Here is a 288358-nt window from a genome sequence, read left to right as displayed (position 1 = left end):
AAATGAGACACTATTAAAATTCTTTAGAAGAGCTGAAATTGCATTAAAATAATTTTAATTAATAATTGTAGGTATCATTTTTATTAAATGGAACTTTTGTTGTTTTTACACATTAAGGCTGGACAAGCACAGTTGAATAGGCAAGCTTGCTTACAACAAATACTCATAAATGCATGTCAGGATGAACGCTATATTTAGTGGAGTACTAAGCCTGAGATTATAACGGAAAGTATGTTATTGCAAAAGATTTTTTTAAAAAAAAAAGGGGGAGGAAGGGAAATATCCTTAGGTTCTTCAAATTTTGTTTAAAATACATAGAATCTGTTCCTATATATTAACAAAAATCTTTAAATAAAAAAAATAGATATTACCTGTGGCCCAAGATTCTGCATGAAAGTCACCCTGTGTCGCTTCATCAATAGTGCTAAGGTGAGATTACATAAATTCAGTTATTCTTGTCTAGCTCATTTCTTTTTTTTTTTTTTTTTTTTTTTTTTTGGACAGGCAGAGTGGACAGTGAGAGAGAGAGAGAGAGAGAGACAGAGAGAAAGGTCTTCCTTTTGCCGTTGGTTCACCCTCCAATGGCTGCTGCGGCCGGCGCGCTGCAGCCGGCACACCGCGCTGATCCGATGGCAGAAGCCAGGTACTTATCCTGGTCTCCCCTGGGGTGCAGGGCCCAAGTTCTTGGGCCATCCTCCACTGCACTCCCTGGCCACAGCAGAAAGCTGGCCTGGAAGAGGGGCAACAGGGACAGAATCCAGCGCCCCAACCAGGACTAGAACCCGGTGTGCAGGCGCTGCAAGGCGGAGGATTAGCCTAGTGAGCCGCGGCGCCGGCCTTAGCTCATTTCTTTTAAATTGACCACAGGTGCCCTAGATAAGAGCTGAATCCCAGAAAGATATAGCAGTGTAAGTTCCAGAGTTTGTTGCTCCATAGGAAATGCCTTTAGCAATTTCATAGAAAATTTATATTATGGAGAAACTATGCATGAACTTAAAATATGCTTGCACCAAATAAAAATATCTTTTAATTCCATTTTCCATGAATTTTTTGAAGTTCCCTCATCCAGAAAGAGGAAGACAAAATTTCTCTTGTACATTTGTAAACATCTGTAAGTTCTTGCAAATTTAAGAATATGGACAAATTCTTGGAAATATATATAAAAAAACCAGAAACACTAGTACATATTCAGAATTGTACATAAATATTTACCATAGCCTTATTCACATCAGCCATGAAATGAAAATAGCCCAGAAATCCATCAATGGGTAAATAAATATTTAAAAATTTGGTGCACCTTTGCAATATAATATGATGTAGTAATATAAAGAAATGGGGGCGGCACTGTGGCATTCAGGTAAAGCTACCACCTGTAGTATGGGCATATCATATAGGTGCCAGTTCAAGACCCATTTGGTCCACTTCTGATGCAGCTCTCTGCTATCGCCTGGGAAAGTAGTAGAAAATAGCCCAAATGTTTGGGCCCCTTTACCCACATGGGAGACCAGGAAAAAGCTCCTGGTCCTGGGTTCAGATCAGCCCAGCTCTGGCAGTTGTGGCCATTTGAGGAGTGAACCAGTGGATGGATGATCTCTCTCTCTGCCTCTGCCTATTTGCAACTCTGCCTTTCAAATAAATAAATAAATCTTAAAAAATAAAGAAATATAAAGAAAGGAGGGTCAGGCTCCCTGGTGCACTAGGTTAATCCTATGCCTGCGGCGCAGGCATCCCATATGGGCACCGAATTCTAGTCCCGGTTGCTCCTCTTGCAGTCCAGCTCTCTACTGTGGCCCAGGAAAGCAATGGAGGATGGCCCATGTGCTTGGGTCCCTGCACCCTCATGGGAGACCAGGAAGACGCACCTGCCTCCAGGCTTCGGATCGGCATAGCTCCGGCCATTGCAGCCATTTGGGAGGTGAACCATCGAATGGAAGACCTTTCTCTCTGTCTCTCTCTCTGTAACTCTACCTGTCAAATAAATAAATAAAAAATCTTTAAAAAAAGAAATATGCAAAAAAAATTACAAAAAAGCAGCCAAACGAGGAGCTGGTTTTTTGAAAAAATAAACAAAATTGACACCCCATTAGCCCAACTAACTAAAAAAAGAAAAGACCCAAATCAATAAAATTAGAGATGAAAAAGGAAACATAACAACAGACACCACAGAAATAAAAAGAATCATCAGAAACTACTATAAGGACTTGTATGCCAGCAAACAGGGAAACCTACCAGAAATGGATACATTCCTGGACACATGCAACCTACCTAAATTGAACCAGGAAGACATAGAAAACCTAAACAGACCCATAACTGAGACAGAAATTGACACAGTAATAAAGGCCCTCCCAACAAAGAAAAGCCCAGGACCAGATGGATTCATTGCTGAATTCTACCAGACATTTAAAGAAGAACTGACTCCAATTCTTCTCAAACTATTCAGAACAATCGAAGAAGAGGGAGTCCTCCCAAATTCTTTCTATGAAGCCAGCATCACCTTAATTCCTAAGCCAGAAAAAGATGCAGCATTGAAAGAGAATTACAGACCAATATCCCTGATGAACATAGATGCAAAAATCCTCAATAAAATTCTCGCCAATAGAGTGCAACAACACATCAGAAAGATCATCCACCCAGACCAAGTGGGATTTATCCCTGGTATGCAGGGATGGTTTAATGTGTGCAAAACAATCAATGTGATACACCACATTAACAGACTGCAGAAGAAAAACCATATGATTATCTCAATAGACACCAAGAAAGCATTTGATAAAATACAACACCCGTTCATGATGAAAACTCTAAGCAAACTGGGTATGGAAGGAACATTCCTCAACACAATCAAAGCAATTTATGAAAAACCCATGGCCAACATCCTATTGAATGGGGAAAAGTTGGAAGCATTTCCACTGAGATCTGGTACCAGACAGGGATGGGCACTCTCACCACTGCTATTCAATATAGTTCTGGAAGTTCTAGCCAGAGTTATTAGGCAAGAAATAGAAATTAAAGGGATACAAATTGGGAAGGAAGAACTCAAATTATCCCTCTTTGCAGATGATATGATTCTTTATTTAGGGGACCCAAAGAACTCTACTAAGAGACTATTGGAACTCATAGAAGATTTTGGCAAAGTAGCAGGGTATAAAATCAATGCACAAAAATCAACAGCCTTTGTATACACAGGCAATGCCATGGCTGAGGAAGAACTTCTAAGATCAACCCCATTCACAATAGCTACAAAAACAATCCAATACCTTGGAATAAACTTAACCAAGGACGTTAAAGATTTCTACGATGAAAATTACAAAACCTTAAAGAAAGAAATAGAAGAGGATACCAAAAAATGGAAAAATCTTCCATGCTCATGGATTGGAAGAATCAATATCATCAAAATGTCCATTCTCCCAAAAGCAATTTATACATTCAGTGCAATACCAATCAAGATACCAAAGACCTTCTTCTCAGATCTGGAAAAAATGATGCTGAAATTCATATGGAGACACAGGAGACCTTGAATAGCTAAAGCAATCTTGTACAACAAAAACAGAGCTGGAGGCAACACAATACCAGATTTCAGGACATACTACAGGGCAGTTGTAATCAAAACAGCATGGTACTGGTACAGAAACAGATGGATAGACCAATGGAACAGAATAGAAACACCAGAAATCAATCCAAACATCTACAGTCAACTCATATTTGATCAAGGATCCAAAACCAATCCCTGGAGTAAGGACAGTCTATTCAATAAATGGTGCTGGGAAAATTGGATTTCCACGTGCAGAATCATGAAGCAAGACCCCTACCTTTCACCTTACACAAAAATTCACTCAACATGGATTAAAGACTTAAATCTACGACGTGACACCATCAAATTACTAGAGAGAATCGGAAAAACCCTGCAAGATATAGGTACCGGCAATGACTTCTTGGAAAATACCCCAGAAGCACAGGCAGTCAAAACCAAAATTAACATTTGGGATTGCATCAAATTGAGAAGTTTCTGTACTGAAAAAAAAAAGAAAAATAGTCAGGAAAGTGAAGAGGCAACCAACAGAATGGGAAAAAATATTTGCAAACTATGCAACAGATAAAGGGTTAATAATCAAAATCTACAAAGAGATCAAGAAACTCCACAACATCAAAACAAACAACCCACTTAAGAGATGGGTCAAGTACCTCAACAGACATTTTTCAAAAGAGGAAATGCAAATGGCCAACAGACACATGAAAAAATGTTCAAGATCACTAGCAATCCGGGAAATGCAAATCAAAACCATAATGAGGTTTCACCTCACCCCAGTGAGAATGGCTCACATTCAGAAATCTACCAACAATAGATGGTGGAGAGGATGTGGGGAAAAGGGACACTAACCCACTGTTGGTGGGAATACAAATTGGTTAAGCCACTATGGAAGTCAGTCTGGAGATTCCTCAGAAACCTGAATATAACCCTACCATTCAACCCAGCCATCCCACTCCTTGGATTTTACCCAAAGGAAATGAAATTGGCAAACAAACAAGCTGTCTGCACATTAATGTTTATTGCAGCTCAATTCACAATAGCTAAGACCTGGAAACAACCCAAATGCCCATCAACAGTAGACTGGATAAAGAAATTATGGGACATGTACTCTATAGAATACTATAGAGCAGTCAAAAACAATGAAACCCAGTCATTTGCAACAAAATGGAGGAATTTGGAAAACATCATGCTGAGTGAATTAAGCCAGTCCCAAAGGGACAAATATCATATGTTCTCCCTGATCAGCGACAACTAACTGAGCACCAAAGGGGAAACTTGTTGAAGCGAAATATTCATTGTTTATCCTGCATATTTCTTGATTCCTAGCATTAGATTTTGTTGATTATTTTCTTCTTAAGACATCTGGCTTGGATTCCATAGCACTACACATTCCTGCTTTTATGTAGATCCTGCTAGATTTTCTATGCATAAGATTGTGTTGCTGAAAATGGTGATAGTTTTATATTTTACTTCCTAAATTTTATACCTCATATTCTCCCTTGAATCATCATACTTTAAAAGAAAATATGGGATACTATGGCAAAAACAAGCACCTCAACTATTCTTTCTAATATGCATCAAATATACTCTTCATTAAATAAATTTTAGTTTTTGTTATGTGGCATTGACTGTTTTGAGGAATTTTAACTTTATTTCTGGTTTTGAAATCTGCAGACAAATTTTCTTCTCTTTCAAGATTATCATATTATTTATTACTTATTTTTCCTGAAGCAACTTGCATAAGATTGAGATGATGTGCATTGATTAGGTGTTTGCTAGAATCCACCCATAAAAATATCATCTGAGCCTAGGGAAGGGGAGATAATGTATTACAATGTATTTTCTGACTTCTTACTGTTTTTTATGTTATTTTATTAGATTATTTGTTTTTAATGGCACACAATAATTGTACATGTTTATGGGGTACAATGTCATATTTTGATATGTGCATATATGTTAATGATCAAATTAGGATGGGGGAAACTTGTTGAAATGGAATGGACACTATGAGAAACAGTGACTTGATCAGCTCTTGTCCTGCCGGTTGATGTACAATGCAGAGCGTGTGCTGCAGGGCATCGAACACAGGCATGCATCAGTGTCTAAAAACCTCCTCACAACATGGCGAAGAGAGGACCCGGATTCGGTTTGCCTGATTGGTAGGACTTGTAAGCACCTGTGGGCAACTCTAGCAAGCAGATCAGAGTGTGTGCCGCGGGGCACCGAAGACAGGCGCGTATCAATGCCAAAAAATAAAAAGAAAGGGGGAACTGTGGGGAGCAACTCGGACTAGACTAAGTTACTGGAATTAAGACTTATTCTATGCATCTGCTCTCCCACAATATGGCACTGAGAAGGGAGTAAACAACTTCTACGCAGCTGCCTCCAGTTCGACCAATAACCTGCAGGAGCTGATCCTGCTCCTGATTGGAGGAGAGCAGCGTACTCGGCGTGTGGGTAGCAGAGTTGGGATTGGTGGAAGAGGACTATAAAGGAGGAGAGAGACAACATGCACCAGGAACATCTAAGAGGAACATCCGGATAACATCTGAGCAGCCCCCGAGAGAGCTGGCCGGCGGTGTGCCGCTCCCCCGCAGAAGTGGGGAAAGTGGCAGGGGACACCGCCCTTCCACGGAGGTGGAAGGAACAGCAGCCAACCCGGGAAGGACCAGCAGCAAACCCGGGAAGGGCCGAGCAGACAAAAGAACAGCGCAGGGTCCTGTGTCGTTCCTCCGTGAAATGGGGGACCGACACCTCCAATGTACTTAGAGCACTTATGTTACACCAGGGAAAAATCATGTTACACTATTCTGATTCTATAGTGAAGTATCCAATATCTTTTATTTTTATTGAATACCATACTGAAAATGAAAAGTAAATAGTTATATCATTATGCTTTGGTATCATTTGAAGTTGAAAAACCATTAAATCCAACAATTTTAAGTTGGAAATCATCTGTATTTTGTGATTCGTTGTGCTTGCAGTTTTAAGATGGTATACAGAGGTAAATGTTTGGTGTAGTTATTATAACCCCTGTGAAAGGCACTCCCATCCAGTACTGATGTCTTTGCCCTTGAATCCAGTTTCCTGGAGATACAGACTCAGAAACAGCAAAGAATGGCTGACGTGGTCCCTGCCACTGACATGGAGATCTGGACTGAGTTCCTTGCTTCCAGCTTTGACCTGGCCCAGCCTCAGCTTTTGTTGGCATTTAGGGAGTGAACCAGCAGATGAAAGTGTCTGTCTCTGTCTCTCCAGAACTCTTTCTCTGTCTCCCAAATAATAAAAAAAAGTTGTATACAATTGTCATCCAGTTACACATTTTAATGAAAGAGCTTTACCATTCTTCCTCATGTCTGCTAAGAAACAAACAAAAATAATAAACCAAACCAAACAAAAAATCTCCCCTATGTGATTTCACTGGTCAATTTTCTGAGCTAGTTAATGAAGAAATAATATCAGCATTAAACAAACTATGAGAAAATAAAGGAAATCTAATCACTTCCCATATCAGTATATAAGGTCACCATTACCCTAATATTAAAACTGAACAAAGACATTTTAAGAAAATATTACTGAGAGCAGTATTCTTCATAAACAAATATGAAAGAAGCCTTTAAAAATGTTAGCAAGTAGGGGTGGATGTTATGGTGCAATAATTTGCTGCTAGTTGAAGTCCTGGCTACTCTGTACTTCCAATCCTGCTCCTTACTAATGCACATGGGAACAGCAGGTGATGACCCAATTACTTTAGTTTCTTCCAGCCCTGTGGGAGACCTGTGAGGAGTTTCTGGCTCCTGGTTTAAGCCTGGCCTACTCTTGACTGTTGAAGGCATTTGGAGAGTAAACCAGCAGATGAAATAGCTCTCTGTCCTGCATGGTCACTCTGCTTCTGAAGTAAATAAAAACATCTTTTTAAAAATTAGCTGCTTGAATCCAGCAATATATAAAAAGATAATGCATCACAATCAAATGGAGTTGGTCTTTGGTATCAAGGTATATTCAATATTAAACAATCAGTATTATTCAACCTTATTAACATAACCAATCATAAAAAATGAAATAATGTTATTAGATAGCAGAAAGTATTTACGTTTAATCCGTGTTATCATTAAAAAAAAAAAAAAAAAAAAACAAAACTCTAAACTCTTTCAGAGAATCAGAAACTGAAGGGAAATTCCATCCCCTAATAATGGATAGCTATAAAAAGCTAGCAACAAAAATCTTTCTTAATCGTGAACAACTGAATGCTTTCTTCCTGGGGTCATAGTCAAGGCCACGAAGTTTCTAGTTTCCACTTCTATTCATTATTATACTGGAGATCTGAGCCATGAGAAATAGACAGAAACAGGGTTTAAAACAGGCCATTTGGAAAGAGAGAAGGAAAGTGTCTTTGTTCACCTCTGGAAAAATCAAGTATATCGAAAATCCTAAGAAACCTATGAAAAGCTACTTGAATTAATAAACAATTTTTGTGGCTTACCAGGTTAACATGAAACCATCAATTGCATTTCTGTACAATAGTAGCACAAAACAAATGAAATTTTAGAATACGATATTTATCAATAACACAGGAAATACTTAGGTACCTATTTAACAATGTATGTATAAAATGTGTACATTAAAACATTTAAAAAACAACATGCAAAGAAATTAAAAGAAGACTTACACATGGGAAAAAGTATATCTTGGATACCAACTAAAGATGTTTCAGCAACATGTAAACCCAATAAAATTTCTGATGACATAGTTTGTGGAAATTAGCAAACTGATTTTAAATTGTATCTCAAACCAAAAAAAATGGCATAGCTAAAACACTTTTCAAAGTGAAAAAAAGTAGAAGGACTTGCAACAACAGCCTGCTTTCAAAATTTATTATGAGAGTAATCTAGACAGTACATTATTGACATTAGCGTATAAATCAATGGAACAGAATGGAGTTCAGAAACAGACTCAAGGTTGTATGGTAAATGGATTACTGACAAAAGTTCAAAGGTTGTTTAATGCTAAATTTAGGCTTCTGTAAATCATGTTAAACAAATAGATATCCTTTTGAAAAACTATCTATTTACCACTAAACTAACAACATAAAGAGATCATGTCAAATTGATCATAGACTCAAATTCAAATGTTTAAACTATGAATATTCTAGAAGAAAACATAACAAATGTTTATAACCTAAGATAAGACATGCAAACAATAGATCATAAAAGAAAAATGCTGTGTATTGAATTTAATCCAAATTAAAAATTTCCTTTTTAAAGAAACCGTTTCAAAAATGAAAAGCAAGCCACAGAATGGTAAAGAAAATATGTGTTTTGTATATATTAATGCACTCCAACAAATGTGAGGAAAATGGAATTCAAATGTTTATTTTAGTGCAAAACGTTTTTATATGAATTCATCTGTCAAATTTTCAAGATGTTCATGACTCATGCATATTATGAAAAAAACTATGCATGAATTTCAAAATTTTTTGCACCCAAATAAACAACTTTGAAGTGCACTTTTTTGGGACTGGTGGTGTGGTGCAGCAGGTAAAGTCGCCAACTGAAAAGCCAGCTTCATACATGGGCATTGGTTAGTGTCTTGGCTGTTCCTCTTCTGATCCAGCTTTAGCTAATGTCCTGAGAAAAGCAGAAGAGGGCCCAGGAGCTTGAGCCCCTGTGACCCTTGAGGGAGACCTGGATGAAATTCTTGGATCCTATTTTTGGTCTAGCTTAGCCCTGGCCTTTGTGACTTCTTCAGAGAGTGAAACTGCAGAAGGGAGACCTCTCTCTCTCTCTCTCACACACACAAACACACACACACACACACACACACACACTCTCTCTCTGTAACTCTGACTTTCAAATAAATTCATAACTGTTTAAAAATATCTAATTTTTCACAAGCTTTTTGAAGATCCCTCATATACATGCATATATACTCACAGGATTTTCAAAAAGTTCATGGAAAATGCATATTATGGAAAAGTATGCATGGATTTTAATATTGTTTTGTAGCAAAGTAGATTAATATTTTAATTCTTTTCCTTAAAGATTTGTTTATTTATTAAAAAGGCAGAGCTACAGAGGGTGCAGGGTAATGAGATACATTTTATACACTGGTTCACTCCCCAGAGGCTACAATACGGGCCAGGCCGAAGCTAGGATTCAGTAACTCCGTCATGGTCCCTCACGTTGGTTGCAGGGATCCAAGCACCTTAGATATATTTCCAGGTGCCTTAACAGAGAGCTAGGTAGGAAGTGGAGGAGCTCAAAATAGAACCAGACAGTGTAGCAAGAGGTTAGTTAACACACTGAACCACAAAACCACCTTGAGTCTATTTTCCATGAACTTTCTGAAGTATACTCATGCACTTGCAAATGTTACACGTATAATACCAAGAACTCACCCTCAGATTATACAGAATATTTAGAGAATACTTAAAACTCAATCCTAAACTGTTTCCTTGATTTAGATGTTTAGAAATAATGGGGAAAAAATTTTAGCTAGTTTCTTACAAACTGAGATATATAAATTAATACAAATTAATCACTATTTTTTAGATAACTACAAATTAAATATGCCATAAGACATCACTCCATACACACCAGAATGAATAAAAAAGAACACTATAACAAGTGACACTCTCAACCATTGCTAATGGGCATGTAAAAATGTACAACCTCTTTTGAAAACTATTCGGCAAGATATTTAGAGTTAAGCTTACCATATGATCTAGAATTACCCTTATAGATACTACTCAGAAAATAAAATGTGTACACGCAATGACTTGTATTCAAATACACAAAGCAATTTCTCTTATAAATTCCAGTTCCTAGAAACAAGCTAAATGTCCTTCAGCAGGTGAATGGAGATGCAAAATGTGATACATCCAAGAAATGGGTTATTACTAACTAATGAAAAGAATAATTACTCATAAGATTAAATGTGCGTGAATCTCAAAAACATGCTGAGTGAACAAAGTCAGGTGCAAGAATGCATAATGTGTGAGTAAGTTTACATTTAATTGTAAAAATGGCAAACTACCCCAGTGTAAGAGTAGGTGCCAAAAGTGTAGGTAGATGGCTGGAAATATTTGACATCATAGACACATGACACAGTGTTTTGATGAGAAGGAGATGTTCTGTAAATTAATTGTGGTGAAGCTTACATAGTTGTTTACATTTTTCAAAATGCTAATAGATACAACTTATTTTAATCTCAAGAAAAGTGATTGAGCTATAAAATCATATAACAAATTTGTAGTCAAATGGAGAAATACATATGAGAAAACCTATTACCATAATTTTATTTTAGTCAAGATGGTTGCTCATTAATTACAATTTTGAGAAGATGTGCTGTAAAAACAAACAAAAAACATTTAAGTAGTGTTTAGCCCCATATTTCAAAAACTCATTTAATTAGGAAACTTATAAACATCACTAAGAACTAGGGAAATGGGAAGGGCATCTCTGGGAAAGACTAGGATTTTAGTAAATATTCATGAATAATATTCTAGAAATGCTTTATAAAATACAGTAATAGTCAAAAATAAGAAAATACTGGAATATTCAACAACTTTCTTACCTTGAGGGAAACTCATCAATTAAAAAGAAATATAAATGATTAGAAATCATGATACCTACATTGTTCTTGTGTAATGGTACTTGAAGATTGAATATTGATGGAAGGATGTAAAGAAGAAAAAAAAACTCAAATAATTTGTCTTTTTAATCTATCTTTTGTATCTACTAACAACAAATATAGCTCTTTTTATTTGCATATATGGTATTCAAAAATAATGTAGCTGCTTTTGAACAAAAATAATAAAACTTTCTTTAATCAAGGTGTTTTTAATTCATTTCTTTTTTATAGATAGCCACTTTTCAAATTTCCCAAATCATCTTATATTTGGGTGGCTACTTTTAGCTTTGCTTCATATACTTGTATCACTGGAAGTGTGGTGGAATGCCACTTTCTTTCCCTTGCTGCCTGTAGAGGAGAGGGAAAAGCTCTCTCTAATTGGCTAATGTGGGAATATTAGCAGTGAACATGTGGTCCACAATGTGAACATTTGTCAGCAAGAATTTGAATTAATTAGATGAAAGGGTAGATCAAAGAAGTAAGCTTACTCAGCTGCTAATCACATTGTGATATAATACCATATATGATAGATTTTTGGTAGTTGTTGTATTTTTGTGTATGTTGTGATTTTTGCTTGAATGAATATTTCCTTTTCTCCAGTAATGCTTACAAACATATTTTAAAATATATGTTAGTATGAATTGGCTACCAATGAATGAAAATTGAGTGATATGAAAATTTGCCAAAAATAGTCTAAAAAAACAAAAATCAGATTTCTAATGTTTTTCAAACTTTATATTGTAAGTGAGTTATATTTTTAAATAGTACTACTTATTCTTTAGGCAATCAAAATAATGAATTTCTTGAACTATATAGATAACTTTGGAAAAAAAAAAAAAAAACGGCGCTGCCATTTACTTGGCTAATCCTCCGCCTGCGGCCCTGGCACCCCGGGTTGGGGCGCCGGATTCTCTCCCAGTTGCTCCTCTTCCAGTCCAGCTCTCTGCTGTGGCCCAGGAAGGCAGTGGACTGCACCCGCATGGGAGACCAGGAGGAAGACCTGGCTCCTGGCTTCGGATCAGCGCAGTGTGCGGGCCGTAGTGGCCCTTTGAGGGGTGAACCAATGGAGGAAAGACCTTTCTCTCTGTCTCTCTCTCTCACTGTCTAACTCTGCCTGTCAAAATAAATAAATAAATAAATAAATAAATAAATAAATAAATAAATAAAAATACTCATAAGGTTACCATCTGGAAGGAATCAATGTGAACATATTTTTACTTTGTAGACTGAAGACATTGATAGCATAGGTTAGATCTTGTACTTCACTTTTTGCCTTGGGTCTACATTCTTAGCACTTACCTATGTAGTTTTATATCCTAAAACACATGTGATTTTTCTTTTTTTGGTGAGAGAAAATAGTTTATTGCAATGCTGCATAATTATACAGTAATAATATAATTTAGATATAATGCAATACTTCAATTACTACATTGAATACACCTTAATTAAAGGGCAATTCTTATATAACTGAGCTGACATTTTTTATTGGTTTTATTGTTTTTGGAGAGAATGCAAAGTAAAATAGATTTCCTTTTGTGCTAAGGGAATAAAAGTACTGATGAAATATGGTGAACTTTATAGAAGGCTCTTCACTCATAGAACCTTTACACCAGTCATTTCATTTCACTCTTAAACAACAGATATAACAGCTTGTGTTGGGGCTGGCCTAGTGGTACAGCACATTACTGCTTGTGTCACTCGCAACCCATGTTGGAGTGCTTGTTCATGTCCCAGTGCTCTGCTTCTTATCCAGCTTCCTGATAATGTGCCTGGGAAGGCAATGAATGATGGCCCAAGAACTTGGGACCCTAACACCCTCAAGGGAGATCAGGATGAAGTTCCTGGCTCCCAGCTTCAACCTGACTGAGCCCTAGCTGTTGTAGACATTTGGTGAGTGAATCAGCAGATGGGGTATCTCTCTTGCTCTTCTGTCTTTGTCTGTCTTTCCCTCTCTCCCTTTTACTCTGACTTTTAAATAAATAAATAATGTTTTAAAAATGAGAAATAGGTGTGTTAACAAACTTTAGGAGGAAGATAAAACCATCTATATGCATTTTTATTATTGATAAATGAAAACTACCAAGGCAAAGGATTAAGAAATTTGCTCAAGATAATTTATGTAGCAAGGAATGATAAAGTGAAGCTTTTACATTACAGTTATTCAACTCCAGCACTGAGCTCTACGCAGCCCAGACTGCCTTGAAACATAGGGACCTATATATGTCTGTTCTGAAGTTCCCAGCTGTATGGTGGGAACTTCCTAATCAATTAGGGAATAGTTCAGGTAGAGTAAGACAAAGGGAAAACAGGAGGGTCCCAGAGATCCAGGGCTGATAGAAGCTTAAGGAAAAGGGAGATTAGGTAAGGAAAAGGAAACAGGTCATCTTTCCTTTAACTCCTTGTCTTGACCCCTGCATTTCTCTGATGATAAGTTTTCTTTGTGCACTGTCTCCACATTGTTTTCCCTTCGTCCTTTCTCTGCCTGAATGACTTCTCTTCCAAGATCCCACTTAAGTCTTAGATAAAAGAATACTTCCTCATCTGGGAGATTTCTCCTGACCACTCCACCCCAACAATGCAACTATTCTCTAAATTCCCTCAGCACCATTTATTCCTGTTTCTCAGTTGGGCTTAATGCATACTGCTTTAAAATGCTTCTGACTGTGCATTATTTATGTCTGTCTTCTCTGGCCGTGATTTAAGCTCTTTGAAGTAGTTCTCTCTAACTTGCACATCATAAGCATTAGTAATTCTTGAACAGAATTGATGAGGATGTATTTGTATCCCAGAGCACAACTTGTTAAATGCTAAATATGCAGCTGTCATTCAATTAATAGTTCTTGATTGATTAATCTCATTTATTATGTTTACCTTGTGCTTCTACTTTAATTAAATATATATTTCTTTTTACTATTTCAAAACTCTGTGAGCATTTTTGGTTTTTAATTCCAGATGATCACTTGTGAATTCTAGCCCTCTGAATTCCATTTCCTATCTTTTCTATTAAAGTATTTCCTCCTCATTGAATTCTATACCAGATCAGTCTCCCCCCTTTTTTTCTAATAAACTTATCTTTTAGTTCTGTTTTTCACAAACTTTTTTTCTGAGGAATTATTTAATTTGTTTGAATCACAGAGGGACAAATGGCCACATTGGCCAGGCAGTAGCCAGGCTGAAGCCTGCCATGTGGGTAATAGGGGCACAAATATTTGAACCATCTGCAATTACTTTCCCTAGTTCATTAGCAGGGAGCGGGATCTGAGGCAGAGCAGCTGGTACTTGAACAGACACTCTGACACAGTATGCTGGTATTGCAGGCCAAGGCTTAACCTGCTGCATCAAAATGCCAGCCCCACTTCCCCTCTTTAGTCTGTGTAAGAGCTTGATGTTGTGGCATAGTAGAATGAGCTACGACCTGCAACAATAGCATCCGATATGAACTCTGCTTGAAGTCCTGGCTGCTTCACTTCAGAGCTAGCTTTCCTCTAATGAGCCTGGGAAAATAATAAAAGATGGCCCAAGAACTTGGGCTTCTGCCACCCATATAGGAGACTCAGATGGAGTTCCAGGGTCCAAAATTTGGCCTGGCCCAGTCCCAGCTATGCGCCATTTGTTAGTGAATAGTAGATAGAAGAGATTTCTGTCTCTGTCTCTCCCTATTTATCTCTGTAACTTTGCCTTACAAATGAATAAATAAATCAATAAATAAAGCCAGCATATGGTTTTAAATTTGTATATGTACCTGTGAACAAATAATTTAGACTTTTATTTCCATGATTTCCAGGACAAAAGTTTCAATATGATTTTTATATCCAGATCTGATCCAAAATCAGCTTTAATTTGACAGATTTTATAGAATTTTGGATTTTGCATTTTTGCATCAGTGATGTTCATAAAATGAGTATACCTTGGTAACTTATGTCTTCTTATTTATTCACCTTTTTTTTTTTTTTTGACAGGCAGAGTGGACAGTGAGAGAGACAGAGAGAAAGGTCTTCCTTTGCCATTGGTTCACCCTCCAATGGCCGCTGCGGCCAGCGCGCTGCGGCCGGCGCACCACGCTGATCTGAAGGCAGGAGCCAGGTACTTATCCTGGTCTCCCATGAAGTGCAGGGCCCAAGTAGTTGGACCATCCTCCACTGTACTCCCTAGCCACAGCAGAGAGCTGGCCTTGAAGAGGGGCAACCGCGACAGAATCCGGCGCCCTGACTGGGACTAGAACCCGGTGTGCCAGTGCCGCAAGGTGGAGGATTAGCCTAGTGAGCCGCGGCGCCGGCCACCTTTTCTATTACATATCTGCCTCCCTGGTCAATGCAAATAAGATGGAATTTTTTTTCCTGAAAGCTAATGTTTGGCTTTCCCCTCACCTCCTACAATTTTTTGTAAAGCTATTATTTGCTTAAATTAAATTTCTAGAAAGCAGTGACTTTATTTATCTGACTTTCTGTGTTCCAAAAGAATTTCATTCAAAGGTATTTGATTTATGCTTATATAATAAAATAAATGGAAACCATAGAATGGTCCATACCCTTTGTATTGCTCTTTGTGTCTCCTACCTAAATGCCATGGAAAGTTCTACATGGATGTGTTTGCCATAGCTTCTTTTTTTATTTTTTTGACAGGCAGAATGGACAGTGAGAGAGAGAGAGGCAGAGAGAAAGGTCTTCCTTTGCTATTGGTTTACCCTCCAATGGCCACCACGGCTGGCGCACTGCAGCTGGCACACTGCGCTGATCTGAAGGCAGAAGCCAGGTGCTTCTCCTGGTCTCCCATGGGGTGCAGGGCCCAAGCACTTGGGCCATCCTCCACTGCACTCCCAGGCCACAGCAGAGAGCTGGCCTGGAAGAGGAGCAACGGGGACAGAATCCGGCACCCCAACCGGGACTAGACTAGAACCCGATGTGCCGGCGCCACAGGCAGAGGATTAGCCTATTAAGCCATGGCGCCGCCCGTGCCATAGCTTCTTAACCTGTGCCCACAATGTGTCTCCACCCTCTAAACAGTAATATATATATTTTTTTATTTTTTATTTTATTTTATTTTATTTTTGACAGGCAGAGTGGACAGTGAGAGAGAGAGACAGAGAGAAAGGTCTTCCTTTTGCCGTTGGTTCACCCTCCAATGGCTGCCGCGGCCGGCGCGCTGTGGCCAGCACACTGCGCTGATCCAATGGCAGGAGTCAGGTGCTTCTTCTGGTCTCCCATGGGGTGCAGAGCCCAAGCACTTGTGCCATCCTCCACTGCACTCCCTGGCCACAGCAGAGAGCTGGCCTGGAAGAGGGGCAACCGGGACAGAATCCGGCGCCCCAACCGGGACTAGAACCCGGTGTGCCGGTGCCGCAAGGCGGAGGATTAGCCTAGTGAGCCGCGGCGCCGGCCTACAGTAATATATTAACTAATGTATAACATAGATGCAGATAATGTTTTAAGACACTAATTAAATGCATAGCTCAATGAATTATCTCAAATACATTACATGGGAGTGTTCATCTAAAATAAGAAACTGAAAGTTACCAACACCTCAAAAGCCTTGGAGAACCTTGTATTCCTTCCCAACCATAAACAACATCACACTTTCTAAGTTGACCACTTTTGAGACTTATCACAATAAACTAGATCTGTTCATTTTTAATCCTCGTATACATGAAATATTACTGACTACATGTTTTAGACTCTGGCTTTTATAATATTTTATTAAAGATTATATTTGTGAGATTCATCCTTTTTTTTTCCCACATAGAAGTGGTGAAGAGATTTTCATTCTTATGTGATATTCAGGTTGAATGTCCCAAATCCAACAAATTTGGGGCTGGAAGTGTTTTTGACTTAGAATATCTTTAGATTTTAGAATATTTGTATATATATAAAATGAGATATTGTGGGGGAGGAGCTGAGACTCACATCTAAACCCCAAATTCATTTGTTTCCTATTTCCCCTCTGTACGTAGTCTGGAGGTAAATTTATGCAGGACTTACAGTGCCTAAGCATTTTGACTCTTACCCATCACTTATATCAGCTATGAAATTTTCCACTTGCGGGAGGATCATGTCAGTGTTTGAACCTCTCAGATTTTATAGCTTTTGCATTTTGCATTTTTTGACCAAAGATTTTAATTTTCTGAGCATAATTTGTGTCCACATTCATCAGCTGATGATCTTTTGTTTTGTTTTATATGGCCATTATGAAAATTCATCAGTGAATATATACTTGTACAAGTGTTTTGGTGCATATGTGTTTTGGTACATTTCTTGTAAATGTATAGCTGAAAGTGGAATTACTTTATTATTAAATTACTTATGTGTTCAAATTACTGTATTATTAATATATTTGTTAGGAATTCAAAGTGGTTTTACAACTTAAGCCTTCACAAACAACATATGAGAGTTCCAACTGCTCATGTCCACACCAAAAGTAAGCTTTGCTAGTCATTTATGTTTCTGCCAGCCTGGTAAATATGTGGTACTATTTAATCACAATTTTAACTAGCAGTTTCCTCATAAATAATGTTATTGGGAAATTTTTGGGTTTTTTTGTTTGGCTACTTGTCATTTGTTTATTGACTATAAGAATTCTAGATATTATGTCAATTTTCATGAGTTTTGCAAATATCTTCTTTAACTCTGTAGTTTTTCTTTTTTCTTATAGTGATGTTTCGATATTAAAAAAATCTTAATTAAAATGAATTTAAAGGGGCTGGTGTTGGTTTGGGTCTTCACTGCTCCACTTCTGATCCAGCTGGCTGCTAATGCACCTGGGAAAGCAGTGGAGGACAGTCTGAGTTCTTGGTTACCTGTACCCACATGGGAGACCAGGATGAATCTCCTGATTTTGGCCTGGCCCAGCCCTGACTGTTGAGACAATTTAGGGAGTGAACCTCTAGATAGAAAATCTCTCTCTCTCTCTCTCTCTCTCATGTGTGTTCTCTCTTTGTCTCTGCTTCTCTCTCTGTAGCTCTGCCTTTCAAATAAATCTTTAAAAAATAGTTTTAATCATCAATGTTTTCTTTCATATTTAGTGATGTATGAGCAACATCGATACCAGTGTATTCCAAGAGATAAGTATTTTCTCTCATGTTATCTTTTAGAAATGTTTCCTCTTTGATGTTTATGTTTATAGTCAACCTGGATTTCATTTCTTTATATGATTTGAGTTGTGGGTACATATCAATTAATGCAACACTTTTTATTGACAAGATTATGATTTTCCCAATGTTCCATACTGCCTAATTGATAGGACATCCATTTTCTTGCAAGAGATAATAGCAAGGACAAAATTTACTCCATCACATGAAAAAAATCATAAAAAATGTATATTTCAAAAAGATTTCAAAGCACTAGGCACCACGTAATGAAAGCGAATGATCTCTGAAGTATGAAAAAACAACAGTCTACTCTTCAAAGGGTATGGATTTCTGGCTTGAGAATTTGTAACCGTGAAAAGGGAGGGGAAATCTTAGCAAAGCCCAGTGGGTTTCCTGAGCTGAGGAGTTAGAGTGAAACTCCAGCACAAGTAGTTAAGTGTTTGTGAGTACACACATGTAAGGAAGCACCATGAAGCTGGGGAAGAACCATCCAAAGAGATTAGTGGGGAACATTAGTCAGTACTCAGAATGGACAAGAATATTGCCTGTTCCTACAAGCCAAGCAGGAGTATGCCCAAATCAATGGAACATTGGGTGGAATGCTCAGAAAAGTCTTTCCTCAAAATGGGAATAAATAATGCTGGGTTCAATGCTTCTCTATCCTCATCCAACAAATCTTAAAGAAGAAAACTAAAAGGATAAATAGACCTCAGGTAACTTATCTGTGAATCATAGAACAAGGCTTAAGATTATTTATATAAACTTTTTAAAATAAAATCTATTATGCAACAAAATAGAATTCACATCTAGAATCTAATAAAAATTTACAAAACACACAAAGAAGCAGGAAATATGACCCACAGTAGCAGGAAAAGAAATTATCTATTGAAACCATACAGAACAGGCACAGATATTAGAATTCATGAGAATGATATTTAAAAAGACTTCCTCTTTTAAGTGAAAAACTAAGTAGAGACATAGAAATTACCATAATAATAATTTTAATGTAAACAGTGTACTAAGGTGATTAATAGTAGATTAGATATTGCAGAAGAAATGATTAGTAACCTTGAAGGAAGGCAATGAAATTATACAGTGAGAATCAAACAGGAACTTTTTAAAAAATACATATTTATTTTGTTACTAGTAAAACAGCAGCAGAAAAAAATGACCTTGGTTCTTTGTCTCATGTGAAAGGAGAATTTCCAGGTGGACAAGGCAGAAGGAAAAGCAAGATTTATTTAAGTCAGAAAGCTGTTATGGCCGCCAGGAGAGGGCTCCAAGGGAGGCAGACCCAAGAAACTGGTTGAAGGGGAGTCTTTCAGGCATAATTTAGGGAACAGTGGAAGTGCAGGGACAAAACCCATGAGAAGATGAGAACTATAATCCTGTGTAACCTGTTTCTGATTAAAAAAAAAAAAAAAGCCACCAGAAGCATTGGATAGGTAAGGTCTTCTTTCAATTTTCATGATAAAACTAAAAATGCAAAAAGGTGAAGTCAGCACTTTTGTCTTGCTAAAGTTAGCTTTTGGGGAGAAGCAAGCATTTTGTACACTCTTGAAACTACCCCGTTTTCTCATTCACAGAGGAGCCTGGCTTAAGTGCTTACTTTTTGTTTCCTCACAATTTGACAAAGAAAGAGACCCCCCATCTTCTAGTTCACTGTCCAAATGCTCTCTATTGCTCCTGGCTTTATCAGAAGCCAAGAGCCGGAAACTAAACCCAGATATCCCACATGGTTTGCAGGAACTTAATCATTTGAGCCATCAGTGCTGTTTCCCAAAGTCTGCATTAGTAGGAGGGTGAAGTCAGGAGCATGAGCCAGGCATTGAAATCAAGTGCATCAATGTTGGAATCTGGCATGTTAACCGGATCTCACCCATGAGTGAAAGGGATCCAGCACCTGCTGTCTCCCAGGGTATGCATTAGCAGGAAGCTGGAAATGAAAGCAGAGCTAGGAATCCAACACAGGCACTCCAATATGGGATGCTGGCATTCCAAGTGGCATCTTAATCAATGCACCAAGTGCCTGGTCTCTGAATTGATCTCTGTAAACAATCAAATAGACTAGCATGGGCTATTCAAATCCCTGCTGGAGGGGAGTGTTACAAAAATCATTCAAATAAATGAAAGCCAGGGCTGGCACTGTGCCAGGTTAAGCCACTGCCTGCAGTGCTGGCATCCCATATGGGCAATAGTTAGTCCCAGTTGCTCCAGTTCTGATCTAGCTCCCTGCTAATGTGCCTAGGAAAGCAACAGAAGACCCAGAGGAAGCCCGTGGCACCTGGCTTAAGATGGGATTTCTCCCTCTCCCTCTCTCTCTCTTTCTCTTTCTCTCTCTGCCTCTGCCTCTCTGTAACTCTGCCTTTCAAACAAATGAATAAATCTTTAAATAAATGTCAAAAAAATTCAAAATTAGATTTAAAATAACACCAACCTTGATCCAAGAATGTCAATGGAACTGAAACATAAGAAATAGGAAGAAAATGACAAGGCCTGTTTTTATCATATTGCTTGCAATAAATGGTAAAAATGTGAAAAACATGAGAGAAAAGCTATAATGTATAAAACTATAATGAGTAAGATTAAAGTCAATTTCTCCATGGAAAAGAAAAGTGGAACATCTATAAAGTACTGAATGAACCAAAAATTTTTGCAGACACAGAAAACTTAATTAAAAATCAATGTGAAAAAAGATCTAAAATAGAGAAAATAATTTTTAAAGAGAAAATAAGGTGTGAGGAATAATTCTGACTTTAATTCTTATTAAACAGCAACAATAATCAAGACTATGTAGCCTTGTAGTGATAACCACTTATAAAACAGTTACTCAGGCAGGTATTGCTTTAAAAAACACACACATACACACACACACACACCAAAGATATCAAAGCAGTTCAATAGAAGAAGGATAATAAAGGCATGTAGGAATTGAATATCTAAACCTGACTACCCCACCCCCCCCAAAAAAATAGGGAAGACAGAAGAAAATATCAAAGACAAGAGATCAAATTACAGAAGAATGGAACTAATAAAGACCACAATGAAAATCAATGCAATAAAAACATAAAAATTGTGAGTCCTGTAATAAATATAGGTTTAACTTTTTAAGAATGTTCTAAACTCTTATTCCTCTTATTTTATTCTTTCTTAGGTGTTTGGGCTATTCATTTTGTTTTTATAGCCTGCCTGGTTTTGGTTATCTGCTATCCATTCTCTTGAAAAAATTAAAACTAAATATTGGGCAAGTTTATCTTCCACTAAGAATTAAATTTTGCTTTCAGCAAGCAGTTATTTTAGTGCAGATTATCTCTTTCTCCTTCCTTCCTTCCTTCCTTCCTTCCTTCCTTCCTTCCTTCCTTCCTTCCTTTTTATTTATTTGAAAGGCAGAGTTACAGAGAGGCAGAGGCAGAGAGAAAGAGAAAGGTCTTCCATCCATTGGTTCACTCCCCAGTGGCCACAATGGTCAGAGCTGGGTTGATCTGAAGCCAGGAGCTTGGAGCTCTTTCTGGGTCTCCCACATGGGTGCAGCGTCCCAAAGACTTGGGCCATCTTCTACTGCTTTCCCAGGTCATAGCAGAGAGCTGAATCAGAAGTAGAACAGCCAGGACTAACATTTGCCCATATGGGATGCTGGCACTGCAGATGGCAGCTTTATCCTCTATGTCACAGGGCTGGCCCCAGATTATCTCTTTCTTAAAAGTGGAGGTTTTATAGAGATGTGCTCATTCTCTTCAGGGCTATTTAGTTTATTTCACCCTGTCTCCTGGACACTTCTGGGTCTAATGGAAAATTTATGGTTCTTACTGGGTCCCTCCTTAACTACAGTTTAGTTTCTCTAACCTGAAAATTATTATAGTTAATTTAGCATTTTAGCTTCTTAGTCATCACTTTTGTTTCCATAACTGCCAATTATCTGGAAGCAAAGAACTCCAAATTCCAGAATCACCTCACTTGGCTCTTTTACTCCTCTAGGTCTTGATGCTGCATATTCCTGCCACCTTGGGAAATCTCCAATAATGTCAAACATCTCTCTCTCTCTATTTTTTTTTAACATTTTCTTTTAGCATGCATTGTAATGCAGCTACTTTTAGGCTGCCTTGTACATGAACTCCTGCAGGGTTAAGGGATATGAGCATGCCTGAACTTCTTTCTGGAACTTCTTTTTGAATTAGGAAAACTTAAAAGGACATTCTCAGTGATATTCTGGAAACTGTTCTTAAGTATCAGGAGTTTCCTGCAGGTCAAATAAAACACTAGGAAGCAAGATGTAGCAGCACATGTGCATTTATGTGTGGCAATGTCTCGCTGCATAATAGCATGACTTTTCACGAGGTACCTTGTGTACAATTCTTTCCCATCTCTCCTCAGGCTGCAGATAAGGATCAGCTCGTACCCCAAACGGCTAGGTAAAGACAGGCGGAAAGGACTAATATAGGAAGCAAGTTGTTTGTGGATGATGCAGCTGATTTATTACTGGCCAAGAGTGTGTTCTTGAGCTTCTGCTTCTGGGGAATGGGAAAATAATAAACATTGGAAACAGAAATTCAGGAAAACTTACTCATGAAAATGAGTACTGGGGTGAGGTGTATAAAACAGGATAAATTGGGAGAAGATCAAATTCATGTATAAATTCTAGGAAAGTTATAGGAAGAGAGCCAATTGTATTTGTTTTTGAAAAAATAACGTGGATCTTATGTATAGAAATAGTGCAGAGGTTGTGTGAACTTCAGCCTGTGGAGAGTTATCAATATGTACAAACATCTGAAAGTTGAGGAATGAGCTGTATGGAAAGGGAATCTTAACAAATCTGACATGACTGGAAAAGAGAAATGTAGAAGGTATGACAGGCTTTACAATTTGTATAAAATAAACTTGGGTTGACTAAAAAGCATTATTCTAATTGTAGACAATAGAGAGCTACCAAGAAACCTTTAAGACAAATTGGGTATTTTTTTTATTTTTATTTTTTGACAGGCAGAGTGGACGGTGAGAGAGAGAGACAGAGAGAAAGGTCTTCCTTTGCCGTTGGTTCACCCTCCAATGGCCGCCACAGCCAGCGCACTGCGGCCGGCACACCACGCTGATCCCGATGGCAGGAGCCAGGTACTTATCCTGGTCTCCCATGGGGTGCAGGGCCCAAGCACTTGGGCCATCCTGCACTGCACTCCCTGGCCACAGCAGAGAGCTGGCCTGGAAGAGGGGCAACCGGGACAGAATCCGGCGCCCCGACTGGAACTAGAACCCGGTGTGCCAGCGCTGCAAGGCGGAGGATTAGTCTAGTGAGCTGAGGTGCCGGCCCAAATTGGGTATTAAATACATACTAATACCAGGCAGGTTAGACCCTAAATGCAGTGTCACCAAATGAAGGGTACTTTGTTCCACTCCGGTGTTGAAAACTACACTAAAATTAATTTAAATTTTCTTTTAAAGAATGGTTTCATGAAGTGACATCCAAAGAACAACTTTTTAAGTTTTGCTTTAAAAAGTTTATTTTTATTTTCATTTTCCCTGAAAGATACACACATATACACACACACAGAAAGATGGAGACAGAGATAAAGACACAGAAGAAGATCTTCCATCTATGCATTCACTCCCCAAGTGCTTACAACACCCAGGACGTGGCCTGGGTTGCCTTCCAGGGTGTGCATTAGCAGGAAGCTGGATCAAAAACAGAGCCAGGACCTGAGCCAGATGTTCTGATATGTGGGCACTGCCAACTTTATCTTAACTGCTATACCAAACACCTGACCCTATGAACCAACTTTAAACCATGATACTCAAGAATACCCAAACATACACATCACTTTTCATTTTTATGATGTAGATTGTAACTGTTAGCTATAGCAATTTATCATAGTCTGTAGTTTCCACAAAATCTCCTTAGGTCAATGCTCTCCAAGGCCCAAGAAATCCTTTTGCAAGAAATAACCAGACAGTGGGCCGGCGCTGCGGCTCACTAGGCTAATCCTTCGCCTTGCGGCGCCTGCACACTGGGTTCTAGTCCTGGTCAGGGCGCCGGATTCTGTCCCGGTTGCCCCTCTTCCAGGCCAGCTCTCTGCTCTGGCCAGGGAGTGCAGTGGAGGATGGCCCAAGTGCTTGGGTCCTGCACCCCATGGGAGACCAGGATAAGTACCTGGCTCCTGCCATCGGATCAGCACAGTGCGCCAGCTGCAGCAGTCTTTGGAGGGTGAATCAACGGCAAAGGAGGACCTTTCTCTCTGTCTCTCTCTCTCTCACTGTCCACTCTGCCTGTCAAAAAAAAAAAAAAAAAGAAAAGAAATATAAGAAATAACCAGGACGTTATGGGGGGAAGCCATTGTAATCCATAAGCTGTACTTTGGAAATTTATATTCATTAAATAAAAGTTAAAAAAAAAAAAAGAAAAAAGAAATAACCAGACAGCATGCTTATTGGAGACCGTGTGATAGACTTTGAAATAATTTATTAAGTAAGTACTGATGACACCAGGCTATAAGGCATGGAAAGGGCTTATGTTTTCAGACAGGGCTTGGCAGGAAACATATGCTGAGACGGAATTGGAAGTACAAGAGATTTATTGAAGATTAATGCCTGTGAAAAGTGGCAGAAGGGAGAAAGTAAGATCGGGCAGGCATGAGGCAAACTGGGATGAAGATCTAACAGAGTCTTTGCCAACCTAATTGATGGCCTCCAGAAAGGACATCCCACAGGAAGAAACTGAATGTAGACAGAAAGATCCAGGATATGATATACCACCCTCTCCATCTGATTCATTGTCTTTGAGCTGTCTCAGATACACATGGCCATAACTCCAGAGCTGAAGTGGACCCTGAAAGTACTCACAGCTAGAAATTTTAAGGTAACTACACTTCTTTTACTTTTGTAAGATCTATCTAACTATCTATCTATCTATCATCTATTATCTATCTATCTGATAGAAAATCAGAGAGCGATAGAGAGACAAAAACAGATCTGCTGGTTCACTCCCACAATGGCTGCAAAAGTCAGGGCTAGGCCAGGATAAAGTCTGGAGCCAGGAACTGCATCCTGATCTCTCACATGTATGGCAGGGGCCTAAGTACTTGGGCTGTCTTCCACTGTTTTCCCAGGAACACTTGCAGAGAGCTGGGCCAGAAGTAGAGCACCTGGGACTGGAACTGGCACTCTGAAATGGGATGCCTACTGGTGGGGAGGGCGGCAATGGTACCACTTCAGATCTAGTTCCCTGCTGATGTGCCTAGGAAAACAGTAGAAGATGGCCCAAGTGCTTGGATCCCTGCCACCCACATGGGAGACCCAGAAGAAACTCTTGGCTCCTGGCTTTAGTCTGGTCCAGCCCTGGTTGCTACAGCCATTTGGAGAGTGAACCAGCACATGAAAGATTCTTTGCATCTCCCTTTCTGTAACTCTGCCTTTCAGATAAATAATAAATAAATCCTAAAAAAAAAAAAAAAAAAAAGAACATGAAATTGGATGCTGGTATTGAAGGCAGTGATAATCTACTGTGTCACAACGGTCAGCCCCCCTAACCACGCTTCTTGTAGCTGAATATGTGTATATATATATATATTTTTTTTTTTTTCTCTGAGATAGTCAAGTAGCATAACTCCAAGGCTGACACAGTTGATGCACTATGTATGTGTTGATCATATTTACTGATAAGGAACTTCAATATTATTCTATTTTGCGCATTCAATGTTATGAATGAAGTCATAGGATTATGGGAGCCAAGTAAGTTTTCAACTTGAAAACAACATCCTCGTTGCTCATTTGAATGTGACAATTGATTCCATGTTGAGTCATTTCTGATAACACATCTGGATGACACAATCCAGACCAAAGCTTCAATTTATGGACAGCTGTGGCCTACCTTATAGCTATACTGTAGGTTCTTTTACTGCAGTACAAGAATAGAGAGTCAGCGTTAAATTTTAACTGCTTATTTACAGCAATTGGGGGGGGGGGGACTGAATGCCCACATTTTCAACAAATATTCTATTTACGTAGCTATTAGTTGGTGCAAACCTTCAGTAATGTTACTGACTTAAGTAAGCGTATGTTTGAATTATAGAGAAACATATGTATTGTAGTAGAAAATGACACAGGTTAGAAGAATATAGCAAAGTTTGCAGAATTCAGATGACAGGCAGTTTGGTGATATATGAAAGTGTTAGAAAAAAATTTTTCATCTCCATGCTGGTTATTTTGATCTCTGAAATTAAGTTGATTACTCTGGATGCATCAGTTGGGGCTAAGTTTAGATCTCCCCAAATTATTATCTCTATTCTTTAAGAATAAATGAGCAAATGAATTTTAACCATATTTACATGCTGGTTAGCTATTTTTTGATAGACCCCCATTGAGTATAGGTCTAAAATAAGTGGTCAATCACGAGTTTCCCTTTTTTCCTCTGATGGAATCAGTTCTACACTGAGTGATCTTTGACTGTGATATTAACTAAGCAGACAAGTTCAAATTCCATCTATATTAGTTAAGCATGCACACCCATGTCTGGTGCTCTAACTCTGAGGTAAGTCTGTCAGCCTTACAGTCTGTGAAAACTGAGCACAACATGGAAAAAATTCATGCCAGAGAATTTAGTTATAGGTGGAGGATCAGTTCTAGTTTGTGTTCTGTGTTCCAGAATAATAATTAATAGGTCACCTTTTCAGTCTTAAAAGTGTCCCAGTCTATGTAGTACAGTATACTCTGACTTTTGTTATAATATCAGTCACACATTTCCTTTGCCCTTAATTGTAGAATTACTTGGTTTTCCACAGCTGCAGTATCCTCCATGAAAGATTTAAAATCATAGTAGATTTTGGAGTTCAGAAACTGTATCTTATTCACTTTATCGTCGTTGTTGATAGTAATAATCTTCACTCCTGGTTGTTTCTCAATAAAGCATTTGGGGCTGAAGAACACAGTAAGAAATTGGGAGTAAATGTGAAGAGAAAAATAAGTTACTGACAGCGCGTTAAGGATAGCAGTAATAATGGATCAAAGGATACATAGACTCTATTGAAACATGAGATAGGTTTCCTGATGTGGTTTTCTATTGGAGTGTTTTCAGTATATTGCCAATATTTTTCCTTGGTTTTGAGATTAAATCTTAATGTTGAGAAAATATTTCTTTAATAAATTGTTTTATTTACTTTCTTGGAAAGGCAGAGACGAGACAGGGAGATAGATCTCCTTTCCATTCATTGACTCCCCAAATACTCTTAACAGCGGGGATGGATCCAGACCAAAGACAGAAAACAGAAACCAAGCACTCAGTACAGTACCACCACGTGGGTGGCAGAAACCTAAGAATTAGCGCCATGATCTGCTGTCTCCCAGGGTGTGTAGGACTCTGAATTGGTAGCAGAGCTGTGACTGAAACCCAGACATTCTGTTATGGGTGGCAGGCAGTTTAACTGCTATGACAAAATGTCTGCCCTTCAGCAACTATTTCTTGAAAAAGGCACTGATCTTCTCCAAATGGTTAGATAATCATCTAGTCTTACTCTGTTTACTATAATATCAATTAATCATCACCGCTAATGTTAATATGTTTGATCATTTACTCTGTAAACTGGTTTTTTTTTTTTTTTTTTTTTTTTTTTTTTTTTTTTTTTTTTGACAGGCAGAGTGGACAGTGAGAGAGAGAGACAGAGAGGAAGGTCTTCCTTTGCCGTTGGTTCACCCTCCAATGGCCGCTGCGGGCCCGCGCGCTGCGGCCGGCGCACCGCGCTGATCTGATGGCAGGAGCCAGGTGCTTTTCCTGGTCTCCCATGGGGTGCAGGGCCCAAACACTTGGGCCATCCTCCACTGCACTCCTGGGCCACAGCAGAGAGCTGGCCTGGAAGAGGGGCAACCGGGACAGAATCCGGCGTCCCGACCGGGACTAGAATCCGGTGTGCCGGTGCCGCAAGGCGGAGGATTAGCCTAGTGAGCCGCGGCGCTGGCCTCTGTAAACTGTTTTTGATAGTGTCTGATTATTATTTCTTGGAGCATCAAGAAATATTATAGAGGCCGGTGCCGTGGTGTAGCAGGTAATGCTGCCGCCTGCAGTGCCAGCATTCCATATGGACGCTGGTTTGAGTCCCAGCTGCTCCACTTCCGATCCAACTCTCTGCTATGGCTTGGGAAAGCAGTAGAAGACAGCACAATTCTTGGGTCCCTGTACCCACATGGGAGACCCAAAAGAAGCTCCTGGCTCCTGACTTTGAATTGGCCCAGCTCCAACCACTGTATACATTTGGGGAGTAAACCAGTGGATAAAAGACCTCTCTTTCTCTCTCTTTTTTTCTCTCTCTCTGCCTCTGCCTTTGTAACTCCACTTTTCAAATAAATAAAATAAATCTTTATAAAAGAAATATGATTATTACTACTAAGATTAATCATTTGTAGCTTCAGATTTTATAGTTTAATATACTTTATAAAAATACTTTATTTGTTTGAGAGGTAGAGTTACAGAGAGAGAGAGAGAGAGAGAGAAAGGCCTTCCATCTGCTGGTTCATTCCCCATATGGCTGCAATGGCCAGAGTTGGGCTGATCTGAAGCCAAAGAGCCAGGAGCTTTTTCTACATCTCCCACACAGGTGCAGGGACACAAGCAGATGGGCCATCATCTACTGCTTTCCCAGGCCATAGCAGAGAGCTGGATCAGAAAAGAAACAGCCAGGACATGAACTGGTGCCCATATGGTATGCCGGTGCAGAAGGTAGAAACATAGGCTACTATGCTACAGTGCTGGCCCCAGTCTGATATACTTTTAACTAAAGTAGTAAATAGAGCATCTTTTCTCACATTTCCCATCACTCTCAGTGAACTTTAGAACATAAGGAATTTTAACCGGAGACAAACAAAATAAATTGCCCTTCTGAAAAAGTAATTTATATATATATATAAGTATATATACATGTATGTGTACTTTATATATACGTGTATAACATGTGCGTTATATACATGTATATAAATTTATATACAATCTATTATTTATGTATACATATATGTATATAAACATTACTTTTTATTTTAAATTATGAAACAAAAATTGTGAGATAGTAACAAGATGAGTTCCCATATATGTATCACCCTATTTCCTCTATAATATCTCATTTAATATCTTTGTCTCAATTAATGAACTATACTCATCTTCAATTTTTTTAATCCAAACTTCTTTTATCACTCCTACTACCCCAGCCTCTACTAATCAACATGCTAATTTCAACAGCTTTGGATATGTATCCAGTGGTAGGGTAGCTGGATCATGTAATAATTCTATTTCTATTTTTTTTTGAATATTGACATTGATTTCTATATTAGCTATACTAATTTACATTCCCTTCAAAGATTTCCTTTCCCCACATCCTCACCAACATTTATTACACTAGCTTTTGATAACAGTTATTCTAACTAAAATGTGATTATCACTGATTGTGATTTTGATTTGCATTTCCCTGATGATTAGTGATGTTGTACATTTTCCCATATGTTTATTGGACTTTCATAAATCCTCTTTTGGAAATACTTAGATTATTCACCCTATTTTAATCAGATTATTTTTTGCTGTTAAGGTTTTTGAGTTCTTTTTACATTCTGGATATTTATCCCTAGACAGATGCATGATTTGCAAACATTTTCTCCCATTCTGTAGCCCATCTCTTCACTCTGTTGGTTGTTTTCTTTGTTGTCTACAAGCTTTTTAGTTTGAAGCTATCACATTTGCCAATTTTTGCTTTGTTTCCTGTGCTATTACAATCATATCCAGAAACTCTTCTCCATAGCAATGTCCTGGAGTATCTCCCCTATTTTCCTAGTTTCAGCTTTCATTTAGATCTGTTTTAGATTTTAGCCTTCATTTGATCTATTTTGATTTGGTTTTTGTATTTGTGGGAGTCAGGGCCTAGTTTTCACATGTGGATTTCCAGTTTCCTCAGCACCATTTACTGAAGAAAATTTTCATTTTTCCTTTCTTCTTTCTCTGTATGTTTTTGCTCTCTTTGTCAGAAATCACTTGACTATATATATGTGGATTTATTTCTGGGAACTTTATTCTGTTCCATTGGTTGGTGTGTCTGTTTTTCTACCAGTTCCATACTATCTGGTTAGCATTAACATTGTAGTGTGTTTCAAAGTCAGGGATTGTTAATGCCTCTTGTTTTGTTTAGTTTTGTTGTCTCAAGATTGCTTTGGCTAAACGGGGCATTACTGTTTTCATACAACATTGAAGAGTTATTTTTATATTTCAGTGAAGAATATAGATCGTCTTTTGCTAGTAGGTGCATAGAATCTGTAATCTACTTTGATTAGTATGCACATTTTGACAATACTCTTCCAACTCATGAATGCAAAATGTCTTTCCATTTTCTTTGCCCCCTTAATTTACTTTCATCTGTGTTTTATAGTTTTTTTTTGTAGAGATCAGTCCTTAGTATTTTATTTCATATTTTTAGCCATTGTGAATGGGATTACTTTCTTGATTTGTTTTTTAGTAAGTTTTCTATTGATGTATAAATAAGGTACTGATTTTTGTATGTTGGCTTTATATCCTGCACTTACTTAAACCATTTACCAGTTTCAGCAGGTTTTTTAAAATTTTTAACATATTCTAGATGCTAAATCTTTGTATGATCCATGGTTTGAAAATATTTTCTACCCAATATTTGATCTGCACAGAGAATCAGCCAAGGAAGATAGAGTACATGAAAAGGTGCCCAGGTTCATTTGTCCTCAGAAAAAAATGCAAATTATCCATAAGGAGATAGCACTACAGACCCTCTTGTATGCCTAAATTAAAAATAAAAGGATACCTATCTATTAGTAACTTCTTATATTTTATTTTTAAAATTAAATTAACTTTAATTTCAAATTAAATGTAGTTTCCTTCACTTACTATGTTTCAAGATTCATCCATTTTGTAGCATGTATCAGTATTTCATTTATTTTCATAGCCCAATACTATTCCATTGTTTGAGTGCACCATACTTCATTTATCCATCCATCTTCTAATGGGCATTTGAATTTTTTTCCACTTTTCAGGTGTTAAGAATAATTCTAGTTTGAATATGCATTAGTGTGGATATCTTATGTGTGGGTACATAGATACATATATCATATACACATATATGTCATACATATATATATATATAATACATATATCCCATGCATTGTTAAAAGATCCAGGCATAGGAAAACAAATCTAAAAATTAAATGAAGCCAAAGGGAAATGGTATCTAAAAATTGAATCCTGGAATATCATGTACAGGGGCTAAAGTTGGACTTGGAAGTCATCTGGTTTAGTTCCTAGGAGCATGATGCTTTCGAAATATTTCAGTAACTCAAGAGAAATTCAGCTTTTCATAGAGTAAAGAGATATGACCAAGTGGCATAAAAGTCAAACTCTCAGTCCTCAAACTTCATGAATCAATGTATGGCACATAGACCATAGTCTTTCATACGCCTTTGAAAGCAGACAGAGAGGGATCTCACATCTCCCGATTTACTCCCCAAATGCCTAAAATAACCAGGGTTGCAACAGGCTAAAGCCAGGAGCCTAGAATGTAATCCAGCCCTCGCATATAGGTGGCAGGGACCCAGGTATCTGGGCCATCATCTGCTGCAGGAAGATAGCTCAAAGCACAGTAGCCAGGGCTGGAACCCAAGCACTCTAATATGAAACACAGGTGTCCACAGTGGCTCTTAAGTTGCTGTACTACAATTCCTACTGCTAGCTCAAGCTTTTTTAATCAATCCTCTCTGAGACTTGCCATAGCCCCATGACACAAGGACCAGCAGGTATACCTCCTAAACACCACGACTGGATTGTTTTCACTTTCCTAGTAACATTAACTCAGTGACTGAGTTTTTGAGTCCTGCCTAAGATGCTGGAATTGTGACATAGCTGGTAAAGCTGTTGCCCATGACACTGATGTCCCATATGGACCCTGGTTCATGTCCCAGCTGCTCCACTTCTGATATAGCTCCCTGCTAATGGCCTGGAAAAAGCAGCAAAAATGGCCCAAATGCTTGGGTCCCTACCACCCACGTTGGGAACCTGGATGGAGTTCCAGGTTCCTGACTTTGGCCTTGGCTAGCCCTGGCCTTTACAACCATCTGGGGAGTGAACCAGCAGATAGATCTCTCTCTGTCTCTCCCCTTTTCTCTATAACACTTGCAAATAAATATATAGTCCTGCCTGAGTTTGGGAGACTAATCATGTTCAAATTAGCATTTTTCCTCTGGCACCTCAAACTTTACAATCTCTTTAACTCTCAATCTTAGTTAAAATTCAAAGGAAATACTCTTCTAGATTCACTTAATTTGCTTCTCTTCACCTATACTTAAAAAAAAAAGATTTATTTTATTCATTTGAAAGGCAGAGGTAGATAAAGAGAGAGGGAAAGATAGAAATATCTTCATCTATGGGTTCACTCCCCAAATGGCTGCAAAGACCAGGACTCAGCTAGGCCAAAGCCAGGAGCCAGGAGCTTCATCCAAGTCTATGTAGGTGCAAGTGCACAACTACCTGGGCGTCTTCTACTGCTTTCCCAGGCACATTAGCAGGGAGCTGGATCAGAAGTGGAGCAGCCAGAATTTGAACAGGCACTCATATGGGTTGTTAGTGTTGTAGGCAGTGGCTTAACCTATTATGCCACAATACCAGCCCCCACATTTACTTTTGGAAACACAAGGACAAAAGCAAAAAAAAAAAAAAAGCCTTTCCTCAACTTAACCAAAAAAATCTCCAAGATATTTAATTTTTTTTAAGATTTGCTTATTTATTTGAAAGGCAGAGTTAAAGAGAGACAGAGGCAGATGGGTATTTGGATGCTTGTTATTAAGTCAGAAACCACATAACATTATTAATTTTAATTCTCATGAATCCTATGACTTTTTAAAAAAAATTATTTGAGAGAAAGTTACAGAGAGAGAGAGGGGAGACAAAGAGAGAGGTCTTCTAACCACTGATTCATTCCCCAAATGGCTGCAACAGCCAGAACTGGGACTATGTGGAGCCAGGAACCAGGAGATTCTTCCGAGTCTCACCCGTTGGTGCAGGGGCCCAAGAACTTGGGCATCTTCTGCTTTCCCAGGCCATAGCAGAGAGCTGGATTGGAAGTGAAGCAGCTGATCTCAAACTGGAGCCCATGTGGGATGCCATCATTGAATGTGGGGCTTAACTTACTATGCCACAGTGCCAGGCCCAACTTATTGAAATTTGAGAATTTTTTATATATTGTGAATTTTCTTAAACACTATAGCTTTACTGTTATCTCCCAAAACCTTGATTTATCAACTATTCCAAGCAATTCCTCTTAACTAATCCCAGTTATCTATCCAAAAGTGGCCACACTCCGACACAGTCTCCATAGCATCTGTGAAGTCAAATGGTCAATAATTCCTGGCAAAAAATCTGAACCTTTACTGATCTTCCTCAATCTATTCTAAAAACACTTTTGGCTTCCTGTTTTCCAGATGCTTACCTGGGAGTTTGTTCTGAAAAGGCAGAATTTGAGTAAAGGCTCTTACCATTGGTTTATTCCCACCTACAGTCCACTATTGTGCTAATCTTATCCCAATGTCTGAAATGTTTTGCTCATCCTTTTTTTGTGCCTATTCCCCAAATATTCCTTGCATCCTTGCTTGTGCTGCTAGTAGGTAAAATGTGTCTTTTCAAAATGTTCCTGAGATTTTGCTATTGAACAATTTAGTCTCTACTCAATGAGGGTTTTGTTCCTGCTGTATTGAGTCCCTCTAAATTTCATAGGCAATCATTTGGAACCTGGTTATGGCTTGAGAAGAAGTAACAGTATGTGCTGGGGTGGGGGGTGCTTTTCGTGTCAACTCCACTGCTCAAGCTGACTGAAAGCCAAAAGAACTGAGAAAGCACCTGCTACTTGCATGGCTAGGTGAATAACAGAAAAAGAGTTGTGCTGGTTTCACCTGGAGTTTCCTTAAATAACTACAAACTTGCAGTTTCTTTAAATTGTTGTGTAAGAAAAATCAAGTAAAAATATAATGGTATGATTGGAAGATAATGGAATAACTCAAAATCTCTTGTTATGCAATGCAGCTGTATGTTCCTATTGCTCAATATTCTTCTGAAGGAGAAAATATAAAACTCATAGAATTCCATTATCTTTGTATGTAATGAATAAATGTTTGGGTTGAAAAATTAGACTTGGCATTTTAGATTGTTTTAACCACTGAATCAGATAGCATGCTGGAGGTAGGACCCCTGCGTTTTTGAATCAGCTCCATTAATATTTTTCAGAGTTTGCATTTTTTTTTATATCACAGAAAAGAACTTAGGCCAGTTACAGAATTGCATTTATCAAGTGGAACAAAATGTACAAGAGACAGGATTTCAGAAATTGGGAAAGGACTTGCAGGATCGATTCAAGGATGCAGGTGTTGCTGGGATACTAGACAGGTTGCTGGATGAGAGATTTAGAAAACTAACCAAACCAAAGTGGAGACCCATTTATATGAACTAGAATCAGATGGAGAAACATTTAGGTTTGGCAACTAGCTCAGAAACATCGATGAGACAGCCTTGGATTTTGAGAGGACCAATTTTTTTTTTTTTTTTTGGATGTTATGAATGGAGCAGAGGAGACGAAGTGTAAAAAAAGAAGAGGGAATAAAAGAAGGAAACGTCTGTGACTCCACATTTATATAATAATAATTACCTAATAATTGAGCAGCTCAGTGTTCACAGCTATATTAACAATGTTACATACATTAATTACCTCATTTCTCTTCAACTCTATGTGTCCTATATTACTGCTACGGTTTTATGGAGGAGAAAGTCTGGTGTGCGGTGGTTCATAACTGGATTATCTGCATTTAAATCCTTGTTCTCATTACCAATAGTGGGTCTTCAGCTAGTTTATTACCCTCTTAGCAAATTATTGCAAAAATTCAATGTGGTAATATATGTAAAATACTTAGAAGAGTATATATGGAGCTCTCAATAAGTAAGTTATTGTTTTATAGCTGTGATATCCGAGATCAGTGTTTAACTTCAAATAAATTTCCAATTCTCTTTGACTCCTACTCATCCTATTTCATTGTAAACTGTATCATGTGCTCCTTTGATTGTGCTAAACCAGTCCAAGCTGATTACAGCTAAAGACTATAGGTTGTCGGGCCGGTGCCGTGGCTCAACAGGCTAATCCTCTGCCTTGCGGCGCCGGCACACTGGATTCTAATCCCGGTCGGGACTCCGGGTTCTGTCCCCGTTGCCCCTCTTCCAGGCCAGCTCTCTGCTGTGGCCAGGGAGTGCAGTGGAGGATGGCCCAAGTGCTTGGGCCCTGCCCCCCATGGGAGACCAGGAGAAGCACCTGGCTCCTGCCATCAGATCAGCGCGGTGTGCCGGCCGCAGCGTGCTGGCCGCGGTGGCCATTGGAGGGTGAACCAACGGCAAAGGAAGACCTTTCTCTCTGTCTCTCTCACTGTCCACTCTGCCTGTCAAAAAAATAAATAAATAAATAAGGAAATGAGCTCGCGCCGCAGCTCACTAGGCTAATCCTCTGCCTTGCAGAGGATTTCAAGAGCAGTGTATTAACCCAATCCAGGGTTTAGAGTTAAAGTATTTGAAATTTAAAGAGAGGCTAAGTGAGGGAAGGTAAAGATGGTGCAGATGAGTTCCAGAAGTGTTAAACCTTACCTCAACTCGGTTTCATTCACATAATTTCTACTAAAGAACCCCGCCTGCCGTTGATCCACCCATGCTCGACTTCAGTGCTATAGGTTTTATGAAAATTGTGTATTAAAGTTATCTCTGCTGTGGCCTGGGAAAGCAGTGAAGGATGGCCCAAGTGCTTGGGCCCTGAACCCACATGGGAGACCAGGAGGAAGCACCTGTCTCCTGGCTTCGGTTCGGCACAGCGTGCTGGCCGTGGCGGCCATTTGGGGGGTAAACCAACAGTGACCATTAATAAATTCAATTGTAATGGCCTGCCATTTGCATGAATAGTCATTAATTTCCCTTATGTGTTTAGGAAAAGCACTTAGAAATACTTAGAAGAACAAATGCAACTTTAAATGCCTTCAGCAGCCAGGCAAATAACATTATTAGAAGTGGCCAGGTAAAAGAAACAGTAGGAGTCAGCAATGTGGTAGATTATCTCCAGAACCTTTACCTTATCTAAATGAACAAACCATGACATGGCTCCAGAAAACTCTTCCATATAAGAATGAGAGGGTGAGCTTCAGATTTTTCAAAATAATTCTGAAAATCTTTATTTTTACAGGTCATTTAAAATTTTTTCTTACATGTTTGATCAAATAAAACTCAACTCTGAAAAATAAACAAAACATATCCGCAGGCTTTTGGCTTCTAATGTAAAGTCTGGGGAGACCAAGTGTTCTGAAATATAATATACAGGACTGGAACTGTTACATTTAACTTCTTCAGTTTTAATTGATTCTTTGATAAAGTCTTCTTCAATAAATATAGAAGTGCCCATTGTATGCCAGTCACGCCTCAAGGTGCCAGGGAACCAACAGAGAACAAAAAAATTCCTTGATGTGGAGCCTATGTTCTCTAATAGTACAAGACAAAAGAAAAAAGTGAATAAATAATAGAATAAGGTTTTTTTTTCCTTGGAGAAGAATGCAACCAAATAGGGAGATGGGGAATGCCAGAAATGTCATGTATGAGGATCTTGCTATTTCTTATCCAGTAGGCAGAGAAGCATCAGGAATGAAATAAAAATTATATCCAGACTTGAAGGAAATATAAAAAACATCAGCAATACAAATTTTAGAGAAAGGGAATTCTAGGCCAAGAGAACAGTACAAATCTAGTACAAAGGCTTGATTTTTATTCAAGAGATACAAAGGAGACCATTGACTGGTTTCATGTTATCCATTACTAAAAAAATATCAGGAATGGCTTGTATTCTTGTAGTGACTTACTTGTCCTTTGGCTCATAAAGGGAATTATAAAAGATTTAGAATGATTAATAGACATTGACCAAACTGTCAAAATTCAACACTATGACCTTCATCAATCATTTTACCAAGTTTATGTGAGATTTACTCTAAATTAAAAACAAAAGATAGCATACTAGTGGATAGATGCTTTGTGGGTCACTTCCCTCCATTAAATGTTCCTTGACTAAGAAAGATGGTATTAAATCACCCACAACTTGTATTTTAGTAATACCATGTTATCATGCTTTAAGTCATTCATAGATCTTTAATACTAGAATAATAAATATTAAAATAACTCTCTATAAGTGAAAAACTTGATTGACATATTTTGCTTAGGTTTTCAACATTGGAAGTTGAAGGAGAAGGTTTTCCAGAGTAGAGTGGCAGTGGTTCAACAATCTTTTCCCTATTGACCTCCCGTCATGATTCGTGGGACAAAGGAGCTGCCTGAGCCATCCCAGCCTATGTTTGTGGATGTTATTCACATATGCTGTAAGCATTTATCTTATTTTTCTTAGCATAGTCTTCAATCAAGATGAGCTCACCGTCCTGCCAGCAGGAGGATAACTCATTACTTTTGTTATCTGTGGCTTTTGACGTAATGGAAAAGCACCAGTTATTTATTTGTGGGTCACCAAATCTCTGAATTCTAAGACCCGCCGAGAAAGATCTGATCACTCATCTTCAAAACTTAAGTTTAAAATGATAAAACCATAGGGTCTCATGACAGAATGGTAACATTATGCCATATAGTTCAATCTTATATTTGATGTTTGTGAAGGAAAGATTTATTTATTACGCAGTATATCCACTGAAAATTTGTACCATCTCCTCTGGTCTAAATGATATATCAACAGAGAATGCATCTACATAAAACTCCAGGGAGCTGCCTGGGACAAATTTGGATGACTAGAAATGATGCTTGCTTCCAGGGCTAAATAGTCCCAGTGGAACCAATTTCTCTACCATAAATCAAAACACCTTCAGAAATGTATTTTGTAGAGAAAGTTTGAACCATGGGGAGAATAGAATATGGTGTATAATGCTAGACATGGGTAATAAAACTGTAAATCGGAGAGTAATGATACTTGTAATCCTTCCAGTGTTTGTACTAGGAAGGTTTAAGAAGATGCTTTTTACTTCTGTTACTATTTGATCCAAATTACTAGTAATCCATTCATGCAGTAGTGGCCTGTGGAATCAGAAGCCATATGTATAATTGAGATTGAAAGTAAGATGACATCTGCTTCAGTCAGCAATAAGGTTGCCTTGATATTTGGAGAAAACATTGTAGCAAAAAATGAGGTGATAAATGAGGTGATAATTTAAAAATATTTTCACTCAATCTTGGATACAAATAACAGAAACAGCTTGAGGAAAAATCATTCTTAGAGAGTAGGTAACACTTTGGCCAAGTGGCGGTACTTCAGGCCATTAAAATTATTAATATTTTCTTTCCTTAAAACAATAATCTAATATTTACCATTTTGTCATCTTACTCATTCATGTGTTATCCAACATTCAGCTCATGTATATGGATTGCATAATACAGAAAGTTTGAGAAAAGAAGGGAAAATCACCTTGATAAGAATATAAACTTGACCTTGGTTGTAATTTAGGTAGGTGGAACAGTGAAGAGTATACACTTGGGGAAATTCAAGGAACTCTACACTGGCCCATGGGCAAGTTTAAAGCCTGGGTAAGAGAAAGGAAGTAAATAGGGAAGAGAATGAGGAGTAGAAAACTTTATGAATATTAAAATATGAAAACTATTGCCTATAAAAGTGAACTAATCTGGACATAATCACACAGCTGTTATGGAAGAGTCAGAAGAAGCATACTTAGGCTTAGATTTTAGATTAATCATTCTCAACTGGGGACAATTCTATCCCAAGAAAAAAAATCTGACATTGTCTAGAGACAAGGTTGATTGTCATAACTTGGGGTGCATCTGGCTTCTGGTGGCTAGAAGCTAGGGCTGCTGTTAAACATCTTACAATCCACAAAACAGTCTCCCAAGGTGAATAATTATTTGGCTGTAATTGTCAGTAGTCCAAGATTGAGAAAACTTGTCCAAGAGAAAGAATATGGAAGATGAGGGAGAGACAGAAGAATCAAAGCTCACAGTAGTATAGAGAAAAGAAAGGATGTGTGGACCACATGATAGCATGTTTCATACTCATTCCTTCTGAGTACAGAAACAAGAGCCACTAAACATGCAATGTTTCACCCCGAGCTACTGTGTTCATGGAAAAATGGCCTGGTAAATAATGTCTTATTTCTTCATTCCTAGTCCAAATACGAAGTTTAGAGGAAGTTATTTCTCCTCCAATTGAATGTATCCTTCCACTAAGAACACTGGCTTGTCAGTATTAAATATTATCAAAGTGAACTTCTGTGTCACCCCTGGCCCTCCCAGGTCCAGTAGTTAGTGCTGGGGAATTGAAAGCCAACAACTTTCCTTTAGCAGCAGGATTCAGGCATGGCTAGATAACAAGGTAGGCGAGCATTGTTGCAGAATCCTGGGTACCCTGGATCCCACTGGCATGTCTGGAAAAGTACACCAGTTTCTCAATTTCCAGTATTAATTGAATTTACTTTGTTGTAGTAGGCTTCTGGAGGAGGGACGATAGGACTTGATCCTTTAGGAGATAATCGGATATTCTTATCAAGAATTGGTAGGCATTTATAGGCATGGCTGCTGGCATGAAAGTAATCCAATAATCCTTTCAAATTATAATATCTCTTATAATTCAAAGATAGAGTTCGCAACTGAGATTTGAAACACCACCATTTTACAATGATTGCCATCTTGGTTAGGCACAATAATCTTATGAAGTGCTGTTTTCTTGGAGCAGAAGTATACCAGCTTCAGTCTGCTGGCCTCAGTTCATTTTCACTGATGGGATGGTTCACTACAGTTCAGAGAGGAAAGAGGGATAGCAAAGCAAAGTTTAGTAAAGTACTTCGCAAGGGAAGAATGGACCAAACAAGAGAGCAAGTGGCAACCTTTCTTTTATCCCTAAAGTGTGAGAGGCATATGTGGCTGTGAAGTCTATAGTTGGCATTTGTGATTGACATCTGGGTGTTGCATACCTTTGAGCTTTCTGCACATATGGCTATAAACTAGGCTTTTCTGGTTTGGTTGAGTATCCATTTTATCAAGATACTTTAACCACCAGTGAAACCACAGATTTGGTAGCTTTGGGTGGGCCCTGGTGGACAGCAGAGTCCTTGGTTTCACCCCTGGAGGAGGGTCTTCTGTAGCTTTCTCAGTTGCGGATGTCTAATTATCTGCCTGATAGTACAGACTCTTACATAGAGGGCTCTTATAAGAAATACCTTATAATAAAATGATTCTTTAATAAAAATTACTTCTTTTCTTTTTATTTTAAAGGGAGAGAGAGAGAAAGAAAGAGGAGAATAGAGACAGAGATATCTTCAGTCTTCTCCTTCATTCCCCAAATGTCCTTAACAGCCAGCCAGGGCTGTCCCTGTTGGAAGCCAGGGGCCTGGAATGCAATGGGGTCTTTCTTCTATGTGGGTGGCAGGGACTCAAGTACTTAAGCCATCATCTGCTGTTTCCCGGGGTGCACATTAGCAGGAAGTTGGATCTGAAGAACTGGCTTGAACCAGGCACTCTGGTTGGGATGCAGATGCCCATAGGGGCATCTTAACCACAGCTTCTGATTTTGTTATTCTTTACAAGACACGATATCACCAAACCTGAGAAATTGAAAGCTCCAGACATTGTTCAAAAGTAGTTGTAGTAAACTGGAATGTTGCTATTGACAGTAACCTAAAACTTGAGTTTTAAATAATTTTTAAATGAGAAATGAATCCTATATTGGGACAGCATTCATTTTTTTCCTGAAAGTTGAGGAAGGAGGTAGTCTTCTCCTTCCTTTGGCATCCAAGGTTCCTCCCCCCTGCCATGTGCCAGCCTTGGATAGAGAGAACTTTTACTGCTCTAAATTGTATTTACTTCTCAGAATTCCTGAGCCTTGATACTAGGTTCTCTGTGGGAGCTCGATAAATATTCATTGATGGGGATGGTAATGCATACTAGATGTTTTTGGCTCCCTGCTTTCTGACTTTAATCCAGCCATTTCCTTCTCCCTTCCCTGGGGGAAATGGCAATCTGTTTAAAGCATGTTTGCACTTTGGAATCAGGAGGAGAAGCCAGCATAATTATTAGCTTCCAGTGATTCCCAGGCTGTCAGTTAATTCTCAGGTCTTGCTATTTTCTCTCCTCTACACACAGAGCTAAGTCTACATATAAGCGAATAAGGTATCACTCTGAAATGTTTATCTCAGGGATGAGAGGAAGGCTGGGTAAGCTCTTTTTTCTCTCAAAATCACATGTTTCACACACACACACACACACACACACCACCACCACCACCAGCACACCGCACATATACCATCCTACAGTTGCCTGAAATCCTGCTATTTTCCGTGCATTCTCTGGACTATAAACTGTCTCCTCTTTAAGAAGTTATTTCAGGTAGAAATCAGCATAGGGTAAGGACTCAGTTATGGTCTTTTCCATTAAAGACCTATGTGACATCATTTTGGCAGTCAGTTTACATACCCCATAAGTGATGGGGCTGAAAACGTGTGCATCGGTTTCTTTCATACCAGCTAAATTTTTTTTAGAAAATAATAATGACTCTCATGCAGATAAAGAAAGAACATGTATAAAGATATCATTTTACATGTAATTTAAAGGAGGAAGCAGGTAAGATGTTCAAACAGTTTATAGAGGAATCCAAAGAAAAGTCATATTCATAAGTATAAATGTAGAATAATGAATATGTTATGGGAGAAAAGATTACCTTGGTTCTTTGTCTCTCATGGAAGAATTTCCAAGTGGACAAGACAAAGAGAAAAGCAAGATGTATTTTAAAGCAAGATTTATTTAAGTCAGAGAGCTGCAGCCAGAGTGGCCTGAAGTGGGGCTCCAAGAGATACAAAACCCCAAGGGGCTGGTGGTAGTGGGGTTTTTAAGCACAATTTTGGGAAAAAATAACAAAACTGTCACTCAGTACAAGATGGGTACAAATCCATCAGAAGACCTGATTTGTAATCTTATTTACCCTGTCTGACTGGCTCCTGATAAAACAGCCTTCAGAAAGCCTAATTTGTTTTAAGGTAAACTAGGAGCTCAGAAGGATGGAATTGCCACTCCCTTGCTATTTTCCTGATAAAACTGGAAATTCCTAAGGAGTGGGGCAGGCACTTTTGATCTTGCTAAAGGTAACTTTTGGGGAAAGAAAGCATTTTGTTCTCTAAATTTCTACTGGAACCAACCCGATTGCCTGTTAACACGTCTGAATCATCACAAATACACAAAATACAGGCCAAACTCGCTGCTGGGGAAGTCAGTTGACTACACTGAAAAAAAATGTACCTGTAGCCCGCGCCACGGCTCACTAGGCTAATCCTCTGCCTGCGACGCCGGCATCCCAAGTTCTAGTCCCAGTTGGGGCACGCTGGATTCTGTCCCGGTTGCCCCTCTTCCAGTCCAGCTCTCTGCTGTGGCCCGGGAGTGCAGTGGAGGATGGCCCAAGTGCTTGGGCCCTGTACCCTCATGGGAGACCAGGAGAAGCACCTGGCTCCTGGCTTATAGATCGGCACAGCGCCCCGACTGTAGTGGCCACTTGTGGGGGTGAACCAACGGAAAAAGGAAGACCTTTCTCTCTGTCTCTCTCTCTCACTGTCTAACTCTGCCTGTCAAAAAAAAAAAAAAAAAAAAAAAAAAGTACCCGTCTGTAGATAGGAACACTTTTCATTACTCTCAGATATCTACAATTTAGAGAATTATGCAGAATCTCCTCTAAAATCAGAATCAGGCACATAAAGCTACAAGGTATGTCTAGACGATGTATAGTTAAAGCACACATTTTCTCTGTGTTACAAATCAGGTGCTAAGTAACCTCTGTGGCCAGACTAGGTACTCAGGATTTATTAGACATGACCATTTCTCCTAAAATGATGATTTCTCCACAGTGTCAGCACCAGGACTGTTTCTTAATATTTTGGACAGTGGAAGAGCAATCTGCTCTTCATTCTGTCCTAATCTCCACAAGATGATACATAATAGTTTATTCATGCACTTTCTATCAAGGTGCATTTCCTGATCCTGGGAGGCATATTATTTATCTGTCCTCATTTGAGGGAGAGTGTCAAGCTATTCAAAGCCAATAGGGAAGCCTTATGGAAAGCTCCTCACTTTATCTGGTATAAGAGATAATTAGAATTTGGAGTCATTCAGGCATGTGAGTAACATTTTTATGAGGGACATACCAACATAGTGCAAGTCGAATCAGTATGTTGCTGTTCACTAACCTGTACCTTTGCCTGCTTGACAGTTCAGTATTGCTGTGCACACTTCTGTATTTGCTTCTTGCTCTAATTAGGTTTCTCTCCCTTCCCTTCTTGTTTTTCCTTCTTGCTTGATTTTACTGATTTCAATAAAAATCAACACCTGGAGACATCAAGTTCTAAATGAGGACTACTCATTCCATTATTTGTTAATTAATAATAAAATTCTTTTTTAAAGGATTTTTTAATTTGAAAAGCAGGGTTATACACACAGATGTGCATGTGCACAAGCGACATTCGTGCACACACACACATACACATACAGAGACATTGATCTTCCATTCACTAGTTCACTCCCCAGATGGCCACAATGGCTGGGGCTGGCCCAGACTGAAGCCAGAACCTGAAGCTTCTTCTGGGTCTCGCATGTGACTATTTGGGCCATCTTCCACTGCGTTCCTAGGTGCATTAGCAGAGTGTCGGATTGGAACTGGGGCAGTTGGGCTTCAAACCAGCACCCATATGGAATGCCTGAGTCACAGGTGGAGGCTTAACATGCTACACTGAATGCTGACACCAATAATAAAATTCTAAAACAAATAGGTAAGATTTATATTAGAAATATAACATGACTTTGGCCCAAATCACATGTGTATGTGTCTAAGAGGTTGGTTATTAGTGTTTTTTTGGAAGGAATCCTCATAAATGGATGCTATCACTGCTTCCAATGATAATTTTCAAGATATCAAGGGTAAAACTGGCCAAGTTGAAGGTGCAAGCATTATATTTTAAATTCAGAGGTATTAATACTTCTAGAATTTCTGGTCTTGCTTGATGGATATGAGGCCATTATCATTGCTTGGTTTTCAGACTTTAATTTCTTTTTAAAAATCTTATTTTTCTCTAGAAGTATAACTGGGTGGTTTTATTTCTTGATTTTTTGTCTCTTTTTTCTTGCTTCAAAGTTCAGTTCTAATTTAGCTTTCAAACCAGACTTGGCTGGTATACTCATTTTTCATCAGATAAGAAAACATTGGCAAAACAATTGTGCTTCATGAAGCATTACTGATCTACAACCCAAAAGCATTTAACCTGAATAGATAACACCTCAACCAATCCTTATCTTTGGGGTGTGTTTGTATGTTTAATAACAATATAATTTGAATAATTAGCATTTCTTTCTTAAAAAAATTAAATATAAGTGTTAAGTAAGGCAATTTTGAGTAAATTTGGATTAATCACATTTGAATTAATGAAAAGCTTGACAAAGTATTTTAAAATACACTTTATTTCACTGAATACATATGTGTCACAACTTAGAGTTTGGGTGGTAATATATGTACTATATAGAAAAAAGAAATAGAACTGAGGCCCTGTAACAAAAGAATACAGTGTTGACAAGATAAAAACAAAAACACTTGTTTAATATAGATTTTATATGGCATGGGCCTTCATAGGAAAACGAAGACCCAAAGAATGAATAAACTATGTATTTTTTATGCTTGGTTTATTGAAGGAGTGAATACTGTGGGTAAAAATGACCTAATGGTGTTAACTGGGAAGAACTTAGCAAGGCCTGTTTGTTCAGATCCCTCCGTATCCCTACGTCTTCAGAGATAGGGAGTCCATTCCCTCCAATTATAGGGAGGTACAACGACATGGACAGTATTGGTTTCTCAGAGGTGCATGTACTAGACAATGTGGTCTCCAAAGTGGTATTGAGAAGCAATGGGACCTCTAAGAGATAGGGTCTAGTGAAAGGTGATTAGGTCATGAGGCCACCAACCTCAGAAGTGGTTAATGCATTTCTTCTGAGAATGGATTAGACAGCAGGATGGGGTTATTGCTGTGAGAGTTGTTATAAAAGAGCTCAGCATCCTTGGTGTGCTATCTTACCTGTGTGCCTCATCTTTGAACATGCTGGCGACTGTGTTGTGATGCAGCACAACACCTTCAACAAAGGTCAAGCAGACGCTTATTCCATGCGCTTGAACTTCTTGGCCTCCAAAACCATGAGCCAAAATAGTTATTTTCTTTATAAAGTATGCTGCCGCAGTTATTTTTTATAGTGGGGTTTTGCTATAATTATACCTGAAAATATAGAACTGGCTTTGCAAGTGGGTAATACGCACAGATTCAGAAGAGGAAGATCAGTTCAGGAAATGTATTGCCATGAATGGAACATTGAGTTTCTAGTAACGGATCAGAAGACAAAAACTAGAGAAAGTTTGGAACTTTAGAAATTAGCCAAATGATGATCAAAACTCTAATAGCAATGTGGACAGCAAAGACCATGCTGAGGGGATCTTATATGGACCAAGACAAAAGGTTCCAGTCATATGAGAGTCTTTTGACCTACTTCAGAGGACATGGGTAGAATAAGGTCAGAGATTGACCTTCCTAGGTGTTATGACCTGCTTTATGGGAAAAGGGTGAGGAGTAGGCGAGTAACTTTCCAGCTTCTGCTGTTTTCTCAAATATCAAGATGCTGTATTTTGGGGTAGCATATCCTTTGCCACAACAACCATACTCAATAGGCATTACAAGTAAAAATTATATCAATGTAGTATTTTCCACGTAGCAAATTTTTTTTTTTTGACAGGCAGAGTGGACAGAGAGAGAGACAGAGAGAAAGGTCTTCCTTTGCTGTTGGTTCACCCTCCAATGGCCTCCGCGGCTGGCACGCTGCGACTGGCGCACCGCGCTGATCCGAAGGCAGGAGCCAGGTGCTTCTCCTGGTCTCCCATGGGGTGCAGGGCCCAAGCACTTGGGCCATCCTCCACTGCACTCCCTGGCCACAGCAGAGAGCTGGCCTGGAAGAGGGGCAACCGGGACAGAATCCGGTGCCCCGACCGAGACTAGAGCCCGGTGTGCCGGCGCCGCAAGGCAGAGGTTTAGCCTAGTGAGCCGCGGCGCAGCAAATGTTCTTTAAATCATTCTACCATCATAAGGAATTTATATTTTATTTAAAACAGGAGTGAGGAAACTTTTTTCTGCCAAAGGTCATTTGGATATTTATATCATTCTCGTGCCATACAAAATTATCACCTTAAAAATTAACCTGCTGCATTTGGTCAAACATTCAATTAACTCTTCTCAAGTATGATGGCTGGAACTGTTTCTCTTTGGTGATGTTAGCTGGTATGATGATGTTGCTACTCGCAACTGCTTTTCTATATTTGTGACAGTCGGGAATATGGTCAACTCTTTGCAATGATGTTCTGGAAAGAACTGCTTGCAGTAATAAGTCACTCTGATCACAGATGCATATTTCAATGCATGTCTCCTCAAAGTGGAGAATTCATCATCGCTTATGTCACATTTATAGAACTCAAGCAGTGGGAGGTTGTTGTATTTAGTTTTCAGCTCATAATTACTTTGCAGCTGAATGGTTACATGTTGTGGGTTATCAGGCACATCAGTTGGTTCCACACTGAATGGTGTAGCAGAGATGTTCAAATCCATTTGTTTACTTTTCAAGTCCTTGAATCTTTCAGTAGATGACTAAATTACTTTTCTACCTTCACCAGCATATTCAAGTGGCCTAGAAAGCTTTTGACCTTCCAGAGTGAGGAAATGCATTGTGTTACTCCTTTGGAGTTGCACTTTGCACAGCCTTGATTTAGCTTCAAATGATTTAAAACAGGGGTGGGGCTGGCACTATGGTGCAACAGCAGGTTAATGCCCTGGCCTGAAGCACTGGCATCATATATGGGCACCAGTTCTAGTCCTGGCTTCTCCACTTCCAATCTAGCTCTCTACTATGGCCTGGGAAAGCAGTAGAAGATGGCCCAAGTCCTTAGGCCCCTGCACCCGTGTGGGAGACCTGGAAGAGACTCCTAGCTCCTGGCTTCGGACTGGTGTAGGTCCGGTTGTTGCGGTCAATTGGGGAGTGAACCATCAGATGGAAGGCCTCTCTCTCCCCCTCTCTCTCTGCCTCTCCTCTCTCTGTGTAACTCTGACTTTCAAATAAATAAATAAATCTTTAAAAAAAAAAAAAGGGAAAAAAGGGGACTGAGAAGCTGGTTGGAGCCCTGCAGCTTAACATTCCACTTTGTTAGGTTTTCGTAAGGTCTGCTATGAACTCTAGGTCACACAGCCACTTGCTATCACTGAGTTCCTTGACCAAATTTTCCCTTCATTTACATGAACTATATGACTTCCTCCTACAGTTCACAAAGCTTCTTGAGCAGGTTCCCATGAATCAGCCTCTATACTTCACAGTGATAAACAAGACCAGTGTATTCAGAGTTATGATCATGCAGTAACTCCTTAAACTAGTGACTATTAAACTCTTTGCGCTTAGCTGGCGCCGCGGCTCACTAGGCTAAACCTCTGCCTTGCGGCGCTGGCACACCGGGTTCTAGTCCTGGTCGGGGCACCGGGTTCTGTCCCGGTTGCCCCTCTTCCAGGCCAGCTCTCTGCTGTGGCCAGGGAGTACAGTGGAGGATGGCCCAAGTGCTTGGGCCCTGCACCCCATGGGAGACCAGGAGAAGCACCTGGCTCCTGGCTTCGGATCAGTGCGGTGCGCCGGCCAACGGCAAAAGGAAGACCTTTCTCTCTGTCTCTCTCTCTCTCTCTCACTGTCCACTCTGCCTGTCAAAAACTAAAAAAAAATAAAAATAATTAAACTCTCTGCGCTTGACAAAATGTATGCCTGGCATTACTGTTGACATCATGGCATTGAGCCACAATGACTGTGCAGAGATTTTTTTGGTGTATGATATAATGACACATAATTACATCACTTGGATCAGGACTAAGGCAACTCAGTTGTTTCTTGATAAATATAATCAATCATTTTTCTTTTTTAAAGAAAATATTATTTGAGAGGTAGAGTTATAGATAGAGAGCGAGAGACAGAGAGAAAAGTCTTCCACCCGCTGGTTCACTCTCCAAACGGCTACAACAGCTGGAGCTGGGATGATCTGGAACCAGGAGCCAGAAGCTTCTTCTGGGGCTCTCATATGGGTGCAGGAACCTAAGCACTTGGGCCATCTTCTGCTGCTTTTTCAGGCGATAGCAGAGACCTGGATCAGAGAGGGGCTGCTGGGGCTAGAACCGGCACCCATATGGGATGCCAGCCCAGCAGGTAGAGGCTTAGCCCACTATACCACAGAGCTGGCCCCACAATCAACCCTTTGTGTGAGCCAACCATGGCTAGAGCTCCATCTGTAGTAAAGCCACTTAACTTTTCCAATGTTAACTCAAGTTTCTTCATTGATAAACAAGTCTCTCAAGTACCCAAATCTGGTAGTGCTATGCATGGCTTCCAGTGACAGCAGGTCCTCTCACGTGTCACACTCTGCAGTGATCCCGTGAGTGAAAATGGCCAGTTGGACAGTATTGGTTATGTCTGTGATTCATCGCAAACCAGAGAGAAAAATTGCAAATCTCCTGCAGCATCCTTCGGTGTATTTTCAATATCTTGCGCTAAGTCAGTAACCTGATCTGAGGTGGTTGTCCAAGACAAGCAAACACTCTGAAGCAATTTTACTTTGGTGCTAACAGCACTCAGAAGCCACTGGGCATTCCTTCACAAATCTTCCCTCTACATGAGGCCTCAGCTTCTGTGTTATTAGCTGGGCTCACTACATAATTCATCTGAATAATGTCTGTCACAGTGAGGCCTGGTGAGAGGCTTGCTGTGACTCCAAACTCTGTTGAAGAGCACTGATTTTTACTCAGAGGCGTTTAGCCACCCGGGTCATTGAATGTAGCATGTTTTGAGCTGTCATGGTGCTCCAGATTGCCTTTTTCATTGCATTACTGCTAACACACTGCCACAAAGCAGGCACATCCAGTTTACCTTTGACTTCAACAAATAATCATTGTCTGTTTCTCTTGGAAAAGATGGATACTGTGCTTCCACTCCTTTTGTAGTCATCATTTGTAGGATGTCACAACACTTAAATTTTGATAACTCCTCGGTGTATGACATGCTTATGTTGCTTTAGTCACTGTCTTTATTCCATATCTTCGATCAGAACATATCTAACATCCATGTCACTGGCTCTTGGAGGTCTTTTCTGCGCACTATAATTTCCTTAACCCTCAGCTGAAATTCAGCTTTTGTGAGGATTTTTGATCATGTACGTGTTGATAAAGGTTGGATTGGAGTTATAGTCTGAGTCAACAAAGAAGTCGACCACATCATCATAGTCATCAGAGGTAAGGTCATCAACATTGCAAGGAATCATCTCATCACATTGCATCTCATCATTAGCGGATTAGTGTAGTTTTGCCACAATGTTAACATTTTTGCAACTTGTATACTCTCAGCCTGCCTGGCACTGCAATACAGGCAGATGGGTCGCGGGCAGCCAAACAAGAATCATATGTATCTGTCTTGTCATGTAACAATATGTGTCCTGTCTGCCCTATAATGTACAATCCTTGCTTGTCCCACAAAATTTACCATATTATTGTGATCCACTAAAGATTCATTTTTGTTGCTATAAATAGAGATACCTAGATTTATTGAATTTCCAGTCCCTCCTACAGTTGCACTGGCAGGGCCAGACCAGATGTTTTTGGAGGCCAGACACCCCCAACCCTTGGTTTAAAAGAGTAGTGATATGGAACAGGAAAGCTGAGTAATTTTGTTAAGGCAGCTAGGTGAATATTAGCCTATGTGTGTAAGAGGGGCTGAACAGAATGAGAAGTTTGAAAGAAAACAAATTTATGTGCGATGGAATGAAGAAACAAGCATTGAAAACAGCACCCAGACTCTTCTCTGTCTCCCCCAGCCCACAGTGTCCTTGCTAGTCCTTTATCAAAAGGAATTCACTCAACTGAGGGAGTGATACAACTAGTCCGACAAGGTTCTAATCACTGGACTGAAGGAGTCATTTGTTTCTCCAATAGTTAGGGAGCTTGATGGCCTATATTGCTCAAAGGTGTTTGCTTAGTGGAATTCCATATCCCAAAATTCTCCACCCAGACTTTTCCAAAAGAGGAATGAAGGGAGAGAAAATGGGGCACCTGTACTCATGTCCATAAAAACCCCAGTGTGAATGTGGGCTGTGCTCTTAATTCTTTACTGAGACATCTACCTGGTCTATCAGGTGTAGAAATTTCTTTCTCTTCACTTTTTCCAATAAACTATGCTAAAATCGCCTTCTTGTCTGCTCAGTCATCGACCACATACTTCTTGGTCGATAGAACAAGTTTCCAGGGTTTGTTTGCATCAGCTGTAACATTTTCCCTGAAGGCTGACAACAAATAAATATTTAAAACATATTTGGACCCTGGGAAGTTAGGCCCTATTACCAGTTCTCTTGACCGCAGTGTTACTTGGTCTTTGAATAAATGCTTTGGTAGATTTAATGTTTGATAGTTTCAAAGGTAAACTTCACGAAAAGATTTCATGGTATGCTGCTGAATGATCTCTGAAAATCTTATGTTACCTTCACTATAGACATATAAATCTGTATTCTGGCCACTTTTCAGATAAAGGAAGTGATTCTGGAAAAGATTAATTAGCAATACCAGTGGCTGAGCCGGGAGATTTGAGAATCAATATTCACACAGATTTATGTAATCCAAAGCTCTGATTATTCCTATTGTTTTGCATTGCCTCTGACTATTTTCCAAAATTCATAAGGCTGCAGATCAAAAAGAGTGAATGTCCCCTAACCTGAAGCCATAGTGAAGAGTACCTATTCAGAAGAAGGCATTAAAACAAAGAAACAAACTAAAAAATGGCTGGGATCCGGTATTTGGCACGGCAGCTTGGGTGACCCACATCCTATATGAGAGTGCATGCTTTGAGTCCCAGCTACATCACTTCAGATTCAGTTTCTTAACATTGCACATCCTGGAGGCAGAGGATAATGGCTCAAGCAGTTGAGTCCCTGCCAGCCACGTAGGACACCGGACAGAGTACAGGCTCCTGACTTGAGCCTGGCCCAACTCTGGCTATTGTGAACATTTGGAGATTGAACCACCAGATGCAAGATTTCTTTCTGCTTCTCTGTTTCTCCCTTATCCTGAGTGTTTGTGTCTTTGTCTTTCAAGTAAAATGAAAATAAATGTAGAAAGAGACAGTAAATGACTCATAGAATGGCAGATGTCCTAAACAGCACTCTGGCCTCAGAATCAGCCCTTAAGGCATTCGGATCTGGCTGAAGAGCCCATGAGAGTATTTTAGGCATGGAAAGCCAAGACACTCTGGCAAAAAAAAAAAAAAAAAAAAAAAAAAAAAAAAGAAAACAACAACAACAACAACAACAAAAAACAAAAACTAAATGAAAGATCTCTGCGAGTGAGATCCCAGTGGAAAGAACAGAGCCATCAAAGAAGGAGGTACCTTTCTCTGAAGGGAGGAGAGAACTTCCACTTTCACTATGACCCCGTCTGAATAAGATTGAAATCGGCAAACTCAAAAGGCTTCCATAGCCTTGGCAACTCATGACTAGAGCCTAGGGAGATTACTGACACCATAAACGAGAGTGTCAAATTGTTAAGTCAACAACAGGAGTCACTGTGTACTTACTTTTCATGTGGGATCTGTCCTTAATGTGTTGCCCAATGTGAAGTAATGCTGTAACTAGTACTGAAACGTATTTTACACTTTTTGTTTCTGTGTGGGTGCAAACTGATGAAATCTTTACTTAATATATACTGAATTGAGCTTCTGTATATAAAGAGAATTGAAAATGAATCTTGATGTGAATGGAATGGGAGAGGGAGCGGGAGATGGGAGGGGTGCGAGTGGGAGGGAAGTTATGGTAGGGGAAAGCCATTGTAATCCATAAACTGTACTTTGGAAATTTATATTTACTAAATAAAAGTTAAAAAAAAAAAACTAAAAAAAAAAAAAGAAAGAGACAGTAAATGGTCTGCATTTGATACAGCCATGGTTAGCAAAAGAAAAAAAGGAAAAGAAAAAAAGTAAAATGAATTTCCTGACCACTATTGAACTATCTTTTTTCTAAAAGCATATTGAACAGTTTTAGAAAAATTAAATTTCAGCCCCAGTATAAAATTTACTGTGTTTCAGCAATGCTTGGCTTCTTTGTTCTTCCTTTTTCAATTGAATAAGAGTCTTGACTTATTGTGTATTTTATGTTTAAGTTCTTCTTAACAAATGTATAATCATTTCCTTAAAATACTTCTTTGCCAGCACCGTGGCTCAATAGGCTAATCCTCCGCCTGTGGCGCCAGCACCCTGGGTTCTAGTCCCAGTTGGGGCTCCGGATTCTGTCCCGGTTGCCCCTCTTCCAGGCCAGCTCTCTGCTGTGGCCTGGGAGTGCAATGGAGGATGGCCCAAGTGCTTGGGCCCTGCACCCCATGGAAGACCAGGGGAAGCACCTGGCTCCTTGCTTTGGATCAGCGCAGTGCACCAGCTGCAGCGGCCATTGAAGGGTGAACCAACAGCAAAAGGAAGACCTTTCCTATGTCTCTCTCTCTCTCACTGTTCACTCTGCCTGTCAAAAAAAATACTTTTATGCAGATGACCTTTATGGAAACAAAAATAAAAATACTTGTTTGAAATAGAGGTGGTGGGCTTCAAACTTTAACAATAAGAATTCAATTTTGCCTATTTGATGGCCTTACCATGACTCCAAAATCTCATAGCTGAAAAAATAACATATGCCAGTAACTAAAACATAAAAAAAGCCGGTAACTAAAACATACAAAGTGTCATCAGTCTTTGGTCTTTGGTGACCCATAATAGAATGTTTAAATATCTGTGTCAACAGACATACGTGATAAAGGTCATATGTTATATTGTCTGCTAGGCATAGCCACATTTATTTTAATCTATCTGTATTTTCATATCTTTCACTCCAGTTCAATATTAGAATGCAAGAAGTAAAATTGCCCTTATATGATAAACATGAATCCACTTTAATTTGGGAAATGTTATTCAATTCATGAACTTAGGTATTTAATAGTTATTAGTATTGGATCACTTGAGACATACCTCAAAATAATTACAACACACTTGCACTGAGACAAGATTGATTTAAGAACTGATGTATGCCTTAAATGATAATGGCTTGATGTTTTGGGTGGAAAATTAATCCTAAGTGAATCTGCAAATAATAAAATCATCAAATAAGTCTTGCAAATGCTAAAATCAAACATCCTTTAAAGACTAAGTATCAGACAACTAGTTTCATACATTTCTAAAAATCCTAACAGAAGGGCACATAATGGTATTAGTCAGGGATTTGATTTGGTAACAAACAATCCAAAAACATCTCTGGCTTAAAATAAAGATTAATTTCTTGCTTTTGCAAGAGTGATGGAGCAATTTTCCATGTTACCAATTCTCCATATGGAGAATCAGCATTTCAGTTCCATAATAAATATTCACTTTTTTGCCTCATGGTGATAGAGAAAGAGTACTTCTACCTGGATCTGACATATTTTAATTCATAAATTTTGTTGCCCAAATCAAGTTATTCAAAAAAGATCAACATCATAAAGTGTGATGTGACAAATCCTCTTTGTTTCTGGAAGGAGAGTTACCATAACTCAGTCCCTTTTCCTGGTGCTCATTAAAGCAATGAGGATGAGGTTTTGGGGTAAAGGAAATAAAATATTTGATCTGTTGACAGAGGAAAGCTTAGCAGACTTCCAAGTCTCAGGACTACTACTCTGCTGGATGAGGGAGTTTGGGGCTTGTAAAGGAGTAGCAAGGGAGGGGATGCTGGTATGGCAAAATCACGAAATGGCTTCAGATCTCTGGTGTCAGGTGCCATTGCTTCTCGATAGATGGATGACAGCCACTCCTTCACTGTTTGATCTCATGGTGGTCCTTGAGGTCTACAGATGGTAAGAGCAGACCTTGCCTGACCAGATTCTCCTGCTCTGGGAAAGAAGTTGAGGTAAGGAACAAAGCAATTTGTGTCTTAGGACATGAGTAATGGGAAAGCCAAAAGTCCATCCTTGAAGCATCATCTTCTCAGCTTTACATTAAGTAATGGAAATTGTCCACATATGTTATGTTATTCCCAGTTACAGGAAGACAACTGAAAATATTGGTAGCTGCAATAATATCTACTATAGTTGCAAATAAGCAAAAGTGTAAATACTTCAAAACTTCTATCTTCTGCTGCCATAATTGCCTGGCAAACCTTTTTTTGATTCACTTAAACCTAAATAGGCTACCTCTTAGATCATTTTCTATTTGGATATCAAATGTTTTAGGAGACATTTGAATTTGCTGTTAACTCTTGGGGTCCAGCTATTAACAGCGCTTTGCCTTCATTCTGGCCTTACATCTATTAAGAAATTATATGTTGTGTGTTTCTAAACATGACCATCAAGAATCATTCAATGCTCTTTTCAACTATCAAAGAAGAAAAACTGAGAACAAAACAGAAAGAACCCTGAGTCTATTTACTTTGCACCTGTATTTAGTGTCTCTCACCATTTTGCTTTATTCTTCCATGAACATGGTTTTTCTTTCCTTCATCTACCATCTTTAACATAGGGGACCAGTGGATGTAGTAATTGTACAATAGTACAAAACAAAGAAAGCCTAAAACTTAATACTAGACCTCCCCTTAAATATTCCTCAGGCAAATTCATATAAATTTTCCCCAGGCCTAACATCTCACCATATTATTAGATTCCTTCTTTCCTCTTCCCCCAGGTATTAGTAAAAAAATCTATATATCATTGTTAATGTATTAAGTAGAGAGGGCTTCTTTCTCCAGACCATACCAAGACAGTGCAATTATTTATAAATCTTGAAATTCATTGAGCTACTTTACTAAGTAAAAAAGTAATTTATGCTAATTGACAATAATTTGTCATACTTTCTGGATTGTGGATTGTATAAGGGGTCATGTCTATTGCATAGAATTCTTCCTGTTGTATTTGTGATATATTCTGTGTACAATGTTTTTTTACAAGATCCCAACACTCATCTTAGGATTTCCATCTAATATTGACCACAAACCTTGTTTCTTTCTTACTGGGTAAATTTCAAAGGCCCAGACGTTGCATGTGAATCAGGAAAGTTCCATGGAGTTCAGGGAAACTTTGAACTCCATGTGGCAAGGAACAGGATTGAAAATTTCACAAAAACACCTTTATTCTCAGGGTCAGCTCAGCAGGGACCTAGCACTACAGAACAGGTGAGAATGAAAGCTAATCAAGAAAGGAAACTCTTTCAAATAACAACATGTCACAAAAGCTCTGATTCACAATCAGGATACTGGTTGGGATGATTCTTATTTTTATCAATCTGTTCCTTTTGGTTTTCCTTGATGCTCATATGCTGTTCTGAGGAATGCCCCAGGACAGGCTTCTTTCTTATGTCTCATAAATAAGTCAGCAAGATAAAAATAGCTACTTTTCTCAAAGTTAAAGGAAAATGAAAGTCAAGGTTTCAGCAATCTTCTTCCACTCTTTCCTTTTCTATCTTATAACAAGATCTTGATAACTCTGAGGGCATGAATTGTTTGAGGATAAGTTCAGGCTGATTTTGGGAAAAAAAAAGTACTCATCATTATTTAAAATCTGGAATTAGCCAGTATTTTGTTGCAAGTATAACTCTTTTTATCCTCCTGTGAAAACATTTTTTATAGAAACATTTGAGAATACAATGACATTATATATCTCTTGTAAGAAGAAATACAGATCTTCTATTACAAGAGTTCCTAAGATACCTGGGGCTATGACAGTAAACCAAGATGATTTTTTACTTGTGTATATGGATAAAATAATTCCTAAATTTAGGAACTTACTGCATAAAGCAGAGTTGTAGGTGAATGTTCCCAGTAGAGACACTTCTGGTTAGTTCCCTCTTTTACCTCTATAAGTAACTTAAATATTTTTTCATTTAATTGCAGGAGTTTATCACACACTTAGCAGTAGCTTCTTCTTCCAGTGACTGCCAATACCTCCCCCATGCCTCTATCCATGTTCTGCAGAAAGACATGGAGGAATTTTAGCAGAACTTAAGTTTAATTTTCTAAGACTGTCTTAAATTCTTGATATATGGAACACTTGTTTAAAATAGGAAAATTAATGTGATTATTCTGAAGTTAACTAAAGAGTATTATTCCATATTTATGAAATTTCATATAAAATTTCCAAAACTAAGAGTTGAGTTATTTTTAACCCTAATATATAGTAATTTAGTAATTCTAAATTTTGGCTAGAGCATATCCTTATATTTTAGAGTTAGAAATGCCACTGTAGAGTTTATTTTAAAATATCACTGTAACTTTCAGCTTTGTGTTAGGATATAGAAAACTGGGAAGACTGTCACTTTTACCCTTACAACAACCAAAAGCTGGATAATGCACAAAATAAATACCTTCTTGAATACAGGGGAAAGCAGAACCCACATGGAAGCCAACATATATATATATATATATATACATATATATATGTTGTATATATATGTATGTGTGTGCGTGTGTGTGTATTCTTCCAACAGAAACAACAGCTGGTGTGGGGAAGGCATGGCATCTTTTATTTTTCGTTCCTGTATCCACATGGAATAGAATTCTTAAGCAGCCTGGGGAAGGGCAGTAAGCCCTGTCACACTCAGGGTATAGATAAACATTCATGAAAACTGGAGAAAAGAAACAGAAAAATCCCTTTCCTGGGGACCGGGCAATAAAACATTATTGGAGCAGATCAATAAAAATTCCCTACCATGGGGAAAAGGGCATCACATCATCCTGACACTGAGGCTGAAACAATAGGAGAAGGTCCCCTCCTTTGATATCCACCCCCTTCCTCCACCAAATGGAGGAAAAAGAAAGAGCAGCTGAAAATATTTTCTGGTTTGGAACAAGAGATGAAGATACACACTCTTCATAATTCAAGCACAAAATGAAAACTTAAATCAAGAACTGAATGGTCATTATTAAAAAAAAAAATTTCTGATCCCAAACCTACACAAATGATGCTATATGATTTGAAAAATGGTGATATAATGTGTAAAACTATAATAACAAAAACCTCAAATGTAATTCAAGTCTTCATTAGGTTTACTAAATCTTTCACGCAAAAACTAGACAGAAAAAAAATGCTAGACCATTTTAAAAAAATAAGACATATCAGTATTTATTGCCTTAAAAACAGTATTTCTTCTTTTTTTTTAAAAAAAAAGATTTATTTATTTATTTTGAAAATCAGTTAGTGAGAGAGAGGAGGAGACATAGATCTTCTGTCCCATGGTCCATTTTCCAGATAGTCACAACAGCTAGAGTTGGCCTGGGCTGAAGCCAGGAGCCAGGCTCTTCATCTGGGTCTTGCATGTGGATGCGAGGCCCAAGAACATGGGCCATCTTGCACTGCCTTTCCCAGGCCTTTCCAAGGGAGCTGGTTGGAAGGGAAGCAGCTGGGACTTGAATCAGCACCCATATGGGATGCCAGTGTCACAAGTAGCAGTCTTACCCAGTGTGCCACACTAACGGTCCCATGGCATATATCTTTAACCAAAATTTGAAATTACGTCCTTGGTTAAGTTTATTCCAAGGTATTTGATTGTTTTTGTAGCTACTGTGAATGGGATTGATCTTAGAAGTTCTGCCTCAGCCATGGCATTGCCTGTGTATACAAAGGCTGTTGATTTTTGTGCATTGATTTTATATCCTGCTACTTTGCCAAAATCTTCTATGAGTTCCAATAATCTCTTAGTAGAGTTCTTTGGGTCCCCTAAGTAAAGAATCATATCGTCTGCAAAGAGGGATAGTTTGAGTTCTTCCTTCCCAATTTGTATCCCTTTAATTTCTTTTTCTTGCCTAATAGCTCTGGCTAGAACCTCCAGAACTATATTGAATAGCAGTGGTGAGAGTGCCCATCCCTGTCTGGTACCAGATCTCAGTGGAAATGCTTCCAGCTTTTCCCCATTCAATAGGATGTTGGCTGTGGGTTTTTCATAGATTGCTTTGATTGTATTGAGGAATGTTCCTTCCAAACCCAGTTTGCTTAGAGTTTTCATCATGAAAGGGTGTTGTATTTTATCAAATGCTTTCTCTGCGTCTATTGAGATAATCATATGGTTTTTCTTCTGCAGTCTGTTAATGTGGTGTATCACATTGATTGTTTTGCGTACATTAAACCATCCCTGTATACCAGGGATAAATCCCACTTGGTCTGGGTGGATGATCTTTCTGATGTGTTGTTGCATTCTATTGGCCAGAATTTTATTGAGGATTTTTGCATCTATGTTCATCAGGGATATTGGTCTGTAATTCTCTTTCAATGCTGCATCTTTTTCCGGCTTAGGAATTAAGGTGATGGTGGCTTCATAGAAAGAATTTGGGAGGACTCCCTCTTTTTCGATTGTTCTGAATAGTTTGAGAAGAACTGGAATCAGTTCTTCTTTAAATGTCTGGTAGAATTCAGCAGTGAATCCATCTGGTCCTGGGCTTTTCTTTGTTGGGAGGGCCTTTATTACTGTTTCAATTTCTGTCTCAGTTATGGGTCTATTTAGGTTTTCTATATCCTCCTGGTTCAATTTAGGTAGGTTGCATTTGTCCAGGAATCTATCCATTTCTGATAGGTTTCCCTGTTTGCTGGCATACAAGTCCTTGTAGTAGTTTCTGATGATTCTTTTTATTTCTGTGGTGTCTGTTGTTATGTTTCCTTTTTCATCTCTAATTTTTCGATGAAAATTACAAAACCTTAAAGAAAGAAATAGAAGAGGATACCAAGAAATGGAAAAATCTGCCATGCTCATGGATTGGAAGAATCAATATCATCAAAATGTCCATTCTCCCAAAAGCAATTTATAGATTCAATGGGATACCAATCAAAATACCAAAGACCTTCTTCTCACATCTGGAAAAAATGATGCTGAAATTCATATGGAGACACAGGAGACATCCAATAGCTAAAGCAATCTTGTACAACAAAAACAAAGCTGGAGGCATCACAGTACCAGATTTCAGGACATACTACAGGGCAGTTGTAATCAAAACAGCATGGTACTGGTACAGAAACAGATGGATAGACCAATGGAACAGAATAGAAACACCAGAAATCAATCCAAACATCTACAGCCAACTCATATTTGATCAAGGATCCAAAACCAATCCCTGGAGTAAGGACAGTCTATTCAATAAATGGTGCTGGGAAAACTGGATTTCCACATGCAGAATCATGAAGCAAGACTCCTGCCTTTCACCTTACACAAAAATTCACTCAACATGGATTAAAGACTTAAATCTACGACCTGACACCATCAAATAATTAGAGAGCATTGGAAAAACCCTGCAAGATATAGGTACCAGCAATTACTTTTTGGAAAAGACCCTGGAAGCACAGGCAGTCAAAGCCAAAATCAACTATTGGGATTGCATCAAATTGAGAATTTTCTGTACTGCAAAAGAAACAGTCAGGAGAGTGAAGAGACAACCGACAGAATGAGAAAATATATTTGCCTACTATGCAACAGATAAAGGTTTAATAACCAGAATCTACAAAGAGATCAAGAAGCTCTACAACAACAAAACAAACAACCCACTTAAGAGATGGGCCAAGGACCTCAATAGACATTTTTCAAAAGAGGAAATCCAAATGGCCAACAGGCACATGAAAAAATGTTCAAGGTCATTAGCAATCAGGGAAATGCAAATCAAAACCACAATGAGGTTTCACCTCACCCTGGTTAGAATGGCTCACATGCAGAAATCTACCAACAACAGATGCTGGGGAGGATGTGGGGAAAAAGGGACACTAACCCACTGTTGGTGGGAATGCAAACTGGTTAAGCCACTATGGAAGTCAGTCTGGAGATTCCTCAGAAACCTGAAGATAACCCTACCATTCAACCCAGCCATCCCCTCCTTGGAATTTACCCAAAGGAAATGAAATTGGCAAACAAACAAGCTGTCTGCACATTAATGTTTATTGCAGCTCAATTCACAATAGCTAAGACCTGAAACCAACCTAAATGCCCATCAACGGTAGACTGGATAAAGAAATTATGGGACATGTACTCTATAGAATACTATACAGCAGTCAAAAACAACGAAACCAGGTCATTTGCAACAAGATGGAGGAATTTGGAAAACATCATGCTGAGTGAAATAAGCCAGTCTCAAAGGGACAAATATCATATGTTCTCCCTGATCGGCGACTACTAACTGAGGACCAATGGGGAAAATTTGAGGTGAAATGGACACTGTGAGAACCAGCGACTTGGTCAGCTCTTATCCTGATGGTTGATGCACAATGTAATACTTTATCCATTTTAGTGTTTTCTTTTGTTCTAGTACCATTGGTTGAACTCTGTAATTAACACACAATTGTTCTTAGGTGTTTAAATTTTAACTGAAAAGTTATCCCTCTTAGGAATTTGGAAAACATTATGCTGAGTGTAATAAGCCAATCCCAAAGGGACAAATACCACTTGTTCTCCTTGATAGGTGACAACTAACTGAGCACCAAAAAGGAAACCTGTTAAGGTGAAATGAACACTATGAGAAACGGTGACTTGATCAGCCCTCACCCAGACTGTTGATGAGCAACTTGATATGTTATCCCTCTTAGTATTTTTTTTGTTTGTTCTACTTAATACCTTTGGTTGAATATTGTAATCAATTCACAATTCTTCTTAAGTGCTGAAACTTAACTGATAAGTGATCGCTGTTAAATGTAAGAGTGGGAATAAGAGAGGGAAGAGATGTGCAATTTGGGACATGCTCAAGCTGACTTACCTCAAACGGTAGAGTTAGAAACATACCAGGGGATTCCAATTCAATCCCATCAAGGTGGCATGTACCAATGCCATCTCACTAGTCCCATTGATCAATTTCTGTTCACAATTGATCATAATGATAGGACTAAGAACCAAAGGGATCACATAAACAAGAATAGTGTCTGTAAATACTAGCTGATAGAATAAAAAAGGGAGAGAATGATCCAACATGGGAAGTGAGATACACAGCAGACCCATAGAATGGCAGATGACCTAAACAGCACTCTGGCCTCAGAATCAGCCCTTAAGGCATGCGGATCCAGCTGAAAAGCCCATGAGAGTATTTCAGGCATGGAAAGCCAAGACACTCTGGGGGAAAAAAAAAAACCTAAATGAAAGATCTCTGTGAGTGAGATCCCAGTGGAAAGAATGGGTCATCAAAGAAGGAGGTACCTTTCTCTGAAGGGAGGAGAGAACTTCCACTTTGACCATGGCCTTGTCTAAATATGATCAGAGTCAGTGAACTCAGGGGGCTTCCATAGCCTTGGCAGCTCATGACAAGAGCCTAGGGTGATTACTGATGCCATAAACAAGAGTGTCAATTTCTTAAGTCAACAACAGGATTCACTGTGCACTTACTCCTCATGTAGGATCTCTGTCCTTAGTGTGCTGTACATTGAGATTTAATGCTATAACTAGTACTCAGACAGTATTTTTCACTTTATGTTTCTGTGTGGGTGCAAACTGTTGAAATCTTTACTTAATGTATGCTAAACTGATCTTCTGTATATAAAGAGAATTGAAAATGAATCTTGATGTGAATGGAAGGGGAGAGGGAGTGGGAAGGGGGAGGGTTGCGGGTTGGAGGGACGTTATGGGGGGGAAGCCATTGTAATCCATAAGCTGTACTTTGGAAATTTATATTCATTAAATAAAAGTTTGAAAGCAAAAAAAGATTTGAAATTACAACAGAAAAATCAAAATATTATAAAAAATTTCGTAGGATCAGATTAAAATATGACACTCATTTTGGAGGTGTATCATTTAAGGCAAGAATTGTAAATAACAAGTAACATAATAGAATCTCTAGTGGACAAGGTGTATAATATGAATGGAACAAATGAGAGAATTCAGCAGAGACATAGACATTGTAGTAAAGAATTGAATGGAGAGGCTGGCGCCGTGCTCACTTCAGCAGCACATATACTAAAATTGGAGAGGCTGGCACTGAGGTGTTGTGGGTAAAGCTGCCACCTACAGTGTCAGCATCCCATATGGGCATCTGTTCGAGTCCTGGCTGCTCTGTTGCTGATCCAGCTCTTTGCTATGGCCTGGGAAAGAAGTAGAAGATGGCCCAAATCCTTGGGCTCCTGCTCCTATGTGGGAGACCCAGAGGAAGCCTCTGGCTCCTGGCTTCAGATCAGCCCAGCTCTAGCCATTGTGGCCATTTGGGACATGAAACAGTGGTTGGAAGACTCTCTCTCTCTCTCTGCCTCTGCCTCTCTATAACTCTACCTTTCTAATAAATACATACTTTTTTTTAAAAAAAGAGTTGAATGGAAATGATAGAAATGAAAATATAGTAACAGAGATGAAAGGTGGCTTCAATAAGCTCATCTGTTGACTTGAAAGCTGAACATTTGAAATAAGACTAAATAAGGTAGACCCTCCCTCCTTTAAAAAGACCCAAAATTCTTGAAAGCTAAAGCTAAAGGAAAAATCTTGATGTTAGTCAGATAACTTAGAAAGTGGTTACCACAAGCTAGGGAAGAGTGAGCAATAGTGGTAAAGGAATCTTGGACAACAGGTACCAAAACACAGTAAGAAAGAAGTAACCAGTTGTAGTGCTCTGAGGTATAGTGGGGTGAATATAGTGCACACTATCGTGTTATATACTGTATAAACAACTAGAGCAGGGCAGGTGCTGTGGCATAGTGGGTTAACACCCTGGCCTGAAGCACTGGCATTCCATATGGGCGCCATTTCAAGTCCCGGCTGCTCCACTTCTGATCCAGCTCTCTGCTATGGCCTGGGAAAGCAGTAGAGGATGGCCCAAGTCCTTGGACTCCTGCACCCATGTGGGAGAGCTGGAGGAGGCTCCTGGCTCCTGGCTTCGGATCGGTACAGCTCCGGCCATTGCAGCCAATTGGGGAGAGAACCATCGGGTGGAAGAGTCTCTCTCTCTCTCTCTCTCTCTCTGCCTCTCCTCTCTCTGTGTAACTCTTTCAAATAAATAAATCTTTTAAAAAAAGATAAAAAAATATGGCAAGTGCTGTTCCAAGAGCTTTACAGTTTAAAAAATAAATAAATAAACAAACAAACAAACAATCAGAGCAGAAGAGCTGCTAGGTTCCAAACACCAAAAAAGGATAAAGGAGTAGAAGGGCTGATTGCCTTGCTTCCTATGTTTATGCTGTGCATATGAGTTGAAATGTTGCACTGCATCCCATATAAATGTAGTAGTATTACATGTTAATCAAAATGTTAAGCAATGAAATAATTTATTAAAGAAAAATGAGGGTACTAAGAGCTAAAAGACACATTGAATATGAAGAACAAAGATAAGAACTGAAACAGGCTCCATGTTAGAAAGCTAAATAAGTCAGAAGACTTATAACAATATCCTATGTACAAGAAAAGGGAAAAAATGTCCACCAAAATTCTACATGAAACAAAAATATGCTCAGAATGTAAAGAAGATATAAATTTCAGAAAACAATAGTGAGCAGAATTAATTGTCAGCATTCTTGTTCTTTCAGACATGTTAAAAGTCATTCAGGTTAAGAAATATGACACCAAAGGAAAACTTTCATATACACGAAGAAATGGAAGAATGACCTGAAGGACATAATTGAGGTAACACAGTATTTTAAATTAGATTTTAATTGTCTTAAAAGGTGATTGTCTATGGCTGGTGCAGTGGCTCACTTGGCTAATCCTCCGCCTACAGCACCAGCACCCGGGGTTCTAGTCCTGGTCAGGGTGCCGGTTCTGTCCTGTTTGCTCCTCTTCCAGTCCAGCTCTCTGCTGTGGCCCGGGAAGGCAGTGGAGGATGGCCCAAGTGCTTGGGCCCTGCACACGCATGGGAGACAAGGAGGAAGCGCCTGGCTCCTGGTTTCAGATCATTGGTGTGGCGTGCTGGCCATAATGGCCTTTTGGGGGAGTGAACCAACAGTAGGAAGACCTTTCTCTCTGTCTCTCTCTCTCTCTCTGTCTAACTCTGCCTGTCAAAAAAAAAAAAAGTAAAAAAAAAAAAAAAAAGGTGATTGTCTAAATTAATAATTACCAATCGTTATTTATACCCTATGTAAAAGGTAAATTATATTTGAATAATGGTGTGAAGAAAGGGAAAGAGAATTGAGACTCAATTTTTACAAGGCTCTTATTCTATAAATGAAATTGTGTTTCATTGTTTGAAGGTGGAATGTGATTGCCTGTCTTTACTGCTTAGAACAAATAAAAACTCTGGGCAGTTTTGGTATCCACATGCACACATACATACAGACAACAAATAAAAGGAGACTCTAAAGGAGCTACAAGGAGGTCAACCTAGGGCTTTTGAAATACAAGGAATGATGTAGTAGTGAATTCTTTTACTTTTCCTTTTTGCCTCAAATATCCTAGACTTGATGCTGAAGAATGCAGAATCTGGAAACACCATGGGCACAGACATACAGTAAGTTCACAAAAGTCTGAAGTTACTAGTCAAAAACAGAGGAAAGTAGTAGCCTGGCAAGATAGAAAACTTTTGGCAATGTATGACAACGATGGTTGTGTGAGATTAGGCTTCCTCCCTGATGAGACTGTAATGTGGTGTTCTAAAACTACAGTGTAGGGGCTGGTGCTGTGGCATGGTAGGCTAAGCCTCCGCCTGTGGGGTCAGCATCCCATATAGGTGCCAGTTTGAATTCTGGCTGCTCCTTTACTGACTCAGCTCTCTGCTATGGCCTGGGAAAACAATGGAATATGGTCCAAGTGCTTGGGCCCCTGCACCCAAAAGGAAGAACAGGAGGAAGCTCCTGGCTCCTGGATTCCAATCAGTCTAGCTCCGGTCTACTCTGGCCACTGCAGCCATTTGAGGAGTGAACCAACAGGTGAAAGACCTTTCTCTCTGTGTCTCCCTCTCTATGTAACTCTGCCTCTCAAGTAAATAAATAAAATCTTCAAATCTATAGTGTGATGATATCAGATAAGGATGTAATATAAAGCCAGAGTTTTGATTCTGGCTAAGATATTTGTAAATACCTAATTGTCAATAGAGACCATGTGACATTCCTAGACTTTATCAAGGGCCATACTCCTTCCAAATGGAATGTTATCAGAAGAAACCTAGAGGAGAGTTAGGACTTTTCATCATTATACAACAATAATTAAACCAACCCAACCACAGTGCCAGGTGGCAACTACCTAGGGAGCCAGAAATCCCACCCTCACCCAACTCTAATGAGGAAGCCTCTGCTCAGGTATCTGTGGAGTACCTGTGTCTATCTCCCCTTGACAGCAGAGAGGGAGCAACCTCCTTTCATTGCCAGAGTTGTATCAGAAAAAAATCATTTAAAGTAGAAGGTATAAATAAAATCCATAATATAAAAATTATAATTACTTAGTTGAAAATCATACTAAGAACCAGCACATTCTCAAACTAAATGAAAAAGGATAATCAATAAATATAAAACAGACATAATAGAGATGTTAGGTTATATCACAAGAATATTAAAGCAGCATCCATGGTAAAATTACTTCAATGAGTCATTACAAACATTCTTGGAACAAATAAAAATAAAAATAGAATCACCAAGGAAATTTTAAAGATTTACCAAAAATAAGAATCAAATGGAAAATTTAAAATAAAAAATGCATTCACCTAAATAAAAATCCAATAGATAAACAGCAGAAAGGAAGAATAGAAATCAATGAACTGAAAAGCAGAATAATATAAAGCAACAAGTCTGAACAAAAAAGAAAATAGCCAAAAAGAAAAAAAAAAAAAAAGACTAGATCCTCAAGAGCAATGAAGCTATAACAAAAACTCTAAAATGGATATGTAATCAGAAAATAGAGGAAGAGGAGAAATAGTTTGAGGTCAAAAATGTACTCAAGGAAATGACTGGAAAAAATTGTAGAATTTGGCAAGAGATTTCAAACCTTCAGATTTAAAGAAGGTGAGAGAACTTCAAATAGGATAAACACAGTCTGTGCTAAGACCAATCATAATCAAACTCTTGAAAACTAAAAAAAAAAAATTCTTAGAAAAAAAAATAAGAATAGATAAAAGAGAGAAATGACACTTTGTAAATTGTGGATATATAATTCCTAGATAAACCACAAAGAAGCTATAAAAGAGATGCATCAAAAAACACTATAAGTAAATCCAAATGAAGTTTAAAAAATTAACTGATAGGAAGGCATATAAGTGGAGACTGTGAAGCAAACAAAAATATGGAGAAAAAAAAACCCAAGGCATGTTAATTATATCATTCTTTTGAATAACACAACCTTATTTCTCCTCAAGAGGTCTTGGAACATATAGCAAGATCCTGGGTCATAAATCGAACATGAGCAATTAAAATAAAAAGTAAAGAATACATAGTTAGTTTGTAGTTTCTAGCTACAAATTAACCAAACTAGAAATCAGTAAAGATAACAGGAAATTGTAAATACAAATACCACCACCAACAGGCAAAAATTTAAAAAAAGCAGAAAACAATCCAAAAGGAAAACAAAACAAAACTACACTTCCAAGCAATCATGGATCCAAAAAGGAGTCTAAAGACATATTTTAAAAGTACGTGGAACTGAACTAAAATGAAAATATATCGTTCTGATAACCTGTACTCATTGAATATAATAGTGGGAATAAAAAATAATTTGTTAAATATGTACATTAGAAAAGAGGAAATTCTCAAATAGGTAATCTAAGTTCTCATTTCAATAAATTAGGAAGAAAGCAAGTAGAAGAAAGGGAATTATTATTTTTAAAATTTTATTCATTTACTTATATTTTATTTGTACGGCAGAAGGAGACACGGAAGCAAGCAGAAAGAGAGAGAAAGAGCCCTTCAATTGACTGACCTGCCAAATGTACCAGGGGCTGTTGCAGGTAAAAGCTGGATTCTGGGATCCAATTTGTTTTATCCACAAACGTGTCAGGGAACCAAGTACTTGCATCATCATCTGCTGCCTCCAGGGTGCACATTGGCATGAAGCTGGATTAGAGAAAGAAAAACTAGGACTTAAATGTGAACTCAATATCAGATATGATTACCCAAGTAACATCTTTTTTTTTTTAAATAATAACTTATTTATTTTGTTTTTTTTAAATTGAACATGTTAAAAATCTCACCTATAAAATTTATTTTCTCTTTACAATAACTGTTTTTTAAATCCAGAAACCTTTTATTTAAAATATAAAAACTTCATGCATTTCATAAACACAAATTTAGGAACATAGTGATTCTTCCCATCCTACCCTCCCTTCCATCCACACCCCTGCCCTTCTTCCTCCTCCCTCTCCTATTCCCATTCCTATTTTTTACTAAGATCTATTTTTAGTTAACTTTATACATAGAAGTTGAACCATATATTAAGTAAAGAGTGCAAACAAATAGTATGAACAACAACAACAAAACTATTCAACAGTCAGACAAGGAATGTACAAAGTCATCACACCTTTAAGTGTCAATTTACTTCTGTATATTACCTTTTTAGGTACTCTATTAGTTACCACAGATCAGGGAGAACATGTAGTATTTGTCTTTTTGGGATGGCGTTATTTCACTATGTATAATGGTTTCCAATTGCATTCATTTTGTTGCAAATGACAGGATTTCATTTTTTTTTTTACCAATGTAGTATTCCATGGTATACATATCCCATAATTTCTTTATCCAGTCTTCAGTTGATGGACATCTGGGTTCATTACATACCTTAGTTATTGTGAATTGAGCTTCAATAAACATGGAGGTACAGATCACTCTTTCATATGTTGATTTCATTTTCTTTGGGTAAATTCCCAGAAGTGGGAAGGCTGAGCCATATGATAGGTTGTTATTCAGATTTCTGAGGTATCTCCATAATGTCTTCCACTGTGGCTGGACAAGTTTACATTCCCACCAACAGTGGATTAGGGTATCTTTTCCCCTATATCCTCACCAGCATTTGTTGTTTGTTGATTTCTGTATGAAAGCCATTCTAACTGGGGTGAGGTGAGACCTCATTGTGATTTTGATTTGCATTTCCCTGATGGCAAGTGAACCTGAGCATTTTCTTATGTGTCTGTTGGCCATTTGGATTTTCTCTTTAACTGCATTGTTTATTTTGTTGTTGTTGAATTTCTTGAGCTCTTTATATATTTTGGATATTAAACCTTTATCAGTTGCATGGTTTGCAAGGAATTTCTCCCATTCTGTTGGTTGCCTCTTCACTTTGCTGAGTGTTTCTTTTGCAGTGCAGAAACTTCTTAATTTGATGTAATCCCACTTGTCAACTTCAGCTTTGATTGCCTGTGCTTCTGGAGTCTTTTCTAAGAAGTCTTTGCCTATGCCCATGTCTTGCAGGGTTTCCCCAATATTTTGTAATAATTCGATGGTATCAGATTGTAGATTTAGGTCTATGATTCATTTTGAGTGGATTTTTGTGTAAGGTGTAAGGTAGGGAGTCTTGCTTCAAACTTCTATATGTGAGGATCCAGTTTTCCCAGCACCATTTGTTGAAGAGACTGCCCTTTCTCCAGGGATTGCTTTTAGTTCCTTTCAAAGATAAGTTGTTCATAGATGCATGGATTGATTTCTGAAGTTGGCCTATCCAACTGTTTTTGTGCCAGTACCAGTCTGTTTTGATTATAATTGCCCTGTAGTATGTCTTTAAATCTGGTATTGTGATGCCAATGGCTTTGTTTTTGCTTTATAATATTGTTTTAACTATTCAGGATCTGCTCTGTGTCCATATGAATTCCAGTATCATTTATTCTATATCTGAGAAAAATGTCCTTGGTATTTTGATTGGTATCATATTTTTTTCTGTAAATTGCTTTCAGTAGTATGGACACTTTGATGATATTGAGTCTCCCAATCCATCAACGTGAAAGATTTTTCTAAGTAAAATCTTTACTGTGCCAAATGCCTTCACCAAGAAAGGAGATTATAATGAAATCTAACCCTTCTCATGTAAAGGCAGACCCAGCCTCTCACCTGTCTCCCTTAGCCAAAGAGGTCTTTTGCATGTCCTTTATCAAAAGGAATTCACTGAATTAATAGAGTTTTGCTGCTGGCCAGCCAAGATTCTAATCATCTTAAAAGCTTAGGGGAATCCCAGGTCCAGGGAGAGAAATCCCATGTCTAGGGCAGTGGTAACTATCACTGTATAACCCCCTCTCCCAGAGTAACAGGAGCCCATCTGGCCATCATAAATTCCCCAAAGAGCACAGCATCACTCACCAATCAGAGGAAGGTCATGAGTACCACTGACTAACCAGGAACTGGGACAGGAGCTAACCACGCCTCTCTCAGCCCCTGTTTCAGTCTATAAGAACCTTCGTCTCTAACTCTTCAGGGAGCTTGGAAATTAAGCAATATTTGCCTGGCTCCTTGCTCTGAGTTTTGCAATACCTACTCTCTTCCACCACCCCAAGTGAGTGATTTATTTTCTGTGCATCAGGTGAGTGGACCCAGGTTTGTGGGTTCTATATCAACACTTCAACTAGTTTGGGGCATTATTCAGCAATGGAATGAAATTTAAAATAGGTAAGTTAGAGAAAGGCAACAAAACAAAGAGCAAGTTTTGTTGAAGTAATGGTAAAATTGACAAACTTTTAGCATAAGTGACAAAAATGAGATAAAAATAGCCACTATAAAAGTGATGTAGAGGACTGGTGCTATGATATAGCAGGTAAATCCACAGCCTGTGACACAGGCATCCTATATGGATGCCAATTTGAGTTCCAGTTGCTCCACATCCAATCCAGCTCCCTGCTAAATGCACCCAGGAAAGCAGCAGAGGATGGCCCAGGTGCTTGGATCTCTGCACCAATGTGGAAGACCAGGATGAAGCTCCTGGCTCCTGGCTTTGGTCTTGCCCAACCCTAGACATTGTGGCCATTTGGAGAGTGAACCAGAGAATGGGAGATTCTCTGGTGCTCGCTTTCTTTCTCTCTCTCTCTCTCTCTCTCTCTCTCTGTGTGTGTGTGTGTGTGTATGCAACTCTGCCTTTTAAACAAATAAGTAAATCTTTTAAAAAAAAGTTATATAAAGATAATGCTATAGACCTTGTGGACATCAAAAGACTAATTAAGGAAATGAATTTTTTAAGACATTGATTTAATTGAAAGTCAGAGTTACAGAGAGAGAGGAAAAGACAGAGAGAGAGTGAGATCTTCCATCTGCTAGTTCACTTCCCAGATGGCCAAAATTTCCAGGTCAAAGCCATGGCTAGGAGTTTTATCCAAGTCTCTCACATGAGTGGCAGGACCCAAGCACTTGGGCCGTCTTCTGCTGCTGTTCCCGGGCCATTAGCAGGGAGCTAGATCATGAGTAGAATAGCCAGGCCTCAAGTGTCACCCATATGGGATGTTGGTGTTACAGATTGTGGCTTCACATGCTATGATGCAATGCTGGCCTCAGACTAATAAGGACATTCTATGAATAATTCTGCAAACATGAATTTAACAGCAGGGATGAACTAGAATAATTACTTTAAAGGCAAAAGCTAGCTGAACTCAGTATGAAATAGAAAATTTCAACAACCTCATAACTATTAAAGACAAAAAAAAAATAAGGCTATAGAGCACTTGAAAAATGCTGTCAATCAATTACTTCTATTTGAGTTTATGAAGCATTTCACCCAACAATTGCAAGATATACATTTTTCTGAAATTCCTATGGGCTATTTACCATTTTTGGCATCCAAAAGTGAAAAAAAATACATTGTTTTGAAACAGACCATTTGACACATTATAAATACATATAGTAGAGTTCTGTTAATGTGAGAAAGTGGTTAATAATATGAGAAAAACTAATACAGTGAAAAATTTGAGATTCAATACCACTTTTTTATTTCCATGCTAAGTGGATTTGAAGGTATATTATTTCAAATATTTTTTTAAAATGCCACATTTTTAAGTAATGTTAACCAAAATCTTACATTTTATAGAATGATATTGATTACAGACACAGGGAATAGACTACAACAAAGTTGAGTTTGGGGTTGTTATTAAAAAAAAATAAGGAAAACACCCTCTTCCCAGAAAGGCTCATTGTAAGCTAAACAAAAGCAAAATTAAACAAGTAGTAACAGCAACCATCTCCCCACCCTGTAATATTCCCATTTACATGGAAGACATTACAACATTAATATTTTTAAGATTAGTGCATTGAAGGGTGCTGTTAGAATAGGGCTGAGCAATTTAGTGTTGGTAGTGTTCCATTAGAGTAACCAGAGCGTTTAAAGGGCAGTGAACTCCAGGCACTTAGCAGGAGGCTAAGGAAAGAAAAGCAAATCATAAGTGATGGAGGCAGGAGGTTAAAATAATGCATTCATTGGAAAGGTTGACCATCAAAAGGGGCATACTGGGAAAACAAAAGAATAAGCTGTGGATCTATTTGATGAACACACCCAACAGTGAGCTGGAAGGGATAAACAAATATAATGAGGGAGACAAAATCTGAGGTGTCAACATGGGTATAAAAGGTATACGAGGGTCACTAATGATTAAGCACTGAGAAGAAAATATCTGAAAAATAATACCAAGAAAGTCTTCCTATAGAAGGAAAATAACTAATACATCAATTTGTAAAAATTTATTTAATGCCAATAGGATAAATGCTGTATGTGGTGAGTTGCGATATACAAAAACAGTGGAAAAGTTCAAATCATCAAAGACAGAAAAGCAGATCTCATACTCAGAAGCCTGATTCCACAGCATTGGATTACATTTGATCCTTCAGCAGAGGATCAAATGTAAGGTCAGCAAATCATGTTTGTAAATGTCTGATTAGCATAGCCCTCTTTTGTGTGAATTCACTTTTATTTAGAGCACAAAAGTTTAGATTTAAGAAAAACACTGGCATTGTGATCAGTTAACAAACAGTGTTTTTTTGGATATTAATTCTAATCTCAGCTGTGTTACTGTTTAAGTTTAGGGCAGAGTGGTGTCCCTTTGAATTTACGACTGCAGAGGTACATAAGCTGTGAACAGCAATGAACAGTTGCTAGATACAGTAGGGAGCAAAAAAGGGAGAGAGAAAAACCTCAACTACTTGTATTTCTGTTTCAGACAGGATGGAGTAACAGAAAACTGCCTTAAATTCATGTTATAGGAGAAAGAATAATTTAAATAGAAATAATATGTTGTAATGAATCAATGAGCTTACCATTTTATGGTGAATATTTTTTGGTAAAAGAAAATTAAAGAAGGAATCCAGATATGTAAGCAAGATGCTGAGGCACTATTCCCCTTCTTAGATGCTGGGGGTCTGCAGAGAGAAGACTAGCCTAGAACTTATCCAAGTGAAATGTCCAATAGAAGCCATCCTGCTGTTGGCGCAAGTAGACCCTCCATGTTAAGCTGTGTTGGAAATGAACTTGATATGACTGCTTACTGCTGGAAATTATTTATACTAAAACATAATTAAATAACCTTTATCAGAAGTAATTCTTATCACACACCTGCATATAAAACCCCAGTTTGCATAGCCCTGGTGTTCTAAGATGCCACTGGAGAAAAATATTAAATGGTGTGGAAGTGTTATTATGTTCTTGAGTGAAGCAAACAGATCTTCTTCAGAGGGAGTCATCTTCAATTGGGCAGCAAAGATTTCCATAGGCTACTTCTGAGACCCATCACTTTCTCAGTCAAAAATCAAAACCAGGCACATCAGATGAAGAACCATTAACAAGAACCATCAGAGAAAATGGACAGCAAAACCAAATGCTCCAATAGTTAGATATTGCATTTACCAAAGTGGTAGTAGGGGACCAACAGAATTGCTTACATGTATTTAAATAAAAGATAGATTATGAATATGATCAGCTTTCAATATCTGTGGGTTTCATATCCAAGGATTGACCAACCTCTGAATAAAAATATTAAAAATAATCTGAATCTCTACCAAATAGATGTACAGATGTTTTTCTATTAGCCTCTATATGGTACAATAACAACTATTTACATAAAACTTACATTGTATTAGTTATTAAAGGTAAAAGAACTCTACTAAGAGACTATTGGAACTCATAGAAGAGGTGGGCAAAATAGCAGGATATAAAATCTGTGCACAAAAATCAGCAGCCTTTGTATACACAAGCAATGCCACGGTGGAGAAAGAACTGCTAAGATCAATCCCATTCAGAATAGCCATAAAAACAATCAAATACCTTGGAATAAACTTAACCAAGAACGTTAAAGATCTCTACAATGAGAATTACAAAACCTTAAAGAAAGAAATAGAAGAGGATACCAAAAAATGGAAAAATCTTCCATGCTCATGGATTGGAAGAATCAATATCATCAAAATGTCCATTCTACCAAAAGCAATTTACAGATTCAATGCAATACCAATCAAAATACCAAAGACATTCTTCTCAGATCTGGAAAAAATGATGCTGAAATTCATATGGAGACCCAGGAGACCTCGAATAGCTAAAGCAATCTTGTACAACAGAAACAAAGCCAGAGGTGTCACAATACCAGATTTCAGGACATACTACAGGGCAGTTGTTATGAAAACAGTGTGGTACTGGTACAGAAACAGATGGATAGACCAATGGAACAGAATTGAAACACCAGAAATCAATCCAAACATCTACAGCCAACTTATATTTGATCAAGGATCCAAAACAAATCCCTGGAGTAAGGACAGTCTATTCAATAAATGGTGCTGGGAAAACTGGATTTCCACATGCAGAATCATGAAGCAAGACTCCTACCTTTCACCTTACACAAAAATCCACTCAACATGGTTTAAAGACCTAAATCTATGACCCGACACCATCAAATTATTAGAGAACCTTAGAGAAACTCTGCAAGATATATGTACCGATAAAGACTTTTTGGAAAAGACCCTGGAAGCACAGGCAGTCAAAGCCAAAATTAACATTTGGGATTGCATCAAATTGAGAAGTTTCTGTACTGCAAAAGAAACAGTCAGGAAAGTGAAGAGACAACCGACAGAATGGGAAAAAATACTTGTAAACTATGGAACTGATAAAGGTTTAATAACCAGAATCTACAAAGAGATCAAGAAACTCCACAAAAACAAAACCAACAACCCACTTAAGAGATGGGCCAAGGATTTCAATAGACATTTTTTAAAAGAGGAAATCCAAATGGCCAACAGACACATGAAAAAATGTTCAAGGTCACTAGCAATCAGGGAAATGCAAATCAAAACCACAATGAGGTTTCACCTCACCCCGGTTAGAATGGCTCACATTCAGAAATCTACCAACAATAGATGCTGGAGAGGATGTGGGGAAAAAGGGACACTAACCCACTGTTGGTGGGAATGCAAACTGGTTAAGCCACTATGGAAGTCAGTCTGGAGATTCCTCAGAAACCTGAATGTAACCCTAAAATACAACCCAGCCATCCCACTCCTTGGAATTTACCCAAAGGAGTTTAAATTGGGAAACAAAAAAAAACTGTCTGCACCTTAATGTTTATTGCAGCTCAATTCACAATAGCTAAGACCTGGAACCAACCTAAATGCCCATCAACAGTAGACTGGATAAAGAAATTATGGGACATGTACTCTATAGAATACTATACAGCAGTAAAAAAAAACAATGAAATCTGGTCATTTGCAACAAAATGGAGGAATCTGGAACACATCATGCTGAGTGAAATAAGCCAGTCCCATAGGGACAAATATAATATGTTCTCCCTAATCTGTGATAACTGACCTAGCACCAAAAAGGAAACCTGTTGAAGTGAAATGGATACTATGAGAAACAGTTACTTGATCGGCACTTGTCCTGACTGTTGATGTACAACTTAATACTTTATTCCTTTTAGTATTTTTTTGTTCTACTTAATACTATTGGTTGAACTCTGTTATTAGCGCACAATTATGTTTAAGTGTTTAAATTTTTTTGACAAGCAGAGTGGACAGTAAGAGTGAGAGATGGAGAGAAAAGTCTTCCTTTTTTTCCGTTGGTTCACCTCCCAATGGCCACTGAGGCCGGCACGCTGTGGCCAGCTTACTGCGCTGATCCGAAGCCAGGAGCCAGGTGCTTCTCCTGGTCTCCCATGTGGGTGCAGGGCCCAGGCACTTGGGCCATCCTCCACTGCACTTCCAGGCCGCAGCAGAGAGCTGGCCTGGAAGAGGGGCAACCGGGACAGAATCCGGCACCCCAACCAGGACTAGAACCTGTTGTGCTGGCGCCACAGGCGGAGGATTAGTCTATTGAGCCACAGTGCTGGTCAGCTCCCTAGGTTTATAAGGGAGTCTGTTTACCCACCTCTCCTTCTCCTCCAGGATAAAGGATGAAGAGTCCTAGCCAGAAGCATTTGTTGGGTGAAAATTAGCAAATTCCTTCCCAGATTTGCTGGTGCAGGGCAGAGTAGAGGGGCCTCACTTAGTGTGCCTGTGAAGATTTTATTGCCCCATGTTATCAGATCAGGTAATCCAATTGGTCCTGAAAGAATTCTCCTGGGAGCTTTCCTTGGGGGAAGGGCTGGGACCATGTGGGAGGCTGTTAGGGTCTGAGCAGGACTATGAACGGCAAAATGCTGGGCTTCTGGAGCTTCCACAGTAGGTGATGGTCCTCAGGCCCTTCTTGCCCACACACATAGGCTAAATTTCTGACTTCCTACCTAACATTTCCCCCCTCAAGAGAGAAATACCCATAATCTTATGAGGATAAATGTCCTGAGGTCTATCTTCTATAGCTACTTTGGAAGCTGACAAATGGGCATAGAGATGGATATGGGTATTTTTCACTTGCTATCTGTCCCATGGTGTTTGAGAGTGGCCTCTGGAAGCATTGTCCTGCTTGGTCCAGAGGGCAGGCCACCTTGTATGAAGAGGTAGACTAGAAGCCCTTTCTTAGGACCTGGAGCTGGATGGCTTGTCTTCTGTTAGAGACAGAAAAAACAAGGACTTTAAAGCATAGTAGTCTACAAAGAAGCATAAAGAATGTGAATGCTATGTCGCCAAGGTGAGGCAATGAGCAGGATTTCCATGACCAGATGTGATGTTTGACTCTAGTTTGGGGCACTTTCTTGGCCAGCAGGTAGCAGGTCTAGGGCCTGCCTGTTTGAAGTACTGAGTTAGCAGTCCTTTTGTGAGAGCCCTAGTCATGAAAGCTTGTTTGTTTTTCCCAAAGGGCGAGGCTCTGCTTTGACTCCCTGTTGAGAGTCTGATTTAGGAACTGTGTTATTTCGCTGTATCTAGGAATCCGTAACCTGTTAGGGAAATGCTGATACTGCCTTAGGTTTGTAGAAGTAGGAATTTGCTGCATGGCCCCATATCCTCTCTTGGGTTGGTTTTCTCTCCCCAGGGGTGAGGATAAGGGTTAAATAATTAACTTTCTAGTGGACTGGCTGTGCTTTTTTCCCCTCTGGATGCCTAGTAGCTATGTTTTGCTATAAAGTTAAGCTAATGTATAAGACCAGAGTCTCAGGATAGGAAAGGAAACAGACTAATAAATCGTTTGCATTTTGGATCATTGTGTACCCCTCCCAAGAGATAGGCCCTTTAAGTCCTTGGTGAGGACCTGTCCAAATAGGTGCAGGACTATCTAAGTTAGCAGTTACTCTAAGCACTGTTTTTAGGAACTGACAGGAAGGGGTTTTTTGAAGCTTTATAATATTTGGATAGGCTTGAAGGCTTGGCCAGGTATGTGTGAGGCCTAGACCTATCCATGGGGTGCTGGAAGAGAATTACAAGAGAGATATGAATCTCCTTAAGGGAGGTGCCCTGTTGACTCCCATTACGTGGCTAGACTAGGAGGAGAGCTAAACAGGAGGCTAGTACAAATAGGCAATTTATGTTTCACTGACCCTAGACCGTCTCCTCAATAGAAGTGGTTAGAGTTGGAAGCCAGGCAGAGGCTGGGTGAGTCAAAGGCTTTTTAGCTCAAGGTCACAAGGTCTGCGGTTCTGAACCAGGAATCCTTCAACACCCAGGGAAGTTCTGTTTCCAGTGGCCTTGCTCTTGGCAGATCTGACAGAAGCTAGTTTCTGTCATAACAGCTGCTTGCCCAATAGCCTGACTCCTCATATTGGAAACAGGTGCCATTTAGGATGGACTGGCCTTGTTGGGTCTCCTTAAATGGAGATCACCGTGTAAAGCAGCCACTAATTGGATGTTGCCCATCCTACGTTGTTCCTTTTGCTTAGCTTGCTCCTCCTTCTCCTGGTCTCTAATAAAATACGCCATGGTGGCAGCCCCTATGATGTCAACCAAGGGGGTTCTCAACCCAACCCTGATTTTGAAGGTATTTTTAATATCATCAGAGTGAGCTAGAAAGCTATGGTCATGGGCAAATTCTGACACTTAATATTTCCCTGTGAGTTAAAACTGTGCCCATATGGAGTATTGCCTTTTAGGTAAGATTAAATATGGTGACCCTTTTATATACTTTGAGATCATCAGCACAACTTCCTATCGTGCCCTAAATTTGGTTTATAAGGAAAGTTATGCCCATTTACCATGTACACAGAAAAAAATCAATCTAGCTGTAACATTATTTCATAGTTTAATCTCTCATTTTCTGGCTATGTTACTTGGTCCTCTATACTGAGGCTAGGCATTATTACAGAAAAGGTCAATCATCCCTTTATAAAGTCTGGGGGTCAAACTGTACATCACAGTGGAGAGTTCTGTGAGTCAACTTCCCTTCTGGAAGAGAAAAGAGGAGAAATGAGGCAGTGAGTCGGGCCTCCCTGATTGCTTAGCCTGACTTTCTGGACTTTTAGATTTAACCAGTGTTTCACCGTTTCACCAGTATTTACTGCATAGCCTGACTTAGAGGAAAAGTGGCAGATGTCTCTGCCATCCTTAGACTTCCAGATTTTCACTGTGTAGCTGTTGGGTTATGGGCCTGGGTTACCAGGTTTAACTAATGTTGCTACGTGTAACTCATTATTCTAGAACTTACCGCATAACTCAAAATGAGTTTTTGGATTTGTGTAGTAAGTTTTTGGACTTCTGGATTTTCTCCTTGTAGCCTGTGGACACTAGAGCTTTCTTGGGCTCCTGGAACCCAGGTCTCTAGTATCTGCTGCATAATCATCTCCAGTCATCTCTAATTCTCTTTTGGAACACTTTCTCCATTTTTGCTGGACCTCCATTTGGTCTACATTTTAACTAGCAATGCCTGGTTATTTGGTGTTAGTTGGATGGAGACTTTGTCAGTCTCACTTGAAAAATCTGACTTCTGAGCCAGAGGCTGGATCAACTGGGAAGAAGCATGCTTATAACTGAAATTTAGATCATTTCACATCTTGGCAACACTTTTAATTCAAATAGCCCAATTGGTTATTATCTCTGCAAGATGAGAGATATATCCTTTGATATTTCCAGGGGCCCCTCTGGAATTATCATCAAAGTCCAGAGAATTTAGAACTTTGATTTTCAGAAAGGCTGTTAAAGATGCCAAAAGAACTTAAAGTATCGGTCAAAACAGAATTCTGAAACATTATGGAGTGATATCCATCCATTTAGTCAGGGCAATTTCAACAATTTTAGACCAGATTTAATCATAATGATAAAGTGACCAAACATTTTTAAATGAGCACATATTTAAAAATAATATAAACTTTTAAAACTCAATGCTTTTCATCAATCGGAAGTTAACATAGACAGTAGAGAACACAATGGATTACTTCAGTGGAACACAAAATCTGTGTCTCTTGTTGTGGAATAAACCAGAATTTAAAAACCTTGAATATAAGAGTTAGCACATGAAATCACTGCCTAACTTGGGACAATTTAACAGAGTCAAAAAGAACTTACAGGACCTAACTCTAGAAATGGCACATAATAACCTATTAAACAGAAACTGTTAAAAGGAGATGTTGCAGTTTTTGTAAATCAGATTTTAAGACTTACGATCGAGACCATTTTCAGATATTTACTAACATATTAATGTCATGTGAAAACAGTGGCAGAGAAATTATTGTTACCTCAGTTCGTTGTCTCACATGAAAGAAGAATTTCCAAGCAGACAGCAAAGAGATTTAAAAGTATTTATTAGAGTCAAAGGCCTCTGGCCAGAGCAGCATGGAGGGGTGCTTCCAAGACAGGAATAAACCCAAAGGAGACTGGTGGCAGTGGGCTTTAAGTACAATTTCGAAGGAAAAAAAAAAAAAAAAGAACTTGAGAATCAGATTGGCATTCAGTTCAAGGTGGGGACAAAAACCATCAAAAGACTTCATTTATAATTCTCTTTTTTGTCTGGCCTGCTAGGGTGGGGAGGTAACTTGTTTCCACAACAAACTGTGAGCTCAGGAAGAGCTCCCTTGCTATTCTCATGGTAAATTCTGAGGTTCTGAAGGAAGGAGAGTGGCCTGCTTTTTCTTGCTAAAGAAAAGTTTCAGGGAAGGAAGCAAATATTTTACACCCCAAATTCCATTGGGATCCCCTATCTATTAACCCATCTGACTCCTCATATTAATACACATTTTTTAAAAAACCTTGTTATAACAGAAGATCGGACTTCAATCTTGGGTGATTGTAAATTTAGCATTAATATTCAACTTGTAGAAAACTCTGTAAACAATATTTTTAAATCATAAACTTTTTTGGTCACACCTTCTGAAACTTAAATCCATAGTTACTTGCAAGCAGTCTTGAATTCTCATGTATGGATAACCTATGAAAATACATGTTAACAAACGTGAACAGTCTCCCTTACAGAATTTAGAATGCTAACACTATACATGCTACATTTTTCCAAGTTTTATTTAGCAACAATGCCTAGATGACTTAAGACACTGAGATATTAATGAATATCATACCATTATCCGAATTATTTTTTAAAAATATTTTATTTATGTATTTAACAGAGTTACAGACAATGAGGAGAGACAGAGAAAAAGGTCTTCCTTTCATTGGTTCACTCCCCAGATGGCTGCAATGGCCAGAGCTGTGCCAATCCGAAGCCAGGAGCCAGGTGCTTCATCCTGGTTTCCCATGCAGGTGCAGGGGGCCAAGGACTTGGGCCATCTTCTACTGCTTTCCCAGGCCATAGCAGAGAGCTGGATCAGAAGTGGAGCAGCCGGGACAAGAACTGGCACCCATATGGAATGATGGTGCTGCAGGTGGAGGAATAATCTACTGCACCATGGCGTGGGCCCTGATTTATTTTTAAGATCAAAATTACAACTCCATGTAATTTTTTTTTTTTTTTTTTGACAGGCAGAGTGGACAGTGAGAGAGAGAGACAGAGAGAAAGGTCTTCCTTTTTTCCATTGGTTCACTCCCCAATAGCCGCTGTGGCAGCCAGCGCACTGCGCCAATCTGAAGCCAGGAGCCAGGTGCTTCTCCTGGTCTCCCGTGCAGGTGCAGGGCCCAAGCACTTGGGCCATCCTCCACTGCCTTACCGGGCCACAGCAGAGAGCTGGACTGGAAGAGGAACAATGGGGATAGAATCCGGCGCCGCGACCAGGACTAGAACCCGGGGTGCTGGTGCCGCAGATGGAGGATTAGCCTATTGAGCCGTGGTGCCTGCCAGACCTCCATGTTCTTAAGCAACTGATAAGGATAACACCTCTTGAATAGTAAACACAAACACTAGTGTATGTTAACAGCTTTGAAAAGATCTTCATCCTTTAAAGAAATAAATTTAAAGCATATCAAAGACAAACGTAAGCCAAGGGAACCAAGAAAACTGAGGGGCATTTGGATTAATCCAATTTTCGAACCAATCAGTAATGGTTACTTTAGTTAATAACATAAAGCCTTCTATATACAGAATTTGTTCTCATTTTTCTTTGACCACTCTAGTTGGAAAGCAGTAACATGAATACAACGTGGGTCTGACATCATTTATAACCTTTTAATGCATTTTAGTCTGAATTGACTCTAACAAATGTTATCTTAACAAATTGAGAGTCTCATCCTTTGAGAACCCTGGGATCCAATTGGAAGCCCCAAAGTCAGAAGACTCGGTTTAGAACTTAAACTGTTCGGCTGGCGCTGCGGCTCAATAGGCTAATCCTCCGCCTTGGGGCGCCGGCACACTGGGTTCTAGTCCCGGTCGGGGCACCGGATTCTGTCCCAGTTGCCCCTCTTCCAGTGCAGCTCTCTGCTGTGGCCTGGGAGTGCAGTGGAGAATGGCCCAAGTCCTTGGGCCCTGCACCTGCATAGGAGACCAGGAGAAGTACCTGGCTCCTGGCTTTGGATCAGTGTGGTGTGCCGGCCGCAGCGGCCATTGGAGGGTGAACCAACGGTAAAGGAAGACCTTTCTCTCTGCCTCTCTCTCTCTCTCTCTCTCACTGTCCACTCTGCCTGTTAAATAAATAAATAAATAAATAAATAAAAAACACCAACTTAAACTGTTAGAGTCAAACCATGTAGCCAAAAGAGTAGCTTAATCTGAGCATTTTAACCAACGCTGTGATCTGATCAGAGTTAAGGCAATCTCTCAAACATTACAAATAGGCAGATAACACAAACAGCTTTGAGATGTAGTTCTCCCAATCAAGACTCAGTACTGGCAACAGAAAAACACAAACCTTCAAGACACGTGAAAACTCTCATTTGCTGTCAGTTACAGTAGCACAGAAAAAAAAAAAAAAAACACTGATTAGCATCAGATGAGCCCATTACTTAGGACAGTGCAACACATCACAAAATAAAGGCAGAGAATGAGAGACTCCTGCAGGACTGAAGGAAAAATTTGCTTCAACTGAAGAGAAGAGAAAAACCCATCAAATGGGTTGGAAAGGGTTAATGAATTAAGGTTTGTCTCTTGATTAGGTAGGGAAATCTGTAAGAGAAGGCATTTCCCCTCCCCTCTCCTAGTTAGGAGGGGTATTGAATTGGGAATTGAGGGAGAGGAAAGAAGCCCTGGAACTCTCTCACCAGAGATATCTGGCTGTGCCTGCATGGGTGCAGCAAACCATTTTGACTGGAAGAGAGAGCAGAGAAAGGACATGGTGCATTCTTTACAGGGAACACTGGACACACCTTGGCCCTATCAGGACTGGCTGTAGGGTTGGTAGGTGCACTGTTTCACCAAGTGCTTGAAACCTCCTATCACTCATCATTGCCCAATATTTCTAGTTGCCCAAGTTTACCTGGAGGGCCAATATTAGCCTCGACTGAAGCTAAGCCCAGCTCATACAGCAGTAGGCAGCATGACCAGGCGTCTGACTGTAGGGAAGCCAGAGTGAGCTCGGGGGTCTCCAGGCTCTCAGACAACTGCCCTTCCTAGTTGCTCTTCCCATTTTGTTTTTTTACAATCCTTCTGGAGTTTCGGCCATGGCTACACCGTGGCTAGGGGACTCAGCATTCTCAGAGAGCTGTAAGATGCTGCATGATCAATGGTTGTTCCCATAGATCCGTCCTACTTGAGCAAAGGGATACTGACCTTCCAAGTCATCTTAGAATCCCATCTGGGCCCCCAGAAATGTCACCAGAGAAAAGGCCATGGAAGCCAAGAGGTTCTTGTCTTCATGCAAGAAAGAATTGAGGCATGAGACAGAGCGAACTGATAAGGTTTTATTGGGGGATAGAGCATCCGTCAGAATGGAAGGGACAGATAGAAAGTGCCCAGTCACTCGGATTGGGAGAGAGCAAGGTTACATGGTTAAATGGAGAGAATACACCTAGGCAGGCCATGCAGGCAGCTCTGCAGTGAGGCAGAGGGCTAAGTGCGCCCTGAAGATTTTTAAAAAGTACTTTTTCTAAGGTAAAATCAGCATTTTGTCTGAACTTGAAACTTTCTGGAATATTTCTATTCTCAAGAATGTGGTAGTTATTTGACTCAACAGGAATAAAATAGCCCAGACCTATGTCATTTCTAAAATAATAGCCAACTAATAGCAACATACCAGTTTGTCTAAGGCTGGGCTTTCAACTGGGGAAAACAGGAGCCTGTCTAGGAATTGAAAAGGACATCCTGGATAACTATGTGTTCATAGGGAATTTTCAAAAGCTCTGCATATTCCTGGGGACCTTGTGAGTATGGGTGAAGCTGTGTGATGTAGAAGAAATACAAAGGACAGCAGACGGCAACATCAGCCACTCATTGCCGACTGACTTTGAAGCCTTGTCTGAACAGGAATTGAACTCTTGGAATATCTGCAAACTGTCTATCTGAAGTTCAAGAGTATACATTTTTTAAAATAAGTATTCATTTGATGAAGGATGGAAGATTAACAAGCAAGTCTTTTCAGGAAATTTTCTGAGTAATTATTGGCTGATAAATATACTGACCTAGGTGTGGCCTGGCTTAAAAATAAAACAAGATAAAAGTAGAAGACTGAATTGATTCTATGGCCACACACTGTAGAGATAGATAATCCAAAAATTTAGCTAGGAAACTTTTAACAAATAATGCAAACTAGAAAAAATATAACTGATGACATCTAACTATATTCAAAAATTATTATTATAAAATTAATATTTCAAGGGTCCTTGCCATATATTTGTACAAGAATTCTAAATACTGGCTCAAATGAAGCAGACAATATGGTAAGGTTTAAAATTTGTTTGGAGAGTGAGGGAAATACCCAGGAATGTGAGGGCTTTATTTAAGGGAGAGGGGGATCAGAAAGGGGACCCAGGAGTTCCATACCAGGCAGGGAACAGACCAGGGGCACGTGCAGGCGCTCACAGCACAGAGCTGCATGGAGAAAAGGGTACGGGCAGGAGTGACTGCAAATAGAGCAGAGCACGGTCAGACAGGGAGAAGCAGCCAACTGGCAGGTAGCCTGAGAGGTGCTGGAGAGCCGGGGCCCAGCACTCCCCAGCCTCTTATCCACTTCCAAAAGGGGAGTGATTATGCAGTCTAATTGGCAGATGGGTGGATACAGGTGGGATGACGTAGGGAGTGTGGGGCGTGGTCTCCAGTTTACAAATCTAATCCTATCTACCTGTCCATATCATAACAATTAAGAAAATAAAACATGAAAAATACACAACAATGTTAGAGGAATTTAATATGATATATAAAGTGTCAAGTCTTTAAATTACTTAGACATGACAAATCCTGGAAACTTATTCCACATAAAAAGGGAAACAAGAATACAGCAGAATATGTGACTGAGGGGGGCTTAGATTAGGCACTTAATAGATAAAAGCTTTAAATCAACAGTCAAAATATATTAAAAGAACTATAGGACATGACCTTTAAATACTTAAAGGAATGTATAATAACTACATCTCACCAAATACAACATATTCGTTAGAAAATAGAAATTATTTTACAACCAAGTAGCCTTTCTGAGGTTCAAATATAAAACTCAAGTAGAAAATTAACTAGAAGGCATCAACAATAGATTAGAGCTGGTAGAAGAAAAAAATTAGAAAATATGAAGCAAAAAGATAAAATATTGAAGAAATGCTAACAAAGACTCAGAACTATGGGATGCCGTCATATATATATATATACACAATATATGTATATATATATATATATACATACATACACACATATATACACATATATATGTGCACATATATATGAATTAATAGTGGCCAAGAACTCCTTTTTTTTTTCTTTTAAAGATTCATCTATTCATTTAAAAGGCTAAGTGATAGAGAAACAGTCGAAAACTTCCACCCTCTGGCCCATTTCCCAAATGGCTGCAATAGCTGAGGGTGGCCCAGAGAGATTCCAGAAGCCAGCAACTCCATCCTGATTTCTGACATGGGCAGCAGAAAGTCAAATAATTGAGCCATCATCTGGTGCCTCCAGGCACACTGAAGGGCGCTGGATGAGTCTGGACGTGAACCAGTACTGTGACAAGGGATACAGGCATCCCAAGCAGTGGCCCAACCCACTGTGCCCTTTACAATGCCCACCCCCACAATTTCAAATTTCGTCTAAAAATAGTTTAATTTACACATTCAAGAAATTTTAAAAATTCTAGAATAAACTCAAAATGATTCATGTTTTATATATTATTGTCAAATGGATAAAAATTAAGGCTAAAGAGAAAACCTTGAAGCAAGAGAATAAAAATCTCATAACGTAAGTGATCTTCTCACCCTCTATCTTCATAACTCTGCCTTTCAAATAAATCAATTAATCTTAAAAAAAAATAGGAGGTGGTGTTGTGGCTCAGTGGGTTAAGCTGCCACCTGCAATGCCAGCTTCCAATAAGGTGTCCGTTTGATTCCCAGCCTTTCCACTTCCTACCCAGTTCCCTGCCACTGTGTCTAGGGAGAAGCAGAAGATGGCCCAAGTCATTGGGCCCCTATACCTTTGTGGGAGACCTATATGGAATTCCAGGAGTCTTGGACTTTTTGGCCATTTGGGGAGTGAACCAACAGATGGAAAATCTCCTTTTCTGTCTCTTGCTCTTTTTTTCCTATTTCTCTGTAACTCTGCCTTTCAAATAAATAAATAAATAATTGTTTAAAAAAGAGTGAACCTCATTACGATTCACTGACTTCTTTTTTAGATAGAGTGAACATTTTATTTTTCTATATTTTAATTTTTTACTATTTTATGTAAGTAAAGGGAACAATTTTTATTTCATATATACAGTATTTTTTAAAACATTTATTTATTTATTTGAAAGGCAGAGCTACAGAGAGGCAGAGAGAGTAAGAGAGAGAGAGAGAGGAGAGAGAGAGTGAAGGAGAGAGAGAGAGAAGCAGAGAAATTTCCATTTGAGGATTTACTCCCCAAATGGCCGCAATGGCCAGGGCTGGGCCAATCTGAAGCCAAGAGCCAAAAGCTTCTTCCAGTTCTCCCACACGGGTACAGGGGCCCAAGTGATTGGACCATCTTCTATTGCCTTCCCAGGCAACAGCAGAGAGCTACATTGGAAGTGGAGCAGCTGGGACTCTAATCGGTGCCCATATGGGATGCTGGCACTGCAAGTGGCTGATTTTTACCCACTACACCACAGCACTGGCCCCAAATATACAGTTTTAAGAGCATAATGATACTTCCCATCCTACCCTCTCTCCCTTGCTCCCAACCTCCCTCATTCTTCTTCTCTTAATTTTCTTTAATTTTTGCAATTACTTTCAATTTACTTTATTATCACAAGCTTAACCCTCCACTAAACGAACAATTCAACAAGTAGTAAGTGGAATAAACGTTGTTCCACAAGAAAATAGACAAGGCCTACAAACAATAAGTCTTAAAATGTCAATCTGCTCATATATATTACATTTTTTTGTCCTATGTATACTACTTACCACAAGTCAGGGAAAACAGCTGATATTTGTCTTTTTGGTACTGGCTTATTTCACCTCTAATCAGAAACTAAGAGGCCAAAAGACAGTGGAATGCCATCTTCAAAATGCTGATATAAAAAGATTTTCAATAAACAATTCTATATCCAGCATTTGCATCCATAAGGCATTTACAGACACAAAAAAGAAGGAATTTTTTACTACTGCAACCGCCTACCAGAAATAACAAAAGAAGTCCCGCAGTCTTCAAAGGGAGAACAATAGCCGGTAATTCAAATCCACACAGAGAAGTAAATAGTACGACACAAGATAACTCCACTGATATATGAAAACAATCGACATGCATTTCTTTAAAGATTTATTTTATTTATAAGAAAGGCATAGAAACAGGGGGCAGGGACAGAAAGAGAGATCTTCCAACTGCTTGTTCATTCCCCAGAAGGCCACAAGGGCCATACTGGGCCAGACCAGACAGGAGCCAGGAGCTAGGAGCTTCATCTGGGTCTCTCACATGGGTACAAGGGCCAAAGGACTTGGGCTATCTTCTGCTGCTTTCTTAGGCCGTAGCAGAGAGCTGGATGGGAAATGGAACATCCTGGACTTGAACTGATGTCCATATGGATGCCGGCATAACAGGTGGTACCTTATCCTGTTATGCCACAAGGCAAGCCTCAGTGCATTTTTATTAATAACATTTTTTTCTCTTATCTGTTTCAAAAGACAACTGCATTAGTTAATAAATATGAAACTGCTATGGTGACCTTATACAAGATGTAATGTGTATGGAGTTGCATTAAAGCAGTGTTTTTGTAAATCACTGAACTTAGTGCTTAGTTACTAGCACTCCCATCTCTCCTGCATTATGTAAGAACAATTTTACTTTATCTTTATGGATTTTCTTCTTCTGGATAATTTACGCTAATGGAATCATGTAATGCATGTCCCTTTTGCTTGGCTTCTTTCATTTATAATAATGTTTTTATGTTCTTCAAATCAATTTAGTATTTTTGGTATGTTTATCAAATTTGAAACATATTCTTCTCTTTTCTTCACCCCTGAATGTGGGAGGAGGGAAGGGGAATAAAGGAGATGTGGAAAGGAAAAAAGATAGTGATAGTGCTGGTATACACTTTCAGGTGAATCCATCTTTTATAATTATTATTATTATTTATTTGACAGAGTTAGACAGTGAGGGAGAGAGACAGGTCTTCCTTCCGTTGGTTCACCACCCACCCCCCACCCCCACAAATGGCTGCTACGGCCGGAGCTACGCCGATCTGAAGCCAGGAGCCAGGTGCTTCCTCCTGGCCTCCCATGTGGGTGCAGGGGCCCAAGCACTTGGGCCATCCTCCACTGCCTTCCTGGGCCACAGCAGAGAGCTGGACTGGAAGAGGAGCAACCAGGACTAGAACCCGGCGTCCATATGGGATGCCGGCGCCACAGGTGGAGGATTAATCAAGTGAGCCACGGTGCCAGCCCCAGGTGAATCCATATTTCAAGAGAAACTGGAAGTTATGGAGTAAAAGACAAGAAAGGAGTGATTCAATGGGACAAAGAATAAACCCGAAGTTAATCATGACATTAAAACACAAGTACACTATATTTGTCAATAAATATTGGATGTTCTATTAAGTACTTGTTATATATTATCATACTTGGTTCATTCAAAGCCCACAGCAACCTGATAAACCTTAATTTCATCAAGCAGGAAATTGTTTTAGAGACATTGATTGGCCCCAAACTCCATAGAATTGACTAAAGCTTTTCTTTTGAATTCCATGTTCTTCAACTTCTTTCTGGCCAAGAAAGAAACATGCTGTATTGGGGTAGATTTGTAGAATTGGCAATAAGGGTGAAGATGAGAAAGGTCTTCTCCCAGAACAGACAGCAAGAATATAACTCTCAAAAATACTTACTATTTATTTATTTTCAGGGGCGGGTGTGAGAGACAGAGAGAAATCTCTCATTCACTAGTTCACTCCCAAAATGCCAGCAGTACCCAGGGCTGAGGTCAGAAGCCAGTAATTTAATCCAGGTCTTCCACATGGGTTGCAGGGATCCAGGGACTTGAGCCATCAACAGCTGCCTCCCAAGGTGTGCATAGGCAAGAAGCTGGCATTAAGATGGAGCCATGACTCGAAGCCTGGCACTTTGACATGGGATGTGGGCTCCCAAGCAGTGTCTTTTTTTAAAAAAAGATTTATCTATTTATTTATTTGAAAGGCAGAATTATAGAGAGGCAGAGAGAGGAGAGAGAGAGAGTGTGAGAGAAAGAGAGAGGTCTTCCATCTGCTGGTTCACTCCCCAGATGGCTGCAATGGCAGAGCTGTGCTGAGCCGAAGCCAGGACCCTGGATCTTCTTCCAGGTCTCCCATGTGGGTGCAGGGGCCCAAGGACTTGGGCCATCCTCTACTGCTTTCCCAGGCCATAGCAGAGAGCTTGTTCAGAAGTGGAGCAGTTGGGACTCGAACCAGTGCCCATATGGGATGCCAGCATGGCAGGTGGCAGCTTTACCTGCTACACCACAGTGCCAGCCTCATTCCAAGCAGTGTCTTAAACAGTATGGCAAATGCCAATCCCAAAGATAACATTTTATAAACTGTATTACATGCTGCTGTAGCATTACCACAAGTCTAGCAGCTCAAAACAGAATAAATTTATCTCGTATTCCTGTGGGTCAGTAAGAAGCCCAGGGGGCCCAGATGATTTCTCTGTTTAGAATTCGGGATGCTGGCAAGGCTGTATTCTTTACTAAAGGCTGTGGGGAATACGGCTTCTAGGTACCTACAGGCCGTTAGCAGAATTATATTCTATGTGCTCATCAGACTGAGATCTCATTTCCATGAGGGCTGTTGTCCTGCAGGTCTTTTCAGGGAATGTCTGCTTCCATGGCTAGTGGATCCCCTCCTCCATTTTTAACACCAGCATTGGCACAAGTCCTTCTAAGCTTCAAAACTCTCTAACCTCACATTCTGCCCCAGCCTCCCTCCACTTACAGTTAAGCAAAATCCTCTGCTTTTAATGACTCACATAATTAGGTTAGGTCCATCGGAATAGACTAGTATTATCATCCCATATCAATGCTTCTAATATCAAACATAGCTACAAAATCTCTTTTGCCATGTAAAGTTAACATACCCATAGATTACAGTATAGACATCTTTTGGGTAATTATTCCACCTATTAAACTTACATAAAATAATATTAACATGCAGGTCACTAGCTAAATTAAATTTACAGCCTGACATATCATCACCAATTCACTTCTAATGCAGCTGTCTATGTGCTTGGCTCCAGATGACTTTCCCAAAACATCAGAGAAGACTTGGGGGCAGTTAAGGCTGACGATGTGGAGATTCATAGTATACATTTTTACATTTTTAAAGTTTTTTAGCCATTTGTTAAAAGAATAAATGTATTTGTAAGTGCTAAGAAATAGGTATCTATAGTTTCTGAATTCTGCTTCTGCATTTCAAAGAACCCATTTTTTTCCTCATTTTAAAACCCAAATAAAATTGAAGTTAAAGGTAAAATTGCAAACTCAATGGCAACAGTTGGTGATAAAGATTGTATGTCATATGTGGAAAGCACTTGGAGAATTTAGATCACTTGGCAAATTCCAGGCATTAGTGAACTGGACATTGATATTTTGCCTTGGTGAAGACTGCTTGCCTCCATTATGTTTGAGACAATTTTTGTTATTAGTCTAAGTGGAAAATTCATGATTGAGAGACCAGATAGGTTATGATATAAGAATATAAATTAATTGATAAATAATTGTAATTAATATAAAAATATATTATATAAATATAAAATAATATAAAATAATTGAGAGGAGCTTTCTCTAGGGGTGTGATGTAGTAGAAACAGCCTTAGAGGAGACTGGCAGTTTGGTTTGAAGCCCATCTGTGCCAGTAATCATTTTGCCTGCACATGATTGCCTCTCAGGGCCTCATTTAGATATACTGCCATTTCTAGTACTGCCAATGAAAAGTATCTTTAGTACTATAAATATGACAGCCTATTGAAGTTAATACATAGACACTTATATGTGTAATAATTCACTTGGTACTTATAACTCTATGAAGACAGGAAATATCATTCCTGCTTACAAAACAGAGAAACTTGAAGAAACTATGAATTAATAAAGTTAAGGAACACGGTTAAAATCGTGTAGGTGGAGTCAAATCCAGGCAGTACATGTTGTCATGAGGATTTACTTTTTTTCTACATTTTTAAAATTATGTTTATTTTTTGAAAGGCACGGTTACAAAGGGAGAAGGGGAGATAGAGAGAAAGAGAGAGAGGGAGAGACAGAGTGAGAGACAGAGACAGAGAGAGTGAGAGAGATCTTCCATCCACTGGTTCATTCTCCAAATGGCTGCAATGGCTAGGGCTGGGCCAGATCAAAGCCAGGAACAAGGAGCTTCTTCTGGGTCTCTCATGTTGGTTCAGGGGCCAAGCACTTGGGCCATCCTCTGCTGCTTTCCTAGGCACATTAGTTTGGAGCTGAACTGGAAGTGGAGCAGCTAAGACTCAAACTGGCACCCATAGGGGATGCTGGAGCTGCAGGTGGCAGCTTTCCTATAGTGCCAGAATGTCAGCCTCAAGGATTTCTTTATTATAGTATATTGATCATCTTAATGCCATTTTAAATATCCCCAAAATGACAACAGAATGCAAAGCAATGAATTGTGATTTCTTTAATTATGTAGCATGAGGCAAACATTTTCTGCTTCAGATCAAACTTCTTGTCAAACAGTTTGACATTGGTCTAGGGTTTTGGTAGTTGTTCTCTACATGTCAGGAAGAACACCTAGTTGTTTTTCATGGGACTTCTTCCTCAGTTTCTTTTTATGATACATTCCACAAATGATGTTATCTGGGTAGACTCATAGGACTGGATTGCCATTTCTGCAGCCCATTTGGAGGTCCTCGGTGTTTAAGCCTCCTTCAATATGTTCTCAACTTTAGGTTCACTAAGTGAATCTTCAATAGAACTATTCATAATGGTTAACTGCATTTATTCAGCCATGGGACCTAAATTTGGAAGATGGAAATGTTAAGCTCTAAATCATAAATATTTTTAACTTGAATTTTTTTTTTCTTAGTCCAAATGGAGATATTGAACTATGATCAGCAATTCCCCAATTCCCCAAACAAGGTAATCACTCATCCTATTTTATCAAATAGCCTTATGTGATTTTCCACTCCAAATACAGTCTTCACATCAAGCAGTACTTGGGAAACGGTAGCAATGTAGGTTCCCATATTTGGACTCTCAAGCAACCACAGGGAAAAAGCATGCTTAACACAAGGGAATGACCGCATTGGCGCCGCGGCTCAATAGGCTAATCCTCCCCCTGTGGCGCCGGCACACTGGGGTTTAGTCCCGGTCGGGGCCCCAGATTCTGTCCCGGTTGCCCTCTTCCAGGCCAGCTCTCTGCTGTGGCCCGGGAGTGCAGTGGAGGATGGTCCAAGTGCTTGGGCCCTGCACCCCATGGGAGACCAGGAGAAGCACCTGGCTCCTGGCTTCAGATCAGCGTGGTGCGCTGGTTGCGGTGGCCATTGGAGGGTGAACCAGCAGCAAAGAAAGACCTTTCTCTTTGTCTCTCTGTCTGTCTCTCTGTCTCTCTGTCTCTCTCTCTCTCACTGTCCACTCTGCCTGTCAAAACAAAAACAACAACAACAACAACAACAACAAGGGAATGACCGCTCTTTATTGGCAGAAACTGTGGGTGCTTGAAAGTTTTTGTCAATATCTTTAGAATTCTTGTGGAGAATTCCAGGAGGACAGAGTATCTGGGTAACGATAATGACTGAGAAGAAATCATCACCTCCTAGGCTTAAAACTGATTTCTAATTTTATAAAAATGTCTTTTTATATTTATATGATCTCTTTTCTTAGGGAAATGAAGGGAATTCCAGTTTATATATTATTAGGGAAATCAAACACTATATCTTTTTTGTCCTGGAGGAAAAAAATCAGTTTTGTTAGAAAGATAATCTCTTGGCTCTCCCTATGTAGGCTACCTGGGACCCTAGAGAGTGCTTTCTAATACTGTACATCAAAATCAATAAGCCCAGCAGCATGCATAACACAAATGTAGGATGTGTTGGCATTTGCATTATAATGAATACTGGATCATCTATAAAGGCATTTTTCCTCAGAAAAAAAGTTCTATATATTTTAGAATATTTCCTAATAATGGCCTCCTTAAAATTTAATATCTAAGATTCTTATGCTGGCATTTATGAAACTGCACATACTTCAAACAGAATAATATCCTCTGTTTCTCTCTATAGCACAGGTTCTGATTAAGCCGCCATGGTAGAAGCCAATTTAGGGACCATCTTTTATAGAGAGGGTCATAGGCCATTTGAACCTAATCTCTAATTTGTAATTCTCTATTGATCAGTGACTTTCTGTCCTCATATTCACACTTTTATTTTGCCTCCTTTTTGACTACCTGAGACATAATCATTCTCATTTGATTTTAGATTTATTTACTTTTTTTTAGAGCAGAATGACAGAGAGAGAGGGAGAGGTCTTGCATCCACTGGTTTATTCCCCGATGCCAACAATAGCCAAACCCAGGCCAAGTTGAAACCAGGAGCTAGGAACTCCACTGAATCTCCACTATATGTGGCAAGAACTCAAGTACTTAAGCCATGGAACTCAGTCCCAGGCACGGCAATATGGGAGGCAGGTGTCCCAAGAAGCAGCTTAAAGGCTGTATCATAATACCTCTCCAGAACTTTTTTCTGTTCCCTCTCCCTTTTTCTTTTCTTCTTTCTCTTGCCTTAGCTCTTTTCACCCCATCCCTCCCTTCCTTGCTTCTTTCCTTCTGTTCCTTCATTGTACAGTAACATTCATGCTATCAGATAGTAACTTTTATTTACTCTGTTTTCTTCCTATTAGCGTTTGTTTCCCTTCAGTGTGGAGGTGATGTCATTTTCATCTCTCTATCTTCAGAGTTTTTAAAGATAAATTGTGGAGTAAGTAATTAATAAATATTGAGAGAATGCAGAAGCATGGCTGATGTTGATGACGATGGAAAGGGAAGGACCCAGTGAGAGACATTGCTGGCTATGGTCTTCCTCCTGCAGAATCTCATAGACAGAGCATTGTGCAAGGTAGACATGAGAACCCTGATGGATGAAAAACTTCCTAAAGCAAGGAAGAAGTTTAGCTTACTTGACAATTTTCATCAGAGATTGTCTCTTGTAAGGACAATTACAAGGTTGCACAAATCCGTGTACTTAGGAAGGTCCTACTTTGGTTAAATTTTTAGCTGTTGATGTCATAAAACTCATTAACATTTGAAGAGGAAGGTACTTCAATTTTGTTTATCATGAACTACATAGAGAGCTTTAGAGACTCACCCTAGTCTCCTTATTTCTTATGGGTTAAGGTCTTTTTTTTTTGTTTAATTTTTTTTTACTTTTTTCAACTTTTATTTAATAAATATAAATTTCCAAAGTACAACTTTTGGATTATAGCAGCTTTTTCTCCCCAAAACCTCCCTCCCACCCGCAATCATCCCATCTCCCACTCCCTCTCCCATCCCATTCTTCATAAAGATTCATTTTCTATTATCTTTATATACAAAAGATCTACTTAGTATTTACTAAGTAAAGATTTCAGCAAAGTATAGAATACTGTTTGAGTAGTAGTTTCACCATTAATTTGCATAGTACAACACAATAAGGACAGCGATCCTACATGGGGAGTAGGTGCACAGTGATTCCCATTGTTGATTTAACAATTGACACTCTTATTTATGAAGTCAGTAATCACCCAGGGCTCTTGTCATGAGCTGCCAAGGCTATGGAAGCCTTTTGAGTTCACAAACTCTGATCTTATTTAGACAAGCTCATAGTCAAAGTGGAAGTTCTCTCCTCCCTTTAGAGAAAGGTACCTCCTTCTTTAATGGCCTGTTCTTTCCACTGGGATCTCATTGCAGAGATCTTTCATTTAGGTCAATTTTTTGCCACAGTGCCTTGGCTTTCTATACCTGAGAAACTCTCATGGGCTTTTTAGCCAGATCTGATTGCCTTAAGGAGTGATTCTGAGGCCAGAGTGCTGTTTAGGACATGTGCCATTCTATGAGTCTGCTGTGTATCCCACTTTCCATGTTGGATCGTTCTCTCCTTTTTAATTCTATCAGTTAGTATTAGCAGACACTAGTCTTGTTTATGTGATCCCTTTTACTCCTAATCCTATCATTATGATCAATTATGAACTTAAACTGATCATTTTGACTAGTGAGATGTCAATGGTACATGCCACCTTGATGGGATTGAATTGGAATCCCCTAGTTCTACCATTAGGGGTAAGTCCTAGTGAGCATGTGTTGAACTGTACATCTCCTTCCTCTATTATTCCCACTCTTATATTTAACAGGGATCACTTTTAAGTTAAATTTAAATGCCTAAGAATAATTGTGTGTTAAAGAGTTCAACCAATGGTATTAAGTAGAACAAAAAAATACTAAAAGGAATAAGATAGTAAGTTCTTCCTCAACAGTCAGGGCAAGGACCGATCAAGGTTAAGGTCTTAAACACCACTTTCATTAAAATACATACAAAGCCCTCAGTTTCTAGCCCCCCAGCACTACTCATGAGTTACACCCATCAGCTTTTCCCATACAACTTGGAAACATTGAAGGCTGATATCAGAAGACGTGGTTTCAATTTTTACTGCCTAAGTAAGATTTTTTTTCCATTATGTTTTACATGAAACCTATTCTTAAAGACCTCTTGGAAAGGATGACAATGGCTCAATTTTGTTAAGGAAAAATTACACAAAGATTGTAGATGGGCTTTTAGATGTCCTACTTTGCAGTTGGCTGAATTGCTGCTTTTTATCACGTTAAAGTGAGAGATAATCTGTTAAATAGTTATCAACTGCCGGTGTTTCCCTTCCATCGGTTCCCAGCTATATCATCTTAAGCACATTCTATAACTTCTAAATAATTTAAGGGGCAGTTGTGGTGGTGAGTTAAGCTACTGCTTGGGATGCTCACATGCCATAACGGACTGTCTGCTTTGAGTTCTGGTTACTTCATTTCCAATCCAGCTTCCTTCTGATATGACCCTGGGAGCTGGCAGGTGGTTGGCTCCCTGCAACACTTGTGGAATCCCTGAATGGAGTTCCTGGCTGCTAACTTCAACCTAGCCCAGTCCTGGCTGATGTAGTCATTTGGGGAGTGAATCAGCAAGTGAAAGTCTCTCTCTCTCTCTCTCTGACTCTTTCAAATATATCAATACAAAAAATACATCAATACAAAAAAAGTATCTATTCTCATGTATAAAGTAGGGATAAAGAGTGCTATACTCATGCAGATTAAATGAGTTAATACATGGAATGGACCAATAACACTACATTATACAATATAAGCATTCAGAAAAATAATTGTTGTTATTAATATGGGACATGAGCGAGTTATGTTTCTAAACTAGTGGGGAATGATTCAGGATGCATTTTAATAGGCAAAATAGAGGAAGGGGAAGTGTGAGAAGTGTTTTGGCATGCAGATGTCTAGGCCTAAGTACATTTCTTTCTTTAAAAAAATATTTATTTGAAAGGTAGAGAGAAGACAAGAGAAGGAAACAGAATCAAACAAAGAATGTGAGGGAGAAAGAGGTCTTCCATCTACTGGTTTACTCCCCAAATGGCTGCAATAGCTGAGGCTGGGCCAGGCTGATACCTAGAGCCAGGAACTCCATTCACGTCTTCCACAAGGGTGGAAACAGGTAATTGAGTCATCATCTGCTACTTCCAAGGCCCATTAGTGGGGAGCTGTATTGGAAGTGGAGAACTGGGACTTTTTACCAGCTCTCCAATATGGTATTCGGGCATCCCAAGTTGCTATTTAATCCACCGTACCACAGTGCCAGATCCCCCCAACTACATTTCTAGCTCTCTGTGTCTTTAAGTAGGTCTGTGATTCCCACAAAATATCAAGGGTTTTTTGCTTCATCAACAAGCAATCCTGGGAGACAGGCCAGAGGAGTGATGGTATCTTAAAACTTTTTTGTTGTTAATTTATATTCCTTCTGATGTTTCCCCTTGACTCAGAGCTGGGAATGGGTGAGTTCTTAAGAGTTTACAGGGAACAAATGGAAGCTTAGGAGCCATCTGGTGTTTCTAAGGGCATCTGGAGAATGTTCTCTGAAGTATGAATCATATGAACTTCTTCCATTGCTCTCTCACTTCCTCACACACTGGCTCAACACACAAGGGCACATACACACTCACATCAGATGTAGCAAAATTGTGAATTTCATGGAATTTGTCTCCTTAGTTCTGTCTCTTTGTTCTTTTCCTTACTTCCTTCTAAAAAGCTTTTTCTTAATTGTTAAACAATCAATTGATGTATTCAACAAACATGAAATATCTACTTTTGGCATGTACTCTGCTACAGTCTGAGGATATAGTTAGCAGGTTATATAAGGTCTGCCCCTTATGTTTGGAGAAAGTATAAATATAATTAAACCAATTTTAACATTAGATTGCTAATAATTAGATTCCTGTGAATGAAATAGTGTCATGAGATAGTGAAGAGGAACACTGGGGGTTGTGTCTCTGAGGAGCAAGCATTTGACCTGAGACACAAAAGACGGAAATGAGCTCATTGCACAAAGAATTGTGGGAAAAAGAGCATTCTAAGAACAAAGAACAACAAGTTCATTGATCCAGAGCAGGAGAGGTAATTGATGCTTTGAAGAAATAGAAAAGAAGTGAATGATGCTGCTTTGAAGAGAGACAGTTGGGGAAAATGAGGGCTAGGGGAATAGGGTTATGATGAACTTTCTGATTCATATAAAAGAGTTGGGTTTAAGTTTAAGAGAAAGTGGGAACTATTAAAGATGTTTAATCCGGAGATTTGAAATATTGAGTTATTTTTTAAAAACTCACTGATTTTTCTGAGGAAGCAGACTAGAGAATTGCAAAAATGGAAGCAAAGAGATCAACAACCATACACCCAACATATGACTGCAATTTATAAGAGTGGTGACAAGGAGATGAAGATAAACTGATTCAGGGAATGTTTGAGAGATAGAACTCACAAAATTTACTTGAGAAAAGTTTGTGAGTGGGATTGAGGAATAGGGAGAAATCAAGGATCAAACCTGTATGTTTGGCTTAAGTGAAAGTATAATGGCACTATTTCAAAATCCAGTCAGAAAATAATTTGCTTAAAGTTGCATTGAGTTAATGGAAGTTTTTGTTTTTGTTAGATTTTTGCCACAAGGTGTTTCACAATTCCTAGATGGACTTTTGTGAATATGATCAGCTAAGAACATTTCAAACTATTGTCTTTCTCAGGGATCATTGATTTTTTTTTTTTAAACAGGCAATGAATACCTAAGCTTAAACAATAATGCACTGTAAGCAGAACCTTTGGTGTTTGTGTAGTTTTTCTTACTTATTTGCCATGAATTCACATGTGTTTATACCTCTTCTGCTCTTATAGCCCACTATGTCACATTATCCTTTAAATAAGGACACCTATAAAAGCTTAAATTAAGAAATAAATACAATAAATATACCACGTATGGTAACTTTGGAATAAATGTTATATTTTTAGACTTCTATTCTTTTTTTATTTATTTCCCCCCAAATAAATCTTTTATTTAAGGAATATAGACTTCATGCATTTCATAAGTACAATTTTAGGAATATAGTTGTTCTCCCCACCATACCCTCCCCCCACCTACTTTCCTATCCTTCCTCCTCAGACTTCTATTCTTTCGATTGTTAGATTCAGTTGTCAAATCTGATGTTTGGTATTTTTCAGCTGCAGCTTTGGGAATTATTGTGTGAAACATTAACTTTTTTTTTCTTTCTTTCGTGAGGTAGGTTCATGCCAGCTAGAGCGCATGCAGGTAGAATGAGGAAGATAAGGAGTTTCAAATGAACTATTCTGGTGAAAAATAAATATATTTTAGATTTTGTACGACATTGGGATTTCATTGTAAATGTTACATGAGTAACATAAATATATAGGTATATATTTATTCATTATTTATTTATATGAAAGGCAGAGTGACAGAGAAAAGGGGAAGAGAACCATTTCTTGGTTCACTCCTCAAATGTCTGTAACTGGGAGGTCTGTGCCAGGTCAAAACTAGGAGCCAGAAGCACCATACTGGTTTCCCACATGGATGACAGGAACCAGAGTTACTCTGGACATCATCTGATGATTCTTGGGTGCATTAGTAGAAAGCCGGATTGCAACCAGTGAAGCCTGGATTCAATTCCAAACACTCTGATGTGGCATGTAGGCATCCCAAGTGGCTACTTGGCCCGCTACCACAATGGCTGCCTCGCATGTAGCATTTTAACAGTTCACTTATAAAATGACTTATTTGGTCCAGCAGTTGAAATACTGCTTTTGGAGCCCACATCCCATATCAGAGTACCTGGGTTTGGTTTCCATCTCTGCTTCAAATTCTAGTTTTCTACTTATGTACATCTTGGGTGGTAATAGGTGATGGCCAAAGTGTTTGCGTTTCCTGCCACCCTTGTGGGAGGCCTGAATGAAGTTCCTGGTTCCTGACTTTGGCCTTGTCCACCCCTGGATATTGTGGGCAATTGGGGGGTTAACCAACAGATGGATGTCCTTCAATCTCTGTCTCTATGCCTTTGAAATAAATAAAAAAATAATTAATTAAATTTAAACAATTAAAATGATCTTTTCAGGGGCAATGTCATGGCACAGTGGATTAAGCCATTGCCTTTGAAGTCAGCATCCCATATGAATGCCTGTTCCAGTACTGGCTGCTCTGCTTCCCATCCAGCTACCTGCTATTGTGGATGAGAAAGTAACAGAAAGTAACTCTTCATATTTTTGCCATGATAGCTCTCTAAATACTTACATGAGCTAAATAATGCATTTTGACATCTTTTTTTGTTAAGTTAAAATGTGAGCTGTTACTAGAGTGTGAATTCTGATTGGTGTAGAAGTGCCTTCTCACTGACTTGAAAAAGCAGTTATACCTCTTCCATAGCCCAGATACCCAGAGGGAAGGAGGACCCTGGGAAGTGTAGACTTCATATACTTTTCCCTCTGTGCTGATGACTGATACATTTTATCAAAAATTGTTTCACTCACATGTAGGAAATTAGGCTCCTGCAACTCATGTTGGAAACCCAGGTGGCGTTCCAGAATCCCGGCTCAGCCTGGCCTGACTCTGGCCATTGCAGCTATTTGGAGTGTGAACCTGTGGATGAAAGGCCTCTCCCTCTCTCTCTCTCTCCTTCTTTCTCTCTCTCTTCTTCTCTCCCTCTTTCTTTCTCTCTCTCTCCTTCTCTTTGTAATTCTGCTTTTCAAATAAATGAAATAAATCTTTAAGAAAATTTAAAAAATATAACAATCTTTTCATTCCTTGGGAAAAGTCCTTTTTTTCATCAGTTAGCAACAATTAGCCCAAGCACTACCAAATGGCTCTTGGAGTCTTTTAGCAGTTATAATGATTTGTGGATGATTTGGGTGTTTATGATGATTTTAGAATATTATCAAGAAGTCAAGAAGCAAGGGAGAAGTTAGAAAACTGTGGAGTCTCTTCAAATTATCTCTATATCCTAAGTTGTAGAAAATGAAAAATGAAAATACTAGTACCAACCCCAAAGGTAATCAGGATGATTGAATGAAATTAATCATATAAAGTACTTATCAGAATTGCTGACACTTGATAAATGCTTAATACATTTTAGCTAAGAAAAGGAACTGTGGTCCATTTGAGGGGATGAGGGCAAAACACATTTCTCATTCTCAGAACAGTTTAGGTCTGCGACATCCACTCTTCATATCTTTACCATGATAGCGCTCTAAATACTTAAATGTGCTAAATAATGCATTTTGCTGTCTTTTTTTTTTTTTTTTACAAAGTTAGAATGTGAGCTGTTACTAGAGTCTAAATCCTGATTGGTGTAGAAGTGCCTTCTCTCTGACTTGAAAGAGCAGTTATACCTCCTCCATAGCCCAGATGCTACCAGAGGGAAGGAGGGCCCTGGGGACTGTACACATGATGTACTTTTCCCTCTTTGTTGATGACTGACACATTTTACCAAAAATGAAGCTGTTTAACTCATATATATGAATCTTGCCTCCATGGAGACTTACGCATTGCTGATCATTCTAATATTAACAAATTTTGAATAATATTGCTGTTCATTTTATGGATAATAATTAGGTTAGCAACAAACAGTATTGGTTTTCTAATTAAACATCAGTTTACCAATAAATGGACTTCCAGCAAGTGAAATAGAACTCTTAGAATTTATTGTTATTGAATACTCTGTTTTGAATTTTTGGGCCCAATGCTAATTTTTGCTTGATTCATAGTGTATTCTGAGGATAATTCACGGAAAGACAGCAGGGTCATTAATATTTTGCCTTGCCACAGTGAGACTGATTCTGCAACACCACTATTTCTCATGAAGGATGGGTTTTAAATATGTATAAAGTGAAGTATGGTATGATGGATCACAGCAATGGCTGTTTCAATGAGAGAACAAGCCCATCCCAAAGCTTGACATTCCCCTACAGATGACACTCAAGAACTCAGCTGCCAATATACTTTTACATAAAATAAAAATTGACTGATGACCAAAACACTCCAGTGTGAAAAATGAAGTAATATCCTCTGTTAAACTGTGATGTTGTGGAATTCAACCTAAGAAAACTCTGTCTCTTCTTTCTGCTCCATCTTGGCTGTTTGATAAATCAAATTTCTGGGACCAGTATTGTGGCGCAGCGGGTTAATGCCCTGGCCTGAAGCACCGGGATCCCGTATGGGCACTGGTTCGAGACCTGGTTGCTCCACTTCCAATCCAGCTCTCTGCTATGGCCTGGAAAAGAAGTACAAGATAGCCCAAGTCCTTGGGCCCCTATACCCGTGTGGGAGACCTGGAAGAAGCTCCTGGCTCCTGGCTTTGTATCAGTGCAGCTCTGGGCATTGTGGCCAACTGGGGAGTGAACCAGCAGATGGAAGACCTCTCTCTCTCTCTCTCTCTTTTCCTCTCCTCTCTCTGTGTAACTCTGACTTTCAAATAAATAAAAAAATATTTAAAAAAGAAAGAAACCAAATTTCTACTAAATTATAAATGACTAAGGCTAATGCAATGTGCTCTCCTGTATCACTAGAAATAAACATGCACATGTGCACGTGCAACAACACACTGTAGTTGATTATGGATAGAACCATCTTAACAAAAAGAATGTCTCTGTCCCTAGTGCTGAATCATACCTCTTTGGCAAAATATTTCTTTTTTTTTTTTTTTTCCCCACGGCAGCAGCAGCAGCTGAGGACTGCATGTCTTGCTTCTCTCCTCTACAGATTAAGGGTGTTTTTGTTTGTTTTTGTTTTGTTTAAGATAGGAGAGAGGTATCCAGTGGAGTTTTACCTCCCTGGGTGTGGGGTGGGGTGGATGTCCCACTTCCTAAGGTTTTAGAACTCTTTCCAAACACTTTTTTGTCCCCATGATGGGTTAAATTTGTTACCCTAAAAGATACACTGAAATTGTAACTCCCAGTACCTCAGAATGTGACCCTATTTGGAAATAGGATAATTACAGATATAATTAATTAAGATAAAGTCATGCTGGCATAGGGTGGTCCCTTAACCCAATATGCCTGATGTCATAAAGAGAAGAGACCAGCATTTTCCCTTTCCCCATCCCTTTCCTGCCCCCTGTTGCTGGTAACCACCAGCCTACTATATTTCTAAGGATTCAACATATTCATGATGATATAGTTAACAATAATGACTTCTATCATATATTTAAAAATAGTTGAAATAATGGTTTAAGTGTTTTGATCACAAATATATAGTAAGTATTTGAGGTGATGGATTTGTTCAGCATGATTTGATCACCACCACAATGTATAATTTTTTACCAATTACAAATATGGTAAAGCCTTTAACAAAGCAATAGGAGAGAGACACAGGGGATGAGGATTGTGTAAAGATGAAGTTGGAGATAGGAATTTTACTGCTACAAACCAAGGAATGCCTGGGGATGCCAGAAGAAAGGACCATTCTAAAGAATTAAGAGACCGAAGATTAGCTGACACCCTGACCTATACCTTCTAGCCTCTGTGAGGGAAAATATTTCTGTTCTTTTAAGTCATCATTTTGTGCTATTTTGTTAGAGAAGTCCTAGGAGACTAACACAAGTCCCTGTGCAGACTAATCTTTCTCTGGTTGCCTTCCTCTCACCAGTGCATAATTGGTCACCACCAAATTTGCTGATTACTCCTAGCTGAACTTTTCCATGTTGCTCTTTGTTAATATCTTCTAATATTTTATCTAGATTTTTAAAAACTTTATTTAATTTACACAGTTTATGTATTCCATTTATATAGATTTAGGAATATGGGTTACTTCCCACTCTACCCACACTCCAACCCTTCTTCCTCCTCCTTTTTCCATTCCCACTCTTAATTTCTACAAAGATCTATTTTCTGTTTACTTAATGATCATAAAGTTAACTCAACACTAAGTAAAAGAGTTAAACCAATAGTATTAAAAAAAAAAAAAACTGTTCTTCAACAGAAGAGACAAGGGCTGTAAACAATCATCAAATCTGAAAATGTCCATTTCAATCCAATACATTGTATTTCAGGTACTCTATTAGTTACCTTGGATCAGGGAAAACATATGATATCTGTCTGGGACTGGCTAATTTCACTAAATATAATTCCAGTTGTGTCCATCTTGTTGCAAAAGACAGTGTTGCATTTTTTAACAGCTGAGTAGTATGCCATAGTGTATATACCATAATCTCTTTCATCCAGTCTTCAGATGATGGACATCTGTGTTGATTCCATATCTTAGCTATTATTAGTTATGCTGCAGTGAACATGAGGTACAGTTAACTGTTTCAGGTGCTGGTTTCCTTTTAGGTACTCTATTAGTTAGCATAGATCAGTGAGAACATATGATATTGTCTTTTTGAACTTGCTTATTTTTCTAATTATAATGATTTCTGGTTGCATCCAGTTTGTTGCAAATGACGGGATTTCATTTTTTACGGCTGTGTAATATTCCATGTTGTAGTATATATCTTTAAAACTTTTTTTTTTTTTTTGGACAGGCAGAGTGGACAGTGAGAGAGAGAGACAGAGAGAAAGGTCTTCCTTTTGCTGTTGGTTCACCCTCCAATGGCCGCCACAGCGCAGGCTGGCGCACCACGCTTATCCGAAGGCAGGAGCCAGGTGCTTCTCCTGGTCTCCCATGGGTGCAGGGCCCAAGCACTTGGGCCATCCTCCAGTGCACTCCCGGGCCATAGCAGAGAGCTGGCCTGGAAGGGGGGCAACCTGGTTAGAATCCGGCGCCCCAACTGGGACTAGAACCTGGTGTGCCGGCGCTGCTAGGTGGAGGATTAGCCTAGTGAGCCGCGGCCCCAGCAACTCTTCACAATGTATTTTCTTTTTCTTTTCACAGTATACTTTCAAATGATGTTACATTGTTTCACTTTTAGTGTTAAGGACTTCAAAGCAATATACTTTCTCCCCTCTAGGCATTTGTGCTATCAGCACTATAGAACCATGTTTTCTTTTTATTTATTTATTTATTTATCTGACAGGCAGAGTGGACAGTGAGAGAGAGGGAGACAGAGAGAAAGGTCTTCCTTTGCCGTTGGTTCACCCTCCAATGGCTGCCGCGGCTAGCGCACTGTGGGCGGCGCACGGTGCTGATCCGATGGCAGGAGCCAGATACTTATCCAGGTCTACCATGGGGTGCAGGGCCCAAGTACTATGTTTTCTTTAAACTGTTGCCTATCTAAAAATAGTGAAGTACATATGCATTTACCTATGTAATCACAAATTCTGTGTTCTTTATCCCTTTTGTAAGTCCAGATTGTAATATGGAATTTTAACTAGATTTTTATTTGAAAGACCATTTTTAACTAGCTTTGTATCACAGGGTAAGTGTTCATGAATTATTTTGGCTTTTATGTATCTGACAAAGTCCTTGTTTACCTAAACATGTGAGTTGATATTTTTGCAAGCATAGGATTATGCATTGGCACTTTCTTTTTTTGCTTACCAGTGCTTTAAAGATGTTATCTCACTTAGCTTCCCTAAGAAAAATCTAGGGTTATTTTTACCCATCATTATCTCTATAACATGTATTTTGTCCTCAGGCTGCTTAAAGTCTTTTTGTTAAACACATATATGTTCACATTATCCACAGGTCATTGGTCCTCTATTCATGTTTTCTTCAGCCTTTTTTTCCTGACTTATTGCTTATTATTGTTATATTATTTAGATCATTATTTTTTGTTCTGCAGTATTTAATCTGGTATTATTCATGTCCAGTGTCTTTTTTAATTGATAAATCATAATTTGCAACTCTTGATTTTGATTTGGAACTTTCTTATAACTACAATGTCACTAATGAACAAGTCCAATCTCTTGTAGCTTCTTCAACAGATAAAGTACAGTCATAATAATTGCGTTAATGTTTTTGTCTACTAACTCCATTATTGCTATCATCTAGGTGACATTTTTGATTTACTGATTTTTCTTTTGTCTTTTTATTAGAAAATAGTTCTAATAGTATGGAAAAATACAAAATAGTTCAATGTACACACATACATTTAACAATTTTTGATATTTTTGTCATGTTTGCTTCAAATGTAAGTTATATATTTATATATATGTATGTATGTATACACACACACATTTTTTTGAAAGCAGGAGTAATATGGAATTCATTAGAAAGGCCAAGTTCCCTATTCTATCCTACTGATGACTTTTTTTTTTTTTATCATGACCAGGCTTGACAGGACTACAGTTCTGGCCTCTGATGTACTTTGTCCCAACTTTCTGATGAGTGTTATCTGTTATTCTGCTCCCCAAAATTGTGTTTAAAAGACCCCATTTTGAAAAGTTTCTGATGTTTTCCTCTCTTGGAGCTCCCCTCCTGATGCTGTGGCAGAAGGTTTCTGACTTAAATAAATCTTGTTTTACTCACTGTCAAAAAAAAAAAAATGTGGAATTCATGACAAGGATCAAAACATGAGAAGAGAAGGGCATATTATTATATAGGGGTATAATTCTGTGAAAACAGCATTTATAAATATCTATCTACCAAATACAAATAATATACCATAATTTGACATATGAGAAAAAACATCAAACATATGGTATTTGTTTTTCTATGTCTGGCTTATTTCCCTTAGTATAATGATCTCCAAAACTATCTCTTTTTTGCTAATGTCAGGATTTCTTTTGTATGGCTGTGAATATTGTTTTGTATATATATATATATATATGTATATACAATCTTCACATATATATATATATATACACATACATATCTCAGATTGTCTTTATCTGTTCATTGATTGATAGATGTTGCTGCAATAAACATGACAGTGCTGATATCTCTTTCTTATGCTAACTTCATCTCATTTGAATATACTCCCAGAAGTGGGATGGCTGAGTCATATGACAAGTTTATTTTTAGATTTTTAAGGAACCTTCATACTGTTCTCCATAATGGCTATACTAATTTGCATTCTCAGGAATGTATTAGGGTTCCCTATCCTTTACAACCTAGTAGGCACTTGCTGTTTTTTGACTTTTTGATAATAGCCATTTTAACTTGAATGAGATGACACCAAATTGTAGTTGTTATTTGTATTTCCCTGATGGCTGCTGAACTTGAACGTTTACTCACATTTGCTACCAATTTGTGTATCTTCTTTTGAAAAATGTCTACTTAAATCCTTAACTGGATTATTGGTTATCGTTGATTTTCTTGAGCTACTTAACTATTCTTTATATTAATTCTTTATTAAATTCATGGTTTGCAAATCTTGTCTCCCATTTTGATGGTTCTCTCTTCATTTTGTTATTATCTTTGCTGTGCAGATGCTTCTTGGCTTGATTGATCCCATTTTGTATATATATTTATATATTTATATTTTTACATCAGATGCTTTCAGTCAGTGTCTTATCACAAAAAGTCACTGCCTATTTCAGCGTCTTGGAGTATTTGTGCTAGATTTACTCCTAGTACTCCAAGTCTCATGGTTTCATATCATACATTTATATCTATGAACTATTTTGAGTGGTTTGTGTGTAGGATGTAAGGCTGGAGTACTGTTTCAAATCTGCATATGGAAATTGTTTTCCAGCACCATTTATTGAAGAGAGTTCAGAAAGGGTTTTCATTGCTTTGTCAAAGATAAGCCCGTTGTAGACGCATGGATTTATTTATGGGTCTCTATTCTGTTCTGTTGGTCTATGTGTCTATTTTTGTGTCAGTACATTGTTGTTTTGGTTACAGTAGCCCAGCAGTATGTCTTGAAATCTGGTGTTCTGATGCTTCCAGCTTTGTTTTTATTGTGTAAGCTTGCTTTGATTATTCAAGATCTTTTGTATTTCCATAAGAATTTTAGGAATTTTTCCTAATCCATTGAAGAATGTAATTGGTATTTTGGTGGGGATTGCATTGAATCTGTTAAGTCACTGGATAGTGTGGACATTTTGATAATATTAATTCTTCCAATTCTCTTTTGTTTGAAATATTTATTATTTATTTGAAAGGCAGAGTTACAGAAAGGCAGAGGCAGGTGGGTTGGTGGGGATCTTCCATCCACTGGTTCACTCCCCAAATGGGTGCAATGGCCAGAGCAGGGCCAATCCAAAGCCAGGAGCCAGGAGCTTCTTCCAGATCTCCTACACGGGTCCAGGGGCTGAAGGACTTGGGCCATCTTCTACTGCTTTCCCATGCCATAGCAGAGAGCTGGATCAGAAGTAGAACAGCTAGGATCAGAGCCTGTGCTCATATGGGATGCCGGCACTGCAGATGGCTGCTTTACCCACCATGACATAGAGCCAGCCCCTATAATCATTCTTAAGAAAGAGTGCCTAAATGTGGTTTTGCTATCAGAATCACAATGTCACGCATAGAATGATAGGCCTATTCACTCAGGCGTTTCTCTGCCCCATGCTTCTGTCTATCTTATGTGAGTTTCCTTCATCATGGCAAAAATACGCTTCTGTCTTTGTATTGAACACTACATTTGCCTCACAGATGTTTGAAAAATAACACCATCCTACTTCTTAGTGCCATTGTCCACTTTCTCAAAGCTTGTCTTAGGCATTATCTTGATGGGTTTAGATGCTATGGGAGAAGAGAAGCCCAATGAAGTTCAATTGTGATTCTCCTCATATCCCTTTTGCTTTTCTACTGCACTAATTTTAGGATGACATTATTTTAGAGTGTCTCTCATAAGATATTGTGTGATGAGGGGGAAGGGCTCTATAACTTGATATCTAGAAGATATTTAGCATATGCACTATACCTTTTAGTATTTCAGAGCTGATGCAAGTATTTATAAATTATTGGTATTTACATCTAAATCTAATGTGATGGTTCGATATTCAAATATGCATCACCACCTTTTCTGGCAACAGCTAAAAGATTTAAATGGCCAATTAGATATGAAGCTTCATGGAGAGATAGGCACAGATCTATCTTTCCCCACTCTTTAGGATTCCAAAAAATGAAGTGGAAAAGAATGGGACATTCATGAAATAAAATAAAGGTAGCATAACTAGATCTCAAACTTCAAAATGAAAAAATGGAAATGCTATTAAAAGAAAAGCCAGTGATATTTTGAAAGACTACAGTAAATAGAGTACTAACATTCAGACAAATTAGAACTAAGCCTTCTACTTCTTTTTAAAAAATATTTATTCATTTGAAAGGCAGAGTGCCAGAGAGGGAGGGAAGCAGGAAGAGAGACAGAGAAACTGAGAGAAAGAAAGAGAGAGAGAGAAACAGAAAGAAATATTTTCCATCCACTGGTTAAATTTCCAAAAGGTTGCAATAGGCAATGCTGTGCCAAACTGAGAACAGGAGCCAGGAACCCCATCCCTTCTCCCATGTGGGTGTCAGGAACCCAAGCAATTGCACTATAATTCACTTCCTCTCAGGTACATTAGCAGGAGACTGGATCATAAGAAGTGCAAGTGGGACCCAAACCAGTGCTCTAATATAGTTTACTTGCATCATAAGCTACAGAGTAGCTGAATGTACCACAATGCCCAACCTCAGTCATTCATTCAATTTCTTATCACACATATCAAGAACTTCTTAGGTAGAAGTGAGAAAATTGATGGGGTGTGAAGCGAAAGCATGTTTGCTTGGCTAAAAGATGGTAGATAAATATATTGAACAAAATGTTATTATTTTAGTCAAAAAATGTTTCAATGAACATATTTCTTATTAATTCAAACCACTCCATTTCATTGACTTCATAAAATATAGGGTAGTTGTTGTTAAAATAGGAACTCTCTCAAGAGTGAAAGACAGGGGCTGATGCTGTGGCGCAGTGAGTTAAAGTCCCGGCCTGCAGCACTGGCAATCCCATATAGGTACCAGTTCAAGTCCCAGCTGCTCCACTTTGAGGAAGATGGCCCAAGTCCTTGGGCCCCTGCACCCATGTAGGAGAATCGGAAGGAACTTCTGGCTCCTGGCTTCAGATCTGCTTAGCTCTGGCTGTTGTGGTCATTTGGGGAGAGAACCCGTGAATAGAAGACCTCTCTCTCTCTCTCTCTCTCTCTCATTCTTTCTCTCTCTTTCTGGCTCTACCTCTCTCTGTAACTCTGTCTTTCAAATAAATAAAATAAATCTTGAAAAAAAAAAGAGTGAAAGACAGTACAATAAATAACCCTAAACATAAGTAAAAGTCAGATTTTTTTGAGAAACCTAGCATATTGTCATTACACCAAAATATTACTTTGACTTGAGTATCTCAACATCAGGATGCAATGGCTACTTATAGCATATCAAATAAAGTTAATTATCTTTCTGTGTGATTTCCAGAGATCTCCAAAATCTGGCTCCATTCACATATTCCTCCCCTGCTGTCAAATTCTTATGGAAGAGGAGAATTAACATGAGCTTCACAGTGTGACCATCCTGGGAAGGAATCACTGCAGTCTTCCACATCATCCAAAAACTCAATGACTAAGAGTGTCAGGTTATTATCTTCAATATAAGGATAATAATGGATGACTTTATTTGTTCCCATCAACATGTGACTTAGGACAAATTTCTTTACCAAGTCAGAGGAATAGAAATACGAGATCTCTTTTTCTTGGGGTAAGGCAAATAGCATAAGCTATACATGACAATGAGTAATAACTAGGAGTGGCATGTGTGTGTTATAGAAAGTGGAGAGAAGTCGATTATATGAGCGAGAGCTCAGCAGGATGTAGGAGGACATCCCATGGACTTTGAGGGGTTGAGAGTTTCCTTCTGATTGAATAATGCGAAATTCAATATGAACACAGTTGTCCCATAGTGTTTGTATAATAGAGTATATAGAATAGATTATACAGAAAGCTTCAGCTAGGTCACTAGAGATGTCTTGATTATTCACTAGACACAGATTAACAGGTTTGCAATTGGTGGGACTGAGTTTAATGAAAAGCAAATCTGAGGATACTCATAATTATGGTGCTTTCTCTGAATCTGGCTTTCAAACTAAATTTAAAATCTGTAGTTTGCTTGGAGATTAGGGGAAAATTGTAGGTCTTAGAAATTAGTGAGGAGGAAATAAGACATGAGCTAAGAGCTGTATAGCTTCAGACAGGTGATAGGTACTCAAACTTACTTACCAATGCACTAATAAACTAATTTAGAAATGTACTTTAGCTTTTACTTGAATACTTGCAAATTATATTGACAACAGGCATTTGAAACCTAGCTGCTGATTCATTGATCCATTATCATTAACTCAGGCTGTACTTATTTGTGATAGGAGTATAGGTGTAGTCACACTCTTAACTTTCTATTGGAAACCTTAAGGTTGGATCCTATTGACTCACAGCAGGACTGTGAAAATTGATTACTCTCATGTCTTGCCCAGGTTTGTGAAATCGGTTTGAATTTTTATTGACTTTGTGTTGAATGAATTAACATGATAAAATTCGTACCTCCTAGTTTCTGAATTTTGTATGTTACAGATCACCTACATTGATACTTCCTTAGTTTTCTAGAATTGAATTTATGTCTTATTGTATATATTCACTTAGAAAGCTATTAACAGAAGCAGAACTACAGCGTGCATTTGGAAGGCTAGATTTGTTATTTTTAATGTATAGCTGTTATTTTAAAAATAATTCTAAAATTGACTATGGTTTGTAGCTTTGTTCTCTGTTTTTCTTTATCCTCTCCTATGAGTAACTTCTATATATTAATTACAAGTGAAATATTATTGGGGTGAGCGTTTACCATTGTAGTTAAGGTGCTGTTTGATATGCCTGTATCACATATCAGAGTGTCTTTGTTCAATTCCCAGACCTGCTCCCAACCCCAGCTTCCTACTAATGCATATTTGTGCAATAGCATCTGATGACTCAAGTAGTTGGGTCCCTGCATTTCATGTGTGTACCCACATTGCTTTCCTGGTTTCTGGATTTGACCTGGCCTGGCTACAGCAATTGTGAGAATTTTAGGAGTGAACCAAAAGACAGGAGATCTCTTGTTCTCCCCTGTCTCAGTAAATGAAACAAAATTTTTGAAAATGAAAAATTTTGTGTATCATTGACTTAGGAAACCCAAACATTTACTTACATATCAGCTGGAAATTGGATTGGTACAGTATGAATAGAATATTTTGTCATTTTTTGGTAAAGTATCAGATACTAGTCTGTTCTGAGCATTTAGCAATGGAAAACTGAAGGTAGGAGAACTGAAGTTGAAATTTGTTTTCTCATTACTCATTTGGAATTGAATTCATTTTTGAAATATTCTTTCTGTGGCATTCATATGTTGCTTCCACAGTAATAGATAGATTTCTTTTTTTGCTTTTTTGACAGGCAGAGTGACACAGTGAGAGAGAGAGACAGAGAGAAAGGTCTTCCTTTTCCGTTGCTTCACCCCCCAAAATGGTCACTACGGCCGGCATGCTGCGCCAATCTGAAGCCAGGAGCCAGGTGCTTCTCCTGGTCTCCCATGGGGTGCAGGGCCCAAGCACTTGGGCCGTCCTCCACTGCCTTCCCGGGCCACAGCAGAGAGCAGAACTGAAAGAGGAGCAACTGGGACAAAACTGGCGCCCCAACCGGGACTACAACCCCGGGTGCTGGCACTGCAGGCAGAGGATTAGCCTAGAGAGCCGTGGCGTCGGCCAGTAACACATTTTAAAAACATTGAAAAAATATGCACATCCCAAGATTTAAAAAAATATGCTTCTATGATTTCATACTACACATCGCAGATTGCCTTGCTTTTTAGAGTGTAAATATGCTAACTTCACTCAGTTTAAATCTCTAATGACTAACATTTACTAAGAAAATCTGAAAGTGATTGAGTTCACATGTAATTGACTGGGTTTTGTTTGTTTGCTATTAGGAAAATGGTAACTTGAGTTAGATATACAGTTCACTAATCGTAAAAGAAAGTTATGATTTTTCGTACCTGAGCTTTTTGGCAAGTATTCTTAGTACACATAATATGTGCATATACTAAATTGGAACTGTGGTTATTATTTGTGCTTTGTGCTAAACATTTCCACTCTCCATCTTCTGAAAGAATGGTAAGAATGTATTTTCAGCTCCCTTAGTGGCTAAGTGAAACCAGGAATCATCATTAGAAGTGTCAGGGTCCTCTGAGAACACTTAATTCCTCGTGAAAGATTTGTCCAAGTTCCTTTCTTCCTTCTTCCACAACAGCCACCAACACTGGGTGGTGGTTTTCCCCCAATAGTCAGCCTGTCAGAATAACCTGGCCTACCCTAACTTACAGAAAAACAAAGGAAAGTCAAAATTAAATTTCACTTCCCAACAAAGTGCTAATGTTTGTAGCTATATGTGTTCTGCCCACATCCCCTGAGAGAGGGCACGAAGACACTGGAAATCAATCATTCTAAGATATGCATGACTGACAAAGTCTTCCCTGAGGACAAGCAGAAGCAGAAGTGCTGTGTCTGAAATGAGGGGAAGAAGATTTATTATTGAGATTTGAAAGCATTTTTTTCTTCAAAAATCACGATTTCGTGCCCCCTTAAATGAAAATCAGGAAACACGTTGCTAGTACTTGAGTGTCCCTCATTTGCTGCTTGTGTTATTCTGTCATTTTATTAATTTCAAAAGATAAACCATTGTCATGGAGCCAAATCAGGAACCCCAGTCTCAAATACGTCAAAAGTTTTCTCTTAATCAAATGACTTGTTGAACCACAATTCAACAGGCACATTTTATATCATTCCATGTGGCCTGTCACAGAATAGATATTTAAGGTTAAGTCTTTCCCTTAAAATATAAAACATTCTTTAGAGAGAAAACTTTTCAAAGATTACTAACAGTCACCTCAAAGCAACATTGTCATTGGAGTGTACATTAACTTAAAGGAAAGGGGTTGTGGTTAAAAAAATCTAATGCTTTAAATCTTACACTTTCTACTGTATGCCACAGCCTTCTTGTATAATATTTTGTTATTTATTGCCTTAGATTTTTCATTCATGCATGGAATCTAGCTTATTAAATTTCCCTTTGCACAATTATAAGGCATGGGGCAATATAAGGCCGTTTTAAACTCTTATTGTTTATCTTTGATAAATCTGTTATTATTTGTATAAAACATGCATTTTTTCCTGTTATTTTTGTATATTGTAGCCAGCCAAATTTTTCTGCTGTTATTGTGTGATGCCTATTTTACATACTGGTGTTTTTAGCTCTTTGAGAAGAATGTATATTATTAAGAGATAAAGACCTTTTCCTATTGAGAATCTACTGCTCAATAACTCCTTTGGCTTCCTGGATGTGTACATAAAATTTTTCATAATTCTGAACTATTAACATTTCTGTTTATTGGAATTATCCAGATTCATTACTTAAGTTTTCCATATTTATGCTGATTTATAAAGTTGAAAACACCTAATTATTATAAAGTATGATTCACAGAAAGTGCACTGACTTTAGAACAAAATCAATGGGAAGTCACTGAAAGATTTTAAAGGCTTAAATTATTGATAACAACGTCTTACTATCCAGTTCTTAAAAATGAATATTTCCACTTAGATGTTCTATAGGCCTCTTACCAAATATGATTTCATTATGATTCATCACAACTAGTGACTACTCCTCTGTTCTCTAAATCTGAGAATAACATCAACATGCCCCAATTACCTTTGGATTTAACCTCATCTATTCTTGCTACAGAAATCCCTAGAGAAGCTAATTGTTCACTAAACTCTATTCCATTGTTTTTCTTCAACTCACGCCCACTTTTATTTCTTAAACTATATTCAGAGTTAGATTTTAAGACATTTTATTGTATTTATTTGAAAGGCAACATGACAGAGAAAAAGGTAGAGGTAAAATAGAGATGTGAGAGGAAAATGGTCAGAGGTGAGAGAAAGGACTTTCATCTGCTACTTCCCTCCCAGTCAGACGGTGCCAGGCCAAAACCAGCAGCCAGAAACTTACCCTGGTCTCCACATGGGTGGCAGGGACTCAAGTACTTGGACCATCTTCTGCTGCCTTCTCAGATGCATTTGCAGGGAGCTGGATCAGAGCTCCCAGGATTCTAACTGACCATCCGATGTAGGATCCTGGCATTGTAAGGGGCTGCTTAACCCACTAGGACTCAGTGCTGGTCCCCAGAGCTAGATTTTTTGTCTTGCTGTGATTAATAGAACAATTTAAATGGTCTGTTCCCTTTATTCTTTTTGATACCAAACCACGTGCATTGACAGGCTGACCCAGTAAAAGTCCGGACTTTATCAAGCACGTGATGTATCATTTATTCCCATTGTTACTTTAAACAAATGCAAAGAAGTGTCTGGAGTTTTGGAGTTTTGTTGTTCGTCAGTCCTTTTCCAACTTGAATATAAAGTAAGCAAGTTTCAAAAGTCCTGCCTATACCTTTAGGAGTTTCCTTTTCTAATCACATCAACTTGTCTTTGTATTCACAAGAATGAACAATAAATTCAGCCTAACACAGGGAGAAATCTCTTCTTGACTTGTTCTCAGAGTATTCTAATATAAACCAACAAAATCAAAATTTAAATTAACTTGACCTTGTCTTTATGTTATATCATATTCTCTGTTACATTCATGACCTCAAATCATATTCAATACATGAATCAGCAGATAGCTACCTGGAATGTGCATGAATTGGCAGTATAGACTGGTAGACAGCCGTGAATTCAATGGAATTCTTATTATGTCAGCTCTTTTCCTAAAGAGGAAAGACTGCCAATATTTCATTCAAGATCCATTTGTTTTTCCTCTGTGGTTATCTGAAACTTTCAAGTGGATTTACTTACATCTTTTTAAGATTCTATCCTATATCTTAAATCAATTATTCTTTTATCTCTTATAAGGGTGGCATTGTTTGTCAGACAGATGTCCTCATCACCTTCCCATTTTTTTCTTAGTGCTTTAAGTATTCTTTTTAAAGCTTTAAAAAACATTTGTGTGTAAGTGTATGTGCTCTATTAAAAGCTAATTACATTTCATCCTTGAGGACTTCTGTTTACTTTCTAATGTTATGAAAGATAGTTTATTAATCTATACAAAATCCTGAAATCGGAGTAAGCATGTGGAGTTGTTGTTAAGATGCCACTTAGAACATTTGCAGCCTAGGTTGAAATTTCTAGTTTCAATTCCAGGCGCCACTCCTAGTTCCAACTTCCTACTAATGTACACCCTGAACTAATGAACCCTGTGGTGATGGTTCAAGTACCATCTGGTGGGAGACCCGAATTGGATCTCCAGTTCCTTGCTTGGCCTGAACAATTCCTGGGTGTTGCAGGCATTTGAACAGTGAACCACAGATGGAAGCTCTCTTTCTTTTTCTCTCTCTCTTTCAAAGGAAAAAAAAAATACAAATTTAAAATAATCTGAGGGTATCTTGCTGTTTCTGACTCAAGCTACTGTTCAGTGTCAGAGTATTTCAGGCAAATGACAATTTTGTTGTTTGTTTTAAAGTTTTAAATTCATGATGAATTTATTATATTGTTTTTTTTCTTTATAAAACAAGAACTGATCAGCCTTTATAATTACATTGCCAGATTTTAATATGTGGCACCGATACTTATCCAAAATATGACAATGAGTCAATAATGCAATCCTCATATTATTTAATTTCTTTATCTGAAAAGCAGGGGTAATGTTATTATCTACCTTATATATTTGCTATGGATAATTTTCTTGGAGGCTATAGCTATAAGAAAGGAGATTAAGGCAGAGTCAGAAGTACTACGCATATCCCCTGAGAAGGCTGTGTCTATTTTTTCTGGAATAAACCACTAGATTAGAACAGTAGATAACTTTTGAGAGTTATATCAGTATCACATTCAGTCCTATGTATTTTCAATCTATTTTATTATTTATAAACTATTTACATTTGCATATTTCTACATATTAACTTCTAGGTTAGGTGCTTAAATGTCACTTTAGAAGAAACGAAATTTGTTTATGAACACCACAATATTCATATTTAACCTTATATAACTAGCTTTGTGTTTGATAAAATTACAATGTGGATATGTATATATATCTATATATATAACACTTTATCCATTAGAATGTTTCCCTTTAACAGGACATGCACGCAAAAACTAGTATTGAAATCCTAAGGAAGTTATCACATTGATTCCAAAGCACTCTTCTCAATCCATTATTGACAATTTTGCAATGTATTTTTTTGTTATTTAGTAAACACTCATTATGGTAAAATCATGGCACTTAAAATTGATTCAATATTGAACTCAGTAAATTTCAGTTTCAATAACTTGTTATACATTTGAAAGAAATAGACATTTGAAAACCATTGCATGCTCATAAGAATTACAAAATTTGCAAGAAGGAAACAGTGTCAGTATCACAATAGTATTTTAGGAAACATACCAGTGAGAACAACTTATTTCAAATAAACTGGAAAACTAGTTTGAAATATGTCAGGTGGTGTGGCCTGTGCTGCAGCACAGCAGGTAAAAGCCCCGGCCTGTAGTGCCGGCATCCTATATGGGCACTGGTTTGAGTCCTGGCTGTTCTGCTTCCGATCCAGCTCCCTGCTGGCATGCCTGGGAAAGCAGCAGAGGATGGCCCATGGAAGACACGGAGGAATCTCCTAGCTCCTGACTTCGGATAGACTGAGCTCCAGCTATTGCAGTCATTTGGAGAGTAAACCAGTGTATAGAAGACATCCATCTCTTTCTCTCTCTCTCTCTCTCTCTCTCTCTCTCTGTCTCTGTAAATCTTTCAAAGAAAATGAAAAAATCTTTAAAAAAATAAATAGATCAGGTGGCAATTATAGATGTTATTCAATTTATGACAAGATTACATTATGATAAACCCATTTAAAGTTTTAAGCTGACAATGTGCCAAATTGAAAATGTATTTTATACTCCTTAGCTAACAATCATCCTTTGCTTAGCAACCCAGTGCACTGTCAAGCTTCAGTTGTTCACCCTTCTGATGGAGTTGTGTGCTGGCTGCTGACATCCAGCATTGCTGTGTATTAGTAACCAAGGAAGACACCAAAATTAAAAGGGTGATTTCTATCGAATGCCTGCATTTTTTATAGCATCAGAAAGTTAAAAAAAACCAGGCCAGCACTGAGTTGTAGCAGGTAAAAGCAACCGCCTGTGTCATCAGCATCCCACATGGTTCAAGTCCACGCTTCTACACTTTGGATCCAACTCCCTGCAAGTGTGTTAGGGAAAGCAGTAGAAGATGGCTCAAGTGCTTGTGCCCCTGCCATCCATGTGGGAGACCCAGATGAGGCTCCTATTTTAGACCTGGCTCAGCCCTGTGCACTGTGGCCAGATCAGTGAACTGGCAGATGTAAGCTCTCTCTCTGTCACTCTGACTTTCTTTTCTTTTCTTTTTTTAAAAAGATTTATTTATTTATTTGAAAGTCAGTTACACTGGAGAGAAGGAGAGGAATAGAGAGAGAGAGAGAGATGTCTTCCATCTGCTGGTTCACTCCGCAGATGGCTGCAATGGCCAAAGCTGTACTGATCCGAAACAAGGACTTAGGACCTTCTTCTGGGTCTCCCATGCAAAAGCAGGGGCCCAAGGACTTGGGCCATCTTCTACTGCTTTCCCAGGCCATAGCAAAGAGCTGAATTGGAAGTGGAGCAGCCAGGACTTGAACTGGCACCCATATGGGATGCCAGCATTGTAGATGGCAGCTTTACCTGATATGCCACAGCACCGGCCCCTGACTTTCAAAAAAAAAATTTTTTTTAAAGCTAAAAAATATTAAATTGAATGATCATAATTTGAGAAAATTATGTAAAGTACATTGAAAACAAGCCTGAACTTTTTATCTTTTTTTATAAACAACATAATTTAAACCATAAATATATCATACATAACTTAGAAGTAAATTTATATAACTATCATGTAAATTGTAAAATTTAATACTTACCCAATATTCAGAGACACATATAATATATAGAGAGAGTTCCCATCAATGAGCTGACTCCTTAAATGCTTGTAAGTGTCCTCAACTAAAGCCAAGGCTAGGAGCTGGTAACACAACCCAAGTCCCCCATGTGGGGAGCAAGAACCCAACTATTTGAGCCATTGCCTGCTGCCTCCCAGGATCTGCACTAGCAGGAAGCCAGAGTCCAAAGTGGAGCCAAGTATCAAAACTAGGTAATCTTACATGGGATGCAGCCTTCCTAACCAGTGTCTTAACTGCTAGGCAAAAATGCCTGCCCCATGATTAGCATTTAGAATTGTTATAGTCCCAATTCTACATGTAATTAACTAAATCTGTGGGAAATGATATAGCTGTGATTCCTATAAATAGAAGACAACAACTTGTTTTAGGTGAATACAGGGAGATTAAAATGGCACTGTAGAAATACTGCATAACTTGTTATACTGTCTTTTCAGAGACAGAATAAGCATTTCATTGTCCTATAAGTTCATTTTCAATCATATGGCTGGACAGCCTTCCTATAGGCTTCTGGTGCCAAGCCTGTGAGGAAATGAGCAGAGCTTACCAACCTCTGTGGTTAGTCCTGTATGCTGGATCCTCTGTTTATATCTTGGGTACAGGGATTTGGGTCTTTTACTATTCTGACTCTGGGTCTAGCTCTTAGTAATTTACAGAGAAACCTAACACAAACCAGCATTCAAAGGTCAAATCCGCTATTTACACACCATATGCCCTTAACAAAGGAACATAACCTTTTCTGTTTTATTCCAGTTCCTTAGTAAGAAAATGGACTGTTTTGAGTAATAAATAGCAAAAGAGAAATGTAAATAAAACACTTCACAGTATCTGAAATACAGGAGCTGCTCACTAACCATGGATTTTCCTTCTCCCTTCTTTCTTGTTACTCAACTGTAAAAGAAAACAACATTGTCTACATAATATACTTTATCTTTTTAAAGAAGCACAATGTCAGTTAAAATCTTCCAGATTGTTTCATTTTTCAACCATGTTTTTAATTAACAAATATAATGTGTAATATATGTAATATTTTTGATAGTATTCCTCAAATTAGTTTATGTTGTGGTATTAGATATTATTTAGTTTATTTTTTTAAAGATTTATTTTATTTATTTGAAAGAGTTACAGAGAGAGGTAGAGACAGAGAGAGAGGTCTTCCATCCACTGGTTCACTCCCTAGATGGCTGCAGCAGCCAGAGCTGTGCTGATCTGAAGCCAGGAGCCAGGGGCCTCTTCTGGGTCTCCCACGTGGGTTTAGGGGTTTAGGGGCCCAAGGAATTGGGACATGTTCTACTGCTTTCCCAGGCAGAGAGAGCTGGATCAGAAGAGGAATAGCCAAGACAAGAACCGACACCCATATGAGATGCCAGCGCTTTAGGCCAGGGCTTTAACCCACTGTGCCACAGCACCGGCCTCATTAGCTTCATCATTAAGTTTTGATTCATTTGCAATGTGTTCTTCTTACTCATACACATGGCTGCTCTTGAAAAATAATGTCAGGGGCTGGCGCTGGGCATAGCCAGTAAAAGCCACTGCCACAGTGCCAGCGTCCCATATGGTCATCGGTTCAAGTTCTGGCTGTTTCACTTCCAATCCAGCTCCCTGCTAATGTGCCTGGGAAAGCAGCCAAAGATGGTCCAAATCCTTGGGTCCCTGTACCCACATGGGAGACCCAGAAGAAGTTCCTGGCTTCGGATCGGCCCAGCTGCAGCAATTGCAGCCATTTGGGGAGTGAACCAGTGGATGGAAAATCTCTCTTTTTCTCTCCCTCTCTGCCTCTGCCTCTCTGTAACTCTACCTTTCAAATAAACAAATGAATCTTTAAAAAAATTTTGTAAAATTCCATGCTCTATTTTCTTTTTGGAATTATCAGATTACTTAGTTATTACCAGAATTATTCTCGGCTGTCTGCCTTCTCTTGATTTTTTTATAAGATGTATTTATTTGAATGCCAGAGTTACAGAGAGAAAGAGGCCCTCCATCCACTGGTTCACTCCCCAGATGGCCGCAATGGCCAGAGCTATGCTGATCTGAAGCCAGGAGATAGGTGCTTCTTCCTGGTCTTCCATGCGGTGCAGGGGCCCAAGGACTTGGGCCATCTTCTATGCTTTCCCAGGCCATAGCAGAGAGCTGGACTGGAAATGGAGCAGCCAGGACTTGAACTGGTGCCTCTATGGGATGCCAACACTGCAAGTGGTAGCTTTACCTGATATGCCACAGCTCCAGCCCTGCTCTCTTGATTATTTTAAACTATGTATAACACAAGCAAAATGCTTAGTTATATCCTTATGAAAGAGCAGACAACTATGTGATACATTCCTTCATGTATCCTATTTGTTTATTCTCTCACAGTGATAATATTTTCTATACATCAGTGACTGTCACAAAGAGAATTACTACTTTCTGAGTTGTACATCTCAATCTGTATTTTTAGCACTGTTATGGAATCTCACTTATTTACTTAGATAGCATCATTATCTTACATGGATTTGAGTCCATCACTATTTCAAATATACGACTTAAGCCATACATTAATTTAGATATCAAATTTTTTGCTCCATGTCATTTGTAACTTTGATAAATTACATATCTATTATTTATAACACAGTATAAAAATAGTTAAGGCACAACACTATGTTGAATCATTAGGAATCACCCACCCAATTGATTTCAATAAAAAATATATTTAGTATAGCAATTTTTGGCCTCAGCTCATTTTGGGGAATTAACATTAATGCTATGATTATTCTCATTTTACAATACCTGGTTATATTTATCCTCAATTATCTGTGTGTTTGTATGCCCTTTGAAAAATGTAAACACGTTAAAATGCAACAGCTTCTTGCATTAGGTCACACATTAGGTATGAAGAATTCAACCAAATTTCACTGTTACTAAACTAATTTTTACTCCTGAAAGAGACACTGGTTCTCTTAGATCCTTAGATTTATCTTCTGTGATAGGAGCATAATAAAACACCTATCTCAACTATCAACTTAAAATGGAATTGAGAGCTTCTTTTCACATTCGGAGACCACTGGAAGCCCATTTTTCTAGCTATTCTGGATAGTTTTTTACATATATGAGTAAATATGAAACCTAGCTTTCATGTGCCAAAAATTACCATCTTAGAACCATATAGTGACAGGTTTTTCAAGCCTACAAAAATCACAATTGCATTAAAATTATGTATACAAGTTACAGAATTGGAACAGCGTTAACATAAATAAAACAATCATCCTGTTTTTCATTAAATATAGTGAAGGGATTAGGAAGAGAATTTTATTAGAATAAATATGTCATCCTAGTCTGAGTGGACATTTGATTGGATTGAATCCAACAAAAGTTTATTTTATTTTGTCATTTTAATATTCTGAAAACATTAATATATTTTCTACATAAAACTAAATTTGCAAGCCTGAAGTGATTAAATTGCTATAACCTCATATGTGATTTTTCCATTATAGGCTTACACTATTATGACTTAGGGATGCTTTTCTCAGAGAATATTGAAGTGTTAGCAACAGTTCTGAAAAATGATTCATAGATCTGGCACAATTTTGTTGATTTATATCAATATACACATCATTAGTATAATTAGTACCTTAAAATTAAAAAAAAAACATTGTCATATAATATTTCCAATGAGAATGATGGACTTTGCTTTAAGTTCTAGTGACATTCCTGACAGTGGTTGTAGTCAAAGCGTCTTCCTTAAAGCAACACAAGTAGGAATTGTGGAGCCAGAACACAAAAATAGCTGTGAATGACTCCAAATGTTGTTTTCCTGGAAAATAAGGTAAAAGAGTATAAGTAACTGAACTTATAAAGTAGAATATATAATAGAAGAAGGAAGACAGAATGAGAAATGTTATTAAGGCTGGATTTTTAAGATACAGAGACCAATAGAGTGTGATACATACAAAGAATTCATAAAATATTGATGGATAGTAAATTATTTGTTACAAACATGGAGACTACCAGAAAAGTGTAAGGCGCTCTACATTATTTTTTTTAACTTTTATTTAATGAATATAACTTTCCAAAGTACAGAATATTGATTACAATGGCTTCCCCCCCATAACGTCCCTCCAACCCACAACCCTCCCCTTATCCACTCCCTCTCCCCCTCCATTCACATCAAGAGTCATTTTCGATTCTCTTTATATACAGAGTACTTTCAGGGCAATGTGACTATGGAAGAAAGGCACAGAGCTGTGGGAAATACATCCATAATTTGTCTATCCACATTTTGTCCTACGATTCTCATTTTGTAAAGAAGTGTGTTCTTATTTAGTCTTTCACAACAAACGTAGATGTAATCCATCCATCTATTTTCTTGGTAGCAAAACTCTCATTGGTAAAACTTTAACTAGTCTGTAATTAGTGAGCCTTGTTATTTTTAGCTGAAAAATGTGATGGTTAATATACAGTAGTATCATAGTTGAGAGACTACTACTTCCTTCGGGAAAGGTAACATCCAATCATGCATCTATTTCTAATTATTAATCTTTGAATATATGACAAAAGTGTCATCAGATGTTGATGCCACCTTTACCAGAATTCTGTAAACACTGACATTGGAGTCTGGCAGAAAGAACTCAAAGGAGAGTATATTGAGAACATGACATTGTGCAAAGGTTCTCAGGGCCACTTGTCCCAATTCAATGACACACAAGTAAACCTCAGATATCTAACTAATATTTAACTGCAGTGAACAAATTAAAGGCTTACAAAGCATTTCAGGAAATCATCTAATTTATTGCTCCTGATCCAATACACACCATGAGCACTCATAATGAGATAATTGACTTGTATCTGAGTGGATATAAAAAACATATCATAAGCTTCCAAATTAATTGTATTGGTGAAAAGTGTAAACATGTTGGGTACAGATAGATACCACAGAGATGGTCTAAAAAAGATTGAAAAAAAAAAAGACTGAGCTGGAATAAAGTTGGAAAATTAACATGAATTTAGAAATATTCCTTAGCAGTCAGTTCTTTTAATGTTGATATTTAAGAATAATTAAGGAAGTTATTTATTGCTCTGTTGCTTTGGCCTTGAAAAACCTGACAATAACCAGAAAATGAATTTATACTCTAGGATGTACAGCTTAGTTTACTGGGCTGAATCCTATTTGCCTTACACTTTGAAATAAAATAGGAAAAATTTAGATAATTCTATTTTCAAAATGTGTTACTTTTGATTGCTTTATTTAGTGGTGCATTAAGCCTTTTACTATAATGAATATTAAAATATGTTACCCCAAAAATTAAAAAAATGAAAGAAATAAAAGGGAGAAGGAGGGAAGGAGAGAAGGGAAGTATCATTATATTATTAGATTTGTATCCATGAACCATTGAATCTGTTCTCTGTATTAATAAAGCCTTAACATAAGAATTGAAGAGAGTTGTGCTGTAGACATTACCAAGCATTTGCAGTGACCCAGAGAATCTAATGTATTAATAGATTCCTTAAGAAAAAGACAATTTAAAAAAGAGGAAAACAAAATAAAATGGATTGCTGGCCTAAACATAAAATATAATGATATAAAATTTCTGAAATAAAACGAAAGAAAAAAAAAAAATGAAAGGTTTTAAGTTCCTAAACTCTCCAGCAATTCAAGGTATCAGAAATAGGAAGCAGGGTCAGGAGTTGAGATTCAAACCGAGGTACTCTGATATTGTAGCAGGATTCCCAGAGAGAGGCTGTCAGCAGGAAGTAGCTTTATTTTATGCCAGCAGGCTCAGAGGATTTTATAAAGTCTGAGCCCTGAACAAAGCATGTCATTGTCTTAGATACCTTGGCACAAACAACTTTAAGTTTTCCTTTGCATATTTGGTTCTACGTATTTTGATTTGCTCTTTTAGAGCTATAGCACTGCTGGCATAATTGCTACAGGCTGCACATGTGTATACCCAAACTGCCTATGTTTCAAGGTGGCTTTTCTCAGAAAGTCCCCTTTAACCTCTTGTTCCTGTAAAGCTCCTGCTGGAAATCCCCTACCATATCTGCTCCTAGCCAGTTCTCCTTTATAGCTCTACTTCTCTTTTTCCTTTTCTTTGGGAAGGGTCTCTGCTATAATATTGGATGAAGGCCATCTTGGTTGCTTCCAGGTTCAAGCAATTATGAACAAAACTAGTATTCACACTCATGGTCACATTTTTCTATTGATGAAAGATTTCAAATCCTTGAATAGATAGCAAGTGCTGTGACCGCTGGGTCATAAGGAAAGAGTACATTTAGATTTATTAAAGACTGTTAGAAACTTTCAAAGTTGCTATACCATTTTGCATTTCTACCAGCAATGAATGAGAACTCCGGTGTGCCACGTCTTTATCAGCATTTTAAGTTATCAGTGTTTTGAGTTTTGGCCATTCTGATAGGTGTGTATCTTATTTTTGTTTCATGTAAATTTTGTGCCCTTGATATCACATTAAAAATCAATTACAAAGTCAAGAACATTCATACCTATATTTTGGGAGTTTTACAGTTTTAGCTTCTATTTTATATTGTGATACCTTTTGAGTGAAATTTTGTGCATGGTATGAGGTAGTGATCCAACTTCACTTTTGTTCCATGTGAATATCCAGCTATACCAGCACCATTTATTGCAAAGAATTTAATGCAAAATAAATACAAAATCACAGAATCTCATGCACACTGACACTGGTCTCGGGATGCAACTGGCTCTTTGACACATTGGCTAGATGGCACCAGAACCTACCGCAGCACACTGTGACTGCCGTTTCTAGGATCCCCTCAACTGATGGCCATCCCTGGGGCAGCACGCCCCTCTTCCAGGCACAGTCCATGTGCCATCAACCTGCGGAGAGAAGCTGGTGTGTTCAGTTGAATCTGTTGATAATAAAGTGTTTTTTTCTTTTCCTTTTTTAAAATTTTTTCTTTTTTTCTTTTCTTTCTTTCTTTTTTTTTTTTTTTTTTTTTTTTTTTGACAGGCAGAGTGGACAGTGAGAGAGAGAGACAGAGAGAAAGGTCTTCCTTTGCCGTTGGTTCACCCTCCAATGGACGTCACGGCTGGCGCGCTGCGGCCCACGCACTGCGCTGATCTGATGGCTGGAACCAGGTGCTTATCCTGGTCTCCCATGGGGTGCAGGGTCCAAGCACTTGGGCCATCCTCCACTGCACTCCCAGGCCACAGCAGAGAGCTGGCCTGGAAGAGGGGCAACCGGGACAGAATCCGGCACCCCGACCGGGACTAGAACCTGGTGTGCCGGCGCTGCAGGCGGAGGATTAGCCTTGTGAGCAGGGGCACTGGCCAAGAGTGGTTTTTTCAACGTTGACAAAAGGCAGTATCAGCAACACCTGGTCTTGGAGAGTCCTAAGATGCTGACAACTTCACAACCATAGCCCGCTCGAATCTGGCCACACCTGAGTGGACCTCAGACCACAGTCTGGAGGGCCTGGTGAGACTCTGCATTGAAAACACCTGAGGTGCTCTGTGAGCCATTTATTCCCCCTCCGATGCCGAGGTAGGACTGGCTCCACAACCGCTTCTGGATGCCGTGAGGGACCAGGTGAGAGGCTGACAATCGGCGGATTAGCGTCTCCCAGAAGTAAAAGTGTCTGCTCCCCACGGAGATAGGGCAGAGGCTGAGGCAACTGTGTGACTGCAGAGGAGTGTGTGTGGCTGTTGGCCCAGAACAGCACAGGCCTATGGTGCTAGCCCTTAGGATATCTGTGGTTGGCTGCAAACATCTAAGTCTGTGCCAAGTGCAGAGAGCCCCATCTTCTCATTCATTGTAGTTCAGGCAGTAGAGACCCCAGAATTGTTGTAGGGGTCTGCGCGTGCCGGGGTGGGGAGGTTTCCCTCATAATATGGGTTCCATGGGCATTTGCTGCTCTCTTTCATCCAGAACCAGCCTGCCCGCCCTCTTTCCTCTTGCCAAGTCCCTGAAAACACTTCCTTCGAACAGTTCTTATCCCTTCTGCAACCACCCCACACACCACAATCTCTTACCTTTAGTCGTCTGATAACTGGTATTGAGCAAGAGAGAAGGTGCGTCTACCCCTGAGCACTGGTCCCAGGACCCCTGCTATGCTGCTCCTTCCTCTACATGGGAGAGAGAGCTCCCTACTTCTCCCATTCTGCAGATGCCAGAGGAGGACACCCAGCATTCATAAGTGCACCCCAAAATTCCAAGACAGCTGCTATTTCCCCACCTAGACTCTTACGATAGGTGCTGACCAAGGGAAGAAACAGGCCACACTCCTGAACTCCACTGCGAAGTCTGCGCTGGCCCTATATTCAGGGAACCCCGACTCAGGGCTTTGGCACAGCTCATCACCACTTCTGCAAGAAATGACCCAGAGTCTCTAGACCAGTCCCATTGCTCCCCACAGAAAGGAGAGATGCTGAGAATAGGTTCTTTGCACATGGAGTTGTCTTGGCACCTAGTGCAAGAACAGTTGAACATATAGCAAGTTTTATTTCTGGACTCTAAATTGTATGAATGATCTGTTCGTTTTTATTCCATTGTCACTCATTTTTCTTAATACTGCAGCTTTGCAGATAAATTTGAAATTGCTGTGAATTCAGTTTTAATTTTCAAGATTATTTAGGCTACTCTTGGTCCCTTGCAATTAAATATGAGTTTTAGGATCATTTTTATCAATTTTTGAAAAAGGAGCTAAGATTTTAAGATTGCTTATGTTGGATCTGTAGATAAGTCTATAACACCTTTAAAACAGTATTAAGTGTCTGATTCGTTAGCCTAAGCTTTTTCCCACTAAATAACGTCAGCTTTTGTTTCATTCAGTGTTTGTGAATTTTTCAGTGTACAATTCTTGCATGTCTGTTGTCAAATTCATTCCTAAACATTTTATTCTTTTTGATGCTATTTAAATAGAATCGTTTCCCTGATTACCTTTGCAAATTCTTTATTCCTAGTTATATGGGTGAAAATGCAGATTTTTCTCTTGTTATGCCCTACAACCTTGTTGAAATGTTTTATTAACTAATACTTTTTTATGGATTGTTTAGGATATTCTCTATGACATCTCCGACTAGACATAGTTTTATTCCTTGCTTTTGAAAAATCTGTTCTTTCTTTTCCATGCCCAATTTCACTGGATGTGATCGCCTCTCACAATATGGAATAGATGTGACAAGAATAAATATCTTGTTTTCCTGATGGTATAAGCAGACTCTGCTTTTCACCCTGTAGTAAAATATTCGTTGTGCATATTTTGTAGATGCACTTCATCATATTGAAGAAAATTATCTTTTTATTTTCAGTTTGCTTTTTATTTTGAATATGTAGTGCATTTTTTCAGATACCTTTTGTACATTGAATGAATTATGTGGTTAAACTTTATTAATATAGTTTTATATTATCATAACTTATTTTGTATGTTGAATTGCCCTACCTTGCATTCACGGGATAAATCACATTTGGTTATGGTATAAAATTTGCTTCATATTGATGGATTCAATTGGTTAGTGTTTTGTGAAAATTTTAGCATTTAAACTAAGAGAATTTTATTCTATAACATTATTCTCTTGTGATGTGTTTTGGTAATAGGGTAAAACAGGTCTCATAGATGATATTAATTCCCTTCTAATTTTGAAAAAAAAAATAGAAATATTGGTGTTGATTCTTTAAATGTCTGGAATTCGTAGAGAAGCCATCTTTTATGGCTGTATAATGGGAAATTAAAAATTTATCAATATTTACATTCTACTTATTATAATTCTGTTCAAATTTTTTTCTCCTTTTCGGTTTTCATTTGTTTGGATCCTCTAGGAATTTGTCCACTTGATCTAAGTTTTCTGATTTGTTGGTATAAAATGGTTTATGTTATGCATCTGTGTTCTGTTTTATTTCATAACTCTGGTAATTTCTGGTCCTTCATGCTATAATAATTTGAGCTTTTTCTTTTGCTAGTCTAGCTAGATGTTCATGCTTCCTTATCACAGAGCCAATTATATTTTCATTTCTTTTTCTACTCCTTGATTTCTATTTTATTAATTCCTACCATAATTGTTTTTATTTTCTTCTGATTGCTTTGAATTTATTATCTTATCTAGAAGCAGATACTGGAATGTTTCTATAAGTGAAAGGTTATTGATTTGAGATCTTATTTTTTAAAATACACATATTTAAAGCTATAAATTTTCCTCTAAGTATTGCTTTAACTTGACTGAGCAAGTTTTTCTAATTTTATATTTGTTTTCCTTCATCTCAAAGTATTTTCTAGTATTGTTATTTTTTGTTTTTAATTTCAGGAATGTGTTATCTAATGACCACATATTTATGCATTTCCCAAATTTTCCTGTATTTATTTCTAGTTTAATGTCCCTGTTGTCAGTGAGCATACTTTCTATGATTTTAATCCTTCGAAATCTATTGAAACTTTTTCAGTGGACTAGTATGTGGTCAATGCTAGCGACTATTCTACTTCTGCTTAGGTATCAAGATGTTTATTAGGCCTAGAAGGTTTGTAGTATTAATAGTCTTAGATTTCTTTTGGATCCTATAGCATCTTTTTCTCTGCATTGCTGAAACTGGAATATTGCAGCCTCTATTATTAGGCAGAGAGTGTGGGTGGTAGTTAAATGGCAGCATTTCATGATGGAGCCTTGCTTGATTCTGGCTTTGTGCTGATGCAGACCTTGGATGGCAGTGGTGAGAATTCAGTTATTTGGGTCCCTGCCACCGTTGTTGCATTTGGTTGAGATTGCCATGCTTGGTATTGGCCTTGCCTTGCTCCAAACATTGGCAACATTTGGGGGAGTGAGCCAGCAGATCAAGGTCTGTGTCTTCTCTACCTGTCCCCCCCCCCCAAAAAAAAAAGTGATATAAAAAGTCTTTGTTATTGAATTGTGTTTTACTCTAATTCTCTTCAATTTTGATTCACATATTTTGCTTTTGCTTCTCTGTTATTAGCTACATATATATTTCTATTAAAATGCATTTCTTATGAGATTTTTATCTTTGTCTCTAGTTGCCATTTTTGTCTTAGAGTTTATTTTGCTTGTTTTAGGATAGCCACTCCAGCTCCCTTTTGGTAACTGTTTGCATGGTCTATCTTTTTCCATTCTTTTCTTTCTACAGAAAGAAAATACTCCAGTTACTACAGCTTTAAACTGTAATTTGGAATGGTTGAAGAATTTTAAAATGCTATTGTGCCAATTTGTACTTTGTTAGAACTGTTTAGTCTATTTCCCTTTTATATTTTTTATTTTTTTTTGACAGAGTTAGAGAAAGGTCTTCTTCCCATTGGTTCATCCCACAAATGGCTGCTACGGCAGGTGCGCTGTGCCAATCCGAAGCCGGGAGCCAGGTGCTTCTCCTGGTCTCCCATGCAGGTGCAGGGCCCAGGCACTTGGGCCATCCTCCACTGCCTTCCCAGGCCACAGCAGAAAGCTGGACTGGAAGAGGAACAATCGGGACAGACTCCTGCGCCCCAACCGGGATTAGAACCCAGAGTGCCAGCACTGTGGCCAGAGGATTAGCCAAGTGAGCTGTGGCGCCTGCGCCAGCTTAGTCTATTTACCTTTAATGTAGCTACAGATAAGGCAGGATTTGCTTCTTCCACTTTGCTATTTGCTGTCTGTATACTTTTCAGTTTCTCTTTGTAGATTACTGCCACCTTAGCTTTAAATTTTATATATATATATATATATATATATACACACACATATATATATATATTTAGTGTATGGCTTTCATTTCTTTGTTTCTTTTAGTGTAGCATTATGGTAATTTCCTTAGCGTTCTGGAGGATTAAAAGTAACATCTTAATTTATAAAATATAATTGATCAATGCCAACATTGTGTCAATATTGTACATAGTTTCACTGCTGCAGAGCTCCTTCTCTTGCCTATCCTTTTGCTCTTACTGTCATATAAATTACATCTGTACACCTTGTATGCACATCACTGCAATTTTATAAGTACTTATGTTCAGATAATACTATAGAAGATATGAAAAATAAGATAGAAAAAAATCAAAACCACATAAGCTATTAAATTTACATATATTTTAATTTTTTATGTGTGTTTGAGTTATTCTTTAATATTTTTCAATTCAGCATGCAGGAGTCCCTATAGGTGTTAATATTTCTATTGTTTGGTGGCTGGATCTAGTTTTATTTTGCTTCCCCTTGTATATAATTAACAATCCTGGAACAATTGACTAAATTTTTTCTGTCTTCACTGATGGGTAATGTCATTTCTCTCATATCAAGATTTCCTCTGTGCCAAGGTCATTGTCTTACCTGATTTCTGAGGGTACATAACTCCAAGTAGCTTTAAACATTCATTTCGTTCTCTTTGTGTCTTTCCTGCCCACCCCGTATGTTTAAATGAATTGGCTGAGCATCTTCAGCCAAGAAAATGGAAAAATTTTGGTCTCTGGCTGATACTAGCAACTTGGGTAAGACCATTAGCTAAGCTATCATACTAAACACACTTAATTTTTTAAAAATAATTTCTTTAAGAGACAGAAATAAAGAGTCAACTCCCATTCACTGTGTTATGCTCTAAGTGCCTTCAATGCCTGCAGGAACTGAAATTAATTTCTTCTGTTTTGGTTGCAGAAATCCAAGTACTTGAGCCATCACTGCTCTCTTGCAGCATTGCAATTATAGGATGCTTGCAGCAGGAGCTAGAGCTGAGTGTCAAACTCGAGGTACTCCAGTAAGAAACATGGCATCCAAACCAGCATCTCCACTGCTAGCAAACTTGTCTTCCCCCAGAAGCCTACTTTGATCTTGGCCAGGAATCTCCCAACATTATATAATTGCATGTCTTCTGTCGATTCTCAATTACTTGGTGACAAAATACTTGGTAGTTGGGTTTATGCAACTATGCCTGTCCCAACTAAGTGGGAACTTACAAGAGACTGATAATCAGGTGCACTCAGTTTTTCTTTGGGTCATGATTTCAATTGACCTTTGCTTATTTTTATCCTACGTGTTGTTCTTGTGTACGTGACACTCCTTTTGATCTGCTTGTGAATCCTCATTCCAAATATAGTCCTGCCTCCCTATCCATGGATTCCACCCACCACAATTCAACAAGCAGATCCAAAATATTAAAGAAATATTGTGAATGTTCTGAACATATACAGACATTTTTCTTGTCATTATTCCCCAGATAATAGAGTATAACAACTATTTATATTGTACAGGTATTAGAAATACTTTATTATTTAAAGTATACCATAGTTGATGTGTAAGTTACATGCAAATTCGATGCTATTTTAAAAAAGGACTTGTATATATAGATTTTGATATATGGGGAGTCCTGGAACCAATCCTCTACAGATACCATACTGTATAATTTTTAAAGGTTTATTTATTTTAAAGCATGGTGAAGAATGGGGAGGGAGAGAAGTGGGGGTGGGGAGGGAGATAGATAGGGAAGAGAGAGATATGGAGATAGGTATCCCATGTGCTGATTCAATTCCCAAATGGCTCAATGGCTAGGGCTGGGCTAAGGGCTGAATCTGGGAACAAAGAACTCAATTCAGTTCTCTAACATGGAATCCAATTGCTTGAGCCATCATTGCTGCTTCTTAGGGTATTAATAGGAAGCTGGAGTCAAGAACTGGAGCTGGATTTCAAACCCAAGCACTCTACAAGACAGGCATCTTATCCAGTGTCTTAATCACTAAGCCAATGACTATTTGTTACTCATCAATTTTTGACTGGTTACATCAAATGTGTTTTTGTACCCGATTGCAGCGTATTTTGAAATAATGTTGAGGAACAACTACATCTCTCCAGCTTGATAATTCAGAATACATTTTAAGTTATTCTGATACCTAGCAATATAAAACTCTAAATTATTAATTTTTGTATTCCCCATAGCATATAGTTAAGTGTTTACACATTGTCAGTATTTAATAAGAAGTTTTATTGTTAAGTAAAGGCTAATACAAAGGAAGGAATCAAGAAGAATCAGAATTGTAAGTTCTTAAATAGGAGCCTTTTGTGGGCTAGGAATATTCTACTGTTAAGCTTTTTTTACCACATATCATAGTCTAGTTAATATAGCAAATATTTAATTAAAGGTAATAATTTCACTTGCAGTTTTACAGATGAATTTTTTTTTTGGCAACAAACAATAGCTCTACTTTCTGATGTCTCTTATACAAGACTGAAAGTGGTTTAAAAAATGGAAATTTATTATCTTGTATAAGAGACATCAGAAAGTAGAGCTTCTCAGATTTGGCTTACTCAGTGGCTCAGTAATATTAGGGGGGTTAAAAGAAGCACCTCACTGGTATTTAGGTTTTCACAGCCACATCAGAACTGCTAAAGCTGAGTCAGTGTCTTCACTCTGAGTCTGTGCAAGCAAGTGCAGAGGTTTCTTTTCTGTCATCTTGTTCACCAGGGAGTAAGAAGCCCCAGAACTCCCAGCCACTTTATTTTCTGTGGTCACATGCAGACTCTTGTCATTCAGTGCCTATACCCCTTAAGAATTATCATCAGATGGAGTCTGCTTTACTTGAACATAATGCTGAGATAGACTGGAACAAAACCAAGTTCTTCTTCTAGTGAAAATGGATGACATTTCTAGGTACCAGAGTTAACAGATCCTGAGGGTAGTGGGTGGGAGGGACGGTATGGGGGGAAGCCATTGTAATGTATAAATCGTACTTTGGAAATTTATATTCATTAAATAAAAGTTAAAAAAAAAGAATCAATAATATGAATATCATAGCAAACACACAAGAGCTATTTATTTAGGATATTTTTTGTTGCTGTTTATCTACAGAGCCTTGAAGAGAAATGTTTTAGTTTGGCTTTTTAAAGTCTTTAAGTTTGCGTTATTTAAACTGAGTTTTAAGGGAGTTTGCTCCTAATTAGCAATATAACAACCTGTTTTATTTTCCCCAGATTTGTTCATATCTTGTCAACATAAATCCATGCAATTTTTTAATCACATCATAGGAAACTTAGGAAAGAAGTGACAGATTTCCCAAGAGTGGCATACATTACAGGAATCTCAGTAAGGACGATATGTGTAGACATTAATGAGACATGATTCTCTACAAAGCAAAATTTATATGTCAGATGATGAGTTTCTCTATCAAAACAAATGTAGAATTTATAATTTAATATCTTACAATCCATCTTGTGGGATTTATTTTTAGAAATTTTGTCTAGATCTTATGTTTGCTTCCTTCTGTTTATTAGTTTGTTTTGTTTTTGGTGGAAATGAAGCCGAGTTCCTAAAACCATGATTTAACTGATTCCCATTGTTAATTTTTACACCTAGTACTTATAAATGGACTGATCTTGTTACTGAGATAAATGTCAAAACTAATTTTTGTATAAAAATCCATGTGACTTCTGTCTTGCTTATTTTTCCTGTGAAATAATTGTTTTTCAATGAAGTATCCAGAATATGAACAAAGCACCTGCAGTTACTTTTCAGTTATAAAATGGTATTCACTTAGCAGAACAACATGTCTTTGTATAAGCTGTATCAGACCCAACTGAAGATGAAAAACTCCCATCCCCATATATATCTGTGCTGTGCACAAACATGAACCTCCTTTAAATTTCCATGCCATTTTACAACCCCCATTTTGTAGCAGGCAAGGTTAGTGGTTGCTAAAAACGCCAGCAGGACGGGGCTATCTAAAGACAACCGTCATCAGTATGTTAACTATACAAAAATAAGTACATAAAGATATTACATAACTTAAAAAATCTTACGTGACTTCATAATTTCATTTTTTTTCTTCAAAAGGAGTGAACTTTGTACAGGGGATTTAAATGCAGTATATACCAGGAAAAAATGAACTGGAACCAATTATTCATCATATGTTCATCTTTTTTTTTATTCCTCTTCCTCCTCCTTATCCTCATCTTTCTTTCTCTTGCTCCATCCAGCCTTGTGAACTCCGTCCTTTGCTGCATCAGGCCTTCATCGAGCACAGAATGCAGGAAGCTTTTTCCCATGTTCCCTTCAGCTTAGTGCCCTTGTTTTCCCAAGGCTGCCCCTAACTTTGCTCCCAGTTTCCCTGTATCACCACCACTGGGTAGGCTTGGGTGTTGTTGGATTTGAGGTGGCATTCGTAACAGAACAACAACAGAAAAGACCAAAAATAATCTCTTGGTTGCACTGGGATCCTTGAACTTTTTGCTTTCATTTTTGTTGGGATCCACATTTTGATTTCTTTCATAGTGCGCCTTGTCCGCCTTTGTGGCATCTTCACGTTTTCCTTTCTCTTTGACACACAGGATCTGGCCCCTCTCTGAGAACTACTAGGAGGGATTCTAGATGACAGAAGCATGGGCTGCTGCTGCTGCTGGGTTCCTTCTAATTAGGTCGCACAAAGACCGCTTTTGATGACATTTGCCTCTCCATTTCTTAAGGTAAGTTTGGCTCATATTTATTTTTCCTCATACGCACAGAGTTTTCCAGTGCCCATCCTGTCCTCACTTAACACATGCTGTCTGTATGGAGCTCAATATATTGTTATGGCTGCTGTTCTAAATTCTAGATTTTTATGAAAGTAGTCCCAGAGAGATTTGGGCAACCATATCATTACTGGGTCAGAGCTGCAGGTTTATAGATTACAACTTTTTTTCAACTTTCAATTAATAAATATAAATTTCCAAAGTACAACTTTTAGATTATAGTGGCTTTTTCCTCCCATAACTTCCCTCCCACCCGCAACCATCCCATCTCCCACTCCCTCTCCCATCCTATTCACATCAAGATTCATTTTCAATTATCTTTATAAACAGAAGATCAATTTAGTATATACTAAGTAAAGACTGCAACAGTTTGTACCCACACAGAAACACAAAGTATAAAGTACTGTTTGAGTACTAGTTATACCGTTAATATTAAGGTCTGTTTGTTCTGTTCTCACTGTTACTTAGTAATCTCTGTGCCTTATTATATACAGCTAATAAAGTATACATATTTTAACTGAAAAGTTCTAGCATTGATACTGCAGTAAGTTGAATTCAAGGTTGATAAGTGATCCTCAAGTGTAGACGGATCTTTCACAGGACTGAAAGTTGCCTGACTATAGAAATCCACTTGGTATTGTCTTTCTGATGAGCATGGCAATCCTAGGATATGAAATAGATGATGGACAATTTCTCTGAACACCTTGCTGGCTTCCTAAAATGGGCATCTGGGAATGTGCTGAGACTGTGAAATAGGTAACCAAAGTAGGAAACGGATATGATTTCTGTTCTAAATAGGCCATTATGTGAAATGAACAAAAGTAGCCTCCATTTCCCGAATAAGGAATGATTTCTTCCCTTCTGTAAATTGGATGGCAATCGATATGAGAGAGGGAAAAATATTAGTAATGCTTTGCCTATGAAAAAGGGCACTTCCAAGCCTAGTGTAAGCTGTTCTGACTATAGAATTGGGAAAAAATAAGCTACTCTTTTTAATTTTGTTGAAAATCTACTTTCACACAATTAAATCTGAAATCTTTTTTTTTATTCATAAAAGGTGAACTTGTGCTTATGAGGTGAAATCTATGTTGGGTAAATCAAAATGGAAAAGGCAGTTAACTAGAGAACAGGGGAAGGTGAACAATGGCATAGATGTTCTGTTTTCCATTAGCCATTCTGTAATGTGGACATAGCTGTACATGCACACATATGCATGCACACATGCGCAAATGCATGTCCTCTAATTTAGAGTTGCCCATGATGTTTGCTGGCTACGTTCATCTATTTCCTTCGTCTGTCTTTATCAGTAATAACAGTTCCATTGTTGCATTAGGAGCATCTTTTCCTGTGAGCACAGCTGTCGCGTTGTACATTTAATCTTACGTACAACTTAAACCTTGTATTTTGTTAGGTTTAAATTGACTTATGTTATGTTTGTATGTTACATTTTTTTATAAAGGTTAAGCATTCATTATCTGTCATACTATAAGCTCACTGTGGACACAGATCACATTTTTCGTTGCCTGGAATTTTCTGTGTATTTTGGCATATTGTGGGAATTGATAATAATATGCTTAGTGGGTTAAATTGCATCCATTAAGATGTGCATATTGCAAGTGTGTAAATCACTGTATCTTGATTGATACATTGTCATCAAAAAACAACTGTTTTTCTCCTGGATGAGAATAAAAGTATTTAAAAACATATGTATTTATGCAAATGACAAAAAAGAAAGCACAGTTTAAGAGCTTGTTGTAAACTTTGTTTAAACTTTAAGTTTCACAGCACAGGCATACTCAGCATTTCTCTTGTAAGTCTTTAAAATCATCCCCAAAACACAAAGATGTGGGGAGCAACTCGGACTAGACTAAGTTACTGGAATTAAGACTTATTCTATGCATCTGCTCTCCCACAATATGGCGCTGGGAGAGGAGAAAACAGCTTCTACTCAGCTGCCTCCAGTTCAACCAATAAATTGTAGGACCTGCTCCTGATTGGAGGAGAGCAGCGTACTCGGTGTGTGGATAGCAGAGTTGGGATTGGTGGAAGAGGACTATAAAGGAGGAGAGAGACAACATGCACCAGGAACATCTAAGGGGAACATCTAAGAGGAACACCTGTGCAGCCCCCGAGAGAGCCGGCCGGTGGTGTGCCGCTCCCCCGCGGAAGTGGGGAATGTGGCAGGGGGAACCGCCCTTCCACAGAGGTGGAAGGGACGGTAGCCAACCCGGGAAGAACCAGCAGCAAACCCGGGGAGGGCCGAGCAGACGAAAGAACAGCGCAGGGTCCTGTGTCGTTCCTCCACGAAGACGGGGAGCGACATAATGGTGCCGTGACTCGGATATGAAGCCTAGGCAGGGTTTAGTGTCGTTCCTCCACGAAGAGGGGGAACGACACAAAGAAAAAGTATTTTTAGTACATCTCCCTAAATCAAACATTCACCCTTCTTTCTCATTTCTCTCCTTCTCCTCCCACACATTCATTCACACACATAGACATTTGCTTTGGTATTTGAGCTATTTTGCCTTTAAGATAACTACCATGTGCCTGGAGAGAATGGAATTAGGATTCTTGTTGGCTACCTTAAACCATTTAAAAAGTAATCATGTTGAATGACATATAACTTGATTATTTTAATAATTCTCAAATTTCAAAAATACATAATGGATTTTTTTTCTTCCCAGAATGAATGAGATACAGTAGACGTATCTCACATGATTTTTATTTATCCACTTATAAATTCATATTCTTACTGAATGGCTGCTGACACAGTGCTCACTATGGCATGGTCATATACTAGAAGGCAGTACTGACCAAGGCATATGAGTTCTCCAAGAGCTTCATTGTACTTGGAAGGCCAAATGTTAAACATCTAAAGCAAGCAAATAACACGTAGTGTTGTAAAGCCCCTGCCTGCAGTGCTGGCATCCCATATGGGCACTGTTTCATGTCCCAGCTGCTCCACTTCTGATCCAGCTCTCTGCTATGGCCTGGGAAAGCAGTAGAAGATGGCTCAACTCCTTGGGCCCCTGTACCCATGTGGAAGACCAGGAAAAAGCTCCTGGCTTTGGATCAGTGCAGCTCTGTCCATTGCTGCCATCTGGGGAATGAGTGAAGCAGCAGATGGAAGCTGGCTCGCTTGTTCCCTCTCTCTTGATCTCTTTCTCTCTCTTCCTCTCCTCCTCTCTGTGTAACTCTGACTTTCAAATAAATCTTTAAAAAGAAAAACACACAGTGTTAATTCTGAGAATAAAATTGAATTAGGGATTATTTGGGCTAGATTTGTGGTAGATGAGTTAATGGGAAGGTCCCAAGGCAGAGAACAGCTTGCGTGGTTGTTTGAAGGAGGAGAAAACTATGTGCTCATACTTGAGGTGTATGAGAGTGGCTCTTGGTAAAATCAAAAGAGCAGGCCAATGTCTGATCACATGAAGCTGTCGAGACCAAATACAAAGTTTGAGTGTTACTTAAAATTTCCAAGTAGGAAAGTGCATTATCAGGTTTATGTTTTGTGAAAGATTACTCTGGCTGCTATGTGGACAATGCATTGTAAAGGGAGAAGAGGGAGATGAAGGCAAGTAGTTGAGAAGTGCTGCGGAATTTCAACTGAGATGATGTGCCAGTGTGTAGCAAGCTCCAAGTGAGGATAACAAGGAATGGGAAAAGTACTTTTGTCCTTGGATGTACGAAAGTTTTGTTACTCTGGGGAGATAGTAGCAGACCTACAATTCTGACCATCTTTTTGATGTCCTGTTTATTTTCGATCCTTCATTCCCTTTTATAAAATTTAACAACCACATGCCCTGTCATGTAATATTATAGTTTTTCCCACTACTGATAATTCTTCACCTCCCTGTCTTGTGGTTTTTATCTTCACCATGTGACTTTCTTGGCCAAGGAGAAATTGTTAACATGGCTGAAGAGAAGTCTTTACATGAGCAAGTGTCGGCTTGCCTTCTCTGCTTCTCTGATCCATTGTGAGAAGAATGTGATCCCATAGATGCTGGCCCAAGGGTGATAAGCAAACACATAGCACAGATCTGAAACCTTGAACTAAGCTCGCCAAACCACAGCTGTCCTGGACAACAGACCTAACAATAACAACAAAAAGGTTGTATTGTAAGACCTTGGTTTTAAGGATGTTGTTTTAAGGATGGTTTTATTACAATAAATGTTAACTAATGCCTTTTTTTCTTTTTTTAAATCAAAGTTTGACAAAACTGTATTTACAACAGTGCTAATAAATACAGGAATTCTTTTTTTATTTTTTTCTCTTTAAATATTTCTTGTTCTGTGTTGGGCTTATTTCAATTAATATAATGTCCTGCAGTTGTATCTATGTGGTACAAATGATAGAATTTGTCTTTTTAATTGCTGGAATAATAATATAATATTATATGTGTGTGTATATATATATATATATATATATCTGGCATTTTCTTTGTCCATTGATTTGATGAACCACACTTTGGTTGATTCCATATTTTGGCTATTGTGAGCAGGGCTGCTATTAACTTCCTGTTGCTGATATCTCTTTAATACAATGGTTCAAGTCTTCAGGGTTTATACCAAGTAGTGGTATTGCTGGAACATATGCCAATTCTATTTCTAGTTATTTTAAGAAATCACCATACTGTTTTCCATAGTGGTTATACTAATTTAAATTCCCACCAAACTGGATGAGTTCCCCTTTCTCTACATCCTCCCCAGCACTTGTTTTCTATCTTTTGGATAAAAGCCATTCTGATGGGTGAGGTGATACATCACTGTGATTTTTGATTTGCATTTCAATGATAGCTAGTGATGTTGAGCATTTTTTTCATATTTGTGTTGTCTATTTATATTTTTTTTTGAGAACTGTGTTGAGGTCCTTTGCCCATTTCGTCACTTGATTTTTTTTATTTTTTAATTGATGATATAGCTGGCTATTAATCCTTGGTCAGATAAGTAGCTTGCAAATATTTTTTTCCCATTCTGTCAGCTGTCTCTTTACTCTATTGATTGTTTCCTTTTACTCTATTGATTGTTTCCTTACTCTATTGATTGTTTCCCAGAAGCTTCTGAGTTTGATGTAATATAATCTCATTTGTCTAGTTTTGGTTTTGTAGCCTATGCTTTGCAGGTCTTATAAAAGAATCATCAGGGGCCAATGCTGTGGCACAGTATTCTAGTCTTTGGCCTGTGGTGCCAGCATTTCATATGGGAATTGATTCCCATCCCAGCTGCTATTCTTCCTGTCCAGCTCTCTGATTGTGTCCTGGGAAGGCAGTGGAGAATAACGAGGGTAATTGGGCCCCTGCACCTGTGTGGGAGATCAGAAACCCTCTTACTAGTTAAAGTGATCATTTTAAGTGCATAACTGATCATAAAGATAGGATTAAATGTCAAAGGGATCATATAAATAAGACCATAAATAAGTCTGCTAATTCTAATTGATAGAATTAAAAAGGAGAGAATGATCCAACACAGGAAACTGGATACATAGCAGACTCATAGTATGAAAAATGCTCTAAACAGCATTCTGACTTCAGAATCAGCCCTTAAGGCATTTGGATCTGGCTAAACAGCCCACAAGAGTATTATAGGTATGGAAAGCCAAGACAATGTGGCAAAAAATGACCCTAAGTGAAAGATCTCTGAGTGAGATCCTGGTGGAAAGAAGGGGCCATCAAAGGAGGGGGTATCTTTCTCTGAAGGGAGGAGAGAACTTCCACTTTCATTTGACCTTATTTAGACAAGGACATAAGTTTGTGAACTCAAGAGCCTTCCATAGCTTTGGCAGCTCCTGATAAGTGCCTCAGGTGATTACTGACATCATAAATAGGAGTGTCAGTTGTTAAATCAACAATGGGAGTCACTGTGCACTTTCTCCCTTTGTAGCACCTCTGTCCTTAATGTGTTGTACTATGAGAATTAATGGTAAAACGTACTCAAACAGTACTTTATACTATGTGTGTCTGTGTGGGTGAAAACTGTTAAAATCTTAGTTTAGAGTTGAGCTTCTGCATATAAAGCTAATATATATGTATATAAAACATTAAAATGAATGTTAAAATGGGATGGGAGAGGGAGTAGGGTGGTTTAAAGGTGGGAGGGTTGTTATGAGGGGAAGTACCACTATAATCCAAAAGTTGTACTTTCAAAATTTATATTTATTAAATAAGTTTTCTATAAAAATAGCCTTTTGCCTTGTTGATCTTTTATATAATTATTATTTAGTTTCAATACCACTTATTTTTATTGTGATCTTTATTACTTCTCATCTGCTAATTTTGGGTTTGGTTCTTGTTTTCTCAACCTTAAAGATGCAACATTACATCATTTATTTGATACCTTTCTCTATTTTAATGTAGTCATTTAATTCTATAAGCTTTCCTCTTAATACTATTTTGCTATATCCCAGAGGTTTTGATATGTTGCATTAAAAAAAAAAAAAAAGCCGGCTCAATAGGCTAATCCTCCACCTGTGGCGCCGGCACACCAGGTTCTAGTCCTGGTCAGGGCATCGGATTCTGTCCCATTTGCCCTCTTCTAGGCCAGCTCTCTGCTGTGGCCTGGGAGTGCAGTGGAGGATGGACCAAGCGCTTGGGCCCTGAACCCTATGGGAGACCAGGAGAAGCACCTGGCTCCTGGCTTCGGTGTGCCGGCCGCAGCGGCCAATGGAGGGTGAACCAATGGCAAAGGAAGACCTTTCTCTCTGTCTCTCTCTCTCTCACTGTCCACTCTGCCTGTCAAAAAATAAAAAAAAAAGTTGCATTTTTATTTTCATTAAAGGAATTTTTTGATTTCTTTTTTAGTTTCTTCAATTACCCATTGGTCATTTAGTAGCATGAATTCTTTTGGCTGGGGAACTCAATCCATTTACACTCAAGAATGGTATTGATGGGTATGAATTTTTTAATTTACTGATTGTACTTGCTGTGCTAGGTATCATGTGTTTTCATGATGTTTAAATCTTTGGAATTTCTTGTAAGTCTGGTCAGGTGTTTGAGAAGTCTGTTTTTGCTTATGTGGGAAATACATTACTTTGCCTTCCCTTGTAAAGGATAGTGCCACTGAATATGATATTCTTGGCTCAAAGTTTTTTTCTTAAGTCTCTGAATGTATCATGCCACTCTTCTGGCCTGTAGGGTTTCTGCTGAGAAGTCTGCTATTGGTCTAATTGCTTTGCTTTTATATGTAATTTGATACCTTTTATCTTTGTGTCTTTCAGATTCTTTCCCCTGTTCTTTTTTTTTTTTTTTTTTTTTTTGACTAGCAGGTATATATGGGATTTTTTTAAACTTTTATTTAATGAATATAAATTTCCAAAATACAGCTTATGGATTCCAATGGCTTCCCCCCCATAACGTCCCTCCCACCCGCAACCCTCCCCTTTCCCACTCCCTCTCCCCTTCCATTCACATCAAGATTCATTTTCGATTCTCTTTATATACAGAAGATCAGTTTAGCATACATTAAGTAAAGACTTCAACAGTTTGCTCCCCCATAGGAACATAAAGTGAAAAATGCTGTTTGAGTACTAGTTATAGCATTAAATCTCAATGTACAGCACACTAAGGACAGAGATCCTACATGAGGAGTAAGTGCACAGTGACTCCTGTTGTTGACTTAACAAATTGACACTCATGTTTATGGCATCAGTAATCACCCTAGGCTCTTGTCATGAGTCGCCAAGGCTATGGAAGCCCCCTGAGTTCACTGACTCTGATCATATTTAGAGAATGCCATGGTCAAAGTGGAAGTTCTCTCCTCCCTTCAGAGAAAGATACCTCCTTCTTTGATGACCCGTTCTTTCCACTGGGATCTCACTCGCGGAGATCTTTCATTTAGGTTTTTTTTTTTTTTCCCCAGAGTGTCTTGGCTTTCCATGCCTGAAATAGTCTCATGGGCTTTTCAGCCGGATCCACATGCCTTAAGGGCTGATTCTGAGGCCAGAGTGCTGTTTAGGACATCTGCCATTCTATGGGTCTGTTGTGTATCTCACTTCCCATGTTGGATCATTCTCTCCCTTTTTTTTTTTTTCTATCAGCTAGTATTTGCAGACACTATTCTTGTTTATATGATCCCTTTGGTTCTTATTCCTATCATTATGATCAATTTTGAACAGAAATTGATTCTTTCCCTGTTCTTAAAAATGTATTAATATAAGGTGAATAAACTTCATAAATACAAATTTCAGTACATAATGATATTTCCCACCCTACTCTCCACTCATGTTCCCACCCTCACTCCTCCTTTTTATATTTTTTCTTTTAATTTGTGCAGTGACACACTTTGAGTTTATTTTATAATCACAAGCTTAACCCTCAACATAGAATTCAACAAGTGAGCTCTTTTAACAATTTGTTAAAAATGTGCCTTGGATAAGATCTTTTTGGTTGAGTTGGCTTGGTGTTCTTTAAGCTTTTTTTATCTGATGTTCATGTCTATTTCAAGACTTGGGAAGTTTGCAACTATTATTTCAGTTAGTGGATTTTCAATGTCTTTTATGTCATCTTCAAGAATCCATATAATATGAATATTTGGTCAATTGTATCCCATATTTTGTATAGTCTTTAAAATAGTAAAGTCTTTTTTTTTTTAAATTTGTTTGGCTTATTTCAACATCCTTTTCTTTAGGGCAGAAATTCTGTCTACCTCTTGTCTATCTTGCTGTTGAAGCCCTGAGTGGTATGTTTGATTTCACTGAGTGAAGATTTCTTCTCCACAATTTCTGCTTGGTTCTTTTTAATGATTTCTACCTTCTCAGTAAAATTTTCATTCATGTCACCTATCAAGTGTCACTCCCTGTCTTCGTGGAGGAACGACACAGGACCCTGCGCTGTTCTTTCGTCTGCTCGGCCCTCCCCGGGTTTGCTGCTGGTTCTTCCCGGGTTAGCTAACGTCCCTTCCACCTCCGTGGAAGGGTGGTTCCCCCTAGCCACTTTCCCCACTTCCGCGGGGGAGTGGCACACCACCGGCCGGCTCTCTCGGGGGCTGCACAGGTGTTCCTTCAGATAGATGTTCCCCTTAGATGTTCCTGGTGCATGTTGTCTCTCTCCTCCTTTATAGTCCTCTTCCACCAATCCCAACTCTGCTACCCACACGCCGAGTACGCTGCTCTCCTCCAATCAGGAGCAGCTCCTGCAGCTTGTCAAGTTGGTGAGAGGCAGCTGGGTAGAAGCTGTTGCCTCCTCTCCCAGCGCCATATTGTGGGAGAGCAGATGCATAGAATAAGTCTTAATTCCAGTAACTTAGTCCAGTCCGAGTTGCTCCCCACATCAAGTTCCTCAGTTCTTTAAACTCTTTATCTGTATTCTCTCACATCATGTTGCATTTACTTACAATGATTATTTTGAATTACATTTATGGCACTTGACAGATTGCCTATCTATAGGTATGGAACTAATTCTGGAGAACAATTGTGCTGATTTGCCAGTGTCAAGCTATCTCACTTTTTCATGTTTCCTGTGTTCGTTTGTTGATGTCTGCAGATCTGGTTTAATAGTCCCTCCTTTATAGAATAGCTTTCTTTGGAAAAGAGTGTATGGTTTAGATGGATTGCAGTGTATCACTTGACTTGTGGCTTTGGGTTTGGTTTTAGGTGAGCCGGAAATGTAACCTCTGAGTGATTTCTTTTGCTTGATATCAGCTGTCTCTATAGGTGGTCCTACCTGAAGCAGTTCATAGGATGTGTATCTTCAGTTTCCAGAGTTCATTGGCAGTTATGCTTGGGATTATGACAGCCAAGCCTTCATCTTTGTGCTGAGGAACACGGAGAGGATATCCCTTTGTCCCACTGGCAAGCCTGAGTGATGGGGGGCTGGTGGTACCAACAGCTGCGGTTCTAGTTCTGTGTAATACGGATGGACTCTTGCTCCAGTTTTTCTGGGAAAGTGCAACTCCTGCTGGGGTTAATAACTCCAAAATCCCTGGTCCCAGCAGTGGGGCATGTGAATTGAACCCTGTTCAAGTCCTACAGGGTGACTACAAGGGGCCTAGGAGATTTTGCACTGGCAAGTATGGATTTAGAGAGAGAATGCATGCAAGTTCTTAAGTGCACTAGGTTTCCAGTGGGGTTGAGGAAATTCTTATTGTTACAGTCCTGGTGTTTCAGGATACAGTGGTAGGATTACCGAGATCTCCCAGGGTAGGATCCAGGTGTTGAAGGTGATGGTAGTCAGCTGCATGAAGCAGATTGATGTAGGTAGAAAGATTTTAATTTGAAATACAGTTCATAGTGATTGATTAATCTGAGATTTGTTAACTGGTAACCATATGCCTAGGATTCTGGTAGATTATCTTGGAGAGAAACAGATAAATATTTGCAATTGCATCAATTTAATATCTGCCACATAGTCCATACTATGAGTTCTTCATTAAGTCATTTTTCTCAAGCATTCTAGAGAACCCAGAGATAGGAGAGAGTGGGGTAAGTAGGAAGTCTTTCATGGTGGATGCAGGTATTGAGTTGGATCTGCAAGACTAGTATATTTCAAGAGTACCACTTTGATTCTGAACATTTGTCATACAGATGACAACTATGAAAAGTGTAGTGGTCATTATTCACTGTCTACCTCTGGCTTTCTTTTTTCACTGCCCAAGGGCCAAAGTCTCTTCTGAGTACATAGTCCTCTTCCCACCTGTAAGGACAGCTCTTTAGGATGGGGAGGCTTGTGTCCAGGCTCGGCTCTAGTAAGCAGCTTGTCGCTGAGTGACTTGGCCAGTTCCTGGGAGGAGAACAAGTTAGAACATGGCATGTCCTTGGGCGGAAATCTGAGGAAGATCTTGAAACGTGCCTGCTGCCTCGGCCCTCTGACCAAGGTCTGGGACTGGATGCACTGCTTGTCATAGATCTCAGCAATGAGCCACCTTTGTTCTTGGGGCTTCAACAGCCTCTGCTGCTGCTGTTTCATCCCGAGAGAACACGCAGTCAAGCTGAACGTTGAACGTGCCCGTGATGATTACTGATGATTGGTCCTCAGTATGGATCCTCCTCTGGTGCTGTGTGAAGGTTGCCTAGTGGTAAATTCCCGGATTGAGTCCCCTACTCTTAGGGACACCCCCCCCACACACACACTCCGGGTCCTTTCTTTCTCTTCTGCTTCTTAAAATTTGCTACTTAAATAAACTGCTTGCTGCTTTATACTACAAGGCTTGCAGTGTATTTCTTGCAAATGGAACTGAAAGTAACCAAGTCTGTACACAGCAGGAGGCCGTGTAATTTGCCATCACACCACCTAATCATACCTGCTTTCCTCAGAGGCTATTGGCAAGATAACCTTCAGAATTTGATAAAATTCATCTTCTGAATATTCTTTTTGTCTTTATTGAGTCAAAGTAACATTTTTTTACATTCAAAGTAGAAAGAGGAAGAGATGGGAGAGTCTACTGACACACTGCTAAATTAGATTCCTGATTGGAAGCCGACCTGAGAAGTGGCCTTACATGTAAAATTGTCCATCTTTCACCTCTGAAGTTTTCAGATTTGACATAGATGGCTTATTCATCCTGACTCTGTCAGGCTCTGTATTTCCCAATATAGCATATCCAGGGGAAGTGGGAGGCAGTTGTTAAAAGAAATTCAAAGAAGCACTCAAGGTATTATCTTTCCTGACCTTTTAATTGTGCCTCCATTGTGAAGGAAAGCAGGATAGAATAAGGAGGAAGGAGTAAAAGAAGAGAAGGAGGGCTTGGAGTGAAATAAGAAAAGAGGAAGAAGCAATTTTTGAGCACTTCCTAAATGCCAAGCATATATCAGATGCTTGATGATCTATGAAGTATATGTGTTTATATACAGTTATCTCCCATGTTGTACCTGCAATACTGATATTACTAAAGGCATCTTAATAGATTATGAGCTTAAATAAACAGCTTAGTATCCTGTAACTAATAAGAATTTCTATGTAAAGTATGAATGAAATACATAAAATGTATAATTATTTAAAAAAATCGTGCAAACTTTATAGTAGCTGTGTGAAGATATTTTATTGTTAATCAGTTTTTGAGGCAACAGGCCTATGAAGGTTTGGTAACAGACACAAAGTCGCACAGATAGCCAATGACAGAGGCTGGCTCACAGTGGAGTTGCCTAATTGTGAAACTCCAGATTCTCTAACTCATAAATATGTGAATATTTATAATTAATAAGATTATAAAGAAAATTTACGTATTTCCAAATATGTTTGGTAACTTTGATATACTTTGGACAGTACAACCCAAAAATTCATATTTTACCAAATTTAAATAATTTCTGAGTTGTCTTTTCCCTTTCCTCAAGTTGTTACAAAGTAAAATCTCTTTCCACCTCTTGACTAACCACTAATTGCATTTCTCCTATTTAGCAGATAGGCACTTCTATCAACTAAACCAGTTATCTGGTTCTGCGAAAGAAGCAGAGGTTTCAGTGGCAATTAGAAATAATTGTTGTGATTTCTCCTCCTACCTAACTCTGGCTTCCAACAGAGCAACACATCTCATTAGCCTTTGAAGACAAGGCTGTTGAAAGAAAAATGTCACCTTTTGAAAACCAAATCCCATTCAGTTTAGGATCCAGTAATGTTTATCGAGTCCCTTTCTGACCCAAACAAAATGGATGATGTGTAACAGCACAGAAAATGTAGAATACAAGGTTATTCTATTCAGAAAAATGTCAAACATTAGAAACGGGACAAGGAGGGTAAGGTAACAAGAATATTCTTTGAACTGAAAAACATGCTCAAGGATTCTGCAAGTTTTTCTTAAAACTGTGATTAAATCATCCCTTTTGCTTATTAATTCATAACCAATGGTCCTCATTTAAAATCAGCATCCTTTTTAAATTGATGAAAATTAAGTTTAACTGTGTGTTTGTATATGCATGTGTATGGAGGATGGGATCTGTTTGTGCTGGTAGGGGGAAGGTAGAGACCTTAAGACACTTTCTGCCTTTAAAATCTTAACCCTTGTATACTTGGAAGACAGGGCTTTGAGAGATGACTCAAAGTACTGAGATGTATTAGAGTTTAAATTGGCACTCACCAAATTCTTACCTGGACACTGGCACAGTATAAAACTTCTCTAGCTCCAGATTTCTCTAAATTGATTCCCATCATAATGTAGTAGAAATGAAAACAAGGTCACCCATCCAAAATCTCAGTGTTTCAAGAACTGGTTCAGAAAATTTTCAAAAATTCTAGAGATAAAAACAAGTGCTTCATTTAATCTTTCAAAAAGTATTCTGATGCCATTTAAATTATCACCTATAACCATAGCAAGATAGTTTATGTGACCAATTTTTGTATCTACCTGTTGTAGCTATTATTATAGACCTTGGTAATCAGTCTTGAGGTAAATGAGTATTTACCACAATGATAAGCAAGAGGTCTCATTCTAAGATACTTCCTAATCTCTCTTACATCTTCACCATTCAAGATACCAGATGATTAGAAAATACAAGCATGTTGTCTCATGATAAAATCACTCATGATTGCAGTCCTTTCCAATGACACTTGGCCATGGATTAGTTTAATTCAATCATGAAATTGGGTAGCTCAGTTCATCGATCTGATCAAATGGGCAATAGGATGGAAGACAAAGGTCATGGGCGGAGAGCTGCCAAGTTTGAGACTGGACTTTCTGAGAGAGGTTACCTTTCAAGGTGGTGGTGGACCTACCTGTGAAAGTACAGAACTATTGAGTCTACAATCTAAATATATATTTTTAAAGTTATTTGAGAGACAGTGTGCACGTAAGAGAATGCAGGGATACTGGTTCATTCCCCAATGCCCAGAATATCTGGGACAGGGCTGGGGATAAAGCTGTGAGCTAGGACTTAGTCTAGGTCTTCTACAAGAATGGCAGTAACCTAACTGCTTGGGGATCACCTGATTCCCTCCCAGAGTCTACATTAGCAGGGAGCTATACTTAGGAACCAGAGCTGAGAATTGAACCCAAGTCCCCCAGTATGGGACACAGGTATATTAATACATAAGCTAAACAACGTATCCCATTCATTCATTTTTAAGCAGATATCAAAGAAGAGGGTTCTTGCCCTTTGTTTTATCAATTTCAAATTTTATAAATGCCACCTTCTCTCCCACACTATCCAAAATGTTCTTAACACAATATGAATTATAGAAATGTCAGCCCAATTCCCCTGTTGGGTTAAAGTTATTCCATATTAAATTTTCTCAAACTGTAGTGGCAGATTTCCAGTCTCTGTGTTTAGAGATTTAATTCCTCATCTCATCTTTATTCTTATACTTCAATCATAGCTTTACTCTCTCTTCGGTCAAACCCTTATCTTATCAGTTATCTTTATACGAAGTTTCATAGGCCCCTCTGCTAATCCTGTGGGTGTTTTATTTGGAATCCCAAGCAACTACTTAGACCTTCCTGCAAATCAAGGTACTAGACACAATAATAGTGAATCTGTGAGCACCTAGCACAGCCAGACTCTGCTGTGCAAATGTGATTGGAGTGCCCAGCTTATTTTCTCACTGTCTTTAGATTCTTTATATTTAATACTGTTGTCTGCAGCTTGATATTTGGGACTCCTGGACTTTAAAAAGAGAGAGACAGTAGGGAGTAAAATCAAAAATGTATTTTCACTGAGGTATGCTCCATTTTTTTTTTCCTTGCAATTACTGAAAAACAAGTTCTTTGCAATGGGTCCCCAAGTGGTTTCTTGGAGAACATAGCAGTACAGAAAGTAAGCACAGATATGTGTGCAGGTGAAGAACCAACTTCCCAGGGCAGTCTCTCTTGCCCTAATTAAGAGAAAATGTTAGAACACGGCAGGAAAACACACATTTTCATGGCTGGATCTGACTCTGGTGATCAAAGGCTGCCTCATGGGGGAAACTCTGATCATTTTTAAGCCAATGGTTGTTGGCTGGTAAAACTTAAAATGTAGTGATTTTTCTGACAGGGTAGCTTGAATGGGGTAAACAGAAGCTTATGTCAGGATTAAAAAAGGAATAGAGGTTGTGTTGTCAGAGTGAGCTGTGGGTACAATGTGCAATGATAAAAAGAACAGGAAGTTGACTTCTGAGACCTGGAGCCAGTATTGATCCTTCCACTTCCATTAGGGGCACCAAAACTTACTGGACTAGTGTTTATGAAACAGTTCAAATAAATAACTAGTGTATCTGATATTTAACATATCAGATGATGGTACTTCAAAAAATGATGAAACATGAAATTAAAAGATAAACTTGTCTTTCTATAAAAATAAAGCCAGGTTTTTTTTTTTTTCATGATAGAACTTTTGCGTGAATCTTTTTTTTTAAGATTACTCATGTAGTGTTTGCTAAACTTTTTTCTTGGAATTGTTCTTAGTGTAAGACATTTGCTACCGAAAGAAAACAAAATGGTTTTAAAGTCCTGGTTATCAGTGTTGCTACTAGACAGGATTTAACAAGCTTAGCATTTCACTTGGAAAGGACTCTAACCATGCCCTCTTGGTGTTTCCAATTTGTCTCACTGCTCCAGTGCAGTTTCACCTTGCTGAATTCTTGGGACATAGAATGTATTACATTTATCCTCTGGCTTTCAATAAGCTGGGCCAATGGGATGCACTGGCAGAAGATTGAGAGCCAGGCTGAAAGAATTGGTGGTATTTACTTTCTCATTGGTTTCCTGTATTGGTCCCCTGCTTCTCTCAGTAGCTGATTTGGTTTCCTGTCATGAGGTCCTTTGTTTCTGACTCCAAACTCTCTCCAGGGTACAGAGCTAAAGATGATAGAGATCCCACAGTGCTGTTGGCATCATCTTCATTAAAACTCTCCTTGTTTCTGCCCTTTAGTAGGAATTTAATGACTACTCCAAGTGACTGTAACTTCCTTTTTCTCTCCCTTTCTCTTTCTTTTTTTGTGGTTCATATTCAGATTACAAAACCTGGTGAAGCTGTAGGGATCTCCAAGCTGCTAAGACAGGAAATTATTATCCTTCTGCAGGGCATTATAGATATCAGTTCTCACTACGTGCCCACTACATTCCTTATTTCAGTTTTGTGCAAGGTCTGCAGGTTTGATATGCTGTTGAAGGGTCAGTCCTAAAGGCCCTGGTAAACTGCCGATTCAAAAAAGTGCAACAAATTATGCTACGATTATTATTACTTGCTTAATTTATCAAAGTGGCTTCTGTACTTTATGAGGAAGCATGGATTGTTCATTCATTTAGTAATCCATTTGAGAATTCATAAATCCATTAAGTAAGCTCTCAGTATATATACACCTCTGTGCTAGTTTATTCTGGTTGAGGGAAAAGTCTGGCATTGTGGGGAGAGTTAAATGGAAGCTATTTTCACCAGTAGGTCTGAAGATGCAAGAAAAAATGTAAGCAGAGCTTGCGAGCTTTATTTCTGTGGAATAAGTCTATCTGGAAGGAGTCCTATTTGCAGAATGAAGCTACTGCCAGAATATGGTACCCAGTCAGAGAGGGAGTAGGAAGAATTGCTTCTACTCTTCTTTCCTTCTTGCCTAAAATTTCCAGATTTTTTTATTAAAGTAATATTATAATCTAAGGAGTATAATTCAGTGCAGAAAACATTTGTAAATATATGGACAAAGTGATTTGGCGTGCCTCAGAAACATGCTTATCTTATCAGACACAGCATTCCGAGAAGTTATTTTCAGGAATCAGCTAAGGGACAGTCATGGAAATTCTCTGGATTTCATAGGATTTCTGGAGAATGTGTAGGACTTGAGCAACCTGGGCCTGCTGAAGTAACCCTTTCTTATCAGCATGTAAAACTGCTACATTTGATTTTGTCATTCCTCTCCCAGCTTCCAGCCTTCTTAGAAATTATTAAGTAGGGCATTTCAGTAGTTTAATTTGAAACTAGTGATGAGCAAAATCTAGCCACTAATCTTATGACTGTAGCCCCAGGATTGGTATATCTTTTCCAGGGCTCACTTTTTTTCTCAGTCCAAGTTCTCATCACTCTCATGGACTCCCTTCTTTCCCCATCAAACACCCTTTCCAGAAAGACTTGAAAATTACCTCTTGCCACTTACAATCTCCCTTGTACTTCTCTCAAAGGGGTTTTATACCAAAATGTCCAGCTCTTTCTGTCAAATGAACTGATTTGATCTCTGATAATTGGAGAAGGAAACCCCTGTGATGTCACCACATTGGGCTGTCACTAATACACTCTTCCCAAGTAACCAGTCTGAAGTTTACATTTGGGAATTCTTTTTCACAATGCTGACAGTTGTCATTTTGACCCCAAAACCTTTACTACTTTCAATCATTACTATTCACCTGATAGTTAACTAAGCCTCTTCACAATGATGTCTTTGATTGCAGCACAATCACTCTCCACTTGGCTGTTGCAGCACAGAGTTAACTCCAATAATAGCTTGAACAAAGTATGGTGAGATCTTCTGGACTTCTGTCAGTAACAAAGCACAATTTCTTTGTTTAGGAATTAGTATTTTTCCTTTATTCACTTTTAAATGACATATTGCCTTTTTAAAATCATCACTGAGGAAACAGATTTTACACATTTCATGTCTTATTCTTTTCTCTAGTCCTGGCTGAATTTCAACTAAGTTAAATTGTTGAGTCACAAAGTGGTGGTGGGAAGCAGGATAGAAACCACCCATGAAATTTTTGATAGTCTGCTCCAAATTTTGCGTGCCTTTTCTCCCTAGGCAGTTCCCAAAACATATAAAATGATTTGTTATCTAAAGATAACAGCTGTGTTTTGGGCAATGTAATTATCAACAACACATTCTCTACTCCAAAGAACTATGTAAGTATTTGTATAAATTCTTGTGTCTATTGGAATAGCTATTGCGGCCTATGTGTATTGATAAGAACACAGGTAAAGCTATTTAGCATGAAATGTTTGTCAATATCAGTGGTCTCTTTTTCCTAAAAGCAAATTATAAAAATCACATAAGAATAAAAAATATAGATCTAGTTACACAAGAGTTTAATCCAGGGCCTTGAGGCTGTAATAGTAGAGCCTTCTTTGAAGCATTTATTTTTCATTTTTAAAATGTATGCAAGTATAATTTCTTAAGAAAAAACTTACCTTTAATGCCTGCTTTATGTTTGGATATATTGCTAATTCTTGAAACTTGATATTTTTGAGAATATTTTTAACTATAGTATAGTAAAAGTCTTAATGCTCTGCTAAATAGAGTTCAACAAATAAAAAGTAAAAAGACCACAGTTGAATAGGAAAATAGGTAAGGGTTATCAACAGTTATCAAATGAAAAAATGCTGAACTTATATAAAGTGACCTTTAAAATTCTCACAAAATCATTAAAAGTATAGCAGTATCTAATTCCTATCGATTCAGTGGCCAAGGATTTTAAACAAAGTATATTTTCCTACAATAACATAAGAAAGGAAATCACAACCCCTAAAGGCATTTCTAGCCCTGGATGCCTCTTATACATAGAGGAAGACAAGTAGCAAAAGGTACTGGAGTTTTGAAACCCAGTGGGTATTTACCTCATTGTAGTGATAGCCCAAGACATTTTCCCCCCATTTTCTATGAAAACCTAACAGCATATACGAAAATTACAGGTTAAAGTCCATTGCTTCTGGAATAGTGGTAAGACAGATAATTAAAAGAGACATTTACAGTATAATTTTATTAAAGCAAAATAAACAAGGTAGATGTTTATAACAAAGCATAAATTGAAAAATTTCCTTGACCTTAAGCTAACATTGTATTAATTTAGAGAAATAGGAAAACAGAGCTATAATTTTCCCTATTTCTGATCACTTGGTTGTCCTGTTTCTAGAATTTTCCCCCTCAGGTATACTGTTTACCCAATAGTCAGAATGACCATCATAAAATATACACGAGCTCATACCATCTGAGCATAAAAATTTTCAGTGGCTTCCTATTGTATTTAAAATCCAAAATCATACCATAGTCTGACTTCAGAATTCCAGGGGTTCCCGTACATGGACATACTTCTCAATCAGATTCCCTGCCATTGTCTGACTTCATCAACTTGTTTCATGATCTTTGAGCATCCTTCATGTTCTTCCCAACACAACAACCAACTTGCCTGCCTCTAAACCTTTTGAAATCATGGTTCCTTCTGTGCAGAATTCTCTTTGAATGGGTTATTCCTTATCTTTCTCAGGTGGGGACTGGAATGTGATTGCATGAAAGAAGTCTTTCCAAAGATCACTCATTTATTTCTCAACTTACCACCTATTGCCTTCCTCACATGTATATTTGTAATTTTTATGTAATTTTACTTATATGCACACATCTCCCATGTTCACTGATATCTTTCTTTTTTATTCTTTCATTTAACATTAGAACCCACCTTTTTACTCACATTTTGGTCCGCTCCACCGTGTTAGAATAACTGTCCTTGTCCCTGAACAAACTGATGAAAAGCACCATCCTTCTTCATAAACTACTGAATTACATTGTTTTGCTACTTTTCCTATTAATTTATTCATCATTTTGCTTGAATATAATATTCATTAAATTGTATGATAGGTCCTTGGGATGATTTTTCAACAAGAACAATAACAAAAAGAATTATTTTCATGGGGGAGTTAACTCCAGGATAAATAATGACACCCAAATGACTCATAAATTCCCATTCGGTTAAGAGCTTCAAAAATTTGACAGTCAAAAGATTGTATGTAAACCCATTTTCATTCTGAAAGTAGAGACAAGTACACCAAAGAAAGAGTAAGAGTCCTGGAACAGAATGTGAGCAGCTCTGTACATTTCCTTCTGAAACCAGGAGACAATGTGTTTAGAGTAACGGCAAGAGTAATGGTGCTAAATCATAAAGGGCTTTTTTAAGAGTCATATAAGTTAGGCTGCAGAGAACATAAGGGCTGCATCCTGCAGTTGGGAGGAGGTTGCCCCCAGAGAAGTTGAATATATCATAAAAGCTAGAGTCAGAGTTACTGAAGGTGACTGATCAGATGTGAATTTGTAAAGCAATCGCTCACTTTTTTCTTATTTTCCTGTATAAAAGTAGATGAAATATGGCTCGAAGTTTCTTAATTATTTCTGTACCTTAAATATGTCTCACACATGGCAGGTACTCAAAAGATATTTGCTTACTATGTAAGTAAACAATAACAAGAGAAATGTACTTCCTTTTAAGACTACCTGCATATGATTGCTGAGGATATGAAATGTGTTATTTGGTGTGTTCAGCTTTCCTCCTCCTGATTTCCAACAGAGTATGTGAACCATAACAGCACCTTAATGTGTGCATCCTTAGTTATTTCGACTTTTTCTTTTTTTCCATCTCCCAGATGTGCCATGGTCCCTTCAAACACTTAGGCCACAAAAACAGCTTCTGTTCTTTCTGTAGCCTCCTATTCGTGTTGCTCCTGACAATTTGGAGATTACATTTTCAAAGGATGTTCCAAAAACAAATGAGAATGACCCTTCACCCCATACCCACACAAATGCACAGGTGCATATTCTTAGATTCCTATATAAAGCAGAGTGAAATAGAATGATGTATTACTCAGTTCTATTTCTTTTGCCTGGCTTACATGAGACCTAAATTCATTTGATTTAATTTGAATTTTCACATTTGCTTACATGTGAAGGCACATAATAGGTTGATAAAAATCTGCATTCTGTCACTTTGACTCCAATCTTTCCTTCCATATGATTTGTATGAATTCTGTGCTAAAAGGAATACTTATTGGTTCTGCCATTTTGCTGGAAAAGGTGTGGTATATGTTCGAGCCACATCAAATTACTTTATTAATGGTTAAAATAATTTGTAAAGTGTTAGAAAAATGTTCTTGCCAAGGACCCTAGTGTGAGACTCATTTACTGAACTATTACAACTCTTTATTTCAGATGGTAAAATTGTATTTCACATTGCTACTTGGCCTTCTGGCTAAGATCATGTGTAAAATTGTCTTTCACAAGAGATGACAATTAATTATTTTTTTGGCATAGTTGAGGATTTTTATTTTTAGTTTATGGAAAGACTTGTTCACATGATTTGTACTTCTGCAATGAGACATCCTAGTGTCAAAGTCAATAAAACTCAGCATTTGTCTAGATACTTGTTCACCCTTTTTACAATTCCCATGTTAATGTGATACTAATTCAGACAACAGACTCAGTGTAGTTCACAGATGCAAAGTCAACTGTTTAAAAAGTTTTTGTCTTTAGCTGATAGAATAAAAAAGGGAGAGAATGATCCAACATGGGAAGTGAGATACACAGCAGACCCATAGAATGGCAGATGTCCTAAACAGCACTCTGGCCTCAGAATCAGCCCTTAAGGCATGCGGATCCAGCTGAAAAGCCCATGAGAGCATTTCAGGCATGGAAAGCCAAGACACTCTGGGGAAGGAAAAAAAAACCTAAATGAAAGATCTCCACGAGTGAGATCCCAGTGGAAAGAATGGGTCATCAAAGAAGGAGGTACCTTTCTCTGAAGGGAGGAGAGAACTTCCACTTTGACCATGGCCTTGTCTAAATATGATCAGAGTCAGTGAACTCAGGGGGCTTCCATAGCCTTGGCAGCTCATGACAAGAGCCTAGGGTGATTACTGAGGCCATAAACAAGAGTGTCAATTTGTTAAGTCAACAACAGGAGTCACTGTGCACTTACTCCTCATGTAGGATCTTTGTCCTTAGTGTGCTGTACATTGAGATTTAATACTATAACTAGTACTCAAACAGTATTTTTCACTTCATGTTTCTGTGTGGGAGCAAACTGTTGAAATTTTTACTTAATGTATGCTAAACTGATCTTCTGTATATAAAGAGAAATGAAAATGAATCTTGATGTGAATGGAAGGGGAGAGGGAGTGGGAAAGGGGAGGGTTGCGGGTGGGAGTGACGTTATGAGGGGGAAGCCATTGTAATCCATAAGCTGTACTTTGGAAATTTATATTCATTAAATGAAAGTTAAAAATAAAAAAAAAATCAATACAAAAAAAATGTTTTTGTCTTGTGTATTTGATTTCTTATTGTGATCATCATTCAGTTTATCTTTTTCTCTCTGTCTTCTGGAGCTGCTCCTTTTTTTTCTCCTTAGGATTTTCATTTGTTTTAATTACCTCAGGGGTCTATAATTTATAATACAGGCTTTCAAAGTTGCTCAATTATTTGGGTATATGATAGTAGTGAAATCGTAATGTATTGGGGGGGTTACTTTAGCATCTGACATTGTTTCATAAAAACTTTTTTAAAACTTTTTAAAGGTTTTCATTTTACTGAGATTATCTGGAGTTGACACAAATCTTCCTCTTCTAGCCTCTGGTAGTAATCGCTACTTGATTACCAGATACCTTGGATTTGGGAACTGCATCATTGCTGTGAATGTGGCCTGCCTTTGCCATAATGGTGGCTGTGAATCAATCAGTTCTACTCTGTAAACCTTGTGAATCTGGTCATTCTTGTTACTGTTTATGCTGATAGGGACAGAGATTCTCATCTTAACTATATTGCAAACTGTTATCCTTTTAAGGAGGAGGCTTTCCTTTCAGTATTTATTAGGAATTTCTCTATTTTAGGGAAACTACTGTCATCTCTCTAAATCGAGACAATATAAGTGATAACAATTATGCACGGAATGTCATCATCCTTTACCAAAAATCAACTCCTTCCTGGCATAGAGGCTGAGTGAATTCTTTTCTACTTAAAGCATTGTTTGCAGAGTTGGTTAATTTTTGTTTGTTTGTTACATTGGGTATTTCACAGGCTCTTTAGAGTCCTGCCATTATTTATGTGGGAGGGTCTACCATTCAACATGAAAACCATACCTCTGGAAGCCTTTTCTTGTATTCCAGAATTGTGGGTCATTTGATAGCATATCTATGGGAATCTCCTGTCTCCTGGTAATAGTCTCACAGTCCTGCTGCTAAATGGAAAAAATAAAGAAATAAAGGACAGGTTTAACTAATTAGATCTGAAATTTCTTTTTTTTTTTTTTTAAGATTTATTTATTTCACTTGAAAAGTCAGAGAGAGAGGGGGAGAGGGGAAGAGGGAGAGGTCTTCCATCTGCTGGTTCACTCCCCAGATGGCTGCAATGGCTAGAGCTGGGCTGATCCAAAGCCAGGAGCCAGGAACTTTATCCAGGTCTCCCATGTGGGTGCAGGGGCCCAAGGACTTGGGCCATCTTCTGCTGCTTTCCCAGGCCATAGCAGAGAGCTGGATTGGAAGTGGAGCAGCTGGGTCATGAACCAGCACCCATATGGGATGCTGGCATCACAGGTGGCAGCTTTACCTGCTATGCCACAGCGCCGCCCCAACATCTGAAGTTTCAAAACAAAAGTCCCACTAGTTACATTGGATTATTGTTGCTTTGGATCAGAAGCCCTTATGGAACCACATAGAAAGTTACCCCATCCTCACACTATTTTAAAGAATTGAAGTTCTCTTGCAGTTTAGTGAAAATCAACTATATAATTTAAGTGAACTTATGTATTTGATAGTATCAATTCATCAGATTTTTCAGAATATTTTGACCCTCTTGAAAAGGAGACAGGAGACCAAAGCATATGTGCTTATGTCTGTAAACTTGCATTTGATTTTTTTTTTTCACATTCATTTTCAGTCATACATTTTTCTGCTAGTGTAGAAAGCATAGCTTTTAATTGTAGACAGTATGGCCACACACACTAGAGGCCCCAGGGATTACTTTGGGAAAACCTACTGATTAAACATATTAAATGAGACAGTATAAGTAAGTAGAAGTATTTACAGTAGAACAGTCTGGCTTCAATTTATGGACTTCTTTACATCTACTCTGACTCTCCCCAAAAGTTATAATGTAGAACATAAACTGGAGGGAAAAAAGGAAAACACAAAGTGTAGAGAATATATCTTGGTTTCATTTGTGTCAAAATAGCAATAAACTGGAAAAATGTATTCAGCTAGGGTGCTATTTGGATTTTATTTATAAAGGCTACAGTCTCTGGCCTAATGTTCATTAGTTTTGTCCTTGTTGCCTAGTTACAGATTTATATTTTTTGTCTCGTTCTTGATGGCTTTAATGGAGAGAGCAGTGACTGATAGCTTGATGGAAACACTTTAAATCTCTATTCAGAGATGTTAACGCGCGCGTGTGTGTGTGTGTGTGTGTGTTGCTGTTGATTACAATGATGCAGGGAAAAATGATCTTAAAATTACTAGTGAGAAGCAGTTTCAAATGGGGTCAGAGACAGTCTGTTCTGTTAGCTAAGGACATGGTTAAAACAGTATTTATTTTACAAAAAACATTTGCCTGTTAGTTATTGAACTAAGACAGTAATTTTTATTTTTATTTTTTCCCAAAGAGATTTTTTATTTAAGGAATACAAACTTCATGCATTACAACTTTAGGAATATAGTGATTCTTCCCACCATACCTGCCCTCCCACCTACAATCCCACACCCTTCTCCTCCTTCGATTCTCAGTCCCATTCTCCACTAAGATCCATTTTCAATTAACTTTATACATAGAAGAACAACTCTATACTAAGTAAAGACAATTTGCACGAAACAATTTGCATACACACATAAAAAATCTGTTCTTCAAAAGTCAGGGCAAGGGCTGTTAAGTCATTGCATCTCAAAGTTAATTTCACTTTTTAGAAACCTAATTTAGAACTACCCAAGAATGATACATATTCTGCGAGCACTTAAATATAACTTATGAGACATAAGAATATCCTCCACTTAATACAATAAAAGAAAGTAAGTCCTTGAGAATGAGTTTTATCATTAAGGAAGAACCTAAGAAAACCAGCAATGGAGTTGGACACTTAGGCATTACTAAAACTTATGAGACATAACTATCCCCCACTTAATACACTAAAACAAAATGAATCTTTGAGAACAAGTTTTACTCTTAACTCTCATAATAACAACTCTTTGAGGACAGAGGTCCTGCATGGGAAGTCAGTGCACAGTGACTCCTGTTGTTAATTTAACAATTAACACTCTTATGTATGTTGGTAATCACTTGAAGCTCTTGACATGAACTGCCAAAGCTATGGAAGCCTTTTGAATCCACAAACTCTGTCAGTATTTAAACAAGGCCATAAAAAAGTGGAAGTTCTCTCCTCCCTACGAAGAAAAGTACCTCCTTCTTTTATGACCACTTCTTTTCACTGGGGTCTCACCTAGAGAGATCCTTCATAAATAGGACATTATTTTTTTTTTTCCAGTGTCTAGGCTTTCAATGCCTGAAATGCTCTCATGGGTTTTTCGGCCAGACCAGAATGCCTTAAGAGCTGATTCTGAGGTCAGAGTGCTACTTAAAGCGATTGTCAGATAGTTAATTATACTGCAGATGTATCACTGACATTTTCTGTGTGGTAATGACACTATTAAAGGGGCCCTTACCACAGTATACATGCTGAGAATCACCTGTGGAACAAGCAAGTGCAGTGATAAACCTTATGTTGGTTTGAGTGAAGTAGTTAAAACAAAAGTCATAACCCCATACTAGAATACTGATGTTGGGGGAAAAAAAAGCTGGAGAAGTTTTATTGTGAAAAATCTAATTTTAGATAGTTAGAGATTCTCTAGTCAGCAATGCTTTCTCAGTAGTATGCTACAACTCTATTAAATATATTCTGTCTCTTGGTGGGATTTATTTCTTGGTCAGAGGAGCTGTGTGAACATTGGGAGGCGGCTTCTGGATCAGTGTTTCTCAATGTGTATTCCTTCCCAAGAAGTAGTGTCAGCCTTGCCAGAACTTGGTAGAAATGCATTTCTTTGACCCTATCCTGTTTACAGACTCTGAAAGGTGGGTCCTAGCAATCCATGTCTAGGTAATCATGTTGGCCTCCCTGCTTTGAGAGCCACTGCTCTAGAGTAAGGTCTGTTAGCTTGAGCACTGCTGACATTTTGGGCCTATTAACTTTGTAAGAAGCTATCCTCCACATTAGCATATCAGCTTCCTTGGACCCAGCAGAAACCAGAACACCCATCCAGGTGGCGAAGGCTGAAAATGTCTGCAGGCATTGAACAATGAGTGATTCCTGAGGGAAAAAAATTTCACTGTGTTCAGAATCATTGTTCTAGATCAGAACCTTAAAGTTCAAATGGAACTTGTTAAAATGGAGATTGAGATTTCTTTGCCTAACATCTGCAGAACTAGGTTTAAAAAGGGTAAAAATAAACATATAATCTGTGTCTCCAACACAAACTGCCAGGTCATAGCCATGTGCTGTGTCCAGCATCACAGGCTGTCAGGTCAACCGAAAGAGGAATGGCGTCACATAGATTGAGGAAGCAGACCAAGATTAAAGATCTTAATGTGGGGAAACCAGCTGCTACTCTGTCCCCTGCCAAGGAGGAGGCAGAAGGCCCAGATGTCTGGTTACTCCAGGTATTTATTATCAATGGTGATGTGATCAATTAATCATAAGAAATGTGCAGTTTTCTAGAAGCAGAATATCATGATGAAAGAGTTTAGACATAGAGAAACAGGGAACAATGGGGAGTTTTGTTGTTGACAGGAAAGACTTGTTTGCTGGGAAGCTGGGAGTGAGGGAACAGTCATTGTGTAGTCTTGAGGGAGGCTAATTATAAACTGCAGCGAGCCCCACTTGCTGTTTGCCAGAGCCCACAGCATTTCCTCAGCTGCCTCAGCATCATGTCAAATGACCTTTGCCACTGACATAAATCGACCCATCACCTTTGCAAATTGGCCAAGCATGCCTTCAGCAGAATCCAGGCCTTGCGGTGGTCTCTGAAATCTAGGCCTGTAACAGAATTCAGGCCCCCCAGCAGCTATGAACTGTATTTTGAGTAATAGAGCTGTGATTTAATGGTTCTCAAAGTTTCATTTCTTTGAAAATTGCTATGGATGATTTCCATGGGCAACCTTTGGTTGAGTAATTGTTCTAACTCAATTTCCTATCCTTGGTGAACGCTAGTGTCTTTGGGGAACTGGTGAAACTACTGATACCTGAATCAGTAGAATCTCTGTGTACAAGAGTCTGATATTAGGAAAATGATCATCAAATTTTCTTGGATATTGGACTTATATAAGAATCTTTAAAAAGGATTGAGGCCTGGCTTCCATCTGATGTGTGGTATATGAACTCCTGCTCTTAGAAAACTTTAATGTGCTACAAAGTTTGGGCATATTTGTAATTACAATATTCCGGAAGCTGATCAAGTTTCTCCTGTGCTACAAGGGTAGAAAGACTGCTGTGTGCTATTACTATGTCTAAGCTAAAGTGGCTGGTTTAAGTTCTTATAAAGTTCAGTGAATGATTCCAGTGAATGTTGTGGACTGCTAATAGCTGAAGATGTCTGAGTCAAACTTGGGAGTACAAAATGGGAGAAGACATCATGTTTTAATCTTGATAGAAACTTGCTGATAAGAGAATTTGGGATTTAGAAGAGAGAGCCCCATAGTTAATTGAAGAACCAGTAGTAAGATCTACAGTTTGAATAGGAGCAGAGTTGTAGACATCTTCCTAAATTTCAAGTTGATCCCCATACAACTGCATCAGAAGGTTTGGCGATTACTACCAGGCATTAGTATTTTTTAGATCCCATGTACAGCAATGTTTAGGAACCGCTCTTACAGGTGCTTAGCCCTATCAGCTATTCATAATTTGTCAAAACTTACACAAGATTGAAAAGTTTTGAGGGATAGAGTGGGTCCTGTGTCTTCTTTATTTAACCCATATTTTAGAAAATATTTATTCAAGTGAAAGAGTTTACAGAGAGAAGGAGATGGATAAAGAGATCTTCCATCAGCTGGTTCACTCCACAAATGGCTGCAGTGGCCAGAGCTGGGCCTGTCTGAAGCCATGAGCAAGGATCTTTTTTTTGGGTCTAAGTGGCTGCAGGGGACCCAGGACTTGGGTCATCTTTGGCTGCTTTCCTAGGCATATTAGTAGGGAGCTGGATTAGAAGTGGAGCTGCCATGACTCAAATTAGTGACCCTATGGGATGCCAGCATTGCATGCAATGGCTTTACTCACGATGCCACAGTGCTGGCCCCACTTTTTAAAAGAGCATCTTATTCCCTTTCCAACAGGTATTTTCAAATTGATTAATTAAGTCAATTGAGACAATTCAATTTCAGAATTACCTCACTTACTTTTATCCAACCAAGCACTACTATAAAGGCCCAAGACAAAGAACCAGGATGCAGATTTGTAAAGTGGACTTTAAATAGCTTTTGAAAAAATTAAAAGATAATGTAAATATCCTATGAAAATTTTGAACATCCCTTTATCTTCCTATATACTCACTTGTCCACTCTTTGATATGCATATATATACATGTACATACATACATTTCTTCGTTATTATATACATATGCATATGTATAATGTCCCATACTATGAATTTCTGGTGTTATAAGAAGGAATAATAGGACACACTGCTTTAAAGAAGGAAAAATCCACAGAATCTTTTTTTTTTTTTTTTTTTTTTTTTGGACAGGCAGGGTGGATAGTGAGAGAGAGACAGAGAGAAAGGTCTTCCTTTTGCTGTTGGTTCACCCTCCAATGGCCGCCACGGCTGGCGCGCTGCGGCCGGCGCACCGCACTGATCTGAAGGCAGGAGACAGGTGCTTCTCCTGGTCTCCCATGGGGTGCAGGGCCCAAGCACTTGGGCCATCCTCCACTGCCTTCCCAGGCCACAGCAGAGAGCTGGCCTGGAAGAGAGGCAACCAGGAAAGAATCCAGCGCCCCCGCCCCGACCGGGACTAGAACCCGGTGTTCTGGCGCCGCTAGGTGAAGGATTAGCCTAGTGAGCCATGGCGCTGGCTAGGAAGTTATAATCCATAGAATCTTAATAGCACTTTTTTTCCTGAGATTTTTCTGTGATTCCATCATGTCCTCCCAATATGTTAATACAATGTATCAAGTTTTTTTCTGAAGTTAAAAAAAAAAAAATGGGGGAAAATGGGTATTTGGCCTGTTGGTTCAGTTTACATTGGATTACCTGGTTTCAATCCACAGCTCTAGTTCCTAATTTCAGTTTCCGGTATATATGGAATCTGGGAGGCAGTGGTGATAACTCAAGTGGTTTGGTTCCTGCCAGCCGTATAGGAGATCAGGACTGAGTTCCCAGCTCTGGATTTTAGCCTAATATCTGGGATCATTGTGGGCATTTGGGGAATTAACCAGCTAGTGCTTCTCTCTTCGTCTTGAATTTCTGCCTCAAAAATAAATATTTTTAAAATATATTGTGTAAGAGTTGTTAGCAATTATATAATTTATTTGAACTTTGTGAACTTAAACCAAGTTCATTTCTGATAGAAATATATTCTATTTTTCTAGCCTTTTTACTTTTTTAAATTTTTTTGTTTATAATACTTTATGGATTATTTTGAGGTAAAATATTTTCAATTTACATTATAGTCAAAGACTTAGTGCTCCAGTAAATAAGGAGTTCAACAGATAAGTAAAAAGTTCATAGAAATGATAGATATGGGGTATCAGTAATAATCAAATTAAAAGATACCTTCACTCACACAAAGTAGATTTTAAAAATCGCACATCATTTTAATCAAGTGTTACAAAATATAAGTGTTATCAGTGTCTGCTTTAATGTTTTAATTTTTACATTTGCAACTTCTCTCCAAGTGGGCACTTGGGGGGGCTGTCCTCCTCTTGTCTCTTGATGTCATGAGCTGTGATCACTTTGGAACAACATTTCCAGTGCAGGTTAGTGGGAGGGACAAGGGATTCTGATATTAGAATATAATAGTAAAACAGGTAATAAAAACTTCTGAAAATACTTTATAACTTCTCTGTATAGGTTAGTAGCAACAACAGAAACTCAGTGCTCTTTTTTTTTTTTGGTTATAATGTTTATTTAATATGTTTGCCTTTAAATTGTTGAGGGCAAAAAGAATTTGTTTGCCAGATTGATATACTTTCATTAACGAAATGCAAACTGAAAGGTTATCTTTATATTAGGCAAAGAACCAATTGTGCGGCGCAAGGGCTTGTTGCAATGTAATTATGAAATGGTGCTCATTCTTCATTTCTGGAGAGGTCCCCCCCCAACACACACACATACACACTGTGTTACAAGGACATGGGATGTTTCATTCTGTTGTTTCCTGTATTCTTTATTTAAACCTGGTGCGATAGTAGAAGCGCAGAGGCTCAGATCCAGGCTATCTTAGATCTCTCTGATCTTTTGTAAAGTTTCCCACTTGTGAAATAAACGGTTTGAACTCAGTCAGTGGTCTTTCATTGCTGCTGTTTGTTTTCAATCAATGAAATTCCCTTTCCGGAAAAACTGCACTACAAGGTTTAAGGTAGGAAGCATTTCAGTGCCTCAGTGTTGACTGTCGGGAAGGCTTCCTGTGGCCTTCCTGATTCCACTTCTACTGCTTCAAGGTGCCTCCCAGAATACCTAGTTTCAGGAGAACACAATTGGGAAAACATCGAACTGGATTGTCCTCTCAATACTTTAGGGCTAGCAATATAATTAACGCTTCACATGAGTGACTGTAAACCTGCAAAGGAATTCCAAATGGAGGATTTATGCAGATAGAGTTGAGATACAATGTGGAGGCTGTAAGCAGGGAGAAACATCCATCACATGCAGGGACTTCAATGCAGACCTTGTGGAGAGATATGAATTCTTCTCTATCTGCTAGAAACATAACAAACTCCTGTGTGCACTGAAGGAAATTATGCCCTTTCAAATATTAAATGTCATCTATAGAAGTGCCAGGCAACATTAAATAGGGAGAGAGAAAATTGGAAAAGATTGCAGAGTTTTATTACTTTGTTTTTTTGCAAGCCACTTGTACACACATCTTATTTTAAAAGAAAACCCTATACCTCTATACAAGAGTTATTCCCTCTGCAGCTGTTGTGAAGATATGACAGGCTGGAATACAGTGTTGATTGAAGACTGGGATTTTAGTGCAGTGTGATTTGTTTGTGCTTGGGACTGCGTGGTTTGCGGCTTTATGAGAGGATGTACTATTTCTTTGAACATTGTCCAGCAAGCTGCAGCACAATGCATCTTTGAAAACTCTATTTGGTGGGAAATAAAAAGCATTCTGGGGCTTCCATTAGGGCCCAATGCAAAAATGTTTTGTGATGAGGTTCCCAATCACAACCTCTCAGAACATACATTAAAACAAGCAGATGAAGTTCGGAAATGCACCTTGCAGGCTGAGCTAACTGCCACGTGGAAGGAGCAGGAGAGCTGAGGCAAGGTTCTTGTTTACTGCTGATTGTAAGAATTAATAATGGATACCCTATGCATGTATTATTTATCAGAACTGATCCTGGACAACACAAATCTATTGAGGTCACCAAAGCTATCTTTTATTTAAAATCTAGAGCCCAGCAACTAGAAAACAAGATGAACAAAGTAAGTTAACTGGATATCCGATATGTAAGATATAACTCTAAAAGCTGCTTCTCTGTGCAAAATTTGTTTCCCAGCTGTAACTATCAGAAAGTAAGTTTTCTCCCAGGGGACTGTGGAGGAGTATAAAATTGCTCGCTGGTTTAGGAAGGTGACTGTTTTACATCAACCCTTGATTAAGTTTACTGTGTTAAGTCATTAGAAGGTAACAAATTTCTAAACAGATTGTTACTGCATGCAAAGGGATCCTACACACTACTGTCAAGGGGAGAATAAACTACATCTCTGCCCCTCAGTGTGCCTGTTTTATTTTAGGTCTCTGGTGTGGGAGATATTTACCGTAAGAGAGCCAGATTCAAATTGATTGCTTTGCCCACTCATTCTTCACAAACATAAAATTTAACCTTTTACTCAGTGTTCATTCAGATTTTATTTATATTCATTTTAGCCATGGTTCTGCAGGCGGATGCCAATTTGAAGGATGTATCCCACAATCCTTTAATGATACAGCTTTCCATATCTTAATGTGTGTTTGGATAACTGAAAAAACATACTGAGGTCATTCAGATAATAGATATTATATTTTTTTTATTTGTCAGGCAGAGTTAGAGAGAGAGACAGAGAGAAAGGTCTTCCCTCCATTGGCCCACCCCCCCAAATGGCCGCTACGGCCAGTGCACAGCGCCGATCTGAAGCCGGGAGCCTCGAGCCTCTCCTGGTTTCCCATGCGGGTGCAGTAGATGTCATATTTTTTTTAAATATGTTTATGGAATACAACTTCATGCATTTAATAGATGCAGATCTGAGAACATGATGATACTTCCCCCCACCTCCTTTCCACCAATACTCCTGCCTTTCTTTTTCCTCTTTTCGTTTCCCATTCTGATTTTTTACAGAGATCAATTTTCAGTTAATTTTTATACTCATAAGATTAACTCTACACTAAATAGAGAGTTCACAATTAGTATAAAGAAAAAATGAAGAACAAAACAATGAAAAAAATTTTGTTCCTCAACAAGGCAAGTGCTGTTCAAAACCATAACCCCTCAAAGTGTCAATATCTGGCCAGCACGGTGGTATAGCAGGTGAGGGCGCCACCTGCGGTGCCAGCATCCCATATGGGTGCGGGTTTGAGACCTGGTTGCTCTACTTCCGAACCAGCTCTCTGCTGTGGCCTGGGAAGGCAGTGGAATATGGCCCAAGGCCTTGGGCCCCTGCACCCACATGGGAGACCTGTTAGAAGCTCCTGGCTCCGGATTGGTACAGCTCTGGCTGTTGTAGCCATCTAGGAAGTGAATCAGCGGATGGAAGACCTCCCTCCCCCCCCCCCACCCCGCCTCTACCTCTCTCTGTGTACAACTGTGACTTTCAATAAATAAAATAAATAAATCTTTAAAAAAACAAAAACAAAATATCAGTATTGCTCCTGCATATTACATTTTAGGCACACTATTAGTTACTACAGATCAGAGTCCATATGGTATTTGCCTTTTTTTTTTTTTTTTTTTTTTTTTTGTGACTGGCTTATTTTAAAAGTACAATGGAATCCAGTTGTATCCGTTTTCTTGCAAATTACAGGATTTCTTATTTTTTTTTTTTTACTGCTGTGTAGTAGTCCATAGTGTTTATATACCATAATTTCTTTGTCCAGTCTTCAGCTGATGGACATCTGGGTTGGTTCCATATCGTAGCTATTGTAAATTGATCTGAGATAACATGGGGATACTGATCAGTCTGTCTTATGCTGATTTCATTTCCTTTGGATAAATTCTCTGGAGTGGGATGGCTGGGTCATGTGGTAGGTTTATATTCAGCTTTCTGAGACTTCTCTCTACTATTTTCTTCAGAGTCTGTACCAGTTTACATTCCTACCAACAGTGGAGTAAGACACCCTTCTCCCCACATCCTTGGCAGCATGTATGTTGATTTATGTATGAGGACCATTCTAACAGGGGTAGTTATGATTTGCATTTCCCTGATGGCTAGCAATCCTGGGCATTTTTTATGTGTCTATTTATCAATTGAATTTATCCTTTTGAAAAATATCTGTTTAGATCCTTTGCCCATTTCTTGATTAGGTTGTTTGTTTTGTGGTTGTTTAGTTTCTTGAACTCTTTATAGATTCTGGAGTCTTTTTCAATAAGTCTTCCCTTATACCCATGTCTTATAGGGATTCCCCAATGTTCTCTAGTAATTTGATGGCATCACATCGTAGATTTAGGTCTCCAATCCATTTTTAGTGGATTTTTTGTGTAAAAAAGAAAAAAGTGTAAGGTAGCTGTCTTGTTTCATACTTATGCATGCAGAGATCCAATTTTCCCAGCATCATTTGCTGAAGAGACTGTCTTGGCTCCAGGGGTTGATTTTTGCTTCTTTGTCAAAGATAAGTTTATTAGAGATGTGTGGATTAATTTCTGGAGTTTCTATTCTTTTCCATTGGTCTACATGCCTGTTTTGTACCAGTACCAGGCTGCTTTGATTATAACTTCCCTGTAGTATGTCTTGAGGTCTGGTATTGTGATGTCTCCAGCTTTGTTTCTATTGTTCAAAACTGCTTCAGCTATTCATGATTTTTTTGGTTTCCATAAGAAATTTAGCATCAGTTTTTTCTATATCTGATAAGAATGTTGTTGATATTTTGATTAGGATTGCATTCAATCTACAAATTGCTTTCAGTTGTATGGACATTTTGAAGATGTTGATTCTTTCAAAAATGGAAGTTATTCCTAATTTTTTATGTCTTCTTCTGTTTCTTTAATGTTTTGTAATTTTCATCATAAAAGTATTCGACATCCTTGGTTAAATTTATTCCAAGGTACTTAAATTTTTTGTAGCTATTGTGAATGGGATTGGTTTTAGAAGGTCTTTCTCAGCTATGGCATTGTTTGTGTATACAAAAAGTATTGATTGTTGTGTGTTGATTTTATATCCTGATACTTTACCAAACTCTTCTATGAGATCCAATAGTCTCTTCATGGAGTCTTTTGGGTTCCCTATATATAGAATCAATGTCATTAGCAAATAGAGATAGTATGACTTCTTCCTTCCCTATTTGTATCCCTTAATTTTTTTTTTCTTGCCTGATGGCTCTGGCTAAAACTTTCAGGAGTATTTTGAAAAGCAGTGGTAACAGTGAGCATCCTTGTCTGTTTCCAAATCTTAATGTCTCCAGCTTTTCCCTATTCAATATGATGCTGGCTGTGAGTTTGTTAGAAATTGCTTTTATTATGTTGAGGAGTGTTCCTTCTATATCCAATTTGCTTAAGGTTTCCATCATAAAAAGATATTGAATTTTGTTACACGCTTTCTCTGCATCTGTTGAGATAATCATATGGCTATCATATGGCTATCCTCAGTTTGTTAATGTGGTTTATCACATTTAGTGATTTTTTGATGTAGAACCATCCCTGCATACCAGGGATAAATCCCACTTGGTCTGGGTGAGTGATCTTTCTGATGTGTTGCTAGATTCAATTGGCTAGGATTGTGTTGAGGATTTTTGCGTGTATGTTCATTAGGGATATTGGTTTATATTTATCTCTCTTTATATCTTTTTCTGGCTTAGGGATTAATGTTATTCTGGCTTCATAGAAGGAATTTGTGAGCATTCCATCCATTTCAATGGTTTTGAATAGCTCGAATAATTGGAATTAGTTCTTCTTCAAATGTCTGATAGAATTCACAGTGAAGCCATGGGGACCTGGGTCTTTGTTGGAAAGGTTTTTATTACTTTATTAACTATTGAAAAGTAACTAGTTGGCCCTGCCATTTTTCCATGACTATTCCTATCATTTGCTTGGATTTCTTTTGTACTTTTACTGGGCGATTTTCTGTCTTTGCATTTTTTTCATGATGATGGCTTTGTGTGTTTCTGTGTGTAGCATGTTCTTAAGCATCTTTTGTAATGCTAGACAAGTGGTGACAAATTATTTCAATTTGTTTGTTATGGAAAGTCTTTATTTTTGCTGGTACATAATTCTGGCTTGACAGTTTTTTTTTTCTCTTAATATTTGGACTATATCTTGCCATTATCTTCTAGCCTATAGGGTTTCTGATGACAAGTCAGCTATAAGTCTAGTTGGAAATCCTCTGAAAATAATCTGGCATTTCTTTTGCGCACATTTTAGAATATATTCTTTATACTTTACTGTGCAAAGTTTGATTACAATGTGTCATGGTTAAGATCTTTTCTGGTCATGTCTATTAGGAGTTCTATGTGCTTCCTGTACAAGGATGTCCCTTTCTTTCTCCAAATGAAGGAAGTTTTATGTAATTATTTCACTAAATAGGCCTTCTAGTTCCTTCTCTTTCTATACCATTAAGCACTCCTAAGACTCCTATGTTGGATCATTTAAAAGTATCACATATATCTCCAACACTGATTTCAAGTTTTCTAATTTCTTCTTATTTTTGGTCTGACTGTAAAATTTCCAAAGATTTGTCTTCTAGCTTGGATATTCTTTCTTCTGCCTTACCAACTCTGTTGTTAAGGCTTTCCACTGCATTTTTTATTTGACCTGTTGAATTCTTTCTTCATTTCTAGTATTTCATTTTCATTTATTTTTAAGTTCTCAATTTCATGGGAAAATTTTTCATTCATATATTATATATATATATATATTTCATGGATTTGCTTCTGATTGCTTTTGAGTAACCCTATGATGAATTTTTTGAATTCCATTTCTGGCATTTCATAAATCTCTTCATCTTCACATTCTAATATTGAAATGTTGTAGAATTCCTTTGGGGGGACTCATAATGTCTTCCTTACTCTTATCTCTTTAATTTCTGCATTTATTTTTAGGCAGGTATTTGTAGATTTTTTTTTTTCAGCTGATGGCTTTTGTCTTTGACCTATACCCCTGTGGCTTAGTGGAGCATCTATACTTTTAGCGAATACCAAGTGGTGTGTGGTGGGTGAGGCCAGGGAGCTCTGTTCAGTGCTTCATGATGGGGCAAGTATTAAGGGTAACACCACTGTTGGGTGTGGTAGCTGTCCTTTGGTTAACTGGATGGAGAGGAATGGTTACCTCTGTTGGTGTGACCACCCTTTCCCTCTAAGTTGAGGAATGCCCAGATGCTAGTCCCCAGTGTGTTCAATGTTCATCTGCACTGCTGTATGAACCACATGTATGATCTGCAGAGCCATTCCTGTGAGCACGGTTCCCTCTGAGCTATGAGCTGCTCTAGACAACCAATGAGCTCTGAGAGTATGAAGAAGCACTCTGTGATTGCCCAGAACCCAGCTACCCGGCCTCCTCTCAGTCATGATATTTTCTCAATCTCAGTTTCAGGGGCCCTTAGGGTCAAGTAGTGCCAATGGGGCCAATCTGCCCTGTCAGCCCATCCTGTCCATAAGGAAACTAAGGTATTCCCAGAGCTGCTGTTCATGTGTGTTCCAGCACACTGGATCAAGTCTGGTCCTCCCAACCAGATTTGATATAGTGGGGAATATGGGTTTTTCTCTCTGGTAAGATCTGTGGTTCACAGGCACACAAAATACCCACCAGCCACAGCCTTGCTTACTTCCCAGTTGTGCTGGACATGTAGGGGAGTCCCACAGGCTGCACTTAGCTTCCAAAGGGATGACCCCCCTTCCCCTCCATTTTGCTGGGTGTGTGCAGTTGGTGCAGTGGAGACCATCTCCCTCAGCTGCTCAAGGACACAATCTCCAGAAATATTTTTCATCATAAAAGAAGTCACCTCATCTGCCTATTATGTCCAAAGACTAATGAATAATATACCTACATCATGGAAGAGGGGATGAAGCTAATCAGTTGAATAGTTGCACAAAATCATGAAGGTAGAATATTTCAGTTTGTTCTTTTCTTACAGTTTCTGGGCACCATATACTGAGAATGCACTGGTTTTCAAAATAGTAAAAATAGATTACAGGCCAAAATATAAATAAATATAGCAATTCCTTTCCCACATTAAATACCCATTGGTAAATAATTAGCATTATACATTATTTTCCATGTACACAATTCAGTATGATTAGATGACATTGTCTTCAAAATTGTATATCTTCTGCCCCTAAGTATTCCATTAGATAAATGAAACAAACTTAGGAAGTTTAGTCTCCTACTTTCATTATGAGTCAGACAGTAACTACTGTTCTGATTATCTCTAATTCATGTAAAACCTCATTTTCATAGCAATGTTTGGATTTTAAGCTATGGTGGGATTATTTGCCACATTTCCAATTTGAAATCTTTATTTGCTTTTGTCTATTTATTGATGCAAATAATGTGGCATGCTAAAGATGATTTTCTTTCTAGAAGTTTAGCACATTATTCCTTAGGTGATATTTGATGTAAGTGCTTTTCCTTAGTTGCAACCAGAAAAACTCATATAAATAAGAAGGAATTGGGCCAAATAACTTCTACCTGTCAATTCTGTCATGTGACTCAGCCATATTTGCCATGGCTTGTGTTTAAGCTGTATGGAACTGAGAATCAGAGATGAACATTGTGCCAATAGATTCAATTGGTGTAACAAATTCTCAACCGCTATCTGCTTGATGCACCTCCTCAAATATATTATTCAGTCTCAACCCTAAGTAGAGCTTTATGAGTTTTGTTTTTGTTGCTGTTTTCTTGTTTGTTTTCTCTGGAATTTTTCTCCATGTTGCATGCAAAGTTCTCAGATTAGACTTGCATACCCTCTAGTGTCATTCACTCTGGCAAACGTCACTTATGGTGGGAGAAGACAAGACAGATGCTATAAATTGAGTGACAGTTTAAGAGACCCAAGGAAAGAAGACAATGTGTAAGACAGTGATATTAATAGGAAATGTGTCACTTCTCTCAGTTGTGATATGTAGGTGACTTGACTAATGTGTAATAGGTGGTAGACCCAGCCTAGCTGTATATGCTCTGTGTTCACTAAACTTGGGCAGTAGGGATATAATTATCAGAGGTAAAATCTGTGAATTCATATTCCACTCTATTCTCAGGTACATTAGAGGAAGATCTAGAATGTAGAGGCCAGCAGGTCTTAAGAATGTAACAGAGTTGCTCAATGAAGGGATATATTTCTGTGCAAAGTGTTATATTCTTATTTACAGAAAGTATTCTAGCACAGTTAGAGGATCCTTCTGTGAGGCTGTAGAGGACATCCCTGCACAGGTTAGCAATTGAGATACATGACCTCTGTGATCCTTTCTCACTCTCAGAGATGAGCTGTTGCCCAGAATACATGAAGAGATGCCATAGAGAAACAAAGAGACCCCTTAGCTTCTCAATGACTATCACTCTCAGTTTAAATCAATAACTGAACAGTTTCTCTCCAAAGTAGGCTCTTAAGGAGAGACAAAATGTGACATATAATGAGATGTTGTGACCAAAAGAAAGTCCCAGTTATGCTTGCTAAGTCATAAATATACCAATCAATATCATGTATAGTTTTCTACAAGAAATTATTCAAATTTCTTCAATCATCAAATCTTTCCATTGTTTGATTGGCTAGTATATTGAATTTTACTAATACACAACCCCTTTCATTGTTAAAAAAAAACAACCTACTATTGATCAAAAGCATGCTGTTTTTGATACATAATTACAGTGGTGTTGTAAATTGTATACAGAGATGAATTACATTTGAAAAAATGGGCTGAGACATGCATTTATTCATTTTTTTCAATGGTCTGTTGGTATAAAAAGTGCATAGCTCATAAAAATGTTTTTATTGAAGAAATTTAAAAATCTCAAAGTATTGAATTAGATATATGGAAGGAATTGTTTTAGTTAAAGCATTATTGAATAATAATTATTCAGTAAGTGGTCTTATAAAACTTATGTATAATATTCTTGGTTTTTTGATGCTGTGGTAGAAACTACAAGAATAAAACATTATCTTTACCATCAGAAAATGTCTAATCAAGATGTAACTGCAAAAGTAACATGTAGGAGACAAATAGAATATACAAAATATAAAGGAAGTTAGCACATAACAATCCCTGATATTTATCTTTCCTATTTTTTATATTTTATTTTATTTTATTTATTTATTTTTTGACAGGCATAGTGGACAGTGAGAGAGAAAGACAAAGAGAAAGGTCTTCCTTTGCCATTGGTTCACCCTCCAATGGCTGCCGCAGCCAGCACGCTGCGGCCTGCGCACCGCGCTGATCCGATGGTAGGAGCCAGGTACTTCTCCTGGTCTCCCATGGGGTACAGGGCCCAAGTACTTGGGCCATCCTCCACTGCACTCCCTGGCCACAGCAGAGAGCTGGTCTGGAATAGGGGCAACCAGGACAGAATCCGGCGCCGCAAGGCGGAAGATTAGCCTAGTGAGCTGCGGCGCCAGCTTATCTTGTGTATTTATCAGCATTTATTTGCTTTTCTTCAGCCCTGGACCTTCTTACGCCAATAGAGTTCACATAGTTAAATACAATCTGACTTTCCATCTATTGTCCATTCCTCTTAGTCAAACTGCATTATTTTACTCTATTTCATTTTTAAAATATTTATGTATTTGTTGGAATAGCAGAGAGAAAGAAAGACGGGGAGAGACACTGAGAGAGAGGATATCCTCCATTTGTTGGTTTACTCCCCAGATGCCCACAACAGCTGGGGTTGGGTCAGTCTGTCATGATGCAGGAACTCTGCCTAGGTTTTTCACATGGGTAGAAGTACCCAAGCACTTGAACCATCATCTGCTCCCACCCAGGTGCATTATCAGGAAGCTATATCAGAAGTGGAGAAGCCAGAACTCAAACAGGTATTCCAAAATGGGATGCAAGTGCTCCAAGTAGTGGCTTAAACTGCCATGCCACAATGCCTATCCCAAATTATTTTCTTCATAGCACTCACTATAACCTTGAGTTTTATTTATTTTCTCACCTTCACCTCAAAATGTAAGGTTCACTGAAGAAAAAGCTACTTTTTGTATTCTACATTTTTTTTTTTTTACAGGCAGAGTGGACAGTGAGAGAGAGAGAGACAGAGAGAAATGTCTTCCTTTGCCGTTGGTTCACCCTCCAATGGCTGCCGTGGCCGGCGCGCTGCGGCTGGTGCACTGTGCTGATCCAACACCAGGAGCCAGGTGCTTCTCCTGGTCTCCCATGAGGTGCAGGGCCCAAGGACCTGGGCCATCCTCCACTGCACTCCTGGGCCACAGCAGAGAGCTGGCCTGGAAGAGGGGCAACCGGGACAGAATCCGACGCCCCGACCGGGACTAGAACTGGGGGTGCTGGCACCGCTAGGCGGAGGATTAGCCTGTTGAGCCGCGGTGCCCGCCTGTATTCTACAGTTTTAAAGACTTATTTATTTGAAAGGCAAAGTTAGAGGGAGGGAGGGAGGGGGATGGAGGGAGAGGGGAAGGGTGAGGGAGGGAGGTGAATGGAGGGAGAGGGAAAGGGTGAAGGAGGAAAGGAGAAGGGCGGGGGGAGGAGAGAGAATCAATTTTCCATCTGTTGGTTCATTTCCCAAATGGTTCAAATGACCAAGGCTGGACCAGGCTGAAGTCAGGAACTAAGTGCTTCTTCCAGCTCTCCCATGTGGGTGGTGGAGGCTCAAGCACTTGTGCCGCCTTATCTTGCTTTCCCAGGCATGTTAGCAGAGAGCAGGATCAGAAGTCGAGCAGATGAGAATCCAAATCAACATACTGGTATTATGCTGTCATTGTAGGCAGCAGCTTAACCTGCTGTGCCACAACAGTAGCCCCTCCACATTCTTTTTAAAATTGTTATTTATATAATGTATGTGAAAGGGAGTGTCGCAAGTGCTTCCCGTCACACAGCTTGACAGGGCTAAGAGCGACGTGTGCTCTGTTGTGTCAGAGCATGGGGAATAACCGAACATGAGGACACAAGATTGCCTTCACAATGAAGATTTTTATTTTTTCTTGCACACAAGGGAGTATTATAGTACCATCTAACAGCAGGCTTAATAAAGTCAGCATCTCTATGATAATGACTACTATGATAACACTCAACTTCGCAGCAACCGGTACCATAGCAACACTTAATACACTTATCAGTCTGATACTTACCAATATTTAACAATCCAATCTATAGCTTAACCACTACTTAACTACTACTTTGCAGTCCTCTCATAGCTATTGAATCACAGATCACAATATACAGCGTTTGGGTAACGTCAAGCACTTCTCATTATAGTGATATACGTACAGCAAAGCTTCTAATATTTCTTCAGTCATAAGGTCAAAGAAAACTCATAGTACATGGGTAAGGTCACTTATAAATGCTGTGTTCTCAGGGCTCGTATCTCGGTCACGAAAAAAGTCAGTGTCCAGAGCTCATCGTCTCCACAGAGACGGGTCTCAGACCAGTTACTTATGGGCAGGAACCAGGACTCCCAGGCGGATGGTGAGGCGAAAGGTTGCAGAGGTCCCCTGCTGAGAGGCCTGGCGACCCGCTCTGGCAGCAGGCTGATAAAGTCACTCACAGGCAAGGCCGCGGCTCCCTTTGTAGGCTTGTGCCGCTATCTGCTCTGTGAAGAGTAACGGGCTGCCTCTTCAGCTCCAGATGTGTGGAGATCCATAGGTTCACACACACCGAGCCATGATCTTCGAGAGGATGGAGAGCAGCACAGAAGGCCCCCTTTTTATCCTAATCTTTTCCTGCAGCTCACCTGCTGTTCACATGCTGTCCATAATTGACTCAGTCCAATCAGCTTGGAGTTCCCCGAGGTGTCGGCAATCCCTTGTCTGGGCTTGGGTGTCTCCTGCTCATATCTTCATGAGAGTTGGTGAGATAACTCAAGCTATCGCCCATAGCACATGCTTATCGGGCTGTTCCAGAGATGTCTGTCCTGTCTGATGAGGGGCATTTTTCTAGCAAGCGCTGAGCTTGACATAGGTGGTGTCATCAGCTCCTGGCTTAGCCTGAGCAATTCGATTTTCTCCTACTTTCACTTTGTGGATAGTGGTAGTTTTTTACTCTAGATGTTTGCCTGTGGACTTTCAGGTTTGGCCAGGCTGAAGTCAAGAATCCATGGCTCATTCCGAATATTCCAACTGGGTAGCCAGGACCCAAGTACATGAGCCATCAACTGCTGCCTCCCAGGATCTAATTTAAAGGGTTTACATTAAGCTAAAATTTGAAGCACAGCTCGGATTCAACCCCAGGTTTTCTGATATGGGACACAACATTTCAAATGATATCTTAACCACTGTGCCACGTCTGTCCTTTATTCCAGTTTCTACTTTCAGACTTAGGACAGTATCTAAAATTGAGTAATGCTCATAGAAAGTTTATTTTTAAGAAAGTACCTAAGATAGGTGGTTAGCAAGGGATCTGATCATTATGAATGGGAAGAATTGAGCAAAAAACTTCAAATAGAGCTCATTTTACTCTGAATGCCCAGGAATGTAAATTATTTCTGTTAGTCCCAAAGGGAATGAAAGCCACTCTCAATCTGAGATAGGAATACAGAATTATGTGTTTGGGTGATGAGGCACAATGTGGAAATAGTGAAAACTTGGATTTCTCCTAATTGTAGTGATACATTTGCTAAAAGAGTTCATGGTAAATTAGAATTGGAAATGCTCATTTTTCATGATTCTTTTGAAGTACTCTCATAGACAGTATCTTACTCAACAGCAATCATCTGCTTAATACATATACATCAGGAGTAGATCCTTTCATAGTTTTTTTCCTAAATGTTTAATATGTGTTTTTCTATGTTGTAGATTAGAAAAATAATACTGAAAATATGGAGAGTCAAAGTTTCTCTCCTTGGAGATAAAAAGTGAAGCAAAAGCAAATAAAATAATCAGTGTATGCTAGAGGTCATGAAGGAATATGCAGGGGTATGTGGAAGACACTGCTTAAAAGGCTGAATAAGACATATCATGTCCAAATATTAAGAGTAGTTCATGATTTATTGATTTAACAGAAGGAGAACAAAAACAAAAATTAATGAATGCTAATGAATAAGAATAATGAAGAAAATGAATAGAATAGCAGTCTATGAAAGTATAGTCCATCTGAGGGGCAGTGTGCTTTTTTAACTTTTATTTAATAAATATAAATTTCAAAAGTGCAACTTTAGGATTATAGCAGCTTCTCCCCCTCCAAACCTCTCTACCACCCACAACCATCCCATCTCCTACTCCCTCTCCTATCCCTCTCATCATCAAAATTCATTTTCAATTATCTTTATATACAGAAGATCAACATAGTATATACTAAGCAAAGATTTCAACAGTTTGCAACCACACAGATACACAAAGTATAAAGTACTGTTTGAGTACTAGTTATCACATTAATTCACATAGTACAACACATTAAGGACAGAGATCCTACATGGGGAGTAAGTGCACAGTGACTTCTGTTGTTGACTTAACAATTGACACTCTTGTTTATGATGTCAATAATCACCTAGGCTCTTGTCATGAGCTGCTAAGGCTATGGAAGCCTCTTTAGTTCGCCAACTCCGATCTTGTTTAGGCCAAAATCAAAGTGGAAGTTTCCTCCCTTCAGAGAAAGGTACCTCCTTCTTTGATGGCCCCTTCTTTTACAGAGATCTTGTTCACAGAGATCTTTCATTTAGTCGCCCCCCACCCCCCCACCCAGTGACTTGGCTTTCCATGCCTGTGAAATTCTCATGGGCTCTTCAGCCAGATCTGAATGCCTTAAGGGCTGATTTTGAGGCCAGAGTGCTGTTTAGGACATTTGCCCTTCTATGAGTCTGCTGTGTATCCCGCTTCCCATGTTGGATCGTTCTCTCCTTTTTAATTCTATCAGTTAGTATTAACAGATACTAGTCTTGTTTATGTGATCCCTTTGACACTTAATCCTATCTTTATGATCAATTATGAACTGAAACTGATCACTTTGACTCGTAAGATCGCATTGGTACATGCCACCTTGATGGGATTGAATTGGAATCCCCTGGCACATTTCTAGCTCTACCATTAGGGGTAAGTCTGAGTGAGCATGTGCCAACCTGTACATCTCCTCCCTCTCTTTTTCCGACTCTTATATTTAACAGGGATCACTCACTTTTCAGTTACATTTAAACGCCTAAGAATAGTTGTGTGTTAATTAAAGAGTACAACCAATGGTATTAAGTAGAATAAAAAAAAAATACGAAAAGGGATAAAGTATTAAGTTGTTCATCAACAGTCAGGGCAAGGACTGCTCAAGTCTTTGTTTCTCATAGTGTCCATTTCACTTCAACAGGTTTCCTTTTAGGTGCTCAGTTGTCTCCGATCAGGGAGAACATGATATTTGTCCCTTTGGGACTGTCTTATTTCACTCAGCATGATGTTTTCCAGATTCCTCCACTTTGTTGCAAATGACCAGATTTAATTTTTTTTTTTACTGCTGTGTAGTATTCTATAGAGTACATATCCCGTAATTTCTTTATCTAGTCTTTTGTTGATGGGCATTTGGGCATTTAGGTTGACTCTATGTCTTAGCTATTGTGAATTGAGCTGCAATAAACATTGAGGTGCAGACAGCTCTTTTTTTGCCAATTTAATTTTCTTTGGATAAACTCCAAGTAGTAGGATGCCTGGGTCATGTGGTTGGGCTATATTCATGTTTCTGATTAATCTCCAAACTGTCTTCCATAGTGGCTTTACCAGTTGGATAAAGTGTGTTTAAGAGTGTGGGTCTAGGTCAGACAATCAGCTGTGACATCTGGGCATGACACTCAAAATTTGAAATTCTCTACATTTCAGTATCTTGATTTATAAAATGGGTGTAATTTTAGTAAATAAAGAATTTTCATGAGTATACAAAAATCCATATCAAGCTCTTTCTAATGCATAGTCAATTCTTAAAAATTGTTATCTTTTATAGATATTATAGTCCAACTCCAATAACCTATGTCAATTAACTCTTACAATTTCTTATTGACTTAAACATCTTGCCATGATTTGGAGCTGAAATCTTAAGAGAGATTATATACCATGTCCCAGATCATATGGCTTGGAGTAGATGGCAAACCAAGTCATTGTGAATTTAAGCCAATATGCTATTCAATTTTCTCAGCTCAAAGGTGGAGGTAAAATATAAAGTTAACTTTGAATTCTAAGTAGGATTTCACTAGACTAAGATAGGGGAAGAATTATGGGATTGGCATTGGCATAGATACTTTGAAAGGTAAGACACAGAAGAAATGGTTGGCTTATTTGAAAATAGGGACATTTCTTTGATTGGAGTATGTGTGGAAAGGTGAGGAAGTGTCAGAAAAATTAAAACATTAAGGTAGGGATTCTCAACATTTTCCCTCTAAAGATCTTTTAAAACTGTTTTTAAAACATATTTTAATTTATTAATATTTAATTGAAAAATAATGACTGGATGTATTTGTCATGTGTTTTGATGTGATAGATGGATACATTACTACATTGCTTTATGACTACTACAATCAAATTAACACATCCATCCATCCATTAGCACTTCTGTTGAACATTAGAAGCCAAGAATTTGTTGAACTTGTAACTGATAGGCTATACGTTTTGATTGAACTGTTTCATTTCCCCTATTTCTAGTCTCTGGAAGTGATTAATTTACTCTCTGTTTCTATGAGTTTGATTTTTTTTTTTTTTTAGGATTACAAACATAAGCCAGATCATACGGTATCTATCTTTCTGTGTCTGGCTTATTTCACTTAGTATAATGCCCTGCAGACCCTTCCCTCTTGCTGCAAATGTAGTATTTCCTTCTTTCATGTTGCATTTACTGGAAATTACTGCATAAGGTGTTAACATTTAAAAAGAGTATTCATTGGAGTAAAAATAACCTATTGCTTATTTTTATGAAAGTATGGTTCTTATTAAAGATTACTTATTTATTTGAAACTCATAGCTATGAGAAGGAGAGGGAGAGAGGGAGAGGGAGAGAGGGAGAGAGGGAGAGAGGGAGGGGGAGAGAGAGAGAGAGAGAGGTCTTCCATCTGCTGGTTTATTCCCCGATTGGCTGCATTGATCAGAGTTGCACCCATCCAAAGCCAGGAACCAGGAGATTCTTCCAGGTCTCCCACATGGGTGCAGGGTCCCAAGGACTTGGGCCATCTTCTACCATTTCCTAGGCCATAGCAGACAGCTGGATTGGAAGTGGAGCTGCAAGGACTTTATCCGGTGCCTATATGGAATGCTGGCACTATGGGTGGTAGCTTTACTCGCTATGCCATAGTCCCGGCCTCTGAAAATGTTTTCACAAATCCATTTCAAAGGTGGTGCCCGTAGGTACCTATTTTGCATAAATGCTACAAGCCTGGTGGCTTAAAATCACCATTGTTTCTTTCCCAGTTTCTGTAACTCAGTAGTTCACTGAACTGTGTACTCACAGCAGTACCGTCAAGATGGGCTGGGATACATTCTCAATGGAGGTTTAAGTGAGAAGAAATCCACTTCCAAGGTAATTTGGTTTTTACAACAATACCCTTGAGCTTCTAGACTGAAATCGTGTAGAAGAGAAACCAATAAGGGAAACACTACTAATTTGAAAAACCTGAGATTGATGCCAACATATACACTATAGTAGATATTAATTCTTTGAGTTTTTGAATGTGTCACAAACCAAATACCATAGTCTAGAGTGAAAAAGGGAAACTGTATCCACACTTTGTCTTCCACTAATAGAAATGCTCTGAAATAGCCATAAGTCAGGCCTATGCATAGGCATAATGAGGAATCCAGGACTCAGGCTTACCAAAGGAACCTTGGTGACAAAGGCTCAGGTGACCTGGTCTAAAGAATTAGTGATTAAATTAAATTGAGGCTGGGGATATTCTTACCAAGACTGTAAGGGCAAACAAATTCTCACCCTGTCTACACAAAAAAATGATAAAAAGTTAAGAACATCCTAAATTGATGTGGCTTACTTCAGTGTTTGTCATGAGATCTTCTTTGTGGAAGAAAAGGATGAAAGTGATAGAACAATAGATTCCAGTTTTTACTTACTACACTCTCACATTAAAAATATCATCTTTCAAGTGATGAAACCTTAAAATTAGCACATTTTTTTCCACATCAACCTTTACCTTAGTCTATCCACCACCATATCCTACATTATCATTTTTCAACCCCAATGCTATCGAAGTTTTTTGCCAGATAGTTTATGTGTGTGTGTGTGTCTGTATGGAGATTTTGGTCTGTCTGTGTATCTGTCTGTCGATCTATCTATTCCTGGCCTCTGCTCATAAATTGACAGCATAGCACATCCCAGGTTGTGGCAACCAAAGATATCTACAGATATTTATCTACACATATTTCTCAATTATCAGATGACCCTGAAGATCAAAGGTCACCTCCGGCCAAGAAATATCATTGCATATCCATAGTATTATCTTTCCCTGGGGACATGAATCTATGACTCTAAATTTGTATCAGTTTTAGATGGGGTTATTCAATGTTTGTTGTAAATGATTTAAATATTCAATGTCCCAAACCCCAGTGGGCTGGGGTCAAACCTAGGTCTCTGACATGGGAGGCAGGAACCATTAACTTGAACATCACCACTGCTTCCCAGGATCTGTAATAAGAGGATGCTGGGGTCAGGAGCCAGAAGCAGGTATCAAATCCACTCACTCCCATGTAATATGAGGGCATCTTAACCATCAAGCCAAATACCTTCCCCTATGCAAATTTTTATGTCGACTAACAAACCAACTCCTGCTTTACCACAGCTTACTTCTCCAAAAGCAACTCGCTGTATTGATTTTTTTCTGCATGACCACATATTTCAGAGCCTCTGTGACTTTAAATTCTGATATTTTCTTAAATTCTTCAATACCAGTTAACAACATCCAAGAATGCTAAATCTGGAGGAATTAAAGGCAACTCCAGAGAAAATTCAGTCATCTTTTGGTATACCATAGAGCAGTACATGGAATACATCTACCAAACCACAGGAGCTAGCCATTGAATGAAAGCAATCCTCTGGGTCTGTTGTAGGCATATTGTTAAAACCTGTGTATGTTTAAGATTGGATGACTTGCTCCAAGAATGCTCACTGTGATATTGATTGTTAACTCTATGGCTTGTTGAATGTGGCTTTCTCCATCCGTAGACATTATTTGTCTCCCACTGTCTTACGGCACAGTGAAGCTGAGCTCTTGAACTCCCTAGAGTAGATTGTGGTATCAGAAGATAAAGAACGATTATATGCAAATACTTAAAAAAAGTTTGTGAAAAAATGGAATAGAAAGATCATTTTATTTTAGTGTAAACTGTGGGGAGCAGCTCGGACTAGACTAAGTTACTCGAATTAGGACTTATTCTATGCATCTGCTCTCCCACAATATGGCGCTGGGAGAGAAGTAAACAGCTTCCGCACAGCTGCCTCCAGTTCAACCAATTAACTGTAGGACTTGCTCCTGATTGGAGGAGAGCAGCGTACTCGGCGTGTGGGCAGCCGAGTTGGGATTGGCAGAGGAGGACTATAAAGGAGGAGAGAGACGGCATGCACCGGGAACATCTATGGGGAACATCTAAGGGAACCCGTGTAGCCCCCAAGAAAGCCGGCCGGCGGTGTGCCGCTCCCCTGCGGAAGTGGGGAATGTGGCCAGGGGGAACTGCCCTTCCACGGAGGTGGAAGGGATAGTAGCCAACCCGGGAAGAACCAGCAGCAAACCCGGGGAGGGCCGAGCAGACGAAAGAACAGCGCAGGGTCCTGTGTTGCTCCTCCACGAAGAGGGGGAGCGACAGTAAACATTTGAAATTCATGCATAGTTTTTTCAAAGTCTATGTTTTCTGTGAACTTTTTGAAGTTTCCTTGTATGCTTGAAAAAATGAGAAACCTGGAAGGGTTACTGCCTTTGCAGGTCCAAGTTAAACCAGAGGATAATTGCTACACTATTTGCACTTCAGAGACATTGTAGAATATTTTGACTCACTTAGTTTTAGGGACAGGTGATTGGAGGAATGTTGTGAAGTAAGATTGGATTCCTACAGTTAGCCTGCAGACCTGTCCCCAGGACCATCATACCAGATACTGAAGCTGTACATAAAAAAATGCAGTAAACTCATAACAAAGTCTCAGATGATTTTCTTTCTTATTATTATATTTCTTTATTCATCTCCTCTCCTTGCTTTCCTAAAAATATTATGAAATATTTTAAATGTATGGAACAGGGAATGATAAGACAACACCTAAATAAATAAATCTCAGAAACAGAGCAGTGAATGAATACAGTAAATTGGAGAGTGATACATTGAGTGTTATAAAGTGTGAGAATTTCCTAAAAGTTATAATTATATGAAATATGCAAATTTGAAATGTTTGCATATTAAATCAGCATTTTTTAAAAAGTATTAAAATATAGTAAACTCTTATGCTCTTTCCATTCAGATATAATCCTATCATTGTTTTGGAATTTATAATTAATGCATATTTTATATTTTTACATGTAAATATCCATATAACATATAGTATAATACTTTCTGCTTTGAGATTTTAATGTAATTGTCATTTTGAATGTAACATCATATATATATAATTATTTTGAGGATTTTCCTACATGCTGATACATGTTGCCATAACATTCCTTTTAGTGAATACTATACCATTTTATAATTGTATTAAAATGGAACTATTCATCTTTTGCCTTATTGATAAACACCAGGATTTTTCCTCTAATATTTTGAAAGTGTAAACTCTGCTGTAATGGGGATTTTCCTTAAGCCTCTTGGACACACTTGAAAGAACTTTTTGGACCTTCTAGCCAGAAGGTAGACTTGGCAGTTCTGTCAGATAACACATCTTAAGATTCAATATTAAAACTCAGTACTTGCCGAAGTGTAGTCTGCTTTTTATAATGGAAGCAAGGATACTGCTGCAGGGATTTTCAGTATCCTCAGCCATACTTTATCTCTGGTAGGGAGATCTGATACATACTCCTTAATTCCTAAACGATACTCATTTTCATACATTTAATGACTTTCTATATGCAGAAACCATCCTACCTCTAATTCAAAATCCTCAGCCCAAAGCAACTGTTATTGTTCATTTATTCATTTACTCAAAAAATATATTTAATCCTCCAGCAGAAACATTAAAATATCTGATACTACATTAATCACCTTCATCTGTCAAATTTCTTTTCCAAGTTTATTATCACAAAAAAAAACTTTTATTTTTATCAATTTGTCTTTGGTATTGATTCTGATTTGTCTAATCCTTTTTTCTTATTGCAACTGGGGTAATCTCATTCAGTTGAAATTCTGATGTTGCTCTGATGTTGACTTTGGTGATTTTCCTTCCCTAATAGCTCCCCCATTGCACCTAGGATCCCAGGGTTCATTACTAAGCATGCTTTGCTCATTTCTCATATTGTCCTGCCATTAGTCTTTCACTCTCACTTCCAGGTGAAACTGCACTAGTAACTACTTGCAATCTGGTATGTATCCCTTCACTAGTCATATTTTCACTGCCTAGAATTTCCCTCTTACCTGGCTGACTCTTTCATGTCTTTCAAGGCTGATCCTTCTACAGGTTTTATCTCATCTTTGAATTGTGGCCCCGTGGTCTTTTGCAGTGCTTCTGCGTCATTACATATCATGAAGTATTTTACACTGACAGTTTGCTCACTTGTTTCCCCTAGTAGCCCAGAGCTCCTTGAAGGCAGGGTGACTGCTTTATATCACTACCTTCCTGGCAACTAAAATTAAGTTCAATATTTAGCTGATCCTATTTAAATGATAGAGCAATATGAGAAAAAATAAAAACTTCCTTAGGATCGCTCAGTAAGACCTGGGCTTAGAAGTCAAGTGTAGTCATTTCTAGTGCATGCCTCTTTTAATCACCAATCAGAGAAACTGTCATTTTCCAAAAGTAATACCAACATATATCAGTGTCATATGATATTAAGGTTGCCAAGGAAACCTCTCTATGTAAAATGTCATTTTTCCTTATTGATTCTAAAAATCTCATCAACCAGGAATATAAAAAAGATTATATACTTACAATGCAAATACTTCAGAAGAGGGGAAGTCACTTATGCTTGTTTTATAGTACATACATTGGCATTGAAGAAATAATAATACTGGAAGCAGCTTTCCCAGGAGCAGATAAGGTGTCAGCACGGTGGACCTTGAGGTACTAGAAACATGGAAGAACAGGCAAAATGGCTACAGATGCTGGGAATCAACCCCACCTATTTTGACTTTAGCTGGCACCTTTTTAATCATACACACAGGACCCCACAATGTCCCTTCACTAGCATCCCTCAATTTCTCTCTTACTCCTGTTTGCCCCTTTCTATCCATTCCCCAAGAGACTTGCTAATATGCTCCTCCTTTATATCCAAGAACAGTTGTGACGTTCAAACACGTTAAACACATCTCTTTTTATAACAAAGACAGCCTAGGAAAATAAGCAATTTCTTTTAATTATATCATTACCATAAAACTCTGGATTATGAATTTAAGGAGAAGATGTTAATTGGAGTTGGTATGAAACTTTGAAGATGACATGGTGATATCCACAGTTGTGACTTCTCCTGTGTGATAGTCTTACTGATTGGCTTTATCCTTTAAATTTTTACCGCTTCACATACTTAGTTTCCAAATATACTCAAATTCCTTTTATATTTGTATATTGAGTGGAGTTTGTTTTTAGAGGAGTTTAAGACTGTTTAAGAGAATTGGGAAGATGACACATCTGTATATTCCCAATCCTACAGGACATAGACTCCCTTATTATCAGCAACTTTCATCAGATGTTGGTTACAATTGATGCTACATACACTGATGCATCATTATCTCTCAAAGATCAGTTTCTATTACTGTTGAATCTGAATGTTGTGCATTGTATGGATTTAGAAAAATGTGACGGATTATGTTCATTATGGTATCCAGCAGACGAGTTTTGGTGTCAAATATCCTTCCTGCTCCACTTACTAGTCCTGTCCTTTCTACAAGTCACAGGTCTTTCTTTTCACTTTCTCCATGGTTTTGGCTGTTCCTGAATGTCATATTGTTAGAATTATGCAGAATATAGCATTTCTAATAGCTTTTTGGATTGGCTTTTTTCTCATTTAGATATAAAGCTTCCTCCATGTCTTTTCATGGCTTGACAGCTTATTTTCTTTCAGTGTTGAATAATGTTCCATTATCTGGATATAGCATGTTTATTCATTCAAATACTACAGGACATCTTAGTTGCTTCCAAATTTTAATAATTGATGAATAAAGTTGCTATAAATATAATAGAACATAATCACCACTGCCTCCAGGGTCCACATTAGCAGGAAATTGGAATCGGGAAGAAAGCCAGGGCTTCAGCCCAGGCACCCCAATATGGGATGTGTGCATCCCAAGCACCACTTTAAATGCTGTGCCAAGTATCACCTCACATATGTCTTGAAATTATGTTCTTAGTATTTGGAGCTGTGTTTTTCTTCTCTTAAGAGTGTATTATTGAACAGAGATTTCTATTTTTTTAAAAGCTTATTTATTTATTTGAAAGAGTTACACAGAGAGAGGAGAGGCGGAGAAAGAGAGAAGAGAGACGGAGGTCTTCCATCCGCTGGTTCACTTCCCAATTGGCAGCAATGGCCAGAGCTGTGCTGATCTGGAGCCAGGAGCCAGGAGCTTCCTCTGGGTCTCCCATGCAGGTACAGGGGGCCCAAGGACTTGGGCCATCTTTCACTGCTTTCCTAGGCCAAAGCAGAGAGCTGAATCAGAAGTGGAGCAGCCAAGACTTGAACTGGCGCCCACGTGGGATGCCAGCACTTCAGGCCAGGGCGTTAACCTGATGAGCCACAGTGCCGGCCCCTCTACTTTAAATAAAGTTCAGTTTATTGATCTTTTTCTTTCATGGTGTCTGAGTTTGTTGTCCTACTGAAAAGTCATGACCAAACCTAAGGTAATGCAGATTTTCTTTTTTAACTGGGAATTATTTATTTACATTGGTGATCTTTACAATTTTCCTTTCTGAACTTTCCTGCATATTTTATTTCAAAATCTTAATCATTTTTGCAAAGTAAATAAAAGCTGAGGAAGATAATTTTTCTCTTATACTCCCCTTTTCCTTGAAAATTTATCAATTCTGTGTAAAGATTATGAAAATGAAATGTAGAATGTAAAGAATTAACAGATATGATGAAAGGAGGATTCTGAAATTTATTGACCTCTAGCTCCACAAAATATACCACATGCATCTCCCAGTTCTCTTAAGGTAATGTGATTCTTCTGTCTCCATTACACATGCAGAAAATTAAAGATGAAAGAAATTCAAAAATTTTCTTTTTTTAAAAAAAATTTATTTATTTGAGAGGTAGAGTTACAGACAGTGAGAGAGAGAAATAGAAAGGTCTTCCTTCCGTTGGTTCACCCCCCCAAATGGCCGCCATGGCCGGAGCAATGCCTATCTGAAGCCAGGAGCCAGGTGCCTCCTCCCAGTCTCCCAATGCGGGTGCAGGTGTCCAAGCACTTGGGCCATCCTCCACTGCCCTCCTGGGCCACAGCAGAGAGCTGGACTGGAAGAGGAGCAGCCAGGACTAGAACCTGGTGCCCACATGGGATGCTGGTGCCGCAGGCAAAGGATTAGCCAAATGAGCCACGGCACCGGCCCCAGAAATTCAAAAATTTTCAAAAGGTAGGAAAAATCAAAGCAATTTGTGATGGCTGCTGGGACCTGGCAGGTACCATCAGCTGTGCTATGATGTGCACCTTTAGGAAACGAGCAATCACATAGAACATCAACATCAAAAGAGAGCGCTCTACAGTTATGATAGATCAAGCCAAACCCAGATTACTTTTTAATTCTGTCTAAGCACACATTAAAAATGAGCATTTTGACAACATAAGATGAGCAAACACTGCCCCTTCCTTACTAATGAGTGACTACTCAATCAATTGTAATTTTAGCTTGGGTATCTTCCTTTTTTCTAGATAAGAATTATTTCTATGCTTTTATTAATGATTGTTTTTATTAAGAGTGATAATTAACCACTCTCTATAAAAGCACTGAAGTCAGGGCAAAGTCTTGCTATTTTAAGCTTTTCTCAAAGCTTATAGGTCTCCAAGACACATAAGACTTTTCTTACTTTGTTGTTTTCACAAGCCTCATGATTCCTGTAGGGAGTGTTTTTCTTCATTGCAGTAAATAAAATCCCATTTTGTTCAGGTGTTGCAGGTCATCATTGGTTGAGGAGCATTGACAGGGTCATTTATATGATTTCTTTGTTGATGATTTGCAATTAATAGAGGCACTTATATTCTATTTAAAGATGGGAGTGAGGGCGTCACAGGGCAGGCCTTGTGGTGGAGATGGAGGAACCTGTAACAGTGATAAAATTTCTAATCCACCCATTTCTGCCCTATTCTCTGGGTCATGCTTACTTGTGCTAAGACACATATTGTATGTAAAATCCAGGCCACAGAATAGTTTTACTATGAAAAAAATCCTGTGATTTCATTTAATAGGCTCGGTAAGCAAAATAAAATATATGTCTTAATTTTTATTTATTTTTATTTTTTGGCAACTTACAGAAGTCAAATATGCTCACAGAAAATGTAATGCTGTTTGTAGTTGGATAGAAAACATCTTTCTTTTATTTCCTCATTTCTTAGCTTTGAAAATTCTCCTGAGTGTGAATTTGTGTCCTTGTTTACTGACGCATGCTGTGTGGCTCAGAAGTTCTACCAACTTGTTGATGTGTTAGATCTTTAAGATAAGGAAGAGTAATGAGGATGTGCAGGCTGATATAAATGCAAGCCAAAAAATGATGAAAGAGGAACATGGAGATGCAAAGGTGTGATGGCCTCAGTTAATGGTCGCTCATGCTTTGAACTTCCTGAAAATCACTGTGACTAAACAATTCTGAAGTTTGGGTCAAGAAAAATACTGTTATGAGAATGGGTAAAAGCCATTTTAACTAAACGAGTTAATGTAATGGAGAAAAATGTGGAAAATAAATCGGGATGGTGCACAGAATAGAGAAGGAGATAATATTTGCCTATATTTTCACATATTTATCTTAGTGAACTGGTTAAGCCTGATGTGGTCATTTTAATATATAACTTAAAGTGATCTTACATTCTTCCCATGAAGATTCTATGTTTCTCCTCCTTGAACTTGCTCTTCTCTTTGTGACTATCTCAGTGAGCAGATTGCATTGTAAGTGATGTTATGTGGCTTTTTATGTCACCTTAGAAAAGGCTGTTCATCTTGTTTTGGCTTGTTATGCCCAGTTCGATTGTTCCCAAAGACCACCAAGGAGCCGATACCACTGTAAAACACATGAGAGTTTTATTGCTGATCCAGGCCTGGGCTTTCAACTATCACAGGTGCAGCAGGTCTGGTTGAGAGCTCCGACACTTCAGTTAACGGGGTTTTTATAGGGTTTTCAGAGACATTCTATACATTATAGCACTATTCATCAAATCATCTCATTCTGTGGGAAATTCAAAGAACATCTCTAAAAATTGATTAGTGTATCCAGTGGCAGGAATGGACCTAGTAAAGGTGGTTGGATGGCTTTTGGAGTTGATGCTTTTTAAAATGATTGGCTGAAGTTTAGACCCGAGCTGCCAGGGTGTACATGCCAAACTGCAGGGTCTTGGAATGTTATCAATCACCTTAACTGCCTGAAAAGACACCTGGAACTTTAGGTATTTCCCTGCTATCTACTGATTGGCTGTTGCTAGGGGATCTTATCACAAGGGAGGTTTATTTTTCTTTTCTCTCAGGAGTTTTGGCTTAGAGTTCAGGGCTGGTCAGGCCCAAGTTACAAGATGGAGGCCTATTTTAAAATAGCTGCACCTTGATCCAGGCTCAAGTCTCTCAGACTTCCCTGGAAAAAAATCACTGTGCAAGCTTTCAGTTACCATGCAAGGAGCCTGACCATCCTGAGGAAGCTGTTGGGAAAGTCCACACAGAGAGACAACATAAAGAGGGAAGATGCCGCAACTCAAGGCCCTTGGTGTTGCTGACTTTACCTGAGGCTCTGACTTTGGATTCAGGGACTGACTTGCAAAGCTTCTGGGACTCAAAGAATTTCCTAAGGAGTCTAGTGAACTAAAAGATGTGTGAGATAAAAAGTGTTTTCCTATTTTCTTTTTAAAAAAAGATCTATTTATTTGAAAGGCAGAGTGAGAGAGAGGGGGGATCTTAGATCAGCTGCTTTATTCTTTTTTCTTTTTTTAAAGATTTTATTTATTTTACTTGGAAAGTCAGAGTTATACAGAGAGAGAAGGAGAGGCAGAGAGAGAGAGTTGTCGTCCATCTGCTGGTTCACCCCTAAATGGCTGCAATGGGTGAAACTGTGACGATCCAAAACCAGGACACAGGAGCCTTTTCCAGGTCTCCCACATGGGTGCAGGGGCCCAAGGACTTGGGCCATCTTCTACTGCTTTCCTGGCCACAACAGGTGGGACTGGGCCAGACCAACGTCAGGAGCCAGGAGTTTCTTTCAGGTCTCCTAGGTACAGGGGCACTTGGGTCATCTTCTGTTGCTTTCTCAGGCTCCTTAGCAGGGAGCTGGATCTGAAGTGGAGCAGCTGGGACTGGTGCCCATATGGGATGTTGGTGTTGTAGGCAGGAGCTTTACCACTATGTCAGAATGCTGGCCCCAGTGTTTTACTACTTTATGCCATGTTTATAGATTGATACATATTTATAGATAAGTGAAACATCAGGTATGCTCAGTTTCCCTCTACAATCCTATTTTTGTTTTGAGAAAAATGACAGCCAATGATATTTATTTAGCACCTTTTCCCATTTTTTGAAAATATTAATTTCTAATAATTAACATTATTGACATTTAGAAAATATATATCATAATATCCTACATATCTAACAGTTGAAAAAACTCAAGGGGATTATTTGAATTTCTTATTCTTTTAACAGGGAAGCCATTTGGAAACACAAAAATAATAGTAGCAAAAATAATAGTAGCTAAATGTGTTGGGGGTTGAATGTATTCTAGGGACTTCCCCATTGTAACTGTCAGCCTTTATGATGACCCCTGATGATCACCAACCCCTGGGTATTTCATGCCTTCAGAGAGGGATTGACTTACTGGCTTGCCTTCTAAACAGTATCTGTCTGTGGTCAGTTGTAGCTATAACTTAGAGCTCTATAGTGGGTGACATTTCTGCAGAGTAAGGAACAACTCTGTTGCTTCACAAAGTCTTGTTGTCCAAAAAATATATATTAAATATAGAACAGAAACACATCCTCTGTATTTCATGCCAGAGCTATATCTATGTATTTCTGAAAATTCACAGACATGGCTGTCGCTGCTACATTCCCTCTCTCCAGTTAACATTTTATTGTGGAACGCAGGCCAATCCTAACGGAGGATTGAGTGTTGGTGAATTCTGTTGTAATTACTTAATTTTCTCATTATTCTACTTCAATATTCTCACAGGAATCGTTTCTGTAAAGACTACCAGCCTCTTATGGACATAAATCCGAATGGTTGACATTTGTTTATAAGGGAAATAATGGAAGTGTTATTTCCTGATCACAAAATTGATATTATGATGCAGATTTGAATAAATGGCTAGAATAAACTCCAGAAAAACTACTGCCTACCAAATAGATGTTGAGTTCCTATTCTTACAAAGGTGAGAAAGTTATAGACATCACTTTTCTAGGCTGGGAAAGAATGACTGAAGTAATTCAGGAAATTGTTAGAAGAACCATTTGTTCTTCTTGACAAAAAGATTAATATTGAAAGAAAGATTAAGTTAGTTGTACTCTTCCACGTTTTGAAAAGCTTTTACATGTTGAAAGAGAAGCAATTTAATGAGGTGAATAGGCTTTAGGTAACGTCATCTGGAATTAATTCTACCTTAATTGCATATTATCTCTGTGGACTACTAGCAAAAGTGAGCTCTCCAACCCTCAATTTCTTTTTCTGAAATCTTTAGATAAAATGTGCATACAAAAATAAGTTAACTTCTGGATTATTGTGAAGGGTAAGTATGAAACTAGTGTAAAACATTTAGTACTTAAGGAGTTAATAAACAATATAATTTTTCCAGAATGAGCCTTCTCACGAAGTATTTTTTCTGTTCACTGCAGATACAGGTGAAATATCCAATTAATTATATTCAATTAACATGACTGAAAATAAATTGCTTGTGAAATAACTAGCCAATAGGTGATGACAGCCATTTGTGATGGCACAAAATAATGAAGCAATAAAGAGTGGAATGATGAACTCAAGTTTCTTCCCTTTCACCAAATTCTTGGCCCTACATGTCCACAAAGGCATCACCATCCCATAAAGTTCAAAGAATCAAGATTGTCATATTTTTAATTAGCTAAACTGCTTGTTGGAGGATACCTTAATATGATCTCCAAAATTCTGAGGAAAAATAATTTGGAACTCAATTTGGATTTAGGCCAAAAATCAATCCAATGTGATATACATAGATATTTAAAAAACACAGGACCTCAGAATACTGACTTTTCTTAAAAACATTCCTGGTAACTTATTTAAGATCTCTTGAATAAAGGCATAGGCATAGGTATAGGTATGGGTGAGGAGTATGTGTGTGTGAGAGGGGTGTTGAGATGTAAAGTCTAAAGATTTTATACTCTTCTAGAAACTGAAACAGTTTACAGGTATTTGGAGTAAAGAAAAGTGTTAATAGCAGTCCTCTTACCTATTCCTTCTTCTAAGTACTGAGTGGAAGGGAATGACAAAGACCTTTCCTTGCAAGCCTGCTAGTGAGCATAACCAGAAATGTTGTGCACATATGAGCATGCCTTGAAGTACTTTCCATCTGAAAATTTTCTGGCAGGATATACTTGGTTTGATGAGAGTTCTTTTAGTAAATATAACTGGAATTATAAATTTATGGAATATAACTAAATAATTGATAGAGCTTAAATGGTAAGCATATTGAAATGGAAATGGCTTCTTTTGTGAATTCTGTTTCTGCCTGTGTTGCTGGAGATTTATCTGGGCATTTAGACTAGCGGTCACGATACTGACTCAGATGCCTGTGTCCCACATTGGAATACCTGTGTGCGAGCTCTGTCCCTAGTTCCAGCTGCCTACCAACTGAAGACCCTGGGAGGCAGCAGGAGATGGCTTAGGTATTTGTGCCCCTGCCATTCACATGATAGATCTGGACTGAGTTTCTCTGTCTCAGCTTTGTTGGGAACATTGAGGAGTGAATAAGTGGAGGAGAATTCATTCTCTGTCTTTGTCTTTCTGCCTTTCAAATCCATCAATCAAAATATTTAGAGAATCATGTTACTATGAAATAAATCATAACTATCAAAGAACTTCGAAATATGCATTGATGGTTTAGAATTCATACAAGTAGGCCAGCGCCCCGGCTCACTAGGCTAATCCTTCACCTTGTGGCGCCGGCACACTGGGTTCTAGTCCCGGTCAGGGTGCCGGATTCTGTCCCGGTTGCTCCTCTTCCAGGCCAGCTCTCTGCTGTGGCCAGGGAGTGCAGTGGAGGATGGCCCAAGTGCTTGGGCCCTGCACCCCATGGGAGACCAGGAGAAGTACCTGGCTCCTGCCATCAGATCAGCGCGGTGTGCTGGCCGCAGTGCGCCAGCTGCGGCGGCCATTGGAGGGTGAACCAACGGCAGAGGAAGACCTTTCTCTCTGTCTCTCTCTCTCACTGTCCACTCTACTTGTCAAAAAAAAAAAAAAAAAAATCCATGCAAGTAAATATTTTGACCATGCCTAGTAATCACTTATATCCTTTTTCATTACAAAGAGTTTGGTGTTGCTTAAGATCTATGATTTGTGTGAATCCTTTTTGTCAAGTCAAACTTTTGTATTAACAGAATTTTCAAGACAAATATTAAAAGTAAAAATCAGTTTAAAACTCTAGAGAAAACAATGTATATAAGAAATGTATTATAAGTCTGCTGTGTATCCCATTTCCCATGTTGGATCATTCCCTCCCTTTTTTATTCTATCAGTTAGTATTCACAGACACTAGTCTTGTTTGTGTGATCCCTTTGACTCTTAGACCTATCAGTGTGATCAGCTGTGAACTGAAATTGATCACTGGGACTAGTGAGATGGCTTTGGTGCATGCAATCTTGATGGGATTGTATTAGAATCCCTTGGCACATTTCTAACTCCACCATTTGGGGCAAGTCCGATTGAGCATGTACCAAATTATACATCTCCTCCCTCTCTTATTCCTAGAACAATCCAACATGGGAAGTGGGATACACAGAGACTCATAGAATGGCACATGTCCTAAATAGCACTCTGGCCTCAGAATCAGCCCTTAAGGCATTCAGATCTGGCTGAAGAGCCCATGAGAGTATTTTAGGCATGGAAAGCCAAGACAATCTGGGAAAAAAAAGAGGACCTAAATGAAAGATCTCTACAAGTGAGATCCTAGTGGAGAGAACGGGGCCATCAAAGAAGGAGGTACCTTTCTCTGAAGGGAGGAGGGAACTTCCACTTTGACTGTGACCCTGTCGGAATGAGATCGAAATCTGTGAACTCAAAAAGCTTCCATAGCCTTGTCAACTCATGACTAGAGCCTAGGGTGATTATAGACGCCATAAACAAGAGTGTCAAATTGTTAAGTCCACAACAGGAGTCACTGTGTACTTACTCCTCATGTGGGATCTCTGTCCTTAATATGTTGTCCAATGTGAAGTAATGCTATAACTAGTACTCAAACAACATTTTTACACTTTATTTTCTATGTGGGTGCAAACTGATGAAATCTTTACTTAATATATGCTCAATCATCTTCTGTATATAAAGATAATTGAAAATGAATCTTGATGTGAATGGGATGGGAGAGGGAGCAGGAGATGGGAGGGTTGCAGGTGGGAGGGAAGTTATGGAGGGGGAAAGCCATTGTACTCCATAAGTTGTACTTTGGAAATTATATTTACTAAATAAAATTTTAAAAAAAGATATGTATTATAAAAATAACTTATTAATTACAAAGTGAAACATATATGCAGTCATAACAAATACTTTGACTTGTAATATTCTAGAATCAACATATAGACAGAAGAGCAGGTGTTGTGACACAGTAGATTAAGTGGCTGCTCACAACCCTGGCAGCTCAATTTGGTTCGCTGGTTCAAATCTTGGTTGCTCTCTTTCTGATCCAGCTTATTGCTAATTTGCCTGGGAAGGCAGTAATGATGGCCCAAGTACTTGAACCATTATAGCAGGTGGGAGACCAGGATGGAATTCTCGGTTCCTTGTTTAAGCCTGACCATTATAACCCTTTGTAGAATGAACCAGTGAATGGAAGATTCATTCTCTCTCTCTCTTTGTAACGAATGGATAAAATAAATATTTTAAAGAATACTGTATATTTAAAACAGAGTATATGATTAAATTATGAGGTAGAATGCACATTCTATCAGCCTTGACAATAAAAACACAAATAAATGGAGTTCAGAAGTGGCATTGGGGAAGCATAGGAGGAAATGACTGGTGGTTTGCTCATCTTACAAAACAGCTCAGAAACAGCTTGGACAATGAATGAAACCAGAGCTAAAAGATAAAGGCTACATAGTAAGTTATGAAACTAACAGATTCAGGAAATATAAAATAGTGATTTCATGATTTGCATAAGGGAAATATATTCGATAATAGACTCTATAATGTTTTTCATATGAGGAGATCAGTAAGGATAACTATAATTAACAAATCAAAAATAGAAATGTAAACATAAATAGATGAAAATCAAAAACATAACCTTAAAAATTTGTAAATATGCTTATTTAAATATGCACATATATTACCTTGGATACACACACACACACAAACATGAGGGAGCTTCAAAAGTTCATGTAAAATAGCTTTAATAGATAAGTATACTTTTCTGAAAATAAAAACTTGATCTATGCATATGTTTTCATAATACACATATACTTTTTGAAAATTTGTCGATTCATCCATTGATCCATCTATTATGTAAGATAGGGAAGGATAGAAGAGTGAGAAATTTTGAAAGTAGATAGAAAATAAGACTTTTTTAAAGACTTATTTATTTGAAAGAGTTACAGAGAGAGGTACAGGCAGAGAGGTCTCCCATTCACTGGTTTACTCCCCAGATGGCCGCAATGGCCAGAGCTGCGCCGATCCAAAGCCAGGAGCCTGGAGCTTCAGCCATCTTCAACTACTTTCCCAAGCCATAACAGCTGGATCAGAAGAGGAACAGCCGGAACTAGAACCGGTGCCCATGTGGCATGCTGGTGCTTCAGGCCAGGGCTTTAACCTGCTGCATCACAGCACCGGCCTGGAAAATAAGACTCTTAAGACTCACATTTTTTCTAGCTCTGAACAGGAGATAGAGACCTTGACACTGAAATGTCAATGCTGGAACAGAATTAAATGCTTTCTACATTTTTCCAATTAATGTTTATATGCAGACTTTATAACCAGAAAATTTTTTATGATTATGATTGAACAAAGAAAACACTTGAATTGTATATAAAATCTCAGTGAAGTTATAAATTGATGTTCAGGTACATGTGAAAATCTCTCATGAATTTGATGTTCATGTTGCCTCAGTACAAGATTGGTTTAGAAACACTTAATGAAGAGAATGTCTGGAGTTGGAGAATTGTTGGGATGATAAGTAGTCTCATGGAGATACCTAAGAAGAAAGCAAGCCCAAAAGAGTACGAGCTGCTCAAGCCTCTATGTATATCACCATTTATAACATTATACTGATGAAAACCAGTCACCTGAGCAAACTAAAATCAACCCGTAGTGAATTCACTAGCATTTTATTGATATAAGGTAGTACTTGCGGCAGCCTCACTTTATAAAGAAAAGAGCACTACTTAGCTCACAGTTGTAGAGGTGAAGGTCCAAATGGCACAGCACCAGCTCTGGGGAAAGCCCAATGGTAAATAGTGTAGGAGGAGATCACATCTTGATACAGGAAGCCAGAGAGATCCGGTGAAGCCAGCCTCACAATTTCATAGTGAATTTCTCTGACAAGAACTTACAGTAGGAGAAGGCTCTGCCCCCAGTGAGCGAAGGAATTTATACATGCCAACCCTTAAAGATCCCATGACATCCCAATCATATCACCTTGTTGACCAAGTTCCCAATATATGAACTTTGAGAATACAACACCAAATGCCATGCCATTCTGCCCCTGACTCCATGTTACCATCTCATAATGCAAAACACATTCATTCCATCACAGATACTTCCAAAGTCCTAAGTGTCCCAGTACCACTGAAAAGTCGAAACACTAAACCTACTCAGAGACTGATACTTTTTCAACTATGAGCTCCTGTAAAATCAAAAAACACATTAGGTATTTCTAAGATGCAATTGTAGAACAGGTACAAGGTGTCCTCTCATTTGAAAAGAGGAATAAGGAAGGGGAAAGAAAAAACTAGAAAGGCTAAAACCTAGGAGGAAATACATTAAGTCTAAAGTTCCAAGTCTGGAAACCTGTGTATACCCTATTGGGAGAGGGACGCGAAGGCTTTGGGCATCTCTTCCAGCCTTGCTGGTCACAACATGGGTGGCTACTCTCAGGGACTGCTGGTATCAGTGGCTTTCCTCTGTTGGATTGGAATAATTCCAGTCGCCACATTTCTGGGGTCTCTGTTCAACTCTGCTTCCATAGTTCCACTTAACCAGGATCTAACCCTATAGCAAACTGTACTTGGTTTCCCAAGCTGTCCTTTGAACAATCTGAGAGGCCACAACTATGACCCTGTAACTCTGCTAGCTGATGTGCTAGAAAACCAGCGCCACGTGTATGCCACAGTCTGCCACCAGCACATGCTGCATCTAGGCCTTTTTTGGCTCAGCCAAGGAGCATGTTGCCTGAAAGTCAGAAACCCAAGACCAAGGAGATCTAGGGATCTAGGTCACTGAAACAAATTCATACGTCTGTGCTTCTGCATCAGTGAAAGGACGGGCATCCTTGAAGATGTCTGGAATGTTCTATCTCCATTTGTGATGACACAAGCAACTGATTCCCTTTTACTGGAGCTAATCTCATTAGCAAGCAGTTTCTCTGACACACTCTGACATGCTTTGGATTTACTTCTCCTCTGTCAAAGGTATAACGTTTCCAAATCTTTTCTGGCCTACTTTCCTTTTAATTATATGTTCTACCTTTGGGTTATGCCATTGCTCTCCAACCATGTATGTAGTTTAAAACCCCTAAGCAGAAAATTTAAAAATTTGTTTAGATAGTTCCCTCACCAGATATCTCAGTTTATCATTTTTGAATTCAGCCTTCCAAAATGCTCTAGGGCAAGGACACAGTTCAGACAAATCCTTTGCAATGGTGTGACAAGAGTGGCCTTTACTCCAGTTTCATTTGCATCTGAAGCTGTCAGCATGGCCTTTACTGTCCACTTTTTTTTTTTCTCTGCAATCTGGTCACAAGCATTTAACCAACCTTGAAGATATTCTTGTATTTCCCTGATCTTTTTGGCTGTGTCTGAAATCTCATCAGAATCACCTGTAATGCTCCACTTACATGCTAGACTTTTGCTGGCCTGTTCCTCAAAACTCTTCCAATCTTTTCCCGTTTTCCTTTTTCACAGATTCAGGCACATTTTCATTTATAGTAAAGACTTCATTCTTAATTACAAGCATTTTGTATTAATATATTTTTATTATCATAAAAAAGAGGCCACTGTATAAATAAAAGAGCTTGATTCTGGCTTGTAGTTCTGAATGTCAAGTCTAGAGATGTCATCTGAAGGTCTGTTGCTGGCAGAATCCTGCAGTGGTATAGAGTTTCCCATGGCAGGAGACAGTGCACCTGTGTCTGTGTACATCTATCTGGTCTTGCCCTGCCTCTTACACACCCATCATGATTCAATCATAGGTCTCTAACCTAATGATGTTATCTAATCCTCAGCACTTCTCAAAGGCCCCATCTCTAAACAGAATTAAGCTTCTACCCTTTTAGTGCCTCAAGATGGGATTTGCACCTCATCATGAGGTCAGGGGAACAAACCACATTGGAACCATGGCAGATATCAAAGTAGGCTTGATCCATAGAGGAGGAAGGAACTGTACAGTCACTTGGCAAAAGCTATGCATAAGGCAAATGTGAAGAATGTAGACCAATGCAGCAATCTGAGGTATCTCAAGGCTGTGATCCAAGGGATATGAATGAGTATTTGTTGTTGATCTTGGATGATAGACTTTCCTTCTGAAGGTTTAAAATTTTCCCCTTGCCTGTATTCATCTTTGCTGAAATAATTTATGCTAAACCAACAATTGGGAAGTAAAGGAACATTGAACAGGATAAAAAAGAAGACACATTTTATTTCTAATCCATTGATAAACAGGCAGAAAAAGCTTACACTTAGGACCTGCAGTCAGCATTTCATTCACGCTGACTTGGCAGTAATTACTCAACTAACCTGTATTTATGTAAACAAAACATCTAAAATTGTCTTATTTTAAATGTCACATTCTGGTATCATTTAGTTAGGGAGAGGCACCTGAACTATATCTATTTTCCTCTAAGCAGAAAGAATACCTATACAACTCTAAAAGCTTCTAAATGGGACTCTTGGTGTGGGGAGGGGAGTAGAAAATTTAGTTGCATGCAGAAGATAGGGACATAGGAATGGTTGAAATTGCGCATATAGACAAAGTTGTTCAGAAGGAGGGAAGTGCTCCCTTAAATATTAGGAAAATGGAATAATAATAATTATGAAACCCTTTTGAGAGTTGCAGTATCAAAGATGGAAAAACAGTTGTTCTAGAATTAATTGTCCTAAGTCAAGCTAAAAGCTGTATAAATACATAGGAAATATTTAAATTGGAGGTGGAGTTCATCCTGGAATAAAATGACTCCTACTGTAGGAAACAGCTTAATAAAAGAGGAGTTTACAAGGAACAAAATCATCTTGCTCATGTAAAATAGTATTAGGAGTGAAACATGACTGTTAGCATTGGGGTGTTTGAGTAACTAAAACAAAACCAGGGACATTTGGTTTACTAAACATATTAAAATACATTTTCAAAAAGATGACTGTAAGTCTTGTAACATGATGTAGTACTTCTGGTCGTGGAAGCTTGTACCTTAAAGTTTTATAAAAAAAAATGGGCACATAGTGGAGGAACAATGATTGGACCTAGAATTTGTCATTGTGATCTATATTGTGTTTTAAGTTGTGCTGTACATTTGATTTTTTTAATGTTGAAGGTAAATTAGACTTTTTAAAAACTTTAAGGTATATAAATTTCCTGTATTTCCTATACACAGATTCAGGAACATTGTATGCTTCCCATCTTAGCCTGTCTCCTGCTCATGCTTCCAACATTTTCCTTCTTCCCCCTCCTATTCCCACACTTTGTTTTTTACAAAGATCTATTTTTGTTAACTTTATGCTAATAAGATTAATCCTATACTAATTTCAAAAAATAGTATGAAGAAAAAAAAAGCACTGTTCCTCAATAGTTGAGACAGGGCTATTAAAAGTCACTGAGTCTCAGAATGTTCATTTCACTTCCATTGAGTGCCTTTTTTTTTAACTTTTATTTAATGAATATAAATTTCCAAAGTACAGCTTATGGAGTACAATGGCTCCCCCCCGCCATAACTTCCCTCCCACCTGCAACCCTCCCCTTTCCTGCTCCCTCTCCCCTTCCATTGACATCAAGATTCATTTTCAATTCTCTTTATATACAGAAGATCAGTTTAGCATATATTAAAATTTCAACAGTTTGAGTGCCTTTTTTTTTAAGTTTATGGATGATAATCTCAACCCCTTGTAGATACTTGTTGTAAAAAAAGATTCATAAATAATATCTCAAAGCTTAGCCAGTAGATTCTTTTTTTTATATTTTATTTAAGGTATACAAATTTCATGTATTTCTTATATGCAGATTAAGGAATACAGCGATATTTTCTACTTCACTCTCCCTCCTGCCCATGCTCCTACCCTTCTTCCTCTCCCATACCCACCCCTAATTTTTACAAAGATCTATTTTCAGTTTATTTTATACTCATAATAATAACCCTACACTAAGAGTTCAACAAATAGTATAAGAAAAAAAACACTGTTCCTCAATAGATGAGACGGGGGCTGTTAAAAATCATTGAGTCATAAATGTCAATTTCATTGCTATACGTTACCTTTTTAGATACTCTATTTGTTACTGCAGATCAGGGAAAATATGATATTTGTCTTTTGGGGACTGGTTGATTTCACTAAGTATAATGGTTTCCAGTTGCTTCCATTTTGTTGCAAATGACAGGATTTCTTTTTTTTTTTTCCTTTTACTGCTGTGTACAGTATTCCATCTTGTTATTTGGTGTGTTATATAGTATAATTATATAATTTTCTTTATCCAGTCTTCAGTTGATGGATATGTTGGTTGATTCCATATCTTAGCTATTGTGAATTGAGCTGCAATAAACATGGAGGTACAGGTCACTCTTTCATAGGCTGATTTCATTTCTTTTTTTTTTTTTTTTATTTTTTTGACAGGCAGAGTGGACAGTGAGAGAGAGAGACAGAGAAAAAGGTCTTCCTTTGCCGTTGGTTCACTCTCCAATGGCCGCCACGGCCGGCGCGCTGCGGCCGGCGCACCGCGCTGATCCGATGGCAGGAGCCAGGAGCCAGGTGCTTTTCCTGGTCTCCCATGGGGTACAGGGCCCAAGCACCTGGGCCATCCTCCACTGCACTCCCTGGCCACAGCAGAGAGCTGGCCTGGAAGAGGGGCAACCGGGACAGAATCCGGCGCCCCAACCGGGACTAGAACCCGGTGTGCCGGCGCCGCTAGGCGGAGGATTAGCCTAGTGAGCCACGGCGCCGGCCGGCTGATTTCATTTCTATGGGGTAAATTCCTGGGAATAAGATTGCTGGGTCATGTGAAAGATCTTTTGTCAGCTTTCTGAGGTATCTCCATACCCTTTTGCACAGTGGCTGTACCATTTTGCATTCCCACCAACAATGGGGTAGGGTACCTTTTCCCCCACATCCTCACCAGCATTTATTGTTCATTGATTTCCGTATGAAAACAGTTCTAACTGGGGTGAAGTGAAACCTCATTGTGGTTTTGATTTCATTGATTTGGTTTAATTAAATTGATCATCGAAACCGCTGCTTATGACTACAACCATGCATAAGGATTATTGCATGATAGGTAGAAAAATCAAGCATTAGCCAAGGTAAACAGTAAACAGTATAATAAATCAACTGGCACACTGAGTAATAGAACTAATTATCCCAGTGACTGTGAAACGAATGTGTTACGTTGCAAATACAATAAAATAACTATATGAATATTTGATATTGTGATGTGATTTGATACTGTGATGCCTTCAACCTAACTTGCGAGAGCATATTCTCAAAAAACATGGCAAGATTTTTAAGAATTAGAAATTGCACAATATCTACATATATTTTAATTATTTTTAGTATTATCTCAATAAATGATTTTTGAAAAACTACCTGGAAATATTGCCTAATATCTATGTGAGTAAATTAAGGCCTTGTCCTCCAGGAAAAGTGACATACACTGATGATTACCATTAACAACAATAGGAGGGTGTCCTTAGCCTTATGGAAACACAGAGGAGCAGCATTCAATATGGCCTTAGGGAGTTATATCAGCTTTCTACCAAAGCTGATAATTGAATCAACTGTTTAAGGATACGTAAAATTCAGCCAAAGAATTAGGGAAGTGCGTTTCTGGTAAAGGGAAGAGGATGAACAAAGGCACAACAATAAGAAATGGCTTACTCTGTAGACAAAACTACTCCTAATGGGATAACTACAGTGGGGTGGAGGAGATGGAGCCCAGCACGAGATGAGGCTGTGGAGGTCATGTAACAGCCTCACCGGCCATGCTAAGGTTGTTTCCTTAGGCCAATAAACTGTAGAATTTGTGTATTTTTATCAAGAGATTTTAAGGATATATTTTAATATGAATGCATTAATTTGCGAATGATAACCAAGTATTGTATAAAATATTGCCATAAACAAAACATGTTTTAAAAGGATTTCCATCTACAAAACCAAATCATAAGTGGGAATTATAATATTTTCTTCCTACATGTCAATAATTGACCAAGTGTATTCCTGGAAGGGAAGGGAAAACGCTGGAAGTCGGAACAGGGTGTTCAGCAGAGATCTGATTTGTTTACTCCAGCACCTGAATAGAGGTTAGAGATCAGACAAGCAAGTTCATAAGAGTAAGGATAGTTAGGAAAAGGATGACAGAGATTTTTGACAAGATGAAAAGTGAATACATTTCGAGGAAGAAAAATTAGCTGGACATATTAGTGTCTTCAGATGACAACTCCAGCATTCATACTTCAGTACTAATCAAGTGATTAAAGAATTCAAGAGGAAAGCTAAGTTCAGGAGATCAATGCTCTATTTTTCCAGATATTTATTCTCTATTCAAATAATCTTGAAAAAACACTGGCAGCAAAATGGTTCTAATATGCCGTGATTACTTAATTTTCCAAATTATATGTCCACTTAGGAGTTCCCACTTTGTTATTTAACTCACTAGACAGGAAATAAGTGACTATTTGAGACAGAGTAAGAGAATGACAAAAGAATATGTCTCGGTGATTTGTTTTCATGAATTTTCTCAAAAATACTAATGAGATATCTACATATATCTGTTAAGATGTAGAAGCTAATCATGGGTTTTAACAGAAATAACTTTGGAGTGTAAGAAAAATCCCTTCCTTTCTAAATGATTATTAAATTTCAGTGCTGGAACTCTGAGGAAATCCAAAGAGCAGGCTTCCAATTTCTGTTTTAGTCTACTGAAATTCTGAAATTGTCTATAGCATTTGAAAGGCCCAGACGCAGAACCATGAAAGCACTTTTTGATCTAATAACCTTTTAAAAGGCTTTTCCTTTACACAAGATCAAAGTCTTTTTAAATGTTTATTTCACTTTGACAGCATTTTTGTAGCAGGAAATACATGAAGTTAGGTTGGTTTTATTGCATGGGGAAAGAGGTAAAATTTAGAAGACTCTTCGAGTTGGGATTGAAAAGTGTTGGAGACATTGGTTTTGGTTTGGGGCAGCTTCTTTTTGTAAAGAATGTTCAAGGAAATTATGGTATTTTGGACCTTGAGAGCTTGTTTGGAGGTTTTAGCAGGGGAGCACAGCTACTCGTAAACCCTTGACCGAAGACCGGTCCTCCTCTAGTGGGGAAGGTCTTCCTCTTCGACCGAGCACGCAGCTTCGGGAGGGACGCGCATGGAGCGGTGAGGGAGGAAGGGGACACCCGCCTAGCCAGCCAGATCAGCCGAATCAACCCTGGAGATCAATGGGGTGACAGATGTCGCAGCCAGATCGCCCTCACATCCAAAATTATGATATTTTATGAGATTGCAAAATATATTTTATTACATTTTTGAGAAAATTAATTATAGCTAAAAGTTGGAACAGGATAGAACTAAAAAGAAATGTTTGGTACATGGTTGATAAAATCTTGTTGATACCATAGAATCATAGTGCAAATGAAACCTCAGCTGGTCCAATCACCCACTGGATGTATAAAATGTAATTATGTCAACACACAGATGACACAGCTATGAGAGACAGTAAGTACTGTGATCACAGGTTATGAGTTACTAGTGATAGAGCAGAAATTAGCCTATCTGCATTTTACAGCCAAACATAAGATGTCCTGAAAAATTTGTGGGCACATGTTAATTATATTATACATACTATTTGTTTATTATTTGAGAAGAAAATATACACATACATGCAAATTAGACAAACAGCTTCTATTACTGGTTCACTTCCTAAATATCAGTATTAGTATGTCTCGGTCAGGGCTGGAGTCAGAAGCTAGGAACCCAGTCCTTGTATTACAGGGATAGCAGGTACTCAGTAACTTGTGCCATCATTGCAGCTGCCAAAGGCCTACTCTGTCATTAAGCTGGAAATGAGTTAGACGTAGGAATCGAACAAAAAGGCAATGACAAAATTGCCTAAAAACACCTTTCTTAGAATGTATTCCTATAATGTTTTTTATATAGAGAGCATCAATTAGTATAAATAAAGATTTCAACAGTTTGCACCCACACTGAAACACAAAATGTAAAATACTGTTTGAGTACTAGTTATACTAGTTATAGCATTAATTTACATTGTGCAACACATTAAGGGCAGAGATCCTACATGAGGAGTAAGTGCACAGTGACTCCTGTTGTTGACTTAACAGATTGACACTCTTGTTTATGGCATCAGTAATCACCCTAGGCTCTTGTTATGAGTTGCCAAGGCTATGGAAGCCTTTTGAGTTCACCAACTTCGATCTTATTTAGACAAGGTCGTAGTCAAAGTGGAAGTTCTCTTCTCCCTTCAGAGAAAGGTACCTTCTCCTTTGATGGCCCGTTCTTTCCACTGGGATCTCACAGAGATCTTTCATTTCATGTTTTTTTGTTTGTTTGTTTGGTTGGTTGGTTTTTTGTTTGTTTGTTTTTGTTTTGTTTTTTTTGTTTTGTTTGTTTGTTTGTTTTGTTTTGCCAGGGTGTCTTGGCTTTCTATGCCTAAAATACTCTCATGGGCTCTTCAGCCAGATCCAAATGTGTTAAGGGCTGATTCTGAGGCCAGAGTGCTGTTTAGGACATGTGCCATTCTATGAGTCTCTGTGTATCCCACTTCCCATGTTGGATCATTCTCTCCCTTTTTTATTCTATTAGTTAGTATTAGCAGACACTAGTCTTGTTTATGTGATCTCATTGACTCTTAGACCTATCATTATGATCAATGGTGAACTGAATTTGATCACTTTGACTAGTGAGATGGAGATCAAATGGGTTCACTGCTGAATTCTACCAGACATTTAAAGACGAACAGAGTTGGGACTAAACCAAGACCCTCTGATATGAAGTTTCAGCATCCTAGGCAGCATTTTAAACACTAGGTCAAATGTTTACTCAGCAACATAGCATTTTAAAAATTTACATCTCTCAGAGTCACATGGTTTTCTCTTTTTGTGTTTAACCATTTATATTTGAGCATTTTTATTTCAATATACCTTTCTGTACATGTTGAGTTAGAAACATCCACATTGGGGCCAGCGCTGTGGCACAGTGGGTTAAAGCCCTGGCCTGCAATGTCAGCATCCCATATGGGCGCCGGTTCTAGTGCCGGCTGTTTCTCTTCTGATCCAGCTCTCTGCTGTGGCCTGGGAAAGCAGTAGAAGGTGACCCAAGCCCTTGGTCCCCTGCACCTATGTGGGAGACCCAGAAGAAGCTCCAGGCTCCTGGCTTCAGATCGGCACAGCTCTGGCCATTGTGGCTATCTGGGGAGTGAACCAGCAGATGGAAGACCTCTCTCTCTGTCTCTACCTCTCTCTGTAACTCTGTCTTTCAAATAAATAAATCTTTAAAAAAATGCACATGTATCTATTTTTAATAACCTTCAAAATTAAGTATTATTTATTTTCCAGTGATTAAAAAGAGCTATAGTACATTACATATTGTTTTATTAGCTCAGATAAAAAAGAAGACATTTTCTAAATTAAAAAATGTCATTATTAGACACATGCTAGACTAAAATTTAAAATAAAATTGGATTTAGCTCCAAACCTAGTGTTTTTTTTTATTTACTATTTAACCTGCCTAGATCTCCAGTTTCATATCTAAAAACAGAGATGGGGCAGGTATTTGGCCTAGTTATTAATCTGTAGGTTGGGATACCCAAATCCCATATTGAAATTCCTGGACTAGATTCTCAGCTCCTTTGCTGGCTTCTGGACTTCAACATCCTACTGAGTCGTATCTTAGGGAGCAACAGGTAATGACCCAAGTAGTTGGTAACTGCCACTCCCATGAGAGATGTGGATTGAGTTTTTGGATCCTACCTTTTGCCTGGCCCAGCCTGGGCCATTGTGGGCATTTGGGGAAGTGAATCAGTGAATGGGGACTTTCTGTATCTCTTCTTCTCAAATAAATGAATAACAATTAGAAAATTAAGCTTCTGCAAGCAAGGACACAATCAACAAAATGAAGAGACAATGGAAGAAAAATTTGCAATTTATATATATAAGATTAATATAGAGAATTTATAAGGAATTCGAACAACTTAGTAGCAAAAAAAGACTAATCCATTTAAACAATGAGCTAGAGATAGGAATGATATTTCTCAAGAGAAAACCAATGAGTGGCCAAGAGGTATGAAGTGTTTTTTAAAAAAAAATTGTGGAAAACATATATTGTAAGAAAACTATTCATATATTTTAAAATTACACCCAAATAAACTTACCTTCTCATTCAGTTTTCCACAAGCTTGTTGAAATACATATGTAAATGAAGACATGCTCAATATCAGTACCCATCAGGGAAATGAAAATCAAAAATATGAGATACTACCTTTCTCTAATTTTAAAAAAATGGTAAGTTGTGAAACTGAATTGAAAATGACATTGTGCAGATAATAAAGTTATGATATGGAAATCTGTATCTCAGATGGAAATTTCAGAGAATCAGAAGATATTTTGGTAACATTACATTGTAGTAAATAATGATGAACATTTACCAAAACAAAACGTTTACCACACCTTTCTTAATGCAGCAACGTACTCTTTCTCAAAAGGACTCTAACGTTTGGTATCTTTGGCGAAGTGTGAGAATGGGCATTGTCACCCTGGGTAATTTGGAAACAACTTTCTTTTTTGGCTATAATAGGTTGTAGTACATGTGAGAAGAGAGTAGGAGAAATAGACTTCAAGAAGTATAGCATAGCCTATTCTTGGAAGATATTGCAAAACTCAGCAACAGAGACCCTTCTTGCTTTAGGGAAAGATGTTGAGAAGCGTTTTTGGAATACTTCTTCCCAAATTGAGATTCCTCTGCTTTCAGACTGCCAGATAATAAATAGGGCTAAAGGATCTTTTAGTCAGCTCTAGATGTCATAAAAATATCATAAGTTTAGTGGGCTAAGCCATGAAAATTTTCTTTCTCACAATTCTGGAGGCTGGGACATCCAAAATCAATGTGCAGACTCATTCCTGGAAAGAGATATCTGTCTGACTTGCAGATGGGCACTTTCTCACTATGTCCTCCTCTAATGCAAGCAGGGAAAACACCCCCTTATGTATCTTCATGTAAGGGCACTAAAGCTATCATGAGGGTGCCTTGTTCATGAACTGATTTAAGCCTAATTACCTCCCAAAGAGCCCACTTACCATCACGTTGGGGAAGACACAATTCAGTCCACAGTAATCCTGCACTAAGAAAACGGAGATACACATTTAGCAATGCTGCCATGGATAATTATATGAGTTTGAGAAGATCCCTCTATCAGTATGAAATTTTTGGCTGCTCTCTGAAATGACCGTGGAAATTCCTGATTGCATGCATGCTGCAGGATGTCAGAATTAGTTGATTTCCTCAATCTATCTGCAGGGGATAACTAAAGTGGGCACTTAAACAATAATGAGAAGCTATAAGATTATAAAATTCCTCTCAGGCTCTTAAGCAATTGATTGTTTTAAGCACTATTTGAGATTTTTTCTTTTCTTCCAATGGTTAATTTAATGGCAAACTGGATGTGAATATATCTGGAATTTGATATCTGACTCTCAACATCTGTTACCACCTCAAATTAAAGTTATTTTTACACTTCAATGATAGAAACTGCTGCCTTTGGGGTCTCCACAGATGATTTTAGGTGGAATAATTGATGGAAATGAATCCCTTTTCTTCTATCTGACTCCTGCCAAGGGCATTCTCTGACATATCCAACCCATCCTGTAACTATAGGTTATATCTGTGGATTTTTTTCTTTGGACTATAGACCCACGTAGATAAATACTTAAATACCTGTGTGAGAAATAAGTTGTGAAGAGGCAAATGTGATAGAAATTCAACTCCTTTCTGTAAGGACAATGCCTTTTTTTCCTATGTCCTAGGTTAGAAACACCTCATCATATGCTTCAGTTAAACTTGCAGAGCAATTTCTGTTTGTTTGCTGTGTGACCAGAAGTGAATCAAAATTCTTAGCAGTCATTTACTCATCTGTAAAGTGTGGTAATGATACCTATATTATAGAGTTATCAATGTAAAAGAGGACAATAGAAGAGGTATATTCCACATAAATTATTCTTTCATAAATAAAGCTGATATGATATTATCATCATTATAACATTGTCATCCATGTCTTCTGAAGATTTATAAGTCAAAAATAATGATAAGGTCTTTAACACGGTGAGATGTTAAAATATGGGATACTCCACGGCGGCCATTGGAGGGTGAACCAACGGCAAAGGAAGACCTTTCTCTCTGTCTCTCTCTCACTGTCCACTCTGCCTGTCAAAAAAATAAAAAAAAAAAAATTTAAAAAAATGGGATACTGATAGTTAAAATGAATGTGATTAGAATTGACAAGACTAGTATTTTGCATTGTTTTGTTTTGTTTTGTTTTTTTGACAGGCAGAGTGGACAATGAGAGAGAGAGACAGAGAGAAAGGTCTTCCTTTTGCCGTTGGTTCACCCTCCAATAGCCACCACTGCCTGCACACCGTGGCTGGTGCATCACACTGATCTGAAGCGAGGAGCCAGGTGCCTCTCCTGGTCTCCAATGCAGGTGCAGGGCCCAAGGGCTTGGGCCATCCTCCACTGCACTCCCGGGCCATTGCAGAGAGCTGGCCTGGAAGAGGGGCAACCAGGACAGAATCCGGCGCCCCAATCGGGACTAGAACCCAGTGTCCCGGCGCCGCAGGTGGAGGATTAGCCTATTGAGCTGAGGTGCCAGCTAAGACTAGTATTTTTAACTCACAGAAATATTCTAACATTTCTGAGCTTAATCCTTTTTCCTGGGTGAAAAATTTCCTAGCTATGAACCTTTCTTTTACAAGAAAAAAAGTATTTTTTTTTTGCTTTCAAACTTTTATTTAATGAATATAAATTTCCAAAGTACGGCTTATGGATTACAATGGCTTCCCCCCCATAATGTCCCTCCCACAGGATTTAATGCTATAACTAGTACTCAAACAGTATTTTTCACTTTATGTTTCTGTGTGGGAGCAAACTGTTGAAATCTTTACTTAATGTATGCTAAACTGATCTTCTGTATATAAAGAGAAATGAAAATGAATCTTGATGTGAATGGAAGGGTGGGGGGGAGTATTTTAAAATGTAGACTCTCTGCTTTTTTTGTGATGTATTTTTATGAGGATACATTGTAATGTATATTCTCATACTGAGTAGGTAAAATATCTTATTATATAGATTATTTTAATTTTTTTGTTAGTATTTTCCCAGCACCAAAGATTCTATGCAACTTGCATAAAAGCCTTGTTTGGACTGGATGGGATTAAGCATTGCCTTAGAGGGTGGAGAATCAAGAATTTTTGTTTTAACAAAATTCAGCTTGCTACTCAATAAATACACCATTATACAGCAACTAATCATGTTTTAAAAATATTTTGGGTCCTCTCTAACGTTCATCTTGTTTATTTTCTTACCCCAAGACCTTGACTTTTATCATCAAGCCCAGTTTTTGGCCAAGTTTATATACAAGTCTAAGATGTTTAAAAATTCTTCAACTTTCAGGCTGTTATTATGGCATAGCAGGTAAAGCCACTTCTTGCAATGTTGGCATCCTATAAGGATGCCAGTTCGTGTCCTCACTGTTCCACCTCTGATCCAGCTCCGGAATAATGGCCTGGGAAAACAGTGGAAGTTGGCTTGATTGTTTGGTACCTGACACCCACGTAGGGGACTCAGATGAAGCTCTTGATACCTGGTTTTGGCCTAGCCCAAATCTAGCTGTTGCAACCATCTGGAGGGTGTACCAGCAGGTGGAAGGTTTCTTGTTCTCTCGCTCTCTCTCACCTCCTCCTTCCTTCCATCCTTCTCTGTAACTCCTTTAAGTAAATAACATTTTAAAAAAGATTGTTCAATTTAAATCTAAGGATCATTACTTCATCACCTTCCACAAGTCAAATTGCTGTAACTTGTACCCATGTCTGATAACAAAGCCTTAGTTTATTTCTGGAAGTTGAGCTTCAGCTCATGCTCTACTTCTTACAACTGGTATATTTTTTCTCAAAGGCTTGAAGTTCTATCTTTATAAACAATATAACATCAAATTTTTTAAGTATCCAGTGCCTGATGGCTATTGCTCCATTAACTGCTCACAAATTATTTTTTATTAATTTATGTACTTTTTAAGGTGAACAAATTTCATGTATGTCGTATATACAGATGTAGGGGCATAGTGATAATTCCTATCCTATTCTTACTCCTACTAACACTTCCATTCTCTTCTACTTCCTTTCTTATTCTTTTAATTTTTAAAATGACCTACTTTGTTCATTTTATACTCATAACATAACCCTACACTAAGTAAAGAATTCAACAAATATGGTAGAGTTAAAAACATACCAGGGGACTCCAATTTAATCCCATCAAGGTGGCGTGTACCAGTGCCATCTCACTAGTCCAAGTGATCAATTTCAGTTCACAATTGATCATAATGAAAGGACTAAGAGTCAAAGGGAGCACATAAACAAGTCTAGTGCCTGCTAATACTAACCAATAGAATAAATAAAGGGGAGAGTGATCCAACATGGGAAGTGAGATACTCAGCAGACTCATAGAATGGCAGATGTCCTAAACAGCACTCTGGCCTCAGAATCAGCCCTAAAGGCATTCGGATCTGGCCGAAAAGCCCATGAGAGTATTTCAGGCATGGAAAGCCAAGACACTCTGGCAAAAAAAACCAAAAAAACAAAAAAACAAACCCTAAATGAAAGATCTCTGTGAGTGAGATCCCAGTGGAAAAAACAGGTCTTCAAAGAAGGAGGTACCTTTCTCTGAAGGGAGGAGAGAACCTCCACTTTGACTATGACCTTGTCTAAACAAGATAAGAGTCGGAGAACTCAAGGGGCTTCCATAGCCTTGGGAACTCATGACTGGTGCATAGGGAGATTACTGATGCCATAAACAGGAGTGTCAATTTGTAAAGTCAACAACAGGAGTCACTGTGCACTTACTCCTCATGTAGGATCTCTGTCCTTAATGTGCTGTACATTGAGACTTAATGCTATAACGAGTACTCAAACAGTATATTTCACTTTGTGTTTCTATGGGGGTGCAAACTGTTGAAATCTTTACTTAATGTATACTAAACTGATCTTCTGTAAAAAAAAAAAAAAAAAAAAAAAAAGAAGAAGAAGAAATTATCAATTCCCAACTTGACTCTCACTGGGATTAAACATGACAATAGGTCTGATCTGATTTCATCATCATTTAAAAAATCATCTATTATTTTTCACTTTATGTTTCTGTGTGGGAGCAAACTGTTGAAATCTTTACTTAATGTATGCTAAACTGATCTTCTGTATATAAAGAGAATCGAAAATGAAAAAAAAAGAATTCAACAAATAGTAAGTGGAAAATAACACTGTTCCTCAACAGTAGGGACAAGGGCTATAAATCAATGAATCTCCAAATGTCAATTATGTTCATATTGCATTTTTGTACTTTATTTACCACAGATTAGGGAAACATACAATATTTATCTTTTTGGGACTGGGTTATTTCACTAAGTATAATGGTTTCCAATTGCATCCATTTTGTTGCAAAAGACAACATTTAATCTTTTTTATGGCTGAGTAGTATTCCATTCTATCTCTCCTCTCTCTGCATGCACACACACACACATATACACATACACTTATACATGCATATACATACAAACCACAATCTTTATCTGGTCATCAATTGATGAACACCTAGGTTGGTTCCATATCTTAGCTGTTGTGAAAAGAGCTGCAATGAACATGCAGCTACAGCTCACTTTTTCATGTTCTGTTTTCATTTCCTTTGGGTAAATTCCAAGAACTGGGATAGTTGGGTCATATGGTACATCTATTTTTAGCTTTCTGAGGAATCTCCATACTGTATTCCACAATGACTCTACTAGTTTAGAGTAATCCCACCAACAGTGGATTAGTATATTTTTTCCCCAGCATTCTTGCCAGTGTTTACTGTTCCTTGAATTCTGTATGAGAGTCATTGTGACTGATGATTTAAACCTTATTAGCGTTTCAACTTGTATTTCCATTAAGGCTAATGATCCTGAATATTTTTTCAAATATCTATTGGCCATTTGAATTTCCTCTTTTGTAAAATTACTTAAGGTACAGAAATTTCACGTATTTCATATACAAAGATTTAGGATCTTAGTCATACTTTCCCACTACCCTACCTTCCTTCCATGCTTCCACCCTTTTCCTTCCTCCTTCTATTCCCCCTATTGATCTTTAAAGTAATCTGTTTTCAGTTTACTTTATACTCATAAAATTAATCCTATACTAAGTAAAGGGTTCAATAAATAGTAAGAAAAAAACATTGTTCCTCCACAGTGGAGACAAGGACTGTATACAATCATCAAATCTCAAAGTATCAATTTCACTCCTATACCTTTTAGGTACTCTACTAGTTAACACAGTTCATGAAAAATATGTGGTACTTGTCTTCTGGGGACTGGTTTATCTCACTAAGTATAATGGTATCCAGTTGCATCCATTTGGTTGCAAAAGATTGGATTTCATTATTTTTAAGTAGCTGAGTAGTATTCCACAGTGTGTGTGTTTGTGTGTAAACACAAACCATTTTGGAAAATGCCTGTACAAGTCTATTGCCCATTTCTTAACTGGATTGTTTTGTTGTTGTTGAGTTTCTTGATTTCGTTATACATTCTGGATAATAATCTTTTATCAGTTGCATAGTTTGCAAATATTTTCTCCCATTCTATCAGTTGTCTGTTCACTTTGCTGAGTATTGCAATATAGAAGCATTCAGCTTGATGTAATCCCATTTGTCAGTTATAGATTTCATTGCCCATGCTTTTGGGGTCTAGTCCAAGAATTCTTTGACTATGCCAATGTCCTGCAGGGTTTTCCCAAGGTTCTCTAGTAATTTGATGGTATCTTGTTGTAGATTTAGGGCATTGATCCATTTTGAGTATCTTTTGTGTAAGGTATAAGGTATGGGCTTTGTTTCATACTTCTGTTTTTTCCCCCAGAAACCTTTTATTTTAGGTATACAGATTTCCGACATTTCATAAATACAAACTTAGAAATACAGTGAATCTTCCCATGCTTCCCTCCCTCCTATCCTTCTTCCTCTTCTCTCTACTATTCCCATTCTTATTTTTTACTGATCTATTTTCAATTAACTATATACACATACGATTAATACTACACTAAATACAGAGTTCAAAAAATAGTATAAAAATTGTTCTTCAATAGTCCAGATGAGGACTATTCAAACCATTGCATCCTTTTTTTTTTCTTTTTTTTTTTGATAGGCAGAGTGGTCAGTGAGAGAGATAGACAGAGAGAAAGGTCTTCCTTTTCCATTGGTTCATTCCCCCAGTGGCCACTGCGGCTGGTGTGCTGTGGCTGGTGCACTGTGCTGATCTGAAGCCAGGAGCCAGGTGCTTCTCCTGTTCTCCCATGTGGGTGCAGGGCTCAATTTCTTGGGCCATCCTCCACTGCACTCCTGAGCCACAGCAGAGAGCTGGACTGGAAGAGGAGCAACTGAGACCAGAACCCAGAGTGCCGGTGCCACAGGTGGAGGATTAGCCTATTGAGCCACGGCACCAACCAACTATTGCATCTTAAAGTGTAAATTTCACAGTATTTGTCTTTTTGTGGATTGGCTTATTTCACTAAGTATAAATTTTTGCAGCTACAACCATTTTGTTGCAAATGAAAGGATTTGATTTTTTTTAATGCTGTGTAGCATTCCGTGTTGTACATATTCTATAAATCCTTTATGCAGTCTTCAATTAATGGACATCAGGGTTGATTCCATATCTTAGTTATTGTGAATTGAGCTGCAATAAACAAGAGAGTACAGGTAACTCTTTCATTTGCTGATTTCATTTCTCTTGGGTAAATTCCCAGGAGTGGAATGGCTGGGTCATATGGTAGATAATATTAAGATTTCTGACGTATCTCCATACTGTATTCCACAGTGTTTGGACCAGTTTACATTCCCACCAATGTTAGTTTAAGGTACCATTTCCCCCACATCCTTGTCAACATTTGTTGTTGATTTCTGTTTTAAAGCCAGTCTAATGGGGGTGAGGTGAAATTTAATTGTGGTTTTGGTTAGCATTTCTTGATGGTTAGTGATTGAGCATTTTTTCATATGTCTGTTGGCCGTTTCCTTTTCTTTTCTTGAAAAATCCCTGCTCAAGTCCTTCGCCCATTTCTTAACTAGATTGTTTGTTTTGTTGGGTTTCTTGACCTCTTCATATATTCTGGTTATTAATCCTTTATCAGTTGCATAGTTTGAAAATATTTTCTCACATTCTGTCAGTTGCCTCTTCACTTTTGTGACTATTTCTTTTGTGGTGCAGAAGCTTCTCAATTTGATGCAATTCCATTTCCCAGTTTTGGCTTTGATTGCCAGTGCTTCTGGGATCTTTTCTAAGAAGTCTTTGCCTATACCAATATTTTGCAGGGTTTCCCAAATGTTCTCTAATGATTTAATGATATAAGATCATAGATTTAGATATTTAACCTATTTTGAGTGGATTTTTACATAAGGTGTAAAGTAGGGGTCTTGCTTCATATTTCTGCATATCCAGGTACAAATACATATATTTTGTCATATCTTGCTGTTGAATTGATCTCTTAATCATTACATAGTGCCCTTTTTAGTCTCTTTTAACAGTTTTTTGTTGAAGTCTCCTTTGGTGTGATATTAGGATGGCAACACCAGAGCATTTTTGGTTTCTGTTAGCTTGGGATATCCTTTTCCATGTTTTCACTTAGGTTTGCATGTATCTTTGTTGGTGAGATGTGATTCTTTTAGGCAGCAAATAGATGGGTCTTTTTTTTTAATCCATCCAGCTAGTCTGTCTCTTTTGACTGGGGTGTTGAGGTCATTTACAATCAAGGTGACCATTGATATAATGCTTTGGCCCTGAAAGTTTTCCATAAATATTCCTATTATTTACTTTGAATTTCTTTTGTACTTTTACTAGGAGATTTTCTGCCCTCACCTTCTTTTATAGTGATGATCGTGTATCTGTGTTTCTGTGTATATCACATCCTTAAGCATCTTTTATAAGGCTGGACAGGTAGTGACAAATTCTTTTAATTTCTGTTTGTTGTGGAAAATCTATATTTCAGCTTCATTCATAAGTGAGAGCTTTGCAAGGTACAATATTATGGGTTGACTGTTGTTTTAATCTTAAGATGTGGAATATATCTCAGCATTCTCCTCTACCCTGTAGGGTTTCTGATGAGAAGTCAGCTGTCATTCTAATTGGAGATCCTGTGCAAGTAATCTCTTATGCATATTTTAGAATCTATTCTTTATGTTTTACTGTTGAAAATTTGATTACAGTGTGTCATGATGAAGATCTTTTCTGGTCATGTTTATTAGGGGTTCTATGGGCTTTTGAACTTGGACGTCCCAAACTTAACTCCCATTGGGGATGTTTTCTGTAATTATTTCACTAAAAGGGCCTTCTAATCCATTCTGTTTTCCATGCTTTCAGGAACAGTTAAGACCCATCTGTTGGGTCATTTGATAGTATCTGAAAACTCTGTTTTTAAATTTTTAAATTTCTTTTTTTGTTTCATTTTGTCAGACTGTAAAATTTCCAGAGGTTTGTCTTCCAACTCAGATATTCTTTCTTCAGCCTCACCAAGTGTGTTATGGCTGTCCACCACATTTTTATTTGATCTATTGAATTCTTTTCTAATATTTCATTTTTATTTCTCTTTAAAATCTTAACTTTTTGGGAAAAATTCATTCATGTCATGTATGGATGTCTAATTTGTGAATTTACTTGTGATTAGCTCTAAGTAATCCTATGATGAATTTTTTAAATTCAATTTCCAGCATTTCTTCAGTCTCTTCATTTTCATATTCTAGTATTGAAATGTTGTGTTCCTTTTGAGGCATCATGTTGTCTTACTTAATCTTTTTTCTTGAATTTCTGCATTTATTTTTATTTTTAGGCATTTGTAGAGATAACTTTTTTTTCCCTGTGATGGCTTTTATCTTTGGACCTCACCTCTGTGGCTTAATGGAGTGGCTGCTCTTTCAGTGAATACCTAGAGGCATCTGGTGGGTGTGGCCAGGGAGCTCTGTTCAGTGCTCCAGGGTGGGGGGAATATCTAAGGTGACACCCAAGTTGGGTTTGGTAAATTTCTCTCTCTCTCTCTCCTTCTCTCTTTCTCTCTTTCTCTCTTTTAATCATAGGGGAAGATTTGATCAGCTCTGTTGGTATGGTCTCACGCTTACCTCCTCTCCTCCAAGGATACCAGTGTCTATGCACTAACCCCAGTTTGGTCAGTGAGCACTAAACATGTGGAAATGCCCAGAGACCCAGCCACACTGTGCCCTCCCATGTAGCCACAGTGTTTTCATAGTCCCAGAATACAAGGCTACCACAATCACAGGCAACCAACCCCCTGTCAGTTCTCCCAATCAGACACAGGTGTCTTTTCTCAACTTGTTGCTGGGCACGTAGACAAAAGTTAGGGCAACTGTTACATATTTCCAAAATGCACCTCCCCTCTCTCAGCTAATTATAGGATGCCATTGTTGGGTAGCTGGGAAGAGAGAAACATGCCCCCTTTTTCCCCTCTAGTTTGGCAGGTACACTGTCCCCCAAAGCTACATGTTGGACTCACACCAGACTCTCCTTGCAGCTTAGTCTCCAGTGGCTTGGGTTGCTGCAATCTGGTTTCACCTCACTCTCCACAGCTGGTGCTAAGGCTCTCAGCTGTTGGGGTCCTGTATTGTGTTCATGTTTGTGCTGTTTTCCAGACCCTCCATATAACTGCATGGCATCCCTCTAACTTGCATGGAGTTTCCACTGCAGTATTTTCCCTAACTCTTCCCTGAGATTGCACAGTCAAGCTTCCTCCCTATTCTGCCATCTTGAAATCACCAATCTTGTTTTTTTGTTTTATACTTCTATATGCGGAGATACAGTTTTCTCAGCACCATTTGTAAGAGAGATTGTCCTTACTCCAGGGATTGATTTTTTGCCCCTTTGTCAAAGATAAGTTGGTTGTAAATGTGTAGATTGATTTCTGGTGTTTTTATTCTTTTCCTTTACATATCTATTTTTTCTGCCAGTAACTGGTTGTTTAATTATAACTGCCCTGTCACATGTCCTGAAATCTGCTATTGTGATTCTTCCAGTTTTATCTTTGTTGTATAATATTGCTTTAGCTATTCAGGGTCTACTGTGCTTCAGTATGAATTTTAGTATTTTTTTCTAGATCTAAGAATAATGTCATTGATATTATGGTTGGAATTCCATTGAATCTGTAAATTCCTTTCAGTTGTATGGACATTTCAATGACATCAATTCTTCTACAAACAAGGAAGATTTTTCCATTTTTTAGTGTCTTCTATTTATTTCTTTAATGTTTCATAATTTTTATCATAGATATCTTTCACCTCCTTGGTTAAATTGATATAATGAATTTACATTTTTGTAGCTATTGTGAATGTGCTAGTCTTACAAGTTCTTTCTCAGACATGGAATTATCTGTGGTATATAAATGCTACTGATTTTTATGTGTTAATTTTATTTCCTGCAACTTTACCAAACCCTTTCATGAGTTTTGATAGTCTCTTGGTTTCCCCATATACAGAATCATGTCTTCTGGAAACAAGAATAATTTGACTTCCTCCTCTCTAATTTGTGTTCTTTTGATTTACTTTTCTTGCCTAAGATTTCTGGCTAAAACTTCCAGAACCTTATTGAAATGCTATTATTAAAGTGGCATCCTTGTCTGTTTCTGTAATTCAGTGGAAATTCTTTCCCCAATCAATATGAACTGTTAGTAGTTTTGTCATATATTTTTTGGTTATGTTCTAGAATGTTCCTTCTGTACACAATTTCTTAAAAGTTTTTACCATGAAAGGATGTTGTATATTAACAAGTGCTTTCTCTACATCCATTGAGATAATTAAATGTTTTTTATCCTTCAGTTTGTAAATATGATGTATAACATTTATTGATTTGTGTATGTTGGACCTTCTTTGCATACCAGAGAGCAATCCCACAGGGTAGAGGTGAATGATCTTAATGATGTTTGGATTGATTCAATTGGCTAATATTTTGTTGAGGGATTTTGCATCTATATTTATCAGGGATATTTGCCATTTTTTCTTTGTTGTATCTTTTTCTGGTTTTGGAATTAAGGTGATGCTGGCTTCATAGAAGGAATTTGGCAATTTTCCTTCACTTTCAGTTGTTTTGAATAGTTTGAGAAGAATTATAATTAGTTCTTAAAACATTTGATAGAATTCAGCGGTGAAGCCATTCAGTCCTGGGATTTTCTTTGTTGTTAGGGTCTTTATTACTGGTTATTTGTCTTGGTTATTGGTCTGTTTAGGTTTACTACATCTTCATGACTCAATTTTGGTAGAATGTATGTCTAGGAATCTGTCCATTTTTCTAAGTTTTCCAATTTTTGAGACATAGCTGTTTGTGTAATTCCTAATGATGCATTTTTATTTCAGTGGAATCTGATGTTACATCTCCTTTTTCATCTCTGATGTTATTGATTTGGCTCTTCTCCCTCTTTTTCTTTGGGCCAATGGTGTATCAATGTTGTGTATTTTTCAAAAAACCCAGCCCTTCATTTCATTAATTTGTTTTGTATTTTTTGTTTCAATTTTATGTATTTCTTTTTAAATTTCAATTATATCTTTCCTCCCACTAACTTTGTGTTTAGTTTGTTGTTGTTTCTTTGGGTCCCTGATATGCACGGATAGCTCATTTTTTGATGTATTCCCAGTTTGTTTATGTATGCACCATGTTCTATAGACTTCTATCTTCACACTGCTTTTGTTTGTGTCCTAAGTTTTGATATATTGTATATTCATCTTCATTTGTTTCCAGGAATGTTTTTGATTTTCCTTTTGATTTCCTTTATGGTGCCCTGTTCAGTAGTGTTTAGACTGCATGTGTTTGCATATTTTCTGGGGAATCTTAAATTGTTAATTCCAACTTCACTTCATTTTTATCAGAAAAGATACATGGTCTGAGTTTGACTTTTTTTTAATTTGCTGAGACTTACTTTATGGCCTAGTATATCATCTATCTTAGAGCAATTTCCATGCATTGATTTAAAAAGTGTGTATTCCTCAACTGTGAGATGAAAGGTTTTGTAGATATCAAGTCAATTTGGTTCATGGTATTAATTAGCTCTATTATTAATTTGTTGATTTTCTGTCCTGTTATCTACCCATTTATGAGTGGGGTGCTGAAATCCACCACTACTATTATATTGGAGTCCATGTCTCCCTTGACATTCTTTAACATTTGTTTTAAATAGCCAGACATCCTGTCATTGGGTCTATATACATTTATTATAGTCACATATTCCTGTTGAATTGATCCCTTAATCATATAACGCCCTTGTTTGTCTCTTTTAACAGTTTTTGTGTTAATATATATTTTGTTTCATATAAAGACTACACCTTCTTGTTTTTGCTTGTGTTTTGCTTTGGAATACATTTTTTAAGCCTTTCCTTTCAGTCTGTGTGTATCTTTATTTGTGAGGTGTGTTTTTTGTAGGCAGCAAATACATGAGTCTTTTTAATACATTCATACACTCTGTATCTTTTAATTGGAGAATTTAGTCATTTACGTTCAAGATTACTATTGATAAGTAATGACTTGACCCTGCCATTTTCCTTCAAATATTCCTATCATTTGCTTCAGATTTCCTTTGCACTTTTACTTGAAATTTTTTTGCCTTCACAATATTTCATAATGATGACTATCTTTCTGTCTCTATAGGTAGCATATCCATAACATCATTTTTAAGGCTGGATGAGTGTTGACAAATTCTCTAAATTTCTGTTTGTTATGGTAGGTCTTTATTTCATGTTCATTTATAAATGAGAGTCTTGCAGGATATGGTATTCTTGTTGAGTTTTTTTTTTTTTTTCTTTTTTTTTCTTTTTTTTTTTTTTTTAGACTTGGACAGTGTCTCTTCATTCTCTCTTGGCCTGCAGGATTTTGGTGAGAAATCTGATATGGGTCTAATTGGAGATTCTCAATTTAATCTAGTGTTTCTTTGTGCGCACATTGTAGTATCTTTTCTTTATGTTTTACTGTTCAAGGTTTGACTAGAACATGTCATGGTGAAGATCTTTTCTGGTCATGTCTTTTAGGAGATCTATATGTTTCCTGTATTTTATTGTCCCTTTCTTCAAATTAGGAAATTATTCTGTAATTAATTCACTGAACAGTCCTTCTAATCTATTCTCTTTCCACATCTTTAGAAACTCCTAAGACTTACATTTCAGGCCATTTGATAATATCCCATAAATCTCCAATACTGTTTTTAATTTTTCTAATTTTTTCTTTCTTATTTTTTTTTCGGTCTGACAAGTATTTATAAAGATCTGTCTTATAACTTGGATTTTTTTTCTGCCTCACAAATTCTGTTGTTAAGGCTTTCCATTGTATGTTTTTTAATATATTATTAATTTCAAATGTTTCATTTTGATTTATCTTCCAAATCTCAATTTCATGGAGAAATTTCTCCTCCATGTCATGAATAGATTTTTTTAATTTGTGAATTTGCTTCTCATTGCTTCTGTGTAATCCTATAATTAATCTTTTGAATTCTGTTTCAGGCATTTCATCAGTCTCTTCATCTTCACATTCTAACATTGAAGTGTTGTGTTCCTTTTGTGAAGTCACGTTGTCTTCCCTGTTCTTGTTTCATATATTCCTGCATTTATGGAAATACTTGTTTGCTTTTTCTCTGATGGGTTTTATCTGTTCCTCTATCACTTAGTACAGTTCTGCTGGGGGTGGCCTGGGAACTCTGGTTAGTACTCAACAGTGAATCAAGAATCCAGGGTGATACCAAGTTGGGTGTGATAGATTTCCTCTATTGTCACCAGGGTAGGATTTGATCACACCTGTCGGTGTATTCACAATCTCACCTCCTCTCTTCCAAGCTGATCAATGCCTGGAGTTAGCCACAGTTTGAACAATCCTAATCCATGGTGGCATATGGACCACACAAAGGATCTGTGAAGATCTCAGTGTGAGCATAGAACCAGGCTTTCAGGGAGCTCTGAGTTTCTGTCAGCATACACATTGATTGCCCAGAGACCCAGCTATACTCCGCATTCTATCATGCAGCCATAGAATTCTCACAGTCACAGCACATAAGGCTGCCACAGTTATAGGATGCAGATGATCTACTTAGTCACTGAAGCCTGCTCTGTCCATGGAGAGAGCAGAGGTATTCTTTGAGTTATCTGCCAGTCTTGGCAGTTTGAGCACCAGAGTCTGGGATATGCTGAGAGGAATGATGTACCTCATATTCCTATATGGGTTCCTAGCCCCGTGTCAACCCTCTCAGCCAGACTCAAAGTCAATGGGCAAAAGATTTTTCCCTTTGGTAAAATCTCCTGGTCAGACATGCACATAAGAGCCACTTGTAGCATTACTCATGTCAAAGTTATGCATTCTCCCTGCTGGTTGCCAAACACACTTGTCAGGGGATGGAGAAGAAACATGCCTTTCCTTCTCTGGATTGTGTGGGTACCTTGCCCCCCATTAGGGCTCTAGGCAATACTCAGTGTTTGGCCCACATTATTCTCCTTCAGGCAATAGCACCAGTGGAATGGGTTGCTGCCATCTGTGAATGCCTGTCTCAGATGCTGGCATGTCCTCCAGCCCCTTCCGTGGGTGTCCTGTGTGTGATGTCCACACTAGCTATTGGATTTTCACCTTTCAATATCACTCCACAACATCCCTCTTCCTTCTGTAGAATTTCCACTCACCCGACTCTTCAATTCTCCCTTGCGAATACACTTCTCCATTTTTCTTTTGCTGTTTTCCCCTGGTCAGAAGCAGCACATCTTTTCCCTATTCAGCCATCTTAAATTCCCTTCTACAAATTCTCTAGATAACCACTTGCCTCCATATTCACTGTTGATTCCTATCTTGCACATTGTACTGTTAATTTACCCTGCACCTGCAATCTGGTCTAGTCTTTGTTTCCAATTTCTTCTCCATGTGTGTGTCTGATTCCAAAATTCAGCTTCTGGACATCCTCTCTACCCTCTCTACCCTCTCTACCCTCTCTATCCTCTTACAATTATCAAGGCTTTGCATTCAATGGTCATGGCTTTATGTAGAAATGCACTTCGTATATTTTCTGATTAATAATTCCTAATGGAAATCTGGGTTATTTGGCTGGAGAGGGTTAGGAAATCTGGTGCTGCCATGTGAATGGACCAAAGGAAAATGAGCTGTTCCATACCTTGACTTATGGAAATCTGAGATTGGATTACTTATTCCAAATCCAGTTTACAAAATCATTGTCATTTTCTGTTTGAATAATTGGTTGTAATAAGTCATGACCTGTTGCCTAGAACCTAATTCTGAATCTATTTATGAGAACACACCACTATATTAATCACAGAGAATGTGTATTGGTATATCAAGTTCAAACTTACATTCTTTCCTGGTAAAGGGGGTAGGTACTTCGTGGTTCAAGAAGACTCCTTATTCAAAAATTAAATTATGGAGTAGTAGCAAGCAGATGATCTGTTCCTTAATGCATTTTCTCTTATATTCATGCTTAATGCTTTGTCTTTGATCCTCTTTTATTCTCACTTTAAGACAAAGAATTGATTGACAAGACACCTTTATTTTTTTTTAAGATTTTATTTATTTGAGAGTTAGAGTTACAGACAGTGAGAGGGAGAAACAGAATGGTCTTCCGTCCACTGGTTCATCCCCAGATGGCAGCAACAGCTGGAGCTGCGCTGATCTGAAGCCAGGAACCAGGAACTTCCTCTGCTCTCCCATATGGGTGCAGGGCCCAAGAAGTTCAGAGCCATCTTCTACCACTTTCCCAGGCCACAGAAGAGAGCTGGATTTGAAGAAGATCAGCCAGGACTAGAACCAGCGCCCGTATGGGATGCCGGCACTGCAGGCGGATGATTAACCTACTGTGCCATGGTGCCGGCCCCAAGACTCCTTTCTGACTCATAGAGCCCAGCTGGGGTGGGCTTTACACTTAGTACTTCATTTTCCCTGTATCTTCCCCTAAAGAGAACTCTGTCCCAATAGAACTTTTAGAAATGAATGAAAACACACATGAAGAGAATCATTTAAGGGTAAATATAAAATTGTTTTTCTGTTTCTAAATCCTTTTATATTCAGTATGATATTCTTGATTATTTAAATCAGGCACTAATCACTTCAGAACTCCTGTCTCTGGCTGTGTATATGTTTGTGAACATTATGTAGCAATTTTAATTGTTGTGATAACTATTAGAAGGTTATGATTGGGGAGAGACTATAAACTAAGGAATTTCTGATGTCAAAGTGGTGTACTTTCTATCGGTATTTAGTAGATGGATTGTGACCGAGGTTTCTGACACACTTTGTAAAAACAAGAAAGAATCTCTTGACAGGTTCTTGTACTCTTTCCATACTTTCATTCTAATTACTGCTACTTCTCAATTCCCTACTTCCTGTTAGTGTCTAGCCTGAGCTCAATGACTATAATGCTTTGCTGTTAGCTACTGCCTATTCTATAGCTTGCTGAAAAATAGTTGTTGTTAATATATAGTACCTTACTCTTATCCATGATTTTAATCTCTATTTTTTCAGTTACTTATAGTTAACTACATTCTGAAATATGTATTGTCAGAGGTCAGTGGTAACCTAACACTACATCATAATGTCTACATCAGAAACATCACTTTCACTTCAGTATGTAGGCATTGCATCATTTCCAATCATCATAAGGAGAAAAGTGAGCACAGTACAAGATATTTTAAGCAGAAGAGAGACCACATTAACCTAATTTTTAAAAGCTTTTTCTTGGTATAATTACTCTTTTGTTGGTTATTGTGTTTAATATCTTTTTTAACTTTTATTTAGTAAATATAAATTTCCAAAGTACAGTTTATGTATTACAATGACTCCCCCCCCATAACTTCCCTCCCACTCGCACCCCTCCCATCTCCCGCTCCCTCTCCCATTCCATTCACATCAGGATTCATTTTCAATTATCCTTATATACAGAGGATCAATTTAGTATATATTAAGTAAAGATTTCATCAGTTTGCAACCACACAGAACATAAAGTGTAAAATACTGTTTGAGTACGAGTTATAGCATTAATTCACATTGGACAACACATTAAGGACAGAGATCCCACATGAGGAGTAAGCACACAGTGACTCCTGTTGTTGACTTAACAAATTGACACTCTTGTTTATGGCATCAGTAATCACCCTAGGCTTTTGTCATGAGTTTCCAAGGCTATGGAAGCCTTTTGAGTTTGTTGACTTCGATCTTATTCAGACAAGGTCCTAGTCAAAGTGGAAGTTCCCTCCTCCCTTCAGAGAAAGGTACCTCCTTCTTTGATGGCCCATTCTTTCTACTGGGATCTCACTCAAAGAGATCTTTCATTTAGGTCCTTTTTTGTTTGCCAGAGTGTCTTGGCTTTCCATGCCTGAAATACTCTCTTGGGATCTTCAGCCAGATCTGAATGTGTTAAGGACTGATTCTGAGGCCAGAGTGCTGTTTAGGACATCTGCTATTCTATGAGTCTGCTGGGTATCCTGCTTCCCATGTTGGATCATTCTCTCCCTTTTTTATTCTATTAGTTAGTATCAGCAGACACTAGTCTTGTTTATGTGATCCCTTTGACTCTTAGACCTACCAGTGTGATCAACTGTGAACTGAAATTGATCACTTGGACTAGTGAGATGGCATTAGTATATGCAACCTTGATGGGATTGTATTGGAATCCCTTGGCACGTTTCTAACTCCACCATTTGGGGCAAGTCAGATTGAGCATGTCCCAAATTGTACATCTCCTCCCTCTCTTATTCCCACTGTTATATCCAACAGGGATCACTCTTAGCTAAATCCAAACACCCAAGAATAATTGTGTGTTAACCACAGAGCTCAACCTATAGTATTAGAAGAACAACAAAAAATACTAAAAGGGGTAAAGTATTAAATTGTACATCAACAGTCAGGACAAGGGCTGATCAAGTCACTGTTTATATATATGGTTTGGAATTGTCTATAGTTTGAGCTATCCATGGGGAATATTTGAATTCATAGCTCATGGGTAAGGGGGAATGAATATACTAACTAGGCTAGTATAGAAAATGTTTTCTATATTTCAGTTTTATTACATTTTAATAACTTTTTTAATTTAATAGTCTCCCTAAAATTACTATACATTGAAAAACAGTAGGATTGCCTACAAGGCAGGTTTATATATTTGCTCCCTTGAGATGGAGTGTATTGTCATTCTCCATTTGCAATTCCCTGTAAGAGCTATTTACATGTTCATCTCATATCCTTGCCATGTCCTCCCTGTCCCATCTTGGTGCCTGACCATATCATTTGCTTTAATCAACATAATGTTAATAGACAAGATATCAAAGGACAACTGAAGTGTGTTTGTATAGTTAACCTTTTTTTCTTCACCTATTTTGTGTCATCAAGAGAACCACCCTGAGCCGTCCCTAAACCAAGAGTGATGCATGATCCTTAGAACAGATCTATAACAGTGTTAGACGTTAGAACAAAATCCACTTGAATTTAAGCTATTTCAACTGAGTATGAGATAATCTACAGAGATACAAGAGTGAAATAGTGGGTCCAGTGCTATGCCTAGCGGGTAAAGCCGCCACCTGCTGTGCTGGCATCCCATATGAGTGCAAGTTCAAGACCTGGCTTCTCCACTTCCCACCCAGCTCTCTGCTATGGCCTGGGAAAGCAGTGGAAGATGGCCCAATTACTTGGGCTCCTGCAACCATGTGGGAGACCCAGAAGAAGCTCCTGGCTCCTGGCTTGGATCAGCACAGCACTGGCCATTGCTGCAACCAATTGGGGAATAAACGAGCAGATGGAAGACCTCTCTCTCCCTCTCTCAGCCTCTCCATCTCTCTCTCTCTCTCTCTCTCTCTCTCTCTCTCTGTGACACTTTAAAAATTTTTAAAAATTGAGTTAAATATCTCCTGATTGTTGTATAGCACTGAGAAATTTTTTATTCTTTTTAGCTTTACTTAAGGCTAATCAAATGAGTTCATAGAAAATACAAATTATAAACATGGATTTCAAAATTGTTTTGCACTAAAAAGAATATCTTTTAATTGCATTTTCTGTGAACTTTTTTTTTAAACTTTTATTTAATGAATATAAATTTCCAAAGTATAGCTTATGGATTACATTGGCTTCCCCCCCATAACTTCCCTCCCACCCACAAACCTCCCCTTTCCCACTTCCTCTCCCCTTCCATTCACATCAAGATTCATTTTCAATTCTCTTTATATACAGAAGATCAGTTTAGCATATATTAAGTAAAGGTTTCAACAGTTTGAACCCACATAGAAACACAAAGTGAAAAATACTGTTTGAGTACTAGTTATAGCATTAAATATCAATGTACAGCACATTGAGGACAGAGATCCTACGTGAGGAGTAAGTGCACAGTGACTCCTGTTGTTGACCTAACAAATTGACACTCTTGTTTATGGCATCAGTAATCACCCTAGGCTCTTGCCATGAGTTGCCAAGGCTATGGAAGCCTTTTGAGTTCATCGACTTTTTTTTTTTTTTAACTTTTATTTAATGAATATAAATTTCCAAAGTACAGCTTATGGATTACAATGGCTTCCCCCCCATAACGTCCCTCCCACCCACAACCTTCCCCTTTCCCACTCGCTCTCCCCTTCCATTCACATCAAGATTCATTTTCAATTCTCTTTATATACAGAAGATCAGTTTAGCATACATTAAGTAAAGATTTCAAGTTTGCTCCCACACAGAAACATAAAGTGAAAAATACTGTTTGAGTACTAGTTATAGCATTAAATATCAATGTACAGCACACTAAGGACAAAGATCCTACATGAGGAGTAAGTGCACAGTGACTCCTGTTGTTGACTTAACAAATTGACACTCTTGTTTATGGCATCAGTAATCACCCTAGGCTCTTGTCATGAGCTGCCAAGGCTATGGAAGCCCCCTGAGTTCACTGACTCTGATCATATTTAGACAAAGCCATGGTCAAAGTGGAAGTTCTCTCCTCCCTTCAGAGAAAGGTACCTCCTTCTTTGATGACCCATTCTTTCCACTGGGATCTCACTCGTGAAGATCTTTCATTTAGGTTTTTTTTTTCCCCAGAGTGTCTTGGCTTTCCATGCCTGAAATACTCTCATGGGCTTTTCAGCCAGATCTGCATGCCTTAATGGCTGATTCTGAGTCCAGAGTGCTGTTTAGGACATCTGCCATTCTATGGGTCTGCTGAGTATCTCACTTCCCATCTTGGATCGTTGTCTCCCTTTTTGATTCTATCAGCTAGTATTTGCAGACACTGTTCTTGTTTATGTGATCCCTTTGGTTCTTAGTCCTATCATTATGATCAATTGTGAACAGAAATTGATCAATGGGACTAGTGAGATGGCATTGTTACATGCCACCTTGATGGGATTGAATCGGAATCCCCTGGTATGTTTCTAAATCTACCGTTTGAGGTAAGTCAGCTTGAGCATGTCCTGAATTGCACATCTCTTCCCTCTATTATTCCCGCTCTTATATTTAACAGCCATCACTTTTCAGTTAAGTTTCAGCACTTAAGAAGAATTGTGTATTGATTACAGTATTCAACCAAAAGTATTAAGTAGAACAAACAAAAAATACTAAGAGGGATAACATTTTAAGTTGCTCATCAACAGTCAGGGTGAGGGCTGATCAAGTCACCGTTTCTCCTAGTGTTCATTTCACTCTAACAGGTTTCCTTTTTGGTGCTCAGTTAGTTGTCACCTATCAGGGAGAACAAGTGGTATTTGTCCCTTTGGGATTGGCTTATTTCACTCAACATAATGTTTTCCAAATTCCTGACTGGGATCACTTTTCAGTTAAAATTTAAACACCTAAGAATAATTGTGTGTTAATTACAGAGTTCAACCAATGGTGCTAGAACAAAAAAATACTATAATGGATAAAGTATTACATTATACATCAACCATCAGGACAAGAGCTGATCAAGTCACTGTTTAACTGAGCACCAAAGTGGAAACTTGTTGAAGTGAAATGGACACTATGAGAAACAGTGAGTTCACCGACTTTTGAAGTACCCTCATGTTTAACTGTATATTTATTACACTGTTAAAACATAGTAGGAATCTAAATGTTTATTGAACATGAACAAAATGGCCATTATTTAAATCCACTTATTAAGAAACAACATATTGTTGTCCTTTGATATTTGTAAGGATTGATTTCAGGGCCTGATGAAGGGATAGGCATTTAGTGCAGTGGTTAAGACACCACTCAGAAACCTTCGTCCATATCAGAGTATCTGGGTTTGGGTCCTGGCTCTACTCCTGGTTCCAACTTCCTGCTAATGCACACTGAGGGAGGTGGCAGGTGACAGCTTGAATAGTTAGGTCCTTACCACCCATGTGGCAGAACTGGATTGAGCGGTTATTTACTGGCTTCAGCCTGGTACAGCCCTGGCTCTTTGGCACTTGGGGAGTGAACCATGAGATGAAAGCTAGATGTTTGTCTCTGTGTCTGTGCTTCTCAAACAATCTAGAAGTGACAATATCTCTTATATAAAATAGTAAATATTTGCAAATAATCTGCATATATCTTCTCACATATTTTAAATCACCTCTAGATTGCTTATAACATAATGTTTAATATAGTTTAATGTTATGTAAATTAATAGTACACTCGATTGGGATAAAAAGTACAATAGTTATACATATTCAGTGCAAGTTTGTTTTTTAAGGATTTATTTTATTTGTTTGAAAGGGTGGGTTATATAGAAAGGGGGAGAAATAGATATTCCATTCACCTATTCATTCTCCATCTGGTCTCTCACATGGGTGTCTGGGTCCCAAGTATTTGGTCCACTTTATCCTGCATTCCCAGGCCCATTAGCAGGAACCCAAATTGAAAGCTGAGCAACTGGAATTTTAACTGGAGCTCATATGGGATGTTGGCACTGTGCCATAAAATCAGCCACTCAGTGTGATTTTTTCCCCAGTTTTTGCTTTACTTTCAGTGGAATCCCTACATGGAGAAACCTCTGTAAAAAGAGATCCAACTTTATTTTGGGTATAGGAGCCTACACTCGATTACCATAACCATAACCACAGAGTTTTTAAGAAAACCTATAAATTCATGCATCATAATTTGTCTCCATCACTTGGCTAAGTTCTAAATCACTTGTTAAAGAGGATAGTATATCTTACTATGGAGAAAAAAAATTCTAATTGCAAAGATAAAACTGAAATCGTAAAACATATGTTGGAATTAATGAGGTAAATGTTTAACATTATTGGATGTTTCTTAGAGTTTCAAATCTGGGGACAGTGTAGAGCAGAGAAAGAGTCTCAAGAGAGCGCCTAGAGTTGTACTTCTGACATCTTAAGGTATTTATGTAGGAGAAAGAGAAAGAGTCACTCTAGACAGGGTGAAACAGTCAAGAAGCTTTATTGACAGGTGGTAAATATTCTGTATTAATGAAAAAGGGGTTATATTGGACAGTGGCTCCAAAGCAAAATGCAATATATTTGTATAATTTGTCCAGGTTCAAAGACTGGAGAACACTGAAGGCCAGATAAGAGCCTGAAAATGGTTCTCATGGAAACAGGAAAACAGATTCTTAGGCCACAGTGTGATGTAATAAATGAAAAATTGAACTGACCAAAGTATTTACAGTTGTTTGAAAGAAAAATAAAGGTAATAGAACCAAGGTGATAGATAATTTTCCTCTAAAAATCACAGCCTTTTAACCTTGGATATATTTTATACCTCTGAAGAAAATGTGCATAGTCTAAAATGATCATTTTCTCTATTATGTAAAATTTGAAGTAAGTTTAAAAATTCAAGCAGAAAGAGGGAGAATGGTCAGGAAAGAACAATATTTTGATGCATCTTGAATTTTACCCAAATTCATTCTCTGAACTATATTCATTATTTGAGTCACTGATTTTAAAGACACCATTGCCCTTCTTATGTCAAAGGAAAGAGTTCATTTAAGCCATTTTTCAAGGAAATTAGAAAAGGATTTTATCACTGTGAGGCAGAGGTTGTATGTTGCTACCTCAGTATCTTACTTTGTTTTTTTAAAAAAGCTTTTATTTATTTGAATGGAAGAAAGAAAAGGGGGAGGCAGGCAGCAACAGGTGTCTCTGATGGTTCACTTTCCCAAGCGGCCATGCTAGCCAAGACTAGGACAGGCTGAAGGCAGGAGCCAAAAACTACATCCTGGTCACCCCCATGGGTGGCAGCGCTATAAGTGCTTGGGCCATCTTCCACTGTTTCCCAGGTTATTAAAAAGTAGCTGGATTGGAAATGGAGCAGATAAGACTTGAATTGACAATTTGATAGGGGATGCTGATGGGAGCTTTCCCTCTGCACTAATATTGTGGCCCCTACATAGTTTTTTTTTTTTTTTTTTTTTTAGATTTATTTATTTATTTGAAAGAGTTAGAGAAGGAGAGGCGGAGAAGGGGGGGGTCGTCCATCTACTGGTTCACTTCCCAGATGGCCTCAATGGTTGGAGCTCTGCCAATCTAGAGTCAGGAGCTTCTTCTGGGTCTCCCACTTGGCTGCAGGGGCCTAAAGACTTGGGCCATCTAATGATTTTTCAGGCAATACCAGACAGCTGGATAAGAAGTGGAGCAGCTGGGTCTCAAACCAGCACCCATATGGGATGCTGGCACTGCAGGTGGCGGCTTTACTCGCTACACCAGGGCACCTGCCCTATACTACTAAGCTCTTAAGGATGGCTGTCAGCTGGGATTCTGGAGAATGTAACTAAACTATTGAATTTAAATTTCAAAAAATTACTCACGCTGGGTAACATAAAAGTGTTTAGAATTAATGCCAGCAAATTGGTCATCAAATTTCTGAGACAGATATAGAACAAGCATTGATGTAAGGTATCTTTTATTTAGATGTGAATGTGTGTGTTTTTGTGTATGTATACACACAAGCAAATGTTCATAAATGCTGTATACAAATTTTGTGAAATTTCCCAACCCATTGCTAACACCTATTCTTAGACATTTATTATAATCCTGATAAAATCTTTATTTTTGTATATATTTTTATAATATCATGACATTTCAGAACTTGAAGGGACTTCATTGAAAACACTTTCTCTCCTAATTTTCCGAAGTGGAGCCATAATCCCAGTAGGTCCTGCCATGATGGTGGTGGGGTGGAGAGTTTCCTACCTGAGTTTCATGTTAATAGTACCATTGTCAGTCTATCACATGAAGGATAAAACCTCACAATCAACCCTGACTTCTCCCTCTCTTTCATTCCTACCTGATATTGATTCTGGAACTGAAACAGCCCAAGTTTCTAACCCTTTCTTCAAACATCCCTTGGAACACTTTGATTTAAACCTCAGTTGCCTTTCACCTAGACATTTCCAATAAATTCCCAATCCATCTTTGTGCATTCTTTCTTTCCTTACCCTTCTTGTATATTGTTCTTTTTGAACATCATCCCTGATCATATAACCCTGGATTAAATCATAGAAAGTTTATATCATAGTATACACTAAAGGAAATTCAAAGTCATGAACTCATATCACAGCACTTGAAAAAAATTATTTGACAGGCAGAGTAACTGAGATCTTCCCTATGCCCATTCACACCCAATGGTCTCAAAGACCAAGGCTAGGCCAAGCTGAGGCCAAGAGCACAGAACTCCATCCGAGTCTTCCAAATATGTGGCAGAATCCCCGATACTCGCTGCCTTCCTAGGAGGATTAGGAGGAGCTGAGTCAGAATTAGAGCTGCCAGGACTTAAAGTAGATCCCAGTATGGAATTCCAGTGTCACAGTCACTAGTGACTTAACCTGTTATGCTAGGATGCTGGTACCATAATAGCACTTTTTAATATGACTCCAACACTACTCCAATATTATCACTAATATATTTCTAGAACCATGAGCCAAATATTGCTTGTTGTTGGGCAAATACACCTGATACTTCCAAACTTCTGTATTACCTAATAGCATCAGAAGGAATATTTATAATGCCAACTCTGAATGACAAAAATAGCTTAATTACATTTACTATATTCTGAGATAGAAAATATGTATACATATATATGTGCATATATTTCTGAACGTTCCAAAATTCGATTTTTTTTACTTGAGATATTGAACATATTTTTATACTAAGTTAATGGAAAATTAAAAAATTTTCCAAATTTCTGTTCTTACATTGCCTATATTATTTCACAGTAGTGTTTTGCCTTTGAAAATAAATTCCTTTTTTATGAGCTGGTTGATACTTATCAAGTGAGCCTATAGAGTTATCCACTTATTAATGGATAACCCTTGCTTGAATGTAGCATATAAACTGTCATGGATAAGCGCGTCAGTGTTACAGACATTGTGTCAATGGTAAAAATGCTTCTCCTACTTCAAAGTGTTATAACCTTAACCAAACTCTATAACATATGGATACCCATTTTCTCCTTAAAATTAAAATAATAATATACCATTAGTTTTTCAGTGAAGAGGAAGTTGGATTATATGCACACATATTTGTGACTCCAATGAGAATTTAACAAACATTACTCCATTAGTATCAGCTATTATTATTCACACCCAGCTGCCACAAAACTATGCATAACAGTTTTGTTTTGCCCCTTTGAGCTTTTTTTTCCTGAAGTTTTCTTTGGAACTTTTATGATATTTACTCTGAAACTTTCTAAAGACCTTTTACATTAAATTTTAATTAAATAGACCTGGGTTTTCCAGAACAAACACTATCATTGTATTCTCATAATAGTAGGTCAAGTAGGCAACTTTTGCTAGAATAAAATGATTACTGTGCAAACTTAGAAGTAGGAGTTAATGCCTCTAGGTGGGAAGAAGTTTTTTATAATAGAGTTGTCACTAATTTTGTCCTTCTAATCACCTAGCAGGGGCCTTGAATGATTTCAGGAAGCAATCAGAAGTTTGGGACAGTTAGGTGTCTGGATATTATTGGTATAACTGTTGACTTTATACTTGATGTTGGAAGTTAATCTGTTGTGATGTTGATACATTCTGCTCTGCCTGTAATAGTTCCCAGATAAAAGAAGATGACTTCACAAACTTTATCACTGTGGTTCTTAAATGTTGCTATGCATCATAATCATTGGAGGGCTTCCTAAAATAGTGATTACTGGGTTTGAAGATTTATCAAGAAAGCCAAAGATCTACATTTCTAAGGAATTCCTGTATGATTCTAATGCTGCTTTTTAGTATCTTCACTCTGAAAAGCACAGCTTTAAAGTGCTCCTTTACTTTCTATCATTGTCTCCTATTATACCTGTTCATTATTAACTTTTTGACAAGCATATGACGGTGCTACTGTTTCTGTCTGTTCTTGAGTGAGAACTTGGGCTCCCACTGCGCTCATTGAATAGCAGGCATTGAAATGCATTGAAATTTCCCTTGTTGGAAACATGGAGAAATCAAGCTAGGTTCATAAAAATATTATTCCCAGACATTTTCCAACTTCATCCTCTCCATTCAATTCATTATATTGTCCTTTGCTAATCAATGTTGTTTTGATTTTCTTCTCTTAACTCACAATCTAGTACTTTTATTTTTGTTATTTTCTATAGTTTATTTTCCTGTGCAAATTGATTATAAACTCTTTGACAGTAGAGAAGTGTGTCATGTATCTTTTTTTCTGCCACAATCCTTAGTAAGATCCTGCTTCTCAGTAAGTTGAAATTTGTCAAAATTCCTCAGAGCATTTTATGATACCAATTAACCTGTACGTAAAGTCTGTGACAAATTGAATGGGTCATGGGTAACATAGCCAGATTTAGTAAATATAAATTCAGTAAGTTAATTTTAGATTTAAATGAAAATATTTTATTATATGTACATCTCATGCTATATTCATATTTGAGACTTACAGTCTAATTTATTTCATTTTCTTGAAATAAATTAAATTTGTTATATTTTATCTGGCAACTCTTTTCCTGAATGTTCAGGATTCATTAACAAGGCAAACTGAATAAATTTTGCTTCTAGAAATAATCCTTTTATACTATAGTATTTCACCATTTCCTAGCACTGTGATTTTGGACAAGTTAACTAATCTCTGTGTATTAATTGAATCACCTGATGAATAAATAGAGATAATGAATATAATTGCCCACGTAGATAAATCATAATTTTTCCAGAACATATTTATATTAGCATGAGTGAATTACCCTCAGTATCCAAGATGAACTGGTTCCAGACTGCTGCAAATACCAAAATCTGCAGATGTTCATGTTTCTTGTTTAAAATAGCATAGTATTTGCAAATGGTGAAGTATTAGCCTTTTACTGTAATGTATGTTTAAAAAATGTTAACTCAAAAACTTTTAGTTAAAATGGGGAGGGAGGAAGAAACAATATCCTTTAATTCTTAGAGTTGTATCTACAAGTCACATCGAATTTGTTAAGAACTAATTAAAATTAAAAATAAAAATAAAAGTGAATTGTCCTTTTCTTTCCTTGGAAGAAAAACTGAATGTTCAAGGGGGTGAGGAATACCCTAGACACAAATTTTGACATTTAAACAATTATAAAATGAGGACTTTTTACTGTTTACAACTATTTCTCAGTCTAGAAAAAAATTTGCCTGGTATCTTATGTTTGAAGTTCATTCACGTTATTTTCAGTTATGTTTTTATTCTCAATGACTGAACAAAACATTGCTTTCTCTCCTTTTTGTTCCTGATGTCATATATGCTTTTCAGTTGCTCTGTACTTGTCAACCCCTTTTGAAGTTACTCTCAAATACTATTTCCTAAAAATGTTCAGTTGTTTATAATGAAGTTGTTGTTTTCTTCCATAATGTGTTCTGTTTTCTCTTTTTACTCATGGAACTTTAAAGCCTTTTATGTTTTCAAATTATATCAAGTCAGGCAATCTAAGCTTTTAAGCCCTTTCATTTAAATAATTGTTGCATGCAAGCACCTTATATAATTATATTCACCTATCTTATACAATTATTTTATAAATAAATATATATATATATAAATATATTTATAGCAAGAAGTTGAGCTATATTTCAATTGAATATAGCTCCAAATTTGGTGTTTTAGAAATAAAGGAAAACAAAATAGAAACAAAATGTACCTTCTTCCTTTTCAATTAAGAAAATATTGGATAAAAGATAATGGTGGTTTCCTTTTAGTGGAATTTTTTTTTCACACCAACTCTTGTTTTAATGGAAACTTCACTGTAGTAACTATAGCTGTGTAACGGCAAGTCTTCACCTTAGCTATCTGAAGAGCTAAACATTTACCAGGCCTTTCCAGGATCCATCAGTGGCAATAATCAGGAAAAATAATGATTACCATCAAGAAATGGACCATTTCAATATTTCTATCCATCTTTGCGTTAGTATACAACTTGAAGTCTCTACATATTTTCAAGTTTTAGCCCAGCAAGTAGAGTTTCTGTCTATGTAAACATATATATTGTGTAATTTAAGATTTTGACAGAGCTCTATATTCAAATTAATGCAGTTTGATTTTATTTACATGAAAATGTAGGTAGTTTCTGTTTATATGTATTTTATTTTTATGAAAAAATGGATATACATCTAATGAATAATTACTCAAGTTCCATTTCTTCATTACAAAATATTTTAATGAGGGATTATGTTATAAAATACAGTCTCCTAAAATCCTGTACACAGTGGAGTAAATCACTTAAATTCATTATGTCAATTTCTCTTCAAACTTCTCAAACCTCTTCTCTATTCTGGTGCTATGCACGCAAACATTTAACACTCTAGAGGTCTCCTAATTTCCATAGATAGAGACGATGCCTATAATAACCTAGAAACCAAGGTGAGTGACTTCCACAACTAAAAATATTGACTGTATATATATTGAAAATAAAGCTGGTGTGAGAGGAGTTGTAACTAGATAGGTTATCATCACTTGTGACTGGCAGGTAGGGGGATCAATTGGTTAAAAACACAAGTGTAAGCAAGTCCAGCAGAATATCATTAGCAATATTTTACCTTGAATTTTGGGTTAAAGAACAATAATGAGGCACCACTGGAGTTTTGGAGTTGAGGTTGTTAATCCCTGAATCTCCTCAAACTTTTAAAAGTACCAACAAATTTTAGTCCATTCTAAGCAATTGTGGCACAGTGGTATTCATGACTTTTCTAACTACAGATGGGCATGCAAAGTATAGTGAAATGATATTCATTAACTTTGGCAGTTGTCCAAGAGTGAAATATGTATTGCCAATAAAGGAGAGTGAGTTAACTGGACATTTCTCAAGAGCTCTGAATGGCAGAGGCCCAATTAACATCTATAGAATTTTTAAAGTTTATTAAGCTTGCTATTATAAAGTAAATTGAAAGCATATCATTGTAAAAGTTAAAATTAAGGAAGGAAGGAAGGAGAGACAGTAACAAACGTATCACTATGATCTTAAAACTGTATATATGGAATCTATGATATTTTTTTCTCTTTATATGAAGAAAGAACAATGAAAAAGTTTATATATTTTTGTTTATTTGAAAAGCAGAGTAATACAAAGTTAGACACACACACACACACACACACACACATATACACAGAGAGAGGAGAGAATGAACCATCTGCTGGTTCATTCCCCAAATGTCTTCTATGCCAGAGCTGGGCCAATTTGAGGTCAGGAAACTGGAACTTATCTGAGTCTCTCACGTAGGTTGCAGGCATGAAAATGGGACATTTTTTGCCTCATTTCTAGTTGCATTAACAGGAGACTTGATTAGAAGTGGAGCACTGGTGGCCGGCGCCGTGGCTCACTAGGCTAATCCTCTGCCTTGCGGCACCGGCACACCAGGTTCTAGTCCCCTTCGGGGCGCCAGATTCTGTCCCGGTTGCCCCTCTTCCAGGCCAGCTCTCTGCTGTGGCCAGGGAGTGCAGTGGAGGATGGCCCAGGTGCTTGGGCCCTGCACCCCATGGGAGACCAGGAGAAGTACCTGGCTCCTGCCACCGGATCAGCGCGGTGCGCTGGCCGCAGCGCGCTGGCCGCAGCGGCCATTGGAGGGTGAACCAACGGCAAAAGGAAGACCTTTCTCTCTGTCTCTCACTCTCACTGTCTTTGTCACTGCGGAGCACTGGAGACCTGAATAGGTATTCTGATATGGGATACTGGCATTGCAAGGTGTGTTTTAACCCACTGCTTCTCAACATCATCACTAGGGTAATCTATTTGAGAAAGGGTAAAATGACACTAAATATGAAACCTTTGGTGGCAATTCATCTATGTCTATTTGCATAGAGAAAGTTGTTCATGTCCTAATTAAAGAGGACTGATGATGAACTGCATAAACAATAATCAAAAGGATAGACTTTCGATTTGTTCAATTTATGTGATTCAGACTGGGAAATTATAGTGGAGCAACTTCCTTTCTATGGGTAGTGATATTGTTGCACCCAGCTCAATTATAGACAAGAGAAGACTTCAAAATATATTTTAAACAAGTGGGGTCATGATCCTGAAGCATTACTTGGAAGAGTGGCAATAGGAGATGAAACATAACTTCAGTAGTATGAATCTGAAGACAAAGTACAATCAAAGCGGTGACTATCAGGAGACTCAAGTGATCCAGTCACAGCAAAGGTCTACCAGTCCAGAACAAAAGTCATGGCCACAGGTTTTTGTGATGCCCATGGCATTTTGCTTGCTAACTTTTTGGATGGCCAATAAACAACATCTGCATTTTCTGAGAGTATTTTGAGAAGATTAGCAGTACTTTTTGAAGAACAACGCCCTAAACAAATATCAGGACTTCTGTACCACAAGAGTAGGGTTCCTCATTCTTCTCATCAAGCAAGGGCAATTTTGTGAGAATTTCAATGGAAAATTATTAGCTGAACCACCCCTTACAGTCTTTGGCTCTTTTTGTTATTATTTTTGTTTCCTGTTATTAAAAAGTCTTTAAAGGACATGGATTTTTCTTTGGTTAATAATGTAAAAAACTGCATTGTTGTGGTTAATCTAAGAATCTTCATTTTTAAAAGGTGGATTAATGGTATCATTGCTTACAAAATTGTCTTGGACTTTTTGGAATTTGTGTTGAGAAATAAAGTTTATGTTTTATCATTTAATTTTCCATGAACTTTTTGAAGTTCCATCATAAGCAGAAACACCATTTTTACATAATAATCTTATATTTAACAGGTATACTAAAGTATTATTACTTCTAATTGCTTTGTTGCAAATTGTCTTAGATTGTCTGTTGCTGAAAATGTAGGCTTCATGTCTTTTCAAGGCAGGACTCTATCCCATGCACTATGATGGGATGTGGGTATATCTGGTAGCAGCTGAATGGCTGCCCTGGAATTATTCTTTCATACCCTCCCTCTTTTCTTTTGTGTTCATTCCCCTCCTCTTCCCTCCCCTCCATTTTTGTTTTTGGTAATTTGTCCAATAATGTATCAAATTTTTTTTTTTTTGTTTCAAGAAACAGCTCTTCATTTCAGTTACCTTTTATCTTTTATTCTCTCTGTTTCTGTTGAAATTTTGTCAATTCATGGAGGCTTTCGATTGATGAGAACTCCTTTTTATTTTATTTTACAAAAATTTTAATGTCCTGCTGTTTAAAATTTGGTGTCATCTGCCCTCCCATATGCTTTGCTACATGCATGAGCAAACTCACACAAACATATCCACATACATATGCACACACATTCACTTAAGTGCATTTGTTTTCTGGAGTTGAAGTCATTGTCTATATAACACTTCATTGGCTGCTTTGTATTCATGTTTTTTTGGGGGGTACTTTATCTTTCTCAAGTTAATATAGCATAATACAAAAGATCAGATTGAACGTAGTTCATAGATATAAGAACCAAATGGTTTTCATTTCCTCTCCTCCCTCTGTCCTTCGTTTCCACCCTCCCACGTCCTCTCTCTTCCTCTTTCTCTCTTTAGTTTTTGAAAAAATATATTTTGAATTAACATTTAATTCAAAGACTTAATGATACATTAAATATAGGTATCAACAAGTAAATAGTAAATAGACTCTAGTTCAGCAGTAATATAGGCTATAAAAATAGTCAAATGGAAAGATAGCCATTTCACTCATTTACAGTACATGTTAAAATAATCAAAGGTTATTAAAACTATATTTGTATAACATTTTTAACCATTGGTTTGACAAAGTGTAAAGGAGATCACCTTCTTCCACATTCTCACTGGTATTTATTACACTCTATTTTGGATAGGGCAGGTATTGTGGAAGAAAACTATATTCCTAAATTTTTACTTATGAAATTTGTATTCCTTAAAAAATTCATTCTAACTTGGATGAGGTGATATCTCATTGTGACTTTGAATTGCATTTCCAGGACAACTAGTGATGTTGAGCATTTGTTCATATATTTGTTGATCATTTGTATTTCTATGGGGAATTATCTATGAGCAACTTTGCTCATTTCTTAATTTTTGTAATTGATTTTTTGAGTCAGTGATATATTCTGAATATGAATTGTTTGTCAGATAAATAGCTTGGCAACACATTTTCCCATTTTGTTGGATGTCTCTTCATTCTATTGATCATTTCCTTTGCTCTGCAAAAGCTCCTGAGTTCATTTGATATAATCCCATTTATTTACTTTTGTATTTTTGTGCCTATGCATTGGGTGTCTTATTGAAGATGTTATCACATACGTCAGTATCTTGGTGTTTCCCCTATATTTTGGTCCTGAAACTTTATAATCTCATGCCTTACAGGTCCTTGATCCGTTTTAAGTTGATTATATTGTAAGCGATATCAATCTTATTTCATTCTTCTACATATATACATCCAGTTTTTTTTGTTTGTTTGTTTGTTTTTTGTTTGTTTTGTTTTGTTTTGTTTTTAACAGGCAGAGTGGAGAGTGAGAGAGAGAGACAGAGAGAAAGGTCTTCCTTTTGCCGTTGGTTCACCCTCCAATGGCCGCCACGGCTGGTGCGCTGCAGCCGGCGCACCGCGCTGATCCGATGGCAGGAGCCAGGTACTTCTCCTGGTCTCCCATGGGGTGCAGGGCCCAAGGACTTGGGCCATCCTCCACTGCACTCCCTGGCCACAGCAGAGAGCTGGCCTGGAAGAGGGGCAACCGGGACAGAATCTGGCGCCCCGACTGGGACTAGAACCTGGTGTGCCAGCGCTGCAAGGCGGAGGATTAGCCTAGTGAGCCGCGGCGCCGGCCTACATCCAGTTTTGCCAGCACCATTTATTGAAGAGTATTACCCTTACTATAACAGATGATGGGAAACTTTTTTAAAATTAATTTTTGGCTTTAGTGTTTTAAAGATCTAATGTATTTCATAAATACAAATCTAAGAATGTAGTGCTATTCCCTTCCTCCTTCCCTCTCTCCCCTCCTCCCTCCCTTTCTCCTTCCCTTCTCTCTGTTTCTCAGTTGCTCTCTCCCTCCAACTCCCTACGCCCTCCTTTTTCTTCCTTTTCTTCTTTTTAACATATTTTCTAATTTATATTACAGCCAAGGGTTTAATTCTCCAATTAATAAAGAATTCAACAAGTAAAAATCAAAAATACTCTAGTTTACGCTAATTATAGACAGGTGCTATTAACAATTATCAAATGGAAAGGTGACCATTTCACCCACATACAGAGAATTTTAAAACAATCACTGACCATTAAACCATAGTAGTAGAACATTCTTAACTATTGGTTGAACAAAGGTATAATACAGAGTTTGAAAAACTATATTTGCAGTAATACTGACACATAGGTATTTGTTTATTTTGTTTGGTTTTTGTTTTTAATTTTTTTCCATTTTTAATTTATCACTCACATATAAGGGAGAATATGTGGTATTTATCTTTCTCTATGTGGCTTATTTCACTCAACAAGATGCCCTATAGTTGTGTCCATTTTGCTGTAAATGGTAGAATTTCATTCTATTTATACCTAAGTAATATTCCATTATGTATATATGCCACATTTTCTTTATTCATCTGATGACGGACACCTTAGTTAATCCCATATTTTGGCTGTTGTGAACAGGATACTATAAAACATGGTGGTTCAGATATCTCTTTGATATAATATGTTCATGTAGGGGCCGGTGCTGTGGTGTAACAATAAAGCTGGTGCCTGTGGTGCCATATGGAAGCCCATTTGAGTCCTGGCTGCTCTACTTGCAATCCAGATCCTGCTAATGTGCCAAGGAAGGCATTGGAAGATATCCCAAACACTTGGGCCCCTGCACCTACACGGGAGACCCAGAAGTAGCTCCTGACTCTTGGTATCTGAATGGCCTAGCTCTAGCCTTTATGGCCATTTTGGGGATTGAAGCAGTGGATGGGAGATCTCTTTCTCTCTCTCTCTCTCTCTCTCTCTCTCTCTCTCTCACACACACACACACACACACTCTCACTCTCACACTCACTCTGCCTTTCAAATAAATAAAATAAATGGTCATGCCTTTTCAGCATATATGCAGAAGTGGGTTGCTGGATCATATATTTTTTTTTTGGACAGAGTTAGTGAGAGAGAGAAAGGTCTTCCTTCCATTGGTTCACCCCCTAATGGCTGCTACGGCTGATGCATTGCACCGATCCAAAGCCAGAAGCCAGGTGCTTCCTCCTGGTTTCCCATGCAGGTACAGGGCCCAAGCACTTAGGCCATCCTCCACTGCACTCCTGGGCCACAGCAGAGAGCTGGACTGGAAGAGGAGCAACCGGGACAGAATCTGGCACCCCAACCATATGGTCTTGTTGCTGGTTTCTAGTTTTATTGCTTTGTGGTCTGAGAAGATACATGGTATGATGGCAATCCTTTCAAATTAACCAAGAGTTGATTTTTAACCTAAGATATGGTCTATCCTAGAAAATGTTCCATGTACTTATGAGAAGAATGTAAGTTCTGTAGCTATTGTGATGTCTGGTAACTGTGAGGTCCTTTGGCTCAATAATATGTTTCAGCTCTGATGTATTTTATGGGTTTTCTGTCTGGTTGCTCTGTCCACTGACGAGAGTGGGGTGCTGAAATAACCCACCATTATTATAGTGGAGTCTATCTTTGACTTGAGATCTAATGGTTTTTTCTGTATGTACCTGGCTCATCATGCGTTGAATCCATATATATTCATGATTGCTATTTGCTGAATTGAACTTTGTATCTAAACAAAATGGCTCTTTTTTCAGTTTTTGATTTGAAGTCTGTTTTATCTGATTTGAGGGAAGCTATCTCTGCTCATTTTTTGTTTCCATTGGCCTAGTATAATTTTTCCACCCATTCACTTTCAGTATATGTATTTTTTTTTGTTTGTGAATAGTATTGTGAATAGTTTATGGTGGAGTCTTGTTTAATTGACCATGCAACCAACCTAAGTCTTTTAACTGCTGAATTTAATCCATTTATATTCCAGGTTAGTATTGATAAGTACTAATTATGCCCTCTCATGTTATTGATTGGATTCTGATTTTACCTGCTCTGTTAGTGAATTTGGTGTCGTGGTATGTTTTCATGATGATTACTTCTAGTGCAAGACTCTCTTCAGAATTTCTTGTAAGGCTGGCCTGGTGGCAGTGAATTCTCTCAATGTTGCTTTTCTGGAAAACATCCCATTTCTCCACTTCTAGAATAGAATCACCAGATGTAATATTATTGGCTGGACTTTTTTTTTTTCTTTTAAAACCTTGGATGTATTACCCCACTCTCTTCTGGCCTGTAGGGTTTTTGCTGATAAGTCTGATGTTAGTCTAATGTGTTTCCTTTATATATAACTTTACGCTTTTCTCTTACTGTCTTTAGGATTCTCTCCTTGTACTTAACTTTCGACAATTTTGACAATATGCCTCAGAATACACATATCTTTACTTTTTTTGTTGAGTCTCCCTGGAGTCCTTTGAGATTCCAGTATCTAGACATCTAGGTCTCTTTTAAGACTTTGAACATTTTCAAGTTTAATTTAGCATGTTCTTGATTCCTTTTTTATCCATCAGTAATACTTATAATATGAATATTTAGTCATTTAATGGTATTCCAAATTTCATGTAAATTTCCTTCCTTCTTTCAAATTATTTTATTTTTCTAATTATTCAAAAGTATTGTCCTCTAGGTCAGAAAGTTTTTCCTCCATTTCTTTTATTTTGGTGTTAAAGGTCTCAATTTGTATTTTTATTTCAGTGATTGAAGATTTGATCTCCTAAATTTCTAATTGGTTCTTCTTAATGATTTCTATCACCTTAGTCATATATTCATTCATGTTATTCACTGACTTCTGCATTTCATTAATCTGTCCATCTGTATTCTCTTGCATCACATTAAATTTTCTTACAATCATTATTTTGAATTCCATTCCTGGCATTTCAGATTTTCTTCAGATTAGAATCTAATTCTGGAGAATTATTGTGGTCCTTTACATGTCATGCTACCTTGCTTCTTTATGTTTCCTGTGTCCCTACATTGATGTCTGCACATCTGGAATAATAATTCCTCCTTCTTTATGGAGTAGGTTTTAGTATGCTTTAGGTGGAGTGTGGGGTATCTTTAGCTTGTTTCTCTGGCTTTGGTTCTAGGTAGCCAGAAGTGTAGCCTCTGAGTGATTTCGTTCATTTTAATACATGTCAGCTATGCCTATAAGTGGTACAGTGGTCTAGTCTGCTGCAATTTTTAGGGCCAGAAGTGTGACTTTCAGATGAGTTTATATTTCCTAGTATGTGTATATTCAGTACACAGAGAATTTATTATCAGTCACACTGGGAATTGTGATAACCAGGGCCTTGTTCTTCTTGATGAAGGAGAAAAAAGAGCTGCTATTTGTCCCACTGGCAAGCCTGAGTGATGCTGGGGCTTGTGGCACCAATTTCTGTGACTTTTAAGACTGTGTTATGTGGATGGGTCCTTCCTCAGGTCTTGTTAGGAGAGAGCACCTGATATTGTGGCTTTTAACACTAACAGCCCTGTACCCGGGTCTGGGAGATGTGAACTGAAACCTGATCTTGTCCCATAGTGTGACTAGAAAGTATACAGGGCATTTTGCTCTGGCAGGTATGGGTCTGGAGAGGTGGAATGCAACAGGGTTCTTCTCTAGGTCCACTGGGCAGATTCTAGTGGAAATGAGGAAATTAGAACTGATTGTATTGCGAGGTACTGTGGCGTCATTACCCAGATCTCTCAGGGTGGGAGCAGATGTTTTATGGACTGCTGCTTGAGCTAACCACAGAAGCCAAGGGGCACACCCTGGTTAATGTAGAGTGACTGAACATGGGGCTAAGTCCCCAAAACTCCCACAGTTGCAGGATGCAGGGGATCTGTCAACTGCCCCACAAGTTGCGCTGAATCTAACTTCTGGTAGCAGCAGTGCACAAATCCGTTGTGTGACTTTTCACAGCTTGACTTGGTGCTCTGTGTGCATGTGGGAGGGGAGGAACGCAATGCAGCTTCCCTTCTCAGTGCCCAGCATCTGCTCATACCGGATTCAGCTCTCCAGGCTGAAGTCACAGTGAGTGAATGCAGATCTCTCCCTTGGCTAAAGCTGTGGGTGACAGGACACACAACTTCTTTTGACCTTGACTTAGTAGGATAGTGACTCCCAACTGTCAGCTGGATGCACCACATGGCTGGGCTCAACTGTGTCTTTGTCTTCTTTCTGTCCCATGGAGTCTTTGTTCTTTTTGTTATAGATCCACGGAAAATATTTGTCAGTTAGCCCCTGGAAATGTGGTCCTTTCTTTGCTTTCATTTTTATATCCTAGCATGGCTGCAGTCAGGTGGTTTCACCTTATTCAGCATTTTGGATCCCTGGGGATTCCATTAAAAGTGACCTGGACTTTCCTCTTACAAATTTTATAATTTTCTTTGTATTGTACTGTGGGAAATTTGACTATAATGTTTTATGGTGAGTTTTTTTTTTTTTTCAGATCATGTTTATTTTGTTTCCTGTTGATGACTGTATTTGATTTTCCGTATCTTTTTCCATGTTGAGGAACTTGTGCACTGTTTCTTTGAACAGGTTTTCTAAGTCATCACTTCTATCTACATCTTTGAGAATTCCCCAAAAACTTGAAAATTCATTCACTCATGGTATCCCAGAGTTCCTGAGCAATGATTTTGTTCTTTTTATTATTCTAATTGATATATTTCAAAAAAACCTGTATTCGAGATAAAAATATGAAATGTTTCATGGCTTTGTATGTCTTCTTCAATTGGGGGTTGACTTTATCTTCTCTGTATTATTCCAGTTACATTATATGTGATGCTGAAGTAAGCTCAGAATATTGATTGACTTTAGAGTTTTATTTTCTCTAATGTAAATATTTTGAATATAAATTTCTCCTCAGTTTGTATTCCACACATTTGTTCATATAATTTGTTTTTATTTCATCTTTTTTACTTCTAAATATTTTCTGATTTTGCTCACAATTTTATTTTTGACCCATAGGTTATCTAGAAATTTAATTTCTGAAACTAGGGATTTTATAGATATATTTATTATTTTGTGGTGTAATTCTATTGGTATAAAAGAACTTGCCTTTTTAAATTTATATAACTTTAAGCTTATTATAATTATTATAACCTAGACACTATGTTTCTTCTTAGTTAATTTTTCATGTTCATTAAAATAAATGAGTACTATATCACTATTATCTATAAATGGTAATTAAATCAAAATGTTATTACAGTTTAAGTCTTCTAGATTCCTACTCTCTTTGCACTGAATTAATCAATTACAAAAAGAGTAGTGATGAGGGGCCCACACCAAGGCATAGTTGGCTAGGCCTCTGCCTGTGGTGCTGGCATACCATATGGGCCTGGTTTGTGTCCCGGCTGCTGCTCTTCCAACCCAGCTCTCTGGTATGGCCTGGGAAAGCAATAGAGGATGGCTCAAGTGCATGCCCCTGCACCTACATGGGAGACCTGAAGGAAACTCTTGGCTTCATCCTAGGACAGCCCTACCCATTGAGGCCATTTGGGGAGTGAACCAGAGGATAGAGGACCTTTCTCTTTATTTCTCCCTCTCTCTGTCTGTAACTCTACCTCTCAAATAAATAAGTAAAATCTTAAAAAAAAAAAAAGTAGTGATAAAAGTAGTGATGAAATTTTGCAGCATAGTTGTAGATTTGTTAATTTCTTCCTATTTTATCATATGTACTTCATGTCTCGATAATAATTTTATAAACATTTGGTATTATATCTGCTTAGTTCATTTCTTCTTAATCATTATGAAATTGTGAGTTTCACCTCTGGTAATATTCTTTGCTGTTGAGTCTATTTTATAGTTCATAATAATCATACAATAATTTATATTTTCCATAGGTTGCTACTTTTCTACACTATTTTCCCATTATTTTACGTTTTAACTTTGTTTGCCTCTTTGTCTCTTATATAAGCAGAGCTCTTGTATACCAGTTCACTCCCCCAAAATTCACAGAGGCTCAGGCAGGGTGAGGCTATGGCTTTCTTCCACATGGGTGGGTGGCAGGAATCCAATTCCCTGAGCCATCATCACCACCTTCCAGGATCCACATTAATGTGAATCTGGAGTCAAGGGCTGGAGATATGTGTCCAACCTAGGCACCCCACCATGACCTAGACAACTTGATCAGCATGTCAATCATGAGAATTTGTGTCTACCCCATTGCATTGTGACATGACTCTTTCTTGCTCTCTGAAGTGAATTTCCTGTAAGCATCATTTAGTTTTGGCTCTTTATATGCCCTTTTCTCAGATTTTTAAGTTGTTTAGATAACTTTAATGAAATAATTTCTGATTATATTTATACCTTGACACCAGATTCCTATTTGTCCTATTTATCCTTGATTGCTTTTGCTCCTGAAAATATTTGAATTAAATTCATTTAGTCATTCTTCAGTGTCCACAGGGGATGGGTTTCAGGACCCCTGATGATACTAAAATCTGCAGGTGCTCAAAGTCATTATATATAATGGCATAATATTTGCATATAATCTGTGCACATCCTATTATATCCTTTAAATGATCTCTATGTATAACCTATTTCAATGTAAATGTTATGTAAATAGTTGTACTTTATTATTTAGGGAATAATCATAGGGAAAAATAGTTTGTGAATGTTCAGTACAGATGCAATTATTGTAGGCCTAACTACATAGTATGAGATGCACAGTTGGTCAAATCTATGGATGTAGAACACACATATATAACGAATCAATTGGATTTTTATATTTAATCATGTCTCTTGTCTAATGAGTTAAAATCTTATGTTTAACGAGTGCCACAGGGTTTCTGGTGTGTGTTTTAAATTTATCACCATCTATCTAAATATTATATGATGTTCCATATTTCATAACAACTTTAAAACACTATTATTTATTTATTTCTAATTTTTATACTGGAGTCAGCATTGTGATGTAGCAGGTAAAGATACTGCTGTAATATTGGCATCACACTTGGATGCCAGTTCATGTCCTGGCTGCTTCACTTACTTCTAATCCAGCTCCCTGCTAGTGGCCTGAGCAAAGCAGTGGAGGATGGCCCAGGTGTTTGTGTTCCAGCCAACCATGTGGGAGACCTAGAAGAAGCTCCTGGCTCCTGGCTTCAGCCTGGTCCAGCCCTGGCTATTGTGAGCACCTGGGGAGTGAACCAGTAGATGGACGATATTTCTCTCTCTCATTGTCTCTCTCACTCACTCATTCATTCTTCCCCATACCCTGGCCTTTGTAGTTCTGACTTCCAAATAAATACATAAATCTTTAACAAAAACATTTATGCTATTCTTATCATACCTTTAGTATTACATAGATTAAAAAATCCTACATTGATTATTATTATAGTATTAGGTCTACTGTGCATTAATTCTGTCAGTTGTTATTGGCCTGCACAATTATTGTTTGCCAACATTTTTGAAATATATTCTTGAGTATAATATATTTGCTTTTCTGTTCAGTGTTTTCAAGTTGTCCATTGTCATTTGCCTTGCAGAAATCTGGTAAATTTTCTGCCATAATTTTTTTTTTTATCACTCTGAGTCCATTGTATTTCTCCTTTAGCTTTCTCTTTAATATTCATTTTCAGTAGTTTTATTATGGAATATACATGCTGGTGTGAGAGTGTATGTGTGTGTGCAATGTTTCTTTAATTTATTTTTGCTGTTTGGGACTTAGCTTTTTTAACTGGTGAATTTGTTTCATGGAGCTGGAAATTTTTATCTAGCACTTATTTTATTGTTTCTATTGCTTTCTTCTCTTCCATTGGAATTCCCATTATCTGTCATTCATGATAGTGTTTCATATTTCACATTGGTTTTTCTAACTTATTTTTTTCATTGTGTTTTTATTTCTGAATATGTGTAATAGTATAATTTCAAGCTCACCAGTTTTTCCTCTAGTATATTGCCTGCTATCATTCTCATCCCACATTCCTTTTTCTTTTAAGGATTATTATTTTAAGTTATGTTCATGCTTTCCCTAATTTGCTTTAGCATATTTTAAAGATTCATGAAGTTGTCTTACTTTGAGTACTGGTCTCAAAATCTTTTTATCCATTTTCAGATTTTGGTTCATGCTTCATTATCTTTCCCTACTTTTTAAAAATAGCTGATATTTTTACTAAATGCTGGAAATTGTGATGTTTATGTAACTTACTGTTGAATTTGTTTGTCCTGTAAATGAGGTTAGATTTTGATCTACCATGTTATTTTTGGATATAGTTTGGTCATTTCAAAACTTGCTTTCATGATTTATTATGGAAAATGCACAGTATCCTTTAATCTGAAGCTAATTTAGTTCTACCAAGGCATGGCTTGAGGACTCTATGCAATGATTTGGTCTCAATTATAGGGTTTGATGAGTTTACTTGTTGAATAGCTGTTCTTTCTGCATTTCATGAAACTTCGATCCCATTGTTACTGCTACTACTCAATTACTGCATTACTACTCAGTGAAAAAATTGGAGTACACTGTTTTGTAGTTTTTTTCTCTAGGTGTCTCCTATGTGAGCATGTTCTCCTGATATGTAGCTGTATATTCATATTGAGAATTGTATGATTGGAATTCAAATTATTAATAATACAAAAAAGTGATGCTATAAAAAGATTCCCCAAAATCATTTTACAAAGTGAAATACCAATCTCTAACATAAGTTCTTATTCAATTAGCAGCAGAATTAAAATTCCCTAACATGAAATTCTTCTCTCAAAATAACTGGTGGAATAGACTTTGCTCAAAGTAAAAAAAAAAATCAAATGCTTATATTTGAATGTTCATTACTATAAAATTATGATTTTTACTTAGTATTTAAATTAGAAAGCTAAAAACACTTTACCTTAATTATGAGGTAGACCAGTCCTTGCAAGCATTTCTTCACATATCCCTTCTTGAAACCTCCTGGGGATACCAACATTAATCATGGATGGATTTCTCCCTGCTCTGTGTTATTTGTCAAGTATAATGTTGGGAGACCACCAGCAATGTTGCTAGCCACAGGAGAGGAACAGTTCCCATCTGTTCATTATTGCTGCTAGTCCCATGAGTTTCTACCCCTGGGTGGATTTCTGATAATGCAGAGAGATGTGTGAGATCCTGACACTACAACTGCAACAGTCTTTATTATTTTTTTCGATTTCATTTTATTGAAGAATTTTGAAAATATGAATCATTATTCATATACTATAAGACTGACCATCTAAAGTCCCGCAATTCAGTGTTTCTTTTTAAAGATTTATTTATTTACATGAAAGGCAGAGTTACAGAGAAAGGAGGAGAAACAGAGTGTGAGAGAGCAAGCAAGCGAGTGCTCCTCCATCAGCTGGTTCATTTCCTAAATGGCTACAGTGGCCAATTGGGCTGGACCCTGGCTCAAGCCACTAGCCAAGAATGCCATCCGGTCTCCCATGAGGGTGGCAGGGGCCTAAGCAATGGGGCCATCCTCACCTGCTTTCCCAAAGGCATTAACAGGCACTCCATCAGAAGTGGTACAGCTCAAATGGGCATTTATGTGGGATGCTGGCTTTGCAGATGGAAGTTTAACCCACTGCACTACAACACTAGTTCCAGTGTGTTTGAGAATAGTCACAATGTTATACATTTATCATGACTCTTTCTCATTTCTGACAATTTTAATGATCCTTTCCTTCAAAAATCCAGTACCTATTAATAACTTGTGCTCTTTTCTTTCTACTGTATAGGACCCAACAACTCCCTGGATTGTCTTGTTCCATTTCACTTGTATAAATGAAATCATACTGTAGGTGGTATTTTATATTTAGCTTCATTTACTTAATACAAAGTTGACCCATTCTGGAGCATGAATGGGTATTTCAGTAAATTTTATGGCTCAGAAATATGCTGTTATTGATAGACCATAATTTTTAGTGCAAACATCCATTAATAGAAGTTTGAACCAATTTTAGTTGGCATATTATCATGAATGATAGTACTATGAACATTTCTGTATATGTTTTTATATAAATACGTGTTTTCTGTTCTCCTGGGTATATATAAGGCATGTCATTGCCAGGTAATGCAACAATTTTCTATCTAACTATTTGGAGGAACTGTTAAACTGTTTTCCAAAACAGGTGCCTCATTTTATGTCTTCAACCCATTGTATGAGGCAACAAATTTCTGTACATTTATTGTCTATTATCTTTTAGGTAGTAGCTATCCATTATATTTCCTTAATGATTAACAATGGCAAAAATCTTTTCATGTGCTCATTAGTTATTTGCATATTACTGGGATAAAAACATCTATTCAAATCTCTTTTTCTTTTTTAATTTGGTTATTTACGTTTTCATGATTGAGATCTAAGAATTCTTTGTATAATGTGGAAGGTAGTTTCTAATAAAATATTTTCAGAAATTATAAACATATTTTCCTAATATATTCATTTACCCCACTGTTTATGGTCAATGTTATTTGCAGTTAAATAACTTACTTTTGATTGGTGGAAGTAAACCACCGGAAGTGGACTTCTGAAAATAGGGCCTATGTCTGCTATGCATTTCTGTGCTTTTCCTTGGGTATGTTCCCACTTGCAATACAGTCACTCTGTGTGAGAAAGTGCTAGTCGTCTACATAAAGGACGGCACAGAGAAGTCAATTCCTGGCCCACAGCCTTGGTGGAATTCTCACCCGACACATGGCATTAACATGCCTATCACATAAGGCAACCATCTTGAAATGGTCCCGGTTAAATAGCAAAAATGAATTTCTACAGAGCCTTATCAAAGACATTTGAACAAAGTGAATACTCTGGTTATTTCCAGGCATTTGGTTTCACAATTGTTACACAACAATAAATACTCATGATATTTTGGTACCTAGAAGAATATTTGCAAAAAAAGTCATAACATAAGAGATTAGGTTTAGAACAAGGTAAGGAGAAGCTAGAATGCCTTTGAGAATACTGTTAGTGAAAGCCTGCTCACCTTCAAGGAGACTGTCAATAATGGAATAGAGACCTTGCTGTGCAGTTTTGAAAAGTTTGACTACAGCATTTCCTGCAGTGATGTAGAAACTATAATATATATCCTTAAGCCTGGGTAATCAAGCTAAAATAGTTAAAGTCAGAATATTCAAAGCACTGACTGGTTTATTTTGGTTTCCTATGACAAAAGAAGACAGAAGAACCTTAAGGACACTCTGCCAAGTATGTAAACAAAGACCTTCTAGTTTTGATAATAATTTCTTTGCCATGCTTCACCTCTCACAATAGAATATTTTTTCTCAGATTAGTAAGGATCTAAAATACAAAGCATATCTATGGAAGATAGTCAAGTTCCATGTGTTGTATAGTGTTAGAGTGATCTGTGGTATTGCCTTAACAGGACTGTTTCAACAAACTTAAGAGGAGCATACAAAAGAATTCAGGGAGATCATATATTATAAAATTATACATGGATTTCAATAATGTGTCACGTGAAAATAAACTTTCCTTTAAATTCAATTTTCCACAAAGTTATTTGAAGTATCCTTGTACTCTGAAAGAAAACAAAGAACATGCCTCACAAAATTTCTTTATGTAATATGAGAATCTCTGAGTCGCAATGATGTGTTCCATGGTAGTCTCACACAGAGCCTGAGGCAAAGCAGACCTTATTTTGAAGAGATGTATGAGTATGGTTTTTGTGCAACTGAGTGATTATAAACTGTTAGAACTGTAGCAAAACTGTAGAAAACTACAATGCATCATAAAAATTATACGGAATGAGCTTAAAGAGATAGAAATAATATAACATGAAAGATACCTTTAGAATACAGATTTCTGTGGATAGAAAACAGGCTTAGAAAACTATTCGGTTAGAAACATAAGTTATTTCTTCTGGAAAATGAAGATTTTCTAAGAGTATGAGTCTATAAACCCAAAGGGTGAAGCCCATAACCCACCTCCAGTTGGTTGATTGTCATCAGATAGCAGCTGGATTTCAGAATTATTATGAAACAGGAGTTGTTCTGTTCCTCCCATTTTTCTACCTTTTGAATGGCAGTGATGTAGCTGATAACATAATGGCATAAGGCTTGAACATGAGGATGGAGAGAGATGTTACTGTAGTCAGGAGTGGAATGTGGCAGATAAATTTTTCCAGGTTAGTTAACCATGTTCTTAGTGGACCTTTTTGACTGTCATAACCAGTGTAAAACAAAACAGTTTGGTTACATGTGCTCTTAGGGTATATTATAAATATACCATATACTTTTGCCCTTTATTTGGGAAATACTACTCTTGAAAACAAATGTCCATATTGTGAAAAAGCATGAACTAGCCTATGGGGAGAAACCAGAGAGAGAGGTATTTGCAGTATTTTGATCTACAACTCAGCTAAGACCTCAGCTGATATCCAGGCCAACTGCCAGTCACGTGACTAAAGACAACTCCAGATTAATCTAATAAATGTGGAGTCATCCCTAGCCACCTTTGAGTATTCACAGCTGAAGTCTAAGACATTCTAGAACTGAAGTAAGCCATCTGCCATCGAATTTCTGATCCACAGATTTTACGAGGATAATAAATTGTTCTACATGTCTACTTTAGGTGTTATTGCTTCTACAGCAATAGTTCCTGGTGCTTACCTTATTTGCTACTTTTTGATGATTATCAGTATGTGTCCTTCAAAATGAAGAGTTTTTCTGTTCACAACAGACACTGTTCCTTCATAGCCCAAGAGTGAAAAATCAATGATTGCAATTTTAAAAGGTAAGGTGGGACAATTAAAAGGAGAAATAATTGGTTACAAGCAACCAATAGGAAACAAACAAACAAAAATTCTGGGAATGTAACTCCTGGGCGATTTCAGATTCCTCAACAATATTTAAAATAACTGAATATTTTTACCCCTGGCATTGTGTTAATTACCATCTATCATTTAACTTTATCTTTGTTACAGCACAATTTTTGTTTATCTGGACTTTGGTACTTCACATATACATGGATTCTCACTGCTTTTATTTTTTACTTTGTCATTCTAACTACTACTATTACAATGTTCATTGTATCCCATTGAAGAATTGAAGACAATCCAAGAATATCAAGGACTTCTAATGTATAGTGACATCATAGAAGGAAGAATGAGAAGAGCGTAAAAGAGGAGTATACTGAGTTGGTGAATTTTAGTTACATTTTTGTAGCAATGGTTTGCAAGATATCTTTATAGAAATCCAGGCTATAAAACAAAGCCCGAGACCTCATGCCCGTGGATATATTTGAAACTCTGTGGGTCAACTGCCTTTCACATCTCCTGGTAGCCCCAGGGGTCTGTATGAAGCAGTTGTTTGAAAACCACAAAATTAAATAATCTGTACAATTCTGTCCTGCTCCAGTACCCATTGTGCTGATAAAGTGTAGTTACACATGTGCAGGGCAATAGGTTGAAGCTTATGTGAACTTGGGTGATGTCTTATACCTGGACAGAATAGTCATCAGTCTGCTGAATTTGCTTCAAAGATGATAAAAGAGAAGACTTTTGAATCCTATAATAAGTTGCTGTCTTCTCCATGACATTTGTAAGTGGTGAATACTGCACATTAGAAACGTTACAATTGACATTAAATTCAGCAGAGTTCACACAGAAGTCCTTTATAATCAATCTCAATTTCTTCTCTGACAGATTTAACAGACTGTTTATGACAAGCATTCAAAAGACAGAGCTGAATTCTGGAGAGACACTTGTCATAGTCCTTTGTAATAGCCTTGTCTCTAATATGGGATAGAAGATTTGTAAGGTGGAAACGAATGCAGTCCTACAGTCAATCAAATACTATTGAGTAACAGAGCACTGTCAATCTGAGTGACGTGACCTCTACCTTTTCCTATTGATACTGATAATATAAATGACCATAAATATATGTAATAATCAAAAGTGCAATCATCCTAGATTACAGAATTAGAACCCCCAAAGTCCCTGAGGGCTATGATAAGAGGTAATTCTAATAACATATATTTTAACAAAAATAAATTAGTCTCCTGATACTAGTTACTGTAAAGCCTGGAGCAGGAATACCTCAAATTTCTTACTGACCCATTATTAGGACAATAAAGTCAGTGTGAATTAGCGGTTACATGGTCACTCCAAAAATGACATTTGTTGTTTGTTCTGAATTTGGATTGATTATTAAGGGATAAGAAAAGTATGCATAGTTTTTTAATAAAAGTTATATAATTGTATAATAGTATTTAATAAAATGAATCCCTTAAAGTAATGAAATTTTCAATAAAACTGATATAATAAAATTACTCTAGTAATACAATGTTTTGTGAAAAAATCATAGGAAGATAGAATATAATTACATTTATACAAATTCTCAAAAGTGTGTACTGCATTGTTAGGAATATAGGTATTCAAAAAAAAGCAAAACAATTCAAAACGAGAGATCAAAAACTACATATTTAAACTGTTGTGGATTCTTCTGTAGATGATGAAAGTGACTAGTATTATAGAAACATGCCCTAAATGTGAAAATGTGTTTTTAAAAATGGGTATTTGGGGCCGGCACCATGGCTCAATAGGCTAATCCTCCGCCTGCGGCAACAGCACACTGGGTTCTAGTCCTGGTCCGGGTGCCAGATTCTGTCCCGGTTGCCCCTCTTCCAGGCCAGCTCTCTGCTGTGGCCCGGGAGTACAGTGGAGGATGGTCCAAGTGCTTGGGCCCTGCACCCCATGGGAGACCAGGAGAGGCACCTGGAACCTGGCTTTGGATCAGCGTGGTGCGCCGGCTGCGGCGTGCCGGCCGCAGCAGCAGCCATTGGGGGGTGAACCAGCGGAAAAGGAAGGCCTTTCTCTCTGTCTTTCTCTCTCACTGTCTATTCTGCCGGTCAAAAAAAAAAAAAAAAAAAAAGTGGGTATTTGGCAGAAGGTATTGTGGCACAGTGGGCTAGGCTGCCACTTGGAATGCCCACATCCCATATCCTGAGGGGGTGCCTGAGATCAGGTCTCACCTCTGCTTCTGATCTGGCTTACTGCTAACACGGCTGGGAAACAGCAAGTGATGGTTCAAATACTTGGGTTCCTGCCACTTACATCAGAGACCTAATTGAATTTTCTGGCTCCTGGCTTAGGCCAGGCCCAGCTTCTGCTGCTGTAAGCATCTAGATGGTGAACAGTGGAGAAATGCGCTCTCTCTCTCTCTTTCTTGTATTCTGTGTCTCTCCCTATCATTCTGTATTTCAGATGCATAAATAATACATCTTTTAAAGTATATCTAGGTGGATGATACATGTGTTTTATCGAAATGTTGCCCTTATACTGCCTCTGCCTTATACTTCTTTCTTTTTTTATTAAAATACCCTGTTTCTCGTTTTTTCTCCTTTTTTATTTATTTTTTATTTAGTAAATATAAATTTTCAAAGTACAGTTAATGGATTACAATGGCTCCCCCCCCATAACTTCCCTCCCACTCACATCCCTCCCATCTCCCACTCCCTCTCCCATTCCATTCACATCAAGATTCATTTTCAATTCTCTTTATATACAGAAGATCAATTCAGTATATATTAAGTAAAGATTTCATCAGTTTGCACCCACACAGAAACACAAAGTGTAAAATACTGTTTCAGTACTAGTTATAACATTACTTCACATTGGACAACACATTAAGGACAGATCCCACATGAGAAGTAAGTACACAGTGACTCCTGTTGTTGACTTAACAATTTGACACTCTTGTTTATGGCGTCAGTAATCCCCCTAGTCTCTAGTCATGAGTTTCCAAGGCTATGGAAGCCTTTTGAGTTCGCCGACTTTGATCTTATTCTGACAGGGTCATAGTCAAAGTGGAAGTTCTCTCCTCCCTTCAGAGAAAGGTACCTCCTTCTTTGATGGCCCCATTCTTTCCACTGGGATCTCACAGAGATCTTCCATTTAGGTTTTTTTTTTTTTTTTTTCCCCAGAGTGTCTTGGCTTTCCATGCCTAAAATACTCTCATGGGCTCTTCAGCCATATCCGAATGCCTTAAGGGCTGATTCTGAGGCCAGAGTGCTTTTACTACTCTTAATGTCTGATAAAGGCAATTAAAAATAATCATGAAATTTTTGAACATCTAAAACGTACATGAACAACGATTATACATTTTTAGTGAGGAAGGATTTGGTAGGGTTTCTTCACTTGAGTTAATGGAAATTTATTAAGAATACATATGGGTTGTCAGAGTGTTTCCATAGACTCCAAAATCACAGATAAACTGATATTAAACGGTCTGGGGAGTGAGTGCTATTGCAACACCCAGGATTTAGTGTCCTATTCCACATTTGCTCTAGTGCAGACTTAAGTTTATCCTTGTGTCTGCTTTTCTTAACATCACTAACTGCCTACCTTTGCATGTCTCTCATTTATATACCTCCATGGAATATTTCAATTAGTAGGAGAGTCCTTGTTCAATAGGGAGTGCCACTGGAAAAAAGAGGGCATAGTACAGGCTTCTGGGATACTTGTCATGTCTAGCTTTCCCCTCTAGTCTTCCTATGAAACAGTCATCTTTATTTTCCACAAAAGGTCATTGTGAATGTGGCAGTCATTTAGACTCATGTACTAGCGTATGCACACAGATAGTGGCAATAAAGAAACACAAATCACACAATCTTTCTTTTCAAACTTGATATTTAATAACTCACTTTTCCATGATCTTTGCCATGTGTTATCCATTAACGGCTTATTTAACCCATATTATTGGATATAGTGTTTTGTAAGTATATGAACTTAGTTCTCAGTGAGTTAACAATTGAATAATTAACCAAAGGAGTAATTTAAGCTTCTGTATTATATAAGCATTTTAGGTAGATTATATTGTCAAGAAGAGAGTTGGACTTACTAGATGAGTGCCATTTTTTTTTTTTTAATGAGGAATGGTCCATTTCAAGACCACAAAATACATTTTTCAGGGTACTAAAATTTTTTTAAATGAGAAAATATAGCTTTTTAATAATACATATCTTATTAGAACCTTCTGAAACACTTTGTGTGTATGGATTTCAAATAATTTTGCATAAAAATAAACTTAATTTCATTTTAGATCAGCAAATACTGTCATATACGCTGCATCCCATGTATATTTAAAGTAACAAGTCTAGCCAAACTCAGTTTTATCCCAAAATTACAGGCAAATAATATCAGACAGAATAAATTTTTTAAATAATCAACAAAGGAAATGCCAAGTTCTGAAAGATAGTTAGAAAAGATCATCAAATTTGTTTTCCCAAGCTTTTATTTTTTTCATCCAGAGTCAAGAAATTGTATTAATGGGAAACCCATTCTGTCTTCGGATTTACCATAGATCATATAAGGTGCTGGTTATGGCTAAAACATTGTGTAGTTTGGACACAACAATAAATGTGAACATAATGATCACAATGTATATGTTATATTTTAATCTTGTATCAGAAGACATTTGGTTAAATACAATGGGCACTTTACCTAAAAGATAATTGTTGGTAATCTACACTATAGAAGACAGTCTTATAATAATATAGGAAAGGCTTGGCTGCAATCATTTGCATTTTTTTTTTTTTTTGACAGAGTGGACAGTGAGAGAGAGAGACAGAGAGAAAGGTCTTCCTTTGCCGTTGGTTTACCCTCCAATGGCCGCCGCAGCCGGCGCGCTGCAGCCGGCGCACCGCGCTGATCCGATGGCAGGAGCCAGGAGCCAGGTGCTTTTCCTGGTCTTCCATGGGGTGCAGGGCCCAAGCACCTGGGCCATCCTCCACTGCACTCCCTGGCCACAGCAGAGAGCTGGCCTGGAAGAGGGGCAACCGGGACAGAATCCGGCGCCCCAACCGGGACTAGAACCCGGTGTGCCAGCGCCGCTAGGCGGAGGATTAGCCTAGTGAGCCGCGGCGCCGGCCTGCATTATTTTTTACTAATAAAATCTATCCCATTGTTTAATGCCTATCCTATTGGAACTTTTCCAGTATGTTGGATTCTGTCTTCAAATTTTGGAATGATAGCACTTTAACATAGCACTATGAATACTTTTAAGAGATTTAACTGTGCTGATAGTGAGCCTACTGTGAGAAGGATGAGGATAGAGGCCCCTACTGAGTCTGGTCAGTGATTTTGATAACTACTTATTATAGAGTTTATTGAACAAAAAATGTGGATACCTACACTTAAAGCAGAAAGTCAGAATAAAGGAGTATGTTAATTCATGTAAAACTAGAGTTAAAAAAGATTTTTATTTTTGTGCACAGAATTTTGAAATACATGCATACAATTGTCTTCAAAAATTTTGTGGAAGCTGTGTATATTGAGAAATCTATGCACAGATTTCAAATGATTTTGTGCTACAATAAACTTATCTTTTAGTTCCATTTCCTCACAAACTTCTGAAGCACACTTATAGTTACATGCTGGTTTGGGTAAGCACTGTGATTTCCCAAGGGCACAGGTGGGCATAAGTCCCTATCAGGGAAGGTTGGAATAGGCTGCTTACGAACAGTAAACTGTTCAAGTCTTTGCTGTGTTCTCACAGATGAGAATCACATTTTCAGAAGACACGGGTTGCTAGAAGGAGGGAGTTCCAGCCTTTGTATTTGAGGTACTCGTTCTTTCTAGCTCCGGTGTTAGGATCAATCCCACCCTTTGGGGGTCCTGCAAAATGCAAATTGGAAACCAACCTTAACCTTATTTCTAGAGAAACTGACTTAATTAAAGAAAACACACAACAAGAGCACAAGCTCTTTCAAAGTCTCAAACCAAATATTGATTGAAAGGTTAAACAAGGGTGTTATAAAGGGTACAAGAGCAAAATACAAACTTTCTAGTTTAAATTCCAAAACATGAAACACATCATATATTGTACATAATTATAGATAAGTTAGGCAGAATAGAAATTGTAAAAATATATTAGTCTTAATGGCAAATGTTAATTGTACTTAATTAAGCTATTAAAAAGAAAGATATTTGAAATTTAGACTGCAAAAAGAAGAAAACTATACATGGATGCTTCCAACAGTTCGTGGAAAATGAAATTAAAAGATAAATTTATTTTGGTACAAATTATTTTTGAAATCTATGACTAGTAAGAGTCTTCAAAGTTGAATAAAATGCATAATTTTTTAAAAACTATGCATGTACTTCAAAAATTATTCCAGGAATATAAAGTTATATTTTACTTTTCTTGTAAGCTTTTGGAAGGAACTTCTTATGGTATACTTAAGATCTAGACATATACCAAATCATTTAAGGGCTAAAAATAAAATCGTAAGCAAAAATATAACAATGCAAATCAAATAATGGAATGTGTGGTGATGGTGATTTTAAACTAAGTAGAATTTGAACCACAATGCATAAATATTACAAAAATGAAATCATTTAATTAAATGTATATTTCACAGTAGAGAAATAATGAAACAATATCTATTTGCTTAATAAGGCAGAAACCAATTTTATAAAGCAAAACTCCCTAAAGATACAGAGACATAAGTGCAAAAACAATAATAGAAAATATTAATATCTCACTGTTGGTAAATCCAGGTTAAATTAGTTGATATGATAATACACTTAAGTTTACACGCTATTTATAGAGAATATATCTTTCTCTCAAGGGTGTGCATGGAACAGCTCCCAAAACCAATCCTGTATTCTGTGATAAATAAGACAATAATCCATAAAGATTGTTAAAATACTCTTAGAGCTTAACCAAACTAAACAAACAAATTTAAAAGCCAAATGAGCTAGAAATTTAATAATTTTCTATTCTTTATTGGGAAAAATAACTGGTATTCAAAGCATGGACAGGTTGTAAGTATTATTTTTAAGTGTTGACTTTACATAGTTCTAGTTAATTCTAGGTTGGTGGTTTTTTTAAAACAGTATTTTGGTTGATTTTTTAATGATGTTTCTCTGTCTATATCCTCTGTTATTGACTGTGTATATAAAGCCTATTGACTTATATATGTTAAATTCATAATTTGCTACTTTAGTGATTCTTGTATTATGTTTGGCATAGATTGTCTAGTGTTTACTTAGCAAATAATCAGAAGACTCTCAATAGAAAAAAATTTCAAGATATTTTCCTCCTAATGTGTATATATTTGATTTCTGAGTCTTATCTAATTGCACTGGCTACCACAATATTTAAAGAGAAGTACAAATGATCTTGTTTTGTTTCTAATCCTAATGGTATTGGAGTTCAATTTGAGGTATCAAGGTGAATTTAGAGCTTTAAAATATAAAGAAAACTAATATAATAAGATAATGTACAAATGCTTTTAGATGAATATACATATATGCATGCAGGCATGCCTGTATTTATGTGTAAATATACATACATCTGCCTTAACCCTCTATACATAGGAGAGAGAATGAATATAATCTCAGTAGCAATGAGCATATCAAATGCTCTGATCTTATTTTCTGATTAAGAAGAACAGGGCTCTTCAAACAAAGGACTGAATACAAGGCTGGGGTAAAGATTGTTTTGAGCTCCAAAGCAAAACAGTGTTCAAGGAATTATGAAGATATATCAAAAGGATATATAAGAAGCCAGTTTGAAGGGAGCTCCATTCATCACATTTAGAATAATAATGGGCCACCACTGTGGCTCATTTGGCTAATCCTCCGCCTGCTGATCCGGTTCTCTGGTGTTCTAGTCCCAGTTGGGGCGCTGAGTACTAGTCCCGGTTGCTCCTCTTCCAGTCCAGCTCTCTGCTGTGGCCCAGGAAGGCAGTGGAGGATGGCTCAAGTGCTTGGGCCCTGCACCTGCATGGGAAACCAGGAGGAAGTACCTGGCTCCTGGCTTCGGATCTGCACAGCGCTGGCTGTAGCAGCTGTTAGGGGGGTGAACCAACAGAAGGAAGACCTTTCTCTCTGTCTCTCTCTCTCAGTGTCTTACTCTGCCTGGCAAAAAAATAAAAAAAATAGAATAATGTACATATACATATGCCATAAAATCAAGGACAAACTGTAGTGATGCAATTAGAAAATCAACAATTGAAGGCATAATAAATATTAATTCCAGCAAGAATCATCAACAGAAAATGAAGCTAGAACGTTTATGGATTTCTAAGATACTTACATAATCTTAGAATGTCTCATCATATTTATGCATTGCAAAGTATAAAATTAAAAACTTACAGTGGAGAAAAGAAACAGAACAGTTAAAATGATGAGAATTAACATTGCCAGCATGACAGTTGACAGCATGTAGCTGTTGACATGAAGCACTGAAAACTCAGTGCCATTCTGTGCTTTCACACGGACATGTACATAGCCTGAAACTATTCATGAGAACATGAGAGCATTAGCCATGCCAACATTAAGAGGAAATCTATAAAATAACAGTTCTACAGTGTTACAAAATATCAATGCATAAAATACAAATGAGGATTAAGGAACTAGTCCTGACTAAAGCAGACTACAGAGTCAGGGTGATAAACACTATTAGGATGATGAGATCCGAATTCATTGTTTGGATATGTTATTGTTAGTATCCCAATTTTGATAACTGTCTCTGGGCTAATTCAGATAATTCCTTTTTTCTGGGAGTGCACACTTACTTTATCAGGGATAAAGCAGTAGAATGTTTTGAACATGGAAAATAGCATTGAGACCTAGTTATAGTTATGACACTGAATATCCTCTGCTCTCAATTCTGCTGCTGCTAATGTTTTTGAGTGAAGTTTCTTCCTAAAACATTTTTGCTGAGTGCAAGCCCTCAGATTGAACTCCAGTGTCTCAAATCAGTGATTCCACTTTAATGCATCACAATTTCTGCACTAGAAAAGCATGCATACATTCTTGCGATAATTGTGAATAAAACAAAAGCAAATAGATAATGTTATAGTTTGAAAGCATTTTATAAGCATTTTTAATACCTCCTTGGGTAACATACTAAAACTTATCTACAAGATCTAAGTGAAATAGTTGAGGTTGCCAGATGTATGATCTTAGTTTTAAGAAAGTTGGCAAAATGATTTGTGTGTATATAACATGTAATTCCATACCTATGTGTGTGACATTCTGAACCATTTCAAAATACTTATCTGATTTACTAAATTTTAAAAATAATTTTGTTTAAAACTTGTGAAGGTGATGAATTCCTTGTGTTTTATTTGGGGAGAAATCCATATATTAATGCTTCATAGGCTCAGGGAGAATATCAAGTAGGGTGATTTAATCAAGTGGTCCTTCATCTAAAAATGAGGTTGATACTACTGATATTCTTTGTGCAATGAGCTTACATTTAGACAGTGGATAGACTGAACAGGAATGTTGTGACAGAAAGGAGCCTAATTTTTTTTACATGAAGAGAAAATTTAAGTTTTCAACCATCTTTTGATCCCTTAACAAGTGACTACTGTGTTGTGTTTATGTACCAGGGAATTTATTAGATTCTAGAACTAACCATAAGAGAGTTGTCGTTTTCACAGATCTCGCTGCCCTATGAGAAAAAGAAAGAAATAAAACACATTGTCAAAAATTACAAACACACAACTATCATGAAAATAAAGGAACCTTGAGGGAATACAGGCAGTCTCATTAGGAGAATATGTTGTAACTAAAGAGTGTTTTGAATGCCAGCTAGAGGACTTCAGATTTAAATTTTTATAGGCAACAGATTCAAATAGGCAAGTTGACAATAACAAAAATTATAAACAAACATTTGTGACAAAAATTATATTATTATTTTTACATAAATATAAACATTACACCATGCTTATCAATCATGTTGACAACAAAGAATATCACTTGAGATGTTATATTTAACAATTATCAAATGTGACATTTATGTTATTCCATGTTTTCTTCTAACAGTTTTCCAAATTATTATTTGATTTCTTATTCTTGGAGACAGCATATTTTAGATTTATATTATAATCAAAGGCTTAATGGCTCTATTAAATAAAATTTTCAACAAAAAGAAAAAGATCATAGTCCGACATGAAAATAGCCACAGGCTATAGCAATAATCAAATAAAAAGATGTTCAATTTTGTTCATATAAAGTCAATTTTAAAATAGCCACAAAATCTTTAACTATAGTAGTATATATTTCCTATCAATTTGTTTAAGAAATATTTTAAACCAAGCTTGACAAAACAGTGTCTTGCATTGCCTTGCCTTACCTTTGCCTTTGCCTTTGCCTTAATATCAGAGTATTTCTTTGTGCGATCTTTCTGTGTCTGGCTTATTTCACTCAATGATGGCTTCTAGTTCTAACCATTTGGCAGCAAGCAATATAATTTCATTCTTTTTTATAGCTGAATAGTATTTCATTGTGTACACACATACACCACATTTTACATATCTGTTCATGTGATGTTGAATACCTTGGTTTATTACATATTTTGGTTATTTATAACAGTGCTGCTATAAATATGGTGGAGCAGGTATCTCTGATATAATGTTTCATGTCTGGAGTTAGTAACCAGAGCCAGAAATCAAACCTAGATACTCTGATGTGAGACTTGAGCATCTTCTCCACTAGTCTATATACCTACTCCCAGGACGTTATGCTTCATGTTCCTCCAGTTGATGTAAATCAGGAATCTTTTAGATTACTCAATAAGACATCATTTTAGGCTTCATTGTCAGGTTTGAAATGTGAATTGCAATGATTTACAACGCTGCTTCAAGTTCTGGCATTCAATGGTTTTAACAAACAATATGCACAAATGTCTTTAAATAGAGGATGAGGTGGGGCAGAAGATGTGCAGTCTAATGGATAGGTAGGTGGCAATGGGAGTGACATTCGAGGACACAGCAGAATGCAGGAGAAATAGTAAGCCAGTGGGGAAGAGGATAGGAGGCTGAATGAGAATATGTAGATCAAACAAGATAATGTATATAGATGTCCTTGAAAACATAAGATCCTATCCAAATATGTCAATATTCAGAAAACTGACCCTCTTTATATATGAATGATATACATGACAAATAATCTAAATTCAAGGAGTTATCTTTAATGATAACCAAAATAGTTATCAGCAAGGTAAATACCCATAACTAGGATGAATTGTCTAGACTAAGAGGCTGAAGGTCCACAGGCCTAACAGAATCTCCAGTGGCATAATTTGAAATCATTTTCTGTTTCATGGTTTATTTATTTTTATTTATATTATTGATGGTAATTTGTTACTATTTTAAAATAATGTTAGTTTCAGTAAATAAAGTTATATAAATTTGCTGAGATTATTAAAATGTTAATGGCATAATTTCAAATTAATATAAAATAAATCACACATTTGAAACATAATTTTATGTTTTGATATATGAATGCATCCAGAAAACCTTCACCATAATCAAGATAATGAACATATCTATCGCCCCTCAAAAGGTTTTGTTGTCCCCTTCTATTGGTCTTCTCTCTTTCCTATTCAACACTTCGACAACCACAGATGAGCTTTCTATCAAGATATATTAGTTGGGGCCAGCAATGTGGCACAGCAGGCAAGCTGCCACCTGCAGTGCCAGCAACCCACATGGATACCAGTTTGAGTCCCGGCTGCTCCATTTCTGATCTAGCTCTCTGCTACAGCCTGGGAAAGTAGTAGAAGGTAGGCAAAGTAAAGGTGGCCCGAGTCCTTGGGCCCCTGCACCCACATGGGAGATCCATAAGCTCCTGGCTTCACATTGGCACACCTCTGGTCATTGTAGCCATCTGGGGAATGAATCAGTGGATGGAAGACTTCTCTCTGCCTGCCTGCCTCTGTGTCTCTATATTTCTGCCTTTCAAATAAATAAATCTCTAAAATATATACATTATTTTACACTTTCAAGATTTTAGATAAGTGAAATTATATAGTGTGACCTCCTTTCTTATCTGGCTTATTTTACTTAACTGTTATTTTTAGATTTATTCTTACTGTTCTTGAGATTAATAGCTCTTTTGTATTGCTCAGTATCATTTTGTTTTATGGATATTCCACACTTTTTCTTTTGATTTATTGGTTGAGATTTGGATTGTTTGTAGTATTTGGCTATTATAAGTAAAACTGCATGTGTGTTCATGCCTTTGTAAGATCATCTGTTGTTTTTCTTTTAGATAACTACCCGTGAATAGAAAAACCAGATCATGTGGTGAGTATGTTTCTTTTTTTTTTCAATTTTTATTTAATAAATATAAATTTAAAAGTACAACTTTTGGATTTTAGCAGCTTTTCCTCCCAAAACCTCAATCCCATCTGCAACCATCCCATCTCCCACTCTCTCTGTCATCCCATTCTTCATCAAGATTCATTTTCAATTATCTTTATATACAGAAGATCAATTTAGTATATACTAAGTAAAGATTTCAACAGACTTGCCCCCAAAGACACACAAAGTATAGAGTACTATTTGAGTAGTAGTTTTACCATAAATTCACATAGTACAACACATTAAGGACAGAGATCCTACATGGGAAATAAGCATACAGTGACTCCTGTTGATGATTTAACAAATGACGCTCTTATTTATGATGTCAATAATCAGCCGAGGCTCTTGTCCTGAATTGCCAATGCTATGCAAGCCTCTCAAGTTAAACAATTCTGATCTTATTAGGACAAGGCCATAGTCAAAGTGGAAGTACTCTCCTCCCATCAGAGAAAGGTGGCAGATTTCATTGTTTTTTACTGCTGTATAGTATAATATAGAGTACATATCCCATAATTTCTTTATCCAGTCTACTGTTGATAGGCATTTAGGTTGATTCTAGGTCGTAGCTATTGTGAATTGAGATACAATAAACCTTGAGGGGCATACAGCTTTTTTATTTGCCAATTTAATTTCCTTTGGGTAAATTCCAAGGAGTGGGATGGCTGGGTCATGTAGTAGGGCTATATTCAGGTTTCTGAGGACTCTCCAAACTGTCCTCCGTAGTGGCTATAATAGTTTGCATTCCCACCAATAGTGGATTAGTGTCCCTTTTTCCCCACATCCTCGCCAGCATCAGTTGTTAGTTGATTTCTGTATGTAAGCCATTCTAACCGGGGTGAGGTGAAACCTCATTGTGGTTTTGATTTGCATTTCGCTGATGGCTAGTGATCCTGAACATTTTTCATGTGTCTGTTGGCCATTTGGATTTCCTCTTTTGAAATATGTCTATTGAGGTCCTTGGCCCATCTCTTAAGTGAGTTGTTTGTTTTGTTGTTGTGGAGATTCTTGATCTCTTTGCAGATTCTGGTTATTAAACCTTTATCGGTTGCATAATTTGCAAATATTTTTCCCATTCTGTCGGTTGCCTCTTCACTTTCCTGACTGTATCTTTTGAAGTACAGAAACTTCTCAATTTCATGTAATCCCAATTGTTAATTTTGGCTTTGACTGCCTGTGCCTCCCGGGTCTTGTCCAAGAAATCTGCCTGTGCCTATATCTTGCAGGGTTTCTCCAATGTTCTCTAACAATTTGATGGTGTCGGGTCATAGATGTAGGTGTTTAATACATGTTGAGTGGATTTTTGTGTGGGGTGTAAGATAGGGGTCATGCTTCATGCTCTGCATGAGGAAATCCAGTTTTTCCAGCACCATTTATTGAAGAGACTGTCCTTGCTCCAGGAATTGTTTTTAGATCCTTGATTAAATATAAGTTGACTGTAGATGTTTGGATTGATTTTTGGTGTTTCTATTATGTTCCATCGGTCTATCCATCTGTTTCTGTACCAGTACCATGCTGTTTTGATTACAACTGCCCTGTAGTATGTCCTGAAATCTGGTATTGTGATGCCTCTGGCTTTGTTTTTGTTGTACAAGATTGCTCTAGCTATTCAAGGTCTCCTTTGCCTCCATATGGATTTCAGCATCATTTTTTTCTAAAAATTAGAAGAATGTCTTTGGTATCTTGATTGGGATTGCACTGAATCTATAAATTGCTTTTGGGAGAATGGATATTTTGATGATGTTGATTCTTCCAATCCATGAGCATGGAAGATTTTTCCATTTTTTGGTATCCTCTTCTATTTCTTTCTTTAAGATTTTGTAATTCTCATCCTAGAGATCTTTGCCATCCTTGGTTAAATTTATCCCAAGGTATTTGATTGTTTTTGTAGCTATTGTGAATGGGATTGATCTTAGTAGTTCTTTCTCAGCCATGGCATTGCCTGTGTATACAAAGGCTATTGATTTTTGTGCATTGATTTTGTATCCTGCTACTCTGCCAAACTCTTCTATGAGTTCCAATAGTCTTAGTAGAGTTCTTTGGATCCCTTAAATAAACATATCATCTGCAAAGAGGGATAGTTTGATTTTTTCCTTCCCAATTTGTATCTCTTTAATTTCTTTTTCTTGCCTAGTAGCTCTGGCTAAAACTTCCAGAACTATATTAAATAGCAACGGTGAGAGTGGACATCCCTGGTGGGTACCAGATCTCAGTGGAAATGCTTCCAACTTTTCCCCATTCAATAGGATGCTCGCCATAAGTTTTTCATAAATTGCTTTGATTGTATTGAGGAATGTTCATTCTATACTCAATTTGCTTAGATTTTCATCATGAAAGGGTGTTGTGTTTTATTAAATGCTTTCTCTGCACCCATTGAGATAATCTTATGATTTTTCTTCTGCAGTTTGTTAATGTGGTATATCACATTGATTGTTTTGTGCACATTGAACCATCCCTGCATACCATGGATAAATCCCACTTGGTATGGGTGGGTGATCTTTCTGATGTGTTGTTGCATTCTATTGGCCAGAATTTTATTGAGGGTTTTGGCATCAATGTTCATCAGTGAAACTGGTCTGTAATTCTCTTTCTCTGTTACATCTTTTTCAGATGTAGGAGTTAAGGTGATGCTGACTTCATGAAAGAATATGGGAGGATTTCTTCTCTTTCAGTTGTTCTGAATATTTTGAGAAGAATTGGATTTAGTTCTTATTTAAATGTCTGGTAATAATTCAGCAGTGAATTTATCTGGTCCTGGGCTTTTCCTTTTTTAGTTAGTTGGGTCTATGGTGTGTCAATATAGTTTATTTTTTCAAAAAAACCAGCTCTTCCTTTTGCTGATCTTCTGTAATTTTTTGATATGATTCCGTTGATTTCTTCTCTAATTTTAATTATTTGTCTTTTCCTACTAGTTTTGGGTCTGCTTTGCTGCAGATTTCTAGATACTTGAGAAGAATTGATAACTCATTTTTTGGTGCCTTTCTAATTTCTTGATGTAGGCACCTATTGCTATAAACTTTCCTCTTTCACTGCTTTTGCTGTATTCCATATGTTTTGATATTTTGTGTTGTTATCCTCATTTACTTCCAGAAAGTTTTTTATTTCTCTTTTGATTTTTCCTTGACTCACTGTTCATTCAGGAGCATGTTGTTCAGTCTCCATGTGTTTTCATATGCTCTAGGGATTTCTGAGTTGCCTATTTCCGGCTTCATTCCATGGTGGTCTGAGAAGATGCATTGTATGATTTTGATTCTTTTGAATTTGCTGAGAGTTGCTTTATGGCCTAGTATGTGGTCAATCCTAGAGTAGGTTCCATGTACTGCTGAGAAGAATGTAAATTCTTCAAGTGTAGGATGAAAAGTTCTGTAGATATCTGTTAGATCCATTTGGTCTATAGTGTCGATTGAATCTGCTCTTTATTGTTGATATTCAGTCTGGTTGATCTATCTATTGCTGTAAGTGGAGTATTGAAGTTCCCCAATACTTTTGTATTGGAGTCTAAATCTCCCTTTAACATACCTTTTAAATAATCCGGTTCCCTGTAATTAGGTGCATATATGCTTATAATAGTTACATCTTCCTGTTGAATTGATCCCTTAATCATTATATAGTGCCCCTCTTTTTCTCTCTTGAGAGTTTTTGTGTTTAAGTTTATTTTGTCTGATATTAAGATGGCTATGCCAGCTCTTTTTTGGTTTCTTTTGGCACGGAATATCTTTTTTCAACTTTTCACTTTCAGTCTGCATGCATCTTTGTTGGAAAGATGTGTTTCCTGTAAGCAGAAAATAGATGGGTTTTGTTTTTTAATCCATTCAGCCAGTCTGTGCCTTTAACTGGAGAGTTGAGGCCATTTACATCCAATGTGACTATTGATAAGTAGTGACTCTGCCCTGCCATTTTCCCAAAGATATTTCTAATATATGCTTTGAACTTCCTGTGATCTTTTGTTGTGAGGTTTCCTTGCTTTACCTTCTTTCATATTGATGGCCGTGTTTCTGTGTTTCTGTGTGTAGCACATTCTTAGGCATCTTTTGCAGGGCTGGATGAGTAGTGACAAATTCTTTCAATTTCTGTTTGCTATGAAAGGTCTTTATTTTACCTTCATTCACCAATGAGAGCTTTGCAGGATATAATATTCTGAGATGTTAGTTTTATTCTCTTAGTACCTGGGCTATGTCTCTCCATACCCTCCTAGCCTGTAGGGTTTCTGATGAGAAGTCTGCTGTGAGTCTAATTGGAGATCCTCTGAGAGTACTCTGGTGTTTCTCTCTTGCACAATTTAGAATCTTTCCTTTGTTTCACTGTGGTGAATTTGATTACCATGTGTCATGGTGAGGATCTGTCTTGGTCATGTTTATTCGGGGTTCTATGTGCTTCCTGTACTTGGATGTCTCTTTCCTTCTCCAAACCTGGGGAGTTTTCTGCTAGTATCTCACTAAAAGGGCCATCTAATCCTTTCTCTCTCCATGCCTTCAGGAACTCCTAGAACCTGAATGTTGGGTTTTTTAATAGTATCCTGTAGATTCCCAACAATATTTTTAGATTTCTAATTTCCTCTTCTTTTCTTTGGTTTGACTGTTTACTTTCCTATGTTCTGTCTTCTAAGTCAGATATTCTCTCTTCTACCTCACTGACTTCTGTTTTTAAGGCTCTCAAACGTGTTTTTTATTTGTTCTGTTGAATTCTTCATTTCATTTTGATTTCCCTTCACTATCTCAGTTTCATGTTCTCCTAAATTCCTCATTTCATTTTGATTCCTTCTGAAGATTTCATTTTCATGAGAGAGATTTTCTATCCTGTCCTGTATGGATTTCTGTAGTTCATGCATTTGTTTCGTATCATAAATTTTGTCAGTTCTGTTTCTTGCATTTCTTCTATCTCATCATCTTCATAATCTTGTATTGGATGTCATGTTCTTTTGGGAGCATAATGATACCTTCCTTGTTTTTGTTTCCTCAGTTTTTGCGTTTGTTGTTTGGCATTGTGAAGATATTCTTTGGTTTCTTTTTTTTTCCCCCGTTGTGGTGGCTTTTCTCGTTATACTATGACTCTAGATTAAGTGGACAGTCTGCTTTTGGTGAATCTCTATAGGTTTGTGGTGGGTGTAGCCAGAGAGCTCTGTTCAGTTCTTCAGGGTTAAGGATGTGACAAAGGTGACACACCCAGATTTGGCATGGTAAATCTCTCTCTCTTTTTTTTATTCAGAAGGGAAGTAATTCCACTCATCTGAGCTCTTCCCCTTGATGGCAATCAGTGCCTGAATGCTAGCCCCAGTGGGTATAATATTTGTCTGCTCAGTCCTAAGGACCACACAAAAGATCTGTGCAGTCTTCAGTGTTAGTTCAGATTCTCCTGTAATGTCTCTCCCTGAGTAGCTAAGGCCACCCAAGCTTGTGGTGTCTCCCATTGAGATTACTCACATCTCAGCTACACTGTGAGTTCTCCCACACTCCCTCATTTTTTTTTCACAGTCCTGGTTCATAAGCTGCACACATTCACTAGGTCTTAGTATCCTGTTATTACTCTCCATCAGAGTCACATTTTTCTGCTTGGCTGTGGGCAGGCACAACCCCGAGCTGGCTCAGCTGTTACATATGTCCAAAATGGCACCTACTCTATTGTCTCACATGCCTTTGTAAGGTGAGTGGAGAGAGAGAATCATTTCTATACTGGCGCTTTTATTTTTTTTCTCCTCATGTTAGGCTGGTGTACTTTCCCCCATGGGGCTTCAAGCCTCATTCCCTCTAGGCTCTTCATGCTTTTCTGCCAGTGTCTCAGGCTACTGCAGTTTCGCCTCACCTCTCTTTCCAGCACTGGCACAGAGGAGACTCTCGGCAGCTGGGGTCCTGAGCTGTGGGCCCCCGTGCCCTCCACATAGATCCACTGTATCTCTCTAATTCCGGAAGAGTTTCTTCTGCCATTTTTTCCCTAACTCTTCCCTGAGACTACACTATCTCCAATTTATTAAACTATATTTTCCTGAACTATTGTGAGCTCCCTCCTTATTCTGCCACCTTGGAACCTCTCCGAGTATGTTTCATTTTTAAGACATTGACAAACTGTGTAACTTGTACATTTTCCTCAGGAGTCTATGACAGTTGTGTATTCCTACCAGCACTTGGTATGGTCAGTCTTTTAAATTTAACCATTCTAATAGAAATATAGTGATATCTGACTGTACTTTTTTTGTATCTGTCATGGCTAATCCTGTTGAACATCTTTTCATATGCTTATTTTCTATTCACATGTATTCTTTGGTGGTATGCCTATTCAAATCTGTTGCATAATTTTTTATCAGGTTGTTTGTTTATTCTTGTTGAATTAGAAGAGTTTTTTCTAAGAGTTTATCACATGTATTTTAAAATGTTTTCTCCAGGTTCTAGTTTGTATATTCATTTTCTAAACAGCATCTTTCAATGAATAAATGTTTCACACTTTGAAGGACCCAAATTTAACAGATTGTGTGCTCAGGGTTTGTCTAAGAAATAGTTGCTTAAGTTTGATTTTATAATTTTTTTCTGTTGTAATTGCTTCTAAAAATGTATAGTCTTAAAATTTACTTTTAGGTCTATGATGCATTTGGGTTTTTTTTTTTTTTTTTATTGTGCAACCTATCAAAGATCTCTATGTAGGTAATAATTGTCCCAAATCAGTTGCTGATACTAATTTTACATTGAAATTTTAAGTAATATAAATGAAACCATTGATTTTGGTTATCAAAATGTTATGTGGATTTGAAAATGCTGAAATACATGTTTAGTTTATATAGGAAAATTTAGTGACTAATCATTACTTGTAAATATTCACAACTCAATGAAAAAGTGGCCTTTTTATTTATTTAATTTATTTATTAAATATTTTTGAATGGTTTTATTTTGAAGATTTTGAACTCTTTTCATTTTTCATATGGTTTCAGTGGTCTACTTATTTAAAAAAATTGATCTTTATATAATTGTCCACATCTAATATACTATTCATGTTATACAACTCACATTTTTTGGTTTAGTAAACTTTTGTGGTTGAAGTATAATCTATCCATTTGATTCCTTCTTCCTTTCATTAATTTTTTTTTTTTTGACAGGCAGAGTGGACAGTGAGAGAGAGAGACAGAGAGAAAGGTCTTCCTTTGCCGTTGGTTCACCCTCCAGTGGCCGCCGTGGCTGGCATGCTGTGGCTGGTGCACCGCGCTGATCCGATGGCAGGAGCCAGGTACTCCTCCTGGTCTCCCATGGGGTGCAGGGCCCAAGCACTTGGGCCATCCTCCACTGCACTCCCTGGCCACAGCAGAGAGCTGGCCTGGAAGAGGGGCAACCAGGACAGAATCTGGCACCCCGACCGGGACTAGAACCCACTGTGCTGGCACTGCAAGGTGGAGCATTAGCTTAGTGAGCCGCGGCGCCGGCCTCATTAATTTTTGATTCAACTAACAAATGTATCATCATGTGCCCAGCAGGTACTGTGCCATATAGAGAAATGGTTTCATAGAGCACACCTGCTAAGAGTAATGGCATTAGGGTAGAGAGACATGCTACAAATCACTCAACCTTTTATATAATGGAGATAATACTAATCTCATAGTGTACATGGAAAAGTTAATCAAGATTTTATAAATATAAGTACAGGGCTTAGACACAGTTATGGCTGAACAGGGAGTGGGAGACAAGTACATTTATTTCAATTAGTGATAATAGCATAGATTTCTCTATTTGTAATGGATTTCAAAGGGATTAGGTGCAATAGCATAGTCAGTAGAAGAAACATTGTACAAAAGAAAAATACTGGCTGATGGTAAATGCAAAGTTAAAAGTGACCATGATTTCACTATGGAAACTTCAATATATCCAGGTGTCCAACAGGTACACACATACATATTTATTATTTGGGTATGATAAGCTGAAGTCTGCAGAAGCCTCACTATTGCAAAATAAAAATGAATTAAGCTTATTTTTAACAATTCACTTCTCAACATTTTGAAAGATTAGACATCCATAGTCCCCTTCATTTATAAGACATTTTGGAAAAATTAAATACTGAGCTAAGTTATCAATTGCATTCAAGTAATTAATTTTTGATTATAATTAATTTATATGTGGATTATGAAAACATTTTTATACTGGAATACATACTAGATATCCCATGATAAAAACACCCCAAAAGTCCACCCCGTGTTCCTCTCAGTCAATTTTTAACCTTTCTAGTGTCAAAAGCAATACTGTATGGAGAAGCATTGCTGTTAATACGGAAAATACTCTTCAAAATTGATGTGTTCCTGAGGTGATCAATTAATGAATAAAAATAACAGCAGCAATAATAATAATATAGTTTTAAAGGCATATACATTTAATCTTATACAAACCATACTAGTACATACTAACTCTACCTAAAGGACTTTTTAAAAATCATTTTCCATATGAAGAAAACTAAAGCTCAGAAAATTTAAGTAACATACACTAAATTACAAAGTAACAGAGCCAAAAATCAAATGCAGAGGTATGATTACAGAATATTTGGGTTCAACTATCCTCCAGTTAATAGAAAATAGTTAAGGACCTTATCAAGTTTGTGTAAAGATTAAATAGAGAAAAATCAGTGTGTGCTTGGAGAGACATGTGTAGGCTAAACATTTTATAGAAAAGAAGAGAGAGAGAGAGAGAGAGAGAGAGACAGAGAGAGAGAGAGAGAGGGAGAGAATATGAATGAATGAGAATGAGAATGAACCAGTCTTCTATCCACTAATTCATTTCCCATATTGCCAAAACAGCTGGGTCTGCACCAGACAAAAGGAACCAGTAGCTTCACCAGAGTCTCCCATATGGGTGGCAGGGGCCCAAGTACTTGGGCCATCTTCCTCTGCTTTTCCCAGGTTTTTGTAGGCAATTGGACTGGAAGTTGAGCAGTCAGGACTTGAACTAGCATCCAAGAGGTGTGATATCTCTGATGTTGACTGACTACTTTTCTACACTATTATCATTTTGAGGCCTTAGGGTTGGCAAGATGTTAAGGTTTTAACATGGCTATCACTATTTTTTTACTGCTAGAATTTTAAGACATTGGTGGAGTGGAATGGTAGGTTCTGGTGCCAATAGTTCCCAGAAACATTGGTTCCTCTCTTGGTGTTTTTTTTTTTCCCCACAAAACACACAATCTGATATTGCAGAGGGATTTGATAAAGTACTCATGGGCTAGACACAAACACAATTTTCCACGAAGAGACTCATCATTCTTTGGCTCAAGAACCAATGCCATTTAATACATTAAAGTGAGGTAGATCTTTGCAATCAAGTGTTGCTATTAACACTCATCATCCAACTCTCTGAGGAGAGAGGTCCTGTATGGGAAGTAAGTGCAGTGACTCCTGTTGTTAATTTAACAATTAAAACTCTTAAGTGTGATGTCAGTGATCACCCGAGGCTCTTGACATGAGATGCCTAGGCTGTGGAAGCCTTCTGAATCCACTCACTCCTTCCAGATTTAGACAAGGCCATGGGCAAAGTGGAAGTTCTCTCCTCCCTTCAGAATAAAGTACATCTTTCTTTGCTGACTACTTCTTTCTGTTGGGGTCTCACTCACAGAAGTCCTTCATGTGGAGAACATCATCTGTGAATCATAAGCTATAGTAATGTCTAAGTTCTCACAAAAGATGCACCATTCTTGGGTTCTTCTCCAAAGTTAACTCCCTCAAAAATATAGATGATATAGATAAAGTCAAATCTCAGAAAGGTTTACTTTTATTGAATTAAAAAGTACTTTCTTCCCTTATTGTAAAAAAAAAAAAGCCTATTTGTGTTCCATTGCAAAGTAGCATAATAATAGTTAACAATAACATGCCACACTTTTCTGAATAGCTAGAAGAAAGGCTTCTGAATGTACCCACTACAAAGAAACCTTAAATACATGAAGTGATGCATGCTACTTAACCTAATATGATCAATAAAATGTATGCATATATTGAAATATTGCATTGTACCCCATAAATATGTGCAGTTACGGTTTGCCAATAAATAACCCAAAACAAGAAAAGAAGGAATGCTAAAAGTGTTCCATTGTGAAAGTTAATAGAGGCCCTTAGAGATTTCCGCATCAATTATTCACATGGTCTTTATGCTGCTGTTAGACCAGGCTGTACAGACTTTAGCAGCAATTATCCTTGAAGCCTCATTCCTGGCAGTTTCTCAGGTCCTCTTCCAAACTGTAGATCCTCTACAGTTTTTGTGAGCACTTGGACTCTAACATCTCATGACTGATGTTTGCATGGACTCTGGAATTTTGTTGCATGGTGAAACACAGGAAGAGGGCTTGATTCCAAGCTTTCTGAATCACATTATTTAAAATCCTGATGCTGCCAACATCGATACTTTGCACCTTGGTGTGATGGTACCATGGAGACCACTTCTTCTTCAAGACAAATTGTAAATAAAAACTCAGCCTTAGTGTTTGAAACTCACATAATCCATTCACCACCATCTGGACAGCAATCTATATAATGTTCTCTAAGGGAAAATATTCTTTTAAAATTATCTGTAGAAACAGCACAAACCAGCTTTTGTATTATGAAAAGCCAGTCCTAGTAGTGATGTGCTTATCCAAGAAAAACAAAAGTAAAATAAATAGGCGAAAATGGAATATTTTGTGTGTGCTCTGGTGCACTTTCTTGCTCTCTGTCTCTGACAAAAGGTGCAGATACCATCTTATCATTGTAACATGATGAGGTATACATTACAATTACTCATAATACCCAACTCCTTCTGCATCAAGGATACTTGCAAAACTATGCCATAGCTCCATGTGATTGATTTTGATCAGTGAAAGGTAGATGGAGATGATATGTAAAATTTCCTGGCTGACTCAGTGAAAACTCCATGTTCCATTGTTCCTGTTGTTGTCTAGCTTTTCATCTGTGAACATGGAAGAATTGTGTTGATGTGGCAAAACCAATAGATCAAAGGGGCTCAAACTGTTTGTCATAACATGGGAAAGAGGTGTGTGGAATTCACCTGGAAGTAAAATGTGAGTAAAATACATTTCCATTGCATTGAACTCTTGACGTAGAGATATCTTAAATGCTATAGCATAGCTTTACCTATTTTAACAAAAAGAGGTAGTAAGCCTGAGAACGAAGTTTTCTACATGCAATATAGTGTGGCAAAAATGTTAAAATATTCCCAGCTCCTAAAACATTATTGAGCTTCAGGATAAGCGCTGGATTTGAGGAGCCTTATATAGACACCTTGAATGAAAAACAAGCAAACAAACAAGAGTGTCAGTTAACAGACTTCATTGTTTTTGTTTCAATTAGTTTTATTTTTCAACTGGATACATTGCAAACTAAACTAAATACACACACACACACACACACAAGTATTTCACAAAGTTTTTGATAAAAATAGAGTTTAGGGATAGTGTACATTTTCTATGTCTGAAGACCCTCACAATGTTCTAAATCTTCATACCATTCAGTAATGTAGTATAATATATACATATTTATCTCCTTATTCACCTTGTTCTTAGACACTTAACAATTATTTTCACTCCAATGATAACATAGACAAATAATCTGAGTCTGTATTATCATTAGAGAATATATTGTGCTAGATGACTCTGACCACATTACTGGAAAAGAAGTAGAAGATGGCCCAAGTCCTTGGGCCTCTGCACCCGCATGGGAGGCCCGGAAGAAGCTCCTGGCTCCTGGCTTCAGACTGCACAGTTCCAGTTGTTGCAGCCATCTGGGAAGTGAACCAGTTCTTTTTTTTTATGCCTCTGCTTCTCTGTAACTCTGCCTTTTAAATAAGTAAGTAAATCTTTTAAAAAATGTAACTTTTGCTGTTATTTTTGCTTTATTTTTTTCCTTTATGCTAAGAAAATGGACAATAACTATTGATCAACATGTGAAAACGTGGCCTTTCTTTGAAAAATACCATTCTGTAATGTGGAAAAATGTCCACATTCTACTCTGCTGCCAGACTGATGTGTGCTTTGTTATTTTCACTGGATAAATGTAAGAACTATCAAAGGGAAAACTTTTTTAAAAAAATAACCTGTTTGTTCCTTTCTTTTCTTGTCTCAAATCCAAGAGCTTTTCAGATTTAGTTTCCATTTATTAGAACAGATTGAAATTACTTATTGGAATTTCTTAGCACTCTTTATAAATGCAGTGAACAGGTGTAATTGTATTTGGTTGATCAATTCATCTATAGCACCATGTCCTGAAAAATACGCTAGGGTTACCAAATAAGAGCAAATAGCCTCATTGTTTAATTATATCAAGTAAATCTATGCTTTTTGATAGAAGTAATCAATTCAAAATGAAATAATAAATCTTGCAAGTAGGACAATCTATCCAATTAGTTAGATTTTATTTTCCTAAGCTCACATTTCAAATTAATGGGCATAAATTTACCACCTATACAATCTACTGATAGAATCTTATCAGCATAATGCATGTTAACATCTACATTATTAAAATTCTACCAAAGGCTAAAATACTAGAGAGGACATGCATGAATAATCACTTAACATTAATTCTAATGACAAGTTTTTCCATTGCAATACGGAATTCTCCTATTATTTTATTTTCACTACCACAAACAAGGAGTTCCTTGAGTAGTCTGATCAATCATATGTATGTCAACGTTAGACCTTAACATATAAGTAAGAGGGCTCATTTATCTTTCTCTTGATTTTATTACCTTCCATAGTAAAGACAATACAACAAAACAGCACAAAATGTAAAGCATGCCATACAGTCCAGCAAATGTATATTCAGGAAAGATTCAGAAAGGGATCAGTGTTGGCATTTCTAATTTTCCCCAGGTTATCCTGATGCTGTTACTACATATTTTTGCTGAATTCATACATTCAAGTAAATCGGCAAAATCATTTTTATGAGGTTATATTCTATTTCTTTCTTGACTGCCAACCTATAGAATTTACTAGAACAGTAATATTTGTTTTAATGATGTGATGTCTAATCTTCCTTTTATGTAGTATGTTCTCAAAAGTCTTTATTTAGAAACAGAGTAATTTTTACAGATTTATTTATTTTAATGATTTATTTTATTTATTTGAAAGAGTTACAGAGAGAGGTAGGGAGAGGGAGAAGAAGAGGAAGGGAGGGAGGGAGGGAGGGAGAGGGAGAGGGAGAGAAAGAAGTCTTCTCTCTGCTGATTCACTCCCCAAGTGGCCACAATGGCCAGAGATGAGCCAATCCAAAGCCAGGAGCTTCTTCTGGGTCTCCCATGCAAATACAGGAGTCCAAGGACTTGGACCCTCTTTTGCTGCCCTCCCAGGCACTTTAACAGGGAGCTGGATCAGAAGTGAAGCACCCAGGACTCAAACTGGCACCCATATGGGATGCTGGCACTGCGGGCCAGGACTTTAACCTGCTAAGCCACAGCGGCAGCCCCAAGATTTATTTATTTGAAAGGCAGAGTTAGAGAGAGAGAGACAGGGAGAGATATCTTCCATCTGCTGGTTTACTCCCCAAATGGCCATAGTGACTGGGATTGAGCTAGGCCAAAGCCAGATGCTTGGAGTTCCACCTGGGTCTCCTGTGTGGGTGGTATCCTTTGCCTTCTCAACTGCATTAGGAGAGAACTGGATTGGAGGTGGAGCAATGGAACTGGAACCAGTGCCAGTGTGTGGTGCCAGCATCAAGCGTCAGCTTCATCTGGTGTGCCCCTAGTGCCCCTATGATGGAGTGATTCAATGATATGTTTTTATGTTGATTTCTGAACTATGAGGATAGTTCTATAAAGGAGTAATAACAAGGTTGACCAGTCATCTTTATTTTTGGAGATACTTCTGTAGATTGAGTAAGAAAATTTCAAGATACAGCAAGGGAATATTATTGGCACAATTCTTCAAGAATTGAAGCTAGGGCTACAGCTAAATATTTGCAACTACACTCAGTTTGTTGAGCAAATTACTCAACAAGGAATTGAATATGATTCCTTCACTCAAACCACAAAATCTAAAACATGAGTTAGCCTTGATTCAATGACATTAACTAGAAGCAAAAGAATCATGAGACATAAAAGAATTATATAGCTTTATTTTGTTTATAAAGGCATGAATACAGTTAAATGAAATCCTGATCATGATAATTAAAGAAATTATGATAGTGATTACTTTTGGAGCAAAAGAGGAGAGAATGAAAAGGAATAATATTTTTCTGACAATGTTCTATTTTGTGATGTCATTTAATAGATGTGTTTATGACACTTGATCTGCATAATCATTATTTATCTTTTTCTCTATGAATAAACTATTATCTGAATTCTATTTTAAAGGGATATATAGAAAAAAAAGCACTTTTATGATGAAAGATCATGAGTTAAGTTTTTTATATGTTGAAGCTGGAATGGTAATCAGGAAGTATGCTGTAAATATTTGGGTAGATATCCTTGAAGTTAAGAGAAATATGCTGGGCTAGAGATTAAAGTTTTTAGAGTTGCCATAATATAGTTCCACTAAAGTTGCCAAAATATTTGAGAGCTTACAATCTGGAAGCATGATCAGAAGAGTCTTGGAATGTAGTATGGAAAGCAATTAGTAAAAGGAGCCTTTTGTTTAGAATTATGATCTATACACCTTAGAAGGAAAGATTAGTAGTCAAATAGGCAATTCATCCAGTTGAGGGGAATGACTCAACAACAGTTTTAAATTTTTAAGCCTTATTTATGAGTCTATAAAGATGGTTATAGTATATGTGGAAACACAAACTTTGTAAGAAATAAGGATTGGCAAATATTGCTTTGTTGATGCTATGATTCACTAGGTTGTGAATGGGATGTCTTTCTTGATTTTCCTTTCTGAGAGTTCTTCATTAGTATACAAAAAAACTACTGGTTTTTGTATGTTTATTTTGTAACCTGCAACTTTACCGATTTGGTTGATCAATTCTAACAGCTTTTTAGAGGAGTGTTTAGGTTTCACCCTGTACAACATAATGCTTTCTGCTAACATGAATAATTTGACTTCCTTTTTTTACATTTTTATGCCTTTTATTTCTTCTCCCTAATTGTTCTTGGTAAAACTTCCAGTACTATATTGAATTAGAGTGACAAAAAGAACATCCGTCTTGTTCTAGATCTGAGGGGAAACACTTTCAAGTTTTTCCTATTCAGGATAATGTATGTTGTTGGTTTGTGATGTATAGCCTTTATAATTTGGAAGAATGTTACTTCTATATCTAATTTGTGGGCAGTTTTTATCATGAAACAGTATTGAATCTGGTAAAATTCTTTCTCTACATTTATAGAATTGTCCATATTGTTTTTATTCTTCATTCTATTGATGTGATTTATAACATTTATTGATTTGTGAATGTCGCATTTCTGGGATAAATCCCACTTGATCATGATGTATGATTTTACTGATGTAGTTTTGAATTAAATTTGCTAATATTTTGTTGAGAATATTTACATCTATGTTAAGTAAGGCTATAGGTTCTAGTTTTCCTTTCATGTTTTATCTTTGGTTTTGGTATCAAAGTAATGCTGGCCTCGTAAAAAGAGTTTGGCCAAGTTTTATTCTGTTAAAATATTTTGGAATGGTTTGAAGTATGTTGGAGTTACTTCATCTTTGAATATTTTGTAGAATTCTGTAGTAAGGCCATCAAGTCCCCAGCTTTTCGTTGGTGGAAAACTTTATTACTGCTTGAATCTCAATGTTTGTTATGGGTCTGTTTAGGTTGTCTGCATCTTTTTGATTTAATCTTGATCAGTTCCACGAATCCAGGAATTTATCCTTTTTTTGTGGTTTTTCCAGTTTATTTTCATATAGTTCTTCATAGTAATTTCTTATGATCCTCTGTATTTTAGTGGTGTCAGTTGTAATGTCTCATTTTAGGAATCAATTTAACCAAAGAAGTTAGAGATCTTTACAATGCCAATTATCAAACATTGATGAAGGAATTCATAAAGACTTCAAAAAATGGAAAAATATTCCTTGATCATGGATCAGAAGAATTGCTATCATTAAAATATCTATATTGCCTACATCAATCTAAGATTCAATGCAATCCCTATCAAAATAACAATGACACTCTACATAATAAGAAAAAATGATCTTAAAATTCATATGGAATCACAAAAGACTGAGGATGGCTAAAGTTACCTTTAAAAACAAAAATCAAACTGGTGACATCACAATACCTGCCTTCAAAGCATACTACCAAGTTATAGTGATTTGCGGCCGGCGCTGTGGTGCAGAGCATTAATGCTCTGCCTGTGGCACCAGCATCCCATGTGGGTGTCAATTCTAGTCCCAGTTGCTCCACTGCTGATCCAGCTCTCTGCTATGCCCTGAGAAAGTAGCAGATAGCCCAAGTCATTGGGCCCCTGAACCTGTGTGGGAGACCAGAGAAAGCTCTTGGCTCCTGGCTTTGGATCGGCACAGCTCCAGCAATTGCAGCCATTTGGGGAGTGAACCAGCAGATGGAAGACCTTACTCTCTGTCTCTCCCTCTCACTGTCTATAACTCTCTCAAATAAGTAAATAAAATCTTTAAAAAAAAGTTACAGTAATTAAAATAGTATAGTACTGGCATAAAAAATACAAAGAAAATGGAACAGAATAGAGAGCCCAGAAATTAATCCACATATATATAGCCAATTGAGTTTTGACAAAAGTGCCCAGACCATACAGTGGACAAATGGTGCTGATAAAACTGGATGTATGTATATAGAAAAATTGGATCCATTCTTCTCACCATATAAAAAAATCATCTTAAGCTGGATCAAATTCCTATATTTAAGATCTGGGATTATGAAGTTTCTGGAAGAAAATTTTGCTGGGTTGGTATAGAGAATGGCTTCTTTGACAAGATCCCCAAAGCACAAGTAACAAAAATAACACTAAACAAATTGTACTATATCAAACTCAGAAGCTTCTGCACGGCAAAGAAAAAGGGGCATCCAACAGAATGGGAAAATATTTGTAAATCACCTGACAAAAATTTAATATCCTGAATATACCAGCAACTTAAAAAAAAAAAAAACTCAACAACAAAATAACAACCAATCCAGCTGAGAAATGGGCAAAGGATTTCAATAAACAGTCCCAAAAGATTAAATGTGAATATGAATGGTCAGCAAATATATGAAAAATGCTCAACCTCACAAACCATCAGGGAAATGTAATTCAAAATCACAGTGGCGGCCCCGCAGCTCAATAGGCTAATCCTCCACCTGTGGCGCCAACACCCCAGGTTCTAGTCCTGGTTGGGGCACTGGATTCTGTCCCAGTCGCTCCTCTTCCAGTCCAGCTCTCTGCTGTGGTCCGGGGAGTGCAGTAGAGGATGGCCTAAGTGCTTGGGCCCTGCACCCGGATGGGAGACCAGAAGCACCTGGCTCCTGGCTTCGGATCAGTGCGGTGTGCAGGCTGCAGTGGCCATTGTGGGGTGAACCAACGGCAAAGGAAGATCTTTCTCTCTGTCTCTCTCTCTCTCACTGTCCACTCTGCCTGTCAAAAAAAAAAAAAAAAAAAAAAAAAAAAAAAAAACCACAAAAACAAACAAACAAAAAAAAAAAACCAGACAACTCCTCACCCCTGTAGAATTGCCAAAACCTAAAACAGAGTAACAGATACTAGAGAAGATGTCTGCAAAGAAGAACACTTGGACACTTTTGGTGGGAATGTAAATTAGTGAAGCTACTGTGGAAAATAGTGTAGATGTTTCTTTACATTTTTATTTTGTGCAATATAGTTTATTTAATGAACATTTATTCAGTGATTTCTCAATTTATACATTATCGTCTAAAAATTAGCTTATTACAAAAATTTTTAAATTAGAGCACATATTTCACATAAATTAATGTGCTATAAATCTGTCCATAAGAGACTTTTTTTTATTTGAAAGGCAGATTTATATAGAGAGTGAGAGAAGAGAGAGAAATCTTCCATTTGCTGGTTCACTCCCCAAATAGCCACAACTGAAGGAGCTAGGCTGGTTGGAAGCCATGAGCCAGGAGCTCCTTCCAGATCTCCCACATGGTTGCAGGAACCCAAGGACTTGGGCCATCTTCCATCGTATTCCCAGTCACATTAGTAGGGAGCTGGATAGGAAGTAGAGCAGCCAGGTCTTGAATTGGCACCCTTATGGGATGCTGGTATTGGAGACAGAGTCTTAACCTACTATGAAACAATGCTGGCACCCTATAGATAATTAAATAATTTTACTGATATGGTACATATTTACAATAATAAATAAATTAATACTGGTCTAGAGCTCATGAAAGCAGACTTAAAAATGTTCATGGTAAATGCATATTATGAAAAAGCTATAGATGGGTCACAAAACTTTTTGCATCATAATAAATTCATCTCAATTCACTTTTCCACAATTTTAGGGTCCTCTTATTGTTAAATAATTACAAAGATAATAAGACTGCATAAAATGTGTTTTTATATTTGTGTCTTGGATACTAGTTTATGTGATTTGCTTTACAAAAAATGGTATGTCAAACTCAGGGATCTGGGTACTTTTAAGCACATGGATGGCTAATGACATAAGTGACTAAATTTGATCAAATGCTCCCTCATCTTGGTATAGATGTGTATACCTGGCACTGCTCTTAGTCTTTTGTTTATTGTTTCTTTTTCATCCTTTTTTCTATGAGGAAACAAATGTCCCCACTGAAAAAATTAGCTCCATGTTCCTTAGGCAGTTAGAAAAGAATTGGGATAAAGACAGAAGCAAGGAAATGATACTCACAATGTATATAAATGAGAAGGGTAATGTATATGACTGAGCTAATTGGATTTTGCAAATAGAATACCAAAGCATTGTGTGTAATCACTTCCTTACGAGCCTAGAGAAGAGACATCTGTGTCCAGGAGGTTCAGATTTCAGTTAGCTGATGAAATCACCAGTTATGTGCTGTTTGGTAGCTGCTTGGCAGAGAAAGGGACATATTTTTGGTCACACAGATGCCTGGGTAGGTAGCTATGACTCTTCAATCTTCTTAATCTTCTTAATCTTCTTAATTCCCCTATCTGTTTCCTTATAAAACTCTATCAATCTTGCTTTCAGAGCAGTTTTTAAATCTGTCCCTTTTTCTCACCAACCATCCTCACCCAATTATCCTACATCAGATCTGTATCAAGATTTCTATTTTATTAGCTTCCCTATTTATTATCAGAACTCTACTTCTTCCCACTTCAATGTTATGCTATTAGATTAACTGTTCTCTTTCTTTTAGTTTTCAATAGCAGCACCTTTTTTTAAAAAAGATTTATTTATTTTACTTGAAAGAGTTACACAGAGTGAGGAGAGGTGGAGAGAGAGAGAGAGAGAGAGAGAGAGAGAGAGAGAGGTCTTCCATCCAATGGTTTACTCCCCAATTGGGCGCAATGGCCAGAGCTGCGCCAAGCTGAAGCCAAGAGCCACGAGTCTCTTTCGAGTCTCCCATGTGGGTGCAGCGGCCCAAGCACTTGGACCATCTTCTGCTTCTTTCCCAAGTACATTAGCAGGGAACCTGATAAGAAGTGGAGTTGTTGGGACTCAACTCATGCACATTTTTGGGAGGCTGGTGCTGCAGGCAGTGGCTTAACCCACTATATCACAACACCATCCCCCTAGTTTGTTTCTTTTTGTCCCAGATGTCAAATATTCACAGTTGGCTCTTTTCTTGACTCTGCCTCAGTAAACTACTTATTAATTATTCCATTTACCTCCTTCAATTAGTTTATTTAAGAACTCTCATTTTTCTCCCATTGTGTTTACAATAAATATTATAAAATTGCATGTGTATGTGATTCATCACTAAATTTCATTTTATCTCAGAAAGATCTTATTGTAACCTTCATTTTGAAATATGCTTTTTGTTTGTTCAGAATAAATAAATTTCAATTTTCATATTTATTTTAAAAATTCAGTGGTGATATTTTTTCTTGTTGCTTTGGAGATTAAACTTTTCCTTCCTCTGGCTGCTTTTTTTTTTTTTTTTTTTTTTTTGACAGGCAGCGTGGACAGAGAGAGAGAGACAGAGAGAAAGGTCTTTGCCATTGGTTCACCCTCCAATGGCGGCCGCGGCCAGCGCACTGCGCTGATCCGAAGGCAGGAGCCAGATGCTTCTCCTGGTCTCCCATGCGGGTGCAGGGCCCAAGCACTTGGGCCATCCTCCTGCACTCCCTGGCCACAGCAGAGAGCTGGCCTGGAAGAGGGGCAACCAGGACAGAATCTGGTGCCCCTATCGGGACTAGAACCCGGTGTGCTGGCTCCGCTAGGCAGAGGATTAGCCTATTGAGCCACGGCGCTGGCCTCTGGCTGCTTTTAATATTTGGTGGTGTTCTATATATTTACCTTGTCTGAGGATGTTGTACTGCATGAATTTGTGCCTTTCTGTATTTTCTTCATTTAGAAAAATTCTTTTCATTTTATTCTACTTCCCATTCTTGCTCTTCTATTCTTCTAGGGCTCTAATTGCATTTATGTTAGACATTTTACTCTCCCTGCATTTTTTAAATTTTTATTGATTTTTCTATTTTAATTGGCAATCATTAGCATATTTCTTGTGTTGTGCCATCAAACCCACTAATTCTCCTTGAAAGTTTTATTCCACTGTGAAACACATCTATTGCATTCATTTCAGTTATTTTATTTTTAAATACTAGAATTGATCTTCCCTTTGCTTGAATTCACCAGGGATCCTCTTCCCTGGAAGGTCCTGGACCCCTTTAGGGTGCCTTAGGTCTCCTATGTCCTCTGAGAGTCCACCCTGCTTTCTAACTGTCAGCTCCATCTCAGCCTTCCCCAGCTTCCTTTCCCTCAAGCACTGCTCTCTAATGTCTCTAGGGAAAGTCAGCACTAGTGATTAGCCTCTTTCCTCACAATTCACTACTTTTTCAGGGCTTTACACTACAAACCCCAGGTTCTTCTGGACTCCAGGATGCCTCCAAATGTTAGAATTTCTTGTTATTCTCAGCAAGAGGAATGGCTCAAAATTAGCTAGTCATTAGAAGAACCAGAGTTTCTGGCATCTGCACTGTTTTTCTCAGCTACTGGCAATAAACTTAACCTGTGTGCCATGCTAGAAAAATTAGGAATTGTGTTTATTTTTCTTTTATTTCTTCCATAAATCACACTCTATTGAATTTACTGTTTTGATATCCTTTAATTTCAACACTTATCCACTCAACTCATCAGCCATTGGATTAGACTCTTAACCTTTCAATTTAAATAGGAAAACAGGCTACAAAATGATTTCTGTGTCTTGATGTTTGTTCCTCACTCTATTTTATTTTCACCTTCCATTCTGAATCTTATAATTCATTTCTTTCTAATAATTCATTTCTTTCTCCTTTTTTTAAAGATTGTATTTATTTATTTGAGAGGTACAATTAGAGAGGGAGAGAAAGGTCTTCCATCTGCTTGTATACTCCCCAAATGGCTGCAACTGAGCCGACCTAAGCCTACCTGAA

At 37.9% G+C, this 288358-nt stretch overlaps 1 long non-coding RNA gene and 1 other non-coding gene across 2 annotated transcripts; one reads left to right on the top strand and one right to left on the bottom strand.

Moving 5' to 3' along the window:
- Nucleotides 1-124880: 124880 nt before the first annotated feature.
- LOC149128042 (uncharacterized) lies at nucleotides 124881-277944 on the top strand. The gene is made up of 4 exons (XR_016229673.1): nucleotides 124881-125431; nucleotides 134119-134253; nucleotides 266845-266879; nucleotides 277821-277944. It is a non-coding gene; the product is annotated as an uncharacterized LOC149128042 (long non-coding RNA).
- On the bottom strand, nucleotides 246558-246664 carry LOC149128043 (U6 spliceosomal RNA). The gene has a single exon (XR_016230687.1). It is a non-coding gene; the product is annotated as a U6 spliceosomal RNA (small nuclear RNA).
- Nucleotides 277945-288358: the final 10414 nt, after the last annotated feature.

This window comes from Oryctolagus cuniculus, chromosome 2, assembly GCF_051225735.1.
Source record: "Oryctolagus cuniculus isolate XC-2025 breed Fujian yellow rabbit chromosome 2, ASM5122573v1, whole genome shotgun sequence".
Lineage (NCBI taxonomy): Eukaryota > Metazoa > Chordata > Mammalia > Lagomorpha > Leporidae > Oryctolagus > Oryctolagus cuniculus.
The sequence above is the reverse complement of the archived record's forward strand: the minus strand, read 5'-3'. Positions and strand labels throughout refer to the sequence as shown.